Source organism: Myzus persicae, unplaced genomic scaffold, assembly GCF_001856785.1.
Source record: "Myzus persicae strain clone G006 unplaced genomic scaffold, MPER_G0061.0, whole genome shotgun sequence".
Classification (NCBI taxonomy): Eukaryota; Metazoa; Arthropoda; class Insecta; order Hemiptera; family Aphididae; genus Myzus; species Myzus persicae.
Window position 1 is genome coordinate 135,886 of NW_019101958.1, and position 281,703 is coordinate 417,588.

The 281,703-nt window shown below is 29.1% G+C and overlaps 9 protein-coding genes and 2 pseudogenes across 14 annotated transcripts; 7 read left to right on the plus strand and 4 right to left on the minus strand.

The window, feature by feature from the left end:
• Positions 1 to 20,366: 20,366 nt before the first annotated feature.
• On the plus strand, positions 20,367 to 37,278 carry LOC111030858 (arylsulfatase B-like). Of its 2 annotated transcripts, XM_022310558.1 has the most exons (9): positions 20,983 to 21,057; positions 29,497 to 29,608; positions 30,010 to 30,169; positions 30,972 to 31,198; positions 32,317 to 32,581; positions 33,278 to 33,468; positions 34,427 to 34,562; positions 34,937 to 35,095; positions 36,052 to 37,278. In XM_022310558.1, exons 2-9 carry the CDS (start codon positions 29,531 to 29,533, stop codon positions 36,501 to 36,503), a joined length of 1,668 nt encoding a protein of 555 aa, XP_022166250.1. In that variant the 5' UTR covers positions 20,983 to 21,057; positions 29,497 to 29,530; the 3' UTR covers positions 36,504 to 37,278. The 2 variants fall into 2 exon arrangements, with proteins under 2 accessions (XP_022166249.1, XP_022166250.1); XM_022310557.1 differs by lacking the exon at positions 29,497 to 29,608 and having other exon boundaries at positions 20,367 to 21,057.
• Positions 37,279 to 39,369: 2,091 nt separating this feature from the next.
• Positions 39,370 to 44,189, minus strand: LOC111030862 (cuticle protein 7-like). The gene is made up of 2 exons (XM_022310563.1): positions 43,983 to 44,189; positions 39,370 to 41,948 (listed from the first exon to the last, which is right to left on the minus strand). Exons 1-2 carry the CDS (start codon positions 43,992 to 43,994, stop codon positions 41,427 to 41,429), a joined length of 534 nt encoding a protein of 177 aa, XP_022166255.1. The 5' UTR covers positions 43,995 to 44,189; the 3' UTR covers positions 39,370 to 41,426.
• Positions 44,190 to 47,733: 3,544 nt separating this feature from the next.
• LOC111030855 lies at positions 47,734 to 49,726 on the plus strand. Its single transcript, XM_022310550.1, has 2 exons — positions 47,734 to 47,987; positions 48,407 to 49,726. Exon 2 carries the CDS (start codon positions 48,971 to 48,973, stop codon positions 49,724 to 49,726), a length of 756 nt encoding a protein of 251 aa, XP_022166242.1. The 5' UTR covers positions 47,734 to 47,987; positions 48,407 to 48,970.
• Positions 49,727 to 58,313: 8,587 nt separating this feature from the next.
• On the minus strand, positions 58,314 to 79,205 carry LOC111030861 (reticulocyte-binding protein 2 homolog a-like). 3 transcript variants are annotated; one of them, XM_022310561.1, is made up of 16 exons: positions 78,525 to 79,205; positions 71,788 to 71,899; positions 71,479 to 71,654; positions 71,242 to 71,377; positions 71,081 to 71,177; positions 69,435 to 69,615; positions 69,277 to 69,363; positions 69,119 to 69,162; positions 63,105 to 67,540; positions 62,886 to 63,008; positions 62,207 to 62,270; positions 62,074 to 62,147; positions 61,819 to 61,956; positions 59,385 to 59,516; positions 58,767 to 58,944; positions 58,314 to 58,701 (listed from the first exon to the last, which is right to left on the minus strand). In XM_022310561.1, exons 1-16 carry the CDS (start codon positions 78,550 to 78,552, stop codon positions 58,411 to 58,413), a joined length of 6,297 nt encoding a protein of 2,098 aa, XP_022166253.1. In that variant the 5' UTR covers positions 78,553 to 79,205; the 3' UTR covers positions 58,314 to 58,410. The 3 variants fall into 3 exon arrangements, with proteins under 3 accessions (XP_022166253.1, XP_022166254.1, XP_022166252.1); XM_022310562.1 differs by having other exon boundaries at positions 62,207 to 62,267; positions 69,435 to 69,618; XM_022310560.1 differs by having other exon boundaries at positions 69,435 to 69,618; positions 78,525 to 79,204.
• Positions 79,206 to 93,481: 14,276 nt separating this feature from the next.
• Positions 93,482 to 96,152, plus strand: LOC111030863. The gene is made up of 2 exons (XM_022310565.1): positions 93,482 to 94,106; positions 94,192 to 96,152. The coding sequence occupies exons 1-2, from the start codon at positions 93,931 to 93,933 to the stop codon at positions 95,864 to 95,866; spliced, it is 1,851 nt and encodes a 616-aa protein (XP_022166257.1). The 5' UTR covers positions 93,482 to 93,930; the 3' UTR covers positions 95,867 to 96,152.
• Positions 96,153 to 106,112: 9,960 nt separating this feature from the next.
• LOC111030857 (5-aminolevulinate synthase, erythroid-specific, mitochondrial) lies at positions 106,113 to 110,930 on the plus strand. The gene is made up of 9 exons (XM_022310556.1): positions 106,113 to 106,381; positions 108,070 to 108,334; positions 108,770 to 108,980; positions 109,073 to 109,257; positions 109,324 to 109,535; positions 109,610 to 109,742; positions 109,814 to 110,082; positions 110,156 to 110,365; positions 110,460 to 110,930. The coding sequence occupies exons 2-9, from the start codon at positions 108,079 to 108,081 to the stop codon at positions 110,589 to 110,591; spliced, it is 1,608 nt and encodes a 535-aa protein (XP_022166248.1). The 5' UTR covers positions 106,113 to 106,381; positions 108,070 to 108,078; the 3' UTR covers positions 110,592 to 110,930.
• Positions 110,931 to 131,204: 20,274 nt separating this feature from the next.
• Positions 131,205 to 135,524, plus strand: LOC111030853 (integrator complex subunit 10-like). Its single transcript, XM_022310549.1, has 13 exons — positions 131,205 to 131,345; positions 131,408 to 131,475; positions 131,532 to 131,665; positions 131,827 to 131,942; positions 132,826 to 132,907; positions 133,045 to 133,169; positions 133,237 to 133,349; positions 133,430 to 133,581; positions 133,765 to 133,977; positions 134,043 to 134,218; positions 134,278 to 134,451; positions 134,571 to 134,827; positions 134,912 to 135,524. The coding sequence occupies exons 1-13, from the start codon at positions 131,205 to 131,207 to the stop codon at positions 135,072 to 135,074; spliced, it is 1,914 nt and encodes a 637-aa protein (XP_022166241.1). The 3' UTR covers positions 135,075 to 135,524.
• Positions 135,525 to 136,853: 1,329 nt separating this feature from the next.
• Positions 136,854 to 138,652, plus strand: LOC111030848 (annotated as a pseudogene).
• Positions 138,653 to 138,989: 337 nt separating this feature from the next.
• On the plus strand, positions 138,990 to 139,881 carry LOC111030859. Its single transcript, XM_022310559.1, has 2 exons — positions 138,990 to 139,381; positions 139,478 to 139,881. Exons 1-2 carry the CDS (start codon positions 139,231 to 139,233, stop codon positions 139,714 to 139,716), a joined length of 390 nt encoding a protein of 129 aa, XP_022166251.1. The 5' UTR covers positions 138,990 to 139,230; the 3' UTR covers positions 139,717 to 139,881.
• A 4,047-nt stretch (positions 139,882 to 143,928) lies between these two features.
• On the minus strand, positions 143,929 to 242,628 carry LOC111030856 (glutamate decarboxylase). 3 transcript variants are annotated; one of them, XM_022310552.1, is made up of 11 exons: positions 242,609 to 242,628; positions 209,616 to 209,709; positions 180,921 to 181,157; positions 165,078 to 165,275; positions 164,634 to 164,752; positions 158,715 to 158,794; positions 155,960 to 156,199; positions 150,829 to 150,907; positions 148,300 to 148,449; positions 147,981 to 148,175; positions 143,929 to 146,244 (listed from the first exon to the last, which is right to left on the minus strand). In XM_022310552.1, the coding sequence occupies exons 1-11, from the start codon at positions 242,609 to 242,611 to the stop codon at positions 146,071 to 146,073; spliced, it is 1,569 nt and encodes a 522-aa protein (XP_022166244.1). In that variant the 5' UTR covers positions 242,612 to 242,628; the 3' UTR covers positions 143,929 to 146,070. The 3 variants fall into 3 exon arrangements, with proteins under 3 accessions (XP_022166244.1, XP_022166243.1, XP_022166245.1); XM_022310551.1 differs by lacking the exon at positions 242,609 to 242,628 and adding an exon at positions 231,765 to 231,877; XM_022310553.1 differs by lacking the exon at positions 242,609 to 242,628 and adding an exon at positions 210,982 to 211,157.
• Positions 242,629 to 263,291: 20,663 nt separating this feature from the next.
• Positions 263,292 to 272,756, minus strand: LOC111030849 (annotated as a pseudogene).
• Positions 272,757 to 281,703: the final 8,947 nt, after the last annotated feature.

A 281,703-nucleotide genomic window follows, 5' to 3' on the forward strand; every position in this document is an offset into this window, starting at 1 on the left:
CTGACTAACACGGAACCGACATACAATAGAAATAGTTGTTTTTATGACCACTGGTAGCAGATTTCTATTATAATATGTATAATAAGTGAAATCACAACAAACGCTGAAATTTTGATTTCCATTTATTTTAATTTTACCAGTAAAATAATAAATGCAATCAAACCACAAAAATACATATAAACTTAATGCAGTATCACCAAACAAGTTTAAAAGAAAAGAAAATTCTCCATCTTAACATTTTACATTATAAAAATCATGACTATTCATTTAACTTTTTTAAATTAAAATATAAAAATAAACATGCTATTTACATCTCAATTTTATTGGTTTTTTGAACTAAAAATAGTCTTTTCAAAATCTAACTTAAATACGTTGTACTGTTTTAGTTATTGATAAAATATTTTTATTAACATTATCTTCCCATGAATATACCAGCAATAGGTACACCGATTGTTCTTTTGTAGTAGAAACTACTCCTCACTTACAATTTGAGCAACAAAATAACAGTTTATAGAAACTTCGATTACGTTATCAACAATTCCTCAGTCAGAATTCCCTACATAGGGCCTTATTTTATTCAATAATCACAGCTTTTGTTCAATGACTTAAAAGTGATAATAACCCTAACCCCCATCATTTACAACCCCAAGTCCACAGTGTTTTTTTATAATTGTCTGAAGTTAAAGTTCGTCCATCAAGGTCATGAAAATTTGCAAATTACTTTTCAATTAGAAATTAATAAACCATATTTTTCTTTTTATAGCTTTCATTTAAAAATATAATTAAAGATTCAATGTAAGTACATACATGAAACTAAAATTAATAAATTATACAGGTGAATTAAACATCTTTTTTTCATAAATGTATAATAGCTGTCATTCATTCAATTTCTAACGGAGAGCCAGTATATAAAAGTCAAATCGATTTGAAAAAATTTGGTGAATCCAAATTATGTGCTAAAAATAGGTATTACCATTAAAAAAAATACGTTTTGTACTGCGCTTGGCTCACCATAAATGTTAAAAATTTGAAAAGTTCACACAACATGTATTTCAGACATTTCAGTATCTCTTAGGTTCCCCCAAAATTAATTTCAATACAAGTTCATCGGCCAAAATAATTAGTGTTACCTTAAATCGTGATCACACTATATATAAGTACATATTATATAATAACAATAATAATAGGTGAGTTTATTATTTCCATCAAAAGACAATACAATATAATAATATTAGCATAAGCTTAATTTAAAATTGATGGATCTCCTCAAAAACCGATGGCTGTGCTAGAGAAAGAGTTCAAAAGATAATAATGTGGTTAGAAACAAACTTTAAACATAAGAATTATAATATACCAATTTAAATGAAAAAAATTACTAAAATAAAGTATTAATATCATTTTTATAAATTGGACATTTTTTGAAATTATGTACATTTAAATCATGATCGCAACAAAATTGTATAAACTTGTATTGAGGGCATTTCTGTCCAAAAACAATGAATTTTGACTTAGATTTAAGTCTGGTAGAATAAATTGTGACTTGGCACAGCAATGTCATCTTTAAAATTATACATCAATAATTTTAAATAACGATGTGTAAAATGGGATATTTAACATATAAATATTCCATTTACCTTTCTTTTCGTCCTATTAATATTTAAGTGTTTTTTAATACCACGTAATCCGTGATATTTGTTTTTTCCGTTATTATTTTATTGTATTGAATTTTTCCGAAGTCGGCGGCCGTGTGTTTTTTAAGATAAAGTTTTTGGTTTATGCGCCGCTGCCGTCGGTTATCAAATAAAAATAAATTTTTTTTTGTTGAAATACATCAAAGATTTCGCAATTTGCAATCCTAAATTTGTTTCGTCGTATTTTACCACGTTTATGCACCAATTTTGTTTAAAAGTTATGTCTGTTATTATTAATTTTTTTCTTTATTTGATAATGATATGTATATGTTATATTGTATTTGGAAATTTATGCTAAATAAATTGTCATAATTATGATGTATAAATGTATTAAATGTCTGTATAAATATACCTACAAATGGGTGAATACATTATAATGCATTGATAATGCCTTATTTATGAGGAATATCTCGGGATATGAGTATCTTGGTGATTCGGAATTTTGAATACCCAGTAAACATATACTACATTCAAAGCCAGATTTGATTTCGAGTTTGGGGTATTTAAGTATTTTGCTAATTTTATGATAATTTTGTAAAATTCGACAATTTTTTTTGGTGGTTTTTTATGATCTCGCCTCAAAATTTTTGTTTTAGCCCTTTGTGCGGCCGCTTTCTTTCCCGTTGTTAATATGCACATGTTACATGGCTAAAATATGTCAGTGAATTATTATGTGATTGCCGTCGCAGATAAAATTTAATTGATTTTTTTCGAAGCATCAACAGATAATCGTGAAGTACTTTTTTAAACTGATGCAAAGTATTAAATAGTAAAATCTATCCAATCGGCAGCAGGTGGTCGCCTACCCCGTTCAATTTACACAGGTAATGATTAATAACTAAAGACTTAAACTCAGCTTCCAACAACATTTCTATGTTCAAAGAAATACACCAGACATGCACCAGACCGCAAAATGATGAGTACCGACATAACAAAACCAAACCTTAGTAGAATTAGAACTAGTATACCTATTCAATTTAGTACCTGGGTATATTACCGATCAAGGGAATCCGGTGAGGCAGTTTGCTAGTACCTATCCTAATTAATTTCAGTTTTTAAATTTCTAATTAGAATACCTGATAATTAAAGTAATTATAGTAAATATTAATGATACGAGACTATTGGTTTTTTTTTATTTTAAAACATTTCTTGTAAATAAAGCAGATACCTACACTATTTTGATGATTGTTTTTACAAAATACTCACTTAGTCATATTATAGTAATAATTGATAAGATATTACAAAAACGCATTAACATACAAATATTAGCTAACAAATTATTAAAACGCAAACTTTAACATGAGAACATTATGCATATAAAACAAAATAATTATTGTTTTTAATCCACTTTGTTTGTAAATATAAATTCTATACTCTTCTGAAAATTCTGAAGTTTTTCTACACATTAACACGCCTTATATTAGATAATATGAGAAATAGACAACAATCGCTTTGACGTCAGATCGTAGATCGTACCTAAGAAGTACCTATCTACGCGTAATTATTCGTATACAAATATAATTGCTATTTGAGTACATTTACGAAGTATTCTCTACATTTAAAGATTAAATCAACAACGAATTAATTACTCGTTCTTAGTATTTCATGCGTTTTTTAATCGAAATATTATTATTATCTATTGTCGAATCAAACTGGTAGGTAGAATGGTATCAGCACTTCCGTTGATTCTAAGTCAAAAAACCCATGGTCAAAATAACCAAACTAATGTTATCCTGCTGACAAAACATTTGATATAAAAAATCTTATATTAGAACCTTCCGCAGAACCTTGTTTTAGAATTTCAATTCTTAGACATAAATGTTGAATATTTTATAAATATTTAACTACAAAATAATTTGTAAATTTCAATTTCATAAATTTCGTCAACATTTTAACTTTAAATGCTTATAAAACCAAATCAAGCTAATGTATACTTATTATTTTTCAACTAATATTGTAACAATATTAGGACCCTTGTATTTAATTTTTACGCTTTTTGACACAACAAATAAAATTTCATTGAAATTTATAGAAAAAAAAACTAAAATAATTGAAAATTGAAAATGTCCTTAAACAGCTCAATACAAGTCAAAATATTTTGAAACTTTTATCAAGTATAGGAAATGATACAATAAACATGCATTTTAAGTATCTACGGTCATTCGTTTTTGAATTTCAACAAAATAAGAAAATCAGTTCATGAGAAATCGAGTAATATCCAATATTGTATAAATGTCAACTTAAAAGCTGATAAAAATTAATTTGACTTTCCAGTAGACATTTTTTTTATAAATGTATTCAAACATGTAAGGAATCTTGTCCCACATTTTAAAATCTAAGATTTAAAAAAAAAAAAATTTAATAACGTAAACAGCTCAAAACAAGTCAAAATCTTTGAATTGTATGGTGTATAGAAAATACTAATACAAACTTTCTGTAAAAATCGGATGTACCAACGGTATATGTTTTAGAGTTACACCAAAAATCGGTTTTGCGTAAAAACTGCTGCTTTTTCTTAATTTTTTATTTGTTTTTCCTACTGCTTTTGAAAACCATTGGGAATTTTTTACTTTTGACACTACAAATTACCAACTAAATTCACTTTCCTACCAGAAAAGATACTGTTGAAGAAAATCGAAGCATTTTTACTGCCCCGAGAAGTGACGACAGACACAAAAATAAAAATAACACACACATTATAATTTATTATTGCAAAATCAATACATTCATCGCTCCGCGCCGCGCCGCGCCGCTTAGAATCTAATATCAACCATAATATTTATTTGTAGGTTAAAAATTGTAGTACCTATGTAATAAATTAATTACCTGTACATAAAATAAGTAAAATAAAAATAATATACAGGGACCTACGTGATGATTAATTTAGTTACAGCGCTTTTTAATCATATGAGCAGCGCTTGTGACTTGTAGCATTTGCATACTTTCGCATATTTCGGAATATTTTTCAGTTTTGATGCTTTTTTACTATTTTTATGTTTTTACTTTTTAGCACTATTTTATGCTTATATGTTCTGTCTTTTGAAAGTAGAAAAATAGATATTTTTTTGTTGGTATATGAATCAGTTTCATCAGTTGTTATTTATATAATTTGTTGGATAAATATGCCTATATTTCTGTTATTTTGAAAAATATTATATTGTGTACTAAGAAATTATTGTCATGGAATGATAAATTGGTAATTAGTAATTACTGATTAAAAGTAGGAATATATTTATATTTAAACGCATGCGGAGACGTGCATGAAAGTAGGTATGAATGTGTGTGTTTTATGGAGGAAAAATAATATAATTTATTAAATTGTGCTTGCGAGCGCGTTTTTTATATTACGGTTCTGGGCTAATCAAAACTTTCGCCCCTCTCCCTCTATTCAAAATTGATGTTTTTAAGGTATATAGTATAATCATGGTCAGAACATGTTGTACTACAGGTGTATGCTGATTTTGAAATCAAACCTTTCTTTACTTTGGCGTAAATGAAAATGTTTGTTTCGTCGTAACTCTCAATCTTTCATATATTATTTTAAGTACAAACGACATGCATTATGCAGTCTGACGAACCCGACCCATGTGATGTTTAATGGTGGTAATGGTGATAATGATGATGATGATGATGATGATCTTATTGATGGTGTTAATCCAAGCGCAATCCACTTCCTTGAGAAAACAACGTGAGCGAACTGAACGACTGCAAAATGACCTTAAGCGTGGAAACATCATTCCGCTCATACCTGCAAATTGCGTACCCACCTAAGTATATTATGTGAGTATACCTATAAGAATGTTGTCAGTTCCCAAAATATAATGTGTACACAAAAGTTTTTATGGTTTATGAATCGTAGGTACAGCGTTTAAGGAAAAATTGATGATGCGTATGACACCTTTGCATATTATATTGTATCATCGACGAAAACGACCGTGTCCGGAAAGTCATTGTTATACGCTGGAATAACACTAATTACACGTCTTGTCCGGCTCGTAAATCGTATATGACCTTGGCACCTTTTGCGGTCGAAAAAAAGGGACATTCTTACAATATACATATTATTATTAATATTTATACTTCTTCAAACTCCAAAAACCCGGTGGTACAATTATATAGTACTTCGCGATTGTACTCTTATATTATCTCGTGTCATCGTATCAGGCATCACAGTAATATATTTTATTATTGTACTTACATACCGGTAGTGTTGAGTTTTTCGGTGTATATAAGTCTGTAAATTATATTAGCCGAGAAATTATTATACCACAGCGGACAATACAGTACCTACATAAATAGTATACGGTATGTGTGTAATTATTATTACATTACATATTATTATAATTATTATAATTCCGGAAGTAATGAATTAGTTCCTTATTTTTTTTCTGATGATACTAAGCGTTTTCTTAAAGTGACTAGCTGATACTGATGATTGTCTGCATCTCCAGGAAAATAACAATTCAATGAATTTATGGGCGGGTAAATTGGGTCTTTCTTCGAATATTTCAAAATGTTATACTGTTTGACTAAAATTCGTGGTGTTTATTATTTAATTACCTAGTTGACATTTATATGTGAGTAAGGTGATTGATCTATGTTTCAATTTTGATTTTAAAAAAAGTCGTGTTTCCGTATACACATGAAAATATGATTTACTTAAATTAACTTAAATTGTTGGACTTTGTCGAACGTATTTGCATTGATTTTAAGTTGTCTGCCTCTAATTAAATCTCTCTGTGGTTCAATCTTTCGTTTAGTCTTGGAGTATGCCGTATGGTACAGTAGCCTTGGATACTATCACTAATACCAACTAGACGTGTCAGTTCAAGAGTGTCCAGTGGAAATTCCAAAAATGCAGTGTTTTTATTTTAAGAATTAAAATAATTTAATGCACATCACATTCTACTGTTCTTCGTGTCCCCAGCTTAAAATCGTTAGATGATAAATGAGTTGATAGTAATTTTGTGTTTTCGTCTAAAATTAATAACTCCGATATAGATATTACATACACCAGTATCATTGGATAGTATAAATTTCCTTGTCGGTCTCAGAACTCTTGACATTTCCATTACTTTTCTATTCACATTTGTCATAAATGTTGTCTTTTGAACATGATGATAGAACTGGCCAACGAGGACCCATCATTCCTCATTTGATGTGTTATTGTTTATTATTATTACCTACTTCATAATATGTGTTGTCGATATTACTATTGTTATATTATTTTTATGTAATTTTCTTACTTTAAAAAAAAAAATAATATTTATGTAAATACTCTTTCCTTTCCTTTTATAATTCAAATTGAAACTCATAACGACTAATGCAACTTTTAAATAGCTAGCAATTCAAAGAATTAACAATTAAAGCAACCAGCTAAAGCCGTTTCACTATTATTTGAAAAAAAGGCAAATAAGGTAATAAAAAAACCAAAAATATACAAAAACTTGAAAAAAAAAATATTTTATTTATATTACCTGTATATTAAATCATAATGTATATTTTAATTATGACGGTGCATTAGAATATTAATGGCGGGCCAATTGTTAACATTTTTAAAGTTAGCCGTTACACTCCCTGATCCCCTCCAAATGACGCCCCTGAATATAAGTAATATTTAGAGTATAATATTTTTCGTAGCCCTCCTGTCCCGTTTTGATTTTTAATTTTTTTTTTTTTTTGTATTTATACATTTAGATGAAGAATGTCCGGAGACAATACCGACTTGCTTTATTCAAATTACTAAATTTTAGTCAGTTTATAGGTTCATTACACATTTGATAATTTTGTAAAACCATTTTTAATCTTACTTTATATATTTTAGTATATCTAAGACTCGTTCCAATTGTATTTAATAGGTATATATTAACATTAAAAAAATATTACTGGCCTTATAATTTACAATAAAAAGGTTAATTCACAAAAAAACAATAATGAAAAAACTCATTAAATGATGTAAAAATCAGAATTTGAATAAACTCATAGTAAAAGAAAAATGGGGGTGAGAGTCGTTGCGAATCACCCTAGATAGTTGTATTGTACTTAGTCTTACGTGTTTGATCTCCGCTTTAATATACAATTCATTCTCTTAAAGTTGTATAGTAATATATTCATAAAGACTGTGGCCTATAAGTGTGAAATATTTGAGCTTCGGTCGAGATATTTGCGATTGTCACTTTTTTTGTGAGTATGCAGTTTAAGATGCCATCTAATATCTAAATACTATATAGATAATATTTCCTATATAATACGGTGATATGGTATAAAATGTGTTGGCTGCAGTATTATATACTATTAGGTATGCGGGAGATTTTAGAAATTGTATTATTGTCAATATTTATACTTGAGTCATGTTTCAAATTTGTATAATTTATATAAATAATTGTAAATGTTAACCCTGATCCAGCCATAAGCATATACATTGTCATAACTCATAAACCATATATTTATGATTTCCAAATCATTTTTCGTTTCATGAATGTTCTAATGCATCAAACTGTAACTGTCCAAAAGTCAATATAGTCAAAAGAATAAATTACTTAGGATTAATATTCGATTGTAACCTTAAATGGAACGTTCATATTATTAGTTTGATAGGAAAATTGAGTAATTAAATGTTTAAATTTCATATAGAAATCGTAGAAATGACATCATAGACATCATACAAATGACATGGTAATCTGGGGTGGTGCCTATAAAAATGTTCTAAAACCATTAAGGGCACAATGAAACAGTATAGTTCGTACCTATATAAGTCTGAAAAAGGAAAATCTCAATGGGTCTTCCTTTTCAAACCATAAAGAGTTTAATGTGCAACCTTTGAATTGCTTTTCAAAAAAACGGCTATAATGTTTGTATACAAAAAAATCTAGCTTTTTCTCTATCAAACAGAATGAAAAGCTAATCGGGGAAGTTAGATTATTTAGTATTAAAGTATTATTTAAGAAAAAAAGTTTAGGTCAAAACTTCATTAATTATCTGCGTCCTGTCATATTTAACTTTTTATCAATTGATATGAAAAAAAAATATTGTTAATGATAAAATTAACATCAAAAAATGTATCGATGATGTTTTATTTAGTGAACTCATTATTTACTATAAGTAAAATGTGTACATAATATAGTATTTGCGTTTTTTAAATTTTCTCTCTCTTCTATACAGTGTTTGTTATTATTTGTTATATTAAGTAATCTAAGTAAATATCATGTGTGTATACTGTTACTTCCTACACCATCACAAGCTTAGCTTACAGGTGTAGTTAATTTTTATTATTTCTTTAAATGCTTTGTAACGTGTGATTTTAATCAAATATTAAATATACCTATATAAAATTGGGCTGTTTTGAAACCAAATTACAACAAACCGACGTTATTCTTTGTACTAATATGCAATTTTAAACTTCAAATGTATGTAAAAAATAACTGTATTCATATATTTTTTTAGATTTCTTAGTTATAAAAAAACTGCTAAAGCGGAACTGTGTTTTAAATTTTCAATCCTTAGCTATAAAAATTGAAATATTTATACATTTTTAATTACAAAATCATTTTCAATTTTCAATTTGATAAATATTGTCAAAATTTGAACTTTAAATGATTATAAAAAAAATCGTGCATATTTTTCAACTGCTATTGTAACAAGTTATCAAGAGTCTTGCATAAAATTTTCATGTTTTGACCCAACCAATAAAATTTAATTGACATTTGTAGAAAAAAAATGAAAATTTAAAATGTCCGTCAACAACTTAGAACGAGTCAAAATACTTTGAAAATTTTATCAAATTTATGAATAGACGAAATAAACATCTGGTGTAAATTTCAAGTGTCTACAGTAATTCTTTTTTGAATTATAACAAAATAAGAAAATCGCTACAAGAAAAATCGAGTGAATATCCAATGTTGTAAAAATACCAACTTCAAATGCTCATAAACATTAATTTTACTTCCGGTAGACAGTTTTTTTTTTTGATAATGGTAGACAAACATATAAGGAATCTTGTAATATTTTTTTAAATTTTAGAATACAAAAAGAAAAATGTTTATGAATTTCTAACTCAAAATAATTTGCTAATTTTCGTGATTTTTTACGAATTTTGTCAAAATTCTAAGTTTAAACTCTCATTGAAAAATGAAAATCATTGTGGATTTACGCTCAACTTTTTTTTCAATTTCTATTAACAACAATTAACGAGGAACCGTATCGACCGTATTAAGTTATTATACCGCATCGTATTAGTATTGAGTGGGTATCAAACTAATCTCAGCAAATATTCATAGGTCCGTAAGACCGTAATACACAACGTACAAGACGTGCTCGATAACTCGCGGCTTCCGTTCGACCGGGCGGCACACGGGTTGTGTTTGCTCGTTGTGTAGTCGAACAGAATGCAACAAGAACGCATGCGCCGAGATCGTGACGGTCGTCGAACGAGCAGCGAACAGTGAGTAGTTGCTGCCGCCGTCTCCGCCGCCGCCGCCGTCGAAACCGAAGAAAAGTGCCGACTAGTGCATGAGACCCTGGTACCGCGACCCCACATTTTTCGTATAAGGTTTGTTACTGGCGCGATCAACGCGATTCAATCGACGACCAACTATTATTACTATTACTATTCAACGCACGGATTGAAGCCGCCGTAACCGAAGAGGAGCGCCGACTACACCACACAATTATTATTCTAAATAAATTAAAATTAAATGTTATTTATGTACACGTATTACGCGTATTATATAATAAACACGAAGACCAGCTATTTTATTATAACGACTGTAGATTATTATTAATATATATTATTATTATTATTATTATTATTATTATTCTTTATTACGACATTTTAGATTCTGAACGGAGTGATGAATGTATTTTACAATGATGTGTGTTCTTTTTATTTTTATTTATTTATTTATTAATTTTTTTTTTTTTTTGCGTCTGACGACAACATTTGGAGCAGTAATATTGCTTCGATTTTCTCGATCAGCAACTTTTCTGATAGGAAAGTGAATCTAGTCGGTACTTTGGGGGGTCAAAAGTAAAAAATGTCCAATACTTTTTAAACGCAGCGGGAAAAACCAACAAAAAATCAAGGAAAAAACGGTAATTTTTAAGCAAAGCACTTTTTGGGAAAAATCGATTTTTTTTTTTGTTGTTGCACTAAAAATAATAACAGTAGATACATGAAATTTTCACCAAACGTTTATATGTACAATATCAATAAGCCATCAAATTTTCAAAAAATTTTGAATTTTATTGCGCTATTTATAAGCATTATAAATTTTCGGTTTTTTTCGTTTTTTTTTTTTTGCTAACGTCGATAAAAAATTTTTCCCGCCGTCAAAAAACTTAAAAATTTAATACAAGATTCTTCATAACTTGTTTAAAGTGAAAATCAAAAAAAAAATTGAGCATAAATGTTTGATTGTTTTTTATTAGCGTCTAAAGTTAGAAATTTGAAAAATACGTACATATCACGAAATTTCGCAATTTTTTTTTATTGAAAAATTCATAAATTTTTTTTGGTTTGAGTCTAAGATTTGAAAATTTAACATGAGATTCTCCATAAGTTTTTCTACCATTCTAACAAAAAACATTTTTACCGAAAAATCAAACTAAATTTTCATGAGCGTTTGAAGTAGGACATTGGGTGTTCCCCCGTTTTTTCCGTGTACGAATTTCTTATTTTGATGTAATTCAAAAATAAATTATCGCAGACATTTGAAAATTTCACCAAGTGTTAAGATAACCATTTTATATACACAAAAAAAATTTAAAAATAATTTGACAAGTTTTGTGGCCTAAGAAATTTTCGGTTTTTCCAAATTTTTTTTTAAATATCGATAAAAAAAATTTCGTTGGGTCAAATTTTTTGAAAATTTAATACAAGATTCCTCACAAGTGGGTTAAGTAGCAGATCAAATATAATAAAAACACACAAGCACAATTTTTTTTTATAAGCATTTAAATATCAACTTTTGACCGAAATGCATCATTGAAAATTTTCAAATGGTTTTGTTGTTAAAAATTCATAAAGTGTTCAGTTTTTATATTTAAGGATTGAAAATTTATTGCGATATTTTATGTAAGCAGTTTATAATGTTACCAAAAAATCAGAAAAAAGTATTCAAATTATAATTTCTTATAGACATTTTAAGTTAAAATTTGGACGTCAAAATATTGAAAATGTGCAAATTGTTTTGTAGTTAAACATTTATAAAATGTTCAGTTTTTATAACTAAGGATTGAAAATTGAAAACAAGATTGTTCGTAAGTTGTTCTAAATGCTGTTAAAAAAATATTTAAGATTAGTAGGCACACTTTTTTTTATAAGCATTTAAAATGAAAATGTTGACTAAATTCATCGAAATATCGAATGTTTACACATTGATTTTTACATAGTTAAAAATGTATAAAATATCCTAGAGCTAGACCGACAAATCGTCTCCGCTCAGAATCGTTTTTCGTATGCAATGATGTATCATTTGATTCAAATTTAACATCATCCATTACAGTAACCCTCTATATAGTAACCTACTGTACAGCAGAGCGACATCCACTTACCCGCTTTTTTAAACCTTAGATATAAATTGAAAATTTTTTATGAATTTCTAAGTAAATATAATTTGCTAATTTTCGTAATTTTAATTTCACACGTTTTTTGACAATGCGAACATTTTTTTATCGACTTGAGTTTAAAAAATACAAATAATAATCGAAAATTGCATATGCCTAAAAAATAGTTCAACATAGATCAAAATATTTTGAAAAATGTATGGTCTAGAGAAAATGCTTACATAAATATTCAGTGAAAATGTCACGTCGGTCTACGGTCATTTTTGTTAGAGTTACACTAGAAACCAAAATCGGTTTTTTCGAAAAATGGTTTTGCATTAAAATTCCCGTTTTCCCTCAATTTTTTGTTTGTTTTCCTGTTACTTTTGAAAACTATTGGAAATTTTGAATTTTGACCTCCCAAACGCACTAACTAGATTCACTTTCCTATGAGAAAAGTTGTTGTTGAAGAAAATCGAAGCAGTTTTACTGCAAGAAACCGTAATAACAGACACAACAAATAAATAAATAAATAAATATAAAAACACACATCATTGTAAAATCAATACACTCATCGATCCGCGCAGAATCTAAAATACAAAATTATCATGTACCTACCTAACATAAAACTATTAAAAATGTACTTTTAAACTTGACCTGCTATTTGATTGTACTTTACAAAATATTTATAATTTATTTATTACTATACTAGGTATATTATGTACTCATTTAAGTAAATCAATTTAAGTTATCAAACTATAAAATACATTGTATAAGATATGCATAAAAATTGTAGTATTGTAACGACTGTCGTCGTCGACATCTGTACAGTACTCCTTACGTTGAGCACGGCTAATATGCTGAATGTTAGTAATGACAAATGTGCATACCTATATTATGTAAGCAATATATTATACTCGTATTATGCTGACGCGATGTTTAGCACGTGTCGTGTAACCGACCCGGACTCCGGGCAGTCGATGTCGAGAGTCTTGACTGTCGATAGATAGAGTCAAGAGTCAATAGATGGTCGAGAGCGGAAGTCGAGGGCTGAAAACGACCCGAAGAGGACTCGTGGACGACCAATCTACCCACATTTGGATATCGGCACCCAGGACACACCATGACCCGATCGGTAACCCTCCGTTACAGTTCATAAATACGCCTAGTACTTAAACATAAATATATTACATCAATATATTAATATTTAATAACCAATACATTATATATATTATATATACGTTGTGTACTTTGCTTCGCATAAGGTAACAATGATCCCTAACAATAATATCACACACCGAGGTCGAGTCCCCGAGACCTCGTAAAAATAAACAGATCGACACAAGTCGCGAGTATGACCGAGCGATAGGTGGTGAGGGAACGTTACAATATAATATAAAACAAAATCAAAATACAAATAGTTGCATAGCACTCGAGCCTACCAATGTATTAAAAAATTAACTCAGTATAATTGAAGTTATTATTTAAGTGTTTACTTGTACTTTGATTTAGTTATATTTAGTTAAAAAAAGATACTATTTTGGTTTTATTCAGTGCTTGAATGGGAAAAATTAGGAAGATGCATATATAAACAAAAATGTGCTACGTGAAGATTAAAAAGATTAAAATTTCTTATCAATTAGGATATAATTAAAAAGGGTACACTAAATTATTTTGAAAAGAAAACGCGTACTATAGTCAACAGCGTAATAATATCTAATTGCTTATGAGTAGGGCTCGGATTTTGTAGCAAAATAAATCCTTAAAAAAGTATTTTAAGTTGCCAAAAAAAGCAAAAAAAAAGCATTTATCTAATTTAATTCTAAAAAACAAATTTCAATTACACATAAAATTAAATATTAAAAAAGGAATTTACGACCATATATTTATCACGTTACTTTCATTAAAACTCATACTAATAGGTGCTAATATAATTTTAATTTTTAACTTTTGGCATTTTGACGATTATAATGAGCACTATACTTCACTGATTGTCGATTGATATTTACCAGTCAACTAAAGCATTGGAACGTGTTATAAAAATACGCAGGTATAATTCAGATAATTTTCACTTTCCTTGAGTCGTAAATACAACTATAGATAATTGTAGATAAAACTATTTTGGCACAATAACCATCGTTATTTTATCAGTCATACATTAATTACTTGTTTTTCCACTGGTATTATAATTTCTGGTAATATTAATTTAGTCCAAGTATAATATACATAGAAATAAGTTAAATTTTAAAGAAAAATTTATAAAAATATAGAAAAAAGAAACAAATAGGGGAAAAAGCAATAAACAGCAGGTTTTGTGGATAAAAGCAAAGAAAGCAAAATAAAGTTTACTTCATTAAAACGTATTTATATATAAGAATTATCTTTCTATCATACTCCCCCCAAAAGAAGCATTTGCTACAAAATCTGAGCCCTACTTATGAGTTATGAGTACCTAATGACCTAACCTATTTTATGTGGTTCTTATTTTTATTCTATACCTAGCTGATGTTCCTGATTTTCACTATTTTGAGGTAGGTACCATTATTGGTATTATTGCACGATTTCTTTTCGGTTTTTGACTACCAGACACCTACAGTAGTTTCTATTGTCACCTGCAGTGTGGGGTGTGGATGTGAAATGTTAAGCCTTGTGAGTTGAAGTACCTAATAATAATTATAGTGTTTTAATAATTTAATATAGGTAGTCATTTTTATTTTATTATTTATAATAGGTACATGTGAAAGTTAACAGCAATAATTATTATTTACTATACCCCACCAATACACAGCATTAAAGCAACAACCGTAACATATAATCAGTTAATCAAAATTATATTATTATAACCACAATAATATTTAGCTGTATAATGTATTATTAATAGTAGTATGCGGCATGCACTACCTAGTATAATAAATTCATCTTCGTCCACGATAAGCTGTTTTCTAAGGAAAAATATTACATATTATTATAGTTTTGCTAAAAATATTTAAAAATACGAACACGATATTATTGTATAACATCAGTATATTTTAATATATCTTTCACTGAATAAAAATTATAAAAGTAAACGTTGCTTTCATAACCAAGTAAAATACTCATGTCTCATGTAACCTGAGATTTCTAAGACCTAGGTTAGTCTTAGTTCGTCTATCACCCTGATATAACTCAATTTTAGAGAAATATTATATATTTAGCTATAATACTCGTGCAATAATACTTCTTGGATGAAGTGTAAAGATTTAGTGTGTACAATAACTTAAATTGGTAACCATCAAGTTATTTATTGATTTAGGCTTAAGTAACATAATATATGATACTATACTTAAATGTTTGCTATTATACGTTTATTTAGTAGGTATTTAACAAAAATTAAGTTATTAATGCTACTAACTTAAACTAAATTAAATGTTTGTGTACAACATCGAACATTTAAGATTCTAAACGGTGCGATGAATGCATTGATTTTATAATGATGTGTGTTTTTTTTTTTTGCTATGAACACGATAAGTAGTCGAAATAATGCTTTAATTTTAAGCTTAAGTATCTTTTCCAGGGTGAAATAATTCAGGTTTTTCAATTTAAAAATGCTCAGTAGTTATCAAAAGCGACGGGAAAAAACGAACAAAAAATTAAGCAAAAACGACAATTTTTTTCTCAAAATCAGTTTTCGACAAAACCGATTTTTGTTTTTGATTTAACTCTAAAACAAATAATCGTCGATAGCATTTTCTATACACCATACAATTTTCAAAATATTTTGACTCATGTCAAACTATTTATACTTTATAGACATATGACATTTTGTTTATAATTAGTTTTTTTTAATTAATGTGAATAAAAAAAAATAACTCGGTCAAACATTTTGAAAATGTAATATAAGGTTAGTAAGTTGATGTTAGAGGAAATTTAAAAAAAAGATTAGCATGCATAAATCCACAATCATTTTTTATGAACGTCTGAATTTCAAACTACGACAAAATATGTAAAAATCACGAATATTTAGTCGTAGTTTAAAATTCGTACGTGTTAGGATCTCCGGGGGAAACAGTAGATACGACTAATCAGTATTGTACATGTCGTATACCCACTTTTCAATGGTATACCTCTACCGACGTTTGAGGCGCCAAAAGACCATAAATAAACCGGTTACAGTTTGACTCTCAAAAGTCGATATCGTTACTTATTATTGCTTAGACTTTTCAATCCTCAACGACCATGAATTAACCGGTTACAGATTAGATTCAAGGAGTACGGAAAATTGAGCGACTACTCAAAATAAAACAAATAATTTTTCGGGTCGGAAACACTTTTATTCTTTTTAAAACAAAATAAACAAATAGTCGCCTCTTCAGTGTGAACGTCGATGGCACGCTCCCGACAACACACCAGGCGACGACAGGGACTCCTCTTTTCCTGCCCGTGCGGCCGTTTTATACCTATGTAATTTGTGTCACCTCAGCACATTTTGCTTCACAGGCTTGACCTATCCTAATACCTTAATTGCTAAAAATATTCCCACCTAAGTAAAATAATTATAACGACGACTGTCTACAATATACGACATACATTAAAATGAATACAATAATATTCGTGGATGGGACTATTCTTGAAATTAAGCTATACACACTATGTAAATGGGTCGTTAGGTAGACCAATAACAATTTTCTTTTTATACGAAAAATAATATTTTTGTAGTAAATAATGTGAGTTTCCAGGAATGTCCTTATAAGTATAGCTAGTGCATACAATAATAATTGTATACAAATATTATTTATCCGTAAACAAAAGTACAGTAACACCATAAATAAATTATGATAAATAGGAGGAAATAAGACTAAATGTCTAAAAATTAGCAAGTACATTATAATATAGGTAGGTTAAGTACACACGTTAAATGTTATGTAATGAGCTGCCTACCCGGAAACATACGTTTTATTGGGCTATTCTTAAAAACCGGTCAACATAACGAAATTTAATAAATCAAACAATAACAATAGTAATAATACGTAATACAATAATACAATAATAAGTAACGTCTATTTAATGTGTTGGCTTAACATGGTTACCTGAATAAAATAATATTCTGAAGGGCATTCTTAATTCACACTATACAAACAGTTTAACGATAAATAGTTTTATTTTAAATGATCTAAAGCTAAATGGTATAGTATTATTGTGTTGTAGCAACTTTTAATTGATTTAATGTGAATTATCATTAAGACAAACAACGGAAAGATTATAAGATTAAGTACACATTGCATATTACCACATTACTACACGTCTACACAAATAATAAATCGAAAACACGTCATTCCCGGTTACGGTCATAGTCGTCGTTATTTATTATAACGAATTACAATGCATTTGCTCCAAAAATGATTTGTCTGATAATTTTAATTCAATATGAATTATTTTTTATAACTACTACTACAGTTAGGTATATTTTTATATATGGAATTGGCTCATTAGTTATTATGTTTTACATTTGTAGATTTTACATGTAAACATTTGAAAACGACTGAGGATAATTAATTATTCTTTAATATATTATGATTTATAACTATAAAAATATTATAAAATAGTGGGACAACAGGCAACATATATTATATTAATTATTTACTTATGATATGGTTCATCAATAGTAATATTATAAATTTACCAAAACAAATTAAATTATTTGAGTGCAGAATATTTTTATTTTTTTTATTTATTTGAATTAAGCCTCGGCAACTATGGCCATTGGCAACAAAGAGTTTAACTCTAAATTATTTACATGATATATAAGATACATATTAAATATTATTGATAAGATTGGACTTAGTAATAAAGGTTATCATGTGTTTTATGTTGTCCGGGTGGAGGGCTTCTGACAGAATGTTTGAAATGTCTGTGCAGAATATTATAATATATCTGTCTATCGTCTAATACACAAGATTAAAAATCAAATGAAAAGGATTAGGGCACTTGAACACAGAAATAATATTTCAAAAAGATATACCTATTGTACCTAAGTAGGTATCTACTTATTTGTATAAATATTGTACTATTTACATTCACATTTTACATTATACTTGACATAATATTTTATTATAATATCCCTTTATTATGAAAGAAAGTGGACTCAGTGACAACGAGTAGGTAAGTCAATAATGTCAATGTATGTTTACAAAATACGAATACAAGAGTCATCGTCAAATATAGTAAGAATTTATTTTTGCATTTACGTACTTTATATTATAATAAACTTATATACGTTATATAGGTTAGCTACACTTCAATGTTTGCTAGAAGGTACACACATAAAAATTGAACGAAATTTTGAAGTATCACTGCCACCACGTGTATCTGTTGCATGTACCTGCTGTTTGATGTCTCTATCGATCTAAAACGATCATGTGTCACACAGGCTGAGAAAGAAAAGTAGAAAAACAAACAATTTTTCCTTTATGTGTTAAAGATATTTTATTAAAACGAGGTTAACACATATAGATAAGCGCACATATTGTTATGTTGCGTTAGTGTTTCCTGCACTTCTTTTATATTATTATATACTATAATATTAAAGTGCACGAATAATTGTAAATAATACAGGTGAAACTCAGAAACATCATTAATCATGATGTATCCATGGTGGTATTTAGTATTAGAACTGTTAAGAGTTAACAATTAGGCATAAAACTCCAAAGGACAGGTAAGTACTTAAACAATTTGATTTTTTTCCTAATTAGGTACCTAGGAAGTTTTAATGATCATGATATTGTAATTTTTATAATAATTATAATATTTTTATTTAGATATCAAAATAATAAAACACAACGACATAATAATATAATATAATCATTTGTATCGTAAGTATATACATTTGGTTTTCTTATCTATGACTATATAATATGTAGCCTGAGTGATTCATTGTTGTGATAAACAGTTTTCACAAACAATTTATGGGAATAAGGACTAAGTATAATAATTTTTGAATTATTGGAAAAATCTCAACAACTGTTTACAAACATATTAATATGTATAATTATATTAGATGAATCTCAACATGGTATCGGGAAAAAATCCAAAGGTTTCCGCCTTATAACCAGTATAGGTACTTAAAAACTCCAAAATTAGAATTTTAATAAATTCATTATTAAAGTTCAAAAGTAGGTGTGTAGGATACCGATCTGCTGTATAATAGGTAGGTATCGAGTGTACCTCGCTATTGAATATGTTACTGTAACATATGCAGTTAATTTAAATTCAACTATTAAACATTGCATACAATAAAATCGATATGAAAATATTAGTAGTAGTATATTATAAGTGTTTTTGAGATTTTTTGGATTCTACAAGAAAACTTAATAATTTAGAAGCAAGAACTTAATAATTTTCTATTAAATTGTCAAGGTCTTTTACAAACAAAAATGTGATTGTACAAAAATTGAAAAATCTAACTAAAACTAAAAAATGTAATGTATAATTAGGACAAATAGAACCAAAACTATAATATGATGTCTACTGTCTAGTAAATTTGATGAACATTTCTCTTTCTGATTATTTATTTTTAAATTGGGTTCTTAAAACAAGAAAAAAACAAATTAGGTTTTGAAGGAAAATTTTAGTTTTTTCCTAATTATATTTTTCACATATATTTTGAAGTCTTTTGAAATTTTACCTACCAAAAGTAGATATCAGAAACCACACGCATATAGTTGAAGAACAAAGCATTTTTTCTACTTTAAATTGTGCACATAATACATCAACACATTCAGCGCTCATCCGCTTAGAGTCTAAAATGAAAAATTTTAAATGGGGATGATAATCCTTGGTAAAGTACTCTATGTTATTTATTAATGCTTAATTGTTATATATTCTATGACAATGGTACATATTATGTACATATAATACATAAATGTAATTATATTTCGTGTTGGGGGGAGGGGGGATGGTTGACCTTGCAGCGCTTACTCGAACTGCGGGTGCGGGCGTATAAAGTTCGCGGATGTCGTATATTACATTATAATACCACATGAGGAGACAACAGCAAAATTATTGGTGGAAGGTGAATAACAAAATAAAAATCACTGGCCGCGCATCAAAGCATTATAAATAGGTACAGAATTTGTTAACGACCGCAGTACAGTTGGCACAAGCACTACGGTCGTGTCCGTTGAAATTTCGCGCGTCATCCGGGTATATTCGAAATAATAATATATCATCGTGTGTGTAGGTGTTTTATGTCCATTTACAATCACAGTACTATTTTAAATATATATTAATAATAATAATAATAATATATGATAATCGAGATACCCGCGAGTCGCGCTATACACCGTGCAAATCGTACCGAATTGCAATATAATAATACATACCTTATATATGTATAATACTCTCGTCGAATACTTGGAATACCTAAGTGAAAAGATATAATTTTACAATAATAAATCATTGACGGCACACTTTGCTGACGGTAGCAGTAGCGATTTTTCTTTCCCGTCCAGGCGCGAATTAGGACACAATTATAGGGAAAAAAAGAAGAGGGAAAAACCCGTTGTTTTCCATTTTAGTCTGTATCGTTGTAATATTATTTTTTTCCTCCGCCTCCGTTCGGAAAACCAATCTCAGCTAGGCCACCATAATCGCGTTCAATACCTAAATACACTCTCGCAAAACTTCGTCGCAGTCACTAGCACCGCCATCGCCGCCGCCCACACGCTGCGGACTCATGGAAGTTACACGGTCATCACTGTGGGTCCTGGTCGCATTTGCAGCCGTCCTGCAACCAGCCCGAACTCAGTCTTCCAAGCCGAACATCATTTTCATTTTGGCCGACGATTTGGTAAGGCACAACGTTAAGTTTATAACTCGTTCACTTATACAAAACAAGTGAGACGTACCTACATAATATAATTATCATATGTCCAGAATTACATCAAGTGCTTTCGGGCTGACTTTTAGTACAAAAATCATGGTTAATTTTTTTTATTTTACTGTTTAGCTTAAAAATGTAATATTATAATCTAACACTTAAATTTTTCACTTAAATTATCTATAATATGATTTCTTTCCAAACCTATAGGTTATACATATGTGTGCAGTTTTGAAATAATTTTTAGATTTTGATTTTGAATTTGGAAAACACATTTAATATTTTACTTTAAATTTAACGATCGTTTATTATAACAGTAGATAAAATGATTAAATAGTTTATGAAAACTGTACTACAACCAACTATTAGCACCTGAGTCTTTTGGGGAACTTAATCTGAACTTGATCTTGGTCATCTTGAGACAATAATATATGATAAATATATTATGCATCTATTGTAAATTGTTAGAATTCAATTTTTACCATACCTTTCTAAATTCTTGACAAAACGATGAACGCACTACTTTATTATGGGTATTGTACTATGATTTATAATCACCGTGCACACTTTATTGCGTGAAAATTCGCAATTCTTATTCCTCGTGTTTACGTTGCTTATTCAAATACAGGTTTGTCAATTTTTAATTTTTATACATATGTCCGACAGCCCAAGAGTTGGCAATATTAAAAAAAAAACTTACATATATAATATATAGTATATAAACAGTAAACAAATTATCATAATTTTACCGAATACTCACACGCTTATATAGTACATGTTGTATGTTGCATTATATAATGTGTAAAATATTTGAGAATTATTATGCAATTTCAGCCAATACACTCAAATCTTAATAGACCATTACTACACTGTTGACAAGTAAATGTGTATATCATATAATAAAATATAAAAGTAGGTACCTACATAGAGTTACATTTATATATAACCAATAATGTGCAAACATAAATCAAGAAAATATACCGTACTACCCAATATTTTCTGTAAAATATTTTCTTAGAATAGGTACGTCATATGTAAAAAAAAACGAATTACAACACATCTCTTTAAAAATGATAAAAAGAAAATCCAAATGTAATGCATGATTTATTAATATTGGTGAAAACAATACTAGGTATAATGTCCATCTATTTAATACATCTATACTATAAATAGTATTTATATAAATAAATGTACGTTTGGATGAGGCTTGTAGACTTGGAAACTCCCAAAGGAATTAATTGTTTACACATATAACTAGAGACTAAAGGAGTGTTTACAGCTTCGTTAAATAAGGTTTCTATAGGGTGGCTCAATGGCTCATGAATTTAGTTTTTGGCTCAGGAACCGAATATTGAAAAATCGATTATTTTTTATACTTGTATATTCCCAACCTTTTTGACCTCACGGTATACTAATGTCTAATCCCAACCTAAATATTTTAGTTGTAACACACTTGACACTCTCTTCCTGTAAGTCAAATAAACAACATAGGTTGCCATTGTTTGCAAAGTTACAAGAAACTTTAATATTAAATATTATACTTCAAATATATACTATATATATATGAAATTAGATACTATATAGGTATATAATATCGTCTTTATAGTATATGAATTTATGTATGTAGCTTATAAACTCAAAACCTATAGTTGACCGATTTTGACGAACATTTCAGAGATTGTTCTTCGATAGTGGTTTAAACCACATTCGAAAACATACCAAGTGATACCAATCTAAATTTACCATCTCAGTAGACTACGTTCACAATCGACGCCGATTTTCCCGTGAACAGAGGTACATTAAACCCGAAGTACAGCAATTATAAAATTATAGCACTTTGTTTTTTATATTTTGTTCATATTTCACTGACGAAGTCGGGTTACACATCGGCTACCTAGTACACATATAATGATATAAATAATAATACCTGCCTAATTATTATACTTATTTGCGTCTATACAATTTTACAAACGTTGAAACGTACAATTTATCAATGGGCGGAAATTGACTAAAAAAAAGTATACGGATATATAATTATAAACACGATTATCACCCATAATGTATTCACGTATTTTCCCAAGAGCAATTAAAAAAAAAACCTAAGTCACAATCTTCAAGATGTTATAATATGGCCACCAGAATGGCTAAAAACATAATTTAATATTTTAGACAAGTATTTAAGAAATAACACAGCGCGACGCGAGTGCATAATTAACGTTTAACGCCAACAATAAAAAATAACATTTAATGCACATTATGGGTAATAATTTAAAATACAATTTTTGCGAGGCACATCTTAATTATAATTAGTGGAAACTATCAAACCTATGTTTATTATTAATCAAGATATTAGATAGATATGAAACAATACAAGTTGAAACTTACAAATATTGTTGTGACCTGTAAGTAAATGAAAACATCCGTCCAAATAAACGATATTTAACATTGTCGATTATAATATACGCGTAGTTTACCTTCGTCAGACAATAATAATTATTATACCTATTGTATGAAGTAGGTATAGTATAAGTATAACCAGTGAATAGTGAAGACATTCCAAATACATAGCTATTGCTTCCGGACCTGCTATTTTATGTCTGCAATAAAAGTATAAATTTGGTTATTGAGTTGAGAAAAATTTATACTTCCCGATTGATTTTAATAATAATATTGTTTAAGTTATGCAAAAGTTATAGTAGAGAGTTGAACTATCTACGGAATTCGGGGATCTTAAATTATTTTATTTAGATAAAGAAAAAAATAATTACATTTTTAATACCTACCTGCACTGTTTGATATAAATTAATATAAATTAATATAAATTAATTAATTGATATTAATTAATAACTGTTGAGCTCGGTATGTAATTCACAATAAACTCAGCTCTTGGGTACTCTTCCATACACCCTGAAGTGCAGTTTTTCCAGGCTATGAGGGTAGTTATCTCCCGACTGAAATGCGGTAACCCGCAGCAAGAACTTGAGTTACACAAACAGTGCAAAATGAGAACCTTTGATTCGAAATACGATCACAGCGCAGGTCATAACATTATAATATTATACTATAAGGGTGCGTGAACGGTTGAAGCTCAATTTCTGAATTTCTGAGATAATCCTGCAATTTAGTGAACACTGTTATTATTATCAAGTATTACATCAAGCACTTTCGGCATTTTGCTAAACAACAACGATAGATAGGTACCTAAATTATAATAGGTATAAATTACTGTGGTTTATTAAAATATAATATACAACCGGGTCGCGCCGATTACCAATTTATGGCTATATTTGGCCAATTACACCGAGTTTCGGTTTATTAGAGTGTCGCAATTGCCAATCAACGCGGGTATTTGTCGAAGGTGACGAGTTCGTCGAGCGTATAAGTTATACGTACTTATACCTTTGAGGCTATAACATACCTATCACTTGTCGGTAGGGTCAAAATCGCGTAATTCGACCTATCTACACTCGTTCGTGGAGACAATTTTTAATCAAAACCTCTGACATATAAAACCGGGATGCAAGGATTGCCGAATTAAATCGATTAAATGTTGTTATCATTGAGAACGCGGGTGTTGATAAGACAAACACCTGCAGTACTGAAGAGAGCATACGTCATCAATAAAGCACTCTGTGCACATTACTCATATTATAAATTACATTAGTAATAAACAGTAAATAATTAAAAGGGCGATCCGTCAATTTTCCCTTCCACACAAAATCCGTACGAAAAACAAACCGGACCACCCACACCCGCCAACCATGTCGTCTAAAGCAGTTCTCTTTCTTCCATCATTTTAGGGATACATGAGGAAATGTAAAAATTTGATGAGAATGACCAAGCATTTTTTTTATCTTTGTCTATAAGACTTCTAATTAGATTTTGATAGGTTTAGACAAGTTTGAACAGATAGAACTAAAGAAGGGTGGAAAGTGGCGTGGTGGATGTGATGGACATGGTTTTATGACGCCTAAACGTCATAGTTGAAATTGTTTGAGTAGATGGTAGGTGGTTGGATACATTATGATAAGCAATAACGTACAACAAAAATTGTACTTATTAATTATTATAAGGGGATTAAGAGGGAGTATTTACCGTCGTAATGAAATATATGCTGTTCACCATTCTGAGAGTATATATTATGTACTAATGTATATTGTATAGTTAAGTAAGTGGATTTGGAGGGAGGAATGCGAAAGCGATACCAAAACAGTTTAATAGGGGTGTGGAAATCGTGTAACATAATATTATGATTATTCAATTTATTCAGTTTAATTTTCTGTAGGTTAATTCGTTGAATCATTCTACCGAAATCCCAGCCTATCGCCTTATGTATATTTAAGCACAAGGGCCTAGAACTGCAACTGATCATTAGGTGGTTTCATTCGGGATCCGTTTGGTTCTCGGACCTATATAATACGACCTACCACGGTAAACAGGACAACGACCCGCTTTCAGAAGTTACGTAAAAACCGTAAACGATCTTGACATTAATAAACTACAACAACTGTAATCGTAGTAATACTATGTTGACTGTACACGACGGGAGCATTGACATTGCATATTATGATAATAATAATATCGTTTGCAAATATAATGTTGCGGTCCTTGTGGTCGTCGCGGCGGTCGACTATTCATAGGAAAGTAAATAAATATTTTGTACGTTCCGCAAAAACAATAAATTATATAATATTATGATTTTATTGCATTCCGTATTTTCTTGAAGGGATACAAAAACACAACTCGATACTCGGAAAACGTTGTTGTAAGAAACAAAACGTAATCTTCTGGTTGTCTCAATGTACAATTTTTTGTATTATTTTTATTTGTATTTCTTAACTTTTTGGAATCTTTAGTTCGTTTATTGAGAATAGGTATTTTTTTTTTTTTGTTACCTATGACTTATTTTGAAATACTAGACGAATTCGTTGAATTTGGTATTTAATGCAATAACCGAAAGTTTGGGTAAAATATTATAGTAATGCTTTGTCGGACGCCTATTCGAAATAATATAAATATAATAACAATTCAGTGACCAATATTGCATGTTCATTGTTCAAAGCAGCTCGTGAATTCGCCCACGTTTTCGAGTATCGTGACACGAATCACGTAGTCGACAAGGGAAATGCGTCCAAGATGAGAGTTAATATGATTTCATATCAATTGTGTATATTATAGTATAGTGAAGACCAATTTTAATCGTCACACAATAATTCGAAAACTCTTTTACCTGCCATTTAAAAAATAAAATGTCAGTTAATCATGAGACACTTCACACCTATTAAACCTATATGTGCGTGCAAATATTATATCTAAATAATAATAGTTTTCGATCCGTTTCCGTTTGGCAAAAACTGTACTTATATCCTATACCTATACTAAATAGACGCAGAAACGGTTTCCATTAAACTGCAATAATATTATATTATTATAATGCTCTGACGGTCTAAACTCCAACACGTACCGATTATCGATTCACTACAGCAGCCTACATTCATAAATCATAATATTATATATAGATAGGTAAGTGATTATTTCCTACTGTAGGTAATACTTTTTTACATTCATTTTTATGGGCCTATTGATCACACTGAATAGACAGTGTTTGGCTAGACATTTTCTCAATGATTTTTTTTTCTAAATAAATTTCATCCGTCGAAAAGTCTGCAACTTGTCATGTCCGTCATACGTGTATCACCGTATGACACTGCAGCAGTGAATAGTGATAAACCGTCGAAGTGTGAGTGAATATTTAAAAACAGACACTGAATGTTTAGCCGGTCCGGCGATAGGTTAGGTTAGGTTAGATACATTAATCACGAGTAGAACTTGGATTTTTAAGCGATATAAAGAATAAAACATACAGTAAAATATGTATTTAGTTGTTCCATAAAGTAATTTTTTTAAGGAACATCCGAATTGATATTGTGTATTTGTGTCAAACAGTATTCTTAATTGCATTCCGTTTATGATTAAAATATTGTAACACACGCAAAAATAATTACATATGATTATTGTGAAGTTATTGATGTGTATCTTTTTTTAACTCTTTAACCATCTTTCTTAAAAAATGTGTAAGAATCACAGATATCAAATAGCAGCGTATTAAAATAAAAATATGAAATGTCGATAGAAATATACAATGTACTGACTGGAAACTTCGAAGGTAGTACTATTATCTTTGCAACACAAAGTTTTTATTTTATTTTTTATTGATGGTTTTTTTAAATTCACTACTAAACCATTAGTTATGTGTTTATACACTTTTAAAAACATCTAAGGTAAAAGTTATCAAATCTTGTCAAGGTTGTAAGAAAATAATTATCTTGTGCGAAAACATTTTTTTTTGGCTTAATGAATAATCATAAGATTCTTACCAATTTCTCTGGCCTGAGTGAAAAAGTCGTAAAACCCATGAAGATGTCACTACTAACAATATAAATATATAAAAGTTATTAGTTATAACATATTTTATACAGAAAAAATAATAAATACGTTTAAAAATCTTAGTTCTTTAATTATTATAATTACATTGATCATTTTAAAGTATTATACTATGCAAAAAAAAATTGTGAAAATCTGGAAAAAAAATATTGATTTGCAAATTCTAAAAATCAATTTGCAAAATATTAACATATTTTAACAAAGTTAGGGGGCCAACATCATGTACATGGTGAGAGCTAATAGTGTTTTTTGGGAAACGTGTTTACACATAATACTATTATAGGTAAATAATATATCATAATATGTCCAAAGAGCTAAGTTAATATAAAATTATTTTAGTTGGTTTCTATTAGTTATTAATATGAATTTATTTTTTTAAAAAAATCATTTAAAAAAAGTGTATAATAAATTATGTTAAGTATAGTAATGTAATGTGGAATGTAATAAAACACCTATGTGTATTACTTTTAGGTAATAGAAAATCGCCTGCACCCTCTTATGTCTTATGGAAGGAATAGATATTGTTTAATAGATAGTCTAAAACAAGGTGATTGTATTCCCGATTTTTCCTACAAAACATTTGATAGACAAGAGTGCGCCCTGAATGTAAAAGATTTTAATATCCAGATAATATCATTAGGTGAAATTCCAAGTTTTCTATTCCTATAGCCTATGATGCTTACATTTTCAGTCTCTATGCCTTCCCCCCCTCCACACCGAATATTTACCCACGGACCACCACCTGACTATAGCAGGTAACAACAGCAATTTATAATATCGCGTAGTTGTGCCTCGACTGATTTATGTTTTTATTTTTTCCCGCGCCCCGAGATACCTAAAGTCAACGGAGTCGAACTGAAAAAATAATATTATAATGACTTACATACCGAAGACCTCCGAACGTATCGCACGACCTACTATAAAACCGCGAAATATAGAACATGGCTCTGACAGCTCTCTCGTTTTCCATCTCGTCTAACCCGAGACCACCTGCTGCACACCCATAAAATAATAATATAACACACGTTGCTCCACACAGTTATGACGGCGGCGAGGGCGTTTAGTTTTGCGGATATAGAAATCGCAATAGGTCAACCGCACGCCACCGCCGCCGTGTTTCGACAATATTGTCTTACTTACGGCAGTGCTTACGAACGCGCGTGTACTTAGTGTCAAAATATGTGAAATGTGTATGTGTTGTGTGTTTTCGTTCTCACTCTAAATTATCTCTGTAAATAATACGATGACATTGACCTTGATAACAAGCTCCGACGAAAGTGACAACGTTTTCGCTTCGCTCAACTAGCGGACAACTGGCGAAAGCATTGGTTGCAATCTGTATAACTATTGCGTTCGGAAAATGAATTCCGACTGGAGTATAATATTATTATATTACAAATAAAATTATAATATGTTTAACATAAACAATTATAACTCACTATTGTCTATTGGCCCATTTTTGATTTTTTAGCTACCTCGTCCCGTTCCTTGTCAGAAGAATACTATTTAAGTATAATATTATATTACATTTTATTGTCTCGTTTATTCCACAGAACACACTCGTTTTTTTACCTTCTATAACAATATCTCTATCATATTAAACGTCTTATGAGTGCATTGATTCTGAAGTTCATTAAAAGTAGGTATACGTGTACCTACCTTTATTTTTAAATTGATAATATAAATTATACGATAAGTCGTATTGAATAAAATCGCTCGTATATTTGTCGCATTCATCGGCAACTTAAGTCACCCTGATTTTTATCACTTTAACTGTTATTTGGAACTGAGAAAAACAATTTCTAGTCGAAATTTCGGGTGAAAAATATATTTTCAGGGGAATGGAAATAATATCTGTATGACTGTATGGCATAAGGGTAACGTAAATCATCGTAATGCGTGTTATTATTAAATATATTTAATTCTTACAATACCATTTATTGCAAAATGTCTGTAATTTTTCAGTGATAGAGCAAAACTAGAACTTTACAACATTTTGATGTCATCATACAGAAAATCAAAAATCAAAAACGAAAAACAACTGCTATGCATAAATTATGTTAATGGAAAAATTAATGTGATTAAAAAAATATAGTTCAATAATATTTTTATTAATTTGTAACACTACAGTCAAGTCGCAATGACCCAAACCTCGATAACTCCAAATTCGTAACTCGAATTATTTTTCTTAAAGATGATCAGCCCAGAATATTATTTAAAATGGTGTTGTAATTTTTATATTTTTTTATACTAACCCTTCTAATGTATATAATCTTTTTCGTTTTCAAATTATTAAAAAATTAACAAATTTGTACTTTATTCCGTTGTAATCAGTCATTTGTAGATATATATTAAAATAAAATTATTTTTACGAACTTTGAAATGCAGTTTCCTGAATCTCTGCCGCACCTGCCTACTGAAATAAACAACAGCAAAATGTATTAATAAATAATAATAATAATTTTCCTACATTTACAGGGATGGAACGATTTGAGTTTTCACGGTTCCGACGAGATTCCGACACCTAACATTGATGCACTGGCATTCAACGGTATTGTGCTCAACAATCTATACACTCAACCGGTTTGCACGCCGTCTCGGGTGGCTCTAATGACTGGAAAGTATCCCATTAAATTAGGTAAGTAAACATTTTCGAGACTCGCGAAATTATTTAAATCTGGTTCTCTCCGGTTTCACAAAAATGTTTAAAAGATTGTTTGTGAAAAATAAAATAAAACCAAATATTTACCGGTTTCTGGAAACAACACATTGTCACATTGTCAGTAGCTTAGATACAGAAGCAGGAGGGCATGGGAATCTATGAGAGTTTAAATCTTTCAAGATCAAAAAAAAATATCATGATTATTATACAAATCATACAGGTATTAAATATTTGTAACGTCGAGAAGCAAATGAATAACAAATTCAAAATTCAAAATTCAGTAATAATAATTAATTCCAAACTATACTTATTTATTATTGTAGATTGGGATTTTATATTGCAGATTACATGTAAATTCCATTAAAGATACTCAATTATGTTGTCGATTTATCGTACAATATAAATTAGCCCGAAAAAAAATCCTCAATCAATTATCAAATAAAAGCGGAGATAGATTTATATTTTTATAAAATAAGCAATCAGTATTTTATTTTACTTTCGTGTAAAATCTAACTATCTAAGTAATAGGCAATACGAATAGTACGTATCAAGTGTAATAATAATGTTAACAAAAATTACTTTTAAGTAAATCAAACTCATATTATTCATTTAAAACTATTTGCAAGTTACAAATACATAGAACTAAAACCCCTCGGTTCTCATCCATGTAAAAATCGTATATTTGAGCCAATATACATGTTAAGTTTAACGATTATTGTATTAACTAATAACTAATAAGTAATTAATACTAATAAAATATGATAAAAATGCTGAACAGGTATGCAAGGTCCTCCGACTTATGGTGCCGAACCGAATGGCTTACCGCTATCTGAGAAACTGTTACCGGAATACCTCAGAGAATTAGGATATACGACTCGAGCTATAGGAAAATGGCACTTGGGCTTCTACAAACCAGCCTATACACCCACAAGACGAGGTTTCGACTCGCACTTTGGCTACTACACCGGATACGTCAGTTACTACGATTACATACTCCAAGATGTCGTAAGTCAAACACATTTGTTACTTTGTCGCCTGTTCAAAATGGATTTTATTAGGGCTGTTGATTTGTGTGAAAATCCATTATTTTTATCTTAGTTCAAAATATGATTTTCTAGTTTGTAGTTTCAAAGTTTTAATTAAATACGGAGGAATTCAATGAATTTAAACTTTTATTTTGCATTTTTGATATTTTGTTTATTTTGTATGTCTTTTAGGTCTTTTTGGCCTATAGGACCAAATCTATTTTCTTATTTGTTTTCTAATGAACAAATACGAATAATGCAGGTTCTTAAAATTGTCACTAAATGATTATAATATTATTATTTTTTACAAATTATATAATTTCAAAATATTTAGATAGAACATCGATTTTCGTAGGTGGGCCATGATTTATTATTAAATTTTAATTTTACAAATTCATTACAGTGACTTAGGTACTCAATGACGAGGTAAACACTTGACACATAATGTAGAAAAGAACAATGCCAACTTACTTTTTAAATTCGGATTTTGAGTATTTTCGTGATTTATATAGAACTTTTTTAAATTCTAAAAGCATTTTTAAAGAGTTTTTATTAAACTTAACTCACAGCCATATTAATTAGTTATTTCATAACATTGCGAGACCCACTAAAGTGGTACAATATTATAGTAATAAATAAACACTTACGTGTGCTGATAACTAATTATTGGTGTTGGAGCCAACTATTTACTAAGGTTCAATTAAGATTTTCATAAAGAATATACAAAATGATTGAATGGTCGAATATTGATCATAATTCTTTTATTACTGAATTTGGAGAACTTTATTAAAGTATTATTTTACTCTGATATTATTTGAATGAACTTAAAGACAAACCAAGAATATATATTACAAAATACAAAAAAATTGTATGATATACGCTTACAATGCAGACATTTATTTTTCAACTTCTGAAAATGTAGCTTTAAAAGTCCAATGTGACCTGCATAAGGTCTCCTGCGTATAAATAGAAACGACTGATCGAGATCTGAGTACTTCACGAGGCGTTTGAATTTTTCTTGATAATCATCCTTGGCTTCGACACCCTCGAGATGAAAAATACACTAGAATCTTAAATGAAAATTTTAATATTACGCAGTACCAGAACTTCGGTGAATTCCACGGGTTTGACATGCGACGGAACGACACGATAGCATGGGACGTGGTCGGCAAGTACGCCACAGACGTGTTCACAGACGAGGCTGTGCGACTGATCAAAGAACAGCCGGCCAACCGGCCACTGTTCATGTATCTAGCACACGTGGCCGTCCATACAGGCAACAGGGGTAAGAATTTGGAGGCACCGCAGTCCGAAGTCAACAAGTTCAATCACATTTTGGACCCGAACCGCCGAACTTACGCAGGTACCAAATACGGGGCGCAATCAGTAAAATTAATAATTAATAATGAATTGTTCTTTTAACTTAATTGTGTTCTTTGGTCAAAATATTATTCCCTTAATTGTTGCAGAAGGTAAGGCTATTGTTTTCTAAAATTTAAATGCCGCACAAATATTAACATTTTTTTTTTTTAATCGAGGCATAAAACGAGTTGATAATAATCGAGTTTAAATATCAATTAGCTTATTAATAGGTAGTTTCTTTAGTTTCTATCAACTCCACCAAATTATTGACAAATTATCTAAATCGTATTGAATTAAATTAAGTTAAATGCATATTCACTGTCATACATTTTAAAAAACAGTTACCAATTTATTTACATTTTCTTGAGATCAGTATTACACTAAACCAACTATTTTATTTGAATTTTCTTAAGTATATTAACAATTTTATATGCAGTCTAATACAAATCGTTATAACTTAAAAATTATATGTTTAATATAAAATTAACTATACTATTATAATATAATATGGTAACTCGTTGAAAGTGTATATTTTTTTAGCCTTAGATACTGTAAACTGTAGTAAAGATAAAGTATAATATAATAATATTATGTACATTTTTGGATTAAAACAATTTAAGTAAAAGAAAAATTGATTTTTACCTACTAAAAAACCTAAACAGATAAACCTAAGCAGATAATAAACGTGTCTTTGTAGCGATGGTATCCAAACTAGACGAGTCTGTGGGTCGAGTAGTGGAAGCACTAACAGAAAAGAAAATGCTGCAGAATACCATAATCGTGTTCATGTCAGATAATGGATCACCGTCGTTCGATAGTTCCGGTCGGAATTTCGGACCCAATGCCGGTGTTACAGCCAACTGGGGTTCCAATTTCCCGTACAGAGGCGTAAGTCTTATAATCACAAACCATATCTTAAATTAAATTAAAATTTGTTATTGCTAGGTCTGGGAATTTGACTTATTAAAAAATCTGAGAAACAACTCTTTAAAAAAATACGTTAACATTTAAAATAATACACTGTAGAACTGTAATTAATACAAAAATATTAAATAGGTAAGTACACAACACCTGCAATATTTTACATGCATTGTGATTTGTGGATACATTCAAATTAATATATTAATTTAATTATTTGTTATAATAATTGTATTGATTTTATGATGTCGATTTTGCCATATTTGTGTTCAGTGTTCATACAAATATTTAGTAACCAGGTTGGTTATGTTGCTTGTCAGTAAATTTATTATTGCCCGAACTGATCTTAATTTTTATTAGTTATTGCATAGTGTATGCGTATATGAAATTTCAAATGCAAGACCGATTTTAATTGTTTGAGTTGATGACAAAACACGTATACAATTTCGTTAAAATCTTTACATTTAATTTTTAAGTTTGAATTTACGTTTGAAACTCCCTGATATGAAAAATCATACAAAATTATTATATCCACTCGACAAGGAGTAAAACAAATTTCTACCAAAAAGACCATCGTAAATGGTTACTACTAGAAAAAATAATAACTGTCTACATTCACTAGAAAAAAAATAAAAAGTGCGTTGAAATCTTTGCAATAATTCGTATTCATAACTAGAAGGCAGATCCACGACCATAATAATATTTTGAAAAATATTATATTACTTAAACACCTCAAAATATTGAAAATATAATTCTCTTTCCAGAGTATTAAAAAAAACTTTGGCCAAACATACCCCTATTTTGAATCATTATCGTCTAGTTGGGTCTGAATATTATGTGCCTCTTCCAGATGGTGTAGATAGTATAACGAGGTCTTAAAATATAACATTTTAATTTTTACCTATATCGTTTTGACATTTTTCCACAGATAAAAAACACGTTGTGGGAAGGTGGTGTTAAGAGTGCGTCATTTATCTGGGCTCCATATTTCCAGGAAAATCCTCGAGTTTCCAAACAGCTCATGCATATTACTGATTGGTTGCCGACGTTATACTCAGCTGCAGGTACGTAGGTTAGGTAACGTAATAGCACGAACAATTAACGACTTACAATTTAACAACTTGATTTAAAGTACAAACCTTCGATTTGACCATTTCGAGTCGTAACATTATCCCGACGTTTTATTAAACGAACAATTTTACATATTTTGTACAGTAATTTATGGTTTTACACCTGAAAGAAGTTGATTATTATTTGACTAACAGCTCTGTTCCCCTCACTAAAGATCCAAAACATTTTTAATTTTGTTTTACATAAATAAAACGCCCACGTGTACGAATAAAAATATAATATATTCAATATTGGTACTTCAAACACCATAAATTATTATAAGATAGGTAGCTTCATTTCCATGGTAATATTGGTAACTTTGTTTCAGGTGGAAATCCAGGATTTTTACCGAAAAATCTGGATGGACTCGACCAATGGACATCTCTGACATTAAATTTACCATCGCAACGTAGTTTCGTTTTACTCAATATAGATGAAAAACAACGTTATGCAGGTATTCTCAAAGACAACTGGAAATTAATCGTTGGTAAGTTTTTTTCGAAAATTATTTTAATACAAATTAACGATCGTTTAAAAAAGACGACAAAATATGCGAATATTTAAAATTAAATGTCACAAAATATATTACTTAATGGATCGAAAAACCATTAAAGATTGCTCTCTAAACTGTTCTCATATTTTGAATTTATAATAAATGTTTTACCTTAAAAATCACATTTGAATTATAGCAGTAAACATTGCCTTGGGTTCAAATATTTTAATGAACTTTCGATACAATTTTGTACAACTATAACGTTACAACTTACAGCACAACCAGGTGCGAAGCCACTGTTATATGATTTGAGGAGGGGGGGAGGGGTTAAGTACAAATTAAACCAAGTTTTTACGGTTGTCGTAAATTATAAATAATTCATTTATTAGGGGAAAAATGTAAGTTTGAGGGTAAAACCTCGCATGGTTTAGTCTGTTATATATAATTATTAATTATTGATGGCGCAATAGTATTGAATAATATTATATTATAATAAATATTCAACGATTTTATTAGAACACTATAAAGACGATTTCCTTGTGGGTACTTTTCTATGGTTGTCTTGCTTTTTGGGTAATTTGGGGGCAGTTGACGATAAGATAGGTAATGTCACAAATTGTGGGGTTGTTGTGGAGTAAGCAGGAGGGGGATGAAGGAATTCAGTTTTATTAGGATTAGAATGTTTTAGTGTGATGGTTGGGGAAATATTTTTATACCTACCTAGTGGCGAAATGAGGTGGTAAAGAGGTTCCCTAGTTTTTAAGTCTTACATTACACAGGGTTTGTAAAGTACGTTAGGTTAAGTTAGTATTTACATATACTGTACCGTATAGGGCACCACATTTTGATATCTCTTTTTCTGTTCTCTTTAAGTCTTTACATTTGCGAAAGTGAACTGTACTATTTATTACCTCGTTATTGTCATCGCAAAACCGTTTGCTTCCCGACAGGTTCGACAGCGAACGGGTCACTGGACGGGTTCTTCGGGGCGACCAGACCGCGGACCCCGTATAACGCTACCGCGGTTCTGTACAGCCCTGCCGGCCGCGCGCTCGCCCGACTGTCGGACTCGCTGCCGTTCGCCACCGGCGGCGGAGGACCGACTAGCGGCGTCCGCGACCTGTTGGCCATGCGGTACGAGGCGACGGTCCGGTGCAACCCGTCGGCGGCGGGACCGCGCACCCAGTCGCCGTGTCCGTCCGGCGAGGCGTGTCTGTTCGACTTGTTGGCCGACCCGTGCGAGACCAACAACGTGGCCAAGAAGTACGTGGCCGTCAGCGGGCAGCTGTACGAGGCGCTCAAGTACTACAGGCGGCTGCTGGTGCCGCAGACCAACCGGCCTTTCGACCCGGCCGCCAACCCGGCCAGGTTCAACAACACGTGGTCCAGCTGGACTTACTGACCGGCTGCGAACATCCAACCGTCCGACCAACCCGTCGTACACGGGGCTGTGAATCTAATAATTGCACTTACCTAACGAATATTCCCTTAAAACAGATTCCGGTGTACCCACACTAAAAAATTGCAATTGACGTTCGAAATAAGTATCGAGCTCAGTTCAGTCTACCATATTGAACCATATTTTGTTTTTTCGTTTATTATTTTAGTTGACAAAAATAATATTTTACTTTGTGGGAGATGGTTCGAGTTTGATCAAAATTTGTTTTACGCTATGTTTGCAGGTACCAATAATATACCTGCTATAATCACGCGTACATAATATTTAAAAAAATTAATAATGCATTGTTTTTTAAATCCAAATTGCGCGTGCGTTTGCTTGTATTTTGACAACACATATTAAGTGCACGCTTATTCTACAATTTTTTATGCATTCAATTCACAGCCCTTTGTATGCTCAGTGGCGCATACAGCATCCTTGGGTAACGCTGCTGTTGTTTAAATGTATTGATACGTATAGACGAATTAATTAGGTGCCAAAAAAACAGTGGGCAGATCAGCTGTCGCTATATACAGTAGGTAATTAGTTGAAAAAATATAATTTAACATTCTCAAAGTAATTTACAACTTTACTAGTAACTTTCCGTCAGTACCATGGCTATGTTATTGTTGCGTGGTTACTATATTATATTGTACGATCACAAGAAACAACAAGTAATTTCAGCACATTTTTTAGACGAGATAAATAATTCTTTTCTACTCACAAAACGCTTTTTTTTAACTCGATTATTTCTATCACTATTGCATTATCTTTAAAAATTCCAAATAATACAACATAGACAATATATAACAACCATAATATTAAACAAACGGATCGGTTATTGTTACTGCGCTATACAGAAAAAGTTGTCATCCACCTAATTATATTTTTAGTGTCTGATTACCATCTCGACATTTTGTACCTTTTCAATTAAATAATAAGTGTGTACTGTGTAGTGTAATCTTGAGAATCGTATAGTTGAACATTGCTATAAGTTCTCATTCAAGTAGTTGTAATAAGTATATTTTTGTTTTATATAATTTATTAACATTACATGTCCCTATATTTATTGTACTGTATGTTGGATGAATACAATTATCATACTTTTTGAATGTTTACATTTATGTCTAACTTAATAGAATTAAGTATGTACTATTAAACAAAAAAGACAACAAAAAGTAAGTCCTAACTTGCCAAAGAAATTTATTTTCTCATACAATTTTGTATAAATTATCATTGAGAAAAATTAATATTTTCAATTATTTATTTTGAACTGTTCTTGGTATTTTCATTATAATGTTTTAGGTTACTTAGTTGACATTTTATATTTGATGATAAGTACATAATATGTGCCTATATAAACGTTTATATAACTGGTAGACAGATTTGTGGATACTTCGAGACTGCAGCTCTATTACGATATGATGTCTATAATATATTTTAATAATTGCAGAGTGCGCACAGTAGTTTAAAGTTCCCAATTATGCATTACTATTATACTTTTATTTTTTAATTAGGAATCGAGGTTTCGACCAATAGGTCATTAGCTTATTAATTTCAGGCCACTATGCTTGTTTATAAATTATTCATAAGCTATATAGCCTTGATGCCTAGGTATTATATTCCAAATAAATGTTAATATATTAAATTATTTCACGTTGAAATACCACTACCGAGAGGTTTTTCACTCTGTTTTCCATGTCATTATTTTATTTATTATCATCAAATAATTTTATTGTTCAAACTTGTAACAGATAGCATAATAAAAAATCTCGAGAAAAAAAAAGTAATAAAATATTAATCTTATGATCTTAAGTTTAGATTCTAAACTTTACGGTCTTGACTCGATATAGTATTTTAATTATTCATTTTTAATATTAAGATATTACATTTAATTTAATGTTGTATTTAACTATAATAACTTTAAGAGTAGTGTCATTTTTTTTCTATACAACTGAGAAATGTAATTTTATCGTACAACACGTAATAACTATTAATGTATTTTTGATAACTTTATATTATTTATATTTATATTTTAATATCGGTACTATATTTATTATGATAATTCAAACCTGTATGTTTGTCAGTATGGTTCAAAATTAAAGGAAATACGTTTATCGTGATGACGAAATATTTTTTATTTTTTTTTTAATAACCAAATTGTATAGTAGTTGTTAGATACAGCTGCCAGTGATGAATAATATGAAATATTTTCATTTTAAACAATGTTTGAATATGATAAATTATATCGCGGCAACAAATAGTTATGGCAGTACCATCGCGTAAATAAAAGCAGCTGTAATACTAAGCCTGAAATGCAAATGCTGTAATAACCATAAGTCAAAGTATCAAGATCTGTACATTTACCAATGACATCATTTGTATTTTATTGTTCTTCGTTCAAATAAACTATTTTGGAATATTTAATTATCTTAACAAAATATGTGTGGGTACACTTTTTACATATTATTACTATTTATTTATTTATTTATTTGCTAAATATTAATAGAACAGCACTGTCTGTTGCATCCAAGGCTATTGGATGTATTATTTCATGCATATTTTATCTATTAATAACGTCCCTCAAAAAATAAGAGTATAGTACATACAGCATTACAGCAACATTTACAGAGTTCTATGTATACACATTATGCATCATTTAAACAAACAGTCATAACTATATAAGCGTAATAAAATATTATCATAATATACATTTAAAAACAAAAATTAAACATATACGAATAAAAAAAAATGTAAATAGATAAAGGATCAAAAATAATATCATAATTTTTTATCAAATAGGAGGAAAATAATATTCGATTAACCGATGCATTTAGACTCATTCATTAGCTGATTTGTCATTTCTTTTAATCTCAGTTCATTTAGTTTTGGTGATTGAAATCCATATGGAAAGTAGGTTGCTTTCGAATATAGTAGAAAAGGACATTAAAATTAATGGAGTTTTCGGAAAATCTACATTATTATTAAGTAATTTATGAATAAACAATAACTTATCCTCCATGAATCCTTAAATAATCGTCGTTCATCTATACGATACTGAGGCCATGTGAGATCAATAGTGAGCTAACGTTAGTTACGAGTATAATATATTATGTAAGTTTCATGTGCCAAATATCACTTTGAAGCAGACAACAATCCCCTTCATTTTACATGCACTTCAAGTAACATTTTGGAGTGATGTGTAACTGACTCGAGAATTTAATTACTTATTTAGAATACGAATTATGATTATAATGTCACCAAAAATTTCACCTCGGTAAGATCATAAAATATGTTGTTCTGTTAGGTTAGGTATAGATAGTTGACCAAAGAATTGGAGACTAACTAATATCTATTACATTAGCATTTCTGGTTTAGAAATCCACGATTCGCAATTCACACATTCAAGTATTTTATTAAAAAGTTGTTTCTTATAGAATTCTGAACTACTTTTGCATTTCTAGGAAGACCACACAATGTACTGAATAGTGCTCTTCTTACGTTTTGACTAAATAATGCATACCTATTCGCAAGAGTGAAAACAACCTTCATATAAGAAAAACATACACTACAAAGGTATTGGCCAATCATAGGACTTCTGGTCCAAGAAAAGAGGAATGAAAATTGAAAACACCATTTATTAAAGGGATCTAGCATATTCAGATGTTCTAAAGCCAATATTGAATCTTGAGCACCTCCATGCTATATGACTAGCACATTTATAGTTTGTATTTTTAAAAGACTTGCAGGAGACAATAAGAAGTAAAAATAATTCTTAAACACAAAAGGTCTATACATATTTTATCTTTACAATAAAATGACCATTGCTATTAATGTTTTCATATTCGTTGAAAGAAATCACAAAAAACCAATCCATTCTCGTTGAAATTATAATAGTATTATATAGGTTCGTGTTATATATATTAAAAACATTTATAACTTGTTGTGCAATGCTGTGCGAGTATAAAAATAATAACAACAATAATTGTTTACAAAATAAGGCCAGATGGCCGTAGTATTCGTGACTTACAGTAATATTTACTATGGGGGGATGGTTGTGGTGTGCCCGTGATCTTCTTTTTTGTACGCTCTGTATACCAGTTATTTTAAATAGACATTTGACACCAAGTGGAAAATAATTTCCGCCATACATTTTTGAACTAAATATACATGTTATATATTGTTCCAACATATTTGAACACATACAAATATCTATTGTACGGTATAGATATTATTAAAGTGGATACCGCCTATATAAAACACACTTTGGTACAAAAAGAGTATTATAAACTTTAAGTTACAACCGAATGAACCTTAAAGGCAAAGTGGTGAAAAAACCAGAAAATCATTTAAAATTAATTATCAGCTTTATTTTCCTATTTTACTGTTACAATATATTACTTATTTGTAATTTATTTCGATATTTTACCAAAACTATCTACATGTTCTAACAATTTTTTTTCGAAATTGCAAGGATCCTTGAGGACAAATTGAGTCTTATAAACGAAGTGGTGAGTCTTATAAGTTTTATAACAAACTTTTTGTAATGTATTTGAGATATTTTTCAGGGCGATTTTGAGTCTTATAATAAATCTAATATTAATCTAAATTTTATATCCGTGTCTTATCTCTTATATAGTGTGTAGTGTAATTATAAGCTATCTATATGTAAACACACTAAGTGTGGGGGAGGTGAGATATATTATGTATTTCCAAGTCCAAGTCCATAATTATATGACGTATATCATATAAAATAGAGGTATAATACGCGAAATCATCACGGATTTATTATACCGCAGTCGTGTGGTATGTGAAATAACAATAACAATAATAATATGTGAAATGGCGGGGTAAACAACTGCCGCCGGAGTATTATAGTGAGAGACTTTAACGGTGCGATGACGAGACTTCATGGAGTTCGGATTGGTGTTCGTGCATCGGGTAGTTGTAGTTTATCGACTGTTGCAGTTCGTAGTCAACCTGGGGCGGGGCTGCGGAGGCGTGTTCGGCGGCAAAGTCAAACTTGTACGACGGGTCGGCGGCGGGCGGTGAAGGATCGTGCTGTTGACTGTGCACCGGTTCGATCCTCTTCACCACGGCCCTAAAACCGTGCTCGTCGTCGGCCGTGTACTCGACCACCCGGGTAGAGCCGTCCGGTTCGACCAGGCTGTAAGTGCCCTTGACCGACCCGTGCCCATCGCCCACCTCATTTTGGCTCTTCTCGTCGCCGGTCAGCGGGTCGTGCACCGCGTACTGAAAGTGATAAGTCGACCCGGGCTTGTGTGAGCTGTCACCCCCAGCCTCCCCGTGCCCCGCGATCGACGAGTCGTCGTGCAGCTGAAACGGAGACGCAGAGACTACGACGCAAGTGGCCAAGGCGAAGACTGCGACGGCACGGCAGTATGACAGCTGAAAAACGTGATAAATATCATATTAATATTATGTTATAGAGACCGCACTTGTATAATAGGTCAACGGAAATTTCGAACGCGATGCTAATATTTTGCACTAAAAAATATCTCGTAAATCCAATATTGAAAGAAAAAATATTATTTGCACAAGAATATGTATTTAAATTGAAATAGAAATACATCAACTTAAAAATTATTTCAAATTCTCGACTAATACAAATAGTAAGTATTTTTATTTATTACTTTACAACTAGGTATATAAGTACATTTCTTTTAATTAAACAAGTAATGTAAGCCGTGGTGAGCAATTAATTAAAATAATAAATACGTTTTATTCGTGTGGACTGTATTCCGAATTCAAGTACATATATAAATATTAAGAATAAAAATTATAATTAACAATATAACAAACAGTACAGACGACCCTCGGTGTGTGTTTTCCGTGTTCATTAGGAGACTGCGGCTTACATAAAGTCGATAGCGAATCGATCTCGATAAGACAACAACGGACGACTGCGGCGACAATATTATTAATAATAATCAAAATTTACTTATCGGGAATCGCACACTAATCTCGGTAAGCAACAAGAAAGTACCTATACTGGTTCGAAAATTCGCAGAAAGCCGTCTGTCTGGGTCATATTTTTATATTGCTTTCCTCCAATTTTAGAATAGAATGTATGGGTAAATATTAAGTAATTTATATGCAATATTCATTACACACATGATGTTCACCTAGACAAAAAATTAAGTATGGATACCGGATGGAACGCCGATATCAATAAAATGATGTTATCGTTTTTAATTCACGTCAAATGATAGTCTTTATTTCGATGAAAATAATCAACAATGGTACTTGGGAGTTTATTTTAAAAAGTTATACCAAGTACAACATTTTAGGGATTTTTATTTCCAAGTAGAAAAATAATAATATTGATAATCCAAACAAAGGCAAACAAGTATTTTCATAAAAAATAATAGATGTATTTTCTTTTAAAAATAATAATACGCAGGTATGCAATATATTTCAAAAACTTTGAAAATACATTCATTAAAAAGTACTTTTCCTTAATTACTTTACAAAATTGCCTGAAATATTCTCCAAATATTTCATTGAAAACTGGTAAATATGCCTGAAAATAATCCATATCCCCCAAAAATCAGCATACACGCATTCTTAAAAATGTATGTTAATTATTTAATTGGTTAATCTTTTATACTTCTAAATACATTCCAACATGTTAAATATTTACTCGAATGAAATAGGTACGTACATCAGTGGCATAATCAGCATTTTTTTTTTTAGGGGGGGGGGCTGATAATTTGTTATATAGGGGAGGTTTAACTTATCTCTCATATAAGTTTGGTATACTTTTTATTTTATTGATGCAAGATTGAGCTTCTGATCGAACTTTAAATTCGAATAATACGAGTGTATACGATATAAATTTGAAAATATACCTACAATTGGAAAATTTTATGATATATCTTACAGACTAATAAAAATTTTAAAAATGATCGAGGAAAGTTTCTAAGTTTTCAACTCAACAGATTTTTTATTCATTATTTTGACCCAATTATTACGAAATTAGTATATAAGAGATTATATTGAAGATATCATGTTGATTTGTTTATTTTCTTTAATGGATACCACGAGACAGTAAACAGAAATAATCAGTAAAAATAATTATAATCTATGGTCGAGAATGTCGTGTGAAGGATGGAAGACAAAACTCCAGAAAGGTGTGATGGAATGAAAGCCTCGAGATGAAAGAAAAGTGATGTAGGTAGATCATGCGGTGTCGATGAAGACACCTCATAGAGCGCGAGGAGTTGAGCAGTATGGACAATTAGAAATACAAAATAGAAGTGAAAACAAATGCCAAGATGTTGCAGTAGTGTAGCCAGTAGCGACAAAATCTTATTAAGGGAGCAATCGTGTTAATAAATAATAAAAAGAGGATAATACAGTACATTTTAATTCGACACAGCCATCATATTATTATAATATCATACTATACTGCACACTCACCTTAGCGGCCATATTATGGTCTGCAATGTAATATCGTTGATGTATACTTTTCTCGCTGTGACGCTATATCGTATGGTATATGCGCGCTTGTGCGTAAGCAGGTATATCGTGTATAGATATAGGTGTAAGTACTCAAAGAACAAGTGTTGCACTCGGCGTTCTTCTATGTGCACTGATGACGGTTATCCAAAACCTCGACGTATTATATATACCTAATCCTGTATAGGTAGGCAGGTACATGCGTAAGGCGGTGTAAAATATACAGCGTAGGTAAGTGTAAATATATGATTACGTTACACAATATAGTAAGCACGCGTTTTAAACAATATAATTAGTATTAATAATAATAATAATAATAATAATATAATATTATGGACCTATGCAGAGAGGTACCTACTCGCTCATAACGAAGAGGTGTCTTCGTGTCTGCGTCCATCTCCGCGTTCCACGCAACCGGAGATTTGCATCGGACGAAACCAAGTCGGTACGTAATTAATAATAAACTTAATAATAGGTACAACCTACTAGTGCTGGTGGACACCGACCGGCACGGGCAATTATAACGTAACACTGTCCCGACCGCGCGAAACGTTATGCATGTACCTGGGTATAAGGTAAGTATTATAGGTAGGTACCTAAACACGATGGAAGACGGCGTTACGAAAAGCGCATTAGAAAAACATGCGATATAGAAGGGGAGAAAAAATAACGAAATCAATTACGACTACGACGGTGATGATGATAATTTATTATAATCAAGCTTTCTTGCGCATAGGTAGGTAGCCATAATGCGCATCTGCAAGATCTGTGCAGAGGAATCTTTTCAGATGCATTGACTGCACACAATTGCCTGTTATGAACATTCTACAGATTACAGCTGGGTAACGCGTTCGGATGGCTGACAAAGTAGTACAGAGATCATATAACCTTAGAGATATATCTTAATATATCTTAGTCCGTGGAGATCATACTTTTATCAACTTATCAATAACGTAAATTGGCCTGCCCAAGTGTGACGCATGCACCAAGACATTGGACATCAATCTGATGTGAGGCGGTGTACGACTGTTGTATAGTGTTGTTCCTCAGTTCCTCACCACTTGCAAATCTCAAATATGTCCTACTCGTGAAGTCAAGGAGATCCATAGCAATGTTTATAACATGAATATGATATAATTTACACACTACTATTGTGTGTTACTAAACAACGATATGTAGGCATGTAGCTAGTCTTAACTTTTAAGCTGCGTTGAGCACGCATGGCAATTTTTTTAAAAGGCAAATAACCAATATGGTTCCAAGTCATTGATGAGTTGGGATGTTTGATATGAAAAAGAACGCGTATTTGAGTATATTATTAGTTTCAAATTATAATATTACTAATTTATTTTTGAAAGTGTATAGAAGCAAATATTAACATCAGACTAAAATAATGCATCATTATAAACATAAAGTTTAAAGTAAAATATTAGATGATTTATTTTTATGTTATTCTAAGAAAATTAGTTTTTGGGTGTACCTATTGCTTGGGTGTATTGCTTATTTGTTTGTATTAGAAGAGAAAATTATGTAAACAATCCCAAGCGCAATCACAAATCAAATCAAATTTACTGATTGTTATACTACACACCTGTTTTGAATTTTTATAATATTGTATTATTGCAGTGGTGTAATTTCGTACATTATGTACCTGTATACCTTCTAATATAGGTTTTAAAGAGGTTGAGGGGAAAATATTCAGTATCCTAGTATCCACCCCTATAAACTTTTAAATACATTTTAAGGCATTAGGTATTAATCAGCAATTATGAATCGTTTATACATTTATTTTCTAGAGCAAAATGGCATTGATACATTTATATTATTATACTAATAAAGGTAATATGATATAAAATATAATAACGATTAAACTATAAAACAGCATTTTACAAATTGTCAAAATTAAAGTCATACTTAGTTCAAATTACTATCAAAAACTGGTATATAAAACTAATCAAAGACTTAGGTATATTTTCCCAAAACTAACAAAACTATTTTTTATAGTGATGATAGAACTTGTTATAAGCTGTTGAGAATTTCGTCGTGTTTTTCTATTCGGGAATATGTCCCTAAATCTATTCAGTGGGTGAGGTGCAACAATTTGGGATATTTCCATAACACTGTTCTCAATAATTTCCATACCCTGAGTTAAGCATGGAAAATAAATTAAGCGAATATTCGCTGATCTATCTAAAAAAAATATTGAAGGTGTTTATGCTAATAAATATAAAATACTACATTCTTACTTATTACTTCCAATTGTTTTTGTTACTTACCGCATTTCCAAACAACAATAATTGTTTTTTTCAATGTAATAACAGGGTATTTTTGCCACCGAAAATGTGTAAAATTTATAACCTATCATTTGGCCTCTAGCTGCTAAAAAAATTTTTTCTTTTTTTTAAGTTACAGCTATTTTGCACACCAGTATATGCAATTGTTAAACATAATATCATGGGTTCTAATATTAAAGACCGTACAAAGTCTAAATTTTTTTCAATTATACAAATAGTCAATTACAACTATTTAGTTACTTGATTTTTCGAACAAAAAAAAAAAACGTGATAAAAAATTGCATTTGGCAAATAAGAGAAATGATGAAGTATTCAAACGCATATGTTTAATTATATATTAATATTTATCACATTATGTAGGTATTATGCCGACCAAGCAATGATTTGTCGAATCGCCAGACTGTAAAATAAAACAATTTTTCAATGGTTTAGTAAACACTGTTTCACTTAATACATTTTTAGATATGAGATAACTTAATAATATAATGCCATGATGGTATGATAAAATATCCTTATACTTTATATAAAAGTAACAGTTGTATTATTATGTATAAATATATAATAAGAAATAACTAAACTTAATAATTTTATTTTAAATTTTATCCAAATCTCTTTCTACTAAAAGACGTTATTTTAAATATTTTTTCAAACAGTTCAAACTTTGGCACTCTAAGACACGAAATATTTATTGAAAACATTAGTATTCCAATATTTATCAAGTACCTAAGTATTTTGAGTTACTTTATACTTGTTTGGTATCTAGATATCTATTTCTATCACCAGAATTTTCCTGGTGGGTGAGTATCAGTTTGAATTTCTTTAATGCATGTGTATCTATTTATAGTCTCTGCTCATCGACTTGATATTACCCAGGTTTATCAAATTGCATTATATTTTTGTTCGAAGCCCCACGTTTCATTGATTTCCACACTTTTTGAATCATAAATTCATATAATATCAATATGTTTTTATATCATTGAAATAATATATATTTTTTTAATGCAGGAAATATGACCAAAACTAAATACAATCACTATTTATTATTTGGCTGAAAGTGAAAGCCAGTAAAATTAAAATATTTTGGAGAAATATGGTACTTACAAAAATTAATATAATCTACCATCTATTACAACACTAATAACTAATTGATGGAAACATCATAAAAATTAAATAATAATAGTTATATTTAACAAATTTGTTTTGTCACTACTTAATATTTTCGTCTAATCAGAGTGAACTTGTGTGACCTATTTCGCGGTGCACCACATACATCGTGGCTAGTTCATAATATATCAGCCTAACTCCACATACGGTACCCCGACAAAATATTGCAGGTAAAATATCGCGAAACCATTATATATTTATATCGTAAAGAAATAATACAGCCGTATATTATTATTATATACAATTGCGTTTGATTTAATCTTATCTAATAGTATTCACCTTTTAGCTAGCAATGCATTCAAGTATACTAGTTTTTCATTTTATAATTTTTATTTAGTAATACTTCGTACTGTCATCGTGACACTTTTATACAGTTTTACAGAGTTTTTTTTTTTATTTATTTTAATTTTAAATGGAGTTGAATTTTTTAAAAAATGCAAAAGGCAAAAATTTATTAGTCCATAACAGATATACTTTTACACAAGAAAAATATGGTGCTGATTCCAAGGTAAGATAAATAATATTACTTATTATTAGAATAATCTGTGTTCCCATTAATTATTAATAAAGACCGGATTTATTTATTTAAAGACATTTTGAAGGATATAGCAGAGTTTTGGCCACCTGCATAATTTATAATTTTTATTTTTTATTTTTTATTATATTCGTAATTTATTATTATTATTTTTTATATTTTATTATAGTAAATATTTATTCATATATGCATTTTTCTGAACATAGCAGAATTTTGATCGCTTGATTTGTTCTGTATAATCATAAATGTATAATTTTTAATAAATGTATAATGTATTATTAATCGTACATTTTTATATAAATTATTGGTTATAGAAAATACAAAATGTAAGTGGCGGGGGAATTTACAATTGTGTGTTGCCACATGTATTTACAATTATTTATTATTTTCAGATTATTTGGAAGTGCAGTCAATATGCCAGTAAAAAATGCCGTGGAAGGTGTCATACACAATCAAATAACGTTGTTTGAGACTCTGACAATCACACTCCTTTACCGGAGGCGTCCAGATTGGCTGCAATCCAATTTATCTCAGAAATAAAAGAAAATGCAACAAATTCTACTAGTACTTCAGCGTCAGTTTCAGCTTCAGCTTCAAAAGAACTACCTCGTGAAATAATTTCTTATATTCCAAAAATTGACTCCCTAAAAAGAACAATTCAGCGAGTACGGAAGAAGGAATTTCCAACTTTACGCTCTAATTTTGTGGAAGAACTAACAATTCCTGATATACATCAAATAACAGATAAAAAAGAAAAATTTTTATATTTTGACTCTAGAAATGAAAATATACGTGTTTTGGTATTCTGTACTGAGGATAATTTGAAAATATTAAAAAAATGTTCACAATGGTATGCGGATGGAACATTTAAATCTGCTCCGCCACTTTTTAATCAGTTTTTTGTAATTCAAAGAAAATTAAATGACGGATCCATATTCTCATTGATATACAGTATAATGACTCACAGAACAGAACAAGCTTACGATATTTTGTTTAATTTTCTAGCTGATGAACTTGGAGAGTTCGAACCAGAGTCTATCATGACAGATTTCGAAATGGCTTCTAGAAAATCATACAGTAAGTGTTTTCCATCTACAAAACAACGGGGTTGCTACTTTCATCTAATGAAAGCTATTTGGAAAAAAATACAAACAATTCCAGAAATGCAAAAGTTGTACAAGGAAAATATAATTTTCTCTTCAAAAATTCGTTATTTTGCTTCTCTGGCTTTTATACCACCATCAGATGTTTGTGATGCTTATGAAAAAATATTAAAATTAGATTTTTTTGTTAAAAATAATCAAATTATTTTTCCTTTCCTAACATACTTTGAGGAGACTTGGATTGGTACTAAAAAACGAGAACGAAGATATACTCCGTTATTTCCTATAAATATATGGAATGTATATGAGGCAATACAAAGTGACTGTGATAAAACAAACAACATATGTGAAGGATTTAACAACGGATTTGCTCATTTACTTTCAGCTCAACATCCTTCAATCTATAAATTTATAAATGGTTTGAGGCGTCAACAAAACCTAACGGAAATTAAAACCAGTCAAAGTATAGTAGGAAATCCAAATATGCCAAATAAAAAGAACAAGACAGTTAGTTGGGCTGAACGAGTAAAGAAAGTAGTAGCAGATTATCATAATCGAGAGTTTGAAGATTATCTTCAAGGTATTTCTTTGAATATATACTTCCATTAATTATATTTATTATAATAATAATAATAATATTATATTATTATTATATTATTACATTTATTTTTTTTTAATACTAATATCAATTTTATTAAATTATACATATTTTTATAATTTTTATCAATTCTACTATGTATTAATACAACAATATTATATTCTTGAAATATATTATTTATTTATAATTAAATTACTGCTATATTTCATGCCGCCGATATATGTACTGGCGATATTTATTCCATGCGATATCATGGTTTCGCGATATTTTAGTTGAGATATTTTGGTCACGCGATATTTTACCGGCGATATTTTGTCGGTGATTCCTCCACATACAAGGTTTTTTTATTAACACTGTAACTCCACACATAAGTTTTTATTTGTTTATCGTTTAAATACAATATATACATTATTAAAGTTTTAAAAAAATATATTCTATAGATAATACCGAAAACAGTGTAATCTAAGCGATGTAGGTATCACTAACACTTAAATAGGTTATTTTAAAATCTAAGAAGTAATAACTAAAAACGAATTACATATCTAATAAAAATAATAATATTAAAGACAATTTACAAAAAAAATTGTCGTCGTCGGTTTAAAATTAAATGTAAAACTATAATTATGACGTAAATTAAAATTAAATATTATTAAATGAAGCTAAACTTTTTACAAAATTATATCTAGGTATCAATTTGGTTGTTATTATATATAATTCTATTTTTTTATTTATAAATTCCGTGTTAGTTTTTTGTTAAGTTCTAATTATCCTAAATTCGTTATTATTGGCAGAACTCATTCGTATGTAAAAGTCTGCAGCTTGCATACAGCTAATGTATTTTTGATAAAAACTGCAATGTTTGGATGAGCTGAATTGAATAAATTACTAAATTTCGCATGAAAAGACTCACAGTTGTTTGTTATTCTTTCTAATGTCGATTCTTTTTTGGCCCAAATACTTGGTGGAAATGTTGCAACCTTTTTTATGTATGTTTTTCTTAGTAAGTGATAATTTATTTTTATTCAAGCATCCTTGGGGGTTGGTCATTTTTAAAGTCATTTTCAAAACATAGTTTAATTTCATTAGGATCTAGAAACATAAATCCAAATAATTGTCTAAGCCATTTTCCAATGTTGGATTATCTATTTTTATATTCTTGCGGGGCAAGACCAACTGCTTGCATAGGCGTGTCCAGACCTCATTCGCAGTTCATGCACAACTGTGGAATATCCAGTGGAGAGAAAAACTACACCCTCTCCCCCGTCAATAAAAATTTCTGTTAGGGTATTGGGGTATGACCCCGAATTTATAGGTTTTAAATTAATTTTTTTAATTTAGATCAAATTTTGCAGGTCATGTCTGTGCATGACAGGCAAGACCCGTGGACACGCCTATGACTGCTTGTATTCGTCTCCAACTATTAACAAATTCAAAAAATGAATAATAATCAATAAATTATACCTATAAATGTATTATCTAAACGTACCATGATTGACTAAGATGAAAACAGCATCCAATTATATTTATATTAGAAAATATCTTTCACGCTTGAATGAATTGAGTATTGACATTTCGAAATCGATCACTAGTGTTCATGGTTGCAAGAATTTGTTTAATAATTGACATTTTTCATGAAGTATTTCCCAAATAGCTGCATAAATATCTTTATTTTATTTGGAAGCAAACAGAACAAAACTGGTACAAATACTCGGTCACGATATGCATGAATATTAAATAGCTGGTGAAAAAATTTCGTACAGTATTTAAATGTACCGTCGACATAAAATGTTGCATTCACATGAAAATGTAATTATACGATATAATAGGTCATCTGTTAATTGTTATAATACAATTTTGTCTTTAATTGTTAACAGCTTATTATTATTAATATATTCATGTACTTCGAAGTCATTTTGGAAGCTTCAGTAAATTTCGTATGCGTTCACGAGAAATGGTATCTTTAATAATTTTTTTTCAGTATACATTTAAAAGTCGACGCTACTACTACATTAGTGGCTATTTCAAGTATTATTAATTTGGAGGGACGATCAGTAATATACTAATATAATCAATTCCCTTAAGTTTTATTCCGTTACTAATTGTTGGACGAATATTGGTGTTTATCTTTAAATCTTTTCATGTTCAAGTGTACCTGATTCTCGCAAAAAAATTATTACCAACGCCAATTGTGAGTAATTTTGCTTTACACGTTTTTTGTATGCCTTTCCATCCAATTTCCCCAGATTTTAATTGTGTATACATGGAAATTGGAATACTTATTTATGATTTTTTTACTAACAGGCAACTGCACATTTTTTAGTTGACTGTACACAACACTTATCTCATTTGCCATATTTAAATAAAACTAATAGATTTGTAATATATCTTAATAATTTGAAAGAATAATATTTTAAGCAACTATTAGTTAAATAAGTGAACAGTGGATCATTGTCGATTCGTTGAGTCATAAAGCAAGATATTCATAGAACTGAACTCACTTATACATGGGAAATTCATCATTCATGGGTACACACGGATATAGTGATATCTTAATAGGTTTATTGATAAATGTAAATGAGCTCCAATGTTTTAGATATTTCAAACAATTTTATGGCATTCGGACTTTTGGTGTTACAAATATTTTTGTTCATGTGAAGCTATAGTGAATCCCTACATCGAACAAGCACACAAAAAGATTTATTTCTTAAATACACTGGAAAATGGACCGAATTAGTCATATATTGCTGCCACTGAAGCCAAAGTCTGTTATAATTAATTACTGCTTATAAAGCATCGTAATTGGCTGATTTCTCGGTGTATGGCTTCGTGTTGTGTGATTGTAATCACTAATATAATCTAAACGCCTTATCTCCCAAAATAACGAAAGGTAGTATAGTATCAGAACCAAGTAATGCATCTGGAAATCAAAATCCGAATGCAGAACTTTTATTCCTAAATCGGATTTTAAAAAATATTACTATCGCCTTCTCTCCCATAAGATCTAACGTTAACTGCCACAAATTTGCTATTAGCATCTACCATTGTTAATAATACTATTGAGAAGTGGTCCTTGTAGTTGTAGTACAATGATTTTGTATTACTTGGGCAAAGTATAAGGAACGTGTTTTCCACCAATTGCAAGGATACAGTTTGGAAAATTTCTTTTTGTCCAAAATTCTTCAGACTTAGCCTTAAAATCGTTCGTTTCAGTATCAGGTAGAAATATTGGCATAAGTATGACTCTTAAAGCTTCTAGTGTTTCTTTAATAATTTTGCTTATGTAACTATTAGAAATTCGAAACAAAAACGACAATGAGCGAAATTATTCTTTGTTAACAATATATATAAATTAAAAATATAATTCTTGTATAGATGCGTATTATATTTAAATAAATAATTTAAATTGTATTTATATTGAATAGTTTATATTCGTATATTATCATTTAATGTTATATTTTTAAATAAGCACAAAACCAATATTAAATAATACCTAGGTAGTATACCTATATTGAGGAATAATAAATAATAATAGCATTAAATTGAAAAAATTGCAATTAAAATATTATAATATTTAATGTTTTTATAATAGAGTAATAAAAATGTATTTTGATGGATTCAAATTATCTAATTTTTAGGTCTGGTTTAAAAAATATTTTTTTTAATCATGTATTTATTTTTTTCAATTTTTTAAAATCTCATTATTTTTGTTCAGTAAAAAAATACATTTAAGTTCAGAAAATATAAATTTATTAAAGTATTTTATAATAGCCTTTAGCAAGGTACTTGTTAAAATGTAAATACTTTTTGATAAAAGTTAAATTTAAAAATTAATGAGTTCAACAATTTTTGAAAATATTTGAAAAATCATAAAAAGTAAGCCACTTGACTTAATGTAAGTGTTCTTACAATTAAAAGTTTTTTAAAACCCAAATTTACAGATTGGATATTTATTTTGAATTATTCAGAAAAAAAATTGTATTAGATTTAAAATAGTAATAATAATAGAGTAATTTTCAGAAACGAAGAAAAAAAATAAAATAATTAAGGACAATTTTTACACAAAACTAATTTTGAACAAAATCGATTTTTTTTGGCGCAACTCGAAAGATTAACTGCATAGGTACATGCAATTTTCACCGAATTTTAATATTGGCATTTTCTATACACCATTAGGCATTCGATGTTTAAAATATTTTGATTATTTTTAAGCAATTATAGCTATGAGACATTTTTTTAAAAATTTTTATTTTATTTCTTATCAATAAAATAAGAGGGGAAGTGGATGTCGCTCTGCTGTTCAGTAAGTTATAATTCGGCAATTGTAATGGATGGTGTTAAACTTGAATTTAATGATATAAAATATTAAAAACATTGTATACGAAAAACAATTCTGAGCAAAGACGGTCTGTCGGTATATAATATTACTTAGTAATTCAGTATATTTGATAACGTTATTGTGATTAAAGCAATTTATTTTACTACTAAGCATTTATTAGTTATTAGTACTATAGTATAGGTTAATTCATTTTTGCCAAAAAAATTTCTATTTGAAAAGCCATTGTGTGTTTAAAATATAACAATATACACTAAAAGTTTCAAGGAAATACCCATGAATAATATTTTTTAATTACATCAAAACAACTTAAAATCAGTACTTTTGATTCTTTAATAGTATGTAATTTCGTCCAAATTTGAACATTATATAACTATGAGAAAATCTGTATTTATATATTTTTTAGATTTTTTGGTTACATAATTAACAACTTGTGTGCAACTTTGTTATAAGTTTCTGATCTTTAGCTGAAAATGTTGAACATTTTATAAATAGGTACTTATTCAAATACAAAGTAATTTGTACATTTTCAATTTGATACTTTATATCATTGTTAAAAAAAAAATTGTACCTATATATTTCTATACTGTTCAACTGATATTGTAAAAATACATCAGGGATCTTGTACTAAATGTTCAAGCGTTATGACTAGAGGTCGGATTTATATTCTTTTAAAATCCTTAAAATATGATGTTTGTATGTCACATAAAATAAGCAATATATTCTCTTAATATTCCTTTAAAATACCAGATATATGATGTTTTATGTCCTTAAATATGCAAAATATTCTTTTGATATAAAAAAAAAAACAGTTTAAATTAATTTTTTATTAATTTGGTTTTAAAAATATTTAATTAAATTAATTTTACAATAACAATTAATTACTATATATTGTTCGATGTATATTCGTGACAGCTAACGAAATAACCGTTGTGCTTTCGCAATCGATAAGGAATACCTGGAGATTAATTTTTATTAAAATCCGGAAATAAATCATTTAGTGAACATTGTATTTATCAAATGCTGATATGCGTGAAATATGTTCATTATATGCCGGGTATCACAAAAATATTCCCAAATATTCTCTAACGTGTTAAATATTCTCTAACCTCTAAAATATGCTTTTTTATGCAAAATAAATTTTTTCCTGTGAATTCTGTGTTTCATGATTCGTAAAGATTTCTCACTCCCATTTAACTGCATAAACTAGAAACAAATATGTAAAATCATAAAAATCCGACCTCTAGTTATGACCCAACAAATAAATTGAAAGTTGAAAATGCTTGTAAACAGCTCAAAACAAGTCAATTAGTTTGAAAATTGTATCAAGTATGCGAATTGATAATATAAAAATATGGTATAAATTTCAAGTATCTGTAGTCATTCGATTTTGAATTACAACAAAATAAGAAAATCGACACCTATATTAATTAATTCCCACTAACAACAACTTACGAGGAACCTTGTATTACATTTTTAAGTTTTTTGACTAAGCAAAAAAATATTTATGAACATAAATTTAAAAAAAAAAATAATAATCAAACATTTTATATGACTATAAATAGTTTAACCTGTGTCAAAATTTTATGGTGAATATAAAAAGAGGATAAATACATTCATTGAAAATTCCATGTATCTGCGGTCATTTGTTTTAGATTTACATCAAAAACCAAAATCGATTTTGTCGAAAACAGGGTATCCGTAAAAATTCCAGTTTTCCTTTAATTTTTTGTTTGTTTCTCCTCCCGCTTTTGAAAACTATTTGAATTTTTAACTTTTGACACTCCAAAGAATCAACTAGATATACTTTCCTACCCGAAAGGATGCTGTTGAAGAAAATCAAAGCACTTTTACTGTCCAAAACGTGATGACAGACACAGGAAAAATTAAATAAAAACACATCATTGAAAAATGATCACTTTGCTCAAAATCTAAAATGTTTGTTTGGTAAAAATACTTGAAAATGCAATATTAAGTTCCGCATATGTTTATAATAGTGAAATTAAAAAAAGTTGAGCTTAAGTAAAAATTTTTTTTGTAGCTATCCAAAGTTAGAGTTTGTTCATCAAGTCGTAAAAATTCTTAAATGACTTTCCAGACAGAAATTTATAAATATAACAAAAAAAAGTTTACAAAAAGTTACATACATTTATCATGAGCATTTGATGAATTTAAAAATTATACGATACTGGATTATTTCCAGTAAATTAACGAATTCTAATCAATCAATTTTTGATATTTATTTGTAATTCAAAAAATAATAACCACAGACAATTTAAATTTTTCATCAAATGTTAATATTACTTTTACTTCTAAGTTTCAATCTAGTTGTGAAGTTATCAAAATAAAATTGTGTTCTCGTAATCCTTAAATTACATTCATTTCATGTTACTACATTGATAAGTTAGTAAGTTACACTAGAAGTTCATCAAATAACATTAAATTATTTGTAAAAAAAAGTAATTAGGTAAATAATAGAGATAATTAGTATATTATATAATTATACAGCGATACACATGTAACGATACACAATCTTCAGTATTGGATCTAATTAAGTTGGTCCGTTAAAGTATTTTCAATTTTAGGTTCTGAGAGGAGCAATGAATATATTGATTTTACAATGATGTGTATTTTTAAGTTGAAAATAAGTATTAACTAAAGTCTAGTTATCACTAAGGACACGAAGGTAATAGGTACCAAGACACCTTTATATAGTACTTATATAATACATTCATATCTACTAAGTAGTTAGTACTTTATTCCACCGAGTTACTGCTTCAGGGCGTTACATATTAACGCACCTAGGAACGCGTACCTGAAGACACAGATACAGTTTTCCCATAAGTGTTATGGGATTTTTGGAGATTCTCCTATAAATACAGAGAAAGCAAAACCATTTATGCTATATTATACATTTGTAAAATGGAGACAACACAGGCGGGAGTGGTGTCCTCTTAACTTGGTTCTAACAATTAGAAAAAAAATTATACCTTTGAGCTAAGTATATTTATTAATCTAAGGATAAATACAAATAAAAAAGTAAATAGCTGCTATACATATTTTATTACATTATAAAAAATATTAATACAAGACAGTATTTTTCAATAATTGGTATAGACTAGGTTGTCTAAAAAACAAAAAAAGCTATAATTAAATAGATTGTTACATAGCAACACAAGCCATTGGTATTTGAATATTTACAGTAACATTTATGGATAAGATTTTTAATAATCATTACGTTATACATTTTACATTAACGGAGTTACTACTACCTTACACACTATTACCTTGTATCCCTATTTAATATTTCTCTTAAATGAATATAAATCACAATATGCCTACAATATTGTACATACAAATTATAATTATAATTAAAAACAAGAGAAATAAACCAGACAAAAAACATTCTTGATTTTTGTGGCAACTACAAAATATGTTTTTATTTAAGTCATTATAAATAAAACTGTCACTGGATTCTTCAATAAATTATAATCATATAAATCAAAATTCTCAAGGAAACATTATCATTACATTGACAACACTCAATTTGTTGCAAAAAAAAATTGTCCAAGTTAAATAACTTTAATTTGAAAAACATGTTTATAAAAAAAAAAAAAACAGATCCAATTATTTGCTCTTAAAGGTACTGATTATTATTTTTATTTTTAATGTTTTCAAATACAATCAAATAATAATATTAAAAAGATAATTTGAAATATGATTATTGTCAGTATGAATCTCTCAGTCGGTAAAATGAATTTTTAATAAGTATATCATATTCTTGGTATAAACGAATATAGCAAATTTTCCAAGGTATCATTCAAATTTATTTAGAAATTATAAAATATTAATTAAAACTGTGTTATATTTATACAGATATCTGAGTCGTAAACAGCAATTTCTTTTTTTTTATGAATAATAATTTAATTTGAATTATTGTTTTAAAACTTTTGTTTTACGGAATATTTTTCAACATTAAACATTATATTATTTAGTTATAACGTTTTTTGCTAGAACTGATCACTATTGCTAATAATTTTAAAATGTACAAGAGCACACAGAACATTCTATCAAAATACCACTGTAGAAAATGCCATGAGTTGAATGAGTAAAGAATAAAGATTAAATTGCAAGTTTATGTGAAAAATAATTAAGACTTGAGCAAAGAAAAATAAAACTAGAGATAGGTACTATATAATTTATAAAACTAGATGCAATATAATTTTATTTTAAAAGAAATGTCTATAAAAAAATCATTATTAATGAAAACAATGAATACAAATTATAGTTATTAATAAAACAATATATATTAAACAAAGGGCATATGAGATAATTATTAAAATTCTGTTTATCAAAAGAGTTTTATTCACTTTCGGAACTAAAAGAATCGGACATGTTTATTTTTCTTTTCTTTTTAGGTGGTTCAGTATCACAATCAGAATCAGCGGACTCACAGCTAGAAGAATCAAAATAATCATATTCCATATCATTAAATGATTTTTTGTTAAGAGTAAAAAACTGATGAATTTCTTCCAAATCGTCTTCAGTATATTTCACATTAAAAGAAGAATAGTCTTTTATACCCAACGAGGTACATAATACAGGCACATTTTGAAAGTCAGAATCATGTTCACCAACTGCTTTTAAAAGTTTCTACAGACAAACAAAACATAAATATTAAACATTTAATACAATATTTATGAGAAAATATGTAATACCTGATACTTCTTTTTAAGATCCAATTGAAATCTATAAGCTCTTCTAGAAATTATAGAGGTAGACTTGTTCATCATTGCAGCATTGTACGACAAGACCATAAGATTTACCATAAGGTCGCCAAGTCTTATTAATTGTCCAGAAATGATAAATCTATTAATATCATGTAAGTCAACTGGACTGTAAAATAAACAAGTAAATCAAAATAATAACAATTCATCCTTCAATCCTTCAATATTTAGATGCATGATCCATTTATCACTCAAACAATAAGTTAAATTAGAATTAATTAAATAATAATTGAAATAAGTAATTCAAAAACAATGTTATTAAATTAAAACATAATTAGAATACATATACATCAATACATTATGTAATATCAATTTCATTTATTTTAAACTACAACATTTTACTATAGACTTGCTTTAATCAGAATATTAAATCCTGTAAAAATATAACACAGAGAAAACTACAATAAAAGAAAAAAACCCAAGTTAATAGAATTATATGATGATACAAGTATTAACCATTACTTTTAAGTTTAAACTAATAAATAATGATTAAAATTAATTGCTTTCATATATTTTAAGACTTTTAACTAGGTTTTTAAATATGCTCACCATCTTAACACATGCACTTGTGAAGAAACACTCATAACTTCTTCGTTAAGAATTGTAATAGTTTTTAAATCTTCACATATCTTGTCATAAATAAATTTCATAATCGTCACGCATTGTCTTTTTTTAATAAAACTAAAAAAATAAATTTACAGTAATTAAACATAGTTATATAACAGGGGTCGGGAACCTTTTCGTAGGAAAGAGCCATTCTTTTAAAAAAATACAAAACTATGATATCCAGGGAGCCGCACAGGTTTGAACAACTTTTTTAGCGATAAGATTAATAAATAACTATTGAGAAAATCAGAATTATTGTCGTTATAATAACGTATAATATAATTTATATTTTACGGATATGTCTATATTGATAATTATCCAAAGAGCCGCAGGTTGCATTAACAAGAGCCGCATGCGGCTCTGGAGCCGCAGGTTCCCGACCCCTGTTATATAATATATACATATATATTCTAAAAACATAATATAGAACTTCAAATAATTTGAAATATTAATATATAATCATTCTATAAATTATTATGTATGTTTATACCTTTAAATGCTAAAAATCTTTTTCATTTTAAAACTGTTATTAACATATGACATATCAAATAATTTAATAACTTATATAGAAGACAGACAACTATTTATTCAGTCACATAATAAGAACTTAATCTTCAAAATCTATAAAATGTAGACTTTATAATATCATTAATTTGTTTGATAATTTTACGAGATCCATAAAAACAATACATTATTTTATGATAATTGATGACTAGACTCACACTGAGTGAAATTTGATAAACAAATAAAATTGTTATTTAATTATACAGAAAATAATTTAAAAAATAATGTTTTAATACTTCCAATAACAATTAAATAGAACTTGGTAAGTCAGAGACTAATACATATTTCATTAATCCATTCTACAAACAATTGGCAATTTAATATATTTTAAGATATATTTCTTAACAAATTTTATAAGTGTTAGGAAAATAATATTATAAGCAAATATATATACTATAAGTTATAATATAAGTAATAACAATGTATACTATACATAATCACGGCGGATTGACTGCGTATACAATTGGTTGCTAGAATAATTGATTGTCGAACAAACATTTATAGTTTTTTGATTTTATGTATGTGGAGTTTTTTTAAGAGGTTTAATATATGAGTCATATAAATTTAGTATTTTTAATAAAAAAAAAACCAAAGGTTAAATTGAAAGTCTGATACTTCTATCGTCTTAAGCACAAAATATCACATATATCTACATAAGTCAAACATCAAAAATAAAATGTTTAGGTTGGTAAATCATTGTGTAAAGCGATCAACTTTTACAAGCATAAGATAAGGGATTATGCTGATCCTGGCCCAGTGATGTCACACGTTTATTCTAGGCATACCAATATTTTTTTTTTTAGATTGAATTTTAACAAACAGTGTCCCATAGAAAATAAACTATTATTAATAATTCTCCACTCAAAAAAAAACTACAAATTTGCAGAAATGTGAACAATGGTATTTGCATTGTTACCAAGTAAAACGGAAAATACGTATGTTCATCTTCATAACTAAACATTATAGTTAATATAAAATTCTCTCATATTTAAATACTAATGTTCTAGGGTAATAAAATAACTGGGAAACTAAACATTTTTCGTCTGTTGGTCAATTATCCCGAAGACTAATTTTACATAGAAGCAATGGAGCCAATATTATACTATCTACCCAACCATGCTATATACAGTACATAGATTTATTATATAGGAACTAATAGTTTATAATTATTTTTTATTCTCTTTGTTTTAAAACTATTAAATCACCAAGACTTCCTGTATAAACATATAATACAATAAAAGCAATGAAAACAGATGACATACTTGATGTGTTATTTTGTCACATGTAGCAGGGATGTGAGACTCAAAGTTACTAGAGGGAAAATGTTTAGAAAATTAAAATCTAGCGGGCCAGAGAATAGAAAGCAAAAACAAAAGTTCATTCAAAATATAAACTTTAATTGATGTTAAATAGATTATAGAGTATAGACGATAAACTTTAAAATTGTATGATGTAATTTAAAAATGTGGTTTGGGCCCGATAAAAAAGGCTTGCGGACCGCCAGTTACCCACCTTTGACATTGACATATAGTATAAATGTATCACAACAAATCTATATACTGAATTCTGACTATGGTTATTAATAGATAATATAAGAGCAAATTTAGATATCATCAATGGATCAATCACATCTATGAATTCAATGATTTGCTCTAATATGAAGTTACTAAATATAAATGCACTGTAGTAAAAATTTGGAACATAGATTTACTGTAATATATGTGTGTAGCACAAAGACACAAGCAGGTTTAACATAATCTTAAAGAGTAATAAAATTAATTTTAATAAAAATTAACATAAAAATTCAACTTACTCCATCTTTCCAAATTTTCCTTTATATTCAAATGGCTGAACTGTGGTTGAATATGGCTGAACTGCAGTTGAATATAGCTGAACTTCGGTTGAATAAGGCTGAACTGCAGTTGAATGTGGCTGAGAATGATCTAACTGCCTATATAAAAAACATGGGGAAAAAAATAAAAAACTTAATATTTATAATATAGAATCAATAACCCCCATTAAGATAATAAAATATTTTATCAAAAATTAACATAAAATTGTATCTTACTTATTTGTGGAATTATTTTTAAACCCACGTAGCCCAAGACTCCTTCTGGTTCTTTTAGCCAAAGGTTCTATCTCCTATAGAAAATCATTTAAAATAAATAAATACATTTTAAATTTCTAAATAGATAACATACTTTTATCAATGTGCTCATTTTTGCCTCACTTTGAGATGTTGTTTTTATGATGATGTTTTTACTGCTGAAATTAACATAATGTAAATTTAAATTTGAAAAAGAGTCAATTGGCCTATTATTAAAACTACCAGCCCACTATTGAAACTAGTGAAAGAAAATTTGGTATGTCAAATGAGTGTAAGATGGAGACAAAACATACGGGTGGTGATGTCCTCTTAATATTAAATGTTATTACATTTATCAGTTGTTTTCTATCTCTAGAATTCATAACTATCAACATTACCCATATAAATATGGAAAAACTAACTAAATAATATTTGAATGTAAAATAAAATTTAAGAAGTTATAAAGTAATAGACCCGCAATATATGTAATTTCAATGAAGAAAAGATTATGATGATCCAATAATTACACATCAACTTAATTAAAAATAGGAGTACATTAAGGCTGAGGTATACATCAGAAAGATTTATAAAATAAATAAATCAAGATTTGAAAATTAAAAATTTGTTAAAATGAATATTAGCAATAAATGTAAACTAATACATTGTTATGTTTTTGTTTATCACAAGAAGAACCACAAATTAAATAAAAATTCAACAAATTGTTTTAATAAATTCTCGATTTTGTTATATAAGCCATCTGTACACAATACAATTATTAATTATATTTATCATACCTATAAGACTCTTGAAGTTTTTTATTTTGAATGTTAATTCGAGGTTTGCGGCCTCGTTTCTTAGGAGGCGACTTAACTAACTGCTTTGCAGTTACAACTTGTTTTTGACTTTGGTCATGTGTTCTATCAAACAAAACATAATTGCAATATGAAATTTAAACATTTTTTTTATTATTATTAACATTAACTCCTATATTATAATTGGGGTAATTTACTTACGGTTTAATTTCTTGTTGCTTAATAAAGCTGGTAACTGATCGTTGCTGTATTTTGTGAAGTGGAATTTCACTTGTAGTTAACATTACTACAGGGATAACCAATGTTTTACCACCATCATCAAATGTATGTTTATTTAAAATAGTTTTTGGGGGACTTTTCGATCTTGTAGTCCGATGATCGGGGTGTGTAGAAGTTGAAACTAGGGTCTTTGTTCCCACCGTTTCTTTTGGAATGACAGCTGCACCATTATTTTGGTCTTTCTTAGAAGACCTAGTTTCTGAAATTGTAACTTGCTTAAAAGATGAGGAACGAGTACGAGTTCTTGGAATACCAATAACTTCACGATTCAAATTTTCTTTTCTAACAATGACATTAGAGTCAATGTTTAAATCTCTATTGTTCTTATTATCATATAATGTGTTTGAAATGCTATTGCGTTTACTAGTATCATCTGTATTTTTGGTTAGTTTTTTATACTCATAACTAGGAATGGGTGGATTTTCCTCACTAGTTGGACTTGCACTAGACATTGAGGACCCAGGAAATTTAATTTGTGATCGTAGTTTAGTAGACATATTTTTAGAAACATTTGATTCTTTAAGCTTTTCTTCGCCCTTAAGTCCCCTTGTCCTAGTGATCATTTTTGCTTCGGTTGAAATTGTTTCTATTCCTTTAGTGCTTTTCCCTTCAGATCCCACTAACTTCTTTATTCCACGTTCTTTTACATTAAATGTTTCAATATTTGTTGCCGCTTTTTTACTTTCAATCAATCCTTGTTCTATATTAGTATCAGTTTCTACATAATCGTTTTTTTTCTTAAAATGTACAGGAGGAACTACATAATTTTTTGACAAATTGACATTTGTATGCCCAACCGATTGATTATTTTCTGGTTCTTTCAATTTTTTCAAACTTCTCTTATCTATTCCTTTTAATGCAGTTTCTTCAACTATTCTTAATTCAGCTTCTTTGGATTTTTTTGTTTCAATATTTTCAGCTAATTCTATACTTAATAATTCATATTCTTTTGCTCTTCTAATTTTATATTCTTTAAGTGCTCCAGATATAAGTTCATTTTCTTCCTTAGATTTTTGTTGTGTTTCAGTTTCCACAGCTCTTTGTTTTTTAGATACCTCAGCCACATAAGATTGCTGTTCAATAGTTTTTCTTTGGCACCCAATATATCCTCTCTGCACTTGAACATCCCTTGCTGTTATTTTTATTTCTCTATTACATTTCAAGTCTTCACTATTTTTATATTTTGTTATTTTGTTTCGGAGTTTCAAAGCTTCTGCTATAGATTGTAATTCGAGATCTCTGCTATCAGTAGGTTCTATATGACTCATTAAATCCGTTTTCAAAGATAAATCGTCATCATCACATGATTGCGTTTTAAGTTCATCATCTATAAAACAATCTTCATCAATGACTTCTTCATTTACTATTCTTTCACTTATTATTTCTTCATTTATTATTTCATCATTTATTATTTCTTCATTTACTATTTCCTCATTCATTATTTCTTCATCTATTATTTGTTCATGTACTACTTGTTCGTGTATTAATTGTTCATGTACTATTTGTTCATCGAACATTTGTTCATCTATTAATTCTTCCTTAATTAATCGTCCACTGCTGTGTGCATAAAAGCCAGGAGGAAAATAATCCATAGGTTCATCTATAGGTTCTTCTTTAACAACTGCATTCATTGGCATTTTAAATAAATCAGCTCTCATAGCGTTGCGGAAATCTTTTAACTTTTCTCTAATTATTTCATTTTCTCTTTCTTCGGCTTCTTTTTCTCTCTCGAGTTTCTTTTGTTCTTCTAATTTCATTTTTTCTTGTAAGTCTTTAATCTTTCTTTCTTCTTCTTCTTTTTTCTTTCTTTCGTAATCTTCTTTGTTAATTCTTTCCTCTTCGTTTTTCTTTCTTACAAATAACTCATATTGTCGTTTCTTTTCAAGTTCTTTTTTCATTCTATCATCTTCTTTTTTCTTCCTTTCATCTTCTTCTTTTTTTTTTCTTTCGCTATCTTCTTTTTTCTTTCTTTCATTGTCTTCTTCTTTTTTCTTTCTTTCCTCATCTTTTTTTTTTCTTTCTTCGCTTTCTTTACCTTCTTTTTTCATTTTTTCAGTTTCTTTAATTAATTTTTCATTGGCAATTTTAACTGTTATTTCCTGTGGTTGATTGACTTCAGCCTCATATGATTCATTATCTTTCCTTATATTAACAGTATTTGAGACAAACGTCATTTCAATAGCCTGATTGTCGTATTTCTGAGCAATATCTTCCTTAAATTCTAGTATTTTATTACATGGTGTTCTAATAGCATCAGATGTAAGATTTTTAACAACGATACATTGTGGCATTTCAAGATTTGATGGTTTAATGGTGTTAGATCCTTGTTTCATGTTAATTCCTTTGTACATTTTAGCTTCTATTTCATGTATTTTTATCAATTCATCGTCATTCTTTAGAGATTTATAGGACTTCACTTCTTTTTCTCGTGTTTGAATTTGCTTGACATCTAAAGGATGTGCTTTTGGAACATCTACCATCACTTCCTCGTCACTGCTTATTTCAACAACATCAGTACTAGGTAGTACTTCATGGGATGCAACACTATCTAAACCAATTTGACTCATAACATCAGATAAAACACCCTTTAAAATAGGTATTCCAGAGACCGATGATGCTGTAGAGGTTTGATCATCATAAATTTCTTCAGACTGACAGAAATTCTCTTTTAAATGTTTTACTTCTTGGTTTGTAGTCTTTAAATCCTTGATATCTAATTTATTGTTTTTAGGAGTAAATGACTTTTGTCGTACTCTAGTGATCTGAGCAAAGGTATCAAATGCTCCAATAGTTGAATCACTTTCACTCACAGAAGAATCACCTTGATCCGCACCAACTGAATCAATTCGTTCCTCAGTATCATTACTATCTAACGAACCACATTCAATCAAAGAATTTAATTCTTCATTGTCAAAAGAGTGCATTTCAACAATTGCATCAACGCCATTATATAATTCAGAGATCGATTGATCAAAATCAAAATCTAGTTCTTTAATGAAACGGTTGTTAGACTCGTTTATGTTACTATTAGTTCCACTTTTAGATGCACTATCTTGGTGACTATGTTTTTTTGTAGTATCCGAAATAGTTTGGGTCTTCCCAAACATATTCCATGGGGATTTATCATTTTTATTTTTTTTATCATCTAATTGATGTACAGTTGATTTTAAATTACTTGAAATAGTTGAAGGCAAGGTTTTTGATTCACCTTTACTTATTAACTCCTTAGTTTTCATTGTTGTTCTATTATCTTCATTAATGTTTATATCATCATCAATAACAATAACGTCATCGGCAGCTAATGAACAATTACTATCAATTAATTCAACTACATTTTGTGAACTATTATTTAATCTGATAGGTTTTTTAACATCAGTGTTTGAGACTTCAATATCATCAGTTTTATTCCTCTGCTCTGAAGCAAATTGAATGTTAAATGGTTTTTTGATTTTATTAACTACTACAATAGGTTGGTTGTTATATGACAATAATTTTGAATCATTTCTACTATCAACGCACTTTATATTTCCTGCTTTTATTTCAATTATTCCTTTTTGTTTTAATAATTTACCATTATATGTAGCTAATGTATTTTGTGCAAGTTGGCTCTCTTTACGTATCATAATGGCCTCTTTACAAGCACTCCTATCTACAGGAATCAGACTTTCAGATCTAGGGTCGTCGGGTAGACCCAACAAGCATTTATACCCTGGAGCTATACTTTTTGAAGTGGAATTTAAAACAAAGTTAGCTGATATTTCCTCCAACATTTTATTACTTATTTCTTTATTATTAACTTTAGTATTTGTCAATAAATTATCTCCCGGGCTTAATAGACGAAGTCTTTGTAAGGAAGATCGTGTCATTTTAGAAGGAGTTTGAGATTGTATTTCATCTTGAACGGATGATAATGGTTCAACTTCAATTTGGTCTAAATCATCAATCAGATCATCGTCAATTATTTGAGTTTCATTAATTTGAGATCCTCCACTTTGTTGTCGCAAGTTTTCACGTTCTTTTTTTCCATCAGACAGTTTAGTATTAAATTGTTTAAAACTGCCTTCTGCTCTAGTTTGACTTCTTGTTGCTCTAGGTTCAAGTCTACTACTAATATCTTTTTTATCTCCAAGCGAACTTTTAAGACTGGTATTTTTAGTTTCTTCGTCGGTGTCGCTGTCACTTAATAGATTAACAACATTTGAATTTGCTTTTGATACATTTTTAACTACTGAAACCGGGCTTTTAGATGTCTGTTTTTTTGTAGCTGATAAATCAGATTTATTGACTTGATTAAAAGACCCAAGTGTCGTCATATTATCTACTCGTCCTCTATTTAATGATGTTGACTGCGAGTTCTCCTATGAAAATATTCACATGTTAATTTGTATTTGTATTGAATAAAATAAGAGAATGTTAAGGTAGTTGAAAGCGGTTTGATTTATCATGCATTTCTTCCATATTTGTGGAAGAAAAATTAACGGTTTCAAAAAATATTTAAATTGGTAAGCTCATATTTTTGTTATAAAGGAAAAACATTATCATTTGTTTTGCTTGTTTAAAGGGGCTTGAGCATAGCATGTTTTAAGGAATAATATTTAGGCAATTCATATGACATGCACATTTAGGCTGAGTCAATGTCCAAATAGCAAATTAACATTAGTGTTTTATTTGTCATAATTTTAAGCTCTTGCAGGCTATCAATACATGGCGGAAAATGAAATACATTTTTGTTTGCATAATTAAAAACTACTAAAAGCGGTAGAAAATTAACCCTACTTCTTAAAGTTTGATTGAAATTTCAAAATTAATATTGAATATGCGAGTTTCTAAATTAGGCTATTGAAGAATTGCTATCACAATTTCAAATCTGATGTGTCCAAAATAAATATAAGTATAATGAAATTATTTCACAGAATTTCAAAAATACATAATATCTCAATTTTAAAGTTCTTTTAAATCGAAAATCAACTTAACAAATAACATAGATAATTGGTAAAGAATCAATACAATTTGCCACAGCTTGTTGGTCAAAAAATTTAAAAAAGAAGCTGCAATCCACTTAATGTTTATTTTTTACAAAAAATTAATAAATAAACAAAACAATAACCAGATACTTCCCACAAAATCTAGAAGAGGATTAAGAATATTTTAATAATTAAAGTTTTAAGGTCAATACTACTGAGAGAATTTTTCTTCCACTTTTAGTACCTTCCACAGTCGTTCCGGAGTACATATTAATCAAACAGGCACATTTTGATGAGTGACCTAACGCGATACAAAAATATTTAGTTTCTCAACCTTAATGATCAATTATCACGTCATGCAGACCAATGATTATTTACAAGCACACACACACACTACAGCACTCTCACATACACATTAAAAGATGTTGACCATGTTCAACCCCTTTAAAAAGGCCCACCCTTAACACGATAAAACGAGTTTATTATTGAAAATAAATAGAATCGCCACATACAAAAATATATTCTTAACTTTTATAAAGATACGATTTAAATGCTTTTAAATTATTATTGCATTGTACAATTTTGTTAAGTCTTATATACATTAAAAACTAATATAATATAAATAGTTTATAATTAATAAATATTATAATATATTTATTTTATACTTGAATAAAATATTGACTTCCTAAAATATATAGGTAATATAACTATATTACCATTGGGTTAAATTTAAATTATTTTATTATCTCATGTAATAATCAAAATATTCAAATGAATTTATATGAAAAATATATTTCATCTAAAAAAATGATATCTATTTGTAATATATTGAAAAATAATATGATGTAATCAGATTTCATACCTATAGAACTTTAAAATGACAGTCAGACATAGAAATGATTTTATGAAGCAAATATTAAAACAAATTACACTAGTTTGATGTTATTTTAAATCACATAATTGTTAACTTACTTTTCTAGAAGTATTAGCAGCAAGCCTTTCTGTTCCAACTTCACCTAAAGACAAAAAAACATTTTAAGTATTAATCCAAGAAAACTATTTATAATAGTGTATTATCATACACTAATAACTGGCCAAAATATTTTCATTGTAAACATTTTTACACTTACTTAACTTATTCTTCTGTGTTGATTGTGGTGGACTTGGTATATAAGGATTTGCTGGAGCTTCGAGGAGTTTAGAAAGTGTAGGAGTTCCTAAAAATGTATAAAAGATATTGTCGTCTAACAAATCATTAAATAAAAGATAACAACAAATCCAAATTTACCTTGTGTAGTTCTAATGCTAGGAGTTAATGGTAATAATTTTCCAGATCTAGTCCTTGATGTGCCGCCAGGAGATTGTAATAAAGAAGCAATATTAGTGGCAGTCCTATTAACTGGTATAGTATTACGAGATCTTAGAAGACTCGTTAATAATGGTGCGGATGGCGTATTCCATTTAATTGGCTGCTATAATATTGACATAAATATAAATATAATTAACCAAATTTTTTTAAATACTATTTTTATTTATGAGATATTTGAATCTTATTTTATACATACAAGAAAGAATTTTTCAGAAAATCACATTTTTAATAACGTACCATGTAGTGATGTTATGAACTGTTCGATTTTCGAACCGAACCGAGCTAAAAATTGCAAATAGTCAAACCAAACCAAATACCTAATAGTTCAGTTCGACAATCGATCCAGAGAAAACAAGTCGACGATCAGACGATCCAACATTATTATAGTAATTAATAATTATTATTATTTATTGCGAGTTGCAACCGGCGGCGGCACGGCATACCCCCATACCGCGCGTTTCACCGAGCCCACCGTGATACAACTTTCCTACGCCAGACGGTGCAGGGGGGTCTGGTTATGAAAACCCTAGATACAAAAATAGATTGTTTGGTTGTTTTCAATTTTAATATCTGTGGCTTATTAATAATATTTTATCTAATATTATTTTATATTATAAAATATAAATTGTTATGTAATAACTGATATTACTGCTGCACCCAATATTTTCAACGGTCTGGTTTTTTTTCTATCTTTAGTCGTCACTAAACAGTGAACATTTGTATTTTGTAGTATCATCTATCGTACCGTTTATACCGTCCTTAGTTAATACTTTATTCTTTAGTTTATACTGATACTGACTTTAAACTTATAAGTTTTTAAATAATATATTTATTGTAGAGAATTTATTCATTCCAAAGCAGGACAAGTGGTTACAGCTCGAAGACAAAGGCTATCACCTAAACCGGTTAAAAAATTGGTGTTCTTACATGCAATATTTAAATTAATATTTAATTATATAATTTAAAATTTGATACAAAATGTAAATAAAAAATAATAAGAAATAGTAGCAACTAGCAAGAAGTAGTTAATACTTGATAGTTAATTATTAATTTATAAAATAAATAAATTATTTATTTATTTCTAAACCTAAATCATGAGTATACTTGAATATTTAATAATTAATATTTATGTATTTATAAAAATAAATTGTAATTTCCATTGTTAATACTTTTTATTATTTAATGTTTATTTAATAACTTTATATTTTATAAGATAATCATTAGTTTATAATAAATACTAAATAGTAAACAATAAATGAATAGTACATTTTTAACCTTTGGACTTTTTTAATGTTCGGTTTGAGTTCGATAAAATATTTTGAAAAGTTCGGTTTGGTTCGAGTTCGAAAAATCAGGGTTCGTAACATCACTAGTACCATGATTATAGACGGGATTTAACATTTTCAAAGAGTTAAGATCATATGATAGCTTATTGTTTAGTATAGTTAGTATATTAAACAATGAGTGCTAAGTGCCAGTGTTATTTTTAATTTCACAAAAGCTACAATTATTTCACTTGAACACTTCATAAATAATTAATTAAATATGTGTATTTTTCTTTTTACCTCTTCTATCAACCCAGAACTGGAATTTTCAGAAGCTAAGCTAGCATTTTGCCTGGTCATAAGTTGATCCATATATTGTTTACCTTCAATTTCATTTCTGCAAAAAAAAAAATAAGGTATATAATATACTAACTGTGTACTATGAAATAAACAATAGCAACCTTCTTGCTTGTGAATAAAGGCTAACAACTTCATTTCTTGACAAATTGCCTTGTTTTACACGATTCAAAACACTGAATAAATTACAGTACTTTGATTTTAAAGCATCTTTTGATTTATTAGCATCTCGCATGTAATCTATGTTCAATAAAAAAAATTAATTTTAAACATAATTCATAAGTTCATAACACTTCCATAAAATTTTTATGAAGTACAATAAAATATAACTATTTATTTACCAATTTTTAAGCCATCAGCAATGTGTTCCAGCATATCATTAAGGGGCAATGACTTTACTTCCTTGCTACTATTAGATATAATAATTTTAAACTGGCATTCACAGCTTTTTGGTGTATACCATTCTCGAGGCCTATACGGTTCTCCCGCATTTCGAACTACTTGAGCAACTGATTTCCTAGAAACAATATAATTAATACAACTGTATAGAATTCAATAAATAAGAAAAACTTCTTTTTTTTTCACTTTTTAATTTCTATTTGAAATAATTTCAAAACCCTCGTGTGACTATTTATACTATCTATATTTACCAATCATGAGTCCCATAATGACATGCAGATGTCATCAACCAAAATTTTTCTCTAGATGTCCATATAACTGCTTCTGTTAGTGGCTTCCTCTCTATCCATCTATAAATTGTACCTAAAACAAAATCCAATTTTGATGTCATCAGCAGTGCTAAAAATAGTCAAATAAAAGGGATAGGACAAGATCCTAGCAGTAATTTTAATTCAACCTAACTATCTAAACCAATCAAGCCATAATGACAATTTAAAAAAAAAAGATTTTTGTGATATTGTTAAATTTGAATAAAAAATGCTTAGAAATTGATTTTTCTGGTGCATTAGGAAACTACCAAGAGTTATTTACTTTGGAACCTCTTTCCCTCCTCTAATAACAACTAGATTCACTTTATTTCAAGAAAGTATGCAAAAGTATAAAATGAAGCATTTTTACTGTCTCAAAAAGTGATTATATTTACTGAATATGCTAAATATTTTGTAGTTAAATGTTAAAGTTTTCAATATTTATAACTAAGGCTTAAAAATGTAAATCAGCTAAGGAGTGGCTTGGGGTGGATAATATTTACAGGCCACCCTGATGGCTACTCCAATATATTGTTGAAATATCCAAGGCTGAAATAATTGAGTAAAAAAAATTAAAACATATTTGAAAATGTCTATGTTTGTTATAGCAATAGCGATTCAGAATCAAATATAGACAATTTAATTAAAGAACTGGAGCTCAACACCCAACTTAATTTTACTAGTGTTTAAAAAGATACTCAAGCCTTTCAGATATTTAACCTAAATTTAATACATTTATACTTACTATTCATATGCATTATATTATTATATAAGATTTATAAAATGAATCATCATCATGTTTAAACTTTTATATTGTATCTAAATTTTAATTGTTTTGTGTTAAATTGTTGTAAAAGGCTTTTCCCTTTAATATATATAAATATAAATAAAGATAAATATTATCTAATTTTTTTGTTTATTTAAATTTAGAATCATAACATCTACTTATTTAATTGTACTGGATATTATATTCATAATAATCCAAAATTATGCTATAAATAATTTAAACATAATTAAATTACTATCTGGTGGTGGTAGGAAGGGGGGAGTAAAAGTATTGGCCATAATTAGGCCACCCTGTTATGAATATTAGCTACGTGCATGCATAAACTTCTTACAAGTAACCTTGTATTCAATTCTCAAGCATTAACAATTTATAAATTTTCAACTACTTGCAAAATAGTTTGTTTAAGTTTGTGTTTTTGTCAAAGTTATTCAAAATTTGAACTTCAAAGGCTTACTACGATATTGTACACACATTATACACAATTTTAATAATTATTATGACCTATCTTTAATTATGGAATTCAATTAAAATTACAATAGTAATAACTAGAGAGCGGATGTTTATAGAAGTTGTTTCATCACTCAAAGAATTCAAATTTTATCAATTTTATCTTGCATATTTGTTAAAATTTTACTTTTATTCATCATGTCTTTATTGCATATTTGGGTTTTTTTGTAATATTTTAACGTTCTCGACACGACTAATTAATGGATCAAAACGTCCTGCAATGGTAGGCCTATACCACAACAACTGACCGGGAATAGTCGATTTTCGCTCGTGGCGGAGGGCAGTGGGATTCTTTTAGATCTAGATATTTTGATTACTGTGCCTTTTCGTCGTATCAGCCTTGTCCCATGACAAATAAATATAAAACACCGTAGGGGCCGAAAAAGGTATAAAACAATATCACTAATTGCAGTTGTGTTCCACGTTTTGTTATCGTCCAAAGTGAGTTTCTATATAATATATAGCTTTATGCCTAATAATTTCAAACACCAAAAATTTCCAAATCGTCACTACTACATGATTTTGTACCTGAATTATATTTATTACTACCGATGGATATGTGTAAACCAGTATATAGTGCAATATTTCAGTAAACAGTGAGAAAATGTCAAAAATCGTTTATCAACAATTAACAAAGAGTAGCTGTTTCAAATATTACAAAAAAAAAAAATGTTCATGAGGATATGTGATCTGTGCTTTGACGTGTAAAATATACCTCTAAAAAAAAATTAACAACAATTTAACTAGCATTTAATTTTGCATGAAATCTTTTACAACTATTATTAGTGGTGCGATTTGTGGTCACTGCAAACTCAGCCCAAATATTAGGAGAAAATAATGTATCTTGCTCATCCTATGTTTCAAGGAGACTATTTCGCCACCAACTTTGTGCTAGATGAAATCTGCAAAACTTAATCATAAACACCTGGCCAAACGCACTTTAAAAACGTGTGAATTGGCGCCTTAAAATCAACAAAAATTACAGTAGGTTGAAAATTCAGTTAAAGTGAAGAGCAATCACTCACAATATACTGAAAAGCTTTAGTATAGTTAAGTTCATTAAAATATGATCCAGAAAAAAAAATTTTATTGACAATAAGTTAAAATTAACTAATGAGTCAAACTTTTCTTATGGCTATAAATAGCTCAAAGACCGTCAAAATCAGGACTTGAAACCAAAATATTTTTTCAGATTTCTATTTTGGAAATCGGTATTTTTTTTTTTATATAGATTTGGGTTTTGGGTATAGGTATTTATTTTTTCTAATTTGATTTTTGGTTTTCAATATCAGTGTTTATTATTTTCAATTTCGATTTTTAACAAATCCAATTTCGTTTCAAACCTTAGTCAAATAATCTTAATATTTTAATAGCATAGGTATAGACCAGGGATGGCAAACCTTTTAAACACTGTGTGCCCAAAATTCGTAATTAGCTTCTTTTTTTTTTTTTGGAGCGTGCCATGAAAAAAATATTAATAATATTATATTTGTTACACTTTAATTTGATTATATAATTAATGTATTAGTATAAAAAGGTTAGTTTAGATTATTATAGGTCTTATAATATAAAATAGTTACAATTTTCCGGTGCATCCAAATTGCATGCCAAAAAAATAAATATAAATCGGGTCGTCTGAATTGCATGCAGTCTCTTAGAGGGGTATATCCGAAAAAATAACTTACTTTTCAACTGGAGGATTGGGATTTGGTTACATTACAATAAAACATATAAATATTGTAGAAGGTGACACTGTGAATAAGAATCATAAAATAAAACTATTTTTTTTTTCATCGACAACAAAGACAATTAGTTAAATAAAACTATTGTAGTTTAGAGTAATCAAGTGAGTTTATTTTAAATAATATTATTTTTAAATTTGGTGGTTTTTTTTGACATTTCGGGCACACAATATTACAATTTAAATAAACAAAATAATATATAATAATAATTCATAATAATAAAATATGTCAATATAGAAACATCCTTTTTTGAATAATAAAATAGTATAATAGCATTTTTTTTAAAAAATTAGGAAAGTCCAAAAAAAAGTTGAAGTTGTTTAAGTGCATAGTCAATAAACGTATGGTGTATGGCATGCAATCCGGACAAAGCCCTCTAAGAGATGGCATGCAATTTGGGCAGACCCCTACAGGAAACGGCATGCAATTGGGACATTTTTTATTTTGGCATGCAATTCGGATGCAGCCCAATTTTCGAGCGCCCCCTCGGACCCGCGTGCCATGGATTTGCCATAGACAATACTAATATAAACATTTGGTGAAAATTTCAAGTATATACTGTTTTGTGTTTTACCAAAACCAAAATCGATTTTGTCAAAAACTACTCATTTAAGAGAAGGTATTAAGAAAGCTATTGGTACTATATAATAAACTAAAAAGAATGCTTTTGCCTACATATTCACAGCCATATACTTAGAATTTAATTAAATTCAGGCCCAATTCAAGGGGTAGGTGACATAGGCCTAGGGCGTCATTTTCTAAAATAGTAATATTATTTTTTTAAGTTGCATCAAAATTTGATTTTACCTAGTACCTACACTTAAGACGGTACTATTTAAATTGGTAATAATTTTATTAAAAAAGATATCAAATATAACGGACATGGTAAGGAGGGGTTCTTAATGTACTCCAATATTTTAGTGTTATTTGCATATATTCCTATGATCACAGTTTTATGCTACCAGGGATGCTACCTATAAGATAACAAAAACATTTTAAGAGATTTAGGTATGTTAATTTTAAAACTTTGGTAACCTAGATAATTATAACTTTAATGAAAGGCAATTTTCAATGCAAAAGAATATTAGGTGATAGTTGCCTATATTGGTATTACATTGATTGTGTACATCAAAGCAGCAAACCAAGGATTGGCTTTGCTTTAATTGTGTTTAATTCAATTAAATTAATATTATCTTATAAGTTATGACTAAAGACCGGATTTATATGCATTTAAAATTTTAAAATATACATGCGAGCATGCACTAAAAAAGTCAAAATATGCAAGAAAAAGATGCAAAACATGCAAAATAAAATTACTATTTTTATTACATTTTTTATTTGATTTTAATCTTGCAGTGATAATCATTAGTAATAATAGTTTATAATAATTTATCATTATCATAGTTTTATTACAATTTTCATAAACAAAAAGTAAGATATAATATAACAAATATGTAACACAATAATGTAATGTGCTAAATTGTAGTTTAATTGTTTATCATTGATAAATTGTAAAAAATATTCTATTAAAATTAAATAGTAGATACATTGGTGATATACTAATATAAATAGGAAAAAGAACAAAAATTTTAATGAAGTATGTTAATTGGAAAAACAATAACCTAACCTATTTTTAGCATCCGAATATTCTTTGAGATGTAAAATATTTGATATTAATATTATATAAACATACCTATAATCCGTTTTTTTTTCTCTCAACACCTTTTTAGATCGTTAGGTGTATATTTGTACGGTATTTTGTTAAAATATAAAAAAAATATGCAGAACATGTACTAACGTCAGAATATGTAAAAATATGCACTATAATATTTTAATATTTAATCAATCAAGTAATGATTTGTGGACACTCATTGACTGCATGTATATTATGTTGAAAATAGCAGCATGCATTTTATGCAAAATACGGTCTTTAGTTATGAATGTCGGCGTAAATTAATATTATCACCGATTATATTTTTTATTTTATGAATTTTTCTATATTGTTGTATAATATGTGATAACAATTCACTATTTTAAACTAAAAAAACTACTAACTACTCAACAGTGTACATATATTTTATACTTCTGTTTTCGGTCTCATAAAGTTTGAACCGGGACAGTGTGCACCAAACGCTCGGTTACCCAATATTTATCCAAGAGCCCAGTTTACTACAGTCTGGCCGGGCACCCGATGTTCTAGACACAGCTTCTTCTTTTTAACAAAATAAATGATTCAAATTCTATGTAGGTATTGTTAGTCTAACAAAATATGTACAAATACTTGAGATAATATAATCATTTCATATTATGTACCTAAGTAGAAACTATTTAATTAAGTAATCAATTGTCAGCAGGGTTAGGACTTTATAGCACTGAAAAATACTGAAATATGCTTTATAATATTATGATAAAAAAAACCTTAAAATATGCACTTCAACATTCCCTAAAAAATAGCAACAACAAAAAAATGAAACATAAAAACAAATAATACACTTTTGAGTTAACAATTGTAAACAAATTCAAAAACAGTTTAAATACAGAGAACTGATTAGTAACACTGAAATATGTACGATACCGAGTACGATACTATATTCTAGAATATGAACATTAATCAAATAAAATAAATATCTAAATAAAACTGATAAAAAGTCGTAAATGTACTTACAATATTCAATATAGCCGATATGAAACGAAAATATGTAAGTTTTTTCTATGGATTCTTATAAATTAATACTATGTTTATATCATGTATTTATAAATTATACTGTTTTTCATTAGGTGGTATAAACAGGACTTGGGATAAACACAAAATAAAGCATTATATTAGCATAATTATATAATATTAGCAAAAAGTATCACCAAAACTTCAAAATTACAAAACACACCATAATACAATTTAATATTTGGAGTCCCTGATGCATAACACCAATTTATGGCTCACTCTGCTATTTTTGGCGGTATCCTATAATAACTAGCAAATACTATAAAATCCAAACTCTGGCTAACGTTGGCAAACCAAAAATCAAACCTGTTAACAGTGAGATACATTTAACTTGGCAGCTAATTACAATTAGGAAGCACTAAAAGGTGTGAAAGACAAACACAGACTTAGTCTGATAATATCAGATGATAAGACAATATTGTGTCACAGTATAACATTTTTTAAATAAACATTTACATTTAGCACCCACAATAGACAAAATTAAGTCGTAAGATAGGTGCCTGCTGCCTAGTGTTGGGAAAAAATAATTGATCCGTTAAGCAAATTATCAGCATCCAGACTAGTCGCCGATGATTGCGTAAAGCAGAGTTTAAAGTATTGCTTTTCTCGCTTGTGTCGTGTTATACGTGCACAAACCTAACTGAACGCATTTGCACCATAACAATACACATGCAAGTTCTTGAATGTCAAAATATTATATTGCATGACGTCACATTATGCCTGCCACACTTAACTAATGTTGTATGAGGGCAGAATTGGCTTTCAAACAATCGTAAACATGTGAACCTAGTTTAATGCACAGCATAGGACCCAGTAACAGCCGGACAGAACCGTCAAAGAGAGATTGTGACTGTGCCGGTTCGTGAGATGCGGGGGGAGGGGCGTTTGGGGACGGTAGCGACGGTGCGCCGAAGATACTTACCAGGAGAATCCGTGTTGGACGACGCCATGTTGCGGCTGGCGGCTGCGGACGCGGCGGCTAGCGTCAACTGGACCGCGTGCTTGCGGCTAGCGTCTGCGGCTGTGCCACGAGTCCGACGGTCACATCTCCGAGAGCGTGCGGTTTCCACGGTTGCGTTCGCGCGCGCACAGCCGCAGGACGGCGTGCCGACGACGACGACGCGTGTCCGGTCCCTGGGAACCCCTATCGTTCACGCGGGCGTGTTTCGCTGCGTGACAGTTACCGTCGCGAAAACGACGGTGCGGCGTTATAGAACGACGACGGTGGCAGCGGTGATGTCGACGACGACGAAGTGGTGTCGACGACGAAAAAGACGAAAACGAACTCTTGATAGCGAAAAATCGCCAAAAAAACAAACGGCGTAAGTGCCGTGCACAAACACACGCAAACAATAAAGACACACACACGCACACACACAAGCGCGCGCGCGCAGAGAAAAACACACGGCCAGGTGTGCGCACGAATAGACACGCACGCGCAGTACCGGAGAAAAAAGAAAACACTGAACGGCAAAGGCGGTAGTCACGCTCGAGCGTGATGTTCACTGTTCAGGTCGGCTGGGCGTCCGGGGCTGCTGCAAGTGCAACGCTGCTATTGTGTTGTGGACTGTGCGGAACCTTAACTGATACTGTGGTCGTGAGGAGTGCGGTCGCGCGGGTCACTGTTTTCAGTGTTTGGCTTCGATGGGATGATGCCGTTTCCTTATCACTCCCCCGCCGCCGACGATTATCTCATGGACGAAACGGTGGAGGTGGAGTGCGGTTTGTGGAGGTGGTCTGGTATACGTGATACGTCACCGTCGTTGTATAATTTAGCAGGCTATCGTTGCATTGTTGTTATTATCACCTTTTTTTTTTTTTGTTATCCGCAATCGGGGCAAACCGTATTATCTGCTGCGCAAAACAAACAATATTATTTAGAGCACACGATACGCCTGTCGGCCCCTATCATCGTAAAATTAATATTATTTATTTACGTCCATTTTAGTGTAGCTATAGCTAGTGTTTGAAATCAAAAACGTGAAAAATTGACAAGATTAATGCATTAAGAGTGTTGTGATCGACATATTAATGATAAGAATGTATTACGGTCTTGTTTTCGACTATTTAAAGAGAAACTTTTTTTTCCCAGGTTTATCTCCGACGTCGATGCAATAATTATACTATTTAAGTAACTAAATATAAACTAATGCAATTATATAATAATTAATTATAATTGCAAGTCTGTTTGTAACACTGTAGATGACAGTCTATATTTTATTTTCTTAATTTCTATTTTAAACATGGTTTATCTTCATTTATAATAAACAATTTTATTTTATGGTGTATTAGCATATAGTGTATACAAATTTAATATTTATTCAAATGTAATATCATGATTCAATAAACATTTGAGTACAAACGTTTATCGAGTACAGTATTTGCTCAACATGAGTCGACTCACGGCAAAAATTCAGTGTTTCTAGAATTGGATGAAAAATAAACATATTACATAATACCTTTATTACACGAAAGAAAACAATAACTAATGACAAACCAATCGATGGAAAAATAAATAAAACAAATTTCATTGAAATATGTATTTCATAAAACATTTTAAAATGTTATATTTCATGAAAATTTTGACACTACCTATAGCCTGTAATGTTATTACTGCAACTCTTCGAGAATACGATTATTATTTATTTTTTCGACCCCTTAATAGCTTAATACTTAATAGCTGTAATAATTCTGTAGACAATTAATGCCCTCAATAATTGTTAGAACGCCATGAAGCAACAAAATCTCTAAAAATGTCCGAAATAGTGGTGTGCCGAGGTCTGTACGGCTTTTGAAATCCGCCTTTGTCCCACATTCAAGAAAATTCAAAACCGCAATTAATTTATTCGATTTCCATCGTCCGTGGTTTTAGTAATAAAATTGACTCCATACTGGCATTTATACAGGGTAGGTACTGTTAAGCCGGGTTCAAACTATAAAGGCATCGGCGTGGGCTCTGGCGTCAGCCTACATGCGCAGAAGGCAGAACAGGCGCGGTGGCGTATTCTGGGTATACTATTCAATAATCTCGCACTGGACAGAGTATCGAGGGTGTCTTGTCGGGTCACCTTGTATTTAATACCTACTTTAGTATTGTACAAAATGTTGGTAACACGGTACCTACAAGTTGAAAATATTCAACTTAACACGAGATGCGGTTAGTAAGAATCCGGCTATAGATTAATATTACGATTATGATGGCGTTAAAACGGTTTAAGACACACGAATACTATAAATTGTATTATAACTCATAATATCAGTAAAAAGCGAGTATCAGTGTTCGCATTATCTGGCCCGTAGGTAGGACTGACAAAAAAGTAACCAACGAATAATTTTCGTGTAAATGTGATTCGTATGTTGTACAGTTGTACAAAGTCGTGTCGTCGAGTTGCATAAAAACATGGTTTAATTTAATGCTTCACTAAAATATAATTGACCAATCATGGGCTATTAAATCATGTTTAAGCCATTCGCTCGCTATTGATTTATTAAATGTTTGCCTAGTGTCCTATAGTGATTAGTGCCTAGTGTCTCGTGGCTTACTTTACACGATTTGCAAGGTACTTAGTAATAATTACTTATTTTATAATCGTCTACTATACCTAGGTTATATACTTATATATCTATAGATAGTAAAAAAAATATTTATTTTATAAATAGAATGTTATATTCTTTCTGTAGGACTTTTTAAACTTTGTAAATAAATTCAATTATTTTGACTACTTATCGTGTACACACAGACACAAAGAAAAAAACACACAATATCATTGTAAAATCGATGAAAATTAAAATATAGCCTGTTCTATTTTCAACTTATAGATTGATCAATGATGTGTGGGTTGGTGGAGGTAAATTGTATGAGGCTGTATTTTACCTCCACTGTGGCAGGAGTAGGAGTCGCGCAGTACTTACCTAACTTTATATAAACACTACTGAAATGTTAACTGAATATCGTTCTTATAAATCTTGTATACGGTATTAGTACTAATTTATTATATCAGCCATTATTGATTATATAATATTCTAATTTCAAATGTAAGTAATATATTCAGGCCCTGATTTACGCAAGTGCAGATGGAGCACTTGCACTTGGCCCCCAATTTCTAGAGCCCCCCAGTCTCTGTAAGTTGTAGACATTTTTTTTAAAAATTAATTCCTCAAAAATTTATTTCGTAAAATGTAATATCAACTGTCAACGTTCAGAGTGCAGTATATTTTTATTATTGAATTGTCAGTTGAATTTTGGTTTTGATAGTCATTCCACATCCCATTGCTAATCAGTTACTATCGCAAAATGTTAAAATAATAATAATAGAAAATTATATGAACATCGGAAATATTTGATATCTAATAAGTAATAAATATTTATAGATTTCTTCGAGCCCAGTATTTACAGATTAACCCGTCGTTGGTGACGCTATGAGCATTTTGCTCGCACAATGACCATTTTTAGAATCACTGCTTTATAATTCATTCGATTTTGACAATATTATATATTATATGCTTCAATCAGTTATTCTAATTCACGGAAATGAATACTGAAAAACATTAAATGTTATAAATGAACAAATATACAGTGAAACCTCCACTAACGGACACCTCCAATAGCGGACGTTTTTGTGGGAACGGGGACATTTTTACTACTTTTCAGTGGGAAACCCACCGAATAGCCGACTCTACGAAAGTCCGAATAGCGGACATTATTTTAATCTTTATTTGAAAATAATACGTATTCGCATTCTTATATTGTACTCTCGTAATAATGTAATTACGATACCAAACTCATTTTGGGACGATAAGATTTCGACAAATTCGGTTATTTGTGAAACGTTTATGAGTATTAAGACAAAAGTATATCGGAAAAGGACGGGTTGTCAGCTTTAATGAACGTAAGTCATTTTATTTCATCAATTGAGGTAAAGGCAGTTCTATTTTCACTTCTGCTGTAACGCCTGTAACATTAGCGAATGAAATTACTGATGAGATTGCAGAGAGACGGCGTAATTATAAACAGACAAAGCTCACAAATTTTTTCAAATAGAAATAATTTAAAAAATACATTTACGTAGTTTCGATTTTGATTATAAAAATATATTTTAAATAATAATAATTTGTACAAATATTAAAAAATAATGAATCCCTCCTGAATAACGGACAACATTTCTGTGACCGAGAGTGTCCGCTATTCAGAGGTTTCACTGTATATAGTCATTAAAGTCCAATGTTCCCGTATACATTAGCGTTGTGCTCACACGTCAGTACTAAACTTTTTTATGATAAAATGTTATAAACATTTTTAATTATATAAAATAAATTGTTAGTTAATAAGTTATTTACCATTTTTATAATTAATTAGACCAAGTAACGAAATTGTATTTATAGTACATGAAATAATTTACAAATATTTTATGAGTTTTGAGATAGGTACTTAACACTTTTAACATATAAATATTTTTTTTTATTGTCATCATTCCCCCCCCCCTCCTCTATATGTAGATTTTTTCTAGACCGTTTTTTGACTTGGGGGGGGGGGCATAAAAATTGTGCTCCTGGCCCTAATTTTATTAAACCAGGCCTTGAATATATTTGTTAAGCTTTATCGGTATGTTAATTTCATGATGTTTTTATTCTATAATATGTATGCCATAGGTATATAGAATAGGTACATATATGATATATATACAATATCTACAATATATTGTAGACTTGTTTGAACTTTTTTGTTTAAAATGTATTCTTGTGATTTTTTATAATTGTGAACATATTTCATGAGCTCTTTTATTTGATTTTAGAAACATTTTTTTCTATTACCTAAGTTAATATAGGATTACATAGTGAGGTTAATAATGTTATTTGAACACTATTAAGATATTTTGTTTAAGTTTTTCGTTACAAATGTTTAATTATCGAAAATACAACATATATATAAATATAATATATACTATTAATTTTATCATAGTGATTGTTTAACTGCTTCCTGTTTTTCTTGTTTTTAATCGTATAAATAAAATACATATTTCTAAAACCCAAATTACGTTATAAGATAATTTTAACCAATATTTTTGTTATTTGTGCGACTGTTAATATTTTCCATAATTTATGTATTGTACATAGACAATGCTACAATAGAGTAGACATTAAAATAAAACCATTCTACGCATTTCTGATTTTGATTTAAAATCTTGGCTGAGTCGCTACTCGTTAACGAGTTTAAAAAACACAGTATAAACTATTATATAAAAATATTTATCAATGGTAACAATATATGTTATTACTTTCCAACACAAATACACAATACGACCGTGACTTGTGCATAATTCGATAATAAACGAAAAACTATACAAAATATGCCGATTAATTTACACGGGTTAGAAGTTTCCATAGGAATGCGTAATATGCACGTTGTTCCCAGTCCCCTGTAGATAGCAATATTAAGTAATGATAATATTTTAATATTAGGTATTATGAAATAACATCATAAGATAATATTATACTTGGTAATATAAATTATAATAGGCAGACAGACCGTCATCGTTCAGATACAATATTCTTCGTATACAATGATGAATGATATTAAACCCTTGAATTAAAATTGAATACATACATTACAGTGACCCACACTACTGTACAGTGTACACAACAGAGCATACTTTCCCGCCTTTAAAAAAATATATATTTTATTATAATGAAATACAAATTTAAAATAAATTTTTATTATTATCATTATTAAACTACAGGAAAAATATTAATAGAATTGTGTAATTACGGTATTATTATAATTTATAAATAATATATTATTTAAGTAATAATATTAATGTACCTAATATAATATTATTATCATAATAATTAATATTTAATATTATATAAAATTATATATTTTACTATTAATAATATATTAATACAGTGTACTCGATATATCTTTTAGATATTTTAGATAAAGTATGGGCTACTTATTAGAAACATTGTTTTGAATTTTTAATCCTTGACTATGAAAATTAAACATCTTATAATTTTTTAACTACAAAATAATTTGCACATTTTTTTGATTCCGATGAATTTTGTCAACATTTGAACTTCAAATGCTTATCAACATTTAATGGTGCATAGAAAATGATAATATAAACATTCGGTAAATAAAACATGTATTTTTATTTTTTTTTACTTAGGTACAAAAAAAAAAAAACATTTCATCAAAAACTGGTTTTGAGTAAAAATTTCAGTTTTTCCTTAATTGTTCGTTTGTGTATACTGACGTTTTTTAAAACTACTAAGAATTTTAAATTTGAACTTTTTAAATTACTAACTAGATATCTTTCTCAACAAAAAAAATACTAAAGTTAAAAATGAAAGCATTATTTCGACAACTTATCATTGGTGTATACAGACAAAAATTAAAATTAAAAAACCCACATTGTTGTAAAATCAATACTAAATAAATAGTGAGTAAGGTTAGGATGTTTATGATTTTGCATGTTTTTTAAATTTGTGCTTTAGCGTGTATTCTTAGTTGGAAATTTGTTTCAAGGTGTCTAAATTCAAATATCAATATTTTTAAATTGGTATAAATGTATAATAATAACTAACAAAGAACCTTGCATAACATTTTCAAAATTGTTGACTCTACGAAAAAAGTTGTTTAGACATATTTTAAAGAAATAAACTAAAAAATAGGGGTAAGTGGATGTCGTTCTGCTGTACAGTAGGTTACAATTGAGTCGCTGTAATGGATGGTGTTAAATTTGAATTCAATGATATAAAATCATTGTACAAGAAAAACAATCCTGAGCAAAGGCGGTCTGTTAGCCTATAATATTACTTAGTATATTTGATGATATTACTGTAATTACAGTAATTTATTTTATTATTGAGCATTAATACTACAGTAGGTTAAATTCATTTTTACTAAAAAAAATATATTCAAAAAGTCATTGTGTGTATAAAACATAATAATATATACTCTAAAAGTTTCAAGTACCTACCCATAGCCCATAGGACATCAGCAATATCGTGATTAAAGATACTGCTAAACTATAAACAATTCGATAATCGATTGTCAACGCCACAAAAGATTTTTAAATATATTTTGTTTCGTTTGAATCAAAATATCTATGACCTCTCAAATGCACGATCCCGCTTGCCACGCCCTTGCGCTGGTGCCGGACCGTTTGCTTTCATTGCCTCCACGAAAACACTGTTAAATTAAAGCTTTTATGCTTGTTATAGTTGTTACGTATCTACTGCTAAATCAATCTGGAATTTTGTACTAATCGCTTAAGGCGCCCGGTCTCAATATAATTTTGGTACTATATGCATATTGAATATAGGCTCTAAGGAAATAATGGTTCTGTTTTGTAGAATCAATCTAATATAATCATTTTTAAGTTTTCGAGAATAGAGGATGTAATATTCTACAGGCCACATTTAACTCTGTTTATCAATATTTTAATCTCAAACCGAATAATATGTCTTTAAAAATTAGACATTTTTAAACTTTTTTTACAAGTTAAAGTATACATATTTGAAATAAAACAAAAGTCGGAGTTCAGTATGGCCTGTAGGAAAATCTTCTTTTTGATAAAAATTAGTTCGACAATTCTACTATGTCTACAATATAGAAATAAGAGGTTTTTTAGTCATGTGAAAGTAATGATTTTTACTTATTCCCTTTAACAGCTTAACCCATGCACCATCCAATGTACAGCCTATTTCTCGAGTTGTGTGTGCAAAATGCGAATGCGTATAATACACAACTGCTCTCTCGACCCTTCGTACACGCCACCCCACCATGTGGTACAATAAGTGGAGTATTTATGGGGAGGGTGGTGACCGGGTTTAACTACCCAGTACCCACCCACCCCGCTCATAATAATCTTCTCGACAAAAGTTTAAAGCTCTGTTAAGAATGTATTGATCACAATATTTAGATTTTTCATCGTTATATTATAGTGAACAGAAATCATAATATTACCAATAATATGAGTATTGAAATAAGTACAAATATTTTATGTGTAAAAATAAAACAAATTATTTTTAGAATTAATTGGGTTTTTATTTAAATAATAATATAATAAATTGTCATAGTCAGAGGTCGACAATTTGTGTACATCCCACTGCTACTGTATGTTCTAAAGTCTAAAGTTTAGACTCTAAACCTTTCAGGTCACGGTATGTGTGTGTGTGTCGGGAAACCCCTTGATAAAATATAAGCTTCAAATCCAAGAAAAATAGAATTTAGAATAATATTATGTAAATGTAATTTTTTTTTCTGTTGTAATAACTATAGGTATTTAAAATGTATGAAAGTTTGTGGCTTTATACTTGTATTTGTATACCGTAAACGACGTACATCGTACTGACAATCTACATGATTCTATAAAATGTTTTATGATTAAAATAGTCTTTTATGATGAAAGTGGTCAAAGCCTATCCAATATCCCTTCATTTAATATTCTTAAGTATACACCTCTGTGTATAATGTGTAAGTACCAACTACCAAGTATGTGGTAAAATACCCGCACAATTACATTAAAGCAGAATTCACAGCTTATACGTCGTGTGTTGTGTCGTGCGAGGCCGTGGTTGCGATATGGTTATAAGTTATAACTGATAACCAATATGGTTTAAAAGTTGAGATGTAGTCAATTCTTGGTATATTCGGTTGCAACTTGGTTATTACATGATAGGTACCAAAAAATTAATGTCCTATCACAATATTCGAATTGGTGAACACGACGCGACACACGATGTAGCTGTGAATGGGCCTTTATGGTCACTAATGGTTTATAATAAACTTTAAATTTTAAAATCAATACTCATAATATTATTTTACAAGTTACGATTAACCAAAAATATATTGGTATGTTAAAAAATTGCCTATACTAAACCCCTTAATAATTTCTATTATAATTACAAATATATATTAAGTACAAATATATTATATGTACAATACCATATTTCATCAAGCATCAGGATCATGTATTCATAGATCTGCTTAATGTGTAATACATTAATACTAATTAAGAATTAAGTACAATTAATATTATAATTAATTCAGAAAAATATATATCTTAATCAATCTTTGAGTGCCTTCTCTCTTCAAAGTTTCTCCACTATTAACATATTACGTATTTTGAATGTATAATATATTATACATTCATATCCTATCTCATATATTTATAATGGACCTAGGTATTATAAAATGTACATATTTCTTATTAAAAGTAAAAACCCAGGAAGTGATGTGTAGTAAGTTTTGAATGGTTTTGAGTGTACCTCGACATTGAGTAGGTGACTATGATGGAAGTGATTTGTAAATTTGAATTCAATGTTATTGTGTTAAATCATTGCACGAATAACCAATCTAAGTGGAAACGGTTTGTCAGCCTCTATTTGTAAGCATATTTTATCATTTATTTATGTCAAGTACCAATAATAATTATGTTAAACTAATTTTTGCTAAAATCATTCTAAAATCTTCATAACTATATTATTAATTACATTTATGTATAACACTATTATATACTTATATTATGTTATCGACACATTTATATAACCGTATAAGTCAATACAAAATGTAGATATCGTAGAACATAGGCGTGCACTGACTTTTTCTCAGGGTATGCTACAATTTTTAAATATACCTAGTTCGACACAAAAAAGTATCCCCCAAAAACTCATCTGAGTGCATAACATGTTGCCTACACTGAAGGAGGGAAAATGTTTTATTAGATCCTACATTTATAAATTATAATCAGACATTACTGCTTATGTCCCTATAATGTGGTTTAAATTTGTATAAGTGTATTGAAAACGGGCTACTTTAAGGAATTTAAAATGATAAACAACTAATCAGTAATTTCACGTCTGTCTATCGGGTAAATTATTATCAGTTAGTGTATTTTCGGTTCACCGCCTAATAAATTGATTAATAATTATTACACTAATGGTGCAGCAATGACTAATGAGTAATGAGCATTGTGAAACTTATACAAATTTATCATTGTATTTTGTATTTACTCGGGACTTAATAATGATAACTGTAAAGTAAAGCAAATTGTTTCATTTGTTTATTTACATTATGTTTATGTACCTATGTTGATAAAAGTTTTTATGTAATTTACAATTGTATTAATTTGTCTGAACAATAGCGCACTATGCATACATCTATTAATTGGTACATTATTTTTAGTGTACGATAATATACTATCTAACAATGTCAAACAATTGTGTGGTTTACAAATATCCATGATTTTTCCGATATATTTTATACCATAATATTATGGATAAGCACCTACGAAGGAAGGCACATGGTATACCATGATATTATATCTCTTTTTACTTCCAATTAAAAATGTATTCATATTTTTCAAACATAAAAGGTAACATTATTCATTAAAAATACAGTTTTTTTTTCATCTAGTAATTGTTAATCTATAAAGTATTAGCACAGTAAGTACAAGTGATGTTATGGATTTATAAGAAATATTATAAAAAATATAAAAATTGAATTGAATTAATTTAATTAAATTTACAACATTACAGGCAGGAGTCTTGTGTTAAGTGGCCATGGTCATGTATTGATGGAACTTCAAATCATGTAATAAAAAAATGTAAAGTTAAATTATAATAATTGATGACCAATAATAAATTATACTCATCTAAAATAGATAAAACTCTGTTTAAGTATTTAGTTATCCAACCACTGGTTAAACAATTTTAAAATAATGAATACTTCAACAATTATTTTGCACTAAAAATATTCAGAATAAATTGCTATCGTAAGAATTGTACCAATAAAATAGAATGCACATAATATAAGTCTTAAAATATTACTTTACAATTCAGCCATGCAAGAATCGTTTCACTTTGTGATTCTATAATAAAGAAGTTGTATTACGAATGTTCTAATTAACTTATATTTCCGTTTCAAATATAATATTAATAATATTATCTAAATTAAACTTGTTATATGCAATTATCATTTAATAATTATTGTCATTTCTAATTTTGTACATGTTTCATAGTACTTATAGTTATCAAATTTTAATTACCATGACTACAATATCTACTTACAATTTTGTGTGATGTTATATTGCGTCATTATTTTTAATAACATTTTGATAAGTTGATACAATTGGTACAAACAAATTAGATGCAGAGAAATATTGTTAGATATTAATTATTATTTATTAAACACCTTATCCCCCAAACTACAACATTTTATTAAATTTCTATTGTTTCTATTGTAGTAAACAGACTTTAAGGACGTAGGTGTACCCAGGGATAGACTTCTGTATGGGTGAGGGGGCACTGTGGGGTGAGTTACTCAACTAAATTTTAGACATCTCTTCCTTTTTTTATAATTAAGACGCAAAAGAAGGATAAAATAGAATTGTTGCACAATATACTTAACTAATTTATTTACTTCATTTTTTTTTGTTAAATACCTTCCTAACTACTCATCTATAATCTATGTATTTAAGGTTAAAATATAAGAGGTAATTTTGTTTTAAATAATTAAAACCCGTTTTTTTAGTTAACAATTCATTTTCATATTGTATTTTTCAAAACATGTTTTAAACTACAAACAATAAATTAATAACATTGTTATTTACTACATATTACAGAACGCTTGAAAATAATAAACATCATAATAGATGATGACAGTTTTTTTTTAAATTTAAAACTTCATACCCAAGACTAATATAAATGAATTTCAATATTTAATTTGCTTAAGTATCGTATTGTGTGATGTCATAGTTATAAATTAACAGCTGAGCAGCTGGTACTTAATAGACACTTCTGGTTATGAAACAACATAATACATAATGATATGTTGCAGAAGAGAGTGGAAAGCATTATTCCATATTTAGAAAAATATTAGTATAATACCTAATATAAAATTGACAATATACAGGGTGTTTTACCTATTATGCTTTAACAGATTACTCCCTTTTTCTTAATAATGAATTTTTAAAAATATAATTAAAGAAAATATTTTTGAATACTCAATATACCTACGCTTAACACATGATTATAATACTTGTGCCTATCTTTCAGCTATGGTCGGAATTTTAATGGCAAAAATTCCTTAAAAGTTAAAAATCTTATAAAATAATATGCATTTTAATGGATTTAAAATTGTACTTTTTACAGTATAAAATGTATGTATCTACATCAGTTATCTAACTGAAACATATTAAACAATATTGCATTTTTTAAAGCGGACATTAAGATACTTAAGACACTGAAATATAAGTATTGGTATCATCTCTTTGTAGACATGAAAAAGGTGGTTGATTAGTATTACATATCCATTAAATGGTGACAATATCCAATCATTCCAACCGCTATGCTGAATTTTAATATTTTATTACAACTACTATACATTTTTTACCACAACAAACATTCACTTCAAAATAAATTATGAAAAATGTCCAAAAAACTTGATTTTGTCAAAAATGCAAGAAAAGTACAAAACAATTTTGTTATTAAAACAAACAGGATTCCCTCAAATACATTTTCCTCTTAAGGCTGTTGAATGCAAACCATTTTTAAGGGGTTACTCAAACAATAATCTATATCCATTGTGAGTGATGTGTGACTGTGTATGAAGTGACTAATCATTAGTGTGCGTTTTTAAAAGTTTGAATATCCGTTTTCATTTAAATTTGAACTTGAAAGATTGAAAAAAAATAAATAACCTACTATGTTTTTTTGATATTTTTGAATTTCCTTAAGAAAAACTTATGAGGAACCTACTGTATTATTACTTAATATTAGCTAGTTGGCTTAATAACCTAACCCTCATTTTAAACTAGGTACTGCAAAACCTTGTATTTTCAGCATTTAAAAAATATCCATCTGTAAACAAATATTTACAAAATTATTTTTAAAAAAGTTCAAGAGAGTTATCATCTTCGATATTTCTCTCCCGTTTATACATCACACTGAAAAATAGTCTCCCTACAATGATCTAATACTGAAACATTATTTTTTTTATAAGTAAGTCGTAAAAGATATTTTAGAACTAAAGAAGTATTTGACATACCTAGTATTAGTTTATTCATTCATCATTCAGTTTATTCAGCAATGGTCATAGTACTAATAATCGATGGCTTTAATATTGGCTATTACATTCAACACATGATTTATTATATTTTATCCAGTGGCAATGTGGCAAATCCTTGGCTGGGTCAGAAGTCCATACTTTGATCATTAAAACGTTATAATAAATAAGTTATTAAACATTTAATGTCTTATAGTTTTAATATTATATAGATACAAAATAAATACATGAATACAAGAAGAGTTGAGACAAAAGTCAAAACTGTCAAAAAAAAATATAGAATATAGGTATCTGCTATCTATAAATAAATTCAAGCAAACATATTTATATAAATCCAAAATGTGTTAGATGCACTGCCAATTTTATAAAGCCAAAATAAAATAAAAATTAATTTATAGTGTGGAAAAATAATTATTTTAACTTATAATGGTAATTTTATTTTATAAATATTTATTTAAAAATTAAAAATACATAAAATGAGGTTTTATTTTAATATAAACATTTCATGTGGGCAATCAAATGCATAGACATAATATTAATGAACCTAGAACAGCTAGAACTTATTTAATCGTGAGTGACGTTTCGTTCTAACGTAATAAATAATAACTATAGAGTTTGGAATTTTATGATTTTGTTTATTTTTTTGTAGTCTATTCATTTAAAAATGAGATATTTTTCTCTTCGAATTCTATGTCTTAAGAATCCAAAGAGAAAAATTTTAGTTTGCTTAGAACCCATATTTTAGACGTTTTATAATATTTAGTTGGTACATTATAGAATATTTATGATTGTAACACAATTTTCAATTGTTTGATAAATATAGTTTAGAAGAAAATAATTTATTAATTTTTTCGATGTAGGTTCGATGTACTTGTAAAGTGTAAATGTGATTAGGAATTTTTAATTCAACCAATTCTTTATTTATGTGTTAAAATAGTTGTACCTATAATATATTTTATATTCATGTTATCTAAGCATATTGTATACTTATTAGGTAGGTCTTAACCCTTAGGTAATGGCTAATAGGTAGGAATGTACTTTGTGTAATTAAAAATTAAGATAGAATATCATCATTGCTTTAAATTTAGTTTGTATTAGGTAACATTATATATGATACACAGATATGTTAGCATAATAATAGCAATAATATTTTATATAATATGCTGAAGATTGAACTACAAAATTTTAGAACTAACTATTAACTAAGTATTGAGTATTGAGTACCTACCTATAAAGAATAGACTAAATCCTCTGTAATTATTAGTCTATGGAGTATGAACTATGGCCCTATGGGTATATTATACTATATAGTGATAATATTAAATTAACATTTCCTAGGCTAATTAATAAATTACAATTCTTTTCAAGTTACCTACATAATTCGGTACCATTTCGATAATATATAGGTAACGATCAACGACTCAATGACTCACCAGTCAGCAGTTAGCTAGGAAACAATAAATATAAAGTAACAGATGTAATACGGATTTTTTAGTTTTTATTGTATTTTACAACTACTGTATTGTATAATTTATTTTTTGGGGATTTTTATTACAATTTACGAGCTTGAATGTACGATAAATGCTACTAAATAGTAAAATGTTGTATAGAGACACTTATAGGTAGGCCGATAAATTTAATAATTATTTATTATCTACATTATTTTACACTTAACAGATAGATAGGTAGGAACGTGCTAATATGCTATTGACTATTAAGTAAATGTTGTTGTAAGTAAATGTTTACAACACACATGTTTAATTACCATAATTTAAAATTAATTTATGTAATAGGTAAGTGATAAATGCATGTGAATCGCTAAATGCAGAAAGGACACATGTCCAATATTTTACAAAAATCACTTTATTGCATAATCGAATTTAATATTGATAAATACATGGTTTTGTGCAGACAAGACACATGTCCTATTAAATTGATCCCCGTTAAAAATAATTTAAAATTTCGTTAATTGCAGAAAAGGCACATGTCCTGGACATGTAACCTTTTTGCATCAAAATTATACTTTAGTAATATTTTCAGAACTAAACCTCGTGAAATCACTTAATTGTATGACATGTAATATTGTTCTATTTATAAATTTAATTTTTTACAATTGTTTATCAGTAAATAAAGATTATAATGGTGAAAACGTTGCTATACCTACTTATAAAATAAAATGATTATCAGTGAATAAAATATATTGTACTGGTTGAAACGTCGTAGTCGTGTACAAACGATCATTACGTGTATAACTTTAAAAATGAGTTCAGACGACGAGTGTATTAGTCCTCTCAAAAGAAAAAAAGGTGTTTCTAACAGTGATAAATATAAAAGAAATATTATTAAGCAAGCAAAAATCGAAGGAAAAAAACATACAAACTGGATTGGAAAAATAGTTGCTGCAAAGAATGATCCTTCATTAATACTTAAAGAATGGTAATTATATAATATCTAGTTGGTTTTGTTCGCTATTAATAAGTAGTAGCTTTTATATTTTTACATTAATATTTTCGATTTAAAGTTGTTCAAAAAAATGTCTCAAAGACATTCAACAAAAAAAACTTGAAGATATAATGAAAATGTTTTATGAGTTGCATTCTAAAAATGAACAAGACCTTCATCTTCAACGAACAATAGAAATAAAAGAAATTACAAGAAAACGAAAACGAATAGAAACAGAAGAAGGAAAAGAAAAACCGAAATCCAAAAGTGTTCAGTATTTTTTAATAGTAGATGGACAGCGTATTCAAGTATGTAAGAAAGCTTTCATTAACGTTTATAATATTTCTAATAAAAAAATTAGACGGCTGGTCGATTTGTTAGAAAATAATATTACCCCAGTTGATATGAGAGGCAAAAATATTAGTGCTAATACTATGCCATATGAGTATTGTCAAAAAATACATGAACATATACTAAGTTTTCCAACTAAAGATACTCATTACACAACACGATTGAAAAAATATTTAGACCCTAAATTAAATGTTAAAACTATGCACACAATGTTCATAAAAAAGTATCCAGAGTTAGAAGCGAAAATAAAATATCAATATTATTGGGAGTATTTTAAGAATAATTTTTCATTAAGCTTTGGTGCTCCAGTCAAAGATGCTTGTTCAAAATGCGAAGAATTAAATACAAAAATAATGAGTAAAGATTTAAATGATGTTGCAAAAAGAGTTGCTGCTGCGGAATTATTAGTTCATAAACATAGAAGCAAACAATTTTATAATAATATTAAAAAAACAATAGAGATTTCTCAACAGAATAAAAAAGTGTTAGGTCTTTGCTTTGATTTTATGGCTGTAGTTGACTTACCTAAAATACCGGTGCAGGAAGTATATTATTATCGTCAATTATCTGTCAATACTTTTGGTATTCATAATTTAAACACGAATAATTTATTTTGTTATGTTTATCATGAGGCAACAGCAAGAAAAACGCCAAATGATGTATGCTCTTTTTTGGTTCACTATATTAATAGTTTTGTTGATAATGATGTTGAGGAATTGCATTTGTTTTGTGACAATTGTGCTGGGCAAAACAAAAACCACGCATTACTTAGAATGATTATGGCTCTAGTTGAAATTAAAAAATTCAAAAAAGTTCAGGTTTTTTTTCCACAAAGAGGACACTCGTTTTTGCCGTGTGATCGTGACTTTGCATTGATAAAAAAACAACTTAACAGAGTCGATCGTCTATACACTTTAGAAGACTATATAGAAATTATTTTAAAATCATCAAGAAACCCAGAAAAATTTTCAGTGTTTCTAGTTGATAAAAGTATGATTTATGACTATCAAATGTGGTTTTCACAATTTTATATTAAAAATACTAACGCGTTAGAATGTTTAAGCCGTAATAAAACATCGAAACAACGTCGTACAATAGACAAATTTTTAATTTCTAAGTACCATTATTTTGAATGTGTATCGGAAAAATGTGGAATAATTAAGGCAAGTGAACTTATTGATGGAATAATATCAAACCATTTCAAATTAAGAAAAAACAATGCAATGCCCATACAACTCCCAAAAACACTAGTTTATACTTCAAGCTTACCAATTCTTGAAAGCAAAATGAAAGATTTGAAGCAACTAGCGAAGTATATTCCAGAGCCAGCATTGCAATCATTTTGGAATTGTATATTTTCGTTACAAACTGAGACACCTCAAGCAAGGCAAAGTAGAACATAAGATATTTATATAATTAAATTTCTAATTATTAAAAAGATATCGAATATTTGTGACTCAATATTAGTATATAATCTACCGTATATTATTTAATCATGTAATTTTAATTTTTATGCATATTAAAGCTACTTATTTATAAGAAAACGGTTATTTTCGAAATATAAATGGTAATTTGAAGCATAAACGGCACATGTCCACAACCTTAAAGTCCTTCAGATACCTACAGTTTAATTATACTTCTTTAAGTGATTGTAGAAACATGTATACCATGTCTTAAACTATATTATTCTATAACATACAATTTGTAAATCAATTTTTTTCAAATATATTAAGTTTTTTGTGTTTCCTGAAAAATTTTAAAACTTGGACATGTGTCCTTTCTGCATTTAGCGATTCATGTATAGTAATTGTATACAAATACTACAAAATTTGCATCTGAACAGGACGCCACACTCACCAAATTTAACGGTAAAATCATAGTTTCATATATTTGTATGGGTTGTGACGAATATACTGATATAATCAGTGAATTATAATCTTTTGAATTATTTTTTTAAGTGAACACAGGATGTAGAGAAGATTTTCTCTAACTCGTGATCCGTGGGTAAATATTATTAATCATACAGTCTGATAAGTACATTTCTTCACCGGCGACCGTATGGTGAATACACCAGTTCTCATCCGATCAGTTTAATTACCTACGTCGGGCGTATTTTTTACTTAGATGGGTGACCGCTTGGAAAGCAGGTGGCATAATTTATTTATTTTTTAATGCACATATAAACACACCAATTTAGATTTTGTATAATTATATTATTATATATATTAACATTTAAAATAATAAGTGAATGAAATAATTGTAATCATATATTTGATTCGACGTCTTTTTATTGTTGTTTATCCACAAACTAACATCTATATAGTCACATCAGTTTCATTTTGAAATTTTTGTAATTGTTGCATGCATTTGTGTAAATTTTAAAATAAATAAAAATACTCGGAAAACGTATGAATATAAATAAGTTATTTATAAAATATTCTTCCCAAAACAGGGTGATATTATTCTATTTATTGTCTGTGCTATGATCCTGTCATATTTGTCGTTCTATATCAATTTTGTATTAATCGTTTCGAGTGTTTCAACACAGACCACAGCAGCTCTAGAGTTTGAAGGCTAGGTGGGTTATAATTGTCTTGTCAAGGTTTACCTCTCAAAGTCTCAACCACATTCTACTTTTTTCAATAACTAATGCTTCTTCAAAATATTTTTACAAATTTTGTTCTTCAAACAGGGATTGTACGATTTTCGATAATCCGTATAGAGTCCGTTCCTATCTAGCCCGGATTAGCGAGACCCGTGCGACTGTAGTACATTATAATATTAATACATTTTATTAGGTACTAATGGAAATAAGTCATTACTAATTACACATACGGCTTCGAATTGCAGATTATATTTTACGCTATTCATAACGATTTTCATCCTCGATATTTTTTGTTATTAATTTATTTTAGGAAGATCTTTTTACTTCAATAATCATTAAAAATATTATGCTTGAATAATAAGTGAATTACGAACTCACGAAAAAAACCTCAGTGGTCCTTATTTGGGTCGTGATCGGTGCCCGGTGTTCCCTAACCGCTGCTATAGAGTTTAACGTGCTTAGTGTTATTTAGGTACCGATAGCATTCGTGTTCTGTAGTGCTAAGCGTTATCGTCGATAGCGAAGTACGGATTCAATTTCAATATCAGGTTCACCGAAAACCACCAAAACTAGTTATAACTAATATTAGGTAGTTACTAAGTCTAACATATTAAGGATTATAATAAAATATTTTCTCATATATACAGCGTGTTTCCTAGAAAGTATAGAGTGATTGATACAAAATAAAATAATTTTTATTACTCACTCGAATTTACTTTTGGTTAAGATTTTATCAACGATGTTTTGAATTTTCTCCTGGTAATTCTCATAATTAAACGAATCGTTTGTACGACAAAACTCTCATAACACGTAAATATAATTTTTTATCAATTTACTTAAGGAGTACGATTAATAATGCAGTAGGTACCTATATTTTTGCGTAGGTCAGAGGTGTCGACAAGCAGTCAACAGGACGTATTTTTGGCGAGGCCATACAAGTTGAGTAATAAAAGAATTGTTTTATAAAATTGTAACTGTGTGTTATTATTTATTAAACAACTATTCTTTTTGTTGTATCATGTGTCAGTAATAAACAAAAATTATTGGAAGGAGGCAAGCATAAAATATTACATGCGCCTAGGGGCTCAAAATATTTAAATCTGATGGTGTATTCGAACACATGACCTTCAGACAAATTATATTTGAACTGGTAACCCACTCCCCCAATTATAACGGTGCGTGGTAAAAGCAATACCTAAGTCAAAGTTACTTATTTTTATGACAAAAAAAAACTGCTCATATAATTATTTCTGTGCTGACTGTAAAGGATAGTCCATTAATATTAATAATTTATGATAAGAAACATTTTAAATATACTATAGGTATTTTGACAACGTAAGTATATCATTTTTTTTACAGAATTACAAAATAGTACAAGATGTTTAATATACAACCAAAAATTCTCTAATTCAGTATTTCCTTTTACTCGCACATCGAACAATATTAATACTATTTATTAGGATTTACTCTAAAATATTCTAAATATATTTGTGTAAGACACTTGAATATGAAATTAGAACATGATTAGGTAGTGACTATTTTGGAATACTTGTAGGATTGATTATAAATGTATAAATAACATACTATAGGTAACATACTAATATTAATATTATATAAGTTATATTAATATAATGATACTTGAAAAATATACTAAAAAAAAATAATTATCATTAACTATACATGGATAAAACGAGAAATTTATTTGTATGAATTTCCACTGGCACGTACATAGATTCGGAAATATAAAAATCGTTTGTAATTAGTAATTATATTCTAAAATAATAACAATTGGATCGTCAGAATAACTAACATTTTAATACTATAACACTATTACTGTTTGTGTAAACTGTGAATATGGAATAATAATTGTCAGTTATATTATATTGTGTCGGCATAGGTCTGTGTGACAATGTATGTAATGTTGTCAAATAACCGAAAATATGCACACTACTACATACATAATTTATAATACTTCTTAATAGTTAAATATCATATTAAGTAGTTTATAGGTAAAATAACGTTCTTAGGTAAAAATTATGGACTCTTTCATCGTAAAATAACACTTGCATGTATGTTTTTAACATTATCATTTAAACATTTTTGGAAAGCGAATTTGTATCCATTAATCCAATATAAGTAATAGTTTATTTTTTTCATTGAACATTTTAATTTCCAATAAATAAATTGGAAGGTGGTATTTACAGATAAGGTATTGTTAATCGAGAAACGAGATTATCAACGAGTTATTTCAAACATTATTCTCAGTCGCTGAAAAATCCGCGGACGCAACTCGGATGTGTCGTGACAAAACCACGGACGCAACTCGGACAAAATATAATTTAGGGACTCAATTCGAATACGCCGGTGTTAGTAGGTATAGTTATAGTTATATAATATTCCTACAACCTTAGTCCTACGTGTCATGGCGAAAACTTTCAAGCCTCTATAATTAAAATGTTTTGAATTACTTTATTTAAACATATTAAAATCGTTAGAAAAATTTAGGTACGGGTGAATATCATCCAGTGTCTAAATTCAATCGATCATAAAAAAATTATTCGACTAACCGGTATACATTTTTTTTTTTGTTACATGTAGAAAAACTTAAGAGGAACCTTGCATAAACACTTCAAATCTTAGATATACATAAAAACATTTCTATGAATTTCTCACTCGAATTAAATTGTAAATTTTCATGATTTTTATGAAATTTGTCAACATTTTTACTTCAGGTGATCATAAAAAATTATTGTAGATTCACTCAACTTTTTGTTTTAATTACCACTAAAAACAACTTGTGAGGAAGCTTGTATTCAATTTTCCCGTTATTTTACAGATCGAAAATGTTTTTATCGACAATAATTAAAAAATACTAATACAAATTTAATCGCAATATTTGGAAATTTTATGATGTTTAGAAGTTGCGAAGTCACTCTAAAAAATAAAATTGTTCTTTTAAAAACTGGGTGAGAATCTCAGTTTTTAGCTTTTGAAAACCAAAACTTTTTTTAGTTTTGACCTCCAAAGTACTAACCAGCTTCACTCTCCTACCACAAAAGATACTGCGGAAAAAAAATCGAAGAATTTTTATTGCCACAAAAGCTGATGAATAACACAAATAAAAAAAAACACATATTATTGTAAAATCAATATGTTCACAATTTATAGATCATTCGCTCCGCTCTAAATTTAAAATGCAATACGCAATATTTTTATAGGTATTAAATGCTAATCATAATAGCATTATAATATGTAAATAATTTTAACCCTATAAATAAACAAAACAAACTATTTCTTTTTTGTCATCCGAAAACCACTCTTAAGCTAACTATAAGGGTTGCAAAATACGCTAAAAGCACCACCCAAGTCTGAAGGAACCTACTGATACAACTTTTATTAAAAACTGTAAAATCATTCAAAAGTTACACTATTATTTACATCACTAACAGGATAAACTCAATAATTATATAATAGACCTAAAGATTTATTGTAACGTATAATGTAACATTCACTATGCTATCATAAAAAATTGTTCTACTGCAGACGCAGATCGCCAAAATTGAATGCGTGCCTACCGTAAGGCGGGCACGGCTTGTCCGATGAAGCTCGATTAGCTTAGTATTTCAATCCATAAAAAATATTTTTTTTCGTAATTGTATTATTACTAAATACAATATACGGGATATTGCGTAGGGTAATAATACTCCATGGCGCGCCTCGAGGTCGCGACGACGCTTATTTTTACGAGTTTATGTGGAGAAAGGGTCGCCACCGACTACACTCAAATATAGTTAACCGTTTTCCCGATAGAAGCAGCACATGACGGCAAGATAAATTAAAATATTTTGACGTAACATAATTATTTTCCACAATACACGTTCATCGCCGAACTCAGTAGGCGTGTAGGTGTAGGTGTGTATAGCTCATTACATATAACTCGTAGAGAAAAAGTTTTTACACCATTAAAAAGGCTAGAACTTTTACAATTATCTCTCTTTGGTTTCTGTTAGTAATAAAAATATAGCGTTTGAATTTTGTGTTTAGTTTTGCGGTACAACATTTTAATAGTTTTAATCAAGTTATCAAAAAAAAATCCGACCAGAGATAATAGTTAAAATTCTAGTCTTTTTAATGGTGTACAAACATTTTCTCTACGATTTACATGTAATGAGCCACACAGTTGGGCGTTGGACATGTTTTAGCTTACCTATACTTTTGGAGGGTGTAGCGTCTTAACGTGTCCTCATCAGTATAAGAACGTATTTGATTGCGATGTGCAGTGTGTCAAATAAACCAGAATTTTTTGTTAGTTCAAAAATAATTTGAAATGCCCCACTCACGACTCATAAGTGATTTAAATATACATTTTCTCATTTGGCTATGGGCCCCAATATTGAAAATATCCAAGGCCCATCGGTATTCGGTAATCGCCGGTTGAGCCACACCGACTGCATAATATAATATGTGTAGTGTGTACTGCTTATATATTATATTATAATTATATTATGATAGGCAAGTATACAATTTATATACGGAAATAAATTTAAAAGAAACAGAAACAAATAATTTTAAGTCCTAAACGGACCTAAAGTACCTTCCCTCTATATTATTGTAATCAAATTGTTACCATAAATAAGCAAAATATAATGAATAAAACTAATAGTCGCCGTAGATAAAGATCAATTTAATAAAAATGAATATACAGAATAACATATTTAATACGAGTATATTATCAACTCATTTTATTCATATTCAGATCGATAAACCACATAAGTATTATTGCGTAATTGCAAACCTCAATTATCTTGTTCTACAATTAAAATGACTAAATTAAGAATTCATATACCCATCCAAAAAAAATATTTTTTTTAGTAATAAGCATATTATCTTTTTTTGCTGAACACGTGCAAAACGTTATAGCTAATTCGTTATTACATAAATAATACTTCAATAAATATTGTTTATAATTGTGGGGTTATCAATATGAAGTCAAATAATTTGATTTCATCTTAAAACGTATTGTATGTACTATATTGCTGTCTGTATTGTATAATATAGCAATTATTTCTTTAGAGGATTAAAAAAAAAAATGAAATGACAATATTGTCAACCATCAGAATTTACTCTAATTTATTTATTAATTATACTATTATTTCATGTATTTGTAAATTTGTAATTACTTATATTATAGGGACATTATTTTTTGCCCTCTGTTTAAAAGGAATTGGAAAAAAAAGATCTTTTTAGTATTGCAGGTTTTTAATACAATTAACAACTTATTAATGTGACATACTAATATATAATCTAATTTGTATTTCTTATGTAGTAAGACAGTAAGTTAAGTAAGTATGTGGGTAGATGTATACAATAAATAATAATATAGTGAATGAGTTGTGAATACATGCAATGTGTAGACGGTAGGTGCCTAATGCCTATATATTTGTATATGATTAAACAAAGTTATTTTTCATTTATTTATGAATAAACAAATCGTTCAATACCCTACATTTATCATTTGTATACATTTTACACATTATACATTGTATCACATTTTACATCGTTATATACTTCACACATTTGATTTACAGTTAAGTATTAAACATTTATTCATTATTGTTATAAAAAAAAAAAAATCGTCGTAAAAATAATTATAATATATACTATATAGGTACGTACGAGATTTTATAATTTTTATATAAAATCAAAATTATTCAAAATATGGGTAATACGATAAAATAAAGTATGTATAGTATAGTGAAGTAGATATTGCTTAGATTAGAATTAATTTACATCCAAGTGTTGTAGGAAAATCAAATATTCTATTCGACATAATATCATTGTTGATGAACCGATCATATAAAATTAAAATAGTATAAACTTAATTGTGATTTCATTTAACGGCATATTCTATTTATTTGAAATCTGTTTTAGTTTCTTTGCTTTCATGGTTTGTATTCACTTTTATTTCACGTGATTTTGATTAAATATGATTCACTGGTGTGTGGTTTTAAGCGATAATGATATTTTAGATAAATATTTGAGGTATGAACGGTTTGATTTTGGGAAAACTGTGGAATTGATGTATAAAAGTAGTGTGCGGATTTGACCGATGACCTTTTTTTGAAAGTGTGCGGTTATAACGACCTCTGTAAATACAACGGTTATGCAGGAGTGCAAATGTTGGTTGTTTGCGATAAGTAATTAAAAATATTATATGTCTTTATGAAAAGATACAAAGCATATACGTATAACGTATAATAAACGATCACGAGTAAAAACAAGCAATATTTAATAGATCCAAACAGACTAAACTGACTGATATGTTATACGCATTGATATGGTCATACGGAACAACAATTTACCAAATAGCCATTCGAGATACTCTTTACACCTTACTCCTTACTCCTTAGCCAACATACACTAAATAATAATAGACTGCTTCAATCAACACCATCTTATGAAGCATACTTCAGATTCACAATTATTGGAATTTGGAATATTTCAGTCAAGTAAACTGAAGTAGGTAAAAGATAGCTATAGAAGCTCACAGCGAGTCAAATTAAAAGAACCTAACTAAACTATGAATCATATTAGGTAGGAGGTGCGTACTACCTAAAGTACCTATGCTACAATTTATAAATGTATAATGTATATTGTATATCAGGGGCGGCCAAACGGTCTATCGCGGACAATTTCAAATTCGATCATGTTAGAATTTATTTTTAGGGACACGCGCACGAATTGTTATCGAATTGTCGATAAGTTTTATCTGTTTAATTTTAATCTGGTTTCGTGTGTCAAATGTTTATCGGTCACGAATGTTCATTTCACCGTGTTCTGTTAGTGTCTATTGTATTTAAAATTTATAATTATGAGTGCACATAAGAAACAAAAAACTTATTTTCATCAAGAATGGGAAATGGATTTTTTTTTTCAATGTTGAAAGACAAGTGCATAATATGTTTGATATGTCAAATAACAATATCCACAACAAAAAAGGTAGTCTAGAAAGACATTTTAGAACTACGCATTCAAAATTTGATATAGATTTCCCTCCTAAAACTGAAGCAATTAGAAAAATTAAAACTTAAAATTGATAAATAACAATTGATTTTTACTAAACCAGTTTTAAAATCCAAAGCAACAACAATTGCTTCATTTCGAATTAGTCATGTTTTAGCTAAAAATAAAAAAAACATTTCAAACCGGTGAAATAGTAAAACAAGCTTTTTTAGAAGGCGCAGATGCTTTATTTGAAAACTTTAAAAATAAATCATAAATTTTATCAGCTATAAACGATTACCAGTTATCTCGCAAAACTGTGACTAGAAGAGTAGAATCTATAGGACAAAATTTAGTTGAAATATTAAAACTAGACATCAAAGAATGTGTTTATTTTTCACTTCAATTCCATGAATCAACAGACAACAGATACCGCATAAATACAATGTATATTAATATACCTAGTAGTAAGTAGCTAAGGTATAACTAGGCCTGTATGTTAAGAGATGGGGGAGGGCTGAAGTCATTAAGTCATGGCATTTGTTGACAGTAAAATAAGGTAGGCATACCCACCGACCTATGTAAACATTTAATATTATGTCGCCTTCCACACAGATATTAACTAATAAGTTATAACTTGATAAGGTATAATAGTATATGAATATTAATTATTACTTATTAGGTATGATGAGACACATTTTAATGTTTCTAAATTTGGTAGGTAATACATTTACGACTTGGGCTTTATAAAATATAGATGGGTTAGTAATTAATACTACATTATAATACACTTGCTGATGATTTAACCAGCTGTCGTAGACCGTAGACTGGGTTTTCACCTAAATTGTATATTAATTGTATCAATCATATTTATAATACATATTTAATGACAAGGAACTGTACGAACTCGTAATCTCGCAATTAGTGTTAAGTTATTTAATTACTTTATAGTGCCAATCAGAAAATAACACATTATACTAATATGCTATACCTACATAATTTCGTATTGTATACTCTTAGAACGTAATATAGATAAAACGTTTCTAGAATATTAGTCGTTTTCTGTTTAACACTTATAAATACGACTATAATATTATAATATAGATTGTCTACTTTGTACTCTGTAGACTGTACCTGCCTACCTAATATCCTTATATAGGTAATACAAAATATTATAATATGCATGCTAATATGCTATATTATCCGATATGTCAGTACAAAATAATAAAATTAAAAAATAGATTCAAATTGAAGTGTCATATACAAAAACTGAAAAACAAATCATAAATATCTACGCTCATACATAATACATGATATTATAAAATCAACGATCGGCACATCGACATACAACGAGCGTCAACGACTGTCGTTATTAAAACTTAAGAGTATAGCTTATTGTTTATAAATATTTAAATTGGGCTTTGATACTGAATCACTGGCTAAATATTCGTTGTAATACTATACAGAACAAACATGTATTTTTAATGTTGTAAGTAAACAGCAAAAATAAGGTTAGCAAAATTCTGTATAGTGCACCTACTCAGTACAGTACCTACACAGATTAACACAAAACCGAGTGGTTTTCAATTAATGGTTGGGACTTCAGTAAGTAGTTCGGCCACCTCTTAAGTCGAGCCTAGAATAAGTACCTAGTAGGTGAGTACTAAATTGACAATTAGTAGTATAATATTGGGTACATGTCGTACTTATATCTATATCTCTATAATATGTCAGATATACCTACGGGCTACGTGCTCGGCTCAGGTGGTACGGGCACCATAATTTATATCCAAGTTAATAATAATATGTTATTGAATAAATTATGCACACAATAAATAATTCAATTTTTTAATAAATGTCTACAGTCCGCACGACAAACAGACGATGACGACGGTCGTGACGTCTGTGTCCTGTGTGTGGGGGCCGCCGTCGTCCTCGGCGTTGATAACAACATGACCTGTAGTGGAGGGGCCGACGATCGCGTGGATTGTCCCCCGCCGATGCCACTCGTAGACCGAGATAACAGTTAAGTGTTAACGCTTACGCTTTATCACCGTCAGTCGTCTGTGATCGCGACCACTGAACGCTTTCATTACCTTATCCCGTTCACACCGGACGGGCGGACGGACGAATCGCTGGCGAACGTTTGACGCGAGAGAAATTCTTCGCACTCTGACGTCAGAGGTGTTTGCCGTTTGTCCGACTCTCACTTTCAACTTCACAAGTCACAGTCCCCAGACTACTCGTCAGCCACTAGGTCCGGATATCCGCCAACAGTTAACAACAGCAACTGGACGTTTTCGTGTAAAAGGTGAGTGTATCGGCTTCAAGTGTCCGGTCGCGCTAGGCTCATATGAAATGGTTGGTGACCGACCGTCGACCGTACTCGCACGATACCTATTACCTTTACAGAGTTGTTAATAGAGTTGCAACTCTAAGCCGTAGCATCTTTGGTGAGCCTTACTGCTTGTTGACTCTAACCTACCTATTAGGTCCTTACCAAAAAAATGTTATGAAAATTTGTTTTGATTTGATGTACATTTTCCAGTCAATACGTCGCCGTAGTAGCTAGACACAAAAACATGCCTATGAACATCTTGTGTTGTTAAACTTTTTATTTTTCTTGACAACTTTGAAAACATATAACTTCAATTGCCTTGCAATTATTATTTTACTATAATAATGCTGGGGTGAAAGGTGACCCGGTTAACCTTGTGCTCGTTAAGATTATTGTTTTTGAAATTGTATTGTCACTGGCCAAGACGGATACAATTCTATATTATTTGTTCTAATTAGAGGTTATTGTGCACAGTAACCCAGTAAATAGAATAAATCAATCGAATAATTATTATATAAATATTGGAAATTTATTCCAAATTTCTTAATTATTATGCTAATTTATGGATATGCTGTATTATTACACTTAAATTGAAGGTTAGCTAATTATAATATAATTCAAAGTATGACATTGAATGATGTATTCAAAACAATTCATTAATTTGATATTCTTGCCCAATACCTATGTTAATATTATAATTTACTTATTCTTAGTAAATATTTTGTTATCCATAGTTAATATTTATTTTAATAATTATCAAAGTTGATCCTTGAGGTTTTTTTCTCAGAACAGGTTTACTTTTAGAAAGTTTATGATTTATGATGCTAATAATATATAATTACACGTATAATATAATTTATGCATATTGTTGAGGTCGAACAATTGTAGGCAATTTCTTGTTTAGGGTCATCTTGTAATTTAATGACTCATTGAGCATAAATCAATATAATATGTAATAAGTATGTTGGGTGATGGTTTTACTTTCTATTTGGTTTTTTTCTTATTATATAAGACATAAGTAATTAGTTACTTCTATCTCAATGTTGATCTAAATTTTCTTTTATGTGTGTTATATTTAATATTGTATTATATAAATTTAATATTACCTCTATCTATAGGTTTAGTTAGACATTTAGTATACCTTAAGCTCTTAAAGTATCAATGAATGCTAAAATGCAAAGTCAAAATCACTTAGAATTGTGCCAAGTATAACAATATTTCGAGTATAACTATTTCCAGTAGTACAGTTGGTTAGTCTTCTATCTCTAGTGCAGTAATTTTGACTATAGTACCTATAACCATTGACTATAAATATTATAACTAATCATTTTTTGTAAAATTAAGTAACAATCACATAATATTACACTACCTATTTATGTTATGCCTCATATAATATGTATATCAAATAAATAAATTTATAAATTTATACTTTATATTTAAATCCAAACATAACTAAATTTGAATACAACAATATTGTGATTTTTAGGTTCCTTCAAGTTTATCATAACCAAATACAATTGTATTTTTTTTTTTAGTACAGTTTAAAAATAATATGATTTTGAATTTATTATAAATATAAATAATTTAAATTTATAGCTAGTTAATACTTAAGTCATTAATAGGTAATTTAGTACTAATTATTATATTTGTATTTTTTTTAGTCCAGAGCCATGGCTTGTCCATTCATGTCAAAATTACCTACTACTTATGTCAAGAACTATGTTTCGGGCTTGCTTAAAACATATGGTCACTCATGTCCAGTTATGTCTAGATTCATAAATGTTGGACCATCTGCAGGTGTTATAAATGAACAAACTGATATAAAGAAAAAGTGCCCATTCCTAGAGGACGAAAGTACTGCAAAAGCAGTTAAAGAAGTCAGCAAAGAAATTCAAGAAGATGTCATTGAACCCAAAACTAATACAGGTACCAAATTACTATTTATATTTTTAACATTTTATCTTAGTGCAAAATATAAAAACATTTTGAAACAGTTAATGAACATTGAATTGATTTTTATAATTTATGCTATTTATTATAATATGATTCGAACAATGACTAAGCAATTTATACAAATTTTTTATCACATTAAATATTGATAAGAATTAACAAATAACATTAAAAAAAAACTTAATATTCTTATGTTTATGGATTTCATCAAAGTTTTCATTTTAGCCATAACTATTAAAATAAAGTTTATGTCATTGAATTTTCCAATCAACTATAATTTATTGTTAATAACAAGTTGTGGTACTTAGAAATATTTTGAATTGATCAATTATTGTTAATTAATGACATAATAAATCAACATTTTATAGAATTTTCATAAATAGATAATTTTTGTTTTTATTTTGTTTTAAGGAAATATCTACAACTATGAAAAGTTTTTCCATGAACAAATCATGCGCAAAAAGGCAGACCATTCTTATAGGATTTTCAGAAAAGTGAATAGGTTAGCTATGGATTTTCCATATGCAGTCGAATATACAGGAAATGAAAAGCCCGTAACAGTATGGTGTTCAAATGATTATCTTGGTATGTCTTGTCATCCAGAAGTGAAGGGTGCAGTTCAGTAAGATGTGTTTATTACTTTATTACATTTTTAATAATATACCTATTTAATTGTAATTATTAATCTAAAATAAATTTTATTGAATTTATTAGACAAACTTTAGATAAATATGGGTCAGGTGCTGGAGGAACACGTAATATTTCAGGTAATTCAATGTTTCATGAGAATTTGGAAAAAGATTTAGCTGTACTTCATGAAAAAGAAGCGGCTTTATTGTTTACGTCATGTTTTGTTGCAAATGACTCTACATTATTCACATTGGGTAAAATGATACCAGGTATGGATAATAGATATTCATAAATATTTTTTAAATTTTGTTATTGACTAATAATTCATATTTAAGGCCTACATATATTTTCGGATTCTGGTAATCATGCCTCAATGATACAAGGTATTCGTAATTGTGGAGCTCCCAAACATATATTTCGTCACAATGACCCAAAACATTTAGAAGAACTATTAATGTCTGTTGATAAGTCTGTACCTAAGATAGTTGCATTTGAAACAGTTCACTCTATGACCGGTGCGATATGTCCACTTGAAGAGCTCTGCGAGGTATGAAAAATATACTGCCCATGGTTAATTAATTTATAACAGTTATAATAGTAAATTTGTTCGACTGTTCCTAGATATCTCATAAGTATGGAGCTCTGACTTTTGTAGACGAAGTTCATGCTGTAGGTTTGTATGGAGAACATGGTGCGGGTGTTGGTGAACTACGTGGCCTAATGGATCAAATGGATATTATATCTGGCACATTGGGTTATTATATAAATATGCCAGAAGAAAAATAAACACAATCTATAGTTTATTATTTTATATTTTAATTTTAGGTAAAGCTTATGGCAATGTGGGAGGGTATGTTGCAGCTTCAAGCAATTTAATTGATATGATTCGTAGTTATGCTGCTGGTTTTATTTTCACCACATCATTACCACCCATGGTTTTAGCCGGTGCTCGGGCAGCTGTCGGTGTGTTATCTTCAGCAGAAGGAAGATCACTCAGAAAAAAACATCAGGAAAATGTTGAATACCTCCGTCAAAAATTGTATGCTGCTGGGTTACCCGTTGAGTCAACACCATCTCACATCATACCCATTAAGGTCTGCCTTAGTTAAAATACAAATTCACGACACATTTAATATTTAATTTTATACATGGCACATTTTGGTTTAGATTGGAAATCCAAATTTATGTTCAAAAATATCTGACCTACTACTTCAAGAAAAAGGACATTATGTACAAGCTATCAACTATCCCACTGTACCAATTGGTCAAGAAAAATTAAGATTAGCACCTACACCACACCACACTCCAGAAATGGTCGATACTCTTATTGAAGACATGCTTGATGTCTGGGTAAAACTCGGCATTCCTCTCAATGCGGTAAGCAGTCAAAATTATTCTTGTAAAAATTAAATCTTTTAGTATATTTTATTTTTATTCAAAATTGGTTCATTGTTTGTTGATAATTTTATAGACTCGTTGCAGCATGTGCAAGAAAAAACCTCTGTGTGCCCGAATTAGCAACCATATTCAAAACAACTGTAGAATTACAATTGAGTCATGCCTGGCTCCCAATTGTTACCAGTTGGTTAATGCCTCAGCCTAAGATCAGTATTCTTGGTCATATTTTAAATTACTAAATCTTAAATCTTTGGTAACGGGTAAACATTCTTACTTCTCTCAATATTTGTTGCTATTTACACACGAGGTCAGGGGATTGTCCACTTAACTAACAATAGTTTTGAAACTTCAATAATTTATTACTTGTTGAAATATTTCTAATAGTTCAGTATAAAAGATACCATTCATTGTTCTTGTAATTCATTAATGTGCTAAATTATGATACTTAACCCTTTACACTCCACACTTTTTTTTGTGACTGATTACATAGATTTTTTACTTCTATGATTTGTTATTGTTACAATAGTTATGTTATTATTATTTATTGTTTTTTTTTAAATTTTCTGTTCTCCCCTTACAGTAATAAATATATAGTCACTATATAACATTATAATATGTTTTGTTTTTATTATGAAAATATTGTTGTAAATGTATCCTTCAATAGTTGAATATATTTAAAAATATATTAAATGAGTAAAACACAATGCTATGTTTCATTATTATTATTTTTTTTTAAAATTAAATGCAAGAATAAGTATTTCATAATGATACAGTTGATTTTTATTATGTTGAACGTCGCTATCTTGATTTTTTTGTTATCTTAGACTACATTTAATTTCTCTTAAAACTAATATTTCACTCAATAACATTAAACTATTGATAACTCGGTATAAAATTAGTCATTTTTTATTAAAATTAAAAAATAATTGGACAATTAGTAGATAATACCAATAATAATGAAACGTTTTTGTAAACATACTCGGAGCAAGTGTAATACTACGGTCTATAAATTGCTTTTTAAAAGATGGTTGTATAGACTTTTATATAATTCCAGTAGATAACTCAAATGTCTCAAATATTCCCGATCAATGGAATTTGGTTTCCAATCATCTTATTTTTATATTAGTATTAATGTTTTAATTATTCAAATTATGTATTTTAAGTATTTAAATTACTAACTATTTTTCTTCAAATTGTTGGTATCATGAACTTTTTCTTATTCCCCTCGAGATTCGACATAACAGGAGTTCACTATAGGTTAAGAGGATGTCTACTCATTTTTTTTCTCTCACTGACCTATTCGTTATATAGCAAATTTTAGATTCACAATAATGATTATAGTCACAATAATTTTTTTAAAAGAGAAAGAGTGAAATTACCTCTTATAAAATTTAAAGGTATGATTATTAAATTAGAATCTCTAAGGTTCTTTGTTATATTTTAATTTTAAAAAGAGTTTATGATTATAATCATTATTGTAAATGTAAAAATTTGCCATGTTGTACGTTGGTCAGAGAAAAAAAAATATGTTGACATCCTCTTAGTAACTTTTAGTTGCTTAATTTGGTTCACAATTCCAAGATCAGTGTTTGATGTACGGCTTGTGATTTTTTAATTATTAGAAAATAGAAATTGAAGATAATGACGATAAAATTGTTTTTCATTAATTCTACGATGCAGATAGCATATTGAAAATGTTATCAATAAATACATTATTTTGTTTTGAATCCAGAGATACTAAAACCTCAAAATCATAAATTTGCCTAATTGGAGGTTTTTTTGTGTCAAGGACGATAAGTTAAAAAGTTAATTTGTATGTTGATAGAGCAATGTAGTTAGTAAAATAATTTTTAGCAGTACCGCCTTGTTTGTCCGAGTTAAATTGTTGAAATGTTAAATTCTACAATTTGTATTCATTATGAGTTTATCTATGACTAATAATAGTTGGTTATTGTATACAATTATATATTTTGTATGCTGTTATTATTTCTAAAAAGCATTGGTTTAGCTTCATTCTTTTAGATGAGCAAATCTGAACAAATAAATAGATATTTGAATTTTTTTAAATAAAACATTATTAGGGCAATACCCAGTGATGTACTGTTAAAAATATTTTATGTATATAATAAGATGTATGTCTTCTTTGTACACTGGCACCAATACTTACTAATTTTGGTGTTATGACATGTACCATCTGGCAACAAGCAATTGAGGCCGAATAAGATAATACAAATATCTATCATTTTATGAATTTCTATATATTTTCACGTTTTGCAACTGTAACTGCAATACCATATAATTACAAAGCTACAAATTGTTCAGAAGAGACAAAAAACTATTTAATTTGTTCAAATTATGTTATTGCTTAATTTGTAATAATCATCTAATTCTACGTCTCAAATGATAAAATGAGCCTATTAATGTCTAAAACCTGTGTCATTTATATTTTTAATAATTGTCTTTGTATAATATTGAATTTTTTTAATAGTACCTACCTAAGAGGCATTACAGAGGAAATAATAAAACGATGAAAATACTTAAGTACGTGTCAGATAATGTTAGAATGATACATGTTCTTGGTACTGTTGTCTAAAATTTTAATCCAAATGTTGTTAAAATTAATGTTTATAAGATATATACTTAAAGTATGTTATTGCAATAGTAAGTGAAACTACTTGACAATTGGTTTGCAGAACATTTGTTTACAATTTTATAAGTCGTACAGAAATATTAAGGTTCAATAGAAAAATTTGTCATTCATAATATTAATATGTTATAGCTAGGTATGTAAATTACTCATCATTGGGCGTTGGGCCAATTTTTAGTTTTAACTCTGGCCAGTTTTATTTCTCAATAAAATTTGGCACTGGCCGTGAGACGTGAATTATCTATACTGTATACAATATATTAATTTGTTAGTGTGTTTATAATGGCGGTCATAAGTAAATTTTTTTTAAATAAGTCTACGGCCAATATTTATTATTTACGGTACCCAACTATACATAAACACGTACACGTTTACAAATATTTTTCGATATTTTTATAATTTTTGAAAATGTATAGATAATAGCTCAAAATAGGCCGAAATATTTTTAATTAATTAAATGATGCATCTAGAAAATGCATATTTAATTACTACAGTTTTTCTTTTTGAATTACAGTTAAAAAAATAATTTATTATAAATGTCCCTGTTATTTTACTATTTTATGTTAGATTTTCCAGATATTTAAATTTGTTTTCTTTCGACCCCTCAATGTGGTTACGCTTCATCTAAATCCAATTTGCTATAACAAAACTCCAAACCTAAAAACATAAATTGAATTATCGAACTATAGAATTTATGAATTCTTTTCTCTAAACGTTTGATAGAAAAAAATAAAAAAATCATTGTATACAGTTTTAGTGTGGCCTTATAAAATCTCTTTTTGTCAAAAACTATTGCTTTTAATTTTAACGATACTTATGGACAATTATCAAGATGTTTATTTCGAAAAAATATTTTAATTCTCTCGAATATGTACAAGTATCGTTCCCCTGAGCCACATTTTTGATTGGTGTAATTTACATTGTTATGAACTTTGTAAAAATTTTCAAAAATGTGCAACATTTTAAACTTTAATATATCAACTACATACAATTATACGAAATGCGTCTCGATCAATCCCTCGTACTTGTTGTGAAAAATTAAAATATTTTGTCAAAATACAAATCGACCTATTTCATTGTAGCGACGTATTATTATAATTAGAGTTGTCTGTTTGAGTGAAAAATAAACTTATTTTGGAGAGCACAAAATGTTTTTCTGAAATGTAAGCTGGAGTGCGTGCGAGATCCCTCCTTGCAACTATGGGGTTACTGGTTACAAATACTAACGATAATATTTATGAGTTATCTATTTCTATGATATACTATATAAAATGAAGTCACGTTATTTTATTCGGGATAAACTCCCAAACTACTTATTCAATCGTCGTGCAGTTTTTTTTTTAAATTAAAGGGGGCATCACAGAGAAGGTTATGCATAAAGCATGAATTTAGTCCGATAAAGTTAATAAATAATTAGGTAGTTATTAATTAAAATAAACGTGTAAATTGTTTACATTTTTTTGGTAAGAAATAGTCGCAGGTTGAAAATAAATAACAATATTATTATAAGAATTTTTTGTTTATCAAAAAAAAAAAAACAATTAATTTTATTTGAATATCATAATAATGTTATAAGTATTTATAATCGTTACATTAGTAATTAGTAAAAAATAACTCATAACTAAAGACAGTATTTTGCATAAAATTCATGCTGCTATTTTCAACATCATATACATCCACAAGTCATTACTTGATTGATTAAATATCAAAATTTAAAGTGCATATTTTTGCATATTCTGACGTTACTGCATGTTCTGCATATTTTTCCAATTTTTACAAAAAAACCGTACTTATAAACAACTAACGATCTAAAGAAGTGTTGAGCAAAAAAAAAAAAATAGATTATAGGTACTTTTATATAAATTAATATCAAATATTTTACATCTCAAAGAATATTCGGACGCTAAAAATAGGTTAGGTTATTATTTTTCCAATTAACATACTACATTAAATTGTTCGTACTCTTTTCCTATTTATATTAGTATTATATCACCAATATATCTACTATTTAATTTTAATAAAATATTTTTTATAATGTATCAATGATTAAAACAATTTAACATATTACATTATTATATTACATATTTGTTATATTATACATCTTACTTTTTGTTTATGAAAATTGTAATAAAACTAATAAATAATTATCACTGCAAAATTAAAAGTAAATATAAAATGTAATAAAAATTTAAATTTTATTTTGCATCTTTTTCTTGCATATTTTGAATTTTTAGTGCATGTTTTAAAATTTAAAATACATATAAATCCGGTTTGTACTAATAACTAATCGAATTTAAAAAAATTGCTTGCTAAGATGGCTGATAGCTAGCCACTCATCGGCGTATCCGCAGTCAAAATAAAAAATAAAAAAAAAATAAAAAATATTATTCATATAGAGTATTTGCCTAGCGTGGTTCACGATAATAATAATATAATATCCTACCTGATAATATATTGCTCGCATTATAACAAGCGAGTCTTGTGTATAGATTTAGCGTATGCAACAAGGTGCACGGGATCAGCAAGTGACAAATAAAACGACAAGGCTGATTGCTGAATGTATAAGAAGTTGCCTATAAAATGTTCCTTAGAATCCAGTAAGAGGCCCCTTATTGTTTTTTTTCGGATTTTTTCTTAAGATTAGTGATAACTACTTGGAATCCTAGAATACTTTGACCTCTTAGTCAACACTCAGAATCTAAAAGGAACATTATTTTTATTTCCTCATGTGAAGTCCAACAACTGTTACAGTATTATATTGATGTTAACGATGCTTTATCGAAAACCGTTAAGAGGATCAAAGGATATCAGAGCTACTAAAATACAAAAATTTGGGTGCATAACATAGATCTTTTACTGCTAGACAAGCAATGAGTGTATGGAAAGCGAAACAACATAGAAGGCGGTTTTTGATTACTCGATTACTCGTACGCATGGTACTGTGGGGTACCAGGGTAAAATATATAGATACATATACAGTATACTTTCGATTAAAACTGGCTTATTTGACAAAAATAACAGGCTGCTCTATCAAACCAAAAAACTTTAACAGAATTGATCATAAAGGACCATTATTCAACTATATTTTTACCTTTTTTATTATTTGACAGTGGTCTTGAAGAAAATAGAATATTAATTTTCTACACTTAAAATACCCACAACTTATGCAGAAAATAGAAATGTGAACAATGTTATGCAAATAACAATTTTTCTACGTCACCAAATCTTGATGATTTACACTGTGAATAGAATATAATTTAGAAATGTTTTTCCATCAATATTTGGATTTTTATCAAGTAAAACAAAAAAAATACGTATGTTTATTTTCGCAACTACACATTATAATATTAATATTCTCTCATATTTAAATACTTATGTCCTAGGATGATAATATAACTGGGAAACACAATAATGTTTGTTTGATGATCAATAATTATCCTAATTTCATATACGTTAAATTCAGCCGATAGTATAAACCATACTATACGGTACATAGATTTATTAAATAGGAGCTAATACTAGAAAATTATTTTTCTACTCTTTATTTTAGCTTATAAATCACCAAGACTTCCTTTATAATATATTATAATACATAATAATACAATAAAATCAATGAAAATATGCATAACATAATTATAAAACAAATTATGAGGAAGTCATACTTGATGAGTTACTCTGTAACACGTGTATCACAACAAATCTATGTACTGAATTTTGACTAAGACTATAAACAGATAATATTGAAGCAAATTTAGGTATCATTGAATTTTTAGAGGAGTATACAAACTGTGCAGGAGGAATTAATATTTTTTTGTCATGTTGATTTAAAAATGAGTATTATGAATTTTAAATTTTAAACTTTTCAAGTAATTATTTACCATAATAAAATAAAAATATGAAAAAATCTTTGTTCAAGCACAGTATTCATATTCACATCTATGAATTCAATGAACTGTAAATTTGCTCTAATATGAAGTTATTATTATAAATCCATTGTAGTAACAATTTGGTAGATAGATTTCTTATATTACATGTGTATAACATTAAGACTCAAGAGGGTACACACCCTCTTAAAGGGTAATACAATTGATTTTTAATTACAAATAACAGAAATTCAACTGATACCTCTTCTGATATGATCTCTAAACATGATATAATATTAAAAAACTATAAATATTTATAATATAGTATCAAAAATCCCCATTAAGATTATAAAATATTTTATCAAAATATAATATAAAATGACGTCTTTTGAAATAAATGTCTAGTACGAGAGGGTCGTATGCTGGAAAGAGAATACATTGTTGAATGCAGATAATTTAGGAATGGTATTAGCAAAGCAGGAGAAAGAAAAATATGTTCTATTTGCTAATATTCATAGTCACCAGGAACAATTACTAAGCACAAAAGACGAAGATGTGGGTATATTTTTGAAAAATATGGGGAGAAACTTAAAAATCCTAAAAAGGTATATCTGAGGCCAAGTTACAAGTTTTAAAGCTGGTTTCAAAAAAAAAAAAAAATATAATGAACCCAAGATTTCTGGAGTAGCATATAATTCAGGTTATCCCCTAAAAGTAATCCACCAAATTCAATTTTGAGTAATCACTAAAAATATAGGTTTGTTGATTTTCTTTTCTTATATTTGTACTGTTAAAGTACTGACAATGTGATCATTTGTTGAAAATTCAAGAAGTAATGTTTCATCTTTGTATAATATTACTTTTACTTCAAAGTTTAAATCTAGTTATGTAGTTATCAAAATAAAAATGTGTTCTTATAATCCTTAAATATTGATAAGTTTTACTAGAAGTTCATCACATAACATTAAATTATTTGTAAAAAAGTAATTAGGTACGTAATAGAGGTAATAAGTAAATTATATAATTATACAGTGATATAATGATACACAATCTTCAGTGTTTTGGGACTAATTAAGTTGGTCCATTAAAGAATTTTCAATTTTAGTTTCTGAGAGGAGCAATGAATGTGTTGATTTTACAATGTATATTTTTGAGTTGAAAATAAGTATTAACTAAAGTCTAGTTACCACTAGGGACACGAAGGTAGTAGGTACCTACCTACCTTTATATTAGTTAAATAGTATCACTTATATAATATATTTATACCTACTAAGCAACATACTTTATTCCACCAAGTTACTGCTTCAGGGAGTTATATCTTAACACACCTAATAACACTTGCCTGAAGACACAGATAAAGTTTTCCCCAATGTGTTATGGGATATTTGGTGATTCTCCTATAAATACAGAGGGAGCAAAACAGTTTATGCTATGTTGAACATTTGTAAGATGGAGACAACACAGATGGGTGTGGGGTCCTCTTAACTTGGTTCTAACAATTCAAAAAAAAATTTACAATTCTAATTTATTAAATAATGTACTTCTATCACACATAAATACTGTTTATTTATTATTAACATTTTTTTTTATAAAACAAGTGAAATAATTCATTATTTTAAAAGAAAATTCAAAAATAGTAATAATATCAAATATTTTATTAGAATAAATAATATTCTTACTAAATTTGTTATCTATTCTTATAATTTCACAACTACACTTTGTTGCTATTTTTATTTTGCAAGCATAAAGTATGTGTGAATTTTATTCACCTACATTCATAGTATTAATTTTAATACTACAACTCATTAATTAGATATTGTTCTTGATAAAAGAAAAACAATTCAACTTTAAGCTCAGTATATTTATTAATCTAAGGATAAATACAAATAAAAAAGTAAATAGCTGCTATACATATTTTATTACACTATAACAAATATATTAATACAAGACTGTATTTTTCAATAATTGGTATAGACTAGGTTGTCTCATATACAAATAAAATCTATAATTAAATAGATTGTTAAATAGCAACGTAAGTCATCGGTATTTGAACATTTATAGTAACATTTAAGAATAAGATTTTTTTAATAATCATTGCATTATACATTTTAAATTAACGGAGTTACTACTACCTTACACACTATAACCTTGTATCCCTATATAATATTTCTCTTAAATAAATATAAATCACAAATATGCCTACAATATTGTACATACAAATTATAATTTAATTAATTAATTATTTTTTTTTTCTTTTATTTATGGGTGGTTGAGCATCACTGTCATCAGAATCAGTGGACTCTTCGCTAGTGGAATCAAAAAAATTAATAAAACGGTTCATATTACCAATGTTGTTCTTATTGAGACAAAACATTTGATCATCTTCACCCTTAGTAGAGGGGTGTAATACCCTCAATGGTCTCACTCTAGGCATATGTTGACTTTCTACACTGGAAGAATTCGAGATATTTTTTTTTCTTTTATTTATGGGTGGTCGAGTATCACTATCATCAGAATCAGTGGACTCTTCGCTAGTGGAATCAAAAAAATTAATAAAACGGTTCATATAATCAATGTTGTTCTTATTGAGACAAAACATTTGATCATCTTCACCCTTAGTAGAGGGGTGTAATACCCTCAATGGTCTCACTTTAGGCATATGTTGACTTTCTACACTGGAAGAATTCGAGATATTTTTTTTTCTTTTATTTATGGGTGGTCGAGTATCACTATCATCAGAATCAGTGGACTCTTCGCTAGTGGAATCAAAAAAATTAATAAAACGGTTCATATAATCAATGTTGTTCTTATTGAGACAAAACATTTGATCATCTTCACCCTTAGTAGAGGGGTGTAATACCCTCAATGGTCTCACTTTAGGCATATGTTGACTTTCTACACTGGAAGAATTCGAGATATTTTTTTTTCTTTTATTTATGGGTGGTCGAGTATCACTATCATCAGAATCAGTGGACTCTTCGCTAGTGGAATCAAAAAAATTAATAAAACGGTTCATATAATCAATGTTGTTCTTATTGAGACAAAACATTTGATCATCTTCACCCTTAGTAGAGGGGTGTAATACCCTCAATGGTCTCACTTTAGGCATATGTTGACTTTCTACACTGGAAGAATTCGAGATATTTTTTTTTCTTTTATTTATGGGTGGTCGAGTATCACTATCATCAGAATCAGTGGACTCTTCGCTAGTGGAATCAAAAAAATTAATAAAACGGTTCATATTCATAATCAATGTTGTTCTTATTGAGACAAAACATTTGATCATCTTCTCCCTCAGTAGAAGGGCATAATACTCCCGATGGTCCTTCTGTAGGCATATTTTAAACTGTCCGACTCTTCACCAATTACAGCTACAAGTTTCTACAGACAAACAAAACATAAATATAAAACATTAAAAACAATATTTATGCAATAGTATGTATTTCCTAACAATTTTGTTTAAGATCCAATTGAAATTTAGAATCTTCTCTAAAAACTATAGAGGTAGACTTATTTATCATTAGAGCAGTATATGACAAGTTCCAATTTAAACCTAACTAAAATACTTTAAGTGTTTGGGTAGTAGGTAAAACTATTATTTTTTTAAAAATGATGTATAGTTAAAAATCATTTAAAAGCTTAATTTATTGATATGGTTATTTCATGCACTAATTAATATTTAACTATTATAGATTCTGAGTGGAGAAATGTTCTAATAATATTTTTTTTTGTTATATTGACGTATATTTAACAATTTTGAACGATTGATGAATAATGTTATTGTTCAAAATATATTAATTAAAATGTTTTAAGATTAATTACAAAAATTTGTTTTGAGAGTAGAAATACTATTTGTAAAAGTGATCCGGCACAGACGAGTTATTCCGTAAAAATGATCAAAATACAAAAAAAAATCGTTTTTAGTCAATTTCGCTGTACGAGACGAACAATAAATACTCAATACAGCGAAAACCATACTGTAGTTATCTGAGATGGTAAATTGAAAAATGCTATGATATGCGTAGGTACTTATCTGCAGGCTACATTCGTATCTCTCGGAAAATGATGAAAATAATCTAATAAATCTTAAACAGTTAAAAATAAATATCTAAAATTATAATCGGAGGGGAAGATCTGACATGTAATGATCTAGTATTTTTTAAGTATGCTCCCATTACTTCCTTCGACATGGAACGTTCATTTGATTTTCGTTCAAGACGTGTATTCTAGGCTCTAGCCTATAATAGAAGACGCAATCACAAATATTTTTTTTTTTAACATTCTTTTGGAAAATATACAATCTGTAAGGGTAATTTTACAATAAGCATAAATGCGGTGTTTATGTGTTTTGTTACGTGAATTTACATGAGTTAAGGAACTACCCAACAGTAGTACTTATGACGTGAGGGCAATCACAAAAAATGTAAACATTTTATTAACAACAAATTGTTAGTAAATATTTTAATGTATTATATTATATAAATGTGTATTCTTTTTCACAACATTCAAAACCCAATTTTTAAAGATTTAATTAAAATAAAAAAAATGAAATATTTATATGAAAATATAAACACCTTTTAATGACTTTTTTCATTTTTAGTTAATAGTATAATTTTTAGCTTACGGGTCATATAAAATCGCATATTTTAGTTTAGTGCTATAAGTCTCGAACCCTGCTTATGAGTATTTCATACCGAAACCAAAAAGTCAAAGAACTATGTAAGCACAATTTATTTGTATTGTCATTTATATTGAATTTGGACGGAATTAGATATTTAAACAATGAATAACATTATCAGTATACAATTTGGTTGTACCTGATTTAAGAATGTTATTTTTGAGAATTTGAAACTTCTACGCATTTATTATTTATTTATTTATTTTTTTTTTATTTAAGTCTTTCGTAGTTTTATTTATACATATATTTATAATATTAAGTTACTATATTCAAGCGGATTGCAATCAGACAATTATTTTTACCAAATCTACTAATCTTTTGTCAATGATACTGATGGATCTAATAACATTCTAAAAACTGTTAAGAATTCGTTACTTGAGATCGATCAGGAAACTTTTTTAAAATGTTTTATTTTATTATAAAGCATACGTGATAAACTCTCCAGAAAATAATATATACATTTTTAAAATGGATACTTTCAAGAATTACGACATAAATACTTTCATAGCTAAACAATTGTTATATAAAAGAATTCAAAAGATAGGTACGAATGCAAAATATTGTCCCTAAACTTTCTATATTTAAATGAAATATCTTATCTTAAAATGTGGCGTGATTGATCTTATGTACATATTAACATATTTAAATCAGTTTTTAAAAGTCTTATCGCGTTATCAGGTCCGTCGATAGGATTGACAAAAAGTACATACAAATGACTAATGAGTATATATTGCAACGCCGAGGGGGGAACTTTCGCATCCACATGCAGAAGCTCCCCGTTATTTCTTTCACTCATGGTCACACAAGAGGACACACTAATGATCATTTACTAAGCACAAATTTACAAGACCGGTATGCACACAGTTTGAAAATGTCCTATTTTAAGCTCCTTTAAAACTGTCCATTTTCAATCCCTTAATTTCGTATATGTAAAATAATATGTAATCTAATTATCTATGAATTATAATGTAGTAGTATTGACAGTACTCGGAGCATGCCGCCCGTGCCTAAGGTAGGCAAGTAGTCAGTTGTGCGAGTGAGTTCGGATGAGCCATCGCTAACGAGTACTCTATAGTCTATGTGTATACCTAGCTTAAATCAAATGTATAATTATCAGTGCTATTCTGACTAATAAAAGTATTAACATAGTTTATTAACATTAAACCTCGGTCTTGAGTTCAATATTAAATAAACTATAACGTAAAGTATAGTAAATTGTTAGGCGATAACTTAATCTAAGCCGATGTGTATGTATCGTCGGGGTACCCACAACGGCCAAGTGAGTGATTGAAGTAAGAGTGAATTTTTTAAGTCACTATAGAAATATAACATATTATTTATTAATTATATTATATAAAGCGTATACAAATAATGTACATGGTAGTATACAAATGAAAATACTAAAATGTTAAGTAGATAGGTTAGGTAGGTGGGTAGGTATGTAGGTAGGTATACCTAGTAATAAGTAGTATTTAAATACTTTTTGAAAGTAAATATTTGTATCTCTAGGTACTTGAAAGTAAATATTTGTATCTTTAGGTACTTGAAAACTATCTCTTACCAGTCTGCGTGTACACACGAAACAGGCTATATTTTATTAATCAGTTATACCTAAATTCTATCTATTTATTAATGTAATAAAAACAAATTTTAAAATGTGTACAAATTAAACAATTTAATATTATAATTATTATTAAAAGACATTTTGTTACTTGAATCATTTTCAAGCACTACCTATTGCCTTTAAGTAATTTATAATGGCATTAGGCACTAATAAAGGATGGTGGGTAGAAACATTTGAATGACTCCATTTTAATGTCTATATAGGTATGGTAAATATATGGTATTAGTACTGTGTACTGCTAATTGCTAAATACTACTAATACTGCCAGTTAGAGAGCCTTAATAATAACTAGGGCTCTCTACTGCCAGTGTTACACTGATAGAAAAAGCCGGGTTACATATTGTAGTCACAGACTTATAATAGTTATAAATGTTTTAATAATATATGTCTATATAAATTAACGTTTGAACTCAAAATTTAACTTAAAATTAAATTTTACAGCAGGTACATTTGTTTAAGTGCGTCAATAACACGTCACGAATATTTATTAATACAATTTTATACTGGATATCAAATGGATTATATTAATATTTTTTTATTTTTTTATTTTATTTATACAATTTACAGTCTGTTACATAAAAGAACAATGAGTAAAAGTGATGAATGAATAATGGCTTGAGTGAAACAGATTAAAGAGACCTTTCAGTAAAGGCACTTTGACAGTTACTTATGTACATAGGTATATGGGTTTACAATAGTATTATTTACAAATTAAAGTTTTTTTTTTTTTTTATATTAGTAGATCCCGACACCACCGCCTTTTTAATCTTTTTCTGGGGTTACCAGGTATATTTGCTGACGCAAGACCTTTGATTAAGGGATTGGTGTGGTTTTGAACATTTAGATTGAATCGCCTATAAAAAGTTTTGGCTACGTCAAGGACGGGTGGGATGGCAAGGTCATTGTGTAAGGTCTGATTGGATACGTAAAAAGGTGCATTTGAAATAGCACGAAGGGTTTTTGATTGGAAGCGCTGTATCCGGTTTATGTTAGAGATTTTTGCGGAACCCCATAACTGTATTCCGTACGTCCACATTGGTTTTAGGTAAAGTTTGTAAATTAGTAGCTTGGTAGGTAAACTCATATGGCTGGAAGTTAGAAGAGAGCGGAGAAGACGGTAACGATTATTTAAGGATAGTAGTTTATCACGGAGATGAGGAGACCAGGTAAGTCGTTGGTCAATAATAATGCCTAGGTAGCGAGTGCTCACTGTGATTGGCAGAGTATATTCGTTGAGGGTAATAGGTGGGCATTTTCCCTTTCTTAGGGTGAAGGTACAGTGTGACGATTTTGATTCATTTATTTTTACTCCCCACTCCTAATACCATTTTTCAAGGAGTGAGAGATGTTCTTGGATGAGTGCCGAAGCAATAGTAGGATCATGGCTGGTAGCTATAAGTGCTTTGTCGTCAGCAAAGTCAGCTCTATGAGGCTCGTGGGTAGTGTGGGTTGGTCATATAGGAAAATATTAAATAGTAAGGGAGCAGTGACTGCCCCTTGAGGTACTCCTGCTTGGATTGGTTTTGGAGAAGAGGTGGCTGAGCCATATCGTACCGAGAAAAAGCGATCTTCTAAGTAGGACTTAATTAAGAGGTAGTAATTAGATGGTAGGATGATTTTCAATTTGAATAGCAGACCTGCGTACCAAACTCGGTCGAACGCTTGTGAAACATCTAAGAAGGCTCCAGTGCAATATTGTTTTTCTTCTAGAGAATAAGATATTTTATCAACTATTCGATGAATTTGATGGACTGTAGAATGCTTGCTGCGGAAGCCAAATTGTGAGTCGGGTAGGATTTTTGTTTCATCGATAATATTTAGAATTTTTTTGATTAGAATTTTTTCAAATACTTTTGAAAATATTGGGAGTAGACTAATAGGTCTATATGACGACGGAAGGTCAGGTGGTTTTTTTGGTTTGAGAATGAGTATGATAGAGGAGTGCTTCCATAGAATAGGGATATAGCATAATCGGAGCATTGAGTTAAATATATAGGTTATTAGAACAATAACTTTTTGTGGAAGTTGCTTTAGTATTTCTGAAGTAATTAAATCGTAACCAGGGGACTTTTTCCGTGGGAGTTTGGATATGGTGTACTGAACTTCAGCAGGAGAGGTATGTTTTGGCGGAAGAGACATTTGTAATGGTGAGTTGAGAAATTGTTCAAAGGTAATATATCCTAGATTAGTAAGAATAGTAATTATTATTATTATTATTATTAAAGTTGGCGCCGAGAATGCAGACAGGCATAAGACTCGGACATAAAAAGTTAAAATAAATAAGTGGATAAACCAATAAGATACGTAGACACTATACACATATAATGTGCAAAAACGATGAATGAGCCTCCCTCCGGGTCCTCTGGACGATTACCGGGAGTATATAATGATGATAATAATAATAATACTGTTACAAAATACAAGAATACCGGACAAGGTGTATTAGATAATAAATAAAACAAAATAGGTACATTGCCAGTCACACAGTTCGCTTCTATCATGCCGCCCAAAAGCACAGTGCAAAATCGGGACTCTTCACCGAGGCATGCTGCAGTGCTGAAAGGTAGGGTCGTCGCCCGCCTGCTTGGACAGTCGCAAACACACGTAAAGACTACGGGTGACGGAGACTGCGGGAGTAAGAGGGATAGAGAGAGCATTATAAACCGGTATTATTTTAATAAATCGACTGATATCCGTATACACCACTGTATCTATCGATTGTGCCCTGACCATGGGGATGGCAACGTGTGAGCAATCGGCAGGTGTGGAGTTTGATCGGTGGACTAGAAACCACGGGACAAGAAATGCAGTCACACATACACATACCTAGATAATAATTCATCGGTATACAGGGTGTCCCTTGACGATTTACTCATTACGATATCTCCTGAATTAATATAGATATCATAATTCTGTTTTTTTATTAAGACTCACAGAGATAAGCACTACAAATAATTCATGTTTTAATTTTTTTTATGTTTTTGTAAAAAAGTTTAAAATAATATTTTTTTTATTAATTATTTAAAAAAAAATTGAAGATATCCATTTTGAAGAGTTTTTCCGGAAATATGAACGTTTCAACATTTTAATTTTATTAATCTCCTGAGATTTAATCAATTTTTTAGTTAATAGGTAAAACAACAAAAACCCGGTTTTTATACGGCGGCGAGTCCCCCTAATGGGTAGGTATATCCTAACGAGACAACCTGTATGTACATTGAACTCTTCACGCTATGACTTACTCAATATAATTAATATATTGATATTTTAGTGTATGGTAGACGCTAGGTACCCGTCGTCCAAACCCGTATATAACATCGCAACTTAAACAAATGTTTAAACAAACACGATTGTGGCGCCACGGCCGCCCTGGTATCTGAGAGAAACAAATTTAATGTTCGCACACAACAAATTAATGTATTATAATTTATAAATATTCTATATATTTATAAATTTGCATTTTCAATAAACCATATTTTTAAAATATGTAGACTTAAGAATATACAATTAATTTTTTATATTTAATTAATTATAGTAGGAGGTGCGGTCGTCCCATCGCAAATCCACGAGCCACCACTGACATTTAATTTGTATAGGTACAAGTGTCATTTATTATTATTATTATAACCTTCGGTATTGTGACATACATTTATATATATAGTAATATTGGTAATATTGTATTTTCAGAGTATAAGACAATTGTTAACATAGTATACGATATTTATTTTATTTCTTATATATAATTTGTAAAATGAATTATTTATACTTAGTCAATCCCCAGTATAATGCTACTGGGGATTTTTTTTCGCAATTCGAATTTGATATAATATATACATCACAACATGACGCACTGGACTTATTATTTTTTTTTTCACAAAAAATTAACAACGTGACCTGAAACATGAATGTCCATTCGCAGCCGATTTGTCGATATTCGATACACGTTTGTCGTTTAATAGGCGTAACTTTAATATTGCAACATGTTGACGCCGCTACCGATCCTACGGGTAGTGTGGTTGTCGGCAACGACTTGCGTAATGGATTGTGGACAAGGAAGCGGAAGGGGTGGTACCCGAAATGAACCTAATAACCACTTTATTTAGTCGGAAACAAGTATATTATGTGGATATGCAAAATCGTAATAATATAATATATATATAGTAGGCGCCCAGAGAATAAACTTAAATCTAAAAAAAATACTAATAATATACTAATAATACAACATACAAAACAGCCCAACTGACTCCGTGGAGGACGAATAATAATTTATACAATCCAACCTGATGAGGCGATGATATTGGACGAAGACCAATGGTGTTCCTTCGCCGGAACAGCGACGGTGGACAAATCTTCACAGCAATAAGTGTACCTATAATTGATACGCGATCACGCAAAATATCAGTCATTAGTGCTCACACGAGGTTTAGTTTTTGCACAACGGCGGCGGCGAGCGAACACGACGTTGTGTCAGGATCAACAATTGGAAAAAGATAAGATCACTAGGTCACGACGGCCAACGGCTAAGCTCCCCGGCTTATAAACTTATAACGTCCGTGCCTTTGGTGGCAACGCTCGCAACTTGTAACGTCCGTGCCTTTGGTGGCAACGCTCGCAACTTGTAACGTCCGTGCCTTAGGCGGCAACCCGTTCCGCGTTCGAACACAACATATAACATTAAGTCGTGAGCCTTGAAATATAAATTGTCGTAAAGAACGAATTCGGCCATAACCAGACATTAAACCCACCCCGGGTTTCTGTAATTTTTCACTAATTTTATTAAATCTTTCTAAAAATGTTTGGCATAAGACACACATAAAACCCCACCTCAAACTTAAGAAATGTTTTCATTATTGATTTTGCTTCTCTTCTTACATACTTCACACTTTTTCTTCAGTATCATTATTTATGTTTCTAAGCAATTAAGAATATTATCATAATTAATTAATAATGCTCTCACAGATTCAAAATGACAAGTGACAACACCACCTAGTTTGACTCAAACTTTTAAGACGAGTAGTTTTTGATTATCATTTTTACTAAAATTCGTTGTTAAGACAGTCCCTAACCTTTCAGTTGATGATAAAAAAAAATTATACATATTTTGCAAGTATGTAAAAAATGTATTACTTTTCGACATAATTCAGTAGCACCAATTAAATTTATCGAGTAACGAGTAACCTGCACAAGTAACAAATTGGGCAAACAACAATTTTTATTTAATATGAGGGCCTACTTTTTTGAGAGCCTCTTTTTTGGGACTCATTTTTAGCCCCCCTTTTAATCTGACCCTGACTATCTTTAGTCCACACTTCAGTGTCCTTTAAGAAAGGAAGGTCGCACAAAGTAGGATAATGAAACACATTATTATGACAAGTTTAAACTTGTTTAAACATTTGTCCAATAACACCCAAACGCAATGGGATCCATTGGAAAACAGAAGCTTTCATGCCTGCTCACTTTCTAGTTCCTATGTAATCTGTGTGTTCAACCTCCACCTTTGTCCTTCACTTGAGCGCGCAGTGGATGAGGAATGTTCTCGAACTTTCAGCACCCTCTCCACTGCATCATCAGCTGTCATACCCGTCTGACCTCGAATTCGCCGTGAGTGACGAAACACAAAAGGTCGTTCAGCGTCGTAGGTTAGATTACGTTCGGTAGTTTTTATTATTCTGTATAATTAATTTTGTAATAACTATTAGGTATCAATATACGTCATCGTCGTGCTAGTGTCGGTTTACCACGACGGCGATAAACGCATTGTTCAAGTCGCCGTGTGTAACCCCTACATTCAATTCATCACTCGCATCAGGCACCCAGCGAGTCTGTATAACTGCATTGCTGGTGCATATTGTGTGGGCATCCATCGTATGCGATCATATAAGGGAGAGTGCTTTTTACGAAAGAATCAATCAGTTGACTTCCGTTTTTCGTCGTCGTGATATGCGCAGCCGGCGTGCTATAAATATAGCGAATTCTGAGTTAATACCTGAGAACTTGATATCTGATTAGATAAGAATTTCTAAGAATTTTGAGTTATCAACTTTGGTAAAAATCTGGTATCATAATTCAAGGTTACTAAAAAAAACTTAGCATAATCATGACAATGTATTTTAAGTACAGTGGCGTCTAACCATATGTTTAGGTGGGTGGGGGGTGGTGTCATGGCCCGTGGTGTTCGGTAGTGGGTGGTACGGTGACTTGTGAGTACCTCAGATCAAGGATTCTCAACCTAGGGGGGGCGTTACCCTAGGATGGCGTTACAACATTTCAAGGGGGAGGGGGAGGGGAGGTAGGCATGAAAATACTGAAAAAAACCACTAAAAATGAAAACGTTGCCGTTTTCTATAACGTGCCTTGCGGCTTGCCTGTGTGTTGTCGAGGTTTGATCGCCGCCGCTGTTGATCAGTAGATATACACCGAGCAATTATTAGCGTTATTGAAGTTAAATTCATATTAATCCAATAACCAACATTAAAGTATGTTATGACGTATATATTATATATTTATGTATATTTGTATTTAAATATTATGCATACTGCATACATAAATCTTATAATATAGTGAGGGTGTGGGGAGTGAACTCTTACAACAGTTTGAAAGGGCGCGTGGACCTCAAAAGGTTGAGAAACCTTGCCTTAGATCATGATTTAAGGTTTGTACTATAGAGACATAAGGTATAACTGTATCGGCCAATGGACAATAAGTAAGATTATAGGCTGTATACGAACTTTATAACTTAACTGTACAAGTTTATTATTATTATGGTGATAGCTGATTATTGAAGGAAAGCCTGTAATAATAATATCTCATAATAGTATTACCAAATTACAAAACAATTCATTCATAGTTGACTTATATTGTATTATTTTATTATAATATATACAATATTATACATACAGGTATTTCAAATATAATATTAATATTTATTCAAAAATGAAATTATTATTACTATTGTTATTTTATATTTTATATTTAGTATATTAATATTATATTATACTTGAATTCGATTACTATTCATTATATTTACCTACAGTTTACTATACAAAATGTACTCTGCTTTGTGTCCAATTTTATTCAAAATGGTCTTTTCGTCGGCAATTTTTTCTAAATCTTCACTTCGTGGCTTTATGTCACCTGTTTCGTTTTGAGACGCTAATCTTTTTACTCAACAGTCAACCAATGAATATCAGAATGTTGTTCATGATATAAGTGAATTACTTCTCGAGGTTGAAGGGAAACGTACATAGGTATTCACATTATAATATGATGATTTGTAAATTTGATTCGAATTTATACTTGTTTCGTTCTCGCATATTAAATAATACATTTATATTCTATTTTTCAAACAGAATAGAGCGAAGAACGATCTAGGAGGTTTGCCTTTTAAGCGTTTATCAGGTTTAGATCCTATTTCTTAATTATCTTGTATTTAATTATCATTTATTTTTATTACGCACAAGTTATCGAATTTAGCTACTTCGCGTTCGAAACATCAAAGCGGTGACTGAGATTGCGGGGGTTCTATCGGAGAATTGTGACTGTTCGAAAATTGGAAAATTTGTCGAGAAAGCATTTAGCAGAATATACCATGGAGAACACGCGTTTTTAATAATAAATAATAATTATTTATTATTGATAAATTATAAATTATAATTAATGATTTGCATTACAAATCTTAGGCGTCGGAATAAATATCATCTGAAACCAAGACACTGTTACTAAAGTGCCCCTAATAAATGTAGTAAATGCAACTTAATATAACTGGTAACAACCAATGTCTTATCAGTGGTATAGAAGCCAAGTCTGTTGGAGTTATCTTTACTGATTACTTTTTTAAAAACTGTAGTTAAATAGATAATAACCTGCGACATTATATTAAAAATCTCCTCGACCATTGACCATATTATGTTATATTGTAATATTGTAGATTTGGTTCGAACAAACATTACCATTTAGAGTTCATAATTGGGAATATAATCCAAAGAAGTACCTATAGTTAAGTTAAAATGGAGCCTATGAAAGTGTCAGTCACTGACGAAGAGTACATGATAACAAAAGCTAAAAGTTTTCTTGAGACCGATAGCTTTAGATGTAGATCATGGTTACTTACAGCTAAATCAATGTTTCCGAATAATTTTGGAATACATGTATGTTACCTTTACATCATCAAATACTGTTAGGCATTTTACATTTTTTATGTGTTTTTCAGTTTGAATGTTATGAAATAGAGAAAAAATTATGTTGTGCCCAAAGAGCAGCTAGATGTTTCAGTCGTCTGTGAGTTGAATTTTATTTTTTTATTTTTCGCTTCTTAATCATCGATTATGGCTTAGGCTCGAAGATTTTCCAAATGAGGCAATTCTCTGGAAAGAGATTGAAAACTTTACACCAATATTATGTATGGGCACATCTTGTTTATCAGAAGAACAAACATTTTTTAGAGAAATGTTTTCTGCACTCCCTTTACGTAAGTTAAATAATACAATTTTTATTATGAAATTATACTTTACTTTGCTCAGTCTAATCTTCCTAAGTATTGTATTGAATGAATATAAAATCAATTTTACAAGGGATGATTAATTTAATCATATGTTTAGCAAAATGTTATTTAATTATTTTTTGTTATAGCTATTCAACAGAAATTATTGTCCGTATGTGCTGAAAAAAGTGAAGACACAATGGAACATTGTCGTCTAGTACTTTTACTTTTAAATCGGTTCCCCCAGTCATCAACTGAATTAGCAGTAAGAGTAGTAGTAGTATATAATATAATAAACAGCATGTAGCTTAATTATTATTAGTATTATTTAACAATATTTTTAATAAAACTGATATTAATTATATTTATTGGAAAAATAAAAATAAAAATGAAACATTAAAATAGGAACTTTAGATGAGGAAGAAAGATGTGCAACTCTGACTTACGCACGGCATACCAAATTTTCTGAATCAACCGTGTGTTTTTATTACAGTAAAATGACCTACTATCCAAGTTAATAACATTATCTGTGTTTGTACCTAGATTTTTTTTGTGTGATATAATTTTTATGCAAGTTGTGTTTATGTAAAATATTTTAATTAAAAATATTTGCATCCTTTTATAATAGAAATATTATAAACAACCATTGTATAAACACAGATAACATTTTCAACTTTTAGTTTGATAATTTATGTGCTAACAACATATGTTGGTTCCTCTAAAAGCATTTTAGCTTTATTGCACATGGGCTAGGAAGAGAAAACAAATAGTGCGCTATATTTTTCCCAATAGTTGATTTTTAAAATTTTAATTCATTTTGAGATTAATCAAAATAAATAATGATAAACAACAAATCAGCTTTTTGGTTGCAAGTATAGAAATTTAAGTTGTAAAAGACAAATAATGAATAATAAAAATTTCAAGAAAAAGCTAACCTTTAAAAGCTATCTTGTTCATCTCATTTTTCTATTAGGTTAATGAGAAATGTGTACTGTTCTAAAATATGGTTGAAATGTTACATAATTAAAAACAAAATACTTGGTCCACTACTAAAAATATTGTACAAATTATTTTATATTATTATATTATCTATCCTTCTATTTATTTATTTGAATAAATAGTAGTATTATTAAAAATAACTGTTTTAGTTAAAGCTTATGGATACAATGATAACAGCAGAAAAACACAATCAATGTCCAAATGTTATAAACTGTTACAGAAAGATTTTAGGTAATAAAAATAGATTACGTTTAATTTGTATTTAGTTATTAATTTAAATTTTTAATATCAATAATATAAACTAAATTTTTAGTAAAAATATATATTATGATAAATTGTAATTATGATAGTAATATTAATTTTTGCAGTGTGTGATCTTGGTCCTTTATTAGTGTCAACAAGTACATTAAATCAGAAAAATCTCTATAAAATGTTAACAAAAACTACCGAATTTTATATTACATATGCCATGGGAGGACATTCTATTATACAGGTAACATGGTTTACTATCCAATATTATTAACATTACTTTTTATTATAATTTATAACATTTCCTGTAGAACTTGCCTGATACTGAAAATTATATTAAAACACCTTGGGAAGATTTATTTGCTTCACGTGAACGTATCGGTAAAAAACTTTCATGGGAATTAAGATCTGTTCTAAGTCAAAGGTAATATTTCCAATGCTTATAATTTACCTATTCAACCTCTTATCATTTTTGTTATTAATTATTTCTTTACTACAATTTAGTGATCAACAAAAAGCTTGGAAAAAGGTATCAAGTTTTGCAAAAAAGTTTGTAATTGCTTCAAATAACAGCGAACTTAGCAAGCAATTAGTATTTTGTGGAATGATATTATTTGTGAGACATGTTTTTGATTATAATAAATCATTAAAAATAGGTTAGTAATTGTTTAAATATTTGGGTACCTATTTGTTTTCAAAGAAAACTAACGGCTATATTTTTATAATATTTTTGTAGAATATAATCTTGCTCTTAATATTAATTAACTTATGATTAACCAAGATTTAGTAACCATTTAATAAAATATAATTAATATGTATTGTAATTTTTTTTTTTTTAGAAAATGGTTCAGGATATTTGTTAGTTAAAGCAATTAAAGGTCCAAAAGTACTAATTAATAAACCTCCTTTGAAACAAGATGTATTTTCCATAACCACTAAATTAAGTGAATCATTGATTGGTATTACCAACGACTCATCTAAAGTTCTTGATCATTTTAAAATGGCTTTCAACTATTGGGAATTACTTACTACTAAAGAACCAATGTGCACTGGTAGAGCGAGATAATATTTGTGCTTTGTTCTTCACTATGTTTAATAATGTTTAAAATATTTGCAGATTATTGGAAATTAAGTGCTCAAATTAAAGTTGATACATTCATAGGGGAATTCCTTAATGATATTGAATTTTATCAAGGGAAGTACAAGAATCTTTTCAAAGCTGTACCAGTTCATGAAAGTATTAGAAAATCATTATCATTAGTGACCTTATACTATTGCGTTCAAGAATTCAAGGTATATAATTAATAATTTGTTCAAAAGTTAGAAACATACTTATTCTATTATTTTTGTAGGAATGTACCAAGCACATTTTTGAAGTAATAGATCAAATAGAAAGTCTTAGCTTGTATGGAACTGTGTCTACAGAAATAGCTAATCCACCTGAAGTTAGAGAAATGTATTACATTCAAATAGCAAAATTGCCTGTTTTACAGTATTGTGTTAAGATAATGGTTCAAATACTCTATGTGAGTATTACTTAGATTTTAATGGTTTTATTTGAATAATTTTTTTATTATTATTACAGTTGGGTTAAATTTATACTTACCTATATAACATTCAAAAATAAATTATTTTTTAAATTTAGAATCAACTTTCCAATTATCCATCAACTAGTGATATTCTTATTGGTCATCTTTTAGTATTGTCTCAAATGGTTTGGCCTGACGGCAAAGCAATTGCTGAAGATATGTATAACCACATAGGAAAATTGTCCTTGTTTACATATCCTCAATTTTCATCTTATATTACTAACATAGATATCATTGAACACTTTATGGCTATGTTTATGGAAAATGATAAATGTGTCTTAAATGTATTTCCATGTGTAGCTTCTTTGTTAAGGTAAATAATTATTTCTTATACATTAATTTGTATTTTCCATTCTAAAAATATAACTGATGATTAAATAATAATTTGTAATCATAGTTCACGAATATCAACCAGAGGAGCTGGCAAAGAAGTAAAAGAAGAGTTTCGGTCAGCATTGAAGAAACAAGTAACACGATGGTCTGAACCAGTGGATGAAACTATGTTGTTATTTTTTAAGAATGAAAGAGAAAGTTTAATGAAGACCGCTACTCTTATGTAAAAATCATTAATTTTTTAAGAAAGTACTGATCCTTAAGTCCTATAATATTTGTACTTCTGGGTTATCATGACTTCCAAATTATTAGAATTTAGTTCCAACTCATTTTGTTAAATTAAATGATTTTTGAATTTGACCATAAGTCTGTAATATTGTTCGATAAAATAATAAAGGCAATATTTAACGGTTTACACAACATGAATCACAGAAAAGAGATTAAAATAAATAATTAACAAAAATTTTGTATAAGATACTGCATTTTAGCTCAGTCCATAATAATATTTACGAAATTTAACAATCAATTTATATGCTATAATCATTATGTTTAGCATTATAATATAATTAAATACAATTCTTACTTGCAATATTTTTGCTGAGTTTCGATAACTTTTACCAATACTAAGGACTTAAGAGTAAGAATCAATAAAAAAGAAAGATATTTTACTAAAAAATGTATTTTATCTTTTTATTTTTTATTTTACTATAAGCCTTATCGTCTTACTATAAAAAGTATAATGTACTTGGCGTTTATGCAGTTATAATCTTTTTTTTTTTATCGTGCTGTTGCTACGTGGAGGTGAACTGTTTGTACAATACCTTAACATCATAATTAATTCTAAAATACTTAGAATAATATTTATCTATTTTATAAATTGATATAATATGAAACTTAATCATTCTATATAATATTACATAATTAAATTATTACAATTGATGATAACATTTAGTACTTGGAACTTGATTACAAAAATTTAGTATAGTAACAATAAAAACAATAATTAAAAATTATTATTTAGTTGTTACTATGATTATTTCTAAAAACTGATCAAACTTAAGTAATTTTACTTCATTGGAATAATTGATCTGGTGAAATATTAATTATAATGTACATGATGTTTGAAAATGTTAATAAGTTGGTTAAAATTTGTTGATTCCCAATATCTGTTCAAAAACAAATAAATAATAATCATCAATAAATTAATTATTACTTATTAGTTATTAGTATTGGATTTTTCAATTGCACTAATCTCACTTACTGTCCTAAAGGTACTTTAAATATCAGTCATAATTTCATGTTTATGATCAGTACATGGAAACGATAAATTTGTAACATGCAGTAAGAATTTGTTATAAGTATTTTCAAACACATCAACTGAACTTGCATGCTTACAAAAACAAGTCTCTAGAACTTGTAATATTTTAAATAAGTTGTTGTTTGGATAAATTAAAAACCTTCTATTTTTAAGATTGACTAATTCTGATTCCTTCCTTTTGTTGCCAGTATAATTTTTTACACTTTTAATGCATACCTCACATTTGGATTTTTACATAGCCGCTTAGCTAAATACCTACGAGATTAAAAAAATATCAGTTATTTACTTGATATTTATTTATTTAAAAAATATTTTTTACCCTCCTAAATAGTACACAACACATTCAAAAACTGAACTTTTGGAATAATCATGTTCTAAAAATAAGTCCTCACAGTCCCGCTTGCCCTCTTCTACGCAAGGCAAATTAGTATGATTCTAAATCAAAAATCGGGGGGTTAATAAATAATGTAAAGAATATTGATAAGTGAAAATAATATAAAATAGAATAGTTTGCCGTTCAACCGCTGGAGCGTTAACTGTAATTCTCACAGTATGGAACAGCTGTTTCTGTGTTTTAAACATTAGGCTTCAACAAAAATATGGTTTTGTATAGAGCGTTGCTCAACCTGTCTATCTTATATCGTGTTTTGAACAGACTATAGTTAGCTTTATGCATATGTATCATAATATGATTTCAGGTTGGGCAAGCAAACACAAATTTTTGCTAAAAACTCCGACTGATTGGAATAAACCGTACAAATTTTCTTGGTCGAAATATTTGATAGAAAAGAATTCAAAATTTGCTTTTGTAGATAATTTATGCAGAAAAAAGATTACCAGTGTTCATATAGGTATGAAATTAGAAGCTTTTGAATACTGACTGTATTCGTGTCGCTACAGTTAAAGGATTTGCTGACCATTGGATGTTGTTATCTTTCGATCGTACGAGTTGGTAATGCATTTGAAAAATAAAAATTTAGTAGAAATTAACTGATGAATTATATGTTCTATGAATTTAGTTGTCAAGAATTACTTCATCTACGTTCAGTTTATTCAGATGAAGTTTTTCCAGCTGGTTAGTGTAATAAACACACATATTCTTTGAGCTTTTCAAAACTTCCGTACAATGATTCTAAAGATTTTGAACATTATTATTATTCATCGGATGTTGGTGTAGACTTCAGTCAGTCAGACCAAGATAATTTAACAAAATACCCTGATTATTTAAAGGGAGAAATCTTTTATCACTTTAGCAAAAGGTATACATTTTGAAAGTTGCTTATATTTTTTGTTGATTTTGTTTGTTTTATTAATTTAAACATCGTTTTAGAGAGAAAAAAAGTTTTGATAATGGTTTTGAAGAAAAAGAAGAAGAAAGTTATGAAAATGATATGAAAACTGAAGATTCTGATTCTGATTCCAATGATAATGTATCTATGACTTCAGAAATAGAGATTAAACAAGATAGTGATGATGAATGTGATAAAGGTCTAATTTTAGATACTAAAAATGAACCTGAATTACATGAAAAATGTCATGATGAATTATTCTATGATGAAAAAAATGATATTAAACCAGAGGAAGTTGATATTAAACCAAAAGAAGTTGATATTAAACCAGAAGAAGTTAATAATCAACTAGAAAAAGTTCATAATAAAATAGAAAAAATGAAAAATGCAAAAGTGGTTAACCCCCCCAAAAATAAAAAAGTTAATCATATTGAAAAAACAATAGAAAAGAAAGTTAGAAATTCTTTGAATATGTTTTCTAAAAATAAATATGAAATGAAAATTTACTTAAACACAGATTGTTATTCTGGTTTTCGTATTAAAAAATCAAAACATCAAAGCTTACCAGATAGCATTGGTCCCGGCCCTGTATCCTCAATATTACAGAATGCTATAACCCTATTTATTCATTTAGATGAGGATCCTTTATCCACATTGGAGAAAATTCAAAAAACTCAAAATTTATTATTTAGCGGACCTGGAGGTGTTGAAAAGTTGATTTTCACATGGTAAGTACTTCAACTTATGATCATATTGTAATACATATAAAACCAAATAATATGAACTTATTTAATTTAAGTGCAACGAAAACTAGAATTTGTACCTCTGTGAAACTTCTTTTACCTGAAACTAAGGAGATGGCTAAAATATATTGTTCTGCCCTCTGTAATCTATCCGGCATGTGTGAATTCTGTATTACCAATGAAAAAACAAAGTGTACTCGTGGTTGTACACAAAAAAAATGTGAGTGTAATTACTATGTTATATAAAATAGTCAATGCATGTCTTACATTAAAAAAAATTATGATAATGATATTTAATAATAGTTATTGTTTAATTTTTCAAATTCCAAATTTTATAAATAAAAATAACATAAAGGTAAAACTAATACATTTCCGTATAACTGTAATTTCTAATCCTTAGCTAACTATTAAATAGAAATTGTTTATTAACTACAGTACTGACTACTGTAATTTAGTTAATTCCATTAAAATAATATTTTACATTTTGAGCAGGAATTCTTATAATTCTAATAATTGGAACAATCTTTTATCAAGTACATACCAAATTATCTTTTACCTATTTATTTTTATTTCTTAAGAGGTCAATTAAACACCAACCTATTATGTGCTGTCTACGACTTATAACATTTTTTTTTCGGTCAGCAGTACCAATTTTCGGTTGTTAGTTTTAATACAATCATGTTTAAATTATATTATAGTTCAACATGAAAAATATATGTTAAAACTTTCACTGTATAATTTTGTTGGTTTTTATTTACGGTATTTTATTATAAGCTAGTTATGAGCATTTTTAAACATTAATATTTATGAATTGCATAAAAATAAAAATATCTTTATACAAACCTTATGCATAGTTAACGTTCTTGCCTTAAACTTTAATAATAAAACATTTCGCACTGAAATTAAAGCTAAAATCACAAAATTGGTGCTACCGAACGACTTTGTTATGTTGTATATTTCTTGTATGTTATCTATTAGAATATAAATATAATTACATAGTTATTGTGTTATATTAAAGATAATCAAATCTTCCATGTTTACAGTAAGTCGGTCAAAACTTAAAATCAATACTGTGCCTATAAGTAAGAAAACAAGAAAAAATAAGCATCGAATTGGTGTTGGTGCTGTAAGATCTAACAATATCTCACACCATCAAATAACTCGTCCAGGAATTGTTAGAGTTGGTAAGTATTAGATTATTGTTGTATTCGTTACAAATAACTTTTTTATTTTCAACTATTCAAGTATTTTAAATTGTTATAATTTTAAAATATTTATAGCTAACAAACTATTAGATCAGTCAAATAAACCTTTAGTTGCAAGGTATAAGCATTATATGGGGAGTATAATGGATTTAGAAGAACATGTATTACGATTAAATGAGTGCCCTACTGAACTGGAATCATCTATTATAACTGAAATTATAGCAAAAAAAAATAAGCTTAAGATGATGGATAATATGCAAATTTTCAGCAATACTAAATCTGAAGTTGAATTTTTATGTGCGTTTGAAGTTTAAATTTTTACAACATTTAATGTTCACTCGATTTTTCATCTAGCGATTTTCTTACTCTGTTGTAATTAAATAACAAATTACTGTAAACACTTTAAATTTACACCAGATGTTTACTTCATCAATTCTTAAATTTGATTTAATTTTCAAAATATTTTAACTTGTTTTTAGCTGTTTTTGAACTGTTTCAATTTTTTAAGTTTTTAGTTTTTTTTTCTATAAATGTCAATACAGTTGTATTTGTTGAGTCAAAAAGCATGACAATTTAATACAAGATTCTTGATATATTGTTATAATAGCAATTGAAAAATGTTAAAAATACATAGGCATGATTTTTCCTCATAAGCATTTAATGCTCAAATTTTGATAATATTTATCAAATTGAAAATTGAAAATCATTTTGTAGTTGAAAATGTATAAGATTTTTAATTTTTGTAACTAAGGATTGAAAATTTAAAACAAGGATTCACTTAAGCAGTTTTTTCCGTAACTAAAAAATCTAAAAAATATATAAATACAGTTATTCTATACAGACATTTTAAGACTTTTCAAAAAACACTAATTGTTCTGAACGATGATTAATAGAAAATGACCCTCCTGAAATTAGGTTAATAATTAATAGCCGTTATCTGGGCGGCTGAACGATACATACCCAAATAATAAATAAAACTCAGCAGATTGCAAAAATCTTGTGGAACATGGTATGAATAGAAAAAATGCTGTGGCTAACAAACCGAACAAAACCAAGTTACAACCATGCTGCTGTTTTGAGAGCAAAAAAAAGACAAAAAAAAGAAATAGTAACACAGCTAACAACGATTCTATAAAATTGGAAAATTAAAACAATTGAACATAGGAACGAACCTCCAGTGCGGCTAGGCAAAGTCCCTTTTTTATTTAAACTATTATCCATACCCGCTCAAAATAAAATCATAATTACACTACTGTCCCTAAGCCTCCCCTACATACGCCACTGCGGGTTACTTGATCATCATCAAGGGGGGGTACGAAAAACGATGGATTTTCGATTATGGCGGTATATGCATTTCGTCTTTCGCACCCGAGAGGTGACTATGTAGCTACACACAAGTCGGGTCGTTATCGAGTATACATTAGTGTTGGTCCCTTGAACGTTTTAGTATAGACTAAGACTACACAGTATACGTAGATTCGATTATGGTTATCCGACTAGAAGTTATAATATACTAGTAGTGAAGTATCAAGATGAGTATAAAATATTTCAAATGCGTCATCACTCATCAGTTGAAAATATTATTTCATAAAATCATAACAGATGAAAGTTAATATAATTATTGGGTTTATAAAAAAATGATATGCTTTTGCATGTAAAATAAACCAACCGACCTCAGTGTTATTTTTCAAAAAAAAATGAAATGAGACGAGTGATAGGTAATGATAATTATTACCTAGTTACTAATTTTTCTTAATTGATTACTGCGATGTTGGTACCATTCGCTGCTAGCTTCGTAGCAAGGTATATTATTAGTTTAAAAAATAGATACTTTTCATATAAATTTCATTTTGTTTCTAGTTTTTTAACATATTTTTTTTACAGTAGAAATAAAATAAAATAGCGGGGGGGGGGGGCGTATTCCATTTTTTTGAAGTCTCCTGGACCTAAGACTCAAGCCTCTGCATTGCCGTTTAACAATTAAACTGAATAATATACTCGGGCATTTAAATACTTCTTGTACCTATTTCTTCGTTTTTAACAGTTATTGAAGCACCAATTTTTCATTTTAACTTTCAAAATCATTATTAATTATACAACGTACAATATTACTATATTATTATAACTATAGGTTATATTATCACAAAACGATACATTTAGTATAATAGTTTATTGTAAAATAAAGCAGACGATAATAATATTGTATTATATATTAGGTTATATTTTATATCAATATACTTTTTTCTACATGGAACAGATTTTAAACAACAAATCAACAAACCAGCATTAAAATATATGCATTAGGCTTAACACAAGACCTACATTTATTTATGTATACATCAACGAATTACGAATACGCTCCGGTAATTATATTTTATTCTTAGGCGGGTAACATATAATATATTAATTTAACATGACAATAAAAAAACATTAGGTATGCATTTTATTGACTATGAGTTCGAGTATTGTAATCTGAATGAGAACTATATTCGAACTGCCATACATAATAATAATCAAAATAATAATAATGTTCATTTAAACAGTATATAGTGGTATTACCAATAATATGTAAGATTATTGTCCTCTTATTGTATAGCAATAAGAGATCAGAGAAGAAAATAACAAACGCTTCATCAGTGTTATACAATGCTGGGGGGAATTACATTCTAAAATAGTCTATACATCGATGACTTAGCGCAGGCATAACATAAATCACAATATGAAATTATTCAGGAACATCAAGTGAAGTTTCTTCGTTATTAGAAATTAAAAAAAATTTTTTATGAAATCAATTACAACTTTAAAGGATAAAATAACCCATAACAAAAAATACAGAAAATTTAATATTTAATTTGAAGCTCTTAGAGAAAAATGTTTAGAAAATACAGACATATAATATTATGTGCGCAGTGAGCACTATCAACTAAGCCATCGATATCATCAATGACAACTGTAATAAACTAAATGGGGTAGGGTATTATAATATAATATAGATATAATGATATATTATACTATCGTATCATATAGTATAATATACATAGGTAACATGATCAACAATAAAATAATTATTAATAATATTCAACACGTTACGTTTTTAAAATTTTAACAGTAATTATAATATAATAGAATATGTCTAGCTATATTTAATATATATATATATATTAATTATTGTAATACATTAGCACAGTTTGTTGTACTGTGTTTATATTATAAATTTGTATATATTTATTTAATAATATTATTATAATAACGACTATAAAACGAAAATAAAACAGTGTATAATATATAACATCTAGTAAGTAAGTAGTGTTTCAAAAATGTTTAGTAATGCTACTAGAAATTATGACATATTCATTAGTTTATGTTGACTCAGTATGTTTTAGATTGGTATTATTATAATAATAATAAATAATATTGCAGTGAAAAATGTTATTGTATTGTCTTGAACTCGTCATCACAAGGGGCACAAGAAGAGTAGGTATATAATATCATTGAAATAATATTTCAATTTTAATAGTACAGTATCTTATTGTATATTTTATTATTCATTATTATTATATCAGTTAAATGTCATAGACACTTTCATATAATCACTTTGTTAAAATTATTAGTACAACAAACGGACTATGAAGTCCATTCTCCGTTTAAATTGACTGGCGGTTTAGAAGGGCAGTTGAACAATTTAATATTGTAAGGTAATATTAATATTAACATAATAATAAATCAGGCGGGGAATAATATTGCTATTGTGTGATCGACTACGATCATGGTATCATATTATTGCAGTATTTATCTAAGATACATTTCACGCCCGGAGAAACAAAAATCGCCTTTACAGACATTTTTCTTTTTTTACTACATACCTACTAGCTACTATATAATTTATACTTCCGAATTATGTACTATAAATATAAATAAGACATAACGTTGGTTATAATATGTAATCGATGCTCGGCGGACTATTATATTATAACCTATATAGGTATGATACATATAAATAAATAACACAAAAAAACTAAATATATAATAGTAATAATATTAGGGGGAAACAATAACACACTGGGGAATCGGTGAAATCGATTACAAAATTGAATACTGTAAGTATACCTCTAATTATATTATAGTACCTAAATTACTTAAACCAGGAGGACCAACGTATAACTGGAAATGTGCGTGTACTACGGTGCTGCAAAATATAGGTATTTTGTAATGTTTCAGCCAACGGATAGAGTGGGCGATATTTAAACATTACGTTTCCGCACACTTATTCATATGTCATCAAATACAGCAATAGCAGCCGGTTTGGAATGTTTAAGTGTTGTAATTTCGAGCCGGAGAGTGTTATTATAGTCTCCTCAGATATCTCCAGCCACTCATTTTAGTTTTGAAAGTTCAAGTCTATGGCACTGTCAAGATGTGAATCTACGCAATACAGCAGCCAATAACAAATTGAAATCTTAAACTGGTTAAAACCACAAAAGCTAAATGACGACCGATTAGTGACGAAAAAATGTAGGTGTCAGGTACCTACGGTATAAAAAAATATTATATCTTGTACCCATTGTGAAGTATGTGTAGGGGAAAAAATTGGGTGGAAGCCTATCAGTACTCAAGATTTGATGAATGACTTGGAAAACGCGCATGGACCACCGAGGGGCGCCAACTTAGAATAGGGTTCAGCGAGAGGGTGCACCGATAAAGGAGAAAGTTTTACGAGATTGATTAACAATAGATATTGTAATATATTATGATGATTAATGGAGACGAGTTGGAAGGTGTGCAAACTTTGCACTTCAAAAGATATTCTGACGGATCGTGTAATGGCAATAATAATATTATGTAATTATAAAGAAAACATTCTCTTAAGTAATAATAAAGTGATTAACAATACTGCGATATCTTATGTAATACTAATCACACGCGTAAGTGAGCGTACTAATAGTAATAAATATCGCAGTATTGAATATTATCTTAAATATAATATCAATCAATATACAAAAATGTGCAATAATTATTATGTGAATAAAAAGTGCGAAACATGTTAAGTGCATTTGAAGTAACTACTGTGCTACTAGTATATATTGTATATTATAATATTGAGTAAAAAGTTAAAAATAGTCTTGTATTTGTATTGAATAATATAATAATAAGATAAATGTTCAAGGGTGTCCATTTTTTTTTAGAAAATTAAAAAAACGATATAGGGATAAAAAAAAATACGATATAAAGGACATATTTGCAACAGATTTTAACACTTTTCGTGCTTTTAATAGTCATATATTAAATATAAAGGGGGGAAACCCGTGAGCGGGTGTGCAGGACTTCGTGTAGTGTCAACTACTTGTCATCTGAGGACGCCCATGATTATGTTATTATTATATCAAACACATTATATACGTGTTTGTAAAAGTAAAGAAAGTAAGTCATAAGTGCATAATATTTTGAAGTGCGACAGTGCGAATAGAAAACTTTTGTGCAAATGTGCGAATAAATTGGTGCAGAAAAACAACGGTGCAGATAAGAGAAAACGTGTTGAAAAACATACAAACGATTTGAGATCGGGAAAAAGTTTGTAGATTTTCTTCACTGCGGTGATTTTAAAAACATGCAAACAAAAAATGTATACCTGGACGCAAACGAACCCGAACCGAAAAATCGAGTACAAAAAGTTAGATAAACCGTATAACCAACAATCGAACTTTATATTACTCTAAACGTAAACGATTTTTCGTTTCGAATATTGTTCACTTTTTGTGATTAACTTTAGTGTACCAAGCCGTGACGGATTGGTAAGTTGAAGTTTTATCATTTATTATTGCCATCATACGATCGAAAAAAAAACTTATTGTGGTCGAACAATTATCTGGAGGTACCTACCCTATTTGCTGTGAGATGAAACTATAAAAGTAAAATTCAAGACACATTCAAACGAACAATCTACCCTCTTGGTTTTGACGGGTCACAGGTGAGATTTATTCAAGCAATATTATACAATAACTAAGACTTAAAACGATGTTACATTAGCGTGTGATTGTAGTTGAACATAAGTGATCAATCTCATTAGGTACATTATTATTATTATTATTATTGTTGTTACAACACACGTACTCGAGGAAACTACTGTCAGTAAATTTCCATTAAAACACAAATACACAACGGGGTCTTAAAAATGGTGATTAACAAAAAAAAAATTAAACATTCGCGAGTTGCGACCGACGAAAAGTCGTTACTTAAAAGGAAACATAATATTATAATATATATATATAATATAACGTGTGGACGTATAATAAATACAATACAATAATATGCTCACCATTTATTTTAACCACTACAACTACAATAACAATAACAACAACAACAATAATAATAATCAAGGGAAACCGGGGGTAAAGCTTATCGCCTATTTTTAAATTTAAAACGTAAAACTACTAATGATTACGCGAAACCATCATCTACACATATTACCTACCTACTATAAACGCAGCACACGCCATACCTAATATTTTTATTATTATTACTGACAGCGGAAATAGAGCCTTTGACCGGGAATCATGATATAGCGTCTACTAAATCATAACACAATAATAACTATAATAACTAGGCACCTATACATAATATTATAGAGACTAGCAGAATGTATCATTAAACGTTTTTTTTCTCCTCCTGACTTAAAGGTCTTGTCCCAGGCGATCCAGTTCGGAGAGCAAAAAGTCGACGTCCTCCTTGGTGACCGCGGCGCTGGATATGATGTTCCGGAAGAAGTTCGGTATCTCATTCAGTGGCTGATATCCGACCATCAGAGTGCCGACTTCCATCATTTTGCCCTTCAGAATCGGCGTGATCTACGACACATATTTTACATTAGGTTTAAGTTAGGCGTTATTTAGTATTTGTAGTAAATATTTAGGTACACTTTAATGGTACGATTAAAATTATTTATGAGTAGTATTAGGTATTCGAGACGAATCGCTTCAAAACTTCATATTATAATGAAGATGGTATATTTTCCTCCCAAGGCGAATAGTTTTTACTATTAGTAACTATACCTGTTATTATACTTATAACTTATTACAAATTACAATAAACAAGTATATATTATGCCTACAGACCTATATAGTTTTACCTTTTAATATTTGGAACTACATACATTGAAAACACTAAAAAATGTTTTCTATTGTTTTCTTTTGAATTTTAATTCATTATTACTTTGAAAATTGTAAGTTAATAATATAATCGAAATATACATACAACTATACAACTATATTAACTTATATAGATTTTTTTCAAGGTTTCCTTGATTTTTAAAAAAATTTTCATTGGCTTCAAGCATTTTCTTTTAAATGAATAATGTTTTTTTAAACATGAATCGAAATAAATATAGTTTCAATATTTTATATTGTTCTTAATGGCAAATATATTATTTATAGCATTTAATTAGAATATTTAATTGAGCTAGTCAAACATTAACATTAACAGTATAAAACTATTAACATACCTAGTTATAAATTTATTAAAACTTAGTTTATAGTACCAAAATAATAAGGAGAGAAGTAATTTTAACTTTGATGTAGGTATCTACTATCTATACACTTTCAGCTACGATGGAATTATTGCATAATTATTTTTAGGGTGTATAATGGGGCGACACCGCAATATAAAGGGACACTGTGATTTGTTATGATATGTTTAAACAGGCTTATCGGAATTATTGTTTACACAGTAAAAATAATAAAAGGGGTAACACGTTTGTAACCAAATGTCTATTTGAATTCCACGCCATCTTACTATGTATTATTCTAATAAATAGTAATAATCGTGCTATGCATAAGTAATGAGTATTAACTGAAAGCATTAGGTATTGTATTTTGTTTGTGAAACTGATTTAGTTTTAATTTCAAAGAAGATTACGGTCAATGATTTTAAATTACATATTATAACGAAAATATTTAAATAATAACTACGGTTATAGCATACACCAATTCTGGTGTATTCATTTTTGGATTCTAAAAAAAATTATTAATCCAAACTCAGAACAGCGATATGTTTAGTTAACATCCATTATTTACATTATTATTGATATCATTATTATGTTGATTGAATTCTATAGCACAATTTATTTATATAATCGTGTTATTTTTTATCTAAAGACAACACCTTTAATAAACCTATTAATAAATAGAATGTACAATAGTAGGTAAAAACTATTAAGTATTATAAATGAGATAATTAAACAAGGCAGAGTACATTAACAATAAATTATATAGTTTTTCGAAAAAAATATGGTCACATTGCGGATCAGGCATTATTGTTGATTTTTGTGTGTGATTTATTAGTCATAAACATCTAAAGTCCTAACCTAACCAAACAAGTTCCAAAAATTAAGCTCTCCAGTCAGTTATAACTTATATCAAATCTGCGTCATCGAGTTTATACGTATATCGTATATTATGTATAAATACCGAAAATTGACAGTTATTGTTCGATTCAGTAGTACATACTTTAGATATTATGTATTTATGTTGTATTCATATTTTTAAATTTAAAACTGTTAGAATTTGATTAGGTAAAGAACTCGTACCTGGCCAAGACTTTCTGCTCGTTTCGCCGAGTGTGGGATGTTCCGCAGGCGCTTTGGCACGTACCAAAAGCTGACGTTCACCATTTCCGGTTCGAGGATCAAATAATATTTGTCTGGCGATGCCTTAATTTTCTCCACCATATATTCACTGAGTTCCATCAAGTGGTCCATGTGTTTTTCGAAACCTTCGGTACCCTGGACGTGACACGGTAGAGTAGAGTGCGCGTCGGCCGGGAAAAAAAATTACATCGGAATTAGGTCAGTGTGGGAAGAACGGTAAAATTTACCAACTAAAATCGAACAGTTGTTATACCCATACCTTGGCACGCCATTGCAGCCAAAGTTTAAACACATCGTTGTGACGACCACACTGTATTACTTTGTCACCTGTATCGTATTGGATGTCGTATAGTTTGTCTTGCATGAACAAGTATTCCGCGCTCATTTGGTTGCAGCTGATCAATAGTCCCTGAAATAATATTATTATGTGACATTTTATTATGATTAAGTATCGGCCATCTCAAACACGATGTAGTTTTCAAAGGGATAACGCGTATAGGCAATTATCAAACTCGTATACTTGCATGACTGCGTAAGTAGCAATTTAATCATTTTAAAATGTGTGAGAGGCCTGCCATAATTATACTTGCATACGCGTTATAATTTATAATATAATAAGTCATTAATGACCATTGTTATAAAATATTATTTATAACAAACAATGACACACGGTCAGGTCAATTGGACGGCAAAACACTTATTTATGAGAATTATTACTTTGATTTCAGAAATGATAAAAGTTGATTTCAATATTGTTACATAGGTTTATGAGTGTCTGGTAGAGGATCATGTTTAACGTCGCCGAAGACGATTTTTGTTCAAAATCTCAAACTCGTTTTAAGGGACCTATCTCAATACCATCTGGAAATGGTGGCCTAAAGTTTTGTCATGATAACAATTATTTTGAAAACTATTGTCAGTGTTATTGTACGTGGGTGATAGGTTGCAACGTTTTAAACAAAGAAAACGGTTTTTTTTTTATAAAAATACACTAACTGCGGCACTGAGGTGTGGGTTTTATCAAGGTATATGGGTTAGGTTTATTGATTACAGCTCATTATATTTTCTGTTTGTATAACATGTCTGTATACTTCGTACTTGATTCAGATTGCAAGCATAATGTAGACTATAAGTAAAATAAATAAATATGACGTAGTCTATATTAAAATTAAACAACAACATTTTGTACCTATATGAATGAAAATAGGTCAAATATGTAAATAATGCATGCATTATGTATTTTATAGGTACTTGTTGTGTATTTTTGGTTTATAACTCATACCATAATGCCAACAATAATAAATAAATTTCCATGGAACTTTAAAATTACATTAGCGAAGATTTAAATGCTAAAACCCAGAAACAGGTGCAGTTACTACATAAAGCTTATAAAATTATTTATAAATGATTTTGAAATGAAAACACAAGATTTATGTGTTATAGGTAAGTATATATGATTAAAGTTCTAGTTTTAAGTAGGAAAACATTGCTGTATAGAGTCATATGTAAATGCAATACGTTTGTACATTGTGTAGAGTGATCATAAAATAATAAGCTTAAAACGAGTACGTCAGTGTCACACACAAGGGGCAGCTTATTAATTAAATTATATTGCACGATTAAAAAAAAAACTAAAACATAAAATTCTACGGATTAAATTTCCATTTATCTCTTATGAGTTATGGAGAATAGTTATTAGGATTAACATTTTGTTAGTTTCTGCGAAAAACAATTTAAAGTTTTTTTATACAATGTATTCTATTTTCTAAAAATTATTAAAGAACTCTGTGATATACGTTTTTTGGTGTCGACATATTTGGGACATTTATTTTTAATTTATACAGAATTTCGGACACACAGCTTTGTTTTAAAGCTATATAAATTTAAGTTTTTAATTTGAAAACTGTCGACTAATGTAAAAAAAATACCAAAGCAATATTGTTTAATATACGCAGTACCTATATATTATTATAAAAAGGTTTGTTAATAAATTAAAAGTTCAAATAGTTTAACACAACTTGTACTTAAAATAACAATACTCAGAATACAAAAAAAAAACCTTCAGTGCGAAATATATTTCTGCTTTGGTATTTATAACATTTTAAATTCTAATAATATTCCATTTTCACGAGAGATAATTTCTATGGTTTTTCTGTCAGACAATTATTAACAATTACAAATTCAACTGTAACCTTGTCAATTTTCGTCCTACATCTTGTTTATACTTATATACTAATCAGGGTTAGTGTGAAATTATTTACAGATGATATCTTAAAAATTTCGCTCTAAGCCTTGTACTAATGCTCCCACTAAATTATATAGTATTATTGTTACTTTAACATATTTTATATAAAACGTACCTATTTTATGCGTAATTGCACAACAATTATAATTATTGTAACGAATAATATGTCCATCATTGGTTAAGTAATTTATAATTATTTATAGTTGACTCTAATATAGTATTGTTTAATGTTTAACCGAATGTAAATAACTTCTTTAAATTACCGGGTATTATTTTTTTGGTATAGTGCCTATAATGCCAAAACCAACAATAATATTATGTAACCTATAGAACGAATATTAAAACAATAAATATAATTTATTATATACAGACGAATCGTGGGTATTGAACACGTCGTACAATTGAAATTAAGCCCATAAACTTTATACGATTTTATGTGAATATAGCTAACATACTATTAATTATTATTATGATTTTCATCTATATATATATTATAATTTATAAGGATTAACTGTTAACGATTATTAATGTTTTAATACTCACAGTCTCTCGGAAATGTATTGTGGAGCACTGGAGTAGGGTTCCCATCAATTTGTGCGGATTCCAAGTCACCGAGTTGGCCCTTAAATAAAACAAGAACAACTAAATATTCTTAATATTATGTATTAGGGTTCGAAAGTTGATAACTATTTTTTTTCATTTGTTCGAACGTCCTAGATGATTTTTAAATTTCCTAACCAAAAATGTACATAACTATTTTTCACTGGTTGACTATATAAAACGACGTAACCTTATTCCACGGAACTGTATATAAAAATATTTCAGAATTTTAAATTTTACTTAGGTACATATAATAGGTATAAGTAAAATAGGTTAGTAACAAATTAAGATGAAGTTTACAAATTAAATTTTAATACCTAAGTAACTATTTTTAAATTTCATTAAAAATTTGTTTTTCTTTGTTTGTTGATTGTAAATAAATAAATGAATTAAGTAAGTTACGTTTTTTAAGTCATTAACTTCCTATCCCAATAATGATAAAACACAATCTTTGAACGATTTTTGTTATTATTATTATTATTAATATTATTTATTAAACGTCTGTGACACTGTGTCAGAAAAAAAGTTGTTCGCTAATCTGTAGTCGTTGAATATGTTATATGTACAATATAATATGTATTTAAGCATGTCAGTTAATTCGATATTTATAAAACAATAATTAATAGACTTAAACGAAAATGAAAAACTGGTTAATTAGATAGCGATAAATAATGAAATAACGAAGCTCCGCGTACAATATCTATAACTGTTTGAAATATGACGGAACACGTGTGGTTACATATTGTGGCTGGAAAATAATAAGTAGGTAGGTAAGGACTTCCGCGGAGATAGGGCGTTGTGCCGAGGATAATTCCGTCGGTAAACAAAATGTTTGCACGAACGATGAAAAATTGTGTCGGAAAAGTAGGGAGAGGGAAGGAAAAAAAAATAAAACTACCAACGAAAAGGCATATAAAAGGACCTACGATCCTTCTGCGGGGGATTGTGCGTGTACGGTGGAGGGGTGGCGGGGAGGCGCTGTGGATTAGGGTCCATTCGGATATTTACGATTTGGACGCATTAATGTGAGGCGGACGAGCTTAGTTCGCGTTTAAAGCCAGACATTCGTGGTGCTCCGGATAATCCCGGATTTGGTCCCACGGCTAATTCGCATCCATTCCGCGCGAAAAACTATAACAGGGGCACGCGACTCCGGTAATGTTCTCTCCTGCTGCGGGTGAGCATTATTTACCTATTACGTCTTCCTTCTACAAGCGCGCGTTCCTTCCGCACCGCCACCAACACTTGCGGCGTTATTAGCGGAAGCAAATTCGAATCGATTTTTATAATAATCAATTAATCGACTACGCCGCGAACATAATAAACGTGTAGGTGTACCGCGAAGGCTTAACAGTAAAAGCATATTATTATTATTGTATCAGTTATCACTGTTGCTGCTGCAGGGGACCGAGGTCTGAGTTCGTTGTTTTTCAATTCATTTGAGTAAAAAACGCTCGAGGGATACGAAACAGCTATAGGAACTTACAGAATGATTCATCCGCAAACTCGTCCCCCTCATTTTTTACTTTATAATAAAACACTTATTTTTATTTCAGATTTTTTGGAATATTTATTAATACCACCATATTTAAAACACTCTAGTTTTTGTAAAATTAAAAGAGTTTCCTGTAATGATTTAAACTATTTTTCCGCACCCTCTTGTAAATACTGTAAGTTTTTGAGCTCATGATATTTTTAAAAATTTTGATGCAACAAAAATCAAAAATAAAATTCGAACGAGATGTTTCTGAATCATTAAATTCTTCGTAATGATAAGGATAATAGTATTATTCTTAATGATATCAATTTACATGTAACATTTACTCTTATACTTATTATGCTCAGAAACTTAAAAAAAAAAAATTAAATACTAATGTAATATTAATCATAGTAATACTACTTTAGTACTTTTAAAATTAGTGTAGCTCTGATATCTGTCAACCAAATAAACCTATGTATAAATATATTATACATGCAAGTATTCTCTAAATATTTGAAAAAAATGATCATGGGTATATTTAAAGATCCAAAAAATCAGAATCTGAATAGTTGCTTTATTAATGAAAAATAGGGGGAAAGGGTGAGCGTGCTTGGTGAATCACCTTGAAGAATACAGTTGTACTATAAATATGTCTGTCACTCGTGTTTATAATACGAAATATACCGTCGCACAACGCTCGCAACTTATCGCAGGATAATATATCGATGATTTTCAACAGGAAGCGCCCATCACTAGTTAACATTAAGGTTCGCAAATGGAGGGATGTTTTTTTTCAGATCATTATTAATTTAAATATTTGATCTTTGGCCGTCAGTAAAACACTCATGCATATGCGTAACTCCTAGATAGTAATGCCTCCGCCTGGCAGAGTCCGCCTACATTGATATACATGTTTCATGACCATATAGTAGACGAGTTGTCAAGTTTATGCATGTGAACTACCGTAGGTCGGGACAACTGGCATGTTAAAGGATTTATATAGTAGGGATTTGAGCTCATAGACCGACCCTAGTCGTGCTGTTAATAGTTAATTTTGAAAAGATAAAAAAATATAATCGTATACAGTGAGTGACGATCGGCATAATGGAAACTGAATACATCTAGTCTTAAATTGTTTTTAACATTTTACTATGACTGTTTGAGTGTGAAATTAATAATGATAATACAACAAATTTAAGTCATAACAACATAAAATATCTCAATAATATAATTGAGAAATAAAGAATTAAATAAAGGCACTGTTTTGAAGATAGGAATGAAACCAACAATATCATTTAAAAATAATGTGAAGTTTAGGCGATTTTTGAAAATTTAAAACAAACGTAGAAGGACGATTTAAATAACTGTAAACAAAAAAATGTACGCTTCGTAGTATGTCCACGTAATAATATAGGGTTTTCAATAGCCTTGCGTTTTAGACGTGGATACGCGTATACTGTTTACGTATAAGTGTATAACGAAACCGGGATTGAAATCACGTCATGACTCATGAGTTATGATAGATATTTCATAATATGTTCATCAACCGATTAGATGAGAACGATGGACATTTTGTTATTGCAACGATAAAAATAGCCAATAGGTAGGTAAGTACAAAAATAATAGGAATCGCATGTTTTCCCAGCGAATTTGTCTCCGTCTTCTGTAATGGATCCGGCAACAAAATACAAACGGGCGAAACCGCTGCAGCAGGATCGAGCGAAAGGATTACGTCGAACTGATTGGGGCCGCGGGAATGGAAATTTAGGTTTTTTTCGAGCAATATTGTTTAAAGCGGGGTTAGGGTCGTGTATGTTCGGGGCAGACGGTAGACGTTTGATTAATGAACGGACATTAAAATTCAATTAAGCGCTTCGGAGGGATGCGGCGCTCGCGTAGGGGAGGCGCGGCCACTGTTGCGGGCACGCGGGTGTCGTCGTAACACAGCGAGTGTGTTGTATAATATAATAGTTGCAGTACGTGATATTAGCGGTAGTAGATATACACACACACACACACACACACACACACACACACACACACACACACACACCCACCCACCCATCCAGTGACACATACATATTGAATAGTACGATAGTGAGTCCTCCGGGAATGCGTTTATCGTGCAGTTTGCACTGTGTTTACACACAAAACCCTTTTGACTATGGGCTCCGTTTATCATCGTCTGCCCACACGACACGTGCCGGCTCGAAATCTAATTATCACGCGCTAAACCAACCACCAACGTACTGCTAAAAATTAACAATAGGTACCTAATAAAAAAACCAAAATTGTCACTTTATTCATCATTGGCGTATTTTGTCTTGAATAATTGTTTTTCATAACAGACTTGTAATTGATGCATGCTCGTTGTTATATTACAGGTTTTCGAGGACGTAGAAAAAACTTAACGCCGACGACACAACGACAGTAATGATGTGTGGTGAAAAAAAATCGAATTCTACATTACATTACGTTACAGGTAAAAAAATAATATAATATTAATAATAATATTGATATAAAAATAAACAGAGTGCCGACTAATAATTATTAATTATTAGTTGCGAATACGATGCTCCGGAAATTGAAATATACCCAAAACTCAAAACACTGAATCTTAACTATTTTTTTCAGGTGCCCTACTTGTATTTTGTTTATAGGCACATATTTTTAAGTGGGTAATTCAAACTTGTTTAGTTTTAATAATTTACTATTGTCGATACTAACAATATTAGTATGTTTTTTCAAGATAACTCAAATAAAACCTAAAAGTCATAATATATTATACATAATTTCAAGTTGCTACTGATGTGTGATCTAATTTTGGAATTTTGGATGTGCCTAATTTGGTAGCTATAATATGGTTTCCGTTTAATAATATTTTATTTTGAGTGCTGTGGTTATTAATTACCAATCGGGTCCGACAATAATTCGAAAAGTGTGATCCAATGCCAGAACGCATTTAACTGTATGTAATATACAGCTAAAATGTTATAACTACGTTGCTAATTTCAAAGAAATAAATTCATTAAGTTAATGATTTAAAAAAAAAAACGATACTAGAGAAGGTTTTTAAGACTTTTCTTTGAACCGTTTGTTAAATGACGAGAAATTCCGATAATTATTATATATATTTGATTTGCAGAAACATAATTCGGAAGTTTATAAAATTATTACACAATATTATTAAGTATATCATTGATTATATATATACATGTTTAATGTATCTAATATCTAAAGTATATTATTTAATCTATTGTAATATAGTTGAATAAAATACATTTTCTTTGCAGTGTTTTTCACTATACATAAAACTCGATATTATATAAATTATCAAAATGGATGTATACCTTAAGGGCTAAGTTTGAATTGAGTGCGTGCAAGTACCCATCAACTATAACTTTTTCAATAATATGACCAACCATATTAATATACATAATATGTCCATATCATAATAATATTATTACTTTATTAATTGGTCATACATGCTTGCTATTATAGTCTATAGACTATAGTGCATGTAGATTGTAGGTACCTGGCACATTAAAAATATGGGCGAGAACTTAATTTAAAAATACAAAACTAAATACTTACCGTTCGATACCATCCAGACGGGGATGTCGGTACTTGCGAGATAGAAGCAACCCTCCTCCCCAGGCAGCATCGATGTGGAGCCACATCTTATATTTTTCGCATATGTCCGCAATTTCGTTGATTGGATCAAATGCACCAAGAACGGTTGTGCCCGCAGTGGCAGTGACGAAAAATGGTATGTGGCCTTTGGATTTTCTTTCTAATATGAGGCGCTCCAGCTCAGAAGGAATCATGCGGCCCCTGTATCATAGTACAGTATAGTTACGTTCGTCAAAATGAAACTTTATTAAAAATTGAAACCAACTTTTAATCATAACCTAACGGTTTGTACCTATCATTAAAAAAATGTATTTATATTACAGATCTAGGAATCCAAAGTAAGTATTTATTGTACGTATTTATAATGAAAATCAATTATTCCATTCAGTAGATTAAATTTAAAAAAACAGTTGATCATAATTTAAGCTTGTATTATCAAAAGTTCTAACTTATGGTTTAATGCAAATATTTTATTTTTTAGTAATCGGATTAAGCTTTAAAGTATTATAGAAGGTACTACTGAGTACTGTCTACTGCTACCCATACGAGTGTACTCGTATAGTATTGACATTTATTAGATATTTCATATAGTCAAATCTGCTTGTATATTTAAGTACATAAAAATTATTCTTTAACAACATTTTTCAACTCAAATTGATTTGTTACAAAATAAAATAATTATTTATAATTGATCGACATATTACATTAAGTATTAGCTCACTACATAATGAGTTTTGAATTTTCTATAGATGGCAATAGTTTGAGTAAATATTGATGTAAAAGACAAATTCAAAGTGTGAATAGTTTTTTTAGGGGCCGAAAATATAAAAAACACCAATTTAAATCCTATTTTTAAATATTTAATGTACTTTAAAGTACATTTATATGCATTTCATAAGCACAATATTTTGATATAGTGTACACCTATATAATTACACGGATTACATGGTTCTGCAATCTGAGCGGAAGATGGAAAATTGTATTTTATGTTTGTATTTTATGGACACGACACGGCAATATGTTCAGAGGGAGCTAAGTATTTTTAATATACACATTCATGTGGGGTGGAGTTTCAACCCTACAATTACTTGTGGTACCATGTGATGGGCATTGCTCTTGAGATATAAAAGTTGGAAGATTTATGTGTATACAAATTACCATATTTCATTTAATAAAACCAAAACTACAGACGAAATTACACTTGAATTATTCGAATATGATATTTAATGTGATTTAACCGCGATCGAACAAAATTCCCTTGGCTGTCAAATCAATAGACACAGACTTTTTAACAGAACAGGTTCTATGGTGTATATTATTTCTATAACCAGTAGCACAATCATTGAAGTTGAAACCCTCTCCAAAATGTTTTTTAATTACAATTATAAATTGTTGAGAAATACAATTTAATTTTTAACCATGAGGCATATCAATTTTTATTTTTTATAAGTAATGACTAATGAGTAATGACCATGGATGTGGAAGTGTATGTAACCTTTTTTGTTTTGTATGACAAATTTAAACTTAATACATTTAAATAATATTATTAGTAGGTATAATATGTGAATGTGGTGTGCGGACATTTGATACATTTATATCGTTAAAGTTAATTGAAAACAAATTACAGATTATGAACATTTAATTTTAAGTAAAATGATGTTTAAAGACAGACGCATTTTATGAGCATAAGTAAGTTTATGGTTCAAATTATTATTGTGCGGTTTGCATATTGCAATGTGTTTTAATTATACATGTAATGATATAAATAATAGGATAAGTATTAAGTAGTTATTCAGGATCATAAAGTATGTTTATTTACCATATTTATGGAATATTCAATATAATATAAGTTATAATTTTGCAATTAATATTTTATTACCTACATTGGTACCTATACCATGTCAAAATTCAATTAAAGTATTATGGTCGTTAAATACAAAAATAATTTAAATTACTTTAGTAATGTATGATACACACCATTACACTAACATATTTTTTATCGTTTAGCTTGTAAATTGTAATAATACATATTTGCTATTTTTTTTTTATGAATTTATTACTAGTTTTATTACTTCTATCATAGCATTATTTTGTCATAATAATAAAGTTACTAATAATAAATTTTAAATAATTTGAATAAAATAGAACAAATTAATTATCTTCAATAAACTTATGTTCTATAAATTAAATTCAATATGGTAATATATGAACTAACCATATATGGTTTTAAGTAGTTATTAAACATTTTTAATTTAAAAAAGAATACAGTGAACCTAATCCTTATAATGTTATAGTCTAAATTTGTATATATAATAAGCTTTTATGAAAAAAACTAACTGAAAAAATTATTCAAATCATACAATCGATAAACCTGAAAATGACTTGGTATAAAAGCTAAACGTCAATCATTTATATTAAGGTTTTTTTTAATTTTATATAAATTACCATAATATTATAATTTATAGAAAACAAATTACGACAATATTAAAAAAAATAAATTAACGAAGTACTTGAAAGTTCAACTATAGTATAAGGCTAATAAGGCATTATAAGTCATTAGGTTTAAAAACTATAATCGTCATACTCTTAGATATTTACAATTCGAGTATTTTGTACTTTATTTTAATTAAATTATTTTTTTCAACACAAAAGTATTCCAAAAAATAATATAAATCGAATATTATTTGTAAAATTATACGATTAGAATATATTTTACCTTGCGTCACTTGGTACATCCACGCAATTTTCTGTTCCAAGTCCGCACACAGAAGCACAACTTTTAACCGAATAATGAGACTGAAAAAAAACAAGTTTATTGTAAATTAATATGATATTATAATTTATATTTATACCACAATCTCAACATCTCGTAGATAAATACGGTCTATGTTATCTTATTATATTTTTAATAATACAAATCGTTTGATCTTTTTTTTTCTGAATTTCCATATTTTTGTATGTATATTTAACAAAAGAAAAAGTAGTAATAAAAACTAAAAACTCTTTTAACGCATAGTGTCTACCAAAATATTTTTTAAATTTAAATAACGTGGCATTCTATCAGTGGAAGATAAAAAAAAGCAGTAACATCTGATATTATAGTATTATATAATGTACTACTGCAAATGATGAAATGTGCACATTTTTAGTAAAAATATTTACGAATAATATAAAATCTTAGCTAAAATGGTTTCTTATTTAGTATTTATTTATATCACAGAGGCACAGAACACTCGAGACAAAATCTTTTAATTTTTGTTATACCTATTCAGAAAAAAAAAATATATAATAATAGTTTTAATCTATAAAAAAGGACTGTAACATTAAAATTAAAAATAATAATTTTAAAATAAGCAGCAAAAAATTACCTACCAAATGGGCAATAGGTAGCCAAATTCTAATAGGGACGGTGTGATGGGGTAATATTACACTGAGTGGCAAAATTTTGGGAATGGAAAAATATGCTATCAGTCAGTTTTTGACTTGAAAGTGTATTGAAAATTAGATTTATGTCTCCAGTCTTTGGATATGATCAGTTATTGAATAGCAGTTATAACCTTATCGGTGTTAATTTTGATATACAAAGTAAAATAAGTCAAAAAATTTCTTTCAAAATATAATTTACGATGTTTGGGCTGTTTAAATTTGCTTACTCATTCAAACGAACCATAAAGCGTAGAACATCGTAATGCATCCGATTTGATTTTTGCAGCAACTAAAATCTGCTATACCTACGTGCAATCTTTTGTTTGGAATAATTATTTAGAATATAATATTTGATTTTGTATAAGAAAGTACAAAATTGAAAATATTGTGTTTATTGGATTTGGAAAACAATATTGCGTGCTTCTGTGTTTATTAGTCATTTAGCTCTCACTATCAACTATTAGTGTCTTAAATAATTCAAAATCAAAATCTTTTTGGTAAAAAGTTGAGCCCAAACAACCAAACGGCGTATCAATTTTCAGACAAAGTGTCGTGCGGCGCTGACACGTTACGCCCATGTATAGTTTTATCAAGGAGAGGCTCTTCGGGGAAAATGTCCCCTTTGCCACCCTTTTCTAACACGGCTATTTGCAATGCAACCACTTTACATACACATTACAGGTAAACCTACAAATTATAATCGGTATACATAAAACACAAAATAGTTACAACTGATGTACAACATCATAATTTGCTCTCTCTCTCTCTCTTTCTCTCACACACACACAAACACACACACACACACACACACACACACACACACACACACACACACACACACACACACACACGACTCATGTCGGTCGAGAATGTCACATTATGACCTGCGGGACTGCTGCTGTTTAGTTACCTATATATATTTTAAATAATACGCAGTAGACAATAGATTCGTTTTAGTCTCTGTACACATTATTATTATTATTATTATAGTTGTTATGTGTGCAGAAACCCATCGCGTTACTCGACATGCACGCCCGAACGAATCAAAATTCAAAGTGCTCCGGCACAGCAACATCTGGAGCCGTTCTCTTGTCACGGTTTTGTGTATGTACGCCTCGACGTTTCGATTTGTCGGGGCGGACGGAAATCGTAAGAGCGGTAAAAGGCGCCCGCGCACCCTTGTACTATATATAACTGTAAGGGTAGGAAAAAACCGTCTGTTTATTAAATATATGTATATATAGATTTAAGGCTTTAGGCTGAACGGCAAAAGTTCGCGTCAATATTATATATATATATATATATAATGACACTTCTATGCAGCGAGTTATATATATTAAAGCAGCAATGAGATCGTATATTTTATGATGGATAAAAATATTACTTTAGGCCAAAAATGTAATATCGTACTTATAAAACTGAATAAAATAGATTGCGATATTCTGCAGAGACGAAAATGATTAAAACCGTGAAAAAAAAATAATAAATCAAAATTCACTCTATCCTGTGTTGAGCAAAAAAAACTTTAATGATTAATCGATGATTAAAGTTTATAAAGATTGCATCTATAATTTTAAAATAACAATAAGTTTCAACAGATATAGGCCTACTTTTATTGAATTTTCAACACAAAACAATATGGATGAAGATTGATGTTAAAATAAATAAAATTTGGCTATGAAAAATTAGTTATACCTATAATAGGTAATTTAAATGATACTCCATAATAATTTTAAATATTTTATTTTTAATGATGGTGTTTGGCTTTATTTTCATTAATTATGAAATAATTTTTTAATTATTATTATGTTATATTGAACGATGATATACATGTATATATATTTTGACAAATTCAATAAATGTTCCTATATTTATTGAAATCTATGAATTTTAAATTATAGAAATAATCTTTAGATGCTTGATACTTAAGGTAATTTTTTTTTCACTGTCGTTACAGCTAAATGTGTATCAGATTTTTTCTTTATAGTGCATGATACTCTCTTTTGTTCTATGATAGTATGTGATGATTAATATAGTTTTAAAATCGGTTCAAACGTCGTTGTTGGTTTTGTCAACAACCTTACATTTTATATTTTTGACGTTAAAGTTTAAGAAAAGCCTACTAAGTTCATTTTTAGATAAAACTTCCCAATATATAATTCATATCTTTCTCAGAATCTGACAGTATAGTTTTTTTTGTACAGCACTGAGGGTGAATCTGTACAATATTTTGTCATATTATAGTTTTAAATACAAATATCAAATTAGGTATTTTAAGTATTAAAATAAAACATTTTTTATTTCGCAGAATGCTGTATCTACCTATTTAACTCGCTAAATACGTAGTTATTATTACAGAAGAGGCTACCGACCATTTTAATATCAATAGTTAAAAGTTTTGTACCTATACCATCATTGTATAGATACCATCTATAAAGTGAGAATATGGGGAAATGATATAAACTCACCAAAAACTAACATATTACCGAATAACCAAAATTATAGTTTTTTTTTTGAACAAGCGTATTTTAAAAAAGTTATTACTTTTTTTGTATTAGAGCTTTCAGTATGTTTGACAATTACATAATAACTTGTTACTTATTTCCTTATAATTTTGAAAATTACTTAAAAATGTTATTTAAGTTTTAAAAATCAAATAATTGTCTATCAAAAAAAAAAAATCTGTAATATTATAGGTACCTATTCTAAAATCATTGTCTGATGATTTATTATGTTATAGTTTGAGCATATAAACAAATGGGTCATACATACCTATTAATAGTTATTAATAAGATATTAGTTTTATTATAATTCATGATATTTCAGTCGATCGGAGAAAAACTGCCAGTACCTACTACCTTTATTAAAACCTGATATTCTATACCTAACATAATAAGTATAAACATTGTTGATTTAGTATGATAAGCATCATATATACTACTACCGTAGAATAGTTTAGAGGTTGAAAACCCACTAATTATAAGACCTATAACCAGCTGTTATTATACATATATAGTACATATACACAGAATATATCTCTATCAAAGTATTCCTCTATTAACTATTACCTCATAATCGTTACGCGCGCTGTGTTCCTCTGCAGCATATTGGGTTTGAATTTCGGCGACCGAATTCTGATTTACCCGACCTAGTAGTCACTCACTAGTCGTACATTTATGTGTACACATGATGCTGTCGGTGAGTCTGGCATTTGTGTTATTTTAAATTAAAAAAAGATCCAAAAATAAAATAAAAAATACACCCCTACAATGGTAATGCGCGCGGCATTACAGCGCTTAGGGCGGAACTCGCACACTCACACGCACATTGTGTATGCACATATTGTTCATTTCGGTAGACGAGTGAGCGTAGTTTAATTTCTAGTTCGCTGCACCGCATGCATGTGCATCGCAGGGACCGTCGATTGTTTTCTGTATGTCGAGCGATGTGTTATTAAAATAAAAATATGCCCTCATTCAAATTAATATTGGCGTTTGTACTATTCTAAAAACGCCAGGATGTTTTTTTTGTCAATTGATAAATAAGATCCTCCTCGAGAATAATTTATTATTGAAAACAAAAAACGGTACCTCTAGATATATATTTTTAATATAATACCCCCGTTCATTAATAATTAATAATAATAATAATAAAATATGATCGCAAAATTTTATAACATTCTGACTGCTGTTATACATATAGATAGGTGGTATAGGAGTATTATTATAACAATTAATTGACATAATTAAATATAGTATACATATTTTGCTTAACTGGACTTATGAATCAAACTACAAGGAGAAAAGCCAAAAAAATAATAATTCAAACCAGATGTACAACAACTACTCACAGAGGTATGTGATGCGCAAAAATATTTAATTTTAATTTTAAGGGATTTCTCGTTTATTCCTAGAATAAACTTACCATTTCCCCCAACATCATCACTAGTTTAATTGAGTTTCCTAATTTCATTATTATTATTATTAAATTATTATTTGACATTGCAGTAATTAAATGACTTGAGTTGGATATTTATAAGACCACAGTTGAAAATTGTAATTTCGTTTAGGTATATTTTATTATAGTTACTACCCACTGAAATAAACAATATACGGGAACCCACAAAAAGGAAGGGCGCATATAAATCTTAAAAAGAGTAACAGTCAGATTATATTACGATATGTATAAGAATGAACTAAAAAGTTATATTAAACTGCAGTTTTGAACCATTTTTATTAATTAGATATTTCTTTAACTGCAAGTAGTATAGTAATACCAAATTTATTGTTGCAAATATTTCGATTTATTCCTCCTCTTAAAATTATTCGATGGGTGCCTAAGAAAATTAATATTCGCTACTTAATTATGTATTACAAATTGAAGTTATTAAATATTACAAAATAACCGAAAATTGATAGGTTCATATTGCTGCCTGCAGTTACCATTATCGACATGATATTATTATTTATAAATGTATACATTTAAAATGGTAATATTATGCATGTACTATCGCTACACGAAATATATTTATACGCCCTAGCCAGTGTATAGTTGCACGTTTCGTGTAATTATATTTATTACCTACATACGAGTATTAATATTATATACCTAAGTGGTCTTTCGATGTCATAAATACTATATAAAATTCAGTATGCGCAGTAAGCGCAGAATCATCGTTTCGACAAATCTCACACAGAGTATTGGTACTATAACGGGCTCTACGGTGACAGACAGAATAGTTTCATTCACTGCTTTACCTATCTCTTTCCTACTATTTATGTACTAATCTAAACAATAATTTAAAGTTTCAAACGGGCAGACGATTTATCGACAATGAGCAGTGTTTTATCCGCGTGCAACTCCTCTGAGAATGGCGTATTTGGTGGTAAAATAATAATAAATGTACAGAGCACGTTACAATAATATATATACGTCCGCCGCAATCTAATCCTCTCATTTGTCTGCCGCTCGTCATGTCAACCGAAACTGTCGGCCCGCGTCAGTGTAAACGGGCTCAACGGTAGGTACCTATTCCGTCAGTGTCGAAAAACGACTTACCCCTCCCCAACCCAAACGTTTTTGAAAACCGTAACCGTGACACGCGCGACAGACAGCAGCTGTCCGACAAACGTTTAAACAACGCGGTACAGTTTATATTGCAATTGTATGTATATTATGTGATACGAAACGGATTGCTGATAGTCCTCACTTGGTTCGACGTGTACATGACCAGTTGTCCCTTGATCGAGTGAAGTCCTTGTTCCTTGTATCCCGGGAACATTTTGTGCCGGGCTGCCAAAAACGCGTACATATTCGATATCGATCCACCTGCCGGAAAAACATGATCGCAGTGTTTAATCCAACTGTATATAGAAATAAAAATTAAACAACAATCCACCTGCGCGAATCCCCGCCGCACTTTCCCTGATTTACAATTTCCCGATTAAAGTGTTTCCCTCGTAATATTTTTCCTACAAAATTATTGTTCCCATGCAAAACATTCCTATATTTTGCTTTTCCGTTTTTAACATTTCCTATATGAATTACATTTCTGTATATTATAGCCCCCTCTCCCCGATCCACAATGATGAATTATTGTTAATCGTCTTATACTATAATATGTCTTATAACATCGATATTAATAAAATGTCACCTGGAGCAAAAATCGAGTCCCCGGTCTTCCACCCGATGATTTCCCTCATCTTGGCCAACACCACGTTTTCCATGAGAATAAACACCGGAGCGATTTCGTAAGTGAACATGTTCGTGTTTGCCGTTGCCGTAAGCCATTCGCCGGCCATGGACACGATGTCCAAACCACATGACAGCTGATTGAAAAATCTCGGATGTCCTGCAATGTAAAAACGACTTATATAATATATATTAATACACACTGTATTATTATTTATTTTTATAATAGGTATATTATAAGTGGCATTATGAGTGTCAGAGTGTATCACGAAATAATGTGAGCGATCGATATTCGTATAACAATAGATTATATTATATTTGTATACTAGCTATTATTTATTATGCTATGTTATAGGCAGGGACATTTAAATTTTGAGCCCAAAAACACACCTCTATGGAGAACAGTGATTACTTGGTAATAGTTGGAATACAACTCAACAAGAAATAAGAAAATGCAAGTTACACAAAGTGTTATAATAAACAATATTTAGGAGATAATGACGCATCATTGTTTTTTATAATAGTGCATGGAAACATTTTACAGCTCCTTAAAATTAAAAAAATATTAAGTATTATATTTTATAAAACCGGATATACATAATATATATATATATATATATTTCACTTTTTTTTCGATTTTATAATAACTATAGCTCTAAAATCGAGCTATTTGTGATAATAGACAGATAAGCATACTATATTACTATGCAACTATATGTAAAATACTTTTAATTGGTGTTAAAATGTTTAAGTTTATTTTTCTTGATTAACGTTAAAACTGTTCATTTAAGTCTTTTGAAGAACAAGGATGAAAAGTTGTTATATAGTTGTGATATTATAAGTATTATTGCGGTTTTTGACATTTGGATAGTTTTCAAAAAATTATGTTTATGATATTATGTTACAGTCCACCACCAGGCGTAATATATATGGATTGGTGATAAATAATATACATAGCTATAATCTTACTTATGTCTTAAATATATTACATTGACTCCAGTGCACTTACATTTCTAATTTCTAAAATGATGTGTAGTAGGCTAGGTAGGTAGCCATAATGTACTATTTATTTCTCTAGCAACGCGAGTAATGTAATAGGTAGAAGGTACTAATGGTACTATATTCAAACAGTTTTCCCATCAGTGGTTTTCACACCAGTTTTGTAGTGTAAATTTTCTGCTTATTTTCTAGTTCCGATTTACAGTATAAAAAAATAGTTCCTATATAAATTATAATGGGCAGGCATCACGACTATCGTCTGAAATACCAACTACGGTGAAAATTCGAATATGTGTATACGTGTGTAATGTATATACGCATTCCAAACATCACCTCATCCCCTTCGAAAGAAAGCATTTACAAATGAAGCTCTGAGATTACTTCGAACAGGACCTTTCGCCGAAATAATTAAACAAGAGCATCCCTTAAACTATTTTTTTTTCTTCCAGCGGTGGATTTCAATTCCAATCGTCCCTTTTACCCCGGCGATGTGTATGTATAGATATATGTACTCGCTGGGTGATCGAGATATATTGTATACGAAAGTCCCCTCGACGAACCAAACACACATTATTATACACGGCGACAATACGATTTTTTTGGGGGCAGTAAAAAAAAGCTGTTTATGCTCGTACTCGCGTATACTATACAATAACCAGAATGCGATACGATATCATCGGGCGAATAATATTATAACACTGCGCTTTAGGTCTTTGTACCGATATTATATTATTATAAAGTTCGTTTCACCCAATGAGGAAATGACGGACGACGGCGGCGGCGCTGACCGCGCTATCGGTAGGAAATGAACGTTCCCGGCGGGCCGGAACTAGCTGACGACACGCGTCGATAACAACCACCGTTTATGATAATATTATAATACCTAGTATATGATAACGAAAATAATAATAATATCGGGGCGAACGACGATCGTGAAGACGTCGTGGCTGAAAACGATCGATCTATATTCGCGTGGTTATCGTCGAATAAATCATCGGATGTTTTATGTCATCCCCTCCGCCGGAGCCCACCACGGTGGGTTGGTTTTGATTGGTAGGGGGTAACATGGGTGGGGGGGCGTCCGGGAGTGTGTATGTTTGGTGTAAATAAATAACGTAAAAAAAAATATTGTTTCATTGAATCTCTTCGGCACACGTGACAGCAGCGACGCGACTTATATATATATGACCGTATATTATATTATATTATATTATATACACAGCCACAGACCCCACTCGACCGGGCGACTCAACCACTCCTCACACCACCTCGCCAATCTCCGCCCCCGCCACAGAGGTTTGCCGATAAGAGCGAGCGGTTTGAATAGCAGCTTGTTAGACGTCATTAACACTGAACGCCAGTTCTCATCAATCATGCACCGGAGCGCGTGCCGAAACTTTCGCCGCGCCTGTTTAGTATGTATGTATATATGAAAAACAATAATATATATGCCAAGACCGTCCAACCCACCCCCATCCACCCCTGGGACCACTTAATAGCCCATCCTCACTCACACACACACTTTCTCCCTCGTACGAGCGTTTTTACCAGAAAAGTATGTGCACACGATCCCTTCGGACGGGTCGCCCCCGTTCAGATTCTTTGCAAAACATATATTATACACTTCCGATGTGACCGGAAAATAAATCGGATATACACCGTCGCCTCTGCAGGTAGTGTTGGCGTGTGCATACAATAGTGTGTGTTTATATATTTTTTTTACGTAACCCGTGAACAGTCGTTCATTTATTTTGTAGCCTCCGCTGTGTAGGCGATAAGTCAACGTCCGTCACGCGGCAACCCCGTGAATAGCTATCGCTCTTATATACCACCACTACCTGTATTATGTAATATATAACTTAGCTATATTATTAGTGATTTTTCTTCTGTACAAATGTAGATTTATGATTTAGTTTTCCATTCGCCGTAAGCGTTATTATAATTTAATAGTTTTATAGCACTTAAAAGCATATAATATTTTTATTTAAGTGCTGAAAAACTTTAAGTGAAAACCAGATTAAAATGCTTGTCTAAGAAGTTCATAAACGTTTTAATAATAATCTATGAATGATAGTTAATAAAATACCTAATGTCATAAAATAAATCAAGTCATGTTTTTTTACATTGAATTCTAATATTTCTTATGTTGGACTATATTTTGCCATAAATTGCAAAATAAAATAACTATTGATTCATTTTCAAGTCAATTTACTGATAACTTACATAAAAAAAGCTGTCTGTCTATATTCTTCCTAGTTAATATTATTTTATAATTATCTGTATGATGGAATTTTATTAAAAAAGTTTAATAATAATACTAAAGAATTCGAAAAGCTTAAAGGATTATTTTTTTTCCTATTATAAGAGAAGCCATGGTTATTTTTTCAGACCGTGTCAAATTTAAATTAATATTTTATTTGACAAATTGAGATTCCATCGTTATTGGCCAGTATTAATAAGGGGCAACAGAAAATTTTTTTTTCAGAGATTGATGTATAAAAATCTAATACTATAGAATGTATTAATTTATATTTAAATTATGCATTCAAAGTAAATATCTAATAAAGTATTAAAGAATTTTAAAATGATAGTTGATTGGTAAAATTATTTTGAGTACCTACCTACTAATTATATAAATAGTTTGTGTAGTTTTCTAAACGCGTTCTTATTTTTTTAGCAATATTGGTTATTTAAACTCAGCTGTACGCATCTTAAAACCTAAAACTTAACGTCCTGTTACCAATAGGAAAATATAAACGAATTAAAATATTACTTCGTTCTACTACTAGAAAAAAAAAAAATAATAATAATATAACTGTAAAACCATTACATTACTTGCATATATCAGAATCTAAAATTAATATTAAGAGTGATGGAGTGTAGCATGTTTTAAGGAGTAATTTTTAGGCAATTCATATGACGTGTACATATTTTAGGCTGTGTCAATGAGACATGAGTACATGAGCAGTAAATTAACAATAATGGATGTCATCCGTTATCGTTTTTAACTCCCACACGCGCTTGCATATGTCAATACGTCACGGAAAAAGAAATACATTTTTGTTTCCATAACTGGAAAAACTACAAAATGCATACTATATTTACTTCCTGAAGTTCAATTTTTAATCTCGAAAAAAATAGTTGAATTCATAAGTTTCTAGACTACGTTATTAATAGGAATAATTTTTCTATTTAAAATCTGATGTTCCCAAAAATAAATACATATATTTCACGGATTATTAATAATAATATATTAATTTTAAAGTTCTTTAAAATTGAAAATCGACTTCTAAGGATTAGATTACATTTTTGAATATTTATATATGAAAATTTCGACGTTTAACATTTTTATATTTTACTTTTTAGATTCGAATATTCGACAGTTAAATATTATTGAGTACCTACCAATCTCTAATCAATCAGTTTTAGTTTAATTTTAATTTGTAATAGTTTATGAATTCATATTTATAAATAATTGATCTATATAATAATAAACTCAAATCAAGAATACCCAAATATTTTATTATAATTAAAATAAATTTTGATTTTAAACAGAATAGATTATTTTTAACATCATTTTATTTTGGATTGGATGTTTGTTGTATCGACAGATTTTTGTAAGGTTTTTGTTGTCATGTTTACTTATCAACAAAAATGTATTTATGATTCATAGATTTTTCTTGTAGCGGAAAAACATGAAGTTTTGTGCTGTTTTTACAATTTTATACTTTTATCGATAACAATTTGATAATTTATGTAACCATTTATTAACTTTGAGGTTCATAACCTACTCAACTAAATAATTTTAATAATCAACAATAGTCAATATGCTTAATACTACTAGCTTTATTAAATAGTTTTAACTAAAAAATTTTGAACACATTAATACTTTAAGTTATAATATAAGTATATATAATGTAAAAATAATAATATAATAAAAAAAAATGATTTTATATTTTATGAATTTACAAAAATAAATTAATGTTTAATATGTGAACTATATATATATATTAATGAATAATTACATATGCTATCATATCGGTTTTTTTTTTACTGTTAATTCAAAAAGTTTAATTTAAAAATTCTAAAAGCTTCGGAAAATTGTTGTACTGGAAATGGAATTAAAAAGTTTCTAGGAAATTATTTTGTGCGCGATAATAATTTTTGTACTTGTTTTTTTATTGTTATTATTTTTATTTCTAAGAAAACTTTCCAGCTCAAGATATACAAGTTTACAAAACCGACAATAAACGTCACGATTCACAACGACGAGACATGAATGCTTGGAAAAGCGTATTCTTATTTTATGCATAAGAAATGGAGCACCGAAGCGTATTTCTTTGATATTCTATCCGATTTTCATGGATATGAATGCGAGAAAAAAAATCTTTCGGAATTAAGTAATTTTCATAAAAAATGTCGGATGTCAGTTTTATTACTCTAAGGTCAGATGTATAGTTGCTTTATTGTTCATTATCTCGTCTTGCAGGCACAATGGAAATGGTACTATTAACATCTGAGTGTAATGAAATTAAAATTAGACGAAGACAAATTACTGATGAACGATGATAAGTAAGTACTTTGTTCTATGGTCTGATTTCTTTACTATGTATACCATCATACGACTCTCGAGACTAAGAGAGCAAGGATACATTTCAACATTCGATTTACGATTTTGCTCCGTTATTTTGTGGTATAATTTCGTTGTGAATAGTTTCAGAACCAGTATTTTTTAATCAGGTTAATCTCTAATGCATTTTTTATCCAACTGCTGAGAAACTCTTTTGAGCACGAAAAATTCGATCAGCGTTTAATTACCTATAATAAATTTTCTACACTGAACTTAAGTTTCCCAAAAATGCGTTGAAAAAAGAGCTCAACTCCGATTCTGAAATATGTCAAGGTTTATGTTATAAGGAATTATTATCATTTCATTCAATTTTAATATAGAAAATAATTATTAACACTGCAATCTGTTTACTTTCGAATTTTACGCGGTTCTAGATTTGTGGAAAATCACTTAGAAACGCACAATATGCATATTATTATAGTTTATATTATATTGCTGAAATGATGTATTTTATTATTTTATACGATATTCCCGTTTGTTTTTATGGTTTGCTTTTTTTTTATTGAAGGAGAATATTATATTGGTTTCACGCGCCTACGTCAGTTCTCAAGTTTGGTTACATAAATAAATGTTTTCGATGCATTGATTTTGTATTTTTTCGAATAGCTATTCTTTGCACAAGGTTAGACTGTACTGACAGCAGTAAAAAAAAAGAATTAATTTTGACTTGAGAAAATGTTTGAAACATCAACTCCATCAGACATAGTATATCTAACTGGAGTTTTACGATTTGAACCCTTTTGTATTTCAATTGGTTCTTATCCAATTGCCGGATTTATATTTGCCGACACAATGTGTTTAGTTAAATTATACTACAAGTGTACCTAAATGATAATCCATAAGATCTATATATATTTCAAGTGGTTTAAAGTAATAAGCTGTTTTTATAGTATTAGGTACTCGTTTTCACAATTATTATATCCTTAGTGAATATAGTAACACTGAGTAATTTGTTCAACGGATCAATAATTAACTAAAGTCGAAGAACTTATAATTGAATAATATAATTTATGTCAACTGTACAAAAAAATTATTTTTAACGTTTTAAAAATGTCACACAAACCAAGAGTCACATTTATTGTTTATAATATTATAATTTATCATCGAACCAGATATTCACAGTTTATGTGTATAATAACAAACATCATATACTCATAAATAGCGACGGTGTTAGTACGTTTTTATACCATTTTTTAATTAATTATTTATTTTTTATTTTTATTTGATTATTTTAATCTTTATGAAATTGGCAATGCCTATGTGGCATATTACAGTTTTTTTCATAAAATAAGATTTTACATTTATATTGAATAAAACACATTCCAACGAAAATAAAACTGCAAAAGAGACCAAATATATTATTTAGTTTTTATACAAAGATTGCACATATGATGTTTTTTGTCCTTTGAACTTTCAAACAACTTTTTTGTAACCATTGTTGTTTTTAATTAACAATAAAGTTTTGTTGTTTTTTTTAATTCAATTAAAAGTTATCCACCATACATTTTTATCATAGAAAAAACAATTATATAGATATACATAATGGAGCAGTACAAATGTGAATATCCTTGTCCAATGTACACATTTTGTTATGTTTGGGACTAATTTCAGTGAAACGTGTTTGGAATACTTAGTTCGAAAAACCTAGAAACGTGTTCAAAACACTATACAATTTTTCGTTCGCACGGATTTCGTTGGATTACCATATGATGACGCCAGGTGGTAGATTGTCAGATGAATAAATAGCAAAAATGTCATTGTCTCAAGATAAATATTTTTCGAATCAAAACTAAATGACTAAAATAGCTTGAAAAAAAATCACGATTCTTCGTTAAATATTCATTTTTGTTAGTTTGAACATAAAAGTACACAAACAATTTTTTTTATCAAGTATGTTTGTGATATTGAGAGCAATCTAAAAGACCAATTTGAGAAGCTTATTTTTCGGATTATTTTTAAAAGTAGATACCTACTATAATTTTTTACTTTTATCTCCTCTTCCCAAAAATTACAAATTAAATCAATTTTCTTACCATCAGCCATCAAGCAAACCTTCTCAATATTAAAGATTCGAACATAATATCAACAGATCCAAAATAAATAAATAAATTAAATTAAAAAAACCCATATTATTGTAAAACCAATATATTCATCCACTCGGCTTTTAATCTAAAAGTTAAACCATTATTTTGATATCCGTAAATTTGATAATTTTCAATTAAACAACATTTTATACAATTGGAGATATCAAATACTTAAAACTCTACAACACAATACCTAATAATTTTTCAACCACAACCGTAGCCTATGAGCTGAGTGGTTGTTTTTTGCTCGAACTGGTTTTCACATAGAACGATTTACTTATGTGAAGTGCGTCAACCACTCGTGAGACATGTCAGTACTCAGTATGTCATTAAATGTTAATCTATTAAAAAATGTATTAATATGGTAAATATAATTTAGTAGTGTAACAAAATTAAATAAATCAAAGATAAATTTTGTAGACATTATAGATAAGAAGATTTATACAATACAATAATACCATTACTCTTAGATGTATCTTAGATGTCTAACATTTTAATCGTATCTTGTGATGTTAGTAAAGAGTTGACATTAGTTACAAGAGACTTTATTAACGCTTATAGTTTGAGATAAATGTGTTCTTGACTTTTGATTTTTGTTGTTCGACTTTCAACTCTTACATAATCTGAGTATAGCAAGATAAGAATGCTTTCTAAGCTTTTGTTCTTAAATACCTGTCTACCTATATCGGAATAGTTATTCAAACTTTTATTCTAACGTAAAAACCTTGCTTGCTGATGAGAATATCAATATCGATATTATTATATTCTCGTCCCCAAATTCAATTGAGTTTGACGATAAATTGGCTTCATAAAAGTAATTATTGTCCGAGTGTCCTAATAAATCTATTTTTGTCATTTTGGTTGAACAACTATTGATTATTATTTATTATTTACGATGTCGCAGTGCAAGTTAACAAACGCATCCGACCGATTTCGTGTTGTATCGAACGATATTTTTATCGTACAACATTTTATCGTTATTGCCATGTCTTCTCATACACCGTACGACGAAATTTTAATGGATACCAACAATACGATTGATAATCGGCCATGCGCACCGACTCTAGTATATAAGGTACTTTTATTGCGATGGCGGGTGTAGACTATGGTCGCGGACGGCGGAGAAACAGACAAACCATCGCTCGTCGGCAGCGGACTGCTTGAGCGGTTTTTGACGCGGCCCGTCGGTTGCAGCGGACAATCGTCGGGGAAAATCGCGCGCGATCATTTTTCCGGGCCGGTTGGCTAATGGCCCTTTTTCGAGAGCGGCCGGGCGGGCGCCGACGGTCGGACGGTAGCGCGCGCGCGTATTATTATACAAATCGCGCGCGCCCGGGCGGATTCCGAGGATGAGGGCGTGCGCGGTGCACACACGTCATGCGGGTCAAACCGCTCGCGCGTCGTAATCCCGCGGCGGCGGCGGCGCACAATCACACGGCACATTACGTCCGCCGCCCCATACGCGACGCTACCGCCCGCACCACAAGCGCACATCATCCGTTGTGCAATATTGAGACTGTGTGAGAGTCACGAGGGAGAGAGACAAACGTAGTGTACTTGGTGCGAGTTTTTATTTTTTGTTTAAAAATCGTTTTTACTTTTTACTAGTAGGCATTTAGTTTATTCATGAAATCAGAGGCCCGGATTCGACGGAAAGTATTTTAGGGCAAACGCTCCGAATCCACAAAATGCTCTTAGTTTCTATTTTTGAGCGATAGATCTTAAAAAATAATAGAAATATTTGAATAGGCAGAAAATCATTCATGTCATTTATTTGTGAATAATCAATTGCAAAATATGATTATATGAATAATGTTTTATTGCGTATAAAGCACGAAGACAATTTTATTGTAGCGGAAATAAGGAAAAACTTTAATTGAAATAAAAATGAACAAATTTCATGCAGTTTTAGGACTTACTAGTATAAGTATTAATTCATTCCTTATTTTCATTACCTAATCATACATATTCTGGTGTAAATTACAAACCTTGTGGGCGGCTCGTCGTCATTAATCGAGAACCATATTTTACAGACATAATCGAATACCTCAATCGAATCCAACCGAGTTGAGTGAGCAATATAATAAACCGACCAAGGACTGTTTAAATGTAAACATTTTTACGGTATATATTCATCCAGTATTCGCAGTTGTTGTTATTTGACAAAACATAAACGAGTTGATTTGTTCAAACAAAATTATGATGGATGTAACATGAATATTAATGTAAATAGTTAGTATAATTTAGTCGAGTGGGTTCGCTCTTATCGTCGAATACCAGATGGGTAATTATGCTGCAGGCATCATTGAAGTTTAATTAAACAAATACAAACTAGTATGACAGTATGACACTGATAGGATATAGAAATTTGATAACTGTTACTGTAGGTACAAGTATACAATATCAATATTTAGATTTAGACCTTGACCTAACCAGATTTGTGATTTGTTTTATAAAAATCTTAACTCTCCACTGATTAAAAATTCAACACCTTGATTCTACTTTAATTCGTACTACATAAAGAGGAGATTTTTCAACCAACTGTAAAATCAATAGTCATAATTCATAACAATTTTTGATTAAACTAAATTCTACACATAATCATATTTCCTATGTAAATATCCGATAATTTATCATTACTTTATAATCAAGTTAAGATTTTGTAGCTCTATAAAAATACAAAAACATTAAATATATTTTTTTAACTATTTAAAAACCTAATTACTAATTTTATACTTTGATTTGAATTTAATGTAGTGTTTGTGACAATTACAGGTTTACGTATAGTTATATATATTTATAGTTGATTAACATTTTTACAATGTGTAAAATACAACGACATCATCTATGTTTGGTGCTCTCAATGATGAAGTAATTTTACTTGAAAACTTGTCTTAGTTATAGGTGGGTCATTTTTTTGTACGATATGGACGTTTTGGTCATGTGTGACACTAGATTAAAATTTTCTCGAGCCAGTTAGGCTCCTGATAACTGGTATGAATCGAATTAAAAAAATCAAACTCCTACAAAATCCAAACAACTAATAGGTGACTACTATTTACTAACGTTTTTTTACCAATTAGCATTCAAATTTAAAGAAATATTTCCATAACGGTGAACGATATACTGATGTCGTCAAGCAAACAAAACTTCAGTTCCGGACTACAGTACTCGGAAATGTATTGACGCCAAATTGTACATTACCGTCAAACAGGGTTTTAAGAAATACTTGAGTTTCGCACTGATAGAATTCTTGGATTTATTATGTGATTGCGGTTTGTCGCAACTTGCAGCAGAAATGGATGACTACGTTTTTAAGTACATATTTATGGTTTTGATACTCACGCACAAAGTATAATATATGTAATATATTTATCACCTACTAAGTTCAATTAATTTTGAATTTGTTGCATTCGAAGCACTGTAATATCATATATTTATATTATTATTCTCGATTCTGGGTGGAGCAATAAATGTATTGATTTTTACGGTAAAGTGTGTTTTAATTATTTATTTTTGTGTTCGAAAACATTAATAATTCAGAAAAAAAAAAAATACCAATATTTGTTAAAGGTTTAATTTTATCATCAAAATAATTGATTATTAAACATGGCTACTAAAAAGTTATAGACCTTCTTTACTCAGAATTGTTTTTCATATACGATCATAGGTGTATCATTGAGTTCAAATGGATTCATTTCAGTAACCTAACAAATTACGAAGTACACTTGACATATATTGTAGTATTGTACTGCATTAAAAATGCCCCGATTTTCTACTTTGGCATATTTTCTATTAGGAAACCGAATTTGTTGGTACATAAGGGGGTAAAAATTAAAAAACTCCCAGTAGTTTTCAAAAGCGTCGGGAAAAACAATGAACGAAAAACTGAAATTCCCAAAGAGGAAAAGAAAAAATCAGTTTATACTTACAAGGAAATGTCAGCAATAACATTTAGAAACTACTATTAATATTTACATACGAAATAAAAACACCATTAAAAGTCCAAAAACGTATAAATAAACAAAATAATAAAACCAAAAAGCAGCGAACAAATCGACCAGAGGCCAAACATGATACTCGACGAAATGGAAACTGTGCTTAAAAAATGTCAAAGATTTAAAATTTAACAAATCAATTGTAGTGAGTAATTACAACACCTAATGTACAGCAGAGCGGCAACCACTTACCCACATTTTTTATTAAATTTTAATATTTATTTAACTTTGGAAATATTATTACTTATTATAGTTATTACGGGTATACTGATTTTTGAATATAAAAATATTACTTAAGTATAATTAAATAAATTACTTCGGTATTTTCTATTTTAAAAACATAATATAACGACATAAGCAGTCGCCAGACTTATTGTTTATGTCTAATTATACATTTTTAGAGTATATCTACATATCGAAATTACTAAGATTATTATCAAGAAAAAAGTTTGCCTTGGCTGTAACCTAACACATTGCACATAAGCACCATTGACTAAAAACTTATATTAAAATATTTTCATGGATATAACGCGCTATGCAATATATTATGTAAATATAACAATAAAGAAGTTTAGATTTAGACCGGGACCCATAAATGTTTATAAATGAAGGTGAAAAGTCAAAGAAAATGTCCGGCATAAAATAACTATACAGTAAGAATATGTAACATTTCGTTGAGAAAAAAAAATGAAAAATATCTCATGTTACTTATAATAGAATTATTTAAAGAAATACTGTGAAGGCCGAAGGTAATATATATATTTTTTTTTATCTCGGAATGCACGATGATAGAATATGATATTATATTATGTAAAATTGTATGGTCGGTTATATTTACGTATAGGTTGAAAAGAATCGTATCTATTATTATATTATGGATGTGGCTGAGATTTAAACCAGGAAACCGCGTACACTGCATGAAGATATGTGTATTTTAGTCAATCGATTTGAGATAGGTATCATTGAAAATTGATTCTCGTGCCCCTTTATCGATCATCCTGTGATTTGACAACGGCAAAAAAGTCTATAGAATTATTTACTTATTTTTGTTACGATCTTTAGAAATTATTATAAACGGACGTCGTACTTACTTGGTCTGAGAAATGAGAATGAACATAATAATAATAATATTTTAAAGGTATAATAGATATAAATAGGGGTCTGAAAAATAAAATAAAAACTAATCAAATTATTTTTCCACCCAATGCATAGGTCCTGCAATGAGAACGGCAAACAAACATAGTCACCTAATCGTGACAGTGGGTTATCATATTATTTAAAATATATTTTGAATATAAAAAAACTTAATATGAATGACTATTAATGAATATTGTTACCAGCGATATATATCAAATCAAACATCATAATTGATTCAATCATGAAAAAAAAACGTAAGTCACCACTATGACAAAAAATTTAACACATTATATGGACAATTATGTTTTTTTTTTAAATTGACTTAGAAAATGAGTGTTGTATGTTGTTAAATGGATTACAAGCTCTTCAGCATATTGTTTACATTGTAATATAGATATTTCATATATTAAGTTATGTATAAAAGATAAACGGGTAAACATAATATTTAAATGCAATTTCGTTGCATACAATTATTAAATGTTCCAGATACGCCATGCGCTCTGTATATACACACAATACATATTATAATAAGTACAATGGGCGTTTACGAGTGGTATGTATTAAAATACAATAACATATATTGAAGTTGTGTTCATATTATATATAAACCGTATTAAACCATGCGAGTTTCTGACGAATTTTTGATTCGAATTTCTGTGGCGTACAACAATGAACCGCAAATGGGAGACGTGGACTCGATTCGGAAACCCTACGCCGTACGTGCAATATTACTTCGCGACTACTTTGCGTGTACACCGCAGTTTGTTTTTACATTATTATCATTGCCGCAGTCGTCATTTTGAGGAGGGCCCCGTTGCCTCGGATGTGGTGGGGTGAGGTGGTCGGAAGAGCGGAAATTAATCCGATTCAAGATTATGATAATGAAAACATCGCGACGGATGTCACCGAACACACTGCGGGCACACGACAGACGTCAGTGGTGATAACACCCCTTGCCGCCCAATCTCCGGGACTATTCAAAAACGATTTCACCCCAAGTGAATACACACAACAGCCGCAATGAAGATTTTTACAAATGTATTATAGGTACGCGTATGACCGCGGGTGTTTCGGCGTCGTCACATCATCATAATAATAATGCTTAATATAATATTATAATATTATGCTCATTGTCAACCAATGCCACTGCTCTACTGTCATCGGCATATTATTAAATATTTTATAATATACAGGGTGAATCACCAAGCATGCTCATTCCAGTGTGTTCCTTTATAATATCATTGAGTTTATTCAAATTCTGAATTCTCGAGTTATTTTGTAAACTATATTTTGAAATAAGTAGGTAATATCTACTTAATTATTTTCATATACTGTAAGCCACTGTTCTACTATTATTTCTATAAGCTCTAGCGAATGTCTTATTGCGATACAAACTTGTTTTTTTTTCAAATGAGAACAAACATTATTGTTTTTTTTTTCGTTGAAAATGTTAATGTATTATCTGAATCGAAATTCAAACAAATGATTTTTTGGATTATAATAAATAAGAGGATGCAAACCGATTAAATTACATTTTCACAAAAAAAATATGGATATTATATGGTTCAGAAAATAAGTGCTAAATATGTAGCATTGTAGCTGCTAAATTTAATAACAAATTTCACATCAACTGAAATGCGGTGTTATATTATAGATAGGTACTCATTGGTGTATAGGTATAAATAATGTGCTGTATACATTAATTATCACAACTCGCAATTATTGTTACATACGTAAATGCGTATAATATATTATTCTGATAACACTGTTAAATTGCGTACTTTCAAAGTTACAACCACCAATGGAATGTAATATTAACTATTAAGTTTGGGAATACCTGCAATTTTAAGAATCTATATAAGGGAAATATAGTAGTATAACATAACTAAAATACCTTCATAATAGTACCTATATAGTAGGTACATAGAGTTATAATAAAAGTGATGGTATGAAAATGTAGAGGAGTAGTACAAGAAGAAACTTTGTAAATTGTTGGTCTTTAAAATTGATAAACTTACCAAATTATGACTGAACTACACCGAAATGTTTACTCGGTAATATGAAATTAAAAATGATACATATTGTGTGATCAATCACTTATCAGCGATAATTTTTCATTATAAATTCAAATGATGTAAAAATTAAATTTTTTAACAAACGTTAATAATTTTTGAGATGGTTAGTATATTTTATGAAAAAAAAATCACTCTTCAGTATATTGAATCTTTTGAACCAATATGTTTCCGGGATCTCTCGATTACAGACTTTTAATTTGTTGACGTCACATCAAAGTCCGTAACAGCAGATATTATTTATAATACGCTGTAGTTGATGAATGATAAATACAAGAATATTACATAAATATATAATATATTCAGTATTTAAGACGTCTATAGCTATCAACACCAGATTTAGAGCTTAAAGTACTACATCTTGCGACTACGAGTACTATACTACTATCCTACCTTTATATATTTATAAATGTGCCATTGTATGCCCAAGTATAATGCACAATCAAACGAATCTTATCGGACACAATACGCCTGTATAAATGTTTGGGGATATTTGTTGAAAATCGATTGCTCTTTCGTGTGTTGAAAGCTGTCACGTACACCGGTCACAATGTGATGCGTAGAGCACCACTTGTTCTCGAAACACTAATATCAAGGGCGTTTTCGTCATCAGAACCATCACACCCCATCCCTCGATAAAGTTTGAAACCGTACATGACACATTGGAAACATATGTTTCTTCATAAAACCGTATACATGTTGTATTAAATATAATATACTAAGTGCCATATGTATTTAATGTATGCGCCTACATAATATAAAGTTTTGTGTACAAGTACAAACCGCGAGAATACGCTTCTAACTTTGAACTTTTGAAAACTCTACACGGGGAACTATCAAAACGGTTTAAGAAAGCTGTCAATGAAAACGAAACAAGTTTCTTACCTGTTTTTACTTGATGCTTGAGTGTTAGACTGCAATCGTCAATTAAATTTTGCAACGGCACACCTTCGTCGGGAATTTCCAATTTCAACAGTCGCAACATCTCCTCGGGGTGCTTAAAATGCAATACTTTTTCGTCTCTATCATTAACGTCATTGATGTAATCTACTAAGATATCAACGATTTTTAATAGAAACTCTCTGGTTGGTGCTTGTCCGGATAAATTATGAGGCAATAAATCTGCAAAAAAAAAAAATGGCATACGTTTGTACATTTTACGAAATTCAATAAAGTATAATGTTCCTATATTTAAAAGAAAACGTGTACATCAGTACACAATGTATGCATATTACATACTAAGTTAAAAAAATTAATATAGGATTTTTATAATATTCATTACAGACATTAAATACTTATAAATAACTTAAACGATTGAAGTAAACAAATATAATTAAAAAGCTTAATTAAAACAAAATGAAAACATATATAACAACATTCACGATGTTAAATTTAACTTTAAATATTATACAGATTATTATTATATGTTAGTCTTAATATTTTTAAATTGTTAGTTAAATTAAAGCTTTTAATTAAAAAGTTTTATCCTAAAGTGATAATATAAATATTTCTTTCGATAAAATATTTTGTTGAACGTTTGTATCTTAAATTGGATATTATGAAATGTTATAATTAACTAAATTGTACGTACGTATGTATGTAAAACAATAACATTATTCTACATGATTCATGGGGACTCAGTGGTTAGCTAATTTAAATATGTTATAATAAGTTAATGTGTAGGTACTAGCAATCATAATATAAACTTGTTTTCCGTTTTGAGTCAAACATCGATAGCAATGGCATATTCAAATAATGACAGAGTTCAAATTAATAATAAATATTATATCGTATTATTTATGGTTTATAATATTATTATTGTACTCCGTTATTGTTGTTTACCGTCGCCTCTATATTATGACACGACGTGTACTACAACTGAAACATCATTGGATTTTCGTAAACCATTATTTCACCAAGAACGGCGATACAATGGAACCCACTTTGGACAGGGCTTATGGGTCCAAATCCAATAATCCTTGTCATTTTTGCCGGTATTGTTGAGCGAAAATCAACGACGTACGCGCGTACGCCGGATATTAAAATGTGTGACCAACCGTAAAATAGGAATCTTTCATCCCCCATTTGTTGCGGGAAACATGTATCGGTTTTTTTTTATTATTATACACAGTTTTTTTCGTCTTTCAAAAGTCTAATTGAATCGACCCGACCACCGATGACTACGTTATTGTTGATAATCGGAAATAACCCATACCAGCAAGGTAGAGTGCGTCTCAATGGATTTCGATACGCGTACGTAATAGTAATCAAGTTATTTGGATATCGAATTGAATGTGTACGAAAAGCATCAAGATCCGACCGAAAAGCTTTTCACTTGAAACGAAGCGTTAGTCGACCGTATTACAAACTATATTCAAAGCTGCGAAGGTTATACTTAAGAACTGTGATTGTTATTTATGGGTTTCAATTTATAGTCGTTATTAGAGTTGTATAAGAATTACAGTGCACCTAAGTAATTTTTTTCATGAATACGGTTATGATTTTATTCCATCATAAATACTGTTTAAAATTGAGATTTTTTCCCGAAACTACTATGTCTTGAACAGATAAGCTATTCAAATTCAGTAGATATAACCTTATTCTCATTTTTTACTTAGGTACTATGGTTAAAACGAATTTGAGAACGTCTAAACTTCAAAGTAATTATTATAAATTATACTACATTATAAAGTGAAATAATTGTCAACGACACTTGCAGCTGAGGGTACAAGCGCGAATTCTGTATTTGAGCGTTAATATAACAACAACAACTGTGCTAGACAATATTCGTTGGTCTGTGTATATTGTATTGTATAATAATAATGGAGAAGATTCATAAATATTTATCATATTCGCGCTGTGTTAGCTGTCAGCACTCAACAACATTGCTTGAATACAAATTATATCATTCGAACAAAACAGTGTTTATAAATACAGCGTTGACAATTAAATTACACAATATTATTTACATACACCTAGACGTTTCCTAGAGTGCGTGTGTAGTGTTTTTTTTTTACTGAAAACTAATTTTAAATTTAAAAAATTGAAATATTTGCTTGAAAAAACCATTATATGAAAAATAGAATTTAGATGAGTTAAAAATGTTTTCTTTGTGTACATATTTTGTCGTATACATTATCTTAGTACAATATATATAAATGGCACAGCTAGGGTAATTAAGTTTTGTTTCTCAGTTTATACGAATAATTTAATTATAAATTTGTTAAGATAATACTGTATTCACAAATTACAATTAGCAGTAATTTAATTTCAGTAGAATGGGCATTGTGTTATTTTAGTTTTATAGTTACAGTTACAAATTTCTGCATGAAGATTTACGCGGTTGTATGAAAAAACATTTTTTCAGAAATATTTTAGAAATGAGAATGCGTCTGTGAATTGAGATAACAGATATTATTTTGAATTCGAGAGTTCGCTAATTAAAATGTATTATAATATGATCAGTGGAATTAAAAATACACTATACACTAGTTTAGTAACTATTATAATCTTTTGATTATAATAAAATATTCAATGTATACTCTAATAACGCTTACGTAATAGGATATTATAATATTATGCGTACTATGTATACTCTAAAATTGAATGAAGAGCTGTTACTACTATTTGATTCGTGAACAAGCAGATTAACATACAAACTTTTTTTTTGCTCACGCATTTCATAAAGCTCACTAAGCCTAACAATTTAGTTTAAATTATCCAATGACAAAAAATTGTCAATTTAGAAACTTTACAAAAAATACAATTATAAGAAAATGGCTTAACAAAAATAGTTCCACCCTCAAATTCCGAAAAAATAAAAAACATGTTCGTTCATTTTTCAATGAAAACAGATCTTTATTAAAAAACTTCCATGTTTTTTTTCTATTATTTTGAAATACTAGGTATTTACTATTTGTTCTTTAGCTGATGATATTTTTCTAAGGCAAAAAAAACTAATTATTTTTTATCAGTGGTCAAAACCTAGCTGCTTGATGTCAAACAAGATGGGATAAAAAAAAATAAGAAAAGTAGTAAGATCAAAAAAGCATTAAAAAACTCACCAAAATAAGAAAAATAAGCACTTTAAAATTTCATATTTGAAATCCTAATAACATGACATCAATTTCCATATCACTCTGTTAAATTTTAAAATGTGTTAAGACAATTAGCAAATTCTACATAATTCATGAACCCTGGTCTTAGCATTAAACCTAGCATAATATTATTGATGTGGTTGTGAAAGATTAAAATAAGGGTCTTATTATATTATTGTATTATGTTAAAAATAAATGTGTTAATTATCTTTAGTTGATACCTCTTTAAAAATATTAACCAATTGTTATATTTCAGTTTTTAGTATGTTGTTAGTAACATGTATTTTTCATGCAATATATAGTTGTATTTTTAATTAGGTACCCATATCGTAATGTTATTTTTCGGTACATAATATATATTTTAATAGTATCACAGAATGTACGTTATACATCAAATGTAGACAAGTATGGACAGCGGTAATAGTTCAAGAAAAGAAAAAATGATACCTCATCCCTTTCATATAAAAAGATGGGATTGCTATATATATATAGAACTTTTATTTCTATGAAAATTGTTGAATTATTCCACTCACGCTTAAAGAAGCTATTGAGTATTGATGAAATCGAAAAATGAACATATTTTCGAGTTTCTAACAAAGTTTCAAAACACCATGTTTAGTCTCCAGAGTAACAAACTTTTTGAGAATTCCTTTTAGATTTTACCCCGAAAAGTGTTCACGTATAATGGAAAGTAATGGAAAGTTATATAAATAATAATACATAAATAATAAAAATAAAATCAGAAATTGTAGTAAAACCAATAATACGCGTTATTATATAGCTTCAATCGGAATTTAAAAACAAAATAAAATTCTCAAAAATACCTACCTGAACCCATATAGTGACCAACGAATAGGTCGGTGACGAATAAAATACCACGAGCCACATATTAAAATAGCCTCATTTAATATTAATTATGGAAATACCAATATTCAGCGAATGATAGACGTGGTGCAACTAAAATGATAAAATATATTTTTTTTTTTTTGATTTACGCTATGTCCTAACTGAATCCGTGCGTTGCCTAAGGCTTCAACTACAAAGGTCATTAGCCTGGTACTGTGTGGGGGGGGGGGCGTTGGTTGGAACACTTTTGTATGTTTGTATATGTGGCGAGGATGTGTTGCTAAAAACCCGGATGGTCACCCATCCGAGTGTTAGCAACGACGGCCGGTACGTACGTTCAGAGCGTTGCCGCATATTGAGCGTACGACCACGCCTCACCAGGCCACAATAAAATATTATATTCAATATATTGTAGTTAAATTTCTTATTTTTCGTGGGTAAGTTAATAATAATAATAATAGTAATAATAATAATAATGATGGAGCAGGTACATACTATTTAATGAACTATTATTGTGCATGGGCAGAACGGACGTTGCTCACTCCACCACCAAATACAAACTTTAGCATAGAACTATAACAGTAGTTTCACTATTCAGTTTTTTATCATTTTCTACTATAAATATTACTTTATCTACTGTTAGTAATTACGATGCTTTGCAGGTACCGTACACAGTAACTAAACTTGCCATAATAATATTTTTTTACCATACTCCATATTTTTTGATCATTGATATATTAACAATTTAAATACTTATACTTAATAAGTATGAAAAAACAGCAATAAGCAGTTACTTTCATTATTTTTAGAAATTATTGATAATTATATTACATCATACATTTTTTTGGTTGAGTTACCATTTATTCTAGTTGACACGCAGTCAACAAAACCTACGTCCAAGGAACCTTACAGTGTCCAAACGGACAAATATCTTCTTGAAAAAATGACCCTAACCGAACAGAGCAAAACTACCGGATATTATGGCAAAACCACTGCTGTAGGGACGAAAAACTAAAATCTTTTGTCGATGTAATTCATACCTACCTATATAATAATATAATATTATTGTTGCACTGTAGCGGTGGTCGTCGGTCGCCAAAACCGCCGCCGCAGGACCATCAATCTCTTGGACGGTGGTGGGCGGCGGGTGAGGTTGTGGGGGGGTAGGTGGGTGGTGGAAGTTTAACCATATACGCGAATTATTCGAGGAAACAATGAGCCGAGTCAACCCGTCAGCCACCTGTGCCAAAAGGCAGAATTAATTAGCCCCTCGCCGCTAGGACAGCGGCGAAGGGGCGACGGCGGCGGCGGTGGGGGCGAGATTTTATTAATGACGGCCGCCTGTTTGTAACGTCAGCTGCAACCAATGGGCCCTTTATGGTAACCACCGCCCGTAAATGCCACTTCTGCGACACGAGCGCGGGCGCGCGCGCGAACGCTGCTCACCCGTCCGCCCCGCGTCCCGCCGCTATAAATCACGCTGCCGATTGTTTAGTATTATATACGGGCTGAATTTAACAACCTCCACCGCCATCCCTCCACACCGCACTACGGAACGCACACTCCAGGTCGAGACGCTCCCGAGTGAGCATATAATATTTTATCACATACTCTGGCGATGATGAGCGGTAAAAGAATATTATTGCCCTCGAGCACTTGACGTGGCGACCACGAGTGCGGTCGAGGACGCGACGACCGATATATTATATGGCTGCTGTTGGAGAGGCGCTAATTATATTTTAATGACATAAAGACCAAAAGTACTATCGCCCGAGAGTAGACGAGTGTGGTTGTGTACACAGTACACGCATAGTACATTAGGTATTAGTATATGATACGAATAATACGATATAATATTATTTGGTTTTGGGAATGGGATGGATACTTTTGAAGAAGACGTATTTTATCTACAATATATACAACTATAGATGTATATATTTGTATCTCGCGGTTATGTGAATACTAGATAAAACGTGGTAGATATACTTATACTACTTACAGTATAGGTTATAGACACATTTTTTAAAAATAATTTGTTACTGTAGTAAGTTTATTAACTAAAATGTAAAATACTTCAATAAATTCAATATTATTTACTTAACTTATGTGAAACTATATCGGCCTCAGAACCAAATTCTCCTCCTGCTATATCTTAATCTAGACTTGCATATACCTAAACGGCCCACACTTACACCATTAACAGAGGTTCAAAGATCGTATGATTTTTTTGATACAAATTAAAAAATAGGTTTTATTAAATAGTGCAAATAAATGTTTTACGATTAATATTGTGATTTCATCAACCAGCTAGATGGAAATAACATTAGGCAAATTCAAAAACTCACTGAAATAAACTAGGTAGTAAGAAACATAGAAATAACTATTACACTAAGATTTGTACATACAGATTTTTATACTATAACACATTTTCAAAGTTTATTCGAGAAAACGAATCACCGAGTAGAAGTGTGGAACTACTTAATATGCGGGGTTTTCGAAATGAACGATATTATGCAGAAAAATTGGAAAAATATCACTAGTGCCTTTTAACTGAGCATAATTTTATATGTTGAGTTGAATTTACTAAAAACAATTCTGATGACACGTAAAACTGTAAAAGTTCTTCAGATGTATTTTTGTAACAATAGCATTTTTATTTAGGATCGAATTGAATTCCAATTTGGCAAATATGACGTGTTATACTTATACAACAACAAAATTGATGGGACAACCGTGAGCTGTAACTGCGGTATGGTGTTGTATTGTAATATTATAATATTATATTACCTATAGTGCTATATTGTTAAAAGTTTGATACCAACACTAAAAATTCAATAAATCTTCATACACAAAAAACAACGGTTATGTTTAAGTACAAAAAAAAGGTATTATTATTATCATCTAACGTGAATATAATAGTGCGTTCGATATTTTTAGTCAAAAAAATTTTAATTACACGATTGATAGATAAATATATATATTTAAACAATAAACACATATATATTATATAATAACATATTATTATTTTATGTTTTATACAAAATACAAAACACATTTTTACAACCCTCATATTTTTTTTACTCTGTAAGCTTTGTATTTTATTGAATCTGTGTTCAACATAGACATAGACAAATACACATAAATATTCCCCTGGAATGTGCTTGTACTTTATGACATTTTTTTTAATAACAATATATACATCTGTAGTACTTACTCAAAAGTCGTCCGGGATGGTCAAATAGGTTTTATAATAAAATATTATTATGTATATTACAATGTTTGGTTGAAATACATTAAATTAGTACTTTTTCTTTTTCGCTTTATTGTAATTATATTATACTAGCTGTAACCCGCGTGCTTCAACCCCGTGGATAGTTGTTTGCAAATTGTGTGGCTGTGAATAGGTACGAATAAAAAAAAAAATAGTAGGACGACCAAAAGTTGGGAAAAACTATGTTGAATTGTAATAAATTAGTTTTCAAGTATAATGTTATACAAAATACACACAGAATAAAGAAGAAAATTTACATGTAAATAATTCTTCTTATTTTTAATTAGGTAACAAAAGTGGTACTAAGATTTTCAGCAAACTGTCAGGTATAATATTAAATAATTTGGTATGGATTTGTATGAGTGACAACAGATTGGGACTTGCATTTAAAATAAGTTATTTTATATTTTAGTAATCGTACGGTTTTTTCAAAACATTTATAATAATATGAATACTAAACATTGAATCCAAAAGTGTATTTTTGATGGGCTATTGAATTGTGAATTTGAAAAAATATTTGGCAATTGAACAGCTTTTCGGTCAGTCATTAATATTCAGATTCGTATTTAAATTTAAAGTTCTCATATAAACTATAAAGTGTTATAAACAATAGACTGTCCGCTATACAATCATTTCGTGGCAGCTTGGGATCAATATTTTCAAGAATTTACTATTTATTTTCAGAAATCCAAATATAATTTATTGTTGCTAAAATTATAAAACAAACTAAAAATTATCGTAACAAAAAAAATTGAACAAATAATAAAATGATTTTCATATAATCAACACCTCGAATCATGCATTTGAATAACAAAACAAATCCAGTTGACTAAAATAAATAATAATGAGTTAACACCCTTAACCACAAACGTTAATAATGATAATAATTAATATAATAAATAACCTATTATTCACATCGGTATCGGTCGAATGCGTATTGTAGGAGGTACGCTGTCCCCCTCGTTCAGAGTAAAGTTAAGTACCTACCTATAGCCATCATCATATACGCATACCGACCGCGCTCGTTGTCGTCGTTATCGGGATGATATATTATTGTTCCAATATTTTATATGTGGCTCTGTGAGTGGATTTGTACACAGACGACCCGGAACGCGTATCCTATCCGCAGAAACCGGCGGCTCCTGTGTATATATAACACACCGGAATTCCTGAAACCCCTCTCGACTTCCGCACTCCGAAGTCATAATCTATTATCTCGCAGCTGCTCGGTTGTGACATAGTTTCAGCAGCGCGTACAATATACGTTATGACGCAGCAGCATATGACACGATATTATAGCACAATTTATACAGTCAAATCGAAAATTAAATCGAATGCCACATGCCTATAATATGTATTAATAGTCAACAATTTAACTGGAAATACAAAATTCAATGTTTGTCTATGTCTGGTGCTCAAGATATTGTTTCAAATACTGGTTTGGAATTAGGTGTCATGAGTTAGAAATTGAAGTGTTTGAATGGCAAGTGTAAAAATGAGAAGTGTTCAAAAATACTCACGTTTGAATAAATTTGTAGTTTCTGAGAGGAGCAATGAATGTATTAATTTTATAATGATGTGCCTTTTTTACTTTGCATCTTCAACTTAAATATTTTTTTGAAGTGAATATAGTTGGTATACTGCGGGAGGTCAAACGTTTAAAAAAATGTACTGTACTTTTCTTAATGATAGCGAAATATAAAAAAAAGAGGGAATTTCTAGAAAGTACTAGATAATACATATTATTGGGCAGGTCTCGGTATATAAATGAAATTGAAAATTATTACGAATGATTGCACTCAATTTATTATTATGTCCAAACTATAAAAATATTTAATTCGCTCAGCGTCAGCGAACTTTTTTTTTATCATTTTTACTAACCATCGTAATGGGAATCCCTAATTAGTTATTTTTAGTTAACCGTTTATAATAGACGTAAGATAAAAAGTCTGATTTTCGATTATGCTGCTGCAGCCATGTTCGCATCGGCACTGCCGGCGCGTGACGGACGACGGCCTGCCACGCTATTATCTCACTATATCGATACAACAATATATAACACTTTAGCGAACCAGGGGCTGTTTTATGTGAAATGCGCGTATATACAGATAGTATACAGGCGGGCGGTATTATACATATACATCGCGTAGCCCAAGAACGGCAGGCATTTTAATTAAAGAGCTTAACGCGTGTTCAGGAATTCGCAATAACCCGGAGGGATAACAAAAGGGATTTTATATATACATTTTTTCATTCTTCCCCATCAAAACAACTGCGGTTCGGAATGCATATAAGGGCCGCGGGGACGGGACGAGCACGCGCGCTCGCTCGCGGATGTGGAACATCTGTTGCTGAACAGCGAAAAGTAATTTTTCACCCCTTCGCGCTCGTCTCTCGCTCGCCCGTAGCCCACGCGTGCACTATATATACGTATATGATATACATGTGCGGCGAGAGTGTGTTTATTTTTTACCCTTATTTGCAAAACGTCCGGGGCCGCTGCTGCACTCCGTTTCGTGCCCGACCGAGGGTGGCGATCGGCTGCAGGGACAGCGTGCCTGCGACAATACGCGCACGCCAAGACACCGAAGAACAGATAGAAATATAGGCATTCTTCCCGTTCGGCGACCGTGTAAAATCGTGAGTAATACTACATCAGAATTGCGAAAGGGTTTCGACGACGTGTAATATGCGCCGGGATGATTAAACGCGAGATCGTTAACCGCGCTTGCAATGTCCGCTGCAGAAGGACTATATTATAATACCTATATAAATATGAGAATAAAATATAATATTATGTTTTCGAAAAGTAAAATTACAACTGTCCCTTAAAATCAATTTCAATGCAGGACTTCGAACTGACAAGACGAGACGTATGTAACACGGAGGTACCTAAAGCATACTTTATATAATATGTTCCCGCTGATGGGAATGATAAGATTATTCTGGTTCTTATCGATGAGAGTATTCGATTATTTTAGACGCATACCGCAAGACGCAAGTTGTGTACATTGATTTAACATGGCACAAATTGGAAATAAATCTCTACAGATTATTGAATAATCGTCGATATATGTTTAGTCAAGTGATATAGAAGATATATTTAGAAGATTTTTTTCGATTAGCCAACTGTTCTAATTTATAATTTACTATTCAACCTTTATAATCAAAATTATAATCTACGTGCAGATATTATATGTATTTTAATTCGTTGTTTATATTTTAGAAGAGTTATATAATATAATCTAAACATAACGATTTAAATCTGCTTTTTTAGAAATTGTATGATGTATAAGAAAGTATAAAAGTCGATTTCGGGGAAAAATAAAAATATGTACATTTAGAACCATCAAACTGACTAACAGTCATCGTTTTTAACCATCGCCACAAATTCTGAGTTTATTATTATTCCGAGCAAAGCCGTTATGTCAACCAATATTACTGAGTATTTTGAAATGCTACTATAACAACGCATGAGGAACATTGTATTAAATAATCAATCTTTTTTGTTCTACCAAGAATTTTTTTATTGACAGTTCTAGAAAAAATACTTGAAACAAATTGCATATTGAAAATGTCTATAAATAGCTCGAAGAGTCAAAATATTTTAAAAATGATAAAATTAGCATTTGGTGAAAATATCAAGTATTTATGGTTATTTGTTTTTACTTTTTACCAAATCAGAAAATCAACGGTATTAGAATATTCGTTAATTTACGGGGAAATATTTTATGCTAGTCTGGTGGACGACGGCATATTATTAACTATTATAACAATAATTTATCTTTTACACAAATTTGATATTGTTGTTGTTAATCGACTGCCAATGATAGTGATAGTCGCTTATCAATAACAATGTATAATTGATGCTATATAATATTTTCATATGATACAAAACAGTTAGTAGTCAACTTAGTTGGAATATTAGACATTTATGACTGAAAACATTTATATTGATTGTTGGTATAAAATTTAAAAATAGTCAAAAAACATGATTTAATAATATTATGCTCAGCGCTTAAACTTCTCTGATTCGTATGGTTATAGACCTCATAATATTTTATGTATACGTTTTTACAACAACGGAATAATAAAACAATACTAATATGTACTCGGAGATAAAATAAAAGTGTCAACATTTTAATAGCTGTATATTATATTAGTAGGTATGTCATAAATTTTACGCATCAGCGCATCACGCATGCAACCAATTGCGAAAACAACTGCTGCATAAGACATCGCAGTACGTATATGTCAGAATATGACAAAACGTTTTTTGCAAGACCAGTTAGTAGAAAATGCTGACTTTGAAATGAAAGTGCAATACAAATGGCGACGAAATATGTCACCAGCTTAAAATGAATTAATGTACGCGTTAGCGTTATAGGTATATGGTCGGTTTGTCATCACTCATTGTTAGGTACCTAAGTGCGATATTATTATTATCGCTTATGTTCAAAACTTGTGGTTTTAACGACCACCTACTTCATATTATGTAGTACTACATTTTATACATCATGACTATCTGTTCTCCATCTAGTCTATGATTCTTGTTTTGCGTTAGCTAAATTGTGTAAATAAACTGATAACCTGGAAAACTCTGTTAAATCAAAAAAAAAAATCCCTAACGTCTTCTTCTTACAAGTGCGTAAAAGCAAATTTTACGGTCAACAAAATCACGTTTAGTTCTGTTTGTTTAAAAAATTAGAGTGAATTGATCTCTTATAATATTTAAAGGTACGATTATTATCTAAGGCATCTTATATGATTTTGATAATATGCATTGTAATTTTAAAGCGAGTTATGAGTATTTTAAAATTGTAAATTATTTTTACATCATAACTACATACATTTTACATCATACCCTAAATAATAATCTTATAACTTTAAATTTTATAAGAAGTTAATTCACTCTAATTTATTTTTAATTAACGAAACTAATCATGATTTGCTGAGCATAACATTTGCCGTGTTATAGGTACACATATAAGAAGAAGACAACGAATGTCGTTGTAACTTGTAACGTCCTCTTAAATCTCAAACTTCACAAAGTAGATTCGTCGTTCCAAAATTTCTCAATAAAGCAAATCCTAATTTATAAACAATTGGTTCGTTTTTCAATAATTCATGACCTATAACATTCAATTTTTGGAGCCAGAAATGTATTTAACCTAAAAATTTGAGTTATTCCAATCATTCCAATCAATAAACTATAAATGCTTCTTAGCACGTTAGCAACCACACATCACACAAGTAAACCACATTATTCCTAAATAAGGTTATTTTTTTTAATACCTATATATAAATGTTACTGACAATCATATTGGCTATTTATAAACATCTCATTTTGACAATCATTTTACAAACATTTTAAAGCGATATGAGTATAACCCAGTTGATTTAACTTTTAATTTAAAAACTTAAAACTGTAGTAACCTATTTATGTCATTTCATACCATTATGCGAAAATATTTTACATGTTTTGAGAATTGCATTTGTACTTATGTCATATTAGTATTTATGTTTATAAACATGGAATATTGTGCATAATAATAATGTTATATGTTTGCCGTGGCATGTTATGGTACATAATTTGAATCAAATTGAGTTGTTTTTATTGAACATTATAGTAAGTTAACGGCACAAGAATTATATTTAATAACATTTTTTAATTCCTATTTGAGTAAATGTATAAGCAGTATGCATCATCGATGATAATTTTATTATTTTTATTATTTAATTATTTATTTGTTAATATAACTTGCAGCATTTGATAAAAAGTAACTCGTAATTTATCTAAGTGTATATCAATAAAAATCAATTAAACTAAAAAGGTAAATTAACTTAGTTTTAACTTTTTAAATCGTTTATGCCCAAGTTTGAATTTACTCATTGTATAATAAAAAATAATACATATGAATACACATTGTAGGTACATGTTTCTATATTTAAATATTCAAATAAAAAATTAACTGACGAAAAATTATGATATTTTCTGAGGACGTTAAACGTAATATTTTAGCATAATATTATTTTATACGCTATATCGCGTTTCGTTATTGATGTGTATTGTTTATATTGAACAATTCTCAGAGGTTTTATTCGTGTCACTTTATTTCGGTAGAAAATTATTATTTTATTTGCGTGAATAGACGCTCAACGTACCCAAGATAGAACACTTTGACATAAAACGTCAACAGAATAATATGAAAAGATCACCACAGTGATATTTCTGGATATTATTCTTGTCGCCAACTTTTTTCATTATTTCTCGATATCACGTCATCATTACGCCAGATGCGCACCAAAGCGATTTAGTCGAGAAAAAAGTAAAAAAACCAACGAAATAATATCAAGATTCTCGTTGGTACACATATAATAACAATATAAGTAAAACGATTATCGATTTTTAGAATTTAAAAATTTCACTTTCTTATTAAAATGATATAATAAAGTAAATTATAACCAAGGTTTGGAGAAGAATGAGGAGAAGAAAATCGTTTGTTTTCAAATGCTTCCGATTTATTTTGTGAAAGCCAAACTATTTTTACCATACATTTTGTTAAATTATATTTTATTATATTATGGTAAATTATTATTTGTATTTGTCTTAATTAATTAATTAACGTAAGTGTGCATTGAAATTTTTCAAAAACGTCACGTTCGTAGGTTTTTGTTAAGCATTTAGAATTTTCACAATTTCAAACTAAAAGTAATAATTGTATTCATATTATATGAAACAGAATGATCTTACACAGTAAGTTACACGAGTAATAATGTGTAAATATGTGTATTTAAACTATTGTTTGTAGTTAATAAAGTATAAACAAAATATTAAAAATTGTTATTAACTAATAAACCTAACCAATGGCTGCGACTGTGGCATCGTGGTTTGTGATGTGTTAATGTATATTAATATGACATCAAATGACAACCTTTACGTAAGTACACAATGCTAAACATAGATACAAAGATACCTACATTTTTTATAGTATTATAATATTACAATTTGCAAGATAAATTGCACTTTTTCAACTGTCAACACCAGAAGTTTAAAAAATAATACTTTATCACCAAACTCAATAATAATACGTGCATTGTGGTAAAACTTAATCCATTAATATCTATGGCTTATCTGAATAAATTGAATACGTCGTATGACCAGTTTCAACTTTTTAAAGCGAACTATGTATGTATAAATATATTATAGAAACATTACAATGTATTGTTATCATATTGTTTTATAAAATATAATACCTACTGATAAAATATACACACATGATATTTGATATTGTTAAGTACCCACACGATCGAGTGATCCAAAAAGGTGTCTACAATTATTTGTCTATTGTTTAAAAACCTTGTAAAATGTAGGAAAAATAAGTATAGAAATAAATAATAATAAAACTATGTTTATTTTGACATGCAAATATTCAGAAAATAGTAAAACAAATTGAAAATATAAGTCTACAATTTAAAAATAATTAATAAACTTTTATAGAGTGGTAAAAATAATTTAAAATGTTTGAACAGCTAATTTATTTTTGTATACTTATTATACTCTTAGAATAGGTAATTTTAATAATATTTTTACTGTAGTGAAAATCCTAAAAATTTGAGATTTTTTAATTATTTTTTTCCAGGAAATATCTAGAAATATAATATTAAATATCTACTGAAATAACTTATTTTCATATAAGATTATTAAAAATTATTTATAACGGTATTTTTAAAATTTAATATTTCACCAGCCACGCTAACAGAAGCATACCAAGACTTGTAAAGAATTTCTTCATTAGGTACTATATAACCGATTTAGTCCTAAAAGAAAATATTTATAAATAGTATTATGTTTAAAATCTAATTAAAAAATAAAGGAAAAAATTCTCATATTCATAAATTTCAAAATGTACTAAATACAAAGGTCCTAGGGACCTTTATCGGACTGTATAAACTAGATACAAATGACATATTGTACTTTGTGTTATTTTTATATTGTTGTTCATAATAAAATATTATTATATTAATATATGCTTGGAATTTGAAAAATGTAGAATGAATTTTGTATTTTTGTATGATAAATAAATTTTATTTTACTATACATTATGTCTCCCATGTAAATAATCTAATATTTTTATTCAAATATTGAGTGGAACTTCAAGGAATTAAATAATTCTTTAGCTAAAAGAAAATACGTATTACATAGGTAGTTATATTCATACACGAAAACAATTTTCAATAAATATCGATACAAATATTCGATGAATCAAGACTTGCAAATGTAGTATAAGATTTCTCGTACGTTTTTATCACAACATATATTTGAAGTTCAAAATTTATAATTATGACAATAATACACATCATTGAAAAATCAATAATTCCCTACGTTCTGCTTTTATAATATTATACCATATTCTTGCATGGTTTGTACTGCTGATTTTGCCTAACTATACGGTTATACATTTATAATATTATCACTCTTATCGTACATTAACACATATTATTTCTTTATTATTAATTATTATTAATCATTAAACGATCGATATTTAATACTAATCTAAATCATGTAATTTTGCCACGTCCGTTTAAAATTTAAAAGAGGGAAACGTTGAACGTTGAATTAGAGACGCTACGGCAACGCGGCGGCGCCAATCTCATACTGAATTATATCAAGTTGAATAATAATAGTAATAATAATAATTGTTGACTGTGGTAAAATTGAGTTGATCGAAAACGCTGGGTTCGTGGTGGGGTTATACGGTAAAATAGTAGGGGCGATGTACCAGGACCTCATGGTCTAGTCGCTACTTTTCTTCGGTTTCGCGGCGGTGGCGGCGGCATCGGCGGCGGCGGACACGAGTCGCGACAAAGCACGGCGGCAGTAGCTACTCGTTCAACTGTCGTCACGATCATAGCATACGTTCCTATTACATTCTGTTACATCTAGCGATCGTCGATGCCATCAAATTTCTACAATAATTGAGTGAGAAACAAACGGTCGCTCGACATTTCCAACAGACTTTATTAACCAAATTTAGCTCATCGTAATAATTATTTTTCGGTGCAATCAATAATAAATAATTAAATTCGTATACACCAATAATAATAAAAATATATAAAATAAAAATAAAATAATGAATACAAATCGCTGTTATCAAATCTGCTGTTTAGATAAATACAAATAATATTGAATAGGTAGATTAACTACTAATGTGTAAGTATAATTTTGATTTTATAAACAACTGGATGGTTGAAAAACCAGGCCTACCAAACAAATTCTCAACCTTATGAATTATGATGCTATTCAGTTATGCTATCGTTATTTGTAATTTATAATAATTAGTAATTAGGCACTAGGCAGTAATAAATGTATTAAATTGGAATTCAAGTGATTACGAATTTCGATGACAAACTATTTAGAGCGAAGAGTGAAATATTCCGACGAAAAAATTTGAGATTTTTATAAATTTTGTTTATATACTAGGATAGCAAAAATAAGTTTTTTGATAACATTATTACTAGCCGACGGCTTCACCCGTGATTGGTTGTTTATTTTGACTTCGGACGATAATATGTTTAATTTTTATTCAAATTTTATCGTTTAATGAAAACGTATTAAAATGTTTCTAGCGGTATTAATGATAAATATATTATTTGTATTAAAAATAAATACAGATACAAAATAAATGCTAATTAATCTGTTGTTATTTATTTTTTAAGCTCTTATGACATTGAAACTATTAAATAAATAATTTGTAGTTTATAATTTTGGCAAGTGTCTATTTACTACAGAGTGTTTAAACGATTTTAACTGTATACAATTAAATTGTGAATAACAGATCACTCGTAGGAGTATTTGGTATAACTTTATACATATTTTTTACTAACAGTAATGGTACTAAAACCTTCAGCAGAATGTCAGGTATAACAGGAAAAACTTTCAGCCAATCGGTTTAGTAATTTTCTTGGTTAGCGCGGTCTTAGAAAATCCCTTACAATTTCATATAGTGGTAGAGAGTAGAGATATGTTACAAATGTTATATTTAATAACATTTTTAAAGTACCAACTAGATCCTAATTGGTAACCTAAAATCAACTTCGAAGTTGAAAATCGAATCTTTCTACTACAAAAAAACACAACAAATAAAATATAAGAGTATAAGACACATAATCGCGTTACTCCGCTCAGTATCAAAATCCGTGACAAATAAGTGTTTAAATTTTTTGTGCATTAAATACCAACGAAGCCAAACACTACACAAGTATACTTCAACAATGTGTTCAGCAAAAGAGTACAATAATTTATATGACAAGTCGAGTTAGTGAAACGAGCTTGCCGCGACCTCATGGTTCATGGTATCGTCTAGAAATTGCATTAGGTACCAGGTAACCTAACCTGGTACCTCCTACCGCGCTCAGTTAATTAAGTATGATGTGATGTTTACGAAGGATTAACAAACTCAAATAATTTTAAAGCCCCCTTAAGAAATGTCCACGTTTGACTAGTTTTCTTATATTTGATCATGTATTGTACCTACGAAGTTTATTAGAACAATAGTATGTAATGTATTAATGTAAAGTATGTTATCATCTTAAAATTAGATTCTCTTTTGGTCTTTTTTAAAATAAATATTTTTTATCTCACCTTATTCATCACAACCAAGAAATATTTTATTTAAGATATTTAATAAAAATTAAATGCAGATGCGTGCATGATAATTTAAAAATCACGATTAAATAAAAAAAACCGTTTTATAATTGGAAAAAAATCAGTCTTTCATCGGCTGATCAAACACGCTCCATGCGATATTCGAATTATTATTACCGCATTCAACCACTTACTCGTGGGCGCCCGTCTCTATCGTAACGGTAACACGATGTCTCGATCGCAATAAAAACTAGAAGTCCGGGAAAATAATTAATACCTATTATCGTAGTATAATAATATGCATTAAGTAGGTACGGTAAAACTTTTCTTCGCAAACATTGCGAAAGTTATCTGTTGGCGGCGCCTGGTGACGAAAGGGTAAGTGTAAAACGGTTATATTATTTTTGTATGCGTACACTATTATAGGAGGCGACGTTTTTAATAATAATAATAATATTATTATTACATAACCTGCAAGAGAGCAGATAAAACGAGTACGTCAATCAAAATTCGTCGTCTCTGTGGGTTTCGTTCTCGTCGGTTTCCATAATGTAATATCATCATATTATACGGCTGTCGCCATCACGTCCCTTGATGCTACTCAACACTTTTTTTATGCAACTTAAGACCACTTATATAATATTATTTTAATAAAACTAATATTGCTAAACGAAAGGCACACGCTTTCGATAAATCGGATTCAATGAAATAAGTATAATAATATTATGGTTACCTACTTATACCTAACACCGGGCTATACAGTCCTGCAGAGATTTTTCGAATGGTTTCCATCGAAAAATCGGAAAATAATGCGTCTGTATAATAAATTAGTGTTTAAAATTTCATTTTGAATATATTATGGTGAAATATTTCACAAAAATGTGGAACATTGCTTTTTTTTTTTAAATTCAAATATTGAAGAACTACGAGTTATAGTTTAAATTATTGATATTATTAGATAGCTGCAGTGCGTGTCGTGGTGTACATAGATACTTCTATATTAGGGTCTTAATTAAATATATTACTCAAATTATGAAAAAATCAAATTAATTATTAAAGAGGTTGGTAACATAGGTATTATATTTAAATTACAAAAAATAAATTAATTAACAATACCTTTTTAATGTTTGCGATGACATCCATCCACTGCTACTAACTTTTCTACTGTGGTTGAAATTTTATTAGGCGAAGCTACTTTTAGGACTTATACATAGTTGAGACTTGTGACACGAAATAAAAATTGTCTAATTTTTTTTATATAAATTAATTTTTATAATTAATTGTTGATTGGCAACCGAGGACCAAGACAAAATCAGCAGCCGGTCGCATGTTTGACATCTCTGGCATACACGGAAGGTCAAAAAGGGGGGCGTAACAACACTTGGACTCAAACTAGGGTAACTCTCGCTGAAAACCGGCGAAGAAGGTATAAACTGAAGGTGACTTGACACACGCACTGCGCACTGGAATTTAAGCTTAAGAACAGTTTCCCCGTCACTGAGATCGCCTATACGGCAGCCCAAGAGAGGGCACAAATAATACAGCGGACGCGAACTATATAGCGGGACGAAACTAAAACACTCGCAAATACTGACGGACCCGTCGACAGAGCAGCACACGCAACGGACGTCTGGTTAATTGTACAACAGAAAACTGGTTAGTGGTTATGGCCGACGGGCTACGAAGAGCGCGGCATACGCAAAGGTGTCAAGGGAGGAGGGAGGGAGGGAGGACACCAGCACATTTGACGTCCAGTGCGAGACCTCGCCACTCATTGAGCAAGCTCACTTGGCGCGAAAGCGACACGGATTCCAACGACGGGTTGTGTGAACAATAATTTTAAGAAAAATAATAATAACTATTTCAGATTTCAATAGTAATAGTTAAGCTTATAAATTTAATCGCAACACGTAAACACATCACGTTGTTATTAACACACGATTAATAGTTGATCGACAATAATGCCTATATTATATTCTAATATACTATTTATAGTTTTTTATTACTTTATTCACTACAAAGTGTACATTATTATGTGGGGAAAACTGGCATTAATTACTGGTACTTAAAAAACGATTCGACAGTTCACGGTTTTCGGACTAGTATTGTTTACTAATTATAAATTAGTAATACTAACATCACTATATACAACAGCATGTAGCCGCCGGGCATTTAACGATGAAATAATGAGAGTCGTTATATCATCCGAGCCAGCTGTTTGTATTATTCAAAAAATCATATGCTACAGACGAGGAATCATCAACGAAATTATTGTCAATTTTGTGTAGAACTTTTTCAAGCATAATATCACTTTATCAATGGCTCAATATTCCAAAACGGGATCAAAAATTCAAAACGTCTAAACCAAATTCAACCACCCCGGATTTATAGCAGTGGTGACGTGGTGTACGGTCGGGTCAAGCGTGGTAAGCGGTGGGTGGGGGGGGGGGTAATACAGCTAGTATAGTATACATAATACATATACTTAAGTTTCTTCATGAAATAAAATTACAATTTTCTGGAAGGATGCATAATAGTTTTGGAAAGAAGAAGGTCAAGGGATGAAAAATGTAAACTAAAACAAGTTAGTGATGGTTAGGTATCACCCCTTTTCAATCATACTATCGTGCACAGCTGTTGTATAATCTCAGTATGGCCCGGCGAAAAAACATATTATTATTTTACGACTGTGAAATCTCGTTTAGGTTTGCACTTTGATAACTCGTAGAAAATCGTAGCCCCTGAGGATTATCAATTGTTAGTTATAACGTACACTCCAAATGTCAAAACATAAATCGAACATACTAAAAATTCCGGAAACTGCAGTCTACAGACGAATAACGTTTATAAATGCTGTAAAAAAAAGTTGAGATCAGGAAACGTTGTGCTGTACATTAGGTGTAGGTTAAATTAATTTTTGTCAAATAAATTACATTTGAAAATGTCATTGTGTATATAAATATAACAATATACTCTACAAGTTTCAAGTATCCATGAATAATATTTTTAAAATTTTTAAATTACGACAAAATAACTCAAATTACTAGTCTTGGTTATTTAATAATAAGTAATTTCGTCCAAATTTGACCATAAAATAACAATAAAACAAACTGTGTTTATAAATTTTTTCGATTTTTTGGTTACAGAATTAACTACTTGTGTGCAACTTTGTTTTAAATTTTTGATCCTTACCTGAAAAAGTTGAACATTTTATAAATATTCAATTACAAAATGACTTGTAAATTTTCAATTTGATACTTTAGAAGCTTATGAAAAAAAATTTGTGCCTATATATTTTTAATACTTTTCAACTGATATTGTAATAATTTATCAGGAGCCTTTTATTAAATTGTCAAGCCTCTTGACTCAATAAATAAAATTGTATTGACATTTATAGAAAAAAAACTAAAAAAAGTTGAAAATTGAAAATGTCCGTAAACAACTCAAAACTAGTCACAATATTTTGAAAATTTAATCAAGTATATGAATTGATGATAAAATAAACACATGGTGTCAATTTCAAGTATCTCCAGTTATTCGTTTTTGAATTACAACAAAATAAGAAAATCGCTATATGAGAAATCGAGTGAATATCCAATGTTGTAACAATTTCAACTTCAAACGCTCATATAACAATTTGATAATAAAATTTAATTTAACTTTCCAGTAGAACTTTTTTTGATAAAGGTAGACAAACTTATAAGGAATCTAGTATTAATTTTTAAAAACTAAGATATAAAAAGACAATTTTTTATGAATTTCTAACTCAAAATAATTTGCAAATTTTAGTGATTTTTATGAATTTTTTCAAAATTCTGAAGTCAAACGCTCACAAAAAATTATTGTGGATTTACACTCAACTTTCTTTTGTATTACCACTAACAGCAACTTATGAGGAAACCTTGCATTCGATTTTCAAGTTTTTTGACAGCGAAAAAAATTTTACCGAAAAATAAAAAAACACACATCATTGTAAAATTAATACATTCATCATTCCCCTCAAAATATAATATTAGGTATTATTTTTTGTTAAAAAACCTTGAAGTTCAAATTTTGAAAAAAATTGTCAAAATCACTGCCATTTTCTTGTAATTGTATTTTAGCTGAAAATGTTTACCATTTTAAATTTATATAGTTCAGGTTTGAAAATGTTAAACAATGTTGCTTAAGTTTTTACACATTTCGAAAATATGCATAATTTTTTTATAGTCATTTGAATTTCGAATTTTAACGAAATAGGATAGTTAATGGGACATCAATTTTAGTTTTTTTTTGTTGTAATTCAGAAATTATTTATTGTTAGTGGGACTTGAAAACTTTTTTTGGCATTACATACGTATATAATTGTTTTCTAAACATAATACAAAGTACTTATAACTTATGAATTTTCATACTTAATAATAATAATAATAACAATATTACATATATGATTTAAAATAGTTAATAATTTTGGGGATTGTGAACATGGATGTGATCAATGAAATAAATATCTTATAAAATATCAGAGTTTGACGGGCCGTCTCCAGTACACTATACTTTCCTTAATATAAACTATGTATAATTTCCAAAACGGAAATACTTGAAAATGAATTGAGTTTTAATCTTTAAAAAATTCACTCATAGGCATGTATATGTATTATTTGAATACTCGAGGCAAATTTTACGAATATAAATGGATATAATATTTGTTTATATTTCATCGTCAACCAATTAGGCGTCTTGCACCTGCAACGCACACACATATGTCATAATATTTAATTTTGTTTGGAATTGTTTTATTTCGGTTCAGTAATACCCTACTAATATATCTACATCAACAAACATTCACAACGGCCCACCATTACTGGTAGATTAAACTCAAAACTTTAAACAAAATGCACGCCATTATAATTAATATTAAATCGCCTAGAAAATCGTTTATGACGATTGCAGAGTCAGTATGATAAATAATTGCATATTCGTCGGTGCAGTTTAATTACATCAGTGGTCAATAAATTCGAATTTAGAACGACCGATACGTCACAGTTTGCGAACGAAACTTCTCTCAACCACATAACCTAACCTTTAGGCCAAAAATCCGGAAATGCAACCATTGCGACCGATGTAGTTATTAGTAGTCTCACTCGGTTTATCTACGGCGAAGGAATAGGATATCCTGACTGCCACCGTCGGTTTATTGCGCTGCGGAATGTCCTGCAAAACGTCCATTAAATTGACTAATCGGCTGGAATGCAACGAAGATACATCTAGAACCCTAGACGAATGTCGGTATAGAGTTTTGCGTCACACTTCGTGTTTTGTTCGAGACAATAGTCATGTCCGATGTCGTAAGATAAATCGTTTATATTATATGCTCGACAGAAGTACTAGTAATTTTCAAAGACTATCTATACCCATTATTGACTGTTGTATGGTAGTCGTCGTAGGTACCAAGATAAATCTATTTCGAGACAAAAGCCATGTAGCCAACCCTTCAAATTAATACAGCGATTTCGAATAGTCTATGTAACATTATTTCGCTTACTCGTCAATCACTCAACATGTTTGTCACACAGGTTACAGGAAGTGCCTTCTAATAATAGTAATAATACATAAACATAATATTATATTATTACACCCATAGCTACGTCAGATTATATATTTCACAATACGCATGCGTTTTAGACGACATTTTAAACCTAATTGAACACGGCAACGAGAATGATACGATGACCATTTATTGCAGGTACGGTTGACCATGTTTACCCATGTCCTATACTATATAGGTACCATTTAAAATTAATAATAAATTGAACACTGCATTTTCAGAGGTTGGTGAAACGGGGGTGTGTGCGTCAAGAAAAGTATCGGTTTTTGGGTACGACTATATTATTATTATATAAACGATATGACATCAGTAAGACGCAGTCGTAAGAGGAACAAAAATATAAAGGCCGTCGGTATTTTGTGGCGAGAGCACGTGTCATTTGTTATTCGCGGTTCAAACGACACGTCGATCGCGCCTAAAAAATCAATTAATCATTGCGTGTAAATAAAAGACACATTAAGCCGGCAGTAAGTAGTCATATTAATATAAAAGAGGGGTCTTGTATATGCGGCAAGACCTGGCAATAATCCTCCGGACGGGGGTGGTGTAAGGGCGGACGGGACCGCACCGGGGACTTTGGGACGCGAGTGTTTTCGCACTATAAAAGAGGTTTTGGTTTTGATAGTCTAATAAATTACTCGCCGGTAACCCTCATCGACGAGGATTTGTGCAAGATTGATGGGAAAAGATAAACGCGAAAAAAGAGAGTGAGTGAGTGAGAGAGAGAGAGACTTTGGATGATGATAATAATAATAATAATAATAATAATAAAAAAGCAAAAGGAATATAAGAAAAGATACTATGCACACACACACTTCGGTTTGGTGCACGCGCCATAAACATTTCACTTACGGTGCGCATAGGTTAGGTCTTTTATCCGATATGTTGTTGGGGAAAGGGAAAAAAGTCATATTTATATGCACACGCGGCCCGCGAATCTCCTATACGCGACCCTCGGGTATACCAGACCACCCTCATTTTCGTCATTGATAAACAAGACTTGCAATCTGGTCGTCAACTGCATAATCTCTTCGATACTATTACAAATATATACACTGCACCCACACTGTTCGGGGTCCGAGATGGGTCCTGCATGCGTTAAGCACGAGAAATGATTTATATTTACAAATAGGTGTAATAACATATTATTATTATTATTATTATTATTATTATTATTACTACACGACTGAATAAACGAGAAAATTGTACAGGCATATGTTATCAATGTATTACAACCATAATTCGGTTGTACCAACTGGTTAATAATATTATGGTTATTGTCTTGCGTACTCGTTTACATTACCTCCAGACTCCCGCTCACTATTATTATTTATTTCTGTTCAGGTGACAAGTCGTTCTCTATAACTCACCGTCATCAATGTAACATTCAATATGATTTGGTAGGCTCATAGAATAAATTATGTACTTGAGCCTTTTAGTCGTCGTTTACTAAATACTAAGAAAAATCAACGATAACAAGTATTCTGATGATGAATTTAGAGATGCTCATTAATGATTCGAAGGAAGTGCTGTACTGCAAAGGCAACTACAGTATCTGTTTAATTAAGGTGACAATAAGGTTGTTGGTCCCGTCTGTATTTGTAGGTGGTATATTGAAAAGAATATTGAAAATCGATACACTGCTGTATTTAAATTGTCCCATTCTAAAACGTACTACGTCGAATAAAAAAGGTTGGATGTTTTTTCTTTTTTTGTTATAGTAAATTTTATTGAGTATCCAATAGGCTAAAATAGGTACTGCTTTTCGATTTGCATTCTCTGAACTTTGTTAAGTAATATTGTTAGTATGGGTATTCATTAATTTGCTTGAAAAAAATCTCACTGTCCATGTTTCTGTCCTACCTACTTTATCAAAACAAAGTTTCTCAAACTTCAAGCCTGTTAAATTTGTCTGTATTTTATCAAGAACTTTCAAGACATTTTATATGATTGAACTTTGTGCTCGTTATTATAATAAATATCAACTTCTTACGACATTTTTCTTAACACTCATGAATTTTCTGTCACTCTTCAAAAACTTTATGGAATTTAAATTTTAAAAGTTTACGATACCTACTTGTATACCTGTACATAATACATCAACAGCAATGTCAAATAAACTAACTTAGACAAGTGTTGAAATGTCTTATAAGCGTATATTATAAAATTGAAAAATATTACATTATGTAAATTTGATCTCATGATTGATTTTTTTGATAAAAATAAACTATAATATAATATTATTAAATACTTTTAAGATGAAATACAATTATTATTTATTATTGTTCTTTTTAACAATCACTTGCATACATCTACCTGCCTGATTAACCCTAACCCTATATAATATATTAGTTATTAAAATAATCGTAATTGTAATTTTTTTTAATTAAATGTATAGTTAGTTTTTATAACAGATTATACATATTGAAACACACCTTCCTCGTTATTTTGAAACAATTTACTGTCGATATTAATAATTATAGTATATTATTTATACTTAATTAATTATAACCAGTTGAAGAGTAGTTGGTTGGCTAATTCCCACTACAAGTGCCGGTTCTGAAAAGCGGATTGTTGGACTGATATAAATACAGTTTACTAGGTTATATTGTACAGATCCTAGAAACTTTTAAGTTATAACTATAGAGAAATATAGCAAGTACCTATACAAAGAAAAAAATAATTAAAATAAAATATAATTAAAAATAAATGATGGTGATTATGAGAACTCTGAGATGTAAAAATATAAATATTAAATACACACACTGGAGGGGAGGTAAAATTCTTTCGTCTCGGCTTTGAATTGTGTCAGGACTTATTTCATCGTTGCGGTGTGTGGGGACCTTTAATCGGAATATTTGTATGGTTATTAAACCGAAATTAAGATATTTTTTTCCCACTAAATCGTTTTCATAGAAAATTCACAAGATCCATGTATCAATACTAAGTAATAATAATTAGATTTAATATTGATACCAAAGTTCGAAATAATATAAATTTGGTTTTAGCAAGAAAAAATAAATATTGTAATAGAATCAAAACGCATATAGGTACCTACACATAATTCAATATATGTAATTTCTTTAAGTTACAACAAGCCAGAGCAGAACTTTCTCAGAAACTGATTCATGTTTTTAGTGAACCGATTTTTCAAATATGGTACGCACGTACACATAACCGAGGAAACGTGTAAATAAAACGTATGATTTGCCTGAAAAAGGCAGAAATATTACGGTAACCGTTGCTTGGATACGAACGGGACATTGCACAGAATGATGCAAAGCACAGTTGTTGCCATAAATATATTTGTGTACTATTATAATATATATGCGAGAGTGTAAGCCTGTGACCTAATCCCGTGTGCACTGCCTTTGCATAATATTCATGTACGAGACTCAGCTAAAGTATATTTATGTTTTATTTCCACATGAGAATAATATTATGTCAGTTAAGCCAACAAGCGAGTTCGAGAAATAAATACAAAAATTGTATTACGAATATAGTCTCGGTTAAATACAATTTATATACCGCCTACATTTTATTATTTTAAACATATTATAATATTATACATACTAAAAAACGTATTTGCTTAAAATAAAGTAAATCGACTTTAACGTATATATTAAGAGCGTAAGATGTATTCAAAATTGTGAAATTAATAATATCAAGTAATATAAAAAAGTATAGTGATTTTGTAATTGTAGTTTTTTGTGTTTTCGTTCACTATTTTGAATAATTCAATTTAATAGATTTAATCATAACTGATATTTTATAAAGTTAACAGTGCTCAACTAAGTTGTCAATAGTTATGATAAGTCTCATATTGAAAGATACTTGGCTAACAAAGGCATTAAACATGTATCAGTAAGTATCGTTGTTAAGACAGGACTTTGTTTGAGATGTTTGACATTGGTCTGAAAAATCATATTGGAAACTTGTTGTTATTACTTGTTAGAGACTTGAATAGGAATGAAAGACAACCGGTAACAATGTGATTTAAATTCATCAATACAATACATTGCACTTAATTATCTTACAATTTTTTTCATATTCTGTAGATATGTACTTAGATATGTAGATCCTGTACTTAGTCGTTTATCACAATATTTAAAATTCTAATTATAGTTTAAATTTTCTACATGGCTATGTTCATATACTGAGAACCAAGCTATCTCTATGACAAACTTTTAAACAAAGCTAAATAATTAAATAAGTTAAGTTGCAAACAAAAATAGTGAAAATACATTTTAAAATTAACGATTTTTTAATTAATATTAATATTTATTAACTATATATTAAATATTATAGGTAGGTGGTAAAAAATTAAAAAATGTACTTATTGAACACCCCCCCCCCCTTAGGCACGCCCCTGCTACCTACTATTATGAATATTGTTTATACATTTAAATTATTTGTATTAGAAAATCATACATATCTGTTATTTTGGTTATGTTTATTTATTCATTTTGACAATTATAATGAACTCATCGTTTAACTATTAAAACAACTTTAATGTCTTTAACTAGGTATTTAAAAAACATAACTCTAATGCTGATTGTTACTTATGAAATTATAAATTGTCAATTTTCTTTACCATCCATAAGGGAGTATCATTGAGTTTTTTCTTAGATTTCTATTAGGACAATATTTTATTAAGTGCCTATAATAAAAAATAATATAAAATAAACAAAAATTAGTACGTACACTTTCCAACTTGAGTTCCTAAACTGTTCTAATAATTACAAGAAATGACACAAATGCGATATTAACACAACTCAAAAGGCAGATTGTAATTATTAAGTATTATAGTATCCAGTAAGTTCAAGTAGAACATAAGTTACGAGTTTTTTTTGTTGAAATAACATCCTAATTACTAATTACTTAACACGTTATTAGTATACAATGCTCAATAAATACAATCACTGTATTCACACCATTACACCAATCATGGTATTATTACCATAACCACTTACTATACTAAATTTTAATTTGCTATATCGACACAAATTCAATGTCTTCACAAAAGGTATTTTTGCCGATCTCCAAATATATCATATAGGACTATAGCACATTCATATTATACTGTACATCATAATATAAATTATAATTATCATCAATCATCAATCCTTACCCGTTGAACGGAGTCCAGCCGTTTCTTTGGACAGCTGATACTTGGACTGTTGTCCATCGGGTTTGGAGTTCATCGCGATGGCGGTCGGCAGTATCTGAAAACAGTTAAAAGAGAAAAAAAGGGTTTCAAACTATTCGCGGTCATATTATGATATTCGCTAATCATGTAATTTGTTAGCGAGTGTATGTGTGCGTGCGTGTGTAAGTGCGATAAGGCGAGGTGCATAGAAGGGTCGTAAGTGGTCGTTGTGTACACTGCAGTGTGGGGAGTGGTGGGGAAGTTTAGGGTGTAGTCTGTACCCACACAACATAATAATATTATAATATTATATACGTCGTTGTTTTGTTTAACGTGTGCCTGCAGAGGTTTATGTATATATACACGTCTTCATGTTGCGGCAGGACTCGATAAGACGTACGGTTTGTCGCAAGAGGTACCTTATATAATATGCTTGAATGATTGCCAATAAAATTAAATAAAATTTATAATACGAGACAAACAAAAATAACTCATAATAAATAATAGAATAACAACAACAAATATATTTATAACAATATCAATTTGTTACAACATTTGTCACGAAAACGAACCTATAGAAAGAAATGGATGGAAAATAATAATTGTTTGCGATATTTCCTTGTGTCAGTGACAGTGGCGTCATTAGTTCTGGGGGGGGGGNGGGGGGGGGTAGCCGAGTTAGAAATGTTATCCCATTGTTATTGAGATCGGAATTTGTACTTAATATTAAATAATTATATTATGAGTTGTTTTGTGATGCATTTTAATATTGTTGTCATATGGATCGATTTCATAATTTCATACTATAATATATATGTTATGCTGATTATCATTGTTATAACTTATGAGTTATTATAAAAATTAAATATAATAGTATACCTAATATAATATATCATGCATTGATGCCATATAAATTATCAATTTCTGTCATAAATCTAAAAAGGTTAGTAAATGATGTGTATCTAAACATGTACTTTCCCGGCTACCCATGTACCTACTAATGGAAATTCTTCGACCAACAAGAGGATTCCCTTAAATTGGAAACCAAAACGTTAAAAGCAGGACATTTTTTGTATCATTCAGATAATAAGTACAAGGAATAATATGGGAAAATGTGAAATGACGCCACTGCCAACTTACTCAGAAGACGAACGGTACAGTTTATTTGATACGATTATTGTAACCATCATACAATAATTTTAAGAGTTCTGATTGCGTAATACTAAGGCTAATAATAATAATAATAATAGTAATAGATTTTATCATATCAATAATATTATAATACGGTCGTTGCAGCGGTAGACCGTTTTCCCGCCGCCGACGACGATGAGCAGAGTCGCGTATTTACCGGATTATTCAGACACGAGTTTCTTCGCTGCTGAGACGGCAGTAAGTCTTGTCGTCACGGCTGGACGGTGATCAAGACTTGTGGGAGTGATGAAGTGGCACGGCAGTGGTGACGGTGCGATAAAGTGCAGTGAGCTCGAAGACGACAGTCGGCTGCAGACGAGCGAATGTCGTCGGAATGGATTTCGCCAGAGAGAAAACAGGGCACGTCGTGATATTCCCCCCCGCGAGCTCCGGGTCGAAACCGCCCCCGTCGGACCTACCTGCGCGGGGCCCGGCGTAGGCGTGCTTGCCGCGCTCGCGCACGTCGACCGCCCTCCCACGGGCGCGAGTCCGCCTACAACCCCTTCATCCCCCAGATAACCCCCCCGATAAAAGCCCCCCACCGGCCAGTCACCGGTCGCGTTTACCCCTTTTCGTCCACTCTAATCAAGGCAGCGGTGGCAGACCTATATATATATAATATTATACAGACTAATACGATATCGATTAGTTAGTAGGCAGCAGGAAGGCGGGGAACTCGAGCCGTAGGACAATTTTTTGCTCACCGCCGACTTTTTTGCGTATTGTGATCGCAGGCCTATATTATATTCGTGTACGGACGGAACGACCTAAATAAAAACACGACTCCTGTGCTATGATATAATTCATCGGTGGTGAATCATAAATCATAAATATCCTGTTGACGGACTTCGTTTTATAATAAAATATATATAATATTATATATAACTCTCTGGGGGAAAAAAGGGAAAGAACGAACTGTAATCATACTATCAATAATTTATACAAACCAAAATAATTAAGAAAATAACTAAATATGATTTTGAGAATTACTATGTGACCGTATAGTACAGCTGTAGGTAATAGATAAATAGGTACCTAATCACTGCCGGTCTTAGATTTTTTGTCACCCTAGGCAAATCTAATTTATATTCATATATAAATATATATCTAATTCCTATTCATTAGTTAAATCGTTTAGGTGAGAGGGAGGCAAGTAAATATTAAAATAAATGTAATGTGAAAAAAATACAAGCTACCTATAGCTTATAATCGACATGGCGACATTAAGCTGCAACTATCGCAAATTATAAAAAAAAAAATATGGAATAAATGCAACTACAATAACCAAAGTACATCAAATTAAATTTATTTTGCCAGCCTTTTCTTGTGCAAAACTAGTCAATAATTGTTTTAACTCAAAATCCGACAGAAATTGGAACATTTGTGGACAAGCTACATCAATTGAGCGCAGTAGGAATCAATTCAAAATATGCAAGAAACCAACCACCTACGGAATATACCCCATGTGATCATGGGGAGTTACCCTTACTGTAAAACATCTGGTGACAGAGTGCAGAGATGAAAGAGAAAAACATAATAAAGTAACGAACCTGTATGAAAAAATCGGACCCGACTGTCAGCCAGAAAACGTCATGTCATTCCGCAGGAGCATCGAAATGAAGAAATACATTTAAGAGAAACACAAACAAATAATTATAAGTTCCATATTATTGTAATCGAATTGTTACCAAAAATAAATAAAATATAATGTATAAGGCTCAAAAAAAAAACAAATAAAATAATATAAAAATATAAAATATAATAATAATAATATAATTTTAATGTTATCGTAGTAGGCAATGGCAAATGCACAAGGTAAAGCTATTATAATAATATTTTTCATCTACTTCGTCTACTTATTATTTAGCCATTGTGTACAATGCCAGCATAAGTAAAACGTTTTCCTACTTTGATCACTAAAACCGGGCACTAAGCACAATACCAGATTTCATATTTTGATGGTATGCATAAAAATTTAAGAATAAATCATTACTGCACTATAAATCAAAGCCCGAAGGCCAAAGGGTAGACTGTAATCTAAGTATATTATTATTCAAGGTGAGAATGTGACAATAGCTTGTAATATTTCTTTTGCTTTTAATAATAATAATTATTATTGCATAAGAATAAGAATATTTATTATACTTATTCAAATTATGAACACAATTTATAAATAATATTACTTATACACTATTTAATATAAATATATAATATTATATTCCAGTTATACGATCGTATAAATAATCATATTTAATAATGATTTTAAATTAAATTAATTTTAAATTCTAAGTATTACATTCATCTTTCAAACTGACGATATATTATAAAGTGTTAGCTCTGTTAACACCTATTATTTATATTTTGGATGGACAATGGAGTTCACATTCTAAAATTATCATTGTTATTAAATACGACCTCTTGTTTTGATAGTAGACAATGTTAATATTTAATAATAATAATCAAATATTTATGCATACGCCTTAGTATATTTGAATGATAAAAAAATGCAGTTTGAGCAACAAATTATTATATATACATTATATATTATAACAGTTATAATATAACAGCATAGATTTTATTTTTAAAGAATTCCCTTGTTATAACAGTGTAATTTTAAATTCTGAGCGGAGCGATTTGGCAACGGTGGGTGTGTTTTTTTGTGTATGGACACGCGATAATAGTAGTCGATATAATCCTTCGATTTTCAACTTCAGTTTATTTTCTGATGGGAAGATGAATCTAGTAAGTACTTTAGAAATGTCAGAAAACATCAATACATGACTACATCAACACTCATTTTATTTGAAAATCGAAAAATGTAATAGAATTTTCTACGTAATTTGATTATTTAATTAAAATGAAAGAATTCGATGATTATAAACTAAGAAAAACGATTTAACACTTCACAGAAGAAACCAAAAAATTGTAAAATGTTCTAAATATTGTTGAATAACCCGAAAGTATAGTACCTACTATAGTACCTACTTGTATAACAATGAAGTGAGTAGAATTTTACAACCTATGAAATGTGATGCTATATAGTATTTAATGAGTATCAGAAAAACGGATTACTATCCAATCGGATAGCTATGGTTTTTGTTTTCAAATAATATTTTTTATAAATATTTAATGGATAATAATTCACAGTCTTTTACGAAGAATAAACCATAGACTTATAATAATGTAATAGTATTGTTGTGTTATTCGATGACTGAAATCTTTATTTTTCGTGGCCATTTTTCGGGCTTATAGCTTTCGCTTTTCAGTGAAGCCAGTCTCGCACCCGGGTGCAGAACACGTGACGAAAAGAACGTGACCCGCGAATAAGCAAAATTTAGTTTCTCGTGAACTATGTCACACAGCATTATACACAGCGTACCTTTAATATGTATTTTTTTTTCGTCCGATGACAGCGTTCGCGCCAATAACAATAACAATATATTATTATAACGACGCCGGCGAGGGACTTGCAGCAGCAGCGAATATAATATATTTGTTGCGAATACCGTAACGTACACGATATGAAGGGGTTGGATGGACAGGGTGGCCTTGAGGATGAGAGGGGGGGAGGTCTTTCGCGAGGGCGTGATCTGGCTAGGGCCGTGGCAAAGGCGATTCGCTTTTTGGCACGTATTAACATTTTTTAACAAAACTTTCCGAGGAATTGGCAATAGTAGACGTCGTCGTTGTCGTCGTGACACTAAACGCTAATCAATTTTTCTCCTCGACTTTCGCAAGTTTCCAGAACGTCAAAGCCTCCAAACCGACCTCTCCCACACCCTCCTACATATCACACATGACCAGGTCATGTGGCCCATATTTGTATGTTTATTTATTATTTTATATTGTATACATTGAACTTATCCAATAAACCGCTCTCATCCAGCACCCTATAGCACGTATCGAACTGTATCGTATTATTATTTATACATATAGGTACGGTTTGATCTAGGTGGTAAATCACATTTCGAAAATGGTGCGTCGGCCGTAATCCATTTGCAAATGATGTTATTATATTGTACACATATAATAGTATTATAATACCTTCCTAAAAATTAAACTATATTTACAGGGTGATCCTTTTAACGTAAGACAACTAATCACTTATTATTTCAGAAATACTAACGTTTTTGAACATATTTCTTTTACCTTCAAAATTTTTGGTAAAAAAAAAATTATATTTTTTCTGACAACATACACCTACATTTTTTGTTTCATTTTCTGAAGTAAAACATTATTCAGTCTATAAAAATCAAATTTTGGTCGAGTATGGTTTATTAGTTATAGGTATTTACATTTTAAATAAGCTGAGTAGTTGACCAACAGCTTGTGGGGTACCCCAGTACCACTCCACCCAGCTCATCGTTATTTTAAATACTTATAAATAGGGTGCGGATTTGTATGTATTTACATATTTGTCTTGCATGATAATATTCGAATGATTCCTTTATAGAAATACGTTACAGGATTTTCTGATTATTTTAAGCAATGTTTGATATTACATATTTTCACATACTTAATCTTAATTACATATTTTTACATTTTTTACTAGTGTTACATATTTTTGTTAAATATTGAGCTATTTACAAAATTAATAATGTATCACCATTTTATATTATGTGTTGTTTTCTCCAGGTTAAATTAGATCAGAATTTTCCGAAGTTGAATTTTTTATATCAACTAAAAAAAATTTTCCTTAAAGCACCCTGTCATGTAAATTTATTTAAAGAAAATTACCCCCAAACACCTCTTCCCCCGGAGCCAGTGATAATCTCGCTGGGGTACTTGGTTACATGCTGCAGCTGCATATTGTTGCGACAATTTAAGTGTCATTGAAAATATGATTTCCAAAATTGAAATAGATGTTGTTTCAGCATCCTAACTTCAGTGAATAAATACTTAATTTGAATGTATTCTCAATAATTAATGTTACTAAAATAGCAATAAAATGTAGTGTTGTATAATTTATATTTACCTACTTATTTAATATACTAATTTTACAATTTTTATTTTCAAGAATAAAAACCTTTTTTTACATATTCTGTATTTTTAATTATTAAATATTTGTATAAAATTAAATACATATATATGTACATATTTTTGAATTTTGAATACATACAAATCCGCACCCTACTTATAAATCATAAGCTACTACGAAATTTGAATTTTATACATCAAAGTACACATGCAAATATTTTGCTTTGGAATAAGAAATTAAAAAATACGCTGCCATTATAAATAGTAAACGATATTAATTTTTAAGCACTCTAATAAATAAAATAAAATAATAAAATATACTGAAATATTTTCAAAAACGTTAACAGTTTTTGAAATAATGGTTGTCTAACATTATACATGGATCACCATTTACCTGATTTATGTACCATAGCGAGGGTATTTTGCAAACGGAATATAACTATGTGTAAGACTTCATTAGTAATTTTCTAAAAAAACAAATAAAGACACACTCAATGAGAATTTATAAGGTATTGGCGTATCTCCATAATTTCGGGTGTAAATATTTAATATATGTAATAGACATGACGTGATACGGGACTGGAGAGCTTAACAATATTTCCCTGTTTTTACAGATAGGTTTGACTTATACCAGTTTGAATAATAAGTAATAATACTATTTCATAGTTCTACCATAACTCAATCAAAACCAACGACATTGACGTGTTAAATTGTATTTTGATACTATTATATTACGCTTAACATAGCTACGCCTACCATTGTGTGATGGGATTTCGTAGTATAAAATATAATTAAATGCGCGTATATTGACATATCTGTACTTGTTGTAGATTGCATTTTGAAAATCATAATAGTGTAATTGTTAAGCATTTAATTATAATATAATATCATTATTTTATATTAAATCGAAATTTGGTGAGTTTAATCTATATTAGTTCCACATAAAAATATTTTATCGGTTTTGTTAAGCCAAATCAAATATAAAAAAAACCTTAAATAACTAGGTATGTATGTACTATGTAATATGAGAACCATAATATTACACGACTCCTGAAAATGAAAAAACTCCAATCAGCAACGAGCTTTGTTTGAAAGCCTGATCTAACTTGGACAGATTTTGAAAAGTCGGCAAAGCTAGAAATGTGTATTCAAAAATTGATAAATCAACAAAAGCTGTTTTCAGAATTTTTCAGTTAGTCGACAAAAATAATAAATAATTAAAAACATAATTGCACTTCTTCTGTATTTTGAAAATCTTCATAACATATACACAATAATTTTGTTTGCTGGTGCCTAGGTAAGCCGAGCCATAATAAGATGGCTCCTTAAAAAAATATTAAAAAATTGATGAATTGTATTTTTGAATAACTTTTATACTGAAAAAACTGAATTGACACCGAATAGTTTTCAGTCATGTATTTTAATCATTTTAATCATTTTATTTGAATTTGCAATGTGAGTTTAATAGTTTATTATATAAGTATTTACTTTATATATGGACAGTAAATATATTATCGATTTAGTACATTTAAACCCGAAAAGAAAATTTTAAAATTATTATTTTTGGTAAATAAACATACATTTAATTTTATTTATAAATATATTTTCCATTATCGAGATCCGGATGAAAATAAAATGCATAAATATTTCCCTGAGTTACAATGAAAAATAGTGGGGAAAAGCTGTACGGAATGAAAGGATGAAAGGATTTAAAATTCCCCTGACATTAATTTATCAAAATATATATTTCAATGAGTTTCTATACGATTATTGATGAAGATAGTTTTCGGAAATAACTCATACAGTTACTTTTTATGATGTGAAGCGTGTTAACCATTGATGCAAATAAATATACTTTGGAGATTAACGTCTGAGAAATTCCTTAAGACTCTCCGATATTTTTATGATATTGTTTTTGTTTACTGCAACGATTTAAGTAAACGTATTCGTTTGCATTTACTTTGGTAACCTACACTCAGAATAGCTATTATAGTCTATTACACCGTTCAAGATAATATTTATATTTATTCAACATCATACATTATTATAGAAATTGGTCTTAAAAATTTAGAGTTTGACACTAAATGTCTATCAGCTTTTCTCAATCAGTATAAGAAGAATCACAACTTTAGCTCCTGTGTAAGTAATTAATCCAAAATAAAATACAAAATATATCATGAAATACATTATGTAACTAAATTAATAATATCACTTGGGGATAGATGCTCTTCGCACAGGCCTAATCAAAAACAAATACAGGGATCAAAAGAAATGCTGTGTTCAGTAAAAAATTTGTATAGGCCATATATTATTATCTTAAATCGTTAATTAACTATTACCACCTATTCTAGTTATGTATTGTAATAAAGTTTTTGAAAATTGAATATGATAACATACACATATTGCACTTGTACTACAGTCATCACTCATCATTTATAATTTATCACCCATACTGACTAAATAGTTAATATACTTATGTATTTTGAATTGTGTTCTGCAGAGCGATTGTATTCTGTTAAATTATCAATTTAACTTTAACGTCAGAGTGTGATTTTATTGTTGACTAATGGCGTTAAAATATAATTATAACAATCACTATAATAAACACTCATTAATCTAACCAATTAGAATTGGTTAATAATAATATAAATTTAAATTAATAATATCATTCAATTATAATAATACAATTTACAATATCTTGATAGTCAAATATTTAACTAAATCTCATGAAGTTTAATATTAATAATGCATAACTCCGATATGTACCTAAATCACATTCATTGCGTGTCAGTCACACACAGGTTAAGCTATTAACTATAGTTTAAATACTTAATACATTTATTTTTATACCTAATATTTGCATAAAATATTCTAATGTATATTTTAAACAGATTTAGACTTATATTCATGCATATTTGCTATAAACAGTAGGTATACACTATACACTGTAGTTATAATATATTATAATTAAGGTGCTTTGAAATTAAAATGATTCTTAATGCTTTATTTTCATAATTTTTTACGTCGATATACTATTAGTTTTTTTCATGAACATAAAGGTAATTTGTAATCAGTACAAATATACATATTAGGAATATATTTCAGACTATTTCTCTTATATTACCAATTATAAGTGTTTATAACTATTGATATTAGTGTTATTGGTGCATTTTATCATTTAGATACACCAATAAAAAATATTAAAATATTATTTAGGTACTTATGTCTTATGTGGCATCGCTTCATTTTAATTTGTTTTTTCATAAATGTGTAAACTAGAGGCAGAATAGAAGAGGATTATAATACCATTTACATTTACTATAAGCATATGGTTTTGAAATATTAATAATCACAAATAATGGACATTTCACAAGATAGCATGTACCTGCTATAAGTCTTAGTTAAACAGATAATAACTTACACAATTATGGCGCATACTTATGTTCATACGCTGTGCCAAAAGGATTATATAGTATATAAACGAGAAGAGAAAGTAATTAAGTCTATTCTTGACTAATCGTTTTAGAAATGTGAACACATCAATGAACACTGATATACTTAAGTTTGTACTTAATCCTTAAGGACTAACGACGTCTAAAGTAGTAACGTATAAGCTTATATAATTGAGGGTCTGGCCCGTTTATGTTAAAAAGTTTCTCACGTATATTTGTACAAATTTACAATCAAAGTTAACTGAGCGTTGCATCTGAAAGTCAGACGCTTTTAAAATTTAGTTTTTATAAAATAATGGTTTTTTATGAAAAACCTGTAAAAATAAAATGGTGGAAAAAATAGACGAACAAGCACCACATTTGAATAGTATATTGAATATTTTCGTCATGTCTGAATTTTTATAATATTGTGGTTCTGTTAGAAAATAAAAGAACAATACATTTTTATTTCAGTGTTATTGGTATATTAAGAGGAAATGATGTATGTATATGTTGTCTCTGATGTACAAACCTACAACCTAGCAATATTGTGTTGTTAGTTTTATTCTTAAAATAAATTAACCTATTATCAAATTTAAAGTAAGTGTATTAAGATGATTTTTAATATATTTAAATTAAATTCAAGTACAAAAAACAAGTTTATCTGTGTTTTACCTTTAAATTGTATAAAAGGTTAATTTGATATATTTTACTGTAATATCAAGATTAACAACATCACATTGATTCTGCTGCAAATGCAAATTTCCTATAATAATATTTACATCAATAATACGGACAAAACATATACAGGTGCCACGTCCTAAACAATACCTATGACCAAATAATAATTTAGACGGTCAATGTAGAACTGTAAACTACACGAACATGACTTACAGATTTTGTTCTACAATTGCTATTGAACAGGGATGGTGTTATACAACTAATATAATTTATAGCTGTATAGCAGAAACACTTGTAATTAAAACTATACACAATGGTTACTAACCACGCATGCTCAATCTTGTATTTCCTTTAATAATGAATTTATTCGAATTCTGGTTATGGAATTTTTAAATATATTATCATAGACATATTGTTTCTACTACTTAAGGAGTGTTCTGTGTCGATAAAAATGTCTGTTTCTTTCAAAAATCAAAACCTCCTTTTTACTGTAAATTATTTAGTGGATCATTTGTTTTTGAAAATCGAATTATCTAATTATGAAACTCAAATTACAAAATTCCAATTTTTAACTCATTTAGCGTCGTGTAATAAAGATATTGGGTCTACTGGGCATGCAGGGTCCGTGATATACCTAATTGTTTGGAAGATATAGTGATTTAAAAAATTGTTGTAATTAATAGTGACTAATAAACTATGGTATGTTGCAAGTATATTTTAAATATCAATTTATTGTCCAACTATAACTAATCAATTTTAATTTTTATAGTAAGCATTCGAAACGAACTGTCTGAGATTCCATAAAATGTGATGATGGTTTGTACAACCAAATTAACACTTCAAAAACATGCAACCTATTCTACCTATACTGGTTCACTTTTTGTGAAAACTTGCACAAATGCAACCACAATATGTCATATGCAATATGCCAATATATCATCTATGTACGGTTATTTCCAGATGACACTGTTAATGCATTGTTGCCGAACCGTGTGATGACGACATGAATTAATGTACAATACCACTAGTACCTACTTGTAAATTAAAAAATATATCAATGGTTGATCGCAAACAAACGTATTAATTTTATTACACTGCATAGTATGGCAGGTGCATGCATATTATAGAATATAAGCGAATATTTACGGAGGCTGTGCAATTCCGATAAGCTTGACAACCGTTAAGTTCAAAAAAGGATGCGTCGTAAGGAACCCAAACGTGCTTCGGTATAAATATAGGCCCCCGGAAAACCAATTGTTAATCAGGCTGTAAATTTAATACACCTAAAATTATTTGTAGGTTCTAAAGTCTCTAGGAAATTCTCTAAAAATGCCGTATGTATATAATAAGTCAAATAATTAAGAGTCAAAAATGCGAATACAATAATTTCAAACTTAAATTCGTTGTTACATAATTTGAAGGTTTAGCTATACGTTGCACAATAAACTAAAAAAATTAATTTTGCAAACAAATTCATGATTTTGTGTATTCATAATAGGAGAGACATAATAATATTATACAACACTAGTAAATCAAAATAATAGTCAATAAAGTATTAAAATGTGCATAAAAATATGTTAATCGGTGGAAATTTATATTTTATATTTTTGTTTGTTTTTCGAAAATATACTATATTTTTATTTGATAGTTTATCCGGTCCCTATTCCCAGTACCTTATGTTAATTAGATTTAAATTGGTTTTCACACCATTTTACTATTGACCTAATAGCAAATTGTAATTAAATTTATTGATGTCTATAAAAAAAAAAATATCAGTGCGGCGAGATTTTAAGTTATAATCGATTTAATATGAAATATTAAACTATCAATTCAATTATACAGTAGGTATAGGTGTTTACAGTAACATATACTAGAAACAAAAAACATGTAATTTTCCATGTGTCATATGGGTTGTTGTATTAGTTACAATATTCAGAGACGATTCAAGTGGCTTATCTATACATAACTTTTGTATGGTGGAGAGGAGGCAGGGTTCAATGGAAGAATCTAACCTAAATCAGAAAAATAGGCAATTTTAACATATAAATGATTACACTAATTATTTATAATTCTTTAAAAAATATGGTGATTAATTAATAATTTGTGATGAAATAACTTTATTTGGGTAAGCCTCCAGTTCCATGAATTCAAAGGCCTAGAGTTATGCTGTTATACATAATATACAGTTATATTTTAGTATCTCAAATACTATGAATATTTTTATATGATCTTATTAATAATAATTTAAACAGTCCAGATGTTCTTAAAACTTTAAATTTTAAATATACTCATTTAATAATAGAAAGACAGAAAATGCATGACATTTATGCAGAAAATAAAATAAAAAATAGTCTCACTTATACTTTTATGTGCGTATAAACGTTGATATTTTTAATTTTAAAAATGTGGAAAAATTTAAATTAAGGTCAATATTCATTTGTATTGTTATATTATCAATATTATTGTTATTTATTTCCATCCACCATTGTTATGTATTGCTTGTAAGCTAAAACTTAGTACGTACCTACTATTGTATTTTTAATTATTTATTTTTTTTTTTTTGTACAACAAACTATACCTTTTAGTAGATTACCAATAATTGGCTGTTATTCATTATTATATTATGTAAAATGAAGTTTCTTCCGTATAAATAAAAAAAAATTATTATTTTATTAAACTGTCACGTTATGATAATATATTACATCCTATACACGGCCGTGTGCACAATATTAAAATATTATGTATTAGTGTAATTTTATTCTATAACCGTACTCCGAGATTCCCATGTAAACGGGGTTGACCTAAAAGGGAAATATCGAATTTCGAACTATTCTCGCAGAAGCGGCTGCTGCAGTGACGGTGGCGCTAAGTTCCCTCCAGAAGGGGACTTTTGGACGGCACGTACTTAAAAACATAATCGATAGCCTATGGTTCGGGATTCTTCGGGCGTACGGATCCCCTGTCCTTCCTGGTTTCTAGGGTTGTAGAAGAGGGCGCGAAGGCGGGTCAGCGATGTTTGACCTCGTTTTTTGGATCCGCCTACAAAACGGTCCCGACGAGACATACTTGTGTGTTCGTGAGCACACACACAAACATGCAGGCGGTCGGGTGAACCTTCGGATCGCTATAGGTATGAAAGTATATACAAGAGAAGAAATGTTTTAGAGTTGAAGAGGAAGTATTAAGTACTTACGACTTAACGATGACGATTCCTCTGAATCGGACACGAAATCTTACGTTAATCGAAATACATCCCCCTTACACCCCGAAAGCGAAGGGGTATTAAGTATTATATAATATAAATCACATTCTGTTCTAAACCAGGACTACTGTAGAAACGAAAGAACTTCAAGATGATGATGATAATAATAATAATAATAATAATATGTGATGTCTGTGGAGGTGGATTGGAGTTCCCCCACCCCTAAGATCGATATCACCTAATTCACCGAAAAAATCATCAGACTAATTACACTGGTCACTGAGTAAGAAAAAAGTTCAAAATGATTGCAACTTATTGTCCAATTATTTTTTAGAGATTATATAATCGTATAAAACCTTATAATTTGATACGATTCCACTCGTACATGAATATAACTTTTCAAGTGGTAAGTATTCTATGTTGTATATTTCTACCTTATGAAATTTGTGTAAACATTCATATTATAAATAGTTCAAATGTGTAAAAACCAAAAAAACAGTTTTGGCCTTGCAATATTTTTTTTAAAATTAATTAATATTCCGATTATAAAATAGTTTCAAAGTTGAAAGTTCCACTCCCCCCCCCCCAAAAAAAATGGTTAGCCACTATAACAGCTTAATAATTGTATTGTTTATTTTGCTATAGGTATTAACTTTAAATTATGATAAAAAAATTATCAACTATCAAAATTGAAACATTAGGACATTAGGTAGGTATAACATAATATTATATATTTTATACTTTTCATTCTGGGAACTATAACTATTCTCTATTATTATCGTCACGAAATCGCTTGTCGAAATTGTGTAGACATACGACAATACAGACAAAACTTGGAACGTCTTAGATTAGGTACATTTTTATAGATACAATTTGGTTCATCGCAGACCGCAGGTATCGTTGAGTTAACAAATTCAACTTACATCTTATTACTTATTTAATATTAATACATAGTAACTAGTATTGATTATTAAAGTAATATTTTATATAAATAAATGATAAACTATTATAAGTAATAGTGGTTAATTCTCTGATCCTCTTCAATCAGAATAATAAAGCCGCTTAGGTCAAATATTTTTCAGAATTAAAACCCAATCATCCCAAGTATAGGCGTTATTTTGGTCAGTCCATAAGGGCTAAATCATTAAATAATAAATCCTCGCTTCCAACCACTAACGTACACAAAAAACGATTATTAGTTATTAGATTTTCGTAACATTGTATAAATGATAATGATTTTGAAATTTGAGAGTATTTTGCGAGCGGCTGTGATTACGGTTGGCTATATTAGTGGTCAACTGCTTTGCATTCCACTCAAAATTCTGAAATTACCTATGCCCTTAGGTCGTTGCAGTGTTATATTATGTGGATAATATTTACGTATGCAAAATGAAGTATTCGGAGGGCAAAATAATCAGAAACGTAATATCAGGTACCTATATTAACCCGGGAAATTGGTATTTCTGCCTTATTGTGCTGGGCCCAAAATCAAGTTTACATTGTGATACGGAAAGTTTAACTTAGTAAATATAGTATACGTCATTTTTTTAATAAAAAATCTATTATTATTATTAAAATACATATTATGTACAATAGGTATAACCCAAAAATCAAAATGTTGTTATTTCTGTGGGATAAGCATTTATACATTTCCACAACAAATCTATTAAATATATAAAGAGAATATTATATGGGATGCAAATTCCACCCCTGTTGTAGCTAATCACACTTATTTATGTTGTTTGTCGATTGATAGTAATTATTTCAATAATATTTGTAATAAATATTATCATCCTTTGTTTTTTTTGTGTAATTGTATTTATGTGTAATAAAAATATTATATACATTTATGCACAAATTAATTATGAGGAATGCTACTTGAATAAAACGATTATATTTAAATTACAAAGTCAAGGTATATTGAATACCTATGATATGGTTCAATATTTTATTTGTTTCATCGAAAAATACATTTTAAGAAAAAATAACAATATGTAAATCAAATTAGAGCATTTTTTTGTAAAATTTAACTCAAATTGATATTTTTTATGATATTTAATATCATGCCTTCGACATACATATGAAATGGACTACACCAGCTGCAAAAGTTTAGGATTGACAAGCCATAATGAAATATTAAAATTAGAAAATTAAATTCTTACTGAAAGATAAAGCAAAGGATTTCAAGGATTAGAGATCATGCATTCATGTCTGAAGATATTAAAATGAAATATTATGATTAATGATAAAACTTGTATAATAACGATATTAATAATTTAATATCATCATTACTTAGATGTAACATTAACACAGACACATTATTTGTCATTCGTCTAAGTCTGGAATATTTACGATTTGGTAATTACACTGATCATTATAATTATAATATGCCAGATCTCGCACACTCTTTTAATGTTGCAAATTTAAAGTTATCACTTCCATACGAAGAAACGTATTACAAAGTTTAAATGGCCAGTCATTAACATCAAAACTCGTTCTCGGAAAACTTGAAATATTAAATATTTTATAATCGTTGTATAAACGAAGAACACTTAATCTATAATAAAAATTGTTTTTTATTATTCATTGAAAGAAGTCAATTATCCTATCACTGCATCATATGAAATAGGGATCTATCAATAATAATTAATTTATTATGATAATTATTATTTTTATATAGAACAAAATGTCCCGTGATTTTAAATTTTAATACCATTAGGGACAGCTCTAAATTTTTTTTATCATATTATATCATATTCACCAAAAACTTATTTCAAAAACATAGACTTAGGTATACTAATCCAATGTGGTTTTATTGTTGAATGAGAAAACGGAAAAACAAGATATGATTCCCTGTATAGAACGAACGCTGCCCCATAATTATTGCGACACTAACAAGAAAAAGACGTGATCAATACCAAAGTTCACTCTTCTCCAGAAGACGAAGAAAACATATTGATACTGTTATAATTAGACATGCGCAATGAATAAGGCAGTAACTCGATTTTTCAACTTTTTTTTTCAATTTACAGTTTCTGTTTTTCTGGATTTCTGAAGATGTTGAATCAACGTGGAATCAACCAAAGACGTTCATACAAGAAGATGCAATTACTGTTACCTTCGTTGGAAATTGAAAAATAACAATGGCAACAAATTGAAAAAAAGTAGTAAAATTGAGTTACTACATTATTTGTTGAACATGTTGATATTGATCTCATGTATTTATTTAAATTACTAACCAATTTATTATGTACTTTAAGGTGAGTCAAAATAATTAATTTCTAAACAAATGTTGAACTTAAAAATCAGTATTGAACGTAATTTACAAACAGTTTAATTAGACCCTTGTTTTTTTAATTAGCTCAACTCTTAATTTAATATGATGATGCGTTAATCTAAAAAAACGAAAGTATTTCTCGATAATTTGTTATGATTAAGAATATATACAAATAAATAAATAGTTGTTTTAAATGGTATGTTTTAGGACGTTTGTAAATTTAATTTATATTTCGGACTAAAAAAAAACGGTGTTGGTGAGTTGTGGCCCAATCCCTAAATAGCGTACGAGTTGCGGCCCGGGTTTGTGAGAGGTACGTACGTATTGCGGCCATACAATAATGTATTGTGTATATTGTATATATTACATATATATATTATATACTTTATGTCCATGTATAGTATATAAACATCACAATATTACGTATTTTCTAGCATAAATTGTCGTATTTATATTAATATTTGTCTTAAAAAAAAATAAATAATAAAAAATAAAAGTATTGGTATAATACAATAATCATAATAATGTCGAAAAATTAAAAGTATTCATGTATTAATAAAAAAAATAAAAATTTTATGTTATAACTGTTTTAAGAATATAGGTAGTATAATATAATGAAAATAATTTTAAAAAAATAATAAAAGTATTCATATATTAATAAAAAAATGTTGTGTTATATAAATAAAAATTTGACTATTGTTTTGGCAAAAACTTAAGTTATTTTTTTAAATTAACGTTTATCTTAACGAGTTAACGAAAACATATGAGTAACTTTTGACTTAACTTAACTTTATTATTTTAAAATAATTTAACTTATCGAGTTAAAAAAAATCGTTAGCTTGACCATCCTTGGTAATAGGTATACATATATATATTATAGGTAAGGTATATAGATAATGATAATTACTCGGGCCGCAACTAACCTATACCTAAAATATTATCGGGCCGGAATTCACCGGTCTCCAACACCGGAAACAGCAAGTCGGGCCGCAACTCACCCACAGCCAAAAAAAAATATGCCTATTAAAACATAAGCCTACCATTTTATAACGGAAGAAAAAGTTATAATTTGTAGCTCGTGATAAGAAATAAATGTTTATGAAATACACGAACAGTTGAACAGTCGATGTAAAATATTATCTATATCTGTCCCAAATAAGTTAGTTTATTAATTTGTTTTCTGATGTCCAATCAGCTGTTACCTGGTTGCGTTGATAGTGAAATATTATGGTAAGACATGATAAAACCCTGTCAATAAAAGGTATTCAGTTATAAAAAATTGTACGTTTAATTTCAGTCATAGACTATACTCGACTGTGATAAAATCGATAGTTTTCACAGAATTCTTATTTTTTCAATTTTTCGTATAGTTCAAATTCTTAAAATAATATTCTCAGATCTATAGAACCAAATATTTTATTATATTATTCTTTGTAGGAATATTATATTTATAATATATTATACTAAAATGTTCTATATGAAAATTACGTGAGAAAATGGTATTGCAATGAAAAATGCAGTTAAATGGGTAAAAACTAAAGTTCTGCTGTACATTAGATGTAGGTTAAATTCATTTTTGTTCAAAAAATTACATTTGAAAATGTCATTGTGTGTTTAAAATATAATGTTATACTCTAAAAGTTTCATATACCCACGAATAATATTTTTAAATTATAACAAAATAACTAAATCGTAATTCTTGCCTTTAATATGTAATGTCGTTCAAATATAAACTTTAAATGCCTGTAAAAAATAACTATGTTTATATATTTTTTAGATTTATAGTATGAACTATTTACGAGAACCGCTGTTTTAAACATTCAATCCTTAGCTATACAAATTGAACATTTTATAATTTTTTAACTACTAAATAATTTAAAAATAAGATATACATTCAAAAAAATATTAGTTTAGATTTTAGATTTTAATTATTTAGATTTCATCTTTAGAGATGTTATCCATGAATGTTATATTCACAAGGTTAATTTCACATTTACATTCCTTTCTACTTTTTAGTGTGTAACACTACAAATAATTACCCTACAATAAATTATAATTGATATATCATGTAAGTATGATGTATTTGAATAGTATGACAGTTTACCTCAATTTACCTTTTTTCACGGCTTAAAAATTACAATATGATATACAAATCTGCCTTGATGATAACTGATACAAATATTTAGTTGATTATAGATCATTAAAAAAGAAAAAAATGATAACTTTAGTGGTCAACATGATTTTTTAGCTTAAATGTAATTTGAATAAAAAACAACCATTAGATTTTGGGAAGGTTTTTTACTTCTACAGTTGTAGTATATAAATGATCTACTTTCGAATTAAAAAAAAAATACCTTTATATTAATGATTTTCTATTGAAAATTTAAAAATATTTTATGTATCTACCTACATATATTATGTGTCTATATCACTTATGTCTCTCCGTGATGTTGTATACAAAACCTTCACTTTGAAATTATGTATGGCAGATATTAATGTTCTATAGTGCATTGGAGTTTGTACTTTAGTTATAATTGTTTAATGAAATAGTTCAAAATGTTTTAACTATTTTTAAATGTGCTCGACACAACACTTAAAAGAAACAACTAAGCATTAAATTGAAAGCGTGTCACTACTTACTTGTAATAGTTTAATGGATATTTTATGTGCAAAATTAAATATTCACTGCGGCACTCAAAAATTAAACTATTATATAATATAGTACTTAAAAACTCACCATGAAATATTTGTTTAAAAAAATGCTTTGTACCAATGTTCGAATAAAATGATAACATTATATATATATCATCGGGTTGAAACAAAAGATAGAAAAAAGGGATCACTTTTAAAACCCAATATTTCCCTATAGGCAGATACATATATTATAATTATTTAAGCAATTTCAACTTTCAACAATGCACGTTTTTGTTTGAATGTTCCTGTGTTGTAACTTTAAATTTTTTTATTTTATTTGATTAATTATTGCGCTTTGAGAATCATAATTTATTACACGTGTTCATTTTAATTGTTTATATTTATATATTTTTTTATATTTTCTATATCTATTGTTCAATGGTTATGATTTTTTTTAGACATTTTCATGATCGAATACTCTTTTTATTTTAAAATATAAACATATGTATGAATCCAATTTTTTATTTTGGTATTAATCCAATTAATTATGAGATACAAATGTTATTTTTCACACGTAATAATATATTCAAATAAAGTAGACTTATATATTAGTAAATAATAAAATGTTTGTTATTCGGTTAATTCTCCATTTTAGCTATGGACATTTATATCAAACATCTACAATTATAAATGTGTTCATAAAATATATTTTTCATTTAAATTAAACAAAAGAATATTTAGAGCTTTGTGTGATATAGTATATATTAGGTACTTACATAGCTCGACAAACATAAATAATGTTTCTTATGAGTTGTATCCATCAAAATTCGTAATAAATAAAATTCTTGACCGATTTCATACGGTTTAAAATTTAGTGAATAGGTAGATAGATAGTTTTAAAAGTAAACGATACAAAACTAAAATCTATGAGTATTGTGAAATACGTGTACAATTATTAAATTATTGAAAATTAATTTTGTGAAATTAGGCAATTAACTGCAACCAATTAGTATTGTACAAATATCTCTGTTTTAACGCAATTGGCGTGTTCTTCTTCTTTCAATATTAATTGATTGGTAAAATGTTCGATGAAAATATACAATTTTAATCTACAAGTGTACGAGGCTAAAAATAATATACAATTTAACACCTTAAAATGTAATTTGCCTGCATAGGTGCATAAAGTGTGGGGAATTTAGAGGGCAAGCCCCCCCCCCCCAAATATTTTCTAATATTTTCTTAAGCTTATTAAATATTATATTATAGTAGATCTCTATCCCTTCAAATCTCAAACGCCTATATTTGCGCATATACCAAAGTAAGAGACGAATAATGATAAGTTAATTGTATTGTACAACTATATAATTATTATTAATAAATCAATTAGCCAGTGACTCGATTTAAAAAGCGCTCAGCTTAATTTTATCGTATTATAAATTTGTAACCATCTCGTGTGTTCCGATATTCCTTATATAAAAAATAAATGGTCGAATGGGTAGTTGATAAATCGAATATACTCGAAGATATACAATTATACGGAACTTGAAATTTCACTCATATGAAAAATCACAGCCCGCACCTAAAATAAATGATCGGAAGGATAATTGAATGGAGCACAAAATATAATGCATTTCACTTTAAGGGAAATTACCGTCAACTGTACAGTCCTTTATTATATAAAATAATAGATTCATCGTTTCGCTCGCACAGTAGTCAGCTATGGTAATAATATTTACAATGTCTCAAATACTTTGAAGTTTAAACGGCTACTTAGCGTCAAGTGAAATATTATTGGCCTTCACAGACAAAGTAATACTTAGGTACTTCAATACATGAGTGACGTTTTTTGCGAGCACTTCACGTACCTACATATGGCGCAATATTACCGAATAATATATAATAATTAATAGTGATCGATATTTATCGTCGTTACAAAGATTTAAAATAGTATTTATTACGTTTAGAAAGTATCTTTTTTTGTGCAAATTGTATATTTGTTAATTCAACTAATTTATGAGTTCCTATATGATTATGAAATTATAGGCATTACGGGATTGTTTTCAAATTTGGCTTGTCAATATAATATAATAAATGTTACAACACAAACGTTTAAAAAATTGATGAAATACTTATTATATAGGTACCGTTACGGTTTGAATAAATTATTTATACGTAAAAACTAAAAATATCAGATTATGAACTCATGATTTTGGGTTCGAATTGTGTCTATACTGCCAAAATTTTACGACAAACTATTTCAAATTTCACTATTGCATTAAACTTATTTTGAAATTTTTTCTGCCCTCAAAAGCGTCCATAAAAAATACCATTTTAAAACCAATAAATCTCTCACTTTGCTTTGAATATAAAGTACTCCACGATGTCTGAACACTACGTGTAAAAAAATTATTACATTTTAATTCAACTAATATAGGTACTCGTATATGAAGAACAAACACAAAGTTATAAAACAAACAACAACTCAAGAAAATTATTTATACCTTTTTTATGACTTTCGAGACTACGTGACCACGAGTCTATGCTTATAATGGTAATATACTTTTTACTTAAGTTATAACTTTTAAATGTTGTGATTTACATATGATTTTGATATACCAGCACAATTAATAAATTAACAATAACACATTTATGCATTTTGAAAGGAATAGTTCAAGCACAATTTAGCAGAATTGGTGTCTAGTTTATGGAAAATTAATCATGAAATTATCATGACTTACCGTATTATCAATATTGTATTGTGATTGCTTTTCCATTTCAAAATTCAACACTAAAAATGTCACAATATAAAAAAAATATTAAATTGAAATAAAAATAGCAACTCGTTGTGTTTAAGTTATTACAAACAATTTTTTTAAATAAAATATTTGTATTATTTTTTGACACTCTTATATACCTACATTCAGAAATCGTTATCTTATCTTAATTATTACTCAGCTTTATATTCATCATATTAGTCAACATAAAAGTCGTATTATACTAAATTATAGCCTTAAGCTGACTTAAAAATTAAAATGAATTAATTATAATTGATTACAATAATTAGTTGTTAGTCCTCGTGTATAAAACAAACAGTCGATAATTTATATTGTTTATTATGTAGCTCATATATTCATCGTATCCGACTATTCCCATTTCTCTTCTATTACATATTTTAGTGTTGCATAACTTTGGTCATCTATTAAGATATTAATCAAATTAATACAATTAAGAAATTTTTAGTGTCTACTAATACCACTTATACATTGAGTGTATACATTATTGGATAAGTGCCTATTGAAAATCAGTTGTGTTATGTAGTTCGCTACGAATGGATATAATCCTATGTTATTTATTTATTTATTTGTATATTTTAAACGGGCGAACCCAGTTATAATTATTTTATACATAAGTATAGGATTTACATAGTAGAATAATATTTGTTATTTCATTACTATTAATCTTAAATATTATAATATGCAAGTATAGATAGTAAAATAATTGGTAAATATACAGGTTCAAGTAATATATATGTAATGTGACAGTTATGATTTAAATAATTCACTGAAAGAAAATGGTTAAGCATACAAAATATAAATGTAAACAATGGAACTTAACTCACAGAGATATTGACAGAGAATGTAAAATTTATACAGCCAAAAGATTATTTAGGTAATAATTAAAATTATTTAAGGAGACCCAAGAAAACAAATCAATATTTGAATAATTATCTAGTTGCATTAATCTATTTATGATCTTTTTATTATCAACTATCAAGCCGTTTAGCCATTAATTATATTCCTTTGTATACCATTACCCGAATTGAACCTTTTTGATATCATTGAAGGAGGGGAAAAAACCAAGTCTACCCAATCCTTTCAAAAGGATTTCAAAGAAACCGAATTAAAAAAAAATCCCAAAAAACTGGTAATTATAATTAGACCGTAAGACGCTAAAACTCATTATGTGGTCAGTGGCCGACGTCTGCCTTATCTTACTTTCGCTTTGCGCTTAACAATGAGCAAACTAAGTAAATCGTCAAACATGGCACCAGCATAAATAATCAAGCACACTTATGTAATAAAATATATAAAATTATGAACTAAAAGACTAAAACAAATAAACTAGGAGTCCACATGCAGAGTGCATCACCTCTCTTCTCTTCATCACTGGGTGGCCTCCCTCCTCATACCATATCATCATGTAAATAAAATGTACTTTATCGTCATCATATTTTCCTATTACACTTACAAAGTATGGATTGTTAATTGTCTAATAAAAATTATTTTTAAAAAGAATAAAAAAAAGTACCTATTCTATTTTGTGATTACGAAAACGAAATTAAAAGATTAGAATTTCATAAGAAAAAAAAGATAAATATAATTTAAAAATTCACCAAGTTAGTAAATATATAGTGTTATTTGATTCGAAAAACAACCAAGGAAGCTGATTTGCAGTATAATTTAAGTTTTAAATGTATAGATATACTTCGTAAGTTGTCATTGAGTAGATCAATCATGTTTATGTAAGTGTTAAATTTTAGTTCAATATTCACACATTGTAGGTACTCTAAAAACGATTATGATCAGAGACGACGTGTCAGCCTCTATTTTTAAGAATATTTTGTAATATAAGAAATTAAGTATTTTTACTTTAAGTACCTAATTCATAATTTTAATATAAATTAAAATCTAAAACTGAACGGTTTCTAATTACATTAATATTACATACCTAGTAATTACTAATAATAAGTTTAATGGTTACATTTCAATAAATGTATATCATATTTGTTTTGTCTTAATAGTTAATAAGTGGGTGTGTATAGTTGTAATTGTCTATCCGTGGACAACATCTACACAGTAAAATTTACGTTCAGAATAATCCTTTATACATACTCTGTTTAATTTATCATAAGAGTAGTTTGACCTATGATCAAATTAAAAGGTATGAATAGTATATATAGGGCCCCATATAGACTTTTTTTTAAATATTTTAGTTTTAAAACAAATTATGAGTATTTTAAAATTATAAATTTTTTTTAATTCGAAATAGATTTATCGATGTGGTTTCTAAATAATATTTTTAACTTGAAATTTGATAATAGTCAATTAAGTATGATATTAAAAATAACAGATTAAAACATATTATTTTGAACATACAATCTGGTATTCAAAAGGTAATCAGTTCTCACACATTACGACATTAGTAAAGGTTAGAGTCCGGACACAATTTACCGCCACCGCGGCGGCACCGCCAAGATAAAAGAATTTTGCAGTGTGTGGGACCTTAAGACGGATTATCACATGTGGTTATGAAGTTATATATTTTATAATTAGCAATTCAAAATTATATTATGAAAAACTAAGTTTAGTTTTTGCCCTCCCTTCAATTTGTTCTGTGTTCATGTATGAGAAGTCAATGAATGTTAGTGTGTGTTAAAAAATTTAATTCGTTATCGAGTACCGGCCACTCACCGGCTGCATATAAGTTTCCACACGCTCAGGTACATGTCAATGATACAGATTTTATCAAATATTTTCCATGCTGTTCAAATGACAAAATGCCAAAAAGCTAGACAAAACTGGGAGATTTGAATTTGAATTTTGAAAACGGATTTTAATTATTCATTGTGTTTGTTAGGGAATGTTAGAACGGATTTTGTTTACTCAAATTCTTCGATAAAATATCGACAATTTAAAACATAAGAATTTTGGTATTTTATACATTTAAGTACGCCATTAGTGTTTGTAATAATGATACATTTCATAGCTTTAGTAGAGTTGTTGAAGATTTTTAATTATTTGCATTTTGCATAATTAATATCCATCAAACCCTGAAAGTCCCACAGTCTCGTATAGCTTTTGACCTGGTGTATATGATTATTTGTCCTGCACCAGATCCATTAAATAGTATTTTTACCATAGTATTAACAACTTCAGTATATTCGACGAGAATATTTAATGAATATTAGTGTAGGTGTACATTATTACTTAGTGCAATATCGTGATTACAATGTGTAAACTCAAAAATATGTACATATTATTTAACTTTAAATCAACTTTGAGTGGATTTTAATACTATGTTTAAAACCATAGAGTATGCTTGTAAAGAGGAAATACAGTAAAAAAATAAGCATCATAATAGCACCGTTATAATCTCTTTAATTTTTCAACATCAATGCTGTCAGATAAAACTGTGGTGGGTCATATGGCTACATTTGACGGAGATTAAAAAAAATTCATTCCAGAATATTGATCGTTATTAAGAACTAATAAATAAAAATGGGAAAGTGAGGGTATGATGGCCGTATGGGATATCTTCCGCATGACCTCCCCCCAAGCTTTTTTGAGTAAGTTACTGTTTGCTCTATAATGGTACCACGGTATCACGATCTTACAGTATACGGATATTATGACAAGATGATCAAAAAGTAATAAATGTTAAGTTTTTTTCTATTAAATAACGTGTCTTGTCTTCAAAAATAACCCTGAGAAGTCTTTAAGTCTCCATGAATTAAGCGTAATACAATTTTTACACTTAACAATTAATTCCTAAACATATTTGTATAATATACCTATATACAGGCATACAGTACTCAATGAGTATTATATTATACACATATTGAAAAATGTTAACTTCAAAAAACCTCGAAATTCAAAAATGTAGTTATAAACAAAAAAGTCCTCGTACGGACCCCTGCCAATGTTTAGAGGTTGAGAGACATATTTCCGAGTAGCTCTTGAAGATCTGGTCGACACACGTTGTGTAATATACAAAGATGATGAGGGGTATCTCGTATCTGATACTCCCTCCATACCCTTTTTTATATATAGATAATAGGTTAGGTTTTTTTCCACAGATTTTACCCCCACCCCCCCCCCAATATAAAGGTTATTTATTTATGTCACTGCAACACACTCCTAAGGTGAAGACTTCGTCTTTATTAATTTGCAATTCAAATTGTTTTAATTTAAAAATAACCGAGTAGGTACTGCAGATTTTAGACGAACCCGTTTTCCATGTCACCAATTGTATTGTATACGTCACACAACGGGTTTAACCGTGATCGGTAACCACCTCCTGAGATCCGATGTTATACGTCTAAATCGTCATAATGATGAAAACCAAAATCATTATAAATAAAACATGCGATGGCTTGAAATACGTATACGTTGAGTATTGAGTGTGTTTAACAAATAAATCGCTCACACTATTGACACATAATATACGTCTAAAATAAGTATTATAACTTTGTACTCCAGTAAGCCGCAGTTGGCAAGCGGATAAGGCGATATATCATCCGGCCATTATCTGTCCAAGTCTCTATCCTTACTTGTTGCACTTACTCTTAGACTAATATTATGTGCTTGGTCTTTATCTACTATCTAAAATTCTTGTTCGTTATTTTCTACAACATATAGGAGAGGACTATAGACCGTTGGCAGGTGAACAAATCACAAATGATTGTTTAAATAATATTCAAGTTCGTTAAAATATGAAAATCAAATATCAACATAAAAAATTGTTATAAATATTTATTGATTTTTGGATTTCAGTAAAAACTACTTGAGAGATACTTTGTATTCAATTTCCAATCATGAACTATAAACATTGAACATTTGATACGTTTTTATCTAAAAAATAATTTTAAAATTTTAAAAATTTTGACAAATTTTAAAATATAAGTAATATAATGTATAAGCTCCAAGTAGTTATAATATGCAGTTGTTTTGATTTCAATAATATTCGTTTATCGGAATCAAAAAATAAACAAAAAAATGAGTTATGTCTATATTCATACATGTATATAGTATTAGTATTATTGTGTATATTTATTACCTATCAAAACAATGTTTTGTGTCCCCGGTTAAATAAAAAATGATGCTCTAATAGTACATTTTTAAAATATCTTGTAATTTATACGTTGCGAACTGTTGTGCAATTCATATTATATTGACACATTACACGACACTCGTTTTAAATATCTATTATGTTGTTTTTTAAATTGGTTTTCAGTGTCCCTTATTACTAACAGATATGTGAACTGCATGTACTGACAATGTCTGACATGTATTTTATTATCTACGTTGCTTTATTTTTTACCGAGTACCGATTAGTTAAGTTCTTACAGGTTGCCACAATCTGAAATCCCTGAACAAATATTATCAAATGCACTTGTTTACACTATCCGCCATTGGGTTGTTACGATATAACTTTTCCAATCAGCTTAATGGCTGTGTAATGATAAATAGTCAATGATACCTATAATATTTAAATAGCCAAACAAACAGAAATATGAAAACTCTTCGTAACCTCTATTCAAATAGAATTAGGTACATGATTTAAACTCGTCACAACTACATAGTATACATAAGAAATCATCGTAAACCATATAATATGCACTTGTAACAATTTACGTGTATTGTACATAAGGGCTTAATGCATTCTAAAATATAATTATAATAATATTATGTACATAAATTTGAGAGTAGTTAGCAAAGGTATAAGTATGGTACTAGTAAGTCAATTGAATTTAGTAAAATCACTATATTATAATAGTACATAGGTGCCTATAACATATAAGAAATCCATAATGGGTCTATACAAGATTTTCATACTCTACGTCAATATTGTCTGACTAATGTTTAATACCGTAACGCTTATTGGACAATAATACAACTCTACAAAATAGCGTTGTGGTTGTTTTTTGAATTTTCATTCGAATGAAGTGTCATGATATCATGAAAGCAATAAAAAAATAATCACATTTTCAATAATGTTTAAAATCACGCATATTTGACATTCCTTGGCTGTCAGCAGTTTAATTTTACGCTTTGAGAAACTGTATACATTGATGGGGATCAACCATTTTACCAGCTACTTGCATGTTATAAAATCAATGGTAATACTTAAGATTTTTGTCTTTTAAAGTGATGCAATACGTCATATTCTGAGACTTTTTGAGCACCAAATTTACCCAAAAAAAGTAAGAGGATGGTAAACTGATGAACCTATTTCTTAAGCGCTATGTGTCAACCGAGGTGCAATATAAAAGAAATACATACTGTACAAACTGCGATAAAACCGATACGGCACATATTGTTTCTGTTAATATTATAATAATAATTATTTGAGTTAATAACTGCGATAATTTTTATCAACCAAGAGTCATAAATTTGGAGCAGTCAACTGTTCCATACAATTTTGATTAGACATGTCAAACGAGTACAGATAATACATTTAGAGTATCTATACTTTTGAGTTTTGATAATTATTTTAGTGTTAGACGTCAGTAGAAATGCATGTACCGTGTCTTATATTTTTTTTCACAATAACCACTAATTTATCATTTTAATCTACTATATGATGCTTACATCAGGTATGATTGTAAATTAAATGGTTAATCGCACAATATTATGGTTCATTTATTTTTATAGTTAACTATTGCAGTTTCTATAATATTGTGCCCAGCAAAAATGGTCGCAGTTAGTGTGTATTCCACGTCGATGTGACGACAGAAATTGTATGATATTAGTTTTATTTTTTGTCACAGTTTACAGATCGACTTTTGGAAAAAAAGTTAATTTTGTCACAGTTTACATACAGTTAAAGAGGACACGGATAAGGTAATTATAACGTTACAACAATTAAATTATTTTAAGCCATTCGCAATAGATGTATGGATAATTATACCACCTATTTGAAAAGCTTTCAATTATTAAAAACAATAATGTGAAACGTGAAGGTTCCCTGCAAGATTATCCTTCAGGAAAACACAAACTATAATATAGGCCGGTTATAGGGCGTGAAAGTGGAACGAATGTTAACTATAGACCATTCTGTATACATATATTAGTCATTACATGTCGAATGTACGAATGCGCGGAACGACCCAATAATAATAAAGAGTTTATTATGTTCGTAATCCGTATGATTCTGAAAAAAAAATACAATAAAAATCGTTCACATCACAGTATCACGGCTGTACCGATGTCATATAACAATATTATATATTATATGGTATAAACGAACGTTATTACACGGGTGAGTGTATTTGTTTTTATAGTGTATATTGATTATTTATTTTTCATCCGCAGTGGAAATGGCCAGAAAAATATTATAGTTTTTGCGACTTCGCCGGGTCGTAATACTATAGTTACCTTAGTACCTTATACATAACCTTTTAGGTTATATATATGTGGCACACAATAATACATTTTGTTATTATACGGATGGTTTGAAAATTATAGCCAAGGAGCCCAGAAATATTCATCATTAATTGAGTTTTAAGAGCATTTTAAGTTGTAAACAAATAATATATAAAAATATCTTTAGAATTAATGCTCTTAATTTTGTATAGAAACACAATTTTTATGAGTACATACGAGTATACGCCTTTAGATGTAGTACAATATTTCTAATAATTTCTTCACTCTAGATTATAAAAAAAAAGTTTAACCTAAACTGTAAAGTTACATTAATTTTTATGTGAGCGTTTGAAGTTCAAATGTTGACAGAATTGAATATTGAAAAAATAATAATAAAGACTTCTCCTCAAACGTTATTTTGATATTTTGTTGCAATTCAAAAAATATTAATTGTAGAAACTTAAAACATTTCGCTATTACTAAAATTATATATTTTTTTATTTCATTTAAATTTCTAACTATTCGGACTAACTGTTAACTATTTATAATAAAAATTTAAAACTTTCTAATATTATTAATAAGAGGCTTAAAAATGTAGCAAACTTGTAATAACTTGCGTTATTTTTACAACAGCCTAAAAATATCATAAATACGTGTCTAAACTCAGGTAGAGTATTTTTTACGGACAATTGAAGTTAAAATTTGAATTAATTGGATACCTAACTGTTTAAATGAAATACAACGAAGTATTCTCTAACGATTTTAATTATTTTGTTGTACTAACAAGTAACAACACACTTTAATTAAAAGAATTTGAAATGCATTGCTATTATACGTATATTGGTACATTATTATTCTCTATACTAATGAAATGTTTGAAATATTTAGACATATATTATGTACAAAGGTGTAAAAAGTGTACAAGATGTACATTCGACTCCTACAGTAGCTTAGTTATCTATCTACTTTCCGTCTTTTTTCTAGATTAAAGTTAGCTATAGTCTACGTCAAATATATTAGAATAGCCATAAAAAAATCAAATTTTCCAAATAAATTTAAAATCTGGTTATTTAAAAAATTCCCGGAAAATAAAGGATTTACAAGACATTTTATAAGAACATTTTTTGTAGGTAAAGTTCTACAATTAAGACTCTATAGGTTTTTACGTGGATTTTATAGTTTTTAGTTTAAAATCGAAAAACAGATAATCTACCCCCATTAATCATTTTTAAACCCTTTTGCGGCACGTGAAGGGGGTGAGTTATTATCACTAAATTTAACCTAAATTATTTTCTTATAGTAATAACCAAAATTGGGGTTCGCTCGAAAAGAAATATTAAATTTTTTTCATAACCTATATAATATAAGGACTAGTCTACACTATTTACGAATATATATAGAACGTCTAAATAGTTATCTTTTTTCTCTCACGAGATCCCACTTTTTAAATTTCGTAGTATCAAGAAGTATAATGATTATCGAATAATGTATACACTCTATAACTCTATAAGCTGTACTATGAAACACCAATCATTTCTTAATCGTGCCTAATAATTTAATTTTAAGATGACTGAAGTAATGCAATATAGACGATAATAAACATCATGGCCGGATACCATGAATAATATTTTAATTACGTCTTATTGATTTTTTGTTTTATACTTGACAACTAGAAGACATCATTAGTTCTTGATATAAAGAATAATTTTTTTAATTTTAAAATTAGTCTTAGACTATTTTTATTACACTTCTACGTTGACGAATAAGATGAATATAAAGATGAGTAATAAAATATAATAGATAAGATAACGATTTCTGAATATATAAAAGAGTGTCAAGTAGGTCTAAATTGTATTATTGATTAGGGTGGGTTACTATTTAGGTAGAGATTTTGTCAGTTAATAAGAATGAAAAACTAAAAACGTAGGTTTAGATCCCCTCAAAAAAACTAAAATTAAAAAAACAAATAAAGTACCTATCATTTAGGTTACATTAAAGTTCGGAATTTTTTTTTTTCAGTGATAATTAGAATGACTATTTGTTTAATTATTTAATACATAGAATTTATAAGCTTATTGTTAGAGTAAAATATTATATTATTATTATCTTCAGTACTTCCACTATTAACTACATGTATACCTAGTTTAATAGATTCACTTTCATAATTTTTAGTCTGATAGTTTTTTATCAATGTCTTTATCTTTAAATGGCACATTTATTTATTTTTAACATACAGGTTCCTTCAAATATTCAACTTAAATCCTAATAACATAATATTACAGATATTATCTATTTATAAGGTATATTATAAAAACTATTTAGCCGAATTTGGTTTCGTAAAAATAAAAGATAAGAATCCAGTCAACGGAGAGGACTATATTGTAGAGTCAAAAATTCAAAAAATACCATAAACATTTTCAACATCAATGGGAATAAGAGGAGAGAAGTTGATCCCACACAATTAAAAAACTGTATATTTTTTGGGGCCTAATGGGATATTTAGAGGGGCTAAAGCTTTGATCCCTGCCTATGGCGCTAAATCCTTTATCCCTCCTGCAACGTACGCCACTGCATTCTTCGAATTTCATAAATATCACAATATGTAATTAATTTAATAGAGATATGTAGAGCTATAAATAGCTCAGAGAGGGAACGCTGTCTTTTGCAAGTATGGTATTGCGTTTGAAGAAAGTTGAGGCCGTTTTCAAAGCACTATATGATAGTGGGTTTCAAAATACATAAATACCTAATACACACTTTGATCGAAGAACTCGGCCTATAAAATGGATCAAAGTTTAAAAAATGTATAGCAAGAGATCATATTTCTTTCCAGAGATTCGATATCAATCTGCATTAAAGGTATATCGGAGTCGACGCGTTTATTGTACAAAAACTTGTCTCACAGAGAAATCTGCCAAGCCTCGTGAAATAGTCATGGTTCGATAGTTTTTTTGAAATGTATTTTTTTGACGTTATTTAAAGTTCATTCAAAAATCGAACCCCAATGTGACCTGAATAGAGTTTTCCTCATTCAAATAAAATAAAAATGATCAAAATCTTATACTATTACTATCCAACGGAGCACGATGATCGTTTTTTTCTGCAAAGTCGCTCTCGATCGTTGAAATAGTTTGATTTTATTCTTTTCGTTCGACCTTCATATTTTGACGTCACACACAGCAACGTGGTTAGAAATCGCCCAAAATGATGGTGTTTAGTAAAAATAAGCATCCGAAGCCGTTAATAAAATATTCTTTCCGCATGATGTGTTATAATAATAATAATATTACACGATGGAAAGACAGTGGTGATTGTGGGGAAGGGTTGGTGGACTTTCCATCGAGTTTTCCCTTTATCGTTGGAATTTTTCCTACTCAGAGGCGTAGATACCCAAACTACACGTATAGTATTATATTTCCGGACTTCCTGTTTCTTACCATCCGTGGTTGTGGTTGTGTTGGTCGTCGTCGTCGTCGTCTTCGTCGCCGCCGCCGCCGCCGCCACCGCAATCGTTCGCTGCTCGTCGTCCGCCCGACCCGTCAACTTCTGCGGGCGGCTCCGCGCGGGAAGTCCCCCGTCGGCCGGAACGAAGCAATGGAAGTTCGGTTAACCCCGTAAGCCCTCCCGCCGGTCCACGTCCCCGCGAACACGCTCAGCTTACGACTCGCCGCCGCCCAAAGTCACCGCCCACCCGACATCGTCGTCACGGAAACCCGGGGCCAGCCCCCACTGGACTTCCCATCGCGGAGACTTTGCCCGCTACCGCCGACCCTTCACTCTCTGTCATTTTCGCCCGAGTCTGCAGCCGGCGTCCACCGCTACAGCACGTTCGTCGCTCCTAGCCACGCGGCGTCCGCCGCCGCCGCCGCCGCTGCAGCCTTCCGTTAATTTTTAATTTAAATTTCCACCTTCTTCGCCTCTACCCCCTCATCCTTATCATCACCACTTCATCAGATCACCTCCACCGCAACCACAGCTTAAACTATAATAATGGTCGTCCTCTAAAGTGCTCGCGGCGGACAGGAAGCTTCAACCGCGACAGCAACACTCCTCAAACAAGGCGAATATTGTGGGAGAAAAAAACGTAAGTATTGTAATTCATTTTATTACGATCGCAATTATATAAATTAAACTGTATTCGATTTTATGGTGTTAAAAATCCTCGAGAGTAAAACCGGGGCACAAATTAAATATAACGTGTTCGGCTGTTTGCCTGTGACATGCCAGTGTCATTGATGGAGGCGAGTAGCGTGGTTATAAGTTTTAGATTAAATGCTTTGAACAAGAAATATATCATAACGAATATGGGGTATTTACCTTTTGGACATTGTTCAATGTCAGCTTACATAATAGATAGATTGTACATAATTTGAATGTATCTGAAACTTATTGTGTAAGGCTTATAATATGTTAATCTATAGTATTATTATAACCTCAGCAAAATAAATCATTAGGTAAGTGTTTGTAGTATGTGTTTTTACCTGCTCCTTGGATTAACTTAGTTGTTCCATTATGGCTATTATAAAGTTACGAGTTAAAAAAAAAAGGGTAGCTTTGAAAGTACTTGTAATTTTACATTGGATAAGCAGTAGATAAGTGTACAATTTAATGTATCTATAAAGTTATGCCAATATCCCTCATAGTAATACTTATATGCTAACGTATAGGGCACAAATTATATGATTATTATTACGGTGTGCTTCAAGTGTATACATCATAAGCCCAATAACTATGAAGGTCACCTATATTAGTTAACCTAACCTTAGTTATAATAGTGTAATATGGACTATGGACATAAGCTTTTCAGTTTTCAATAATCTATATAATTATTATAGTTCTGATTTTTAAGAAACTTGATGTAGACAATTAATTCAGCAATATTTTGAATAAAATTTAAATATTTTAAGTATGTTTAAATACAAAGTAATTCAAAGTAACTTACAAGTGGCGTTCATAGACACAATAGTTTTACCCTAATACATAATATACATACAATTCAAATTCAATTAAATCAAAGTAATGTTTACTCAAAATCAATTTATAAATTCATGTGATTATTATAGTTTGTTTAAACCCTACAAGAGGCCCAAGAAAATGAATCATTTCTATACATTTTTCACTAACCGATCGTGATCGCCATGTAAATAGTTTATCTTATGTAAAAAGACATATTTTTGCAAAAGAAAGTAATTCGTGTTTTATTTCAAAAGATTCCAATGCTACATAATGCTAGCTGTCATTATTTTGCGGTATTAGTTATTGATATTTATAATATACAACTGTAACTTGTGGTACATTGTAGTGCTATAGGTACCGATGGACACGGTTATGGATTGTAGTGGTTACTATATAGGTTTATTATATAAGTATAATTTAACTGTATTTTTAAATCCAACGATTTGACAAACTTGTGTTATAGTCCTACATGAGGATATAACGTATTATAAAACGGTAGTTACTATGCAGCTTTTTCAAATTTATTTGAAAGCTATGGTTTGCAGAAACTATACAGGATCTAAACTGTCGTTTTCCTAACTGATAATCTAAAACTAGAACGTAATAAACTAATAACTAATAACCAATAAGTGGTCCATACGTGTTATAGATTTCAAGTAATGCATTTAACGATTCAATATTATCATTAATTTGATTTCTTTCCTTATTTCTTTAGAACAAGTTATAGATCTATACCTTTTATATTAATTAACAGACATGTAAATTTTCAGCACTCAAAAAAGCACGATGCATGAAAAATCAATGACAAAATATTCAAATTAATAATTATGCAAAATTAAACACAAGTAGGAACTTATTCATTGTACTTGTACATTTGTACATAGGATGTCCTACTTACGGTTTTATATAAGTTATAAATTGTATGAGCAGATTATGACTAGATAATAATTAATAACTGAAGATATATTATATCAATATAGATTATAATAGTACATCTTTATACTTCTTATGAGTGTGGATATGGAATTTTTAAAATACATTAAATAAAAACCATTATGTATTGATGTGCAAGTATCTTACAAAAAATTGGTTTTATATTTTCTACCATCTCAAGTTTTGATATTCATTAGCATTATATCGAAATATTACATATTACCTATATATTTTTTTTTAATGCTGATTTTTGTTTTTTATTAACTATCATATTATATATATGATATAATATCGTTATATATTACGTATAATATGTTATATAATATGTGCTAAATGTATTTACCACATACTATATTATTATTGTAAACTCCATACCTACTCAAGTATGTAAAAATATGCTGAGTACAATAAAATATTTATAATTTTGCTGTACTTACTATATTACGGGTATGAGGTTTTTTCCTCGAGCGGTTTTAATAAAAATTCTTCCGAACAGCAAAAAAATAATGGTATGCAATTTGTATGTATAAGTAGATATAATAAATAGAAATGAACAACACCGATTGCAGCATACAAAATAAAATGTACAACTATAATATGGTCGAATAAGAGTCAAATAAAATGTCTGATTATTTATTTGTAAAAGGTAATTAGCTAAAAATTATTATAATATGTGAGCCCATTATTGCAATCGTCTGCATATTCCTGTGGAACACATTAGCCAACGGACATTGAATATGATTGTCTTGCAAATATACTTCCATTTTATTTAAAAATAAGTACCTACTCTGTCGATTTAAAGTAATTAAGGACCATACTTATCGCGATTTTAAATTATTTATAGGATACCACAATTCGTTCTACACGTATTTCGTTTTTTCTCTGTTTGCGTATTGCTAAATCGAATTTTACTAGAGACCGCTAAGTGGATTTTGTAGCTATAGAAACTTTTTAACAAGGGGTTCACACTTGACGTAGTATTAAATTAAGGGTTGGGGTTAATTTTAGATTTGGCCCCTCCGATCATCTTGTGCGCGTGGCTTAAGCTTTTAATGGATCTGTTTAACACGTGAGGGAGCTAATACTTTACCATAAAATGTATAGCGTGGTTTTCCATATTGTACAAGTCTATATACAAATAAACCTCAGATAATATAATATATTATATTTTAAACATATGGGCCTCTAATTGAGATATTAGTAAAATCCCGAAAACAGAAAGAAAATGGTTTAGTTATTTGAACAATCATGCGTAATGAATAAAAACTCATTACCTCAGAGCATTAATCAATATCACTCAATATCGCGCATTTGTCCATAACATTAATAATTATGTTATAATATTATGCAAAATCAAAGTTAGTATTTTATTTGTTGAAAATGTGTTCTTTATGTTGTTTTTATTTTGTTTATTTCCTCACCTGTTAGCTGACAGGTCATTTTGTCAAAAAACGGAGACACATAAAAAATGATGTGTACACTGGCTTATTGTTAAGCTAGTAAGTAAATAAGTAGGTAATAAACTAACAGCCATAATACGTGCGTAGAAAATAGAAATAACACTCCTATAATTATATTTAGCCAGGGGACCACTTTAATTAAACTTACCTGTTAAACAAACAATCGCAAACACTTCTATCTAGTGTTAAAAGATATGACATCGTATTCCCAGTCGATATCATTATTATTAATCTAAGCAATGATTGTTCTATTCGTGAGACATATACAAACTAAAATATTTTATAATTATTCAATAACGCATTGGCACTTTGTTTTAAATTCTTCAGTACTGTGAATAATTAATATATTACTGCACACTTCAACATTTTACATAATAATATTTTGCATACTGTCCATATTATAACTGCGGTAGGTTATTACACGGTTGTAACGATGACCGTGGTCCGATCGAGTTTCGCGGAAAGAGAACTCTCGTTGAATGCCTTTTTTTATACTGCTAAACACTCAAATTATAGATGGATTTTCGAATAATATATTCTTAAGTCCCAATACTAAATTTGTTTGAAAAAAAAAATTAAAATTCATGAACCAAAAAAACATATCAATTAAACTCTTAGGTGTTGGTACAATAATACGCCAACAATACCTTTACAGACCAGTGACCACACTATAGTAACAAAGGTAACAAGATCAGCCAATGAAAAAGTATACACCCTGTAGGTATCGAGTAGTGGGTAAATGTAATGGATATCTAAACATTGAACTCAATGATACATCATTGGATTACAATATTATTATTGTATGGTTATGATAAATTTATCCGAAAACATTGCATTTATTTTATTATAAGTATTTAATTATTATAGTAGTATGTATACAAATATTATTTATATAATTTATTATTGTTATTAACTGTGGACTCACCATCGGACGGTATACATAGGTTCGTGGTATAAATGGGCAACTGATTAAAGTTAATCTGAATGTTTTGAAAATGGAATTTTGTGTACCTGCCTACATAAAATATTTGAATTATATACATATATAAAATATAAATATACATATGTAAAAGTTTCTAGTCCCTACGAATAATATTTTGTAATTACAGCAAAATAATTGAAACTGTTATTTTTTGTTCAAATGTCTAATTTTGTAGTTTTGTACACATTTGAATTTCACATTTGATTTGTATTTACTAACAAATTACAATATACTTTAGCACCTACCTACATATCTAATATTATCATAATTTATTTAAATAATATATTTAGTAAGTTAAAATATAGATTTAACTTCAAGCATTTATATTTGTAAATTTCCCCTTTGAGGAGTATTGACGTATATTTACGTCATTTAGTATATATTTCCTGTAGAGGAATGACGTATATTTAAGTAATTGTTGAGTTATGGACTTATAGTGTTCATCAAATTTTAGTGATTGTAATTATTTTTGTACAGATTTCGAACCCACAATGAAATATGTACTGCCATCTGCCAATGATTTTTTTCAACTTGTGTGAATTACGTATGACATAAATAAACGTCATTACTTTTCAAAAATTGTAAATTAATTATTATATTATATTATTATCGATCCTTACTAATCACATTAAACTATTTTTTGAGACACAATTTAAAATAAACTAAAATCAAAATGCCTGCCTAATGTAAAAAAGTGTTTATGATTAATTTTGTATTGTGTATGGAATCCGATTAAGTTTTGTCGAGGTTTTCATGCCTTGCGGTCAAAATAAATAAAAATATTATATTATTGAAATGTATTATTTTTGAAAACAAAAACATTCAAAGGATTAGACTCCTACGATACTTATAGTTTTGACCTTTGTTCATCAGTCGAGCGCCGTTCCTTATAGTATAATGAATACTGATACTACTTAATCGTTAGGTTAGTAATATTATACAGTTTGTTATAAAAATCAATATTAAAATGTAGTTTCTAAGAATTTTACAACATTTAAAATTTTTAGCTTTCTGAGAAATATAAATTTTGTTTATAATGATAGTATAGGTCTTGTTTGCTAACAAAAATTTTCTTTAATTTTAAATTTTAAGGATGGTTTCTAGTAGAAAATTTGATCAAATTTGATTAAATACTTAAATGGTCAAAAATAAGAAACTTGCTAAAGACCAAATCAATTTTGTTTATAACAACAGGGACTTGTAATTTAAATAAATATACCTATTACAACTTTTTAGAAATAATTCCTAAATATTTGAAATTTTCGATTTATGTTTTTAAAGATTTTGTTTTTATGATCGAAAATAGTTTTTATCTTGTATGCAAGGTTCCTCAACTCTAATATTAAGTTACTAATTATTTTTATTGTTTATTATTAGGTTAATATATGTTCATTAAAAATTAAAATGTATCAACATATTACAATATGTTCTTGCAGTTGTAAAATTTTTTTAAAATCAAAGCAATTTTTCCACCAGAAAAAAATGTTTACAGACAAAAAACATAAAAATAATCATTGTACAAACACTACAAACAATACTACTTTCTCATTACTTAGCTCAGAATCTAAAATACAATACGTTTTGTGTGCAAGTGTTTATATTCTTCAGACTTTTGCTTACATCAACTATAAATAAATATACATAATACATACCATATAGCCATAATATAACCATTTAAAGTACAGATTTTGAAGTAATTTATCAAAATCATGAACATATTGCAAGGACCCAAATTTTTTGGGAAATAAATTTTATACACCGTCAAAGTAGACTTTGTTTTTTCCAATGTACCATTGAACCTTTGTAGCTATTATAAAATAAAAAATAATGTACTCATATTCTTATCCACTTAGTGTATGATTTTAAGTGGCATATCCTGGGTTTTTTTTGAAGGGAGGCTGCAACATGAACATGAAGGAGCCGTCCAAAATAATAGTTATAGTTGAAAATCAAAATACTAATTGATGAATTCAAAACAAAGATGAAAACGTGTTTTAAATTGTTATAAGTAGCTACAATTAGCGAAAGTAATAATAATTTTTTTTTAATTTTAGATTACAAAATGGAAAGGCTAGAGACCGCAAAGGCGCAGAGGTCTATCATCCAACCCCCCCCCCCCCCCCACATTTCAAACTCGGCCCTCAGGTGAGACAAACTTCGATTATTCAAACATTGACTTACGGTAAAACATAGTAAATTAACAATTGAATTGTATATTTTCAGAGCATGTTGAGAGCAGGCCGATGGTAAAATCAGCAAATTAACATCGATCGAAGTCGGTCACACGAACGGCCGTCGGATCTGCTGATCTATACTCAGCTACTATCGGTCAAAGATGTATCTCCCTCATAGCTGGTTTGTTTTTCGTCCCAAACATTGTTAATTAATCTAAATTACAAAACATTTTCATTCAAGAATTTGGAAAATCAAAAATTATTACTTAGCTAAATCACATTATAATCATTACCTATGTATCGGATAAGTGCATTATCATTTCGTTTCAATTGCACGCTAGTTAAACGGCTGTAATTTTAGTTTTTGTTTGTTCCCAAAATGATATATTATTTAGTATTCAACCAAGAATAACAACACGATGAAACATATGACTAACGTTAAGATTAGGGTAAGTCGAAAAAAGTCGGTCAGGCGTCGTAATAAAAAAAAAAAAGAAAAAAAAAGAAAAAAAAGGAACAACTACGCCGGTCGACTTTTTCTTAGTGTTTAAGATCGATTTTCGAAGACTGATTTTGTGTTACCCAACTTAAAATTGTTAAATTACGAGATGAGTGACATAAACGTAGGTAGGTAGTATTTTAAATAACGTCATTACGTTTATGCTCGTATTGAGTGTGCAAATACGATATTATTATTATTATTGTAACATTGGTATTGATATAATTTATTGTTTTATACAAAAGCAATAAAATCACAATGTCTTCCATTAAATTAATATTGTCTTATTGATAATAATAATTATTAGATTAAAGCCTACCGTAACTCGCGTTACCCGTTACACTGGTAACGTTAGGTACAAACGTGCGTGTACAGCACAATATAATAAAATATTATGTTAACACGATAGTTTAATGTTTAATTAAAATAATTTATTTTTAAGCCTTTTACATTATGGGGTAGTTTAAGTAAGTTATTATAGTATCGTTATTATTTTGTAAAAATAAAATTATTAATGAATAATGATAAATATAAATCGTTTTATTTGATAAATACTGGCCCCTTGAACCGGGAGTGACGTTTGACAATAAAAAATACATTAGGTCCACGTGCCAGACATATTATTATTATTATTATTAATTATTACGTTTTAGATGTAGGTAGCTGTCATTGTATTTTTATTCTTTATTATTATTATTAATTATTATTGTTACGATTATTAGCGTGTAATGAACTAATGAGTATTGAAATTATTATAATATTCTATCTACAACTATTATGTCTAGTGATAAATAAAACCACAACAATGATCGGAAATGTGCTCCATTTTGTTTTGGAAATCGAATGTTGTCAAAACTACTTCCAATTATGATGATAAGATCAAATGATTTTCTAAAAAACGTGTATTATAAGCCATAATAAACGATCGATTTCAGATGCATTTAAAACACATTGAGCCCGGGTTTAATTTCCAAAAATCTTTTCTTCCATCTGGCCTACATTCCCACGTTTTAAAGCAATTTCAAAGAGGCTGTGAATATAATATTCAACACAAATAATGTATTTAATATCCTAAATATATAAACAACAAGTTCTTATATCGGAAAAAATCATATTTCACATTCTAGCAAATTCATTTCACATTTGCATAAACTTTAAAAATGAACATATAAATATTTAAAATTAGTAAAAACATGCAATATTTGAAAAATTTAAAACTAAATTAAAATATATATATATATATATATTTATATCAAAAATTCATCTTAGAATGTATTTAAACAGTAACATAATTTTAAATTGAGCACAATACATAAAAATGAATCTTAAATATCTTATATAATCGTAACAGTTTCATCGGTACACTTCAACGTGAAAGTGTTTTAATCAGTAGCATACTAACGAGAGAATAACTTCCTCCCCAGTCATTTTCAGGAAATCTTAACTTCTTATAAAGTGTATTTCTTTGGTCAGTAATAACCACCAATAAAACGAAAACTAATTAAAAAAAATTCTTTTACGTTCTTCTCTAGCTGCATATTTCCAAGCTTATACGTAGGAGCGTCTAGAAAATGTTAAGTATCATTCTTAGTTATATTATCTAATTTGAAAATAATAAAATTGTACATTATGTACCTTGTGTATTGTGTTATGAATGTAAACCCATATAACACCGATGATGGATAATTTTATTAATTCGATTGTAAAAACCTAATAACTAAACATAATGTTGTTATGTGCATGGTGTTAAAATTCGAAAATTGTATTTTTGTGTGTTCGCATTATACATATATAATTGTGTTGATAAATGACTGGTTTTTGTATGATGATGAGTGTAGAGTATGACAACTGAGAAGTAGACAGGACAATGAATTCACCCTAAAGACATTTGTTTAAAAAATGTTAGAAATAAATAGTTTCATCAAGAATACTTACCTAAGTAATAGTAGGTGTCAATTTAAAAATATTATGCTTCACATAATAATTGTTGATTCAATTCAATAATACTTCAAAAAAAAGATAGTAACATCTTAAATTACCTAACATGAATATTGAATATTTATAAACAATAAACAATACATATTTGTACTTCACTAATTATGGTTTCTGAATAAAATCAATAAATACATTCGTAAATTTATAGATCCGATCACAACTAATAAATTTATGAAATAATAACCAAAGTTTGGCTTTGTAAGCATATGCATTAGAATGCTGAAATGTAAATAATTTCATATACCAGAATAAATGCATATAAATTAACTAATTCAAAATCAACATTCAAATTGTGACTTTCTTTCCATTCTTTTATGACAATAATTCTGATGGTTTGGTGAATGATTTTGGTTGATGCATATACTGTCAAAAAATCATATATACTCTGAATTAAAAATATAAAAAAATTATCGTGATAGTAGAACAAGTGTTAAATTTAGAAATCTTAAATTATCTTTTGGATAATTTTACTTGCTTGTGTATGTTACACATTTCATAACAATAAATAATTCAAAATAATATTACATTTTGATATGAGCTCATACAAACTCATACATATTGTTATTTTAATATATATATATTATTATGATATGATTTTTCATGTACCTATATATTTGTTTTTAATAAATAATAATATAAATAAATAAAAAATAAGTGATTTTTTGCATATTTATAGAACTGTGAGCGCAGTTTTTACGTGTTTTATTTTTAAATATTAATCTGGGTCAAATAATAAAAATTATTATAAATAATTGATTATTTTGTTTCTATCTAAAGTTCAATTCAAAGAACACGGTTTTAAATTCTAAAAAATGTATGTGAACTAGGTTCAACTAGGTAATTTTGATGTAAGTAATGTAATAGTGATAAATAAATCGAGGAAAATGTACATGAATTCTTTAAATAATATCACGACAGTACATTAAACTCGAATTGCAAAACAAATCCGAGTCATGTAGTTATAACGTATGTCTAAGTATATTTTAATAATTATGTAAAATTAGCTACTTGTTTCTAACTGTTGATTTTTCAAATTGTTTTAAAACAAATTTAGAATTTAATTTGTCTTTTTATTACCATGATACCTTCTAAGTTAACACATTGTATCGATACTAACTTCTGTTAAAAGAAATATATTGTGCTTAATCTTACATTTTTTTTTCTTTCTTATACAATTGCACTGTGTACACATCACTACATAGTAATACATGGTATTTTAATTATGCTATACCTATTATTTTATGTTGTAATAGCTTATCATCAATCATTATGCTGTAATCAACCAATACCTACTATGTAAACAATTATATTCATGCTTATATAGTGTTACACACAATTATAATATTATTGATTTAATAAACGAAAGCTGTAGTATGATGCTTTGTGGTTCAATGCTTTATATGATTATTGACTATATTGCTCATCAGTATGAGATTTAAAGACTTTGATTGATTAATTTATATTTATATTTTAATGACTTACAGGTACCCACATAAAATTGTGTATCTATTATATTCGTATTGTGTTTTTTTCATTTTAAGATCAGCCCCTGCCCCCTGTACTAAATTGTTATCTACCATAGGCCATAGCCAAATCCATTGTGTGCTCGGTCGATATTCAGATGAATATAAATAGTACAATACTAAGAAAACACCAAAGCTAAACGGAATAAATATGAAATAATTTAAAAATAATTTCAAACATAAATTGTTATCAGTTTATTATAAAAATAGTTCTTTAGCAATTGTCATTCATTTTTAAAGGTATTAACTTCATAGTTAACTTTCATTAACTTTATTTTTGCACTCATTTGACATGAAATGTTAATACCTATGTTATATCAATAGAAACTAATAATATTCTGTCTTATGAAACTCATACATTCGGATGACCTAAGTTTATTATTTTGATGTTAAATCCTGGAAAAGTATTCAAATAACTATTCGGAATAATTTCTACCAGCAAGTAGGTATTTAATTATCTTTCTTTTTGAGTAGACTTACCAAATAAAATACCTAAAAATGATTAATAATAATAATAATAATTTACTAATAAAAAAAGAGCTGTCAAAAACATGTCTTACATAGTTACATGAGGATATCCAACTGTAATCAAACATATCAATAGGTACCGAATGTAGAGACACGAATGAGGTCCGACAAAAACACAATATACCGGAACATCTTCACGACGCACAGGGCCCGGACGAAAAATCCATCAAAAATATAATTTTATTTATGAAACTATGAAAGACATTGAATTGTACAATTTAATTTAAATTATTTAAGACCATATCATGTAAAAACAAGCCAATGGTCACGTTACCGAGGTTTTACATTCTTTATTGAAAAAAAAAAAATGTATTAATAATATTATTAACAAGATGTATTTAAGTATCTATATTGATAAGTCGCTCTGTTTTGTATGAAAATGTATAAGACAATATTAATAGACACTTAATAATGTATAAATTATAGGTACTCATACTTGAGTAGCTTAGTCCTAAAGTATAGTAGGCCATGCTTATCAAAAATGCAGAAACTCCAAAAGATTAATTGTTGGGAATTCTTGTTTGAAATGTTGACACTATTCTAACTTAAAACTCATGGAACAGCTTTCCTTGAATATTATTCAATTTGGAATTGATGTTTAAAAATTATTTTTTTATTAAAGAAATTGAAAATATAATTTATTTTACAAAGTTCTGATACCTTAATGAATAATGATGTTTACACAATGAATAAGACTTAGGACACAAAATGTAGTATCTCCTTTTATATACTATAATATATAAGTAATACATATTGTGATAAAAAAAAGGTATCACTAATAATAGGTAGGTAGTGCATCACTAGGTAATACATTAAGTAGGTACCTCTTACCCATATGTCAAAAAAATATATATATATATATATATTGTACATTGTTAAATGTTTAATTGAAAAATTATTTGTTCGTGATTGAATAATTTTTTTTTCGAAAATATAATACAAGGTTTCCTGTAAGTTTTTGTCAGTGGCAATTTAAAAAAAAAAGTTGAGCATAAATCCACAATATTTTTTTATGAGCGTTTGAATTTGAATTTTGACAAAATTCGTTATTCACGAAAATTTGCAAATTATTTTGCGTTAGAAATTCGTAAGATTTTTCTTTTAAGATTTGAAAATAAACAGGATGATTCATTTAAGAAGGTATCGTATATTGTAGACAGTCTTCGATATAATTATTTTACCTAAGTGGGAATATTTTCAGCAACTAAGATTTTAAGATAGGTCAGGCCTGTGAAGCAAAATGTATTGAAGCGACAAATTACGTAGATATAAGATGGCCGCATGGGCAGGAAAAGGAGAGTCCCCGTCGTCGCCGGTTGTGTTGTCGAGAGCGTGCCATCGACGTTCACACGGAAGAGGTGACGATCACGGTATGGACAACAATATTTATTTATTTTTATTTTAAAGAATAAATAAGTGTTTCCTACCCGAAAAATTATTTGTTTTGTTTGAGTAGTCACGCAATTTGCCGTACTCCTTGAATTTGATCTGTAACCGGTTAATTCATGGTCGTTGAGGATTGAAAGTCTAAACAGTAAAGTAACGATATCGAATTTTGAGAGCCAAACTGTAACAGGTTAATTTATGGTCTTTTGGCGCCTCAAACGTCGGAAGAGGTATACCATTGAAAAGTGGGTATTCGACAATGGTATACACTAATTATCTCAAAAAGTATTAACTATTTTTGAATTTTGTTTTTTTAAACTTTTAGATTTATGCTTTTCTAAAACTTGATAATATTAAAAAAATTTTCACCCACATATTTATTGGTGAAACCTCTATCAACTTTTGATTTTCAGATGGGAACATATGATAAAAGAGTCATAAATTAATAAAACCATTTTATTTATGTATATTAGCATTAAAATTTTTATTTTTTGTCGTTTCATTAACGAAATACAGCTCCTCAAAGTTTGGTCCTCATTTTTTATTTTATTTTTTCATAAATGTCAATACAAATTTATTTGTTGGGTCAAAAAGCCGTGAACATTTAATACAATGTTCCATATATATTGTTAAAATATCAGTTAACAAATATTAAAAATATATATTATAAGCATTTAAGGTACAAAATTTATCAAATTGAAAATTTACAAATTATTTTGTATTTAAATATTTATAAAATGTTCAACTTATATGCTAACAAGGATCAAGAATTTAAAACAAAATTGCCTCAAAAGTATTTAATTCTGTAACCAAAAATCTATAAGATATATAAACATAGTTTTTGTATAGTCATTTAATGTTTAAATTTAGTCTTACGTATTAAAAAACCAAGAGTAATAATTTAAGTTATTATGTTGTAATTTAAAAATATTATTCATGGGTACTTGAAACGTTTATAGTGCATATACTATTATATTTTATATCATTGAATTCAAATTTAACCTTTTTTCATGTAGCACACATTTGCATCGTCGGTTATGTACCACAAAACTAAAAGTAGAACTATTCAAAATGTCAATGCATATTAAACAGTTATTGTTATAACTTAAAATAATTTATTTGGATACCTACATTTAACACTAACAAGCACATTTTTATTCGAAAACCGCTGATCTAAGCAATATCCACATTTTTGATTCTCCCATAATTATTATTTCGTACTCTTTTGAATGGCTGCATTCATTTTTAATTGAATATTCATAACAAAAATAAAGTTAACCGAATAACAGTTATTCGGAATATTTTGTTCTATAAAAATCAGCTTTCAGACAAGTAGTTAATTAGTTACAAGTTATAACTTTAAATACTTATAAATCTTAAAATGTTCTTTCAAAATGCGAATTATATAACTCAAAGTAAATACTATAAAAATTATTCTACTTTGGAAAATGAACTAAAACGCACGGAGCCATTAAAGGAAGTAAAAAATACAGTAAAAAAATGAAAGACCATTTAGAATCTAACTTTATTTGAGTAACGATTAAAGTAACTTAATTAATTTTTCCAAGTAATTTACCAAACACTATCACTTACTCTCGATTACAACGATAACGAGCAAAGTCGGGAGAATTAGCTAAGTAGTCAATGTGTAGGTAATAAGTAATAAGTAATAACTAATAAATATAATATATATATTTGAAAACATTCGGTAATAATATTATTATTGTAATAATATCTCTTTTTCGGACTCTTCAGTTTTTTAAATAATTTTTTTGATTAATTAATTTAAGTTGTATACAGTTAAACTAATTACACACTATACAAATGAAATGCCCCGTTAACCTAAGCTAAATTAGTAGATAACATTGTTGAAAACAAGTTATTAAGTTAATTTTTTGTGAGCTCCGCACGCTCGATTGTCGAATGTATTGCATACCCTTCGCCCCATGATCAGTTATAATCAATTATACATTAATAACTTCAGTTATTTTTGCGTCGTTAAGGCACCTACAAACGTATCATTTTTAAGAAGTTGTGTTTTCTCTTGTTCATTGTGGTTACTGCTCACCTTTATAATTGTAGTAAATTATCAGTGGAATGTGTTACTCTCCACCAATCAGCCGTATGTACATGTCATTAGATCAAAATATTCAAAATAAATTTATGAACGCGAATACAACTATACATCTGACAAAAATGTAAGTACTTCCAATATTCCAATTTAAAAAATGTTAAGGTGTTTGAATGCATAAACAAGATTACTTTGCATCGATAGGAGCACTTTTTTCAATTTAAACAAATTCTTGAAAGGAATAAACATTTAAAATGTTATTCATTTTTAAAAGATTTTGGTAGTGTTAAAATGATAAATTTCTGCTTCGACAACTAAGGCTATTTTCATTACATTTGTATATATATTTAAATTTTAATAATAATTTATTCAATTAAAACCTAGGTGAAAAATAAAAATATTAAAAAAAGGACAATTTTTATATTAAATATATTAAAAACTATCACTTATATTGAAATTGATGTAATTTATATTTTTTAAATCGAACCACTAGAAGAACCATCATTTTTTAAATTAAAGTCATAGTCATTAACAATTAAATGTCTATCATATTTTTCAATGGCAATTTTGAATAGACCATTGCTTATTGAAATTTGTTTAGATAACATAACTTTTTGCCAAAAACCAGTGGCCACTAAAAATAATATTTAATTAATTTTCATTCCTCCTTGAAAACATTGCACAAATATTTTACCAGAAATGACTACATTTGGAGCAATAATTGATAATGCACATCTAAAAGTCATGCTTGGACTCCATTATATTTAATCAATTTATATCAATAATCCAAGGTGCTCCTTCAATCTTACTTTTATTGTTACCTACCTTCTTATTACTTGGTTTTTTATATTTACTGTACTGCAATCTAAAACAATATTAGATATTAAATTATTAGCTGTAATATTAGAAGATCCATATTTAGATTCATATGCGTAATTCTGACATATATTAATTATAACTTATTACACAAACATATAAAATATAATATTGTACGTCATAAACCTATTATTTTATACCAATGGTTATATTATTTGTTCCATACTTGTATCAAGCACACAACTCTTTGTTCTTTTCTGAACCGTCTGAACGATCCTCGTGACCATCACAGGCCCACGACATTTCGATACACTGTCCATTTGAACAATAAAACTTATTATCAGTGTTTCTATAATATTATATTCAGATAAGCAACAAATTATTATTTAATATTAATAATACAGTTATACATAAATACGAAAGCTAATCGAAACTTTAAAAGATTGATTTGGATATAGGTATACTGTATAGTTTATAGTGTATATTGTTTAGTAGGTACAAGAGATAATTGTGACAATTAATTAGCTGCCATTAGCAAGAAATTAAGTTAAACATGACTAGTATTCGACTGAAAAGCCACTGTCTGACATATTATCACGTGAACCAATTACATGTCCTATGAGTAGTCAAGTAAGTTCAATTTAAATTAATCAGTTTGAAAAATATTGTCATCAAAATAACAGATAATTATTTTGATTAAATTACTGATACATGTGTAATTATTTTGTATACAAAACTCTTCACTTTAGATGTGTACATTTATTAAACTTTTTGGGTAAGTATAATTAATATTCAAATATAATGAATGTAATATTAACATAACGTCTTACAAAACATGATTTTCTATTATATTGTTTACACTGGTACTTGGATAAAACTAGTATTAGCTTATTAACTGAAAATTAAACATGAATACCTTAACCAGGAATAGATAGGTACTTCACCTTCATTTAAAATGGTAACCTGAGATTAAAGCAAATATATTTAAAAATAAAACTGCTAAGTATTGCATGATGCTTGTACCTATGTAGTCGGTTTATTATTATGTAGGTAGGTACCTTAAACTTGTGCTTAAACTATACTATGAAATCATTATATGATAGACCAAAGGAAAAAATAATGATACAACTCATAGACTATAAAGAATTTCTCTATATCTAAGCATAAAAAACTAGTAATAATATAATAAATTATTTAAAAATAGACTACACGATGGTGTGTTGCATAATTTATTATCTAATCGGTATTTAACTACAGTATAAATATTTAAAATTATAAAAATACTCAAGTAATGAAAGTATTTATATAAATTATCAATATTTAAAAATCATAATTGATAAAATTAATAATTTAATTCTTATAAAAATAACATATGACATTGTTTTATATTTTACAGAGGAAAGGCTTGTGAGAGGACACAAGGCTTAATCCATCCCTTCCTTCCCCTCCTTGGCACCGTGCCTGTCTTCAATTAACTAATAATATTTCAATACTGGTATCAACTATGATACTCAAAGCCATACAAAAGTCAATTAAAAGAGAAAAATCCAAATTTAAAATTATAAAAACAATAATAATTGTTCTAAAAAATTGTACATTCTTTTTTAAAAAGAAATGTAAAATTACTTTAATTTGTCCACAGATTATAATCGATCAAATAGAAACTATTAGATTTGAGCATAATTAAGTCGACTAAATTAAAAATATTCCCATTATATTCTGAAAAAAATGTTGATAAGCACATCAATTTATTGAAAAAAAATAAATACAATACAGAAATTTAACTTGGACAAAAATTCAACAGAAATGTTAACACTTATTTTGAATATTTATATTTTTGTTAAACGAACAGATAAATAAGAACTTAATATATAATAGATAATTTTCTACTCTATAATGTTCTATATGAGCCACTACTACAAACACAGATTAATAATTAAACATTAATGTTACTTATTACAAAAATAAACTATCTACTAATACATATTTTTTAATTTTAGGTTAAATGCAGTATAAAAGACACTAGAGTTCAAAAATTGTTTGTTTAATAATGATCCAGCTAAATGGGTTTTGCATGAATTAGAGATTGAGTATTATTCAAAAAAACAAGTGACTACAAATTTGTCGGAGATACAATTTAAAAAAAATTTAGATTACCGAAGAATCGGTAAATATAATAGAAAATTACCACATGATGCATTTTCAGAAAGTTACTAAATGGTGAAATCAAATATACTAATTGTCTGTTATACTCTCAACCTCAAAATTCACTATTTTGTTTCTATTGCCTAATTTTTACTCAAATAAGAACTAAGTTTAGTCTCCAGGATTTGGATATATTGATTGGAAAAATTGTTTATTGGATGTAAAAAACCATAAAAAATCTACTAAGTATACGAATCAGTCCGTAAATGGCATTCTAGGCAGCTTGATATCCAATACTGTATCGTCAATTCTCTTAAACTAGAACTTAAAAATAAAGAAGAGTATTGGACAAAATTACTTCATCGATTAATTGAAACAATATCATTTTCAGCTACCAGAGGCCTGGCATTTAGAGGAGACAACCAAACAATTGGTTCCAAAATAACGGGAACTATCTAGGCTGTCTTGAACTCCTATCAAAGTTTGACCCATTCCTCGCTAATCACATTGATAAATACTCTAATAATGTATCTTATTTATCAAGTAGAATGTGTGATGAATTTATCGACCTAATGAGTAACACAGTTTTAGAATTTATTGTTAAAGAAATAAAAACAGCCATATACTTTTCAATAATTGTAGACTCAATGTCAGATGTTACAAAAATAGACTAATTAACAGTAGCAATACAATACATACTCAAAGATGGTTTGCCTGTTGAAAGAAGTATTGGGTTTCTTTCATCCGTTGGTCACTAAGCACAAGAAATGGAATTGGAAGTATTAATAATGTTTAAAAACTTAGACATCAATATGAGCAATTGCAGAGACCAATCATTTAATAATGCTAATGTCAGACATATATTACAAGCTTGGATTAAACAAAAATCAAGTACCATGTTCAGCCCATTCTTTAAATTTCCTGCTGAACTAACCAGCATGGGAAATACATTTTTTTTGACTGCTCACAACCTTTATGCTTTTTTTCTGCATCCACCTCAAGATGGAATAATTTATTAAAAGAGTTAGATAAAATCCCTAATGCTCAACTTTTAAAAAACTTATGTCCTACTCATTGGTTGTCACATAACTCTGTATGCAAATCAATTAAAAATAGATATATTGGAGTTCTTTCGTCTTTAGAGATTATACTTACTGATTCAAATCAACGAAATGCAGTGAAACATGAAGCAAAATCAATTCACAGTAAAATAAAATCAATAGAATTTGTATTTCTTTAAATTGTCTGGACTTCTATTTTAGAAAGATTTAACAAGACTTCAAAAGTCTTTAATTTATTAATATAGACTTGTCATGTGTAGTTTTTCTATATGACTCATTAGTATGTTACATTCAAGAACAAAGAAATAATTTTGAAATATTTTTAAATGAAGCTATAGAAATGAGTGGAATGAATAAATGTTCTTTGCAAGAAACTAGAATGAAACGAAGAAATAGATTTTTTGATGAAGAGCCCAGTGATGAAGTTAAATTTTCTAATTCAGATAAAATGAAGAATGAAACATTTATTCCTATAATGGATGCATTAGTTCTTCAACTTAACAAAAGAAAAGTAGCATATACAAAGCTGTGTGACGAATTTGGATTTTTTTGGGACTTAGAAAATATTAAACCAAGTGAACTGCGGAAAAAAAGCACAAAAGCTTATGAATATGTATGTAGATGATTTAGAGGTAGAATTTGTTGAGGAAATCATTCAACATATATCAAATTTCTCCATCGAAACTAAAAACACCCACTGAATGTTAAAATATCTAAATAATCCATCGTTAAACACATCCTTTCCTAATGTTAAAATTGCGTAAAAAATATTCATTTGTATGCCATGTTCGAATGCAAGCGGGGAAAGGTCCTTCTCCATTTTAAAAAGGGTCAAAAATTATTTACGATCATCATTAGTTAACGAAAAACAACAGCATTATCTATATTATGCATTGAAATTGAAATTGTTAAGACTATAAATTGGACAAGGTTGGTAACTACATTTTCAAAACTTAAGGCTCGAGAAAAAAATATATACCTATTAAGTTATTATTATTATTTTTATTATTTAAAATAATCAAATATACAGTTTACATTAATTGTACATTTGAATTATCTATCTTCTTTAAGCTAAGCTTGTAGCTTATTATAAACCTATTATAAATCACTATTTTAAAATATCTATAATAATATATGTTTTTGTACGTTTGTTAAATTGTTTATTTAGAAATTATTATGTAAGAAATATAATAGGGTCAAAAAAATTATGCCTGTTGTGTACAACTATTTATAGAATTTAATTATTAAACATTTTTATCAGCATGCAAGAAGGTAAAACATCATTATCTGTCTACTAATAGATTATTACAAATGCAATACAGGACTATTTATTATACCTTAACATTTTTTATTATAAATATGTGTACAAAATATAGGATTTATGATTATGACATAAATAGTATCAGATTAGGAAGGTTTAAGCGAGCATAGCAAGTGATTTTTGTAGAAATTTAAATATGTATATATAATGGGGGCGCCAACGATTGTTGGCACTGCACTGCGGCCAGCCATAAGACATATTATACATGTCAAAAAATGGGTTGAGCACCCTTGGTGAATCACACTGTATAGTACAAACAAAAAATCAACTAGTCATTTGTTATTTTCAATAATATAACACATAATGCAAAAAGTAAACTCTATATCTAGACGACCTTAAGTAATGACAAAAGTATATTGATTTGATTATAAAATAAAAATAAAAAAGACTATAATTATCTGATTATATAAATGAGTCAACACAAATTTGTATTTACTAATTTATTATTTTTAAATTATTCATATACTTAAAATAACTGCTTGTCACAACTACCATTCAATATCATTTTAAAATTGTCTAAGCTGTCTAACTGTCTTTTGTACAGTTTTCATAAATTGCACCGCTCACCTGAAGTAACCAAACTGATGCATTAAAACTTTCCAGACGACATCTGCTTAACATTTGGTCATAAAAATTGTCTCCTATAAACTTTGTTAGTGTTCTCAAATCAAAATGTAATTCTTTGTATTGGTATCCATAGTTAGTCATCACTAAATTAAAATAATTTGATCATTTTTTAATACAGTTTATGATTTGGCTTACCTTTTATAACTTACACATTTTTGATAATTGCAAAATAAGTTGCTTGGATTCTTTCCTTTTTTTTGCCATCCTATGTAAAAACGACCTAAATCACCTAGAGATATAGCTATTTCTGCGTGGTCTACATCTAAAATGGATTTTTTAATTTCAATAGCTTTTAAATACATTTTTCGTTGTCCTTTTAACATAAACAAATGTTGTCATAAGTATAACAAATGCATGGTTATCTAATATTAATAATTAATAATTGTATAAGTAATTAAAAAATAAAACTTATAAAAACATTACCTCATTTTTTATCTGACTTTGATAAATATGACCTTGCTGAAAGCAAAGTCTGAAATCCAACTGTGTTCAAAGTACTTTCTAATGTTTTTTGTAAGGATGTATTCGGCTTCACTTATTACATTTTTTCTCATAACCGATGATATCCTCATACTTAGATATTGATCTGAAACAATGTATCTTTTATTCTTCTACCATTACGAACACAATTAACAAATTTATAACGTCAAATTAACTGATTACATTTTAATTCAAAGTATCTTCATTAAATATATGTTTATTTTCAAAAATAATAAAAATTAAACTAATACACTATGTATCATAATAGAATAAATTGATAATTCAACCATAATTGTTAACATCAGTGAGTATTTTTTCTATATATTTTGTTTTCCAAAAGGGTAGATAATACCCAGACATAGTATTTATTATTTTACAAAAGGTATTAAAAATGATAATTCAGATCTTTATTTAATATAATGGAGGAAGAGCAAAAAAAGGGGATGCTTTGAACTAGTTTTAAGAATATTTTTTCTGTAAATCTATTTTTTCCATTTAAAGGTCTACAGGAATATCATTAATATCAATATTAATCCACAGAATTGACCAGCAAATTAAAAATTATTTGAATTATTTACTGCAATATTAAAATCAAATTAAAGAGTTGAAATACCTCCAACAAATTTAATTGTTGAAAATGAAAACTTTTATGATTCAAAAAGATTTTATCATTTCGGACATACAGCCGTGAGCAATACAGAATGGAGGGTAAAGGACCACTTATATACATACTAAATTTTATAGATTTACTGTTTTATATTTTACTTTCTTAAAGTTCAACTATGCTGAGGATATAACATAAATAAATAAATAATTGAAAAAATAATAGATATAAAGATCCTCTGTAAAATAATTTGTTTGATAAGATATTTCTACTTCTTGATTGTATGATACTACCTTTTCGAGTATTAATGCTTTTATCTGTTAAATATGTACAAGCAACATAAAGGTGTATGACCCTGGGTTGATTGGTGAACTCAATGTTTCAATAATGAATATGCCTTGTTGCAAGTCCTGCCTAAAGTAGTCTTGATTGTTCAGAGGTTAAATTTATCTTCATACAATTAAATAACGTTTTAATCATTTAGTATGTCTTAGATAGTTTCATTATAATCAGTTATTGATTTATAATATACATATGGAGCATATGCATAATCAGCTAAAGCAATCGCAGTATGTAAATTATAATAACCAAATAAATTTTGTGAACAGTCTATTGCAATCTAAAATGTAATAATGCTAATTTAGTTGATAGTTTCATTTATCATAAATTTAATACAAATGTTGCTTGCCAAGCAACTGTTAATACTTTGTCTTTTTAATTCTGATTTCATTGAGAAGAATCCTTCATTTAATAACATATCAACACGAATGTTCAGATGAATTTCTCTTGAGTATATGCGCAATTGATTTATCATCCTTTTAGCTGTGCTAAATTCGTTCAATGCAATAGAAGTACTAATGGCATGATTTACGATCAACATTCTTAAGAAATCACTACTTTTATCTCCAAGTTCGTGAATAGCTTTAACCGCCCGTGACCAAGCCTAAATAATCATATTTGTTAGAAGAATATAAAAAAAATTGAATAATTCCCAAAAAAGGTAAGAAACCTTATCAAATTCCAATAATACATAGTAATACTGTGGAAGTGCCACATAAGCATATGCTATACTAATTGTTCTTTCTTCTATCTTTTCAATGATGTCAAGAGTACTTAGTATATGTTTTAATACTATTTTAGCTTCATTATAATTATGCAACTTGAATAGGACTAATAACCACCTGCGGAAAATATTTTTTTGTTTAATCAACTATTATTTAAGAGTAAATAATTTCTAATCTAAGGTTTCCATTAACTTGGTTAGGCATTGAAAAATTTTCAGCAGTTCTAAATTTTGATCAAGACAGACCCATTTTGTGGTAATTAATGTGTATGTGTGTGATTATACACTTGCACTCTCTTTCAGCCAGCTGGCATCACCAAGAAAAATTCCTATGCATCAATTACAATTTCAATATATTTTCATTAATAAGAAAACTCTAATGTGCAAACCTAATTTCAGACCTTGTTCAATTCAACGAAAAATTGCTTTGTTATCAAGTATTTTAATTTTTATCCATTTATCTGATAACTTGTTTGGAAATTGATGTCCTTTAATTTGCACACTAATCTGAAAATCACAATTTTTAAATGATTTATTAAACTGAAGTTGAGAACATTTAGTTACTTGAAATATTGTGAATAGATGTCCTCGACAATCGATGACTTCCACCAATCTTAATAATAATACCAAGTCAAAATAATCTGATCAGAAAAATTTAAATGATCATTAAATGTAGTCTAAAAAAAAATGTACAAATAATATTCTAAGGATTTTGATACTTATGATGGAAATTTTTATTTTCATAGAGAAAGTGGAAATAAGAATTTTTTTTGTTTAAAAATAGTTTCCATTGGTTACTCGGGATCATGAAGTAAAAGCATGCATCAAATTGTCATGTTTATGGTTTCAAGCAAAAGTATTTTACCCTTAAAAAAATATGAGAGTTGGATGTATGTCTGTAGCTTATATAAGTATTCAAAAACTACTTAACCAATTTTGTGAAGATTTCAAATTACTTTTGGGGATATTAGGAAAGTGTAGAGAGTAGTTTGAACAACGTTTGATATATATTAAGTGCTATATCCAATTCACTACAAGTTGTAACCAACAGTTTTGTTTTAGGAATTTCAGAATGTGTAAATGAAAACATACAGTAGGCTTTTTTTTACAATTGTGTCTACAAGATTTATGAAAAGAAGTCAGTTTCTAAATAATAAAAACTATAAATACTTCTATGGCTCAATCTCTGATATTTTTTAATGTTAAAACAAACAGAAACATCGGCGCAGTTGGTAAATTTAAGTTCAACCTACTGTCATATCAGTCATCAAGTTTAAGACAAGGACTGACTCACAAGTCACTGTTCAAAACGAGATCCACCTGGCAGTAATTAAAAAACTTCGTATAGTTTACACAATACAAAAAAAAAAAATCAAATAAATGAAGTGTAAAGAAGAACATTTTAATTATAAATGTACCTACTTATTATAATAATATATAATATAAATTATATGGAGCAAAAACATGTAATTATTTCAAAAAATTGTTTTTCCTGTTCGTTAAATTTAATAATAATAATAACAATACTAAATTGTTTTATGTAATAAATAATCAGTATTTTAAATTAATATACATCTAAAGAATTAATATATAGATAAGTATAGTCGTTTGAATTACAAAAAAAACAAATACAAATTTATGAATTCACAATGTAATTATTAGATATTTAAAAATATTTAAAATAAATTACTACATTATTATTATTTTAAGATAGTTAATTAATTTTTTTTGAAATTTTTTTTTTTGAAATTAACAATTTATACATAAAATGCATAAAGTGCAAAATGATAAGCTTGTTGGTATTTAATTAAAACTATTATTTTGATACAAAAAAGTTGAGTTTTTAAACAATATTAACGAGGGATTTTTTTTTTTTAATGCCTGTGATAAAGATCAGACTACACTTTATCAATTTATTTGTTCATAATTGGAAAATAAATAGTAAAAATTACTCACAAAGGTTTTTCCTACTAATTCTGATCGTCTTCAATAATTTATGCTATTTTAAACTAAGCACTGGTCCGATGTTCATTTGATCATTTGATATTTGTTATGTTTTATTTTCAAATAATCATAATACTTACAAAAATAATCAATTTATCAGGGAATAAAATAAATTGGAATAACCATCTCTAAATTACTTTGTTCCACTTAAACTTTTGATAATTCATTGCATGTACAATGTGCATTGTGGATAATACTATGTCAAAATAAATGTAGGAATGTTTTTATAAAATATTCATGAATAGTAGAAGAAATTATTAAAATAAATTGGTTGTACCCCAAACATTATTGAACAGTTAAGTTCTGTGTACCTACGAGACTTCAACAACTCTTAGATGTCTCTATCTCAAAATCTAACAAAGACCACAAGGATCCATCATAAATCAAATTTCAATTGAAGTAATCTTCAAAAATAAAATCCAGCAAATATCACTATAATTATATATTATCACTAGGTACTACAAAATTATTCAGATTTATTTATTCTTGTAAGTTGTTATTTTTATAATCATTATAATTATTATATCTGTATTATACCTTGATTCTATGTTTCTATTCCTGTTTAGTTATATCATATTACATATCATTTTACTTACAAATACAAGGGTGTTTATCCAGTGATTTATAAAGTAAATCTGAAAATATTAACATATAATATTTTGAATTTAAATCGAATTATTTAACACATTTGTTCATTTGATAATACAATAATTATTAGTATTGATAACATTTAATATTTTAGATATTAAATGTTAATACAATTATGGACACCAACGCCTGGTTCTTGATGCGAAATTGGACGTGCGTCCAACTGCAAGTAAGTATAACATAAGGAGGATGGGGTTTGACTTTTAATGTGTTCACAATCTGGGTCGTGAAGACATGTATAGAATAATTTATATACATATATATATATATATATGTATCTGGATGGCTGATATATAAGTAAATATTCCTAAATTAAGTTTTTATGATTTGATTCATTGATTCATTAAATATCTATGTTATATTGAACAGAATAATACTACACTACAATTATATATTATAAAGAAAAACGTATTAACCATACTTGCTGAGTGATGGCAAATGCTTCATGAATTTTAAAAATTTCGGAATTTTTCTTCCTATTAAAATTATAGAGTTAATTTTCATGGTTGTTCATTAACGTAATATAAGCAAGTTCACGTCCTCGAAAAAGTGAATACAGATCTTGGGGCTTGTTTGTATCTGGGGAGTATGACTATATATAAAGTTTTCGCTACCATTGTTTACATTTAAGATCTATGTGAAAAGAAAAAAACAAACATAGTTACTTTTGAAAAAATGTAATTTCTTGTACGAAAAAAATGTCTAACCTTCCATAAAATTTGTAAGCTGATCGTTGGTTGTCATAACTTAAACACATTTATTAGGATATCTTAGTCCATAGAAATGCATAATTGATTAAATGCAATTTTGTACAGCGACTCAACACTAGGAATGGAAGAGTTATTCATTATGATCTAGAAAATAAAAATAGTTCAATGAAACTACAATGAAAAAATATCATGCACCCACTATTTAGTGTTTTAGTATCAAATATTACGATTCATGAGTTTGGTGTGAATGCTGTAAACTACATTAACTTATCGACTGCGAAAGAAATTAGTTCTGTTTCACCAGTACTGTACCCACTCACCCAGTTAGTGCTGTGATCCAATCAACTTGAGAGTTTATGACTTTATTTAGTTAATCTCCGAACTCGAGACTCAACAAAATAATACAAAGTAAATACAAGAGGATAACAAGTAGCATACACGTATTAATCGATCATCAACATTCTACACCATCAAAACTTGTTGACGTCTAATATCAATATAGTTCCAGCTGTTTGAAGGCGTATCTACAAAACTTATTATTTTGTTTTATCGACCACTACCCCGTTACTTGTATCACAATACTGAACGTGATAAGGAGTTGGTGAAAAATTAGTGAAAATTAGCCAACAGTGGTTCCATCTACGGTTACACTTCGATTACGCTTTATCAGCTGATAACCGATTTTATAACTTTTATATTAAGCCAATTAAACTTCTGTTAACTTTAATCGGAGATGGTACAACTGGCACCTTACTGTTGGTATCGAAATTAGTAATAACTAATTTATTAATAATAATAACAGTTATGCAATGATTCAGAATTCACCTTGTTTTTAACTGCATGTAAAATTGGACATTATATTATAATGTAGGTGGCATGGTAGCAAAAATCGCTAATTTACACATATCTGTTCGACACAGTGGCGTAATTACTGGGGGGAGGGGGGACTCCCCCCCCCCAACGACCTTTTTTTAGCGTTCTTACATATCTATGCTCTTATTTCAATACTAGTATTTATAATCAATGGTGACTACTGCAGTATATTCTATAGAAATAATACAAAAAAAACCAGAATCCCCATGCCAACTGTACATAACAAAGATAATATTAGTTATTAGTTATTACCAATTACCATAGAACTATTAACTAGTATTCTTGAATTCTAGATATTTGTAATAAAAACATATACCATAATATTTATTTTCTCCTAAAATTGGTATGCACTTTACCAGTGTTGAAGCTGAAAAGACTGAAAACATATTTAAGGAACACAATATCTGAGTTTTGAATCTTCATTAAAATATATTCAATATTTTTCTTAATATACTTTCCGAGAGATTCAAGTTATGTGTAATGCTTTAACAAATGTTGACAAGTTAACAATGTGTGACCATCACATGTTGTGCTTTAACCCTACGTATTACAGTTACATAAATTACTTACTGTAGATTGTCGAGTTTAAATAATACAATTGTGTCAACTACCTATAAACTTAATAAAATTATGTCAATCAATAATCATACGTTTGAATTTATTTAATACACTTTACTTAAAAATGTATAATATGCCTACTTTATAATCTTTTGAGGAACATTGTATTAAATTCACAGGTTTTTTTACAGAACTTTAAGCTATGCATTCTACCGAGATACAGAACATTTTGTGAAACGAATACAACCTTCACATCACTTATAGCCCATAGGCCATAGCAGAATATAATAAATAATGATAAATCAAATCAAATGTAAAATTACAAATGTTAAAACATTATGAAATATAATATTATATTTACAAAAGAACTTTATCTTAGTATATTCTACTCGCTCCCGTCTATAACATCCTTTAGGTATTTGCCATATAAATAGTATATTTATAAAATATACTGACCGCTATCCGTCTCCCTCGGAAATTTTTAATTAGGTATCATACTTAATTGTACCTCATGGCTCATCTACAATAAGTAGTCGAAATAATACTTCGGTTTTAAACTTCATTATCTTTTCGGGTGAGAAAAGTGAATCTTGTTGTCGCGTTCAGGAAGTTAAAATTTAAAATTCTCAGTAGTTTTCAAGAGCACCGGGAAAAACAAAACAAAAAAATTAAGGAAAACCGAGAATTTTTAATCTATTTTTTTCTTAAATGTCAAAAACATTATTTTATTATTTTATTCGTTGGGCCAAAAATCTTGATAATTTAATATAAGGTTCCTGATACATGTAAGGCATGTTTTGTGACGACACATTAAAATATCTGCTTATTGTAATACTAAGTTATGTGTTAAGGATTTTAAATATTTATTGTTATTAGTTTCATCATATCCTCTTACGACAGCAACTAACAGCTCGTCCAAATATTTATACTATTTGATAAGTTGTAGCATTTTTTAATTTAAAAAAAAAGTGTTAGTTAAATAGTTTAATTAGCCGATCAATTTTAATAAATGAAGTTAAATTCTCACGACACGCACTGTAGGTAATGGTATACAGTGACACACTATAATACAATTATCAAAATAACGAACAACAGACATTCAATTTAGATAAAGTGCGATCATTACTTCTAATCGCAACTTTTATAATAAAGGTTATATAGTATTATATTTTGTCAGGGATATTTTTGACAGGAATACTTTGTCGTGGAACCATGTTTTGTATATCATCGTCATCATCATTGTCGAAAAATTCTACATGGATGAACTCAAGCATATATCTACGTTATATTAATTGGTTCCCCAGGTTCCATGGGAACTGTTGACTTGGATCGAACCTAAATAAGTTCTGCTATACTCTGGCCTCAAATTTAGAAACATCAAGTGCAATGTCATCGGAACTCTAGTGGTAGAAAATAATGGAGGAGACTATAATAATAAGAATACAAATCTTAATTTATATGTTTAAGACTAAAAAAATAAATAATTGTCATCAATATTTATACTAATACGTAAAGAAGAAAAATTCTTTGTTTGTTCGGAGTAAATTCTAGAACTTTTAACCGATTCAAACATTATTTTACAGTAGAAAGCTAAACTATCACAAGGATCTATAGGATATATTTTATTTCGATAAGACGGGCGCACACTAGTTACCTTAAGAAGTCAAAAAGGTCAATAATTTTTATGAGAATTGCCTCCCGACGTACCCTAAATTTTATCGTTAACAAAAAAGCTGTATTCGAGTTGCGGTCAGGGATGATTTTTGAGATAAGCACATATAACAGTTGTGGTCACGGGAATTGTAGGTAATATCCTAGTTGCGGTCATATACCTATTACTTATCTGTAAAGTTTATATAAAATTAATAAAATTGTATAGTCCGATGGTAATGTTGAATATTGCATTTTACGATAAACATATTTTTTGATTTATTATACACACAATATATAAAATGTGGAAACACCACTACTTATTTCTCTTTATCACTCTAAATCTTGGCCACATTTACTGACTATATTTTAGAAGTGTATATAAGGAAAGATTTGATATACCCGCCATCATTATGGGCACAATGCTCTTCTTCCATTACACATATCATAGGTTCAAGAACTTGATTAATTATGTTAAATGGTATCAATTCAGTTGTCTGGTCAACAAGTTTCAACATTCTATTGGAATATCATCATTTCCATCATAAAAATGCCGAGAACATGACATTACATAAAGAACTTTGACTTTGATATAATAGTGAGATTACCAATTAATATTTTTCAAGGGTGTGAATGTTCACTGTACTGTTTAACATTTATAATTCAAAACACAAATAACTCAAACATTTAAAAATTATAAAAAAAATCACTTCACATATTTCTACTTATAAGTGGTGATTATTGTACTTGCAATACTAACGTAACTGATGTTGATGACTAACTTACATCAACTGAAGAACTTGGTAATCTCATTAAGCAGATTGATAGTAATACATTACAGAGAATGAATACACAGCACTAGACGATCATGTAGAGACTTACGTCACCGATATCAACGATAGTACGAATATGTCCACATTAAATGAGGTAAAAAGTGATGAAGAAAAGTATGAGACCCAAGATCAAGAAAAGGATCCAGATCTTCAATTACGAAAACATCTGCTAAATAATATATATTAGTTTATTACACCACATATTCATACCATTCCGCTGCTTATGTCTGTAAATGTCACTGTTTTATATCACATGAATTATTTCGAGTTCATCACTTTTAAGATGTCTCTATCACATAGCTCTTCATTGAGTTAATCTGAACCTAGTCAACGTTTTTGATTGTGTTTTGATCAATACCAATTTACCCGCATCATTACTGCACAGACATGGGAGAGGTGAATAAAATTAATTCAAAATAGTTGGTGTAATAATACTTGAAAATAATAAATTACAAAATGTTGGCACCTTGAATATGGCAACATTGCATAAAATATTCTATGCTCAATGGTGCTTTACAGCATTTTTCCATCAATTTACTGTTGACGAGTCACCAGCACAACATAACAACGAAATGTATATTTGAGCAAACGGGTCAAACGAAAAGTCAATAAAAAATAATACCTAATTTATAATATTATTATGAACATACAATATTGTTCTACCGAGATCACTTGACAATTCGAATGTAAAGTATTAATTATCAAAAAAATAAATCGACAATAAAAATTGGTGTTTCATTTTTTGTATATTTTTTTTTAAATATATATATTACATTTGAGGATTAATATCGAATATTTTAACTCGGATCTACGACTATGAGAGTCGATTCTCCATAAGCTAATACAATATTTAATTCATAATGTATACACATACTTTATAAGACATTCGTTCTAAAAATGTAATTCAAATTCATCAGTCACATGAATTCAGTTTTTGGTAGTTTTCATCGTCTTAATTTTCGTTATTTTGTCTGCATATATCCCGTTACGACATTCTGTGAAATCTGTGTTAAAATATGTTATATGCTTTGGTTGGGTCTAACAATCGCTTGTAAACTTCCCGGTTGTATAATGTAAGATTTGTTGGTGGCTGTATTGGAACAGTAAAATTAAAATCGGGACTAAGTGTAATAATATCTTGATCAGGTAATTCATCATCATTAAATATGATAAAATATATCAACATTGGTATCAAAATGACAAATCCAACACATATGAATATACCTAGTCCTGTAATTACCACGCCTTTTAAACAGCCACAACAGGAACTACACATAGTAGATTGAATGGATAAATATAAAATACGTAGAATAATAATTTAAAAAAAATTATGAATGCTGACAAAAATAAAAAATAAAAGAAACAAAGTAATAACAATGGTTACTAGTGCACATTAATCTAAATTAAATGCAACCTATTAAGCTAGCAACAAACTACATAAAATCAGAAAATCCACACAGATAATCCAATATAGTATATAATATTACGAGTATATTATTATGTAATATAGGTTAAACTATTCTTAGACACTTACATACCTCATAAGAACGTATAATTTTAAAGGAAGTTAACATTTTTAAACAAGGTATATAAACGACTGGATGATTAGATGCATTTAATTATAGGCAGACCTGGGCATAAACAAGTTAAAAAATTAAAGTTAAATTAATTTTAACTTTTAAATTTAATTTTCTTTGACTTCTAACTTAACTGATTTTTATTGATATAAACTTAATAAACAAAGTTTATAGTTACTTTTTATAAAATCCAAGTTAAGTTAATTTACAAATAAATATATAATAAATACGTAGTATAATAAAATTATTATTGATGATGCATATTGGATGAACATTTACTAAGGTTAGAAATTTAAAATTAAATAAAATAAATTATTTTTTGATTAGATACTTATTACTTACACTTATATGCAGGATACATTTTATTTTTTTTTACACTTCTGTTAATCAAATCCTAACGTGAGCTTCATTATTAGGTACTTATTTTTATGATCATGATTATTGATTAGAAGATGTTAAAGTACTATAGTTAATAGAACCGGGAACGGAACAATATCAGTACGTGCTCCCGGGTACCGGTAACTCTAACACAGTAACACTCACCTTATCACACACCGACCGGAATGTGTACTTTGTGTGGAATGATGTCATAGCCCAGCCAGCATTGGTTGGGTTTCGTAGCGCAAATATTTATGAGCTATGTGATGTGATGATGTGTGAGATGTATATATGTGTGTGTGTGTGTGTGTGTGTAGTGTGTGTAGGCTTAAAACTAATCGACAAATAGGTGACTTGGTTAAAAAATGTTAACAAGAGAGATTTGGTATCAAGTTGCTGTTTACTAATACAAATTTTAAATAATACACAATAAATAATATAATTCACAAGCAATTATACAGCATAGTATAATTTACTAGCAATGCTTGACCTTATGATTAAACAGCAAAAAATAATAATAAAATGCGGCTCTTCTGGCCCAACAGAATACAAATATAGTCAGGTATTAGAGCTGTAACTCGTAAAAGTAAAAATATACCCTACTGGCTCAATATACCTAATAAATATAACAATAATAATTTATGTTTTAAAAACTCATAATTAGTTGGTGCATGGCTGGCTAGCTGCCAAAGAGCTACCTATCCTTTAATAATGTTGTACACACAACAATTTGGATAATAATAATAATATAAAAACACCGGCGATTTGCGCCTGACAATTAATACATTTGTAAATATAAACAGGCAAATGCGAATGGTAATTAATTCAATTAAACAGTGGCGATTAGCGCCCAAGATATGATAATTTATTTAGAAGCGATAAATTAAAATTTAACTAATGAAGATTTACTTTACGATAATTAAGAAACTATATAAAAATTATATTGAATCACGATGGTTCGCACAAGTAAGCATAGGCCTATTTACGAGGGTGGCAGGGTGGGCACTTGCCTTCCCACCGACTTATTTGGAAAATTGGATAAGGCGGTTGGCTTTGGAAGAGATACTATATTTAAAAATATATATCAAGTTGTAAAAGAATTTTTAACTATCCCAGTTACACGTTGTTCGTGGGAGAGACATTTTTCGAAATTGAGTTTCATCAGAACCATAACTTAGAAGCACAATGCTTCAAGCTTTAAAGCATTGTTAGCTATAAGTATTGAACATAAATCTGCATACAAATCTACAATATTAATATTGATGAAATAATTGAAAATTGCAAAATATTAATAATAACCTAAAATGTAGGAAAAAACGACAAGAGTAAAAACGATAAGGTAAAAATCATCAAATTAATTTTCATCTAAACATCACAATATCCGATATCGTATTATCGTATAGGTAGTATTTTCTGTAGCTGTTCTAAACAATTGTACAAGATGTTATAGTGTTATACATAAATTCAAATATCAAACGCTTAGGATTGAAACAAAATGTATGGAACTATGGAAGTTGCAGTTTTTAAGTTAGGTTACAGTTCTGAAGTAAGTAGGTATAGGTACAGAAAAGTTATTTTTGTTTAAAAATTTATTATTTCAAACTCGAATAACTCTTTTTGTATTTGTGATATCAAAAAAATAAAAACGATGTTACACAGTAAATGTTTTTCCTCTGAATAGTATGACAATTTGGTTTGCTTAGCTTGGACTTCAGCCATGATTGGTTCTATCCCACGCAAAACAGTTTTTGCCATGTCTTACATTTGTAAGGGACAACACGTCATGCGAGTAGCTTGGAATGCAATGAATGGAAAAACTGTATAAAATAATATTGGGTTTAATATCAGAATATTTGAAACAGGAACTTATGCTGTGATCGTCAACACCCACCGCCGCCGTGGAAACTGACGAACGAAGGTATATCGAGTAGCAACAAATCAAAGCATACCACCCTGGTCCTACGGGACCCAAACTCACATGATGCAGTGGCCCTGTCGGTACATGTTCATGGCCTGACCACTTTTTATTATGTGTAGCCATTGTAATTAATATGGACACGTTGCTTATGTGGCAATTGTGTTATGCCACTAATACTAAAGCCACGTAGCGAACAATTGTCTCAAATGCTGCTCAACGATTACGCTCCTAAAAATGCATTGAAAATGTCTAAAGGTCTCCACTGGATTTTGGAATTTTTTGATAAAAAACGTACATATGTAGTATGAAAAGAAAGTAAGTGGATGTCGCTCTGCTGTACATTAGGTGTTTAAGTAATGGATGGTATTAAATTTGAATTCAATGATATCAATTCATTGTATACGAAAAACGATTCTGAGCCTAGACCGTAGTCAGTTTAGGGTATTTTGTATGGTTATTACTTATTACTAATATGGTACCCGGAAAGTTAAATTAATGTTATTCTTAAATTATTAGTTATGCTGGAAAAATATTAAATATAAATATGTATAATTGGACTGTTTTGGAACCAAATTACAGTAAAATGATAAACGTTATTCTTTGTATTAATATGCAACTTTGTCCAAATTTGAACTTAAAATGTCTGTAAAAATCATTGTATGCATATATTTTTTAGATTTTTTAGTTATGGAAAAAACTGCTCATGTGGAACCTTGTTTTTAATTTTCAACCCTTAGCTATAAAGATTGAACATTTTATACATTTTAAGTTATAACATCATTTTCAATTTTCAATTTGATAAATATTGTTAAAATTTGAACTTTAAATGCTTATAAAAAAATCGTGCCTATGTATTTTTAATATTTTTCAACTGCTATTGTAACAAGATATCAAGAGTCTTGTATTCAATTTTCATGCTTTTTGACCCAACCAATAAAATTGTATAGACATTAATAGGGAAAAATGAAAATTGATAATTTTGATCCAAAATCAATTTTTGACAAAATAAATGTTATAATATTGGTTTAACTCAGAAACTAATCACCGTAGATACTTTAAATGTGAGATAGTTTTGATTTTTATTAATTTTTTAAAAAATTATTGTAGATAAAAATTATTCTATTGGATCAAGAAGTTTGACAATTTAATGCAAGGTTTTTCATAAGTCATAAGTTTTTTTGATGGTAGTTAAAAAATATTTAAGATAGCTACATTGACATGATTACTTCTTATTAACATATTTTGTTTCAGATTTTGAGCGATGGATGTATTTTATTTAAAATGATGTTTGTGTTTTTTTTCTAGATCTATTTCAGTGATATTCTCAACAACTACTATATAGTAGAGTGGTACTCACTTGTCCACCTTTTTTTTCAATCATAGGTATTCTATTTTAATTATCAATCAGATTAATTTCAATAAACATTTCGATAAAATTATTAAAATGTACACAAAGTGAAAAAAAAAAATTATTTGTGATTGCAGGTAATGTGTATAAATGAGCAATATTTTAGTTAATAATATATTATGTAAAAATCAGGAATATTATTATAATTCACTGTATAATTATTGTATATCTCATGTTATTAATTTTCTTTTTATATTCTATAAAAATGATGAGAGCTCAGTACATTTATCTGATAAATTTCATTAATTGAAATTGAAAGTTTAAAATAATAATACATTTTATATTTAAAATACAGAAGTATAAAATGGTTTTTTATTATGTTGTTTTATGTTACCTATTTTTTGTTTATTGCAATATTCTATACATTTGGTTTTGTTTATTGACATTAAATTTGTGTCGATTGACCATTGTGTACAGGCCCTGATTTAGTGAAATAGGGGCCCTGTGCACTATAAACTTGGGGGTCTTTTTTAACAAAAAATGTAAAAAATATGACTGATATAACTATCGATGGCTTATTAGTGATTAGTGTAAACCGTATGAAAACTACGCATGCTGCGGCGGCCTCCTTAAATAGGATATAGTTACTAATTACTAAATCTTATTAAAAATATCTTTTATTTATGGTAGCAAAGTATAGTATAGGAAGGCAGAAGGGGCCCTTCAAATTTGGGGGCCCTGTGCTAGTGCACCGCCTGCACATGCTTCAATCAGGGCCTGATTGTGTATTAGTCTCTTAATATTTTGTACTATTCCAGTGACTGTAGCAGAAGTAGAAAGCTTTTATATTAAATTGGGAAACTCTATGAAGCTGTGCAAATAAAACAACGAGACAAGAAATATTAAGCTCACTTGCTCATTTATCTAAACATTAGCTTAAAAATACGTTTTTATGACGTCATACCTAAGTTTATTGACTTAAATCACATAAAAATAAAATTAATAATTTGTAAAAATACTTTTACTGACCAAAAATAAAATAAATTAAAATAGTTTAAGTAAAATAATTTGATAATGAACAAACGTTACATACTGAAGATTACAATTAGGCCAATGATTTTTTCAGTAATTCCACATCAGAACTATCAACAGTTCTCAAATGCAGATTCATTAGCTTAGTTTTAAAAATTATTTATTAATATTATGTCACTTTTATTAATTTTTAATTTTAGCAATATAACTTGCAAGTACCAATTCAAAGATAAACGTTACCTGTAATAGTATATTATTTATTATTTATTACCTATTATTATTTGTTTAATGGAAGTTAAACAAACAATATTTGAAAATCTTAATTGTCATTTTGTTAAAATTCAATAAATATATACAAAATAATAAAAAGTATATTCTGCGTTATTTATTTTCTGTTGTATAAAATTATAATAATTTACCAATATACCAGTAAAAAAATACATAAAATAACTTATAATTCTATTTATTTAAAAAAAAAATTAAGTAATACGATAACTGGAGTATTAAAAAAAAAAAATACATATTATTACCTACCTACTATTATCCATGTCTATTAATAAGTATTACAATTATAATATGTATTTTAATATTTTGTAACTTAATGGCGACTCAAAAATGATAATATGTGTTTAAATCACATTATTCACAAAAATTTTGTTGGGTTGGTTACTCAAATAAATATTTTAATAATAAAATAGTTATTATATGTTAAATAAATTTAGTGTGGAAATCAACAGTACAGTCAGTCGTAGATCCCAACACTGCAGATGACTGTACGTTGAATAAATAACAATAGGTAATAAGTAAATAATCACTTATTAATATGGCTAAATTACAAAAATCAAAAGCTCTTGATCTCCCTAAAGTATAGTTAAAAATATAGAATCTCATCTGAAGAGCAAATTTTGTACTGATATCTTAAATTGTATGTATCTTTTTTCTACAATAAACTATGCCCTGTATCTATATCTAAAATATAAGTAATAAAACTAAATAAAATACTAAAAATGATTGACAATATTTTAATAATATTATATTATTTTAATGATACTATGATTATGATGGACTATGATTTGATATTATCAAATTATCATTAAATAATAAAATCTGCTTAAAAAGCACTGCTACAAAAACATAATAATAAAGTAGATAAATACTTCTTGATTTCATATGAATAAAAACAACTCAAGAACATAATATAAGGTATTTTGTGATATACAATGGTATTAATCGAGGTTTGCAAGACATTAGTAGAATTTTTAAAGAGCCAAAGTATTTTTTTTAGGGGTTTGGTGTAGTAAATACATTTGTGAGTCCAGCCGTTTAGGACGAAAAAGTTTGAATACTCTTTATAAGTGACTTAAGAGGGTATACTTTGGTTTTTGCACTTATTGTTTTTAGGCATTTAAAATCATTTGTAAACTAATAAACAATAATAATTTTAATAAAATTACTTATGTTTTAGGCAGGTACTAAAAAAAGTATGAATTAGCATCTCAGTATAGATTTAGGCCCAATTTTAATGTTTCAGCTCAGCTGATGTCTAATAATTACAACACTATTTTCAAAGATAGCAAAATTGTCATGCTTTGTCTACTGTTACTTTTAGCCTTAATAAATATATAGGCCTGCATAATATAATGTTATTGTTCTAGTGTTAAATATAATAATTAAATTAATATGTAGGTATAAAATACATCAAATTTATACCTAATTCGTAAATCATAAAGAAAAATGAAAATGTATAGGTTAAGTACAATTAATCCATTCCAGTTCGTTCTAGTTCACCTTCCAGAAACAAAATGTGCACGTACTGGGGGGATGAGTATAGGGTGGTTGCTTTACCCATATTGATGGTTCAATTTTTTGGATGGTGACTTCTGCGCATTTATTCGGATCTTTGCAGTCGCTTCCTTTATCCAGTTTTATTTCTTTTTCAATGTGGCAAGATATGCAACTGGTTGGATAACAGGGCGGGAGTGATGGATTGCATGCCTTACTCCGCTGCATAGGAGCATTCAACCCTGGTTCTGTATTGTACAATAGATAAATAACCATTAGTGAATTATATAGCTATATATGTACCTACAATATACACTATACACTATCGAAAAGAGTAAGACAGCTATTTGTTATTATTATTTTGGAACTTGAGGTAGTTGTAATAAAATACATGTGGCCTGAGTAGTTAAATATCAGTTGTTCTGATATAAAAATATGACATACTAAAAAAGTACAAAATTTCTCACATTCGAGACTTTTTAGCAAATAAATGTGCTATTTGATATTATGATATTTGTACTATTAATACGATGACTTTTAAATGTCATAGTCGAAGCTAATACATGCTACACGATATATTTTATAACACAGCCAATA

Coding starts and splice junctions, on each gene's coding strand:
- LOC111030858 (XM_022310557.1), top strand. CDS start 20,944: ATGGAAGTTACACGGTCATCACTGTGGGTCCTGGTCGCATTTGCAGCC. Junction 31,199..32,316: donor ATTACATACTCCAAGATGTC/GTAAGTCAAACA, acceptor AATATTACGCAG/TACCAGAACTTCGGTGAATT. Junction 32,582..33,277: donor GAACCGCCGAACTTACGCAG/GTACCAAATACG, acceptor GTGTCTTTGTAG/CGATGGTATCCAAACTAGAC.
- LOC111030855 (XM_022310550.1), top strand. CDS start 48,971: ATGACTCACAGAACAGAACAAGCTTACGATATTTTGTTTAATTTTCTA.
- LOC111030861 (XM_022310560.1), bottom strand. CDS start 78,552: ATGGCGTCGTCCAACACGGATTCTCCTG. Junction 63,009..63,104: donor AAGCAACAAGAAATTAAACC/GTAAGTAAATTA, acceptor TTTGTTTGATAG/AACACATGACCAAAGTCAAA. Junction 61,957..62,073: donor AAAAATAATTCCACAAATAA/GTAAGATACAAT, acceptor TTTTTTATATAG/GCAGTTAGATCATTCTCAGC.
- LOC111030863 (XM_022310565.1), top strand. CDS start 93,931: ATGAGTTCAGACGACGAGTGTATTAGTCCTCTCAAAAGAAAAAAAGGT. Junction 94,107..94,191: donor TCATTAATACTTAAAGAATG/GTAATTATATAA, acceptor TTCGATTTAAAG/TTGTTCAAAAAAATGTCTCA.
- LOC111030857 (XM_022310556.1), top strand. CDS start 108,079: ATGGCTTGTCCATTCATGTCAAAATTACCTACTACTTATGTCAAGAAC. Junction 109,743..109,813: donor TATTATATCTGGCACATTGG/GTTATTATATAA, acceptor TTTTAATTTTAG/GTAAAGCTTATGGCAATGTG. Junction 110,083..110,155: donor CTCACATCATACCCATTAAG/GTCTGCCTTAGT, acceptor ATTTTGGTTTAG/ATTGGAAATCCAAATTTATG.
- LOC111030853 (XM_022310549.1), top strand. CDS start 131,205: ATGGAGCCTATGAAAGTGTCAGTCACTGACGAAGAGTACATGATAACA. Junction 131,943..132,825: donor AGTCATCAACTGAATTAGCA/GTAAGAGTAGTA, acceptor TAACTGTTTTAG/TTAAAGCTTATGGATACAAT. Junction 133,350..133,429: donor AGATCTGTTCTAAGTCAAAG/GTAATATTTCCA, acceptor ACTACAATTTAG/TGATCAACAAAAAGCTTGGA.
- LOC111030859 (XM_022310559.1), top strand. CDS start 139,231: ATGTTTACAGTAAGTCGGTCAAAACTTAAAATCAATACTGTGCCTATA. Junction 139,382..139,477: donor TCCAGGAATTGTTAGAGTTG/GTAAGTATTAGA, acceptor AAATATTTATAG/CTAACAAACTATTAGATCAG.
- LOC111030856 (XM_022310551.1), bottom strand. CDS start 231,800: ATGGAAAAGCAATCACAATACAATATTGATAATACG. Junction 181,158..209,615: donor GGCTGGACTCCGTTCAACGG/GTAAGGATTGAT, acceptor TTTTTTTTGCAG/ATTTATTGCCTCATAATTTA. Junction 164,753..165,077: donor GGACTCGATTTTTGCTCCAG/GTGACATTTTAT, acceptor TTTTTCCGGCAG/GTGGATCGATATCGAATATG.